We start from the raw sequence: 235019 nt of genomic DNA, 5'->3' as shown, positions 1-235019 counted from the left end.
GAACCACCTTGGGTGGGAAGGTAACAGCGTTCCGTGTGCCTTCGGCATTTAGTCATGCCGGCCACATGAACACGGAGAAGTCTTCGGACAGCGCTGGCTCTTTGGCTTTGAAACGGAGATGAGCACACACACCCCTAGAGTCAGGAATGACTAGCACATATATGTGAAGAGAACCTTTACCTTTACCTTAGATCAGAAACAGGCTCCGGGGGGGGGGGGGAATCAAGATGAGCTAACAGAATTTGGCAGGTTTGATTGGTTTTTCTTTTTGCCCATTTTATACCCCAGTTAGGAAGGAATTAGCCTATGCTTCTTCCTAATAATCTCTCTTTTCCCAGGGCTTAAGGGAGACTTCTGCTTACTTAATTTTTGTATCAGTTTCTGAATACTGAAATTCTATAGTAAAGCCTTCTCTAGGGACTCTTTCTCAAGTTTCACTAAAATGTTCTTCTCTCCTGAAACCAATAAAGCAATTTGTTTTGCAAAGCTCAATTGTTTTTATTTGGGCATGTAGCCAAAGGCTAATGTTTTCATTTCTCACTGGCGCCCCCAGCTTTCAATTTCACCCATGCTTTGGGTGAACAGTACTGCAGGTTTAGCCTTTTGTCAGCATTCACTCTGACGAATTAGGAAAGATGGCAAAGGGGTCTTCAACTTTCTAATGCTGTGAATATCTTCACAGGTCTGGAGACTTGGGGGCTTTAAAAAAGCCACCTCTCTTTAATCTTTCTTCCCTTAATCTAAGAGTCAGAAAATAGGTACAAAGCCGTATAAATAGACATGATATAAAATGTAAGATGTATTGTATTTACATTAATACACTAGTAGATTAATATGTATAAAAGAAATATATGTACATGTGAATGGATATAAGGTGTATTATATATAAATTAGAACACTAGTAGATTAATATATATTAAAGAAGTATATGTATATATGTATGTCTATAAAGGGGGAAATGGTGTAACACAGGGGTGTCCAAACTTGGGAACTTTAAGACTTGTGGACTTCAACTCCCAGAATTCCCCAGCCAGCCTGGAAATGTAAGAGTTGGGTAGACAAATTCAAAGAGATGACCAGAAGCAAAGTTTCATGGCAGCAGAACAGCTCCTTCCTTCTTGATCTCAGAGTCCTATATTGAAACCTGGATCTAGCGCTCTTTTAAAAGTACATTAACCCCAAGTTTAAAAATCTGATTGGCACACTGAGGATTTGCCACAATGAAGGGGACAGAGAGCAAACTCATGCATCCCACCCGTCATCTGAGCATAGAAATATCTAACCCAGCAGCTGACAGAGCACAGGAATATTGTGCTATGAAGCAATGGGGAGAGAGCTGCCTCTCTGCTACTTTCTCACAAATGGTTGCTGCTATTAGTTAACTGCTCTTCAGATTGATCAAGGTCTCTGTGTCAGGATCAACTCCAGACGTGGCATATGAAGGGAATAGCCTGATGAGAAACAAACAGCAACTTCTGTCATCCAGGGCAAAATAACCAGGGATTAATGGTGAGGGGGCATGTTCTCCGCCTAAATCAATATTTCCTCAATGTTGGCTGGGGAATTCTGGGCATTGAAGTTCAGGAATCTTGCCAAAGTTGAGACCCACTGGCCTGTTCAAACTGTTCAATAACGTTACAATGATCCCCATTCCTAAGATCAGCAGCAGAAGGACCAATGAAGCATATTAGATTGTTTCTATAGAAAAGCTGTCATGGCTTATTGCCTGCTTAAAAGGAGAATCAATATTTGAAAACTGGAGAAGCTAAGGCTTACTTACAGCTGCCTTCAGTATGAATTCGAGATGAGACCATATCACGACTGGTGATAAGTTGGGCAGCCTTAAAAAAGAAAAGAGGGATATGTTTGTGCTATTGGGCTCTTGTTAGGTGCTAGTGAGAGAAGCCTGAAAAGCTACCAGAAAGTAAAAAAAGGCCTGAAGAGCTCTAACAATAAAATATGAATGGAGGATTGCTGGTAACAGCAAAATCAAACAAAGGATCTGACTTGAAAACTAGAATATTAGAATTATCTATTGGCACATTCATATGATAACCCAGACAATGGGAAACTTGATATTTATTTTATGCTGTTTGTACTGCCAAGGCATCCCAAGGATTTTGGTCCAGGTTTTGAGAGAGGGCTGGGAAAGTCAAGTTCAAGTATCCCATTTATAGCACATTTCGTCATAGTTCTGTCACCATCTCTCATCCATGAAAGGAGAGTTCCCATGTATTATTCTAGCTTGAACTCTCAGTGTACTGGTTGGATATAAACACAATCACAACAGTATTCAATGCAGAAGGTTAATTATCAGGATTCATTGGAAAGACAATAGTTGTAAACCAATTCTAATGTTGATATGCTCCTTGGGCTACTAGTACATTGTCAAGAGTTAATTTGAATCAAACATGAGATTAAGGACCTGAGTCAGTTCTGAAACATAACATTAACATAATGCCCTTGCTTTATCTATTAAGACTGTATTACTATTCTTTTCCTTCCTAGTACCTCTTTCCTAGTACCTATCTCTTTCCACTAATGACTATAACCATGTTGCTTGTATCTTTAAATTTTATACTGTTTTATTTGTTTTCTAGTATAATTTGATTGCTTATTAGTAACTATCATTATTACTAGGTGTTGTATCTTATGATTCCTGATGAATGTATTCTATTTTATTTTTCTTTATGTACACTGAGAGTATATGCACCAAAGACAAATTCCTTGTATGTCCAATCACACTTGGCCAATAAAGAATTCTATTTTATTCTATTCTTATACCATTTTTAAGTAACTACAAATTACAGAGAATAAAGGGGTAGTGACATCCAGAGCAAATAACAAGGATATCAAAATCATAGCATACAATGACATACAGATGCTACAATTAAGTACTTATGTCACATGGACTGGCAGTACATCCCTTTCAAAGTTTATGTTTACCTAGCATACAACAATGTCATTTGAATTTGGATTATAGCACTAGTAGCTATTCAGTCTTAAGATCTTACCTTGGATGTTAGAACAAAATGACAGCTCTACTTGAATAGATGGAGCTATGCCCTCTGATAAATGCTTTGTTTTGTACAAGCCACCCATCTTAATTAGCTTTGTATCTATTGAAAGAAGTAAAGCTAAAGTGTATTTTAAGACAAAGGGCAGTGTACTTAGGTAGTCTTTAAAAACCACAATAAGCTCTGCCAGGAAGCTTGTTGCAACTTGATTTTTTCTTGCACATTTGTATGTATTTTAGATTCTCAGAACAGTAATGGACGGATCAAGAGTAACGGCACCACCTTGTGAAGTAACATTGTGTTTGCAAGAGATGTTTTCTGGATGCAGATGGGCCGGTGTGCTATAATCCAGTCCCTATTGTTTAGGAAGGCCAGAAACCAGTTTAAAAGAAAAAGGCTTTTCAAGCACGTGTATTATTATGTTTTATGAAGTGAGACATAAAATCTAAATTAAAGTGCCCGAAGACATTAACTGGTATTTGTTGTTTCCTTGAAAAAATGGTAAATTAGCCAACACAGATTAAGGAAAACATGAACAAGCTCTTAGGAATGGGATTTCTTCCAACAGATATCTCTCTAGCATAATATTAAAAACTCCTGTTGGGAGATTCCTTGGCAAGGATACTTGAAATGAATCAAGCACTCCATACAAATGGAATTTTGGGGGGAACAAACAAATAGGATTGCCAAAAAACAGCTTCTATCTTTATGCACCTGTTGTAATGCACTCTTGAACACTTCTTGATATCTCAGTTTATCCTTTTGCCTGTTTTTTTCCTGACTTTCTATTACTATTAACAAACATTTTAAACTCTTCATATTCATTCAACGTATTGCACCAGGTCTCAGTAAATGTTACAGGCAAAAAGCTTCTCTACTTTCTCTGCCTCAAATTATATTGCACTATCATCTCCTTGACCATTAGCAGCATACACATATATTTTGCTGATGAGCTTTTAAGACAAGGATTAATTTCATGCAAGATATTATGAAATAACATTTTAGGTACAGATTCAGTTCTCTTATATAAATGTGTTAAAGAGAATTTTAAAAAATCAGAAAAAAGTCATCTAGGATGAAAGATTGATTTACAGACTATCGTTTCTGAAGGGAAGCGGTGGCTCAGTGGCTAAGATGCTGAGCTTGTCGACCAGAAAGGTCAGCAGTTCGAATCCCTAGCACTGTGTAACTGAGTGAGCTCCCATTACTTGTCCCAACTTCTGCCAACCTAGCAGTTTGAAAGCACGTAAAAATGCAAGTAGAAAAATAGGGACCACCTTTGGTGGGAAGGTAACAGCGTTCTATGCCCCTTTGGCATTTAGTCATGCCAGCCACATGACCACGGAGACATCTTCGGACATCTCTTCGACTTCGAATCAGAGATGAGCGCTGCCCCCTAGAGTCAGGAACGTCTAGCACATATGTGCGAGGGGAACCTTTACCTTACGTTTTTATCATTTCTCAAATTGAAGATAGTTATGAAGAGCTGTTAATGAAGCCATACTATGTTTCATGAAGTTAATTAGTGCATAGTACATTTGACTGGAGACAATATTTTCCAGAATTTATTTTCTAGAAATTCTAAAAATCAAGAAATCTAGAAATGTAAGGTGTTCTCTAGAATTTTCTCCAGGAAAAATGGTACAGGAACAACACGCAGGAATAATTAGATGCAAATTGAAAAGAAAAGCTTCCTCTCAAACTCAGGTATTGTTAATGCTGTTGTAGAGACAACCAAGCTTAACATCTGATCAAATTATTTTGTGGTTTCTGTAATATGAACAAATAATAATATGAAAAGGCCTCTTCTAAAAACTATTAATACAATAGACGTATGCATAAACAGAAACAGTCTGAAGATTTCCCATTAAGAGAGAAATTATGGTAATTAAATATAGGTCGTCTTTGACTTATGACCATAGCTGATCTCAGAATTATGGTTGTATGTAGTGGTGGTTGTTAAGCAAGGAAGCCATGTGATCATCTCGTTTAATGACCACAAGCCTGGCTGCCCCTGTTGCAGTCATTAAGCAGCCATGTGGATAATTGATGTCTTGAGATCGAGGAGGCCCTGGGAGGCCTGGTGCAGGCCTAAACTGCAGCACCTCCATAGCTCACCAGGAGAAGCAGCTGATCCATAGTGAATCCGAGAATTGCAGCTGCTTCCCAAATATGGCATCCACTTCCAGGATGGCACTACATGTGGCTTCTGTATAGGAAGATGTTGGAGTACGAATAGTCATAGACTGGAATAAATCAGCCAGTGAATAGGCATACCAACTGGTGCAGCCAATGAGGGCTGTTTTGGAAACAGAAACTTAAACGGAGTGTGGGCATGGCTTAGCTGAGAATAAAAACTGACACTAGTCTGTAAGCTCTGAGCTTTGGGTCTGCTGCTCTGAGAAGTAGACTAGTCTAAACTTGCTTGTCTGCTCTCAACTCTGAAATAAAACTAACTGTTCTCTCCTGCTTGCGTTCTGCTTGTAACTTCTGCCACGTTGAAAGAATCTACTATTGGTATTGTATATTTATTCATCTGTTATTATGTATATAAAGAAGTGAATGAATCCAGCTGAATCAATTATCCGTGTGTGCTTTCTGGATTTGATTTTTCTGCAACAAACTCTGATAGAAGATTGGCTGCTTTCCCTTGGGAAAGGTGATCTTTGGAAGGGAAAGTGAAGTGAGGCATGATGAAGTAGATGAAGCCCAGTAGAGTAGGAAGCAAGCCAAGGCTTGGGGTTGCATGGCTGGGGGGGGGGGGGGAGTTGGCCCAAGGGACCCACAGGATGGGGTGAGAGCACAGAATGGCAGGTGAGAGCAACATCCCTCCGGTTGGATGTAAGGACAGGTGGATTACCAAGCACTCAGGTTTTTTCACATGGCCACAGGGGTCATGCAGAGGCTGTAACTTTGGGTACAAGTCATAAGTCTCTTCATTCAGGACTGACGTACTTTCAAATGCTCGTTAAATCAATGTTCACAAGTTGAAGACTGTTCATGGGCAGAACATGAATATAGACTTTGTTCACTGTAGATGGGTGATCAGTTTAAATCTTCATTTCAGATTATTCAAATGTTTAATTTTCAGGAAATATTAATATTTTTCCTGATCTCTTTCTTTGTTTTGCACTGTAGTCTATGCTATTTTGTTTCAGAAAGTACTACAGTACTTTCAGGTCCAGATCAAAACTGGGCTTCAAAAATCTAACCACTAGATGGCATTAAAGAGCTTTCTTTATTTTCATTTAACAATCTCTTGCATACAACCTGATTTAATCAACACCGCAAATGGCATAACACATTATGAAGGACAGCAGCCAGTACCTAATAACTTCTGCATCACAGTCCTTCTCTGCTGCAAATAAGAATTATGCACAAATAAACATAGAACTTATATGCTTGCTTTCCGGGAATTAAACGTAAGAGCTGTGGTGGCACAGTGGTTATAATGCAGTATTGAAGGCTAACTCTGCTCATATTGCCAGGAGTTCAATTCCTTCAATCCTGACTGGTTCATGGTTGACTCAGCCTTCCATTGTTCCAAGGACAGTAAAACGAGGACCCAGATTGTTGGGGGCAATATGCTGACTCTGTAAACGATTTAGGCAGCATATATAGAGTTGCAAAGTACTATGAAATGGTATATAAGTCTAAATGCTGTTGCTATTGCTCTTTCAATCAGCACTTATAGGGAAGGGATTGATTGCTTGAATACAGCATTGGGATTTATTCTCTGGAGGACACAGTATAAACAAGAGTCCAAAGGACACATAATCATGCAAATGTGGACTGATTGCCCCATGTAGCTCTATAGAATAAGTAATCTGAAAAATTTACTATTGGGTGGGGGTTCCTTTGACATACATTCAGAGATTGAGAGTTTTCCCGTCACAGCTGAGATAATTTAAGGAGAAACTCTACGTGATCTGACACTATTTCAAGTCTACATAGCAACCCAAATGTCATGAGACTATATTGGGGGAAAAATCAGTATGTGCAGTTGTACCTTTGCCATATTAAATTTAAAGTTGGCAGAGTTGAATTATGTGCAGATTGAAAATCATCATACTATCCAAGCTGAGTGTGTTGGTAAAGATGGTGGCATTAGCTTGCGGTTTTGTTTATTGAGCAATAAATTAAACAGCTATGAGTTGTGCAGCTTGCCGGAAATGTCCAAATGAACCCCGAATCCATATCACTTAACCTATGGGGATGGCAGCATTGTTGTGGAAAAGAAGTCACATAGCCTTTGCAGAACCACTTGTGGCCACAACTTTTTTTTAACAGTAGTAGACACAGGATCAGAATGCCCTGGGGTATTTGTGAATACAACAGTGTCATATCATACAACTGCAAATGAATTGGCTGAATGTTTTAGGATGCTATCCACTATCTGGAGAAAATGTCACATTGATTCAAAACTTCCACATGCTCAATTTATAAAAAGCACACACAAAATATATTGAACACCAACCATGTTATTTGTAGGTATAAATTTGAAGCAATAAGGAGCAAAGTCCAGGACATACAGCTAAAAAACATTGAGCAATCTTCTCGGGCTAAAAAGTGACACATTTACTAACTGAAGAGTCTAGAGTACAGAAAGAAGTTGCAACCAATTTGATTGTAGTCACAATAGTAATTCCTAATTTATGGTAGCATTTTCACCCAAAGAAAACACTCAACCCGTGGTTGCTTCACAAGTGTAGACAGACACATGAAACATTCCTGTTCCTGATTTAAAATGTTATGCCATTTATATATTTAAATCAGCCCACAAAAAGCCTAGATTTGGATATAGTTTTGTGTTTTGTGTGCTAATTGTTTTATCCAAGCCAATCATCTTGTACTTTGATTATCTGTGGTGGTCAGTAATCCTTGACTTGCAACTACAATCAGGACTAGAAAGTTTGTTGTTAAGTAATGTGGTTAAGTAAGTGAAGCATCATATGACCACACCCGATTTTATGATCTTTTTTGTCATGGTCATTATGCTAACCACCATGGTCATGACGTGATTCTTCCTGTGATTGTGACTTGTGACCTCCCCTGCTGGCTCCCCCATTGGCTTTCCTTGTTGAAAGCCAGCTGGGAATGTTGCAAATGGTGATCTTATGACTGCAAGGTATTGCAACTGTCATAACTGGTAGCCAAGTGCCTGGATCACAATCAGTGCAAGGACCAATTGTAAATCCCTTTTTCAATGCTGTTGTAACTTTGAGCAGTTGTTAAATGAATGGTCACAAATTCAACATATGTAATTCACTGGAGTTAGCTAGTAAAGCAATCAACAGAAAACATTTTTCCTGATTTAATTGTTAAGTAGAAAAAAAGCAATCTGTTATATATTCCTAATCATATACAAAACTAGACTGGAGGATAAAACATATGAAGAACGGTTGCAGGAACTGGGTATGTCTAGTTTAGTGAAAAGAAGGACTAGGGATGACATGATAGCAGTGTTCCAATATCTCAGGGGCTGCCACAAAGAAGAGGGAGTCAAACTATTTTCCAAGGCACCTGAGGGTAGAACAGGAAGCAATGAGTGGAAACTAATCAAGGAGAGAAGCAATCTAGAACCAAGGAGAAATTTTCTGAAAGAACAATTGATCAGTGGAGCAACTTGCCTCCAGAAGTTGTGAATGCTCCAACACTGGAAATTTTAAAGAAGAGATTGGACAACCATGTATCTGAAATGGTATAGGGCAGTGATGGCGAACTTATGGCCCTCTCTGTAGGCACATGCGCCGTCACCCAGCTCAGCCCTCAGGTTGTCGGATTTCCGGTGCTCTAGCATGTGCACGGCTGTTGGTTTGGGCACTCTGTGCCTAAAAGGTTCGGCATAAGGTTTCCTGCTTGAGCAGGGGATTGGACTGAAAGACCTCCAGGGTCTCTTCCAATTCTTCCTTGTAATTCTGTTAAAACGCAAATGTTTTACAAAAGACTACACTGGATTGCAATATAATAATGTCACCAGGTGGCAGCAAATCATGGAAATCCAATTCCAAAAAGTCAGTTTTCACTAGATGACAGCAATGCAAACTACTTCAAGTTAGAGGTTTAAAGGTGAAAAAGACTATCCCAACTCAAACACAACTTACTTCTCCCCCTCTCTTTCTCCCCTCACATACACAAAGCTTGGTTAAGAAAGGCTCATTATTGGCTGCATTCCTGGAAAGTACAATATTTTTGTTTTAGGTCTCCACCCATCAACTTTAGTTATGTACATAAATAGATTTCTTTTTAATATTTCCTGTTGTTCACTTTTTAAAAAATGTAGCAAGGAGCAGAATAATAGTGAAAAGTATGTTCAACTTGTAGGAATGCAAGTTAATGTTCAACAGAGTTCAGTTATTATCTGCTTTCTGCACCATTATGAAAATTATTGTCCCCGTGCTTTCTTCAATTAATTAATTGAAAATTATTTTCACTTTCCTAACATTCAAATCTACTCCAAATTGCTGTGAAATTCTGATTCTATTCCATCTATGTTGCTTCTGATTTATTAGAATCTAGTAGCAAACAAGTAGTAGAAGGCTCAGGGGGACTTGATGACAATAGATTTTGAGACTTTGTCAACATTTTCCTTTAAAAATGTGTCCTTGTAAATCAAAGAGCCTAATCTTTGGTGTTCTCATACAACACAAAGTCTGTCAGAGGTTAGAACCACAAAAAATGCTTAATGCCAAAGTGGTTTTATGTTCTAAAATCCTGGCCCAACTCAGTGGAAACACAGGAGAACTGAAATTTTTATAGGTGGAAACATTGCGGCTGTCCTGGGCTCATTTCCACATATTCATATGTTCACCAAAATACATCAGACTAAATGATTTTGTCTCAAAATCCACATCTAACATTTGAACATACTCATTTAGAATTGTATTAGTGGTTCCAATATACATGCAATTAGGCTATAAGGGTAGATGAATAAATAATCCACGGTAAAAGAAGCTAATTAGACTACATTTATTTTTTTGATATGGTTTGCATTGTTAGAAGAATGTTCTAGGTTCAAATCCAGGCTGGGTCAAATAAAGAATACACAGGACAAGTTGCATGGAGCAGAGGCAGAGTTTACTTAACAGCATAATTGCAGTATAGCTATCAAAAGGTAGGCTACACAATCAGAACACTGAGAGTAGTAATAGTGGGCTTTGATTGTGTGGATGTGTTAATTGAGGTGATTTTGCCCTGAGGATGGTTGCGGTCCAATGAGAAAAGTAATCTCTTGGCCTGCGATATGTATTGATCTTTTCTAGGTGTGGAATTTTATGAGGAATCTGACATTAGAGATCCTGCATCAGGGAACAGTGTTGTGATTAGATTTCCATATCTTTGAAGGGATTTTGCTTTGTGATTGATTTGCCAGTATCTTCTGGCTTCTTGGAGATGCATTTTGTCAATTTCAGCCTACATAGCAGTGGTGAAATTCATTTTTTTTTACTACCGGTTCTGTGGGCATGGCTTGGTGGGCATGGTTTAGTGGGTGTGGCAGGAGAAGGATGCTGCAAAATCCCCATTCCCACCCCACTAATTTGCTTGGCGAACCAGCAAATACCAGCTCTGGCTGGCTCCAGAGTGGGGAGGGAATGGGGATTTTGCAGTATCCTTCAACTGCCATGCCCACCAATCCACCCCCACAGAACAGATAGTAAAAAAAAATGAATTTCACCACTGTTTAGTATATACAGTGAATAGTTTTAGGATTCATGGATGACAAGATACCAACGAACACAACTAAGGTGGCTCCAATTGAGTTGGAGAAAAGATCATAATTATTTCAGTAGCTATCAGCTAAGATAATAAAGAAACTTATAAATGTCAACAAAAACCTATCAGTTGCAGATGGAAAGTAATAGGGTTCTTGTTTTCAGGTTTTGCATGTGAAACCAAATTGGCTCTAAGGCCCATTAATACATACATACATACATACATACATACATACATACATACATACATACATACATGGTTTGTGTGTGTTTATGTGTGTGTACACATACACTTATATATACAGAGAGAGGGGGGACAGTGGAGGGAGAGGGGAGCACTAGGAATTATTTATTAAATCTATGTCCTAGAAAAGCATTCTGGTGCAAAGTGCAGAGGTGCAGGTGTTCAATTGAAGGTGCTGGTTTTGACTTTAAAAACCCATGTGTCGTGGGTCTGGGTTATTTAAGGAACCCTTCTCTCTCTAGTTATATCAACCTACCCCATCAGACCCATCAGGCAGAATAAATTACGTTACAGTTCCCATCTGCTAAAGTGCTTCATCTGTTGAGATCCAAAAAGCAAGTCTTTTCTCCTGTGGTCCCCACCCAGTGAAACATCTTTCCCCTGAGATAAAGTTGGCCCCAAACTATTGGTATTTATAAACCTCCTCAAAATGTGGTGTGTGTGTGTGTTTCTGTGTGTGTGTGTGTGTGTGTGTGTACTTTTCTTTACCAGACTTGGTGAATCAGAGAAATTGAGAGCTGGCAAAATGATTATATTGTATGAAGGATACTGGTTCATTCCCCTGCAGCTTTATTTTTATTTTTCATTCTATATTTATTTACAATAGTTGCATTTCAATTGTTTCCATTGACTGCTCACTAACTATGCTGTCCAGAGTCACATTTATGAGATGAACAGCTATATAAATCTGACAAATAAATTATTAAATAAACATAACTGTTATCTGTTGACTTTACCACAAGTACTTGTATTCACAGAACACAGTAAATTTTAATTCATGGTTTATTTTTAAAAAAGTGTATCACATTATGATTCAAGGCAATGTGAAAATCAGACCAATACCTTTAGAGTCACATGACAGATGGGCATTTTACATTTGTAGTATAGTTTCAATTCCAAAGTAGTTCTACAAAAGTTTGTACTACAGGTTACACTGTTTCATTAACCAATGTTTTCTTCAATGTAAATGCATAGCCACCACCACTTGTTAATTTTAGATTGCTTTGCTGTAGGAGATTTTATAGATCACTGTTTAAAAGCAAATTAGAAAATTGGAGCCAGATCAAGTTTGTTGCATTTAAGAAAGGAGCTGACGTCGCGACGGTACAACGTGCGACCTCAGAGCTCCGAGATCACAGTCGACACTTTTGCCGCTGGACGGTCCATCTGGACCTAAACCATCCCGAAGAGATGGTGACAGGGAAGAGTACATCTTGCTGATCTCAGGGACATCGCAAAGTCCCTGATTGATCTGGAGAATCTCTTCTAGCTGGCAACAAAAAGCATACCCTCAAGCTGCTGAAGTCAGGACAGCTCCGCAACGGGAGGAAAAGTGGAAAGAGAAAATGTGTCCATCTAGTGAGGAAATCTTATTTTTATAAAAGACGCCCCAAAAAGGTTGAAGTTAAATTAAACTGGCAAAGAAAAGGAAATAAGCAGCAAAACTAAGCATTATTGGACAGTGTGTAATCTTTTTTATTTTATTTTCAATTGATGGAAGTTTTGTGAATATTTTTTACTTTTTAAAGTGAAAGTTTCGGATTCTCTTCTTCTATTTCTTTTTTTTACCTATGGATTAAATCTGTTCCTTTATTTCTACAATACTTGTTGGGATGGATTTTTTCTTTTTCTTTTGTTTCATTTAATAACTTTGTTTCTTCTAAGCCTGAAACATAAAGAAGATTTAAAAGGTATATAAAGAGGGTAGTAATCTTAGAGGGAAAAGAAGTTACACTGCCACTTGGAGGTTGGAGGTTGAGACCTGGAAACATTGCTTTTTCTTTTTCTCCTTTGATCATTTTGACCTTGCTTCAAAGGCTTCAGCTTGTTTATAGAGAAGAGCATGGGTTATTTACGCAGGTGCTCTCTGGATGCTTGTTACTAGCTGGAAAGAAGTGAAAACAAAGATTTGTTTTTAAACTAGAGTGGCAGTGTTTATTAATTGGAAGGATGGCACGACCTCAAAAAGAAACCATAACATTACAACAGATTATTTCTGGAATTCAAAAATTATTAGAAACAACAGAGAGAATTGAGAAGAGATTGGAAAATATTGAAAATATAAACTTTAATATGGTAAAACCTGATGGAAAAATGGAAGATATTCAGCAAATGGAAGGTATTCAGCAAATAGAAAAAGTGGAGGCTGGAGTCCTAAAAACTCTGGGGGGAAATGAACAAAGAGGCAAGATAACCGTGGATATTGACAGTGGACTGAGTGTGGTTGGAGATGGAAAGAGTGGAACAAGGAAAGGGAAGATAGATGGAAAGGTGCTTTACTACAGATTTCAAGGTATAAAAGAAGAAGAAAAAAGAGAAGAATGGATGGACTTAAGGAGAGAATTTTTGACAAAAACACTACTGATAATCAAAGATAAACTGATTAAAGAAGCTGATGGAGGGTTTTGAGATTTTACAAGATATGTAACAAGCAACAAGTTGTGAAGAGAAGTCCAAACAAATTTCATTAAGGAAATAACCAGAAGACTAATTCCACAAATGGCAAAAGAAATAGGACTACACTATTACTGGAAAGACACAGGTTAAGATATGAAAATTAATAATAAAACACTAGTTAAATTTAGTTAAAATTAGAGCATTATGTTAAAAATGTAGTGATAATGATTAAGTTAAGTAAATAATTGATAATGATAACAATGTATACATATGTATTGGTTTGATAAGAGGAAATTTGGTATACATTTTAAATGGTGAAAAAAGGGGAAAAGTAAATTAAACTTAGTCAAACTAATGTTAAATAAATGACTGTTAATGATAATAATGTAATAATTTGTATTGACAGGATAAAAGGGAAATTTGATATGAATTGTAAACAATGATTAAGAAAAGAAGTCTAAAATGTTTGTTATTAAACATAATTATTTTTTATTTTGAATGTGTTATAAAGGTATAATGTGGTTGGATGATATTGAAAATAGATAAGGGAATGCCACTATGTGGTTTTCTTCTAAATTTTGGAATGTTTGTTATAAAGGGACGTTAAAACAACTAAAGTCATATGAAGGATAAGGTATGATGATAGCAATATATATAAATATATGTGGTATAAAATATATAACGATATGAATTATAGGTGATGACTGTGGAAGGGATGCACGAAAGTTCTTTGTAACCAATTGACACACTTTCTACAATTTGTAATGGAATATGATTTTGAATATGATATGATTTATGCTACCCCTTGCCGCAGGGAGGCGGAACCGACTAGATGGTTCCGCCCCAGGCACCTGATGGACCCCGAAAGGTTCCTGATGGAGCTTGGGACTTTTCTTGAATCCCTTGCTCACAACTCGACCGAAGCCCTAGTAGAAGCCTGGGATAGGGCGGCCGCTGGGGCCTTGGATCGCATTGTGCCTTTGCAGCCTCTGACCCGGTGTCGATTCCGGGTGGCTCCCTGGTTTACCGAGGAGCTCCAGGAGATGAAATGCTGGAAAAGACACTTAGAGAGTGGCTGGAGGGCCAGCCGGTCCGAATCTGATCGAACACTAGTAAGAATTTATATTAAATCCTACTTAGTGGCGATGGAAGTGGCAAAACGGCAACATTTTTCCGCTATTATCGCGTCCACAGATAACCGCCCAGCCGCCCTGTTCAGGGTGACCTGTTCCTTACTTAACCAAGGAACTGGGGAAGACCCCTTGCAGGGTAGGGCTGAAGAATTTGTTCAGTATCTGCAGGATAAAATCGCTCAGATCCGGACAGGCTTGGACTCTGACTGGGTAGATTTGGGCGAGCCAACGGGGATGAATCTTGAGGAGACAATCTGGGATGAGTTTGACCCTGTGACCCCCGAGGGCATGGACAGGATTATGGGGAGACTCAGTGCTGCCACTTGTGTGCTGGATCCGTGTCCCTCGTGGTTAGTTTCGACTTCCCGGGAGGTGACACGAGGCTGGCTCCAGGCGATTACCAATGCTTCATTGAGAGAGGGGTTCTTTCCCACCGCCTTGAAGGAGGCGGTGGTGAGGCCCCTCCTTAAGAAGCCTTCCCTGGATCCAGCTTCTTTAGCCAATTACCGTCCAGTCTCCAACCTTCGCTTTGTAGCGAAGGCTGTCGAAAGTGTGGTAGCACGTCAGCTTCCCCAGTACCTGGATGAAGCTGTCTACATGGATCCGTTTCAGTCGGGTTTCAGTCCCGGGTACAGCACGGAGACGGCATTGGTCGCGTTGGTCGATGATCTCTGGCGGGCCCGGGACAGGGGCTGCTCCTCTGTCCTGGTCCTATTAGACCTCTTGGCGGCTTTCGATACCATCGACCATGGTATCCTACTGTGACGACTCGGGGGGTTGGGAGTGGGGGGCACCGTTTTATGGTGGTTCTCCTCCTACCTATCGGATCGGTCGCAGTTTGTGTTGACTGGAGGGCAGAGATCGACCCCCAGGCGTGTCACTTGTGGGGTGCCCCAGGGGTCAGTTCTCTCACCCCTACTGTTCAACATATATATGAAACCGCTGGGCGAGATCATCCATGGTTTGGGGGTACGGTATCATCAATATGCTGATGATACCCAACTTTTCATCTCTACCCCAAACCACCCAAACGACGCCCTCGGCGTGATGTCCCAATGCCTGGAGGCTGTGCGGATCTGGATGGGGAGGAACAGGCTCAAGCTCAATCCCTCCAAGACTGAGTGGCTGTGGTGTCTGTCATCCCGATTTGTGCATCTTGTTCCATCTTTGATGATAGGGGGAGAAATTTTAGCCCCCTCAGAGAAGGCTCGCAATCTGGGAGTCCTCCTGGATATGCGGCTTAGTTTAGAAGAACATCTGATGGCCGTGACCAGGGGGGCCTTTTACCAGGTTCGCCTGGTACGTCAGTTGCGCCCCTTCCTGGATCGGGATGCTCTGTGCACAGTCACTCATGCCCTCGTCCTTTCTCGCCTGGACTACTGCAACACTCTCTACATGGGGCTGCCCTTGAAGAGCACCCGGAGGCTTCAGCTGGTCCAGAATCCGGCCGCGCGGGTTATCATGGGGGTACCTAGGTGCTCCCATGTTACACCCCTTTTAGGCAGCCTGCACTGGTTACCGGTTGTCTTCCGGGTGCGATTCAAGGTATTAATTATGACCTTTAAAGCGCTCCATGGCTTAGGCCCACGGTACCTGCGAGACCACCTACTGCCACCAATAGCCTCCCACCGTCCAGTACGATCCCACAGAGTTGGCCTCCTCAGGGTGCCGTCGGCCAGACAGTGTCGGCTGATGACCCCCAGGGGGAGAGCCTTCTCTGTGGGAGCGCCTTCCCTCTGGAATGAGCTGCCCCTGGAGCTTTGCATAATCCCTGACCTCCGGTCCTTCCGACGCGCCCTAAAAAGTTGGCTTTTCCAGCAAGCCGGCCTGGCCTGTTAATTTTATTTAATTTTTAAAATGTGAGTGTTATATAAATTGGGTTTGTTTTTTGGACTGTTTCTAATTTCCTTTTAACTTTTGTACTATGTGTTTTTTAATGCTGTACGCCGCCCAGAGTCCTTGGGAGAAGGGTGGCATATAAATCCAATAAATCCAATCCAATGATTTTGTTTGTGTTTATTAAAAAATAAAAAAAATATTAAAAAAAGTTTGTTGCATTTAGTTTCTTCTGAAATCATGAGAATTAAATTAAAGCATGGCTGGCTCATTTAATTGATCTTAATAATAGTAACAACTTATCCAAAAAATGTAGAAGAAAAAGGAATGGATTGTGCAATAAACTTTAATAGCTAGATTTGGCCCATCAGATCAACATGATGCAGGCTGCTACAACAGCCATCACAATACCAGCTAGCAATACAAGGAGCAAGATAAGACACTGTCTAGACCGTTTTCCTTCTCTCTCCTTCTTTTTCAACAAGGTATCATATCCTGGAGTGTAAATATCTTCCATCCAGTACTGTAAATCATTTGGATTTTCCTACAAAAAAGTTAATTTGAGTTTTCTTATGTATGGACCATAACTGGATATAACTGAACATACTTAGCAATAAATCACATCCCTCTTTCTTATACATATGTCAACTGGATTTAGCCATAGGCATAAGATTAGACTGTCTCCCTACCTCAGATGGGGGTAGGTGGGTGAATAACCTTTTGGTATTTGTATCCTACCCTCTTTGGATAATCTATGTTTAACTTTTTGCATCCATGGTTCACGTTGCAATGCTTTCAGTGGTGAACCCTCTTTTTTACATACACATCTCTTTTAATTTCTGTCTTCAGTAAATAGATTAATGCAGCTTTTAAACGTCTTTTTGTTTAAAAAAGAGAATGAAAAAAATCATACTGAATTTTGATGGCATTACCTTGAGGGCCTGGCCTTCCATAGGGAGAAAGGGATCAACAGATATGCATTTCATGATACAACTGACGTGGATGAAGAATTTGTATTTTTTCCACATAACTTAGTTATGTAATCATGCCTTCTACTGGATGCATATGGGGGGAGGGGGCTACAAAAATGAAAGAAGAGCTGAGAAAATGCCGGGAATTAATCAAACATGGATTGCTAATCCTGAGTTAGATGAACAAGTATATTTATCAGATGTACTGATGATATTGTTTAGTTGGCTAATGAATCATCTGCAAACAAAGAACCAGCTCAGAGAACACAAAGGACAATTCAATCCTGTACTGTATATTTTCTTCTATTGGAATATTTTATACATTTAAAAGAGGTACAGGACTGATATTCTATTAATTTCTTATTGATCTGCAAAATGCTGAAACAATGAAACACCTAATCTTAGCTTAGGTGCTCCCACATGTCTTACAACAATTAAAATAAAAGAATTAAACACCTTGCAAAGGTTTCTTTGTTTGCTTTTGCTTCATCTAGAGAAGCTCCTTCTACAAAAGGAATTCTTCCCCTTCCTTTCTCCCCACTTTTTAATGGTACAAGAAATTAAGATCTAAGGAAATTTAAAATCTTGAAAAAAAAACTAAATTATCTGTCTGATAAAAAGTCTCTTTCCAAGGCTCAAAACATTTGAAGGACATTTTGAGCTTGGAAAAGAAAGAGTCTTTTTTTTCCAGACAGATAATTTAGATTTTTTTCAAGATTTTAAATGTTCTTAGATCTTAATTTCTTGTACCATTAAAAGAAATCATACAAACTTGTTTGGTTTACTATTAATATTGTACCTAGACAAATCATACAACTTCCTGCTGGATGACATCAGTATAGAACAAATCTACATGCCTTTGATTTCATATCAAGAAATCTGGTGATTTGAAAGGATTTCCATCATGATTTTAAAAATTGCATCAATTTTGGTAGCATTTGGAAAAACTGGGAGAAATATCACACTATTGTTTCAATCTATTTTTTCCTCCACATTCTTATATACAAGCATTGCATTTTTAAAACAGCTCATTTTCACTAGCATATAATGTGTGAGACAATAGAAGAGAAAATTATCACACAATAGTCAAAAAATATATTCAAAGACACAAAGCAGTATGTGTGGTTTCATTTCCATTTCTTTACATTTAATTAACATCAGAATTAAATAAATTGATATTATTTCTTGTTCTTTCTTCTGTTCAATCTGCCCCACGTTCACCCAGCTGCCTTTGTGCCTAAGGTGGAACTAGAACTTACCCTCTCCCAGTTTCTAGCCTGATGCCTTAACCATTACACAAAACTGGCTCTAAATGTTAAGTAAGTGGAAAAGAAATCACAAACACTGCTTTCTGCTATTAAACATATAATTTAAGTACTGCTGTAACTAAATACTAACTAAACTCTCAAGGAGTTAGTAGTAGTACTGTACTTTCAGGTTGCTTGTGATGAAAACCAGTGTCTTGTCAACAGACCCTTGCTTCCTGACATCTTACAAAGCCATGTTGAGAAATGCTATCTATTTCCTTTGACAGATCCTTTGATGTGAAAGATAGGCCATCTTGTCTAACCTTTTGACCCTCCCAGAAGGACAAATGGATAGTATATTCTATTCCCAAGCCTATCGTTTTGCTTTGCTCTTCTCTTTTATTCATTAATTATTGTATATTTTTATTTTCAATTCTCAGTTGCATAAAATCCCATATTATTGTTACTGTAGATTGTACCTTTAGATAGTAAGGCAGGCTAAAGTTGGAATGCCTATCATAATCTTGCACTGTCCATGATGGGTTATGTCTCCTTTTCTCCCAACAATCATCGGCAAGGATCCCATCATAGAGAGGGTTGCTTTTGATGGTTGATTTCAAAGTGACAGGCGTAACATGCTTTCCAAGAGCTTTGTCAATCATTGCTGGGTGAAGCGGGGCCAGCTGCCAAACAGGCTGTTCCTGGATGTTTTTCTTTTCTCTCTAGAAAACACACACAATAAAAGAGGGCTATTATTTGGCTCCCTAAAGATCAACCTTATGCTCAGAATGTAGTCTGAGAGAAATTACTTCTGAGAAATGATCAGTCGGTGGCACTGAAAAGATACTGTTGAGAAAAACAATACCACTGTTTTCTCCTGGTAATTGGATCAAACCATTGGACAAATATGAATGGCTCTTTAATAAGAGGAAAGATTTGTGTATGATAAAACAATCACTCAGGGTATTCAGATTAAAATTGGTATGAAGACATGGTGCAGAACAAATACTTCAAAGCACCAATTAGTAGCAATATCTAAGTAGATATTTTAAGAGATACTCCACAAAGCATATTAGCAGGGACAGATTTCCCATCATTTTGCAATGCTTGGGCAGTCATCCTCCTAGTGAATTCAGTATGGCTGCCCAAATGGTTTGATGAACTTTTTAGATTCACCAATATTTATCTATGTCATGCATAGTTTGATACATAATATGCTATCAAGTATTTCCATATCTCCATGATGGTGATGTATCTCTGAACTCACAATTTTTTTTGTAAAAAAAAAAAAACTGTAAACATCATTCCACAATGGATCTGTTCAATGTCCCCAGGTATTTTAGTAGCTCTTTTTTGTAATTCTTTCTGTATACCCTCTAATCCCAAATTGAACGCAGCTTAGGAAGATCTACTTTCCATCCCCTCACTGAAAGTTGTACTATAAGAGGGAGACTCAAGTGACAATCTTCTTGGAATTGGCAGCCAAATAATGGAATGCCAATGCATTTCTCCCAGGAGATCAGTTTGGTTTTATTTCAGTGCCAAATGAAGCAGATTGTACAAAACCTTTGTTTTAAAGAATTTTATTGATTTTTAAAATTTATGGGAAAAGGGTAGGTGAATATACAAATTTTTTTTGGCAATTGCATCGTGCTAGAGGTAGAAATCTCTCCAATTCTCACAACTTTTTCAGAAAAGAAAAAACAATAGATAAAAGATAAGCAGAAACTGCATCTTATTATACATTGTATCAACCATGTGTTCAACCATCTCTTTTGCCACTTTCTAATATGTCAATAATTGCAATGATATTCCAGATATATTTATTTTTGTGACCCGCGTCTTTCCAATATTGTTCCCTCCCCCATCCCCAGGCGGAGCTGCAGCCCTTCCTTCCTTCATGTCTTGTGTATTGTCGCCTTTTTCACTACCTCTTATATTTTCGTCTTCTAGGAGGGCACTATGTTTTTTAATGAAGGCCTCTGTCTCCACAACTGTGTTAATTCTAATTCTGTTTTCCTCCCAGATCAACATTCCTTCTGGCAATAACCATCTAAACCAAATTCCTTTATTATATAATTTATTTGATAAGGCGGAATACTTCCTCCTCTTATCTCTTTTTTTTCGGAATTTGCTTAAGAATGGCAATTTCTTTATCTTTATATTTTAGTGGTCCCCCTCTTTGAGCCCCTAGAATCTCTTCCCTCGTGGTCTTCCTAAGAAATTTAACATGTACTTCCCTTGGAACATTATGTGTTCTGGCATATGCTGAATTAATCCTGTAAACCAGATCCATATCCCACCACAACTGTTCTTTATCTCTTTTAATATATTCTGCTAAAATTGTACTCATGATATCCTTAAGATCTTCATCTTCTGTCTCCGGTAGGTTCTGGAATCTGAGAAAGAAGGACATTCTTTCAAGTTCTATCTTTGCCATAAAATTTTCCAATTCTATATTCCCCTTCTGGACTGCCTTAACCTCCTCCCCCAGCCCAACCACACCCTCCTCCAGCACACCAATTCTCTGTTTATTTTCTGTTATTTGTTGCTGTACACTTTTGAGGTCTTCTCTAAAATCTGCCACCTCCTTTTTCAACTCATTTTGTCCCTGCATAAGAGCCTGGAACATTTGAGTAACAGATAAATCTTTTGAAATCTCTCCAGTCCTTTCTTGTTGTGAAAATGATGAAATTTTTGTCTGTTGAGTCGTTGGGCTGGATGTAGAAAAAGTAGGTGCCGAGGCTGCTTTGCCTGAAGGTGGTTTTCTGGGCCACATTGTCTGAGTTCAGAGATGAGTATAAATCTTTTACAAAAGAAATGGCGTCTGTGAAGCGTGCAGCCAAGCGAGTCCGAGAAGACAGGTAAATCCAAAAGTGAAAGTTAATCCTCAGTCACAGTTCCAAGCCAAGAAGTCACACACACACACAAAAATCAAATAATCCAAATCCAGAAAGACCGCATAACAGGAGAAGCTCCAGGAGTCCTTCAGGGGGGGTAATATAAAGCCAGACTTTCTTCAAAGGTAGTTTCAAAAAGCAGACTTCATTTATAAGTGGGAAGAAGAAGACGGAAGCAGGCCATCTTAGCTCCCCCTTTCACAGGGAACCAGGAGCAGAACATCAAAAATTTCCATAAAGTTTTCAAAACAACTCAGCAATCACCTCTTGCAATTGTGATATAAATCTTTTCACATAGTTCAAGTGACTAATTCAACTTTTTACTCTCTCTCTCCATTCCGAGATTGAGAGATAGTCCAAATGCCGCTTTGCCTGAGAGGGGTAGAAACCCCCCCCTCCAATCTTCCAACTTCAAACAGATTGAATCCACAATTTACAAAAAGCTGCTGCTCATCAATTAAAAGCGATTAAGAAGATTGGAGTGAACTTCTCTCCTCCAGCAATTCAGCCGCTGCATGTAATTAGTTATTTCCTTCTGGAATCCATTCAGCGAAGGTGCTGCTATGCATCTCCTATGCTCCCCGGCTCCTGAGGCAAAATTGGAAAAAAAACCCCATGCTGCCGCCTATCCGGGGGGTTCCAGCAAGCCGCCCTACGGTACGTGGTCCCTCCAGGACCACCTGTGCTCCTAAGAGGAGCCCACCGGAGAAGCGAACAGCGGACCAACATCCATCACCTTCGGAAGCAATCTCCCAGATTGTACAAAACCTTTTATATCTCAATGATAGTGACTCAAGCTGCATTGATAGTTGTCAAGTAAGTGCAACTAGTCTCTAAAGTTTTCTTGGTAGCATTTTTGGAAGTGATTTGCTGCTTCTTAAGGCTAAGAGAAAGTGGCTGGCCCAAAGTCACCCATTTGGCTTTATGCTTAAGGAACGACTAGAACTAAGTCTCACAGAATCTAGTTTGAAGGTCTAACCACTTTACCAAATGGGAAATCTCAATATTTATTTGAATATTTATCTATTTATTAATAAAATGTTATAGCTGCACATCTCACAAAAAGCAATTCTGGGCTATTTGTGTGTGTGTGTGTGTGTGTGTGTGTGTGTGTGTGTGTACACGTATGTGCACCTGTGCATGTCTGTGTATAATTTAAAATAATATGTGTTTATAGGCAAATTTAACAGTATTCAGATAAATGATCATCATTTTTTTCTTTTTAGACTTATATCCTGACTTCTATCTAAAACTCTGGATTCATAACACGCCCAGCCTCATTAATAATACTGATCTGCCTTGTCATTCATTTATTCATTCAATGGATTGGATTTGCCTTTTTTCAGGAACTCAAAGACAGTATACAAAGTGTTGTCTCCTTTTATTTTTTGCAACATTAACAAACCCAAGGGGCTGATGGGACTGACAAATAGTTTGACTGGCTGAGACTGGACTGGAACTTGCGATTTCCTGATCCTAGTTTCATCTCTTTGTTGAGGCGCGGTTGCCCATATTTGGTATGGTATTTCTAATACAGTTGCACTGTGCATGTGTATAAAGCTAATGCAATAACACCATTTTGCCCAGTAAAACTAGGATGTTATCCTTTCCTGGAGAACTTTGCCATTATTTTATCTCAAACATCTGCAGAGCATTTGTTCTGAGAAATCTTTAATTATTTTTACATGTAAATGTGGATTGGAGTAATTTCAACTAAGGTTCAGGGCCCAAGGTTATAAACAATAACTCTTTTGTTGGCATACTTACATTTAAAATGTGGGAAATTGATTTGGCCAAAACATTCAAAGGTCTTTTGAAACTCTATAATTAAGAATAAGCTTGTTCCAAACTAATCACCATATCTTAGTATAATATTAACAACATTTTTGTATTATTAGAGCTTCAACTTCCAAGTGCTATGTAAGAATAGTTGGATAAGATGAAACACTTCTATGCATATGGTTTTGCATAGCACTTGAAGAAAACTCAGCTAACTTTAGTATTATTTGTGGATTATTTTATTTTACTCTCTGATAATTGGTAGAGTAAGAAAAAAATGCATTGGGTAAAAACATTTTGGTTTGCAATAGAAGTTACTTAACAGATTGAGAAATACTTTACTTCCACCTCTATAGAGAATAGACTAAACTTCTAGATGAAGAACAAATAAGCACACATGGATATATTAATCTGAATGGAGTGTTTGTGACATCCTGATAACCTCACATATGCAATTTATACGAGGCACTGAGTTCTAAGAAAAAACTCTTTTTTTTTCAAAAACAAATTCGTAGACAGAAATTCTTGCTTACCCTGAAGATTTAATGAGCCACAGGACCTGGGACATTATTCATATCCTTCTCTATACAAAACATACTGGTAGTAATGAATCCTTAACCTCATTTGTCCTTAAACCAGCATATGGTTCATCCTTGATCATTCATCCTACATGTGGCGTACATCATGTTTAATACCAGAACTTGCAACATTATTATTTTTATTTTTAATAGTAAAAATATCTTAAAATAATTTAGGCTAAAATTCCAACTTTATTTATTTTGAGGTAAATCCTGCTGAAATCAATGAATCCCATTACTTACAATCCATTCTGGGACACCTTTCTATCTTAAGTTATATTTGGTAGAGGGCAGGGGAATGACCTTGATGGAAAAGAGGAAGAGCCAGTACCAAAACAATGATCAGGCCAAGAAAACAACTTAAAAAAAATATTTTTAGACAAGTCGTTTCCTAGTTCACGTGAAGATAAAGTGAGGGTGGTCAAGTACATACAGATTTACAAGATTCACTAACTATAACTGTTTCAATAAAAGTAGTAACCTAAATAGCATTGATTTTTTAATCTGGTCTATTTTCTTGGACTGATATTTATATAGTATAAATCAGTGATGCTGAACCTTTTCGGCACCAAGTGCTGAAAAGTGAGCTAGCATGTGAAGTGCTCATGTGCGCGCATGCTCATCTGGGTCGCAACCAGGAAGAGGAGCTGCCCAGGAGGAATGCATGCACCGAAAAATGAACTTCCAGTTTTCAAAGTGTGCATGCACACCAGCCAGCTAGTCTTTCCAGCACTGCCGCAGGTAAGAAGTCCAGCTGGTAATTGTGCACACATGCGCTCCACAAACTCGAAAGAGGAATGGGAGACACCGCACATGCCAGCCGACATTGCCCCATGTGCCACTTCAGGTACATGTGCCATAGGTTCACCATCATGGGTATAGGTGCTTAGTAGTGTTTTTTTCATTTCATTTTTTAATTCTTAGGGTAATACCTTTAATAGGCCAACTTAAGTTCATGATCAACATGCAAACCTTCAAGAGCTGATCATCAGATATTACAAAAGGTAGATGGGAGGCATTATGAGAGGAAAAATAGACAAAAAAGAAATAATCCAGTCTGCATTTTGAGATAAAATATAGCAACAAATTTCAATTACAGTATTAGGCATTACGGGATACTGAAAAGATGTCAGACGGTAGCTGGATTGCTGGAGTAAAAACAAGCAAACAAATAACTCTGGAGTCCTTTGTATTCGAGATTCCATTAAAGAAATAACATCCAGCTATTTGTCCATCTCTTTGGCTTAAGAGAAAAAGAATAGAACCTGTGCCCGTGCTGTTGGATAAGAAGATCCATGAAAATATGGCAAGACAAGACAAAATGCCAACATACTTAAGTGGAAAATTTCACTTCGTATGTGTACTTGAGGATTTTTTATTGTAAGAACATGCTTAAGTTGTTTTTGATGGCCCTTAGCACAGAGCTAGAAATCTTGTACATCTGCTTTATGTACAGGATTCAGCAGTGAGCCAAGTACTGAAATAACAAAAGATCACAATAGTGGCTGCAAACCTGAGCATTATGGGTTCAGGACACACAAAGCAGGATTCTTGCCCTTGGTTCAGGATTCACACAATTCAAGTAAGACAGCTAAACAATACCATCACCCCAAAACTCTCTGCTTTTGCCCGACTTTCTTCCCTATCATTTTACCGCTACTAATTTAAAATACTTCTTCACCCAAAATAACCCTGTGAGGTTGAAAATGGAAGGGGAACAAGAGAGAGTTGATTGTTATTTTGTAGCAACTGAGGAAAAGAACATCTCACTTTTAGTTGTTTCCCTTAGATTAAATGTAAAACGTTGTGTGACACTATTGCCGTGCATATATTCTCTTACTGAACTCTTGTCAAAAACCCGAAAGCAAAAGAAGCGTGGACAATAACTGCCAAAAGTTTGGAAACTCTGCTTCCATGTCTAGAGGGTCTCATTACATCAAATTAGGACCAAGTCTGGAACTTAAGCTACTTACCTGTGAATAGACTCGATTGTGCCACTTTTGTTCTTCAGGAAAAGGTTCTTGTGGAAAATTTGCCAACCAGGTTTGTAAAAAGGCTGATGTTTTTGCTAAGGACTTCACTTCTAGCTGAAGGAATTTATCAGGGTTGTTATTCGGCAATGCCGAGAAATCCATCTTTCTCCCTTACCTTTTATTGTAACCGACTTACTCTTCGCAGCAGCTAGTTTTGCTTTCAATAATTAATTAAGTGAACAAAGATAGGGCTTTTCTGGTGCTTGAAATTGTAACTGGCCTTCTTGAATGCCAAGCAAGCTCATTTCCTAATGCCTGCACAAATTGCAGGGAAAGCTATGCAGAGGCCCATCAAATGTGGTTATTAGTATCTGTGTGCATGATTTGAATCTACGGCAACAGTACCCTTATGTAGCATTTTAGGGTTTAAAAATGTAAGACAACTTAACTCAGCCAATTGAAGTAGGAAAGATGAATTTTCTGTACCAAGCAGGAGAGAACGCTTTGATTTGCAGCATGATTTTGATGTAATCCAGATTGCAAACTGACATGGCATATGACCTTTCCTAAAATGGAAACTAAATAGCTCTCAAAAGAGAGTTCCTCATTAGAACTAATATGGCTTTGGGAGAGGAGGAGGAATCATAGACAAATGCACTGCACCATCTAATTAAATGCAACAACCCTTTGCCAGACTCTACTGGAAAAACAGAGTTTTAACATTTATATTGTAGGAAGTTATCACCCAGCCCTCTTCCAGAAAAATGAAATATCCTAGGAAATATTGAAAAGGCAGAATATTTCTCTGGATGTGAAAAGAAACATGTTTCAAAAAGACAAGGTAACTCTCCCTGCAGCTTCCTGCCCACCTTTTGTCCATGAGCCATTAAAGCCCGAGCTAATCCACTTTACATAATAAAAGAGTTCTCCCCTTCAGCTCCAGGAGGATGGGAATGAAGGCATGGTAATATAAGTCTTTACTCAACTGACCACGTGGCATCTGAACTCAACCAAACCTGGATTCAAAACTCAGGCTAGAGGATTGCCCTTGCATGGGCCCATGTGAGTCTGAAACCAATCAGAATACATTTCTTACACAGGAACAGGAAACAGATAGGTGGGGCCGAACAGATTATAAAAAGCCCTGCAAGCCCTTCTTCGACCCTCCTTCTTCCCTTGTCTTCTTCATCACCCAACACCTGGAAGCATGTGATCACCTTTTTCCCCAGGACCTCCAGCCATGCGGTCCTGTCCTCCATTAAACCATTTTTGTAAGCAGCTTCCATGCCTCCAGTGTATTTTTCCCCACTTGGGGGCGAACCCAGAAGGACATTTCTTCCAACAATATGATTAAGTTACATAACAGGCATTTGGCGACCTTTTTCATGTTGCTTTCAACATATGCTTGAAGATGGCCAGTCACCTTTCCTTTTTCATGATTTTTCTAAGCATCACACTGTTCTGATCATTGGGTTGCAACATAAGGCAGCTGCAGTGGGAACTGGAAATGGCTTAATTTTTTGATATTTATATTCCTTGTTTTAGGCTTTTCTTTTAATTTTTGTGTGGCTAATTGCTTTTTCACAATCAGGAGCAGAATTAAAATTTCACACACTATAAGATAACCTAATGCTGTCTGTTTCTTTCCACAGAGAGGGACACATACAGTAAACTGCATTCAGTATTCAGGAAAGTTATAGACTTATTCATGCATGGTTTTTTTAAAACCTGCTGTTGTGTTATAGGTCCCCAGGCAATGTTGCACTTACCATCCTGATACTATTTTTCTACAACCATACATAACAGTGCATGAAACATGAAGACAATTACTTTGGACAAGGGGGCTGAAACAATACTGAAACTGCATAGTAGCCTGAAGTAGTACAATATTGAAATGATAGGACCAACCTCTTATTCCAAAATGAACCACTGAACAGACCATGGAGGAATCTAACAGTTGTCGTATGTTATCTATGAATATGAAAGGAATATGAAGGAAAGGCAAGGAGATATTTTAAAGAATACTGGGCTGTGTAACTCAACTCCTTTCATGACTTGGATAGGTTTGTGTTTGTTTTATTCAACTTGCGCTGTTACGAAATGGGGTAGGGAAAGAATCTAAAGATATCAAAGTCCTACTATCAGATTTGCCCCATTTTTATGGTAGTGTTGTGATTGGAAGATTCTTATTTTACTGTCAGCTAGTGACATGATTAAAAGGGAGAAAAGCATACAGTGGGACCTCGGTTCGGCTGGGATGAACAATTCGGGTGCCGACCGAAAAATCTGCTAAATGTTTCAGTCACGTCACGAACACATCCTCGGGTGCTGAATAAACACAGCTGCGGTGATTTCCCCTGCCATGCCATTTTGTGTGTGTGCATGCATGTGCAGTTTGCCTTGCTTCTGGTCATGACCAAATCAGGTGCCGACCAAAGTCCTGGAACGGATTACAGTCAGCACCCAAGGTCCCACTGTAGCTAGAAGAATCAACCATTGCTCTGTTTATCAGTTTCTGCACATTCATAACCAGGACAGCATTACTGGGTGTGACTCATGAGAGATGCATGTATAGGAAGGGTATTTATCAGCAACGGAGGCATAAATTTCATGCTGCTTAGTTTTCAGTTCATTTAAAGATCAGTGGATAGCACTTTAATGAAATAATAAAGAAAGATCTTACATACACATGGCTGGAAAGTAAAATTATCTATAGTTCTTCAATTATTATTTCCAGTCAATTCTGGAATTAATTTTGTGTCTGAACCAGTAGTACAACTCAAAATAAGGCAGTTTCTGTTGTTCAGTGCCTGCTTTCCCCCCCTCCGTGTCCTGATTTTATTATGAACAGAAAACAGATGTTAAGGAATAAGAAAAGGTATATAAATGGAATTTATAAAAAAAATATATTTATACATCTCTAGTTATATTTATTGAAAATATAAAATCAAGTGATTCATGTACAAAATTTCATAAGGAAAGTGTTTTCTTCACATTTCACAAAACGGTAAACGTGTATTTTTAATAACTTTTTAATGAAACAATTCATCACCGAAATATCTTCTAAGTTTTTTTAAGCCTGAAAATGTAACCCAATTCATCTTAAGCATTAGGTTTCTTCCATTGGTAAATGAAATTTTCAAGAGATTACATGTGAACACAGCAGGTTAGCCACCGGCCTTTTGCTTAGTATACTTAAAAGCAAATGTCATGTTAAACTAGCACAGACTTCTTTCAAAAGATGTTCCAAGGTTTAGAAAGGTGTTTCTCTACATTAGATAAAGGAGTGCAACAGGGATTCAGTGTAAATCTTTACAGTGTTTAACTGCTTCAATACTTGTGTTCAAGTATATGTTCACATGATTAAAATGCCTACTTTGCCATGTTTGTCTAATTTTGATATAAAAATTTATAAATTACAGTAGATAATTTCCTATAGAATATTTCTAAGGGCACACAGAGCTCTTATCAACGTAAGGTGTTCTAACAATCTCCAGAGTACATTCAAACAGAAAATATATAAAATGATACAGAGAGTTGATGAAAATTACCCACACTTGAATTGAATTGACTCTTGAGATTATTTTGGTAGAACAAAGATTAAAAATGTAGCCTAGGAAATTGACTATACTCGTGGATTGGCTGAGTCAAGTGTTACATTTGCTACATAAATACATTTCCAAGAACAGTTCATGTTATATATGGCCCTTTATAAATGGAGTTCCAAAACCTATTGCAAAATTTCTGGAGTCAATCTGACTCTGAGCACCAAAATATAAACAAAATAAAAATAAAGATGACTTCATTTCCATATACAGTACAGAAAAACTATTCATCTAAATAGAAAATAAATTCAGGGTAGTATGATAGTTTATTATCCAATGCAATAAGCAACTTAGTAGGCTTAAGTGCCTTTGACTTCAAGTGAGCAAGACTAGCAAACTTATCTATTTGTAGTACTGCACTACTTATTTCTCTTGAATAGCAAGTATGCCAAAATAGTTGCTTACCTTATTGAATATAAACATTTAAAATAGTATTTTTAGAAAATTCTCATAAATGTATCCAAAATAATTCATATAAAATTTAATTATGGAAACTCTGATCATAAAACCCAAACAAAAGCTATTTAACCTTTTTTTTTAAAGTCTTCGCGGGCAAAAATAAATTACTTTGATTAAATTATATGTAATTTGATATACTTGGTCTGAAGAAGTGTGTGTGAATTTATAAATAATGTGATTGTGAAAAGCTGAGAGCCCACGAGCCTGCCTGCTATGGGTCAACTTCTCTGCTGCATCTTCTGTGCATAAAAGTCCCTGCATGTTTCACAGCAACGTTGATACCATCTCATGTCCTGACACAGATTCTTCTCTCGTATCACTCTGCAATATACAGTCCATTGATCTCCAAGACACTTGAATGTTAAGGCAGCTGTGAAATAAAACAAAATCACAGACATCACTATGGCTGCATATTACATAGGCATATTCAACCTTTCTGGTTGGTTTGCACATTTGAAATTTTAAGAGAAGATTATGGGCATTTTCAGAAAATATCTGTTATGGTAAGCAAGTCTAATTACAAAAATCACATTTAGATCAATAAAATCAATTAAATAAAACAGATAAGGATGTGTCCATAACATCCTGCTCTCTGATGTTTTAGCTCCCTTAGTTATTAGCCTTAGTTTTTCTGGGAAGGTGGGCACAGTTCTAAACACAACATTGGACTGTAGCTATTTTTTTTTTATTTTCCAAGATTACTGTATCTGGAACTGTGGTTGGAAATTATTGCTTTGTTTCATAGCATGCAACTTCCCAAGAGATCTGTCAAATGCAAAGAACATAGCTCCTACAAGCTGGACAAAAATATGCCACATATTTAAAGTTTTTAAATCTACTAGATAACATGTTATGAAACAACAAACAAAGAATGAAATACAACTAAAATATAAAAGCGGTTTTCAAAATGTAGAAACAAAGGCTAAATTTCTAAGCAAATTATTAGGGTTCAATATCACTTTTTGAGATTGAGAGCCAATCGTCGCGATGACACAACGTGCGGTCTAGATAGTCCGAGACCGCCGTTGATTCTTTTACTGCTGTAACAGTCCATATGGACCTAAGCCGTCCCAGAGATACGGTGAAAGGGAGACAAATCCTTGCTGGTCACAGGGACATCGCAAAGTCCCTGTTTGACCCAAGGGAAGTTCTCCAAAGCGGTGGTAAATAGACAGCCCCCAGGCTGACAAAGTCGGAGATGGCTCCGGAGGAAAGGCAGTGAAAGTGAGTCTATTTGGTGAGATTTTTTTTTCTTTGAGAATGATCGCCCAAAGAAACTTTTTTTTTCTAGAATAAATTAGTCCTTTAAGCTAAGAATAAAGCGGCAAAATTTATCTCTATTGGACTGCCTTAGAAAGTTTTTTTCCCTTTTTTCTATGTAACAACTTTTTGTGGATTGAAGTGATTGTAACGCTTCCAGTTTCTCCTCTTAAGTGAATGAATTGATTTTTTCTTCTATTCCCTGTTACCTTATTTTTTGGCTGAACTAAAACCTCTTTTTTATTTTAACAATCCTTCCTCCTACTGTTTATTAAATTTTATTAAAGATACTTAGAGACTTTTGCTTTTTTTTTTTTAGCCTGAAACGAATAAGAGAAAGTTGAATCTGCCATTCGGAAGCCAGAACTTGGTTTTTCTTTTTCTCTTGAAACAATGTATCCTTTGTTCTACTTTCCTTGATTTTACTGAAGTTGGAGGTTTTGCAGCTTGTTTGTGGACTGATAACATCTCAAGGACACGGACTGTTCCTTTGCAGGTGTCCGTGAGAAATATTTTGGGCAAGGGAAGGAAAAGAAAAGATAGAACCCTCCATCTCTGAAAAAATTAGAAGAAATTTGTGCTTAAGTGAATTCAAAATAAAAGTATTTTTATACATCAAAGAGATATTGAAGGCGAGAGTGGCAGTGGAGTTTAGATCTTTTTTCTTTTTTCAGAAATATGTATCTATATACAGATGAGGAAGCCTTACGTCTCCAAGATGTTTTGGATGGACTTCAACATTTATTGGAAGGATCCAAGAGATTTGATAAGAAGTTGGATAAATTATTGTTATGCGTAGCAAAAGATGAAGTGGTTGGAGCTCCAAAAACTAAAGAAGAGAATGAAGATATAGAAGATATAGAAGATCAAGGCAAGACAACAGATGGCTACTAATGAAGCACCCATGAGTGAAAGTGGAAAGATATTGAAAAGTGAATTTGATTATCTGGAGCTCTACCCCTCTTGTCAAGATATGGATTTGATGATGGAATTAAGAAGAGAAACAGCTTTAGAAAGACGTCTGATAATCAAAGACATGTTAATTTTAATATCAGCTGAAGGGCAATGAGACTAAATGAGAGATCTTCTGAGCAAAAAAGTGTGGAGAGAAGTTTTTAAGAACTCTATAAAGAAGCTAATAAGAGAATTGACGCAACAACTGGCTAAAGAGATAAGATCGTTTTATTACTGGAAAGACAGGTTGACAATGAATGCTGATAATTAAAAACTTAGTTAATCTTTGGTGATTAATAAGTAGGATTTTGTAGATGCTTATAGAATGTTTTTGTTTTTAAAATGTTTATTCGCTAACAGATAATCCATTATGATAATAATAGTGAAATAATAACTTTAATTTGTGAAAACAATTTGGATATAAACCGTAAATTGGGACCTGGGAAAAATATTTATTAATTTTACTAATATTTTTTTGTTTAGATTTTGTTACAAAGATGTAATCTCTTCTGGGTACTTATAAATTCTACTAATAATTTTTTGTTTAGATTTATTATAAAGATGTTAGATAATTACAATAACAATAACGAAACGTTACTGGCTAAAGAGATAAAATTGTTTTGTTACTGAAAAGACACAGGTTGACAAGGAGTGTTGATAATTAAAAACTTAGTTAATCCTTGGTGATTAATAAGTAGGATTTTGTAGATGCTTATAGTATGTCTTTGTTTTTAAAATGTTTATTCGTTAACAAATAATCCATTATGATAATAATAATGAAATATTAACTTTAATTAGTAAAAACAATTTGGATATAAACTATAACTTGGAACCTGGGAAAAAGATTTATCAATTTTACTAATACTTTTTTGTTTAGATTTTGTTAAAAAGATGTAATCACTCCTGGGTACTTATAACTTCTATTAATAAATTTATGTCTAGATTTATTATAAAGATGTTAGATAACTACAATAACAATAACGAAATGTTAATGGATAATGTTTAATGATTTTATATGTGTTGGCATTGGTGAAAGCAATTGGGTATAAGTCTGAGGTTTACAGAAATAGCTAATGAATGCCAGTATGTGGTTGTGTCTTTAAATATAAATGATTCTAGATAAAAGCACATTTAAACAATTATAGTTAAATGAGAATGATGGTACATTGATGGTAAAATACATACAGAGCTTTGATTTAAAAGGTGCAATCCAATATGAATGAAGTATAAAGAATGATTGTGGTAGTAACACACGAAATTTATTCGTAACCAATCGACATGCTTTCTGGAAGATGTAATGAAGAATGATTTTTGTGTGTGTGTGTGTGTTTTGTTTAATTAAAACAATAAAAAATTTTCAAAAACAAAAATTGCCAATAAAATATACAATTGGACAAAAAATATATATCACTTAACCCCATCTAGACTAGCTTCTAGATATTTCGTGCAAAAAACAGATGTCCATTCTTGAGAATTCTCTATTAGAATTTGTATATTATCTACCACCCAAGGAACTTTTATAATAGTGGTTTCACCATAAGCTTGCTAAAGAAGAATTGAATAGTGATATATATATATATATATCTTTTCCTTAGGTACATAGTACACAGAAATTATATTTCCATGTAACTATTGAGTACGTAATACAAAATTAAGCAAGAATTTATGTTAATCAGTAAAAGGTTATACTCTCTTTGTCTTTTGCATGAGACATATGTATACAGTAGGATCGATAGTTCTTATTTTCAACTAAAAACCTTGTGATGATCTCATTGTCACCTGATATAAATAAATATTTCTTAACTTTGGGATAGTCTCCTGTTATATTCCTTAGTATTCTTGAATATTTTTTATTGCTGTCTTATGCTGTTATGTTGTTTTCTCATACTACCTTGAAATAAGCCATAGGCACTCATATTCACTGTATGTGGGTTTTGCTTCTGAATCCAAAAGTACCTATCACCTAACCCTACGAGACCGTGGAGAAAGCAATATAGGAGCCTCTTAAATCTAGACTGTTATAAGGATGATTCAGCATATGGTACATTTATAATTCTGAAATAGTTCACATACGGTACTTTTATGACAGAGACACTATATTGAAGATCAATAAAGTCAGATGGGTTATCTGGAATATAGACTTAATGTTGCTTTCACAATTGAGGTAAAAAGAATCTAGAATTTTGATCTTAGGAGCAGGAGAAACATAACTTGAAAATGGCAGGCAAGACCAGAATATACATCTTCATATGGCATTTCTAGTCACTTACCCAATCTGGGTGATGTAATTGTGTTCACATTAATTTTTTCATTGCAGGGCTGCAGGTGGCAAGGTCTGTAAGCTGCAGGCTTTTCAGAGGAGAAACATTCACTGCCATGCCTTCCTGTGATCTTGTGCATGCACTGGATGACTCGTGATTGCATTCCTTTTCCACAGGTAATAGAACACTTCAAAAAATATAAGATACACATACATAAGCAAAAATGCTTCCCCCCCCCCAAAAAAACCCCAAATCTACCTCAAATTGGGTATTAAGAAATGGCAATTAAATTCTTAAGAACAGTTTTAAAATAATCAGAAAAATAACTTGATTTCTATTACATTTGGCACATTACGTTTGGTTGCTATTGCATCATGGATGGAAAAAGTAAGTATAAAGTGGAATGTTGAACACTTAAAATGAAGTTGTGGTTTAACAATTCAAAAAAGGAATGATCCTATTTTATTACTTTAGAAGTCATAGATGTATTTCCCCAAACACAATTTTATGCAAAGGTATACGTACATAAAAAATGGTGTATCAATTCACTTTTCTCTTTGGTGGCAAAAATACAAATTCTGGAGGAGCATCCACACAATTGCAGTTGTCATTTATTCACTCAGTTGCAAGTCACTTGAATGTCAAAATAATTTTTTCAGTGCCAAAACCTTCGTATTCTAAAGCCTCACTATCAAGGAAGAAGGACTGATCAGCATGTGGGATCCCCTAAATATTGGGAGTGGGATCCCTTACAGAGGAACTATTTTAGGTTGGGAAAGCAAGATTTAATAGAATAAAACCTTCCTAAATTCAGTATGAATTTAGAGATTATGGCATTAACTACACAGCAGTGGTGGGTTGCAGGAGGTGCGCCCCAGTACGGGCATACTGGAACCTGCCCAGAGCACCGGGTATTGTTCCAGTACGGTGCTCCGGAGGGCCCACCTGCCCGCGCTCTTTACCTGTCCTTTAAAGCCTTCAGCGCTTCTGCGCACATGCATGGCACATACAGAGGCTGTGCAACACTCTGAGCAGCTGGAGCATCACAAGGCGTCGCTGGAAGGTAAGAGGGATGTCTGCATGCGCTGTGCGCGCTCATGTGGAGGACGCCAGGCCCCGTTGCAACCGATACGGTTGCAACAGGATCCAGAACCCACCATTGCTACACAGTACAATCATATGCACTATACCATATGATCCAGATATAAAAACCATCAATTACACAAACAGATTAAATTCAATTCTTTTATTAAGAACTGTAGAACTGCTGTCAGCCACTCTAGTCCATATAATGTAGTGGCAATCTGCAGGTTTATTGCACGTACAGAATCCTCTGTGTGGCTTTTCATCAATTTCCTATTCACCGATAAATATCAAACTTTTTAAGTTGGTGTCAATTCAAGACGAGTTGCCAAGAATTTGGTATAACGAAGGACATTTTATATTTGTGCCTAAATATATCTTTCTTTAAAGTACATTTAAAGTAGCTATCATGGTGTGATTTCATTAAATTATTTCAAATTCAATTTGCCATCAGAATACTGTCACATGTAAAAACTACGTACCTCATAATGTGAATGACCGTTGGCTTACCTGAATGGTCTTTCTCTAGGCGCTGCGGGAGTGTCCAAGCACGGGTTAACTTCAGCTTGCTGCCCAAGGACTGAGTTCGAATTTCTTGTAGCTCCACCCCTTGATCTCCTCAGAGGCTCAGTTTTTAAAAAACGAAGGAATAGTCCAAAGGACCTGTCAATGGCGATAGTCCGGATGTTCAATGGAAGGTACCCCGCGGCCCTTACACAGGGTGGGGTTGGACACTCCTGCAGCGCCTAGAGAAAGACCATTCAGGTAAGCCAACGGTCATTCTCCTAGGCGCTGCTTGGAGTGTCCAAGCACGGGACATGCCAAAGCTATGTTGTCCCAGGGAGGGAAGAATTGTCCACAGCCGCGGGGCTCGCGACAACTCTCTGCAGAACTCTCCTCCCAAAGGCTGCCTCAGCCGAGGCGAAAACGTCCAGTCTGTAATTCGTGATGAAGGGCGACGGGCGGCCCGACAGATGTCTTCGATGGATGCTTGGGTGGCCCATGCAGCCGAGGTTGCGGCACTCCTCGTCGAATGGGCAGTGACATGAGGAGGAGCTGGTTTGCCTTGATGTTCGTAGGCCAGCTGGATACACGCCCTTATCCAGCGCCCTATGGTGGAAGAGGTAACCTTCCTGCCCATAGTAGCAGGTTGAAAAGACACAAAGAGTGCCTCCATCTTGCGAAAGGGAGCTGTCCTTTTCATGTAGATTCGCAGAGCGCGACGGACATCCAGCTTATGCCACCCGCGTTCCCTGGGATGACTGGGACGCGGACAAAAGTTTGGGAGGACAACCTCCTGTGAACGGTGGAAAACGCTGTTGACTTTAGGCACAAATGCTGGGTCCAGCCGAAGGACCACTCTGTCGGAATGGATGACACAGAGGTCGTCTCTGACTGAGAGGGCGGCCAGTTCAGAGATCCTACGTGCCGAGGTGATGGCAATAAGGAAGGCGGTCTTTAGAGTCAGGTGGCGCAGTCCAACTGTCCGGAGAGGTTCAAAGGGAGGTCCGGACAGAGAGCGCAACACCACAGACAAATCCCATGTTGGATACCTGTGGATGGTGGGAGGTGATAGATTGGTGGCGCCTTTGAGGAAACTACGCACCTGCGGGTGTTTGCTGAGAGGCAGGTGCGAGCCTGTGGATAAGATGGTGGCCAAGGCGGCCGTCTGGCATTTGAGGGTATTGGGCGCCAGGCCCTTGTCAAGCCCCTCCTGCAAAAAGTCCAGGACCTGAGGGACGGTGGCAGATGTAGCGATGACCTGATGTTGGAGGCACCAGCGAGAGAAGGACGACCAGGTGGCTTTGTAGACCCTGACCATCGAAGGGCGCCTGGATGCCTGGATGGTACGGATCACCTTTTCTGAATATGCGCTGAGCCTCAGGATGTCCCCTTCAAGTGCCATACGGCAAGTTGCAGCCACTGGGGCTCTGGATGTTGTACTGCCCCCTGGCTGAGGGATATCTGATCCTGAGGAATGCGCCAATGGTGTGACACAGAGAGGCTGATCAGGTCGGCAAACCAGGATCACCTCGGCCAGTGAGGAGCTACCAGCAGCACTTCTGCCCCCTCTGACAGAATTTTCCTGATGACATGAGGAATCAGAGGGAGAGGCGGGAAGGTGTACAACAGGCCCGGAGGCCAGTGAGACCGAAGAGCATCTGTGCCTTCCGCCCCGGGGCACTGGAACCTCGTGAAGTACCTGGGGAGCTGGGCATTGGTTGGAGACGCGAAGAGGTCGACTACTGGGAGGCCGAACCTCTGTGACAGCTGACGAAACAGTGCCGGGTGAAGGCGCCACTCTGCGTTCTGGATGGTGGTTCTGCTGAGCCAGTCTGCCATCACGTTGTCCTCTCCTGAGATATGGTCTGCTCGCAGGGATGTCAGGTGTCTCTCCGCCCACCTTCCCAGGGCCTCCGCCTCCGTCATCAGGGCAAAGGATCTTGTGCCGCCCTGATGATTGATGTACGCCTTCGTGGCGATGTTGTCGGTCAGGATCAGCACGTCTCTGTTCTTGACCAGCCGGCGGCCCGGAGCTCTAGCCAATTTATGTTGTGGGCGAGCTTCGCTGGTGACCACCTGCCCTGAATTACCTGCTGTTGAAGGTGGGCGCACCACCCGAAGAGACTGGCATCTGTAGTGATGACCAGGCGCTCCGGCTCCTTGAAGTAGCACCCCTTCAGGAGAGCGTCCGACTGCCACCATCGGAGGGAGCGAAGCACCTTGGGGGGTAGGCGCACCACCCGCCTGGAGTTGCTGGCCTTGCGTCTCTGGAGCGGTAGCAAGAACCATTGGAGGTCCCGTGTGTGGAGACGTGCCCACGGGACCACCGAGATGCAGGACACCAGTCTCCCCAGAAGTTGGGATAGGGAGACGACCGACGCCGACCCTGTGGAGCGGATCTTCCTCATGAGAGACCTGATGTTGTCCACTCTCTCCTGTATGAGGAAGACCTTGCAGGACTCGGAGTTGATGACTGTGCCGAGGTGCTGGATGCTGCAGGTCGGAGTCAGATGGCTTTTGGCGAGGTTGACGGAGAAGCCGTGTTGTCGTAGAACACGGATGGTTGTGTCCAGATCTCTCTGGGCCTGCCCCCCTGCACGACAAATGGATGAGAATGTCGTCCAGGTAGCATTCCAGTCTCACCGGGATGGATCGGAGATGTGCTGCGATGGCGGCCAGTAGTTTGGTGAAGGTGCGCGGGGCTGACGAGAGTCCGAAGGGGAGGGCTCTGTACTGGAAGTGCTGGTTGGCAAACTGGAATCTCAGGAACCTGCGATGTGCCGGGTGGATTGGGATGTGCAGGTACGCCTCCTTCAGATCTATGGAGGTCATGAGATCGTTCTGCCTGACGCAGCCCAGGATGGTCTGAAGGGACTGCATCATGAAGCGTTTGTACTCCAGATGCATATTGAGTCTCTTGAGATCCAGTATTGCCCTCACTCCCCCCGATGACTTGGGGACTAGGAACAGGATGGAATAAAAGCCTGTGCCTTCCTGACCTTCGGGCACCTTCTCTATGGCTGCTATCTCTAACAGGTGGTCTATCTCCGCCCTCATGACTTGGAGTTTGAAGGGGGATTTGGGAATGGGGCAGCGGACAAAGGTCCGCGGAGGGAAGGATAGGAAGTCTAGGGTCAACCCGTAACGGACCGTGTTCAGGATCCAGTTGGAGAGTTGGAGACGGCCGCCTATGGGAGGATCCCTGTAACCGTCATTTCTGTTTCCGAAAGGACCGATTGGAGTACCCCCCACGGAATGGTCTACGGTAGCCCTGCTGTTTATTCTTATCCCTGTAGGATGATTTATCCTGGGGACGATCTTGGGACTGGGCGTAAGGACGGCTGGTACCCCCTGAAGAGGTAGAGGGCTCTGAGCCACGAAAGGAATGTCTGCAAAATGGCTGGCCCTTGCGGTCCGGTTTCTTAGTCATGGCGGGCAAGATCTTGCGCTTGTCCTTGGACTCGATTAAAAATGAATCCAAGGCCTCTCCAAATAGCTTGCCTCCCTTAAAGGGCGTGGAAGCGAGCTTCCACTTCGCCTTTATGTCCGCCTGCCAGTGGCGGAGCCACAGCAGACGGCGTGAGGTTACGTTAGAGGCTAAGGCTCTGGAGGAGAATTTGGTAGCCGCAAGCGAGGCGTCGGCCGAATATTCCACGGCCGCTATTATCTTATTAACATCCTGCCTCGTCCTGGTGTCCCCCGCTGGGAGGCTGGCCAGCAATTTGCGGAGCCAGAATAGGGCCGCCCTGCCGAAATAAGAGGAGGAGGATGAGGCCCTCATGGCCCACGCAGTGGCCAGGTGGTTCTTGTGGGCAGCTGACTCCGCCCTTTTATCCTCCGCTTTAAGGCCTTCCAGTAGGTCAGCCGGGAGAGCCGAGGTAGAGGTGAGGGATACAATCGGGTCATCCGCCTGAGGGAGTTTTAATAGCTCTTCGAGGGGGCCTCCATGGTAAAGAGCTTTTTATCAGTTCCACTGGGATTGGCCATGGAACCTGGTTGAGCCCATTGTCGCTGGATGATGTCCAGGAATAGTTGGGGGGGCAGGAAGCAAATCAATGGGAGGGGGAACTTCTTTAAAGAGCCCCGCGCCCGGATCCTGAGGCCCTATGGTGTCCTTGCCACCTTGGTCAGAGGTGGGTTTATCTGCCGGGGGAAGCCCCATTTGGGGGCCCGCAGCACGGGCCTTGGTCAGAATGGCTCTAAACATGGAGGGGTTGAAGAGACCAGAGGTGGAAGGGGCCTCTGGGGTGGGGTTTTCGTCTTCTGAAAGGACCGGGGCCTCCTGCTCAACCTCCTCACAGTCAGATACCTCACTGATGCCAGTGGGTGTGGGAGAGACCTCTCTAGCCAGAGGGGCCTGGGTTCTCACAGATCTGCCCTTGCTGGGAATAGCAGACATAAGGGGCAACTTGGAGACCAACTGCTGCATGCCATCAGAAATACCCTGGGCGATGGCACGCTCCACCACCCCCTGCATGGCCTTGGACAAGTGTGGTTCCTGCATCTGGAGGAGGGTTGGGTCAGCCTGGGAGGGGGCCAGGGAACCCTCCCCATCCAGGGAATCTGCCTCATCCAGGGAATCCTCAACCAGGGAATGGCTGGGGGAACCAAGGGAGGCCCTAGAGGGATTGGGAGAAAACCCAAAATCTTCCTCAGCTGGCAAGGGAATGGATTCAGCTTGTTGGAGAGAGGGGCCAGGAATTATTGCCCCTTCCTCCCTGTGTGAGGGTGCAGAAGGCTGCTGCTGTTGAGCTGACTGGGCCCTTTGGAACTGCTTCTCAAGAGCCTTTTGGCGCCTTTCAGCAATTTTCTCTGCGGCCTTGGAGGTCTTCTGAACCTTGGGGCGCTTCCCCTTGGCTGGGCACCCCACCCCATCACCTTTGGCAGCAGGGTTGGGCCTGCTGCGTTTGCTGGTGGTAGGACCAGCCTGAGGATCCACTTGCTTCTCCATCAGATCTTGGGTGAAGGTCAGATGAGATGCCTTGCTGGTTTGCTGTGCTCGAGGCCTGTAGAAGCTGAGGCAAGTGGGGCTGGTCTATGGCGCCGGCTAGAAGGCCAGGTGCCTGCAGATCTGCGCTGAGAGGCAAGAGTGAATGGTCTGGAAAGACTCAAAAGAACCCTTGCAGCCGCTTAGGAGGTTTAGAGAGGAAGGGGAGCCTGTCAGGAGACCCAGAACAAGGCCCGGAGTTAAGGAATCCTCTCAGTGGCGATCTGCTGTGAGAGCAGGCTGCGCGGCAAAGGCAAAAGCCCGGGAGAAAATCGTGCCAATTTTGCAATTTAAAATGGCGGCCGCGCACGTTTTTCACGCCTGGAGCGACCCCGGGGGGAGAAATTGGAAGCCTAATGCCTCCCTGGGGCCCCTAACTGCCTACCTGACCCCACTCTGGTCGTTGGGAGATTCCAAACGACCCCCCCGAGGAGTGGCTGCGATCGTGGAAAACGAAGGCAAGCCACGCTGCAGGCAGCCTGCCTCGCGCGTCTCAGTCCTCAATTTAAAGCGACAGGAGGAAGAAAATAACAAACGCTAAGGAATTGTCTAACTATACTCAAAAAAACAAAAAGGAGCTACACTATGCTATCTAGAGGGTCCAGTTTGCTGCACAAGGACTGGAGGACCCCAAAAAGCGTCCTGTAGGGCGACTGAGTTTTTTAAAACTGAGCCTCTGAGGAGAGCAAGGGGCGGAGCTACAAGAAATTCGAACTCAGTCCTTGGGCAGCAAGCTGAAGTTAACCCGTGCTTGGATACTCCAAGCAGCGCCTAGGAGAACTGCTTTTAACTGCTCTTGATTAGCAAATAAAAATTATATAGACAAGGTTACCTTATCTGGGCTGGAAAATGGTTCCAGATAGGGTTACCCTATCTGGAAAAAGACCTAGTAAAGACATAAAAGTTTTTACTCTGCACCTCTGCATGCAGCATTAAATGCTTTAAAAACCTACCTAAGCAACAATCCAAGTAGAGCATTCTTGACAAAGATTACAAAAATGAATCTTCCATAAAGAAAGTGATGATAGAAAGCAATATAACCTATTTTAGTTTTCATCTACTACTAATCATTGCAGAGATAATATGAAATGTTTCAATGTGGAGCTTAACAATGTTACTTGAGTCTTTGCTCAATTTTCCAAAGACTATATTTTGAAATAAGTATAGAATGCTTAGATTAAAAGCTGAGGACAGTATGTAATGTCATAGCTTCTTCTAGCAGGTCTCAGGAAAAATTAAGGAAAAAACTCCCTGCCAAAGATGGCCTTGTAAACTCTCTTCTTCAGGTACAATAGTTTGCAATCACTGCTGAGCTTTTTTTTTTAAAAAAAGCTTCAACTGAGAGTGAAAATCTGTATCATTATTAACAATAGAGATTTGAAGAATTTGTTCTAAGAACCAATGATTGCTTTTGTTAAAAACTACAATTCACCTATTCCAAAACCCAGAGAACATAGGGAAAAAATAAATAAAATCTTATTGGAGAACACCAGAAATTTCCTGAACTCAACTAGATCAGGACCTTAAAAGTTATATTATTATTGAAATGTGTTAGACATAAACAAGAAAAGAACCTGCTTTATGCAGCAGAAGAGATTTTAAAAGCACATTTACCTTAGTTTGTTCAGGCTCCTAAAACTTACTAAGTAGGCTATTCAACTGTTATTATTCACTTGGGGAAGGATTTTATTTTTCTACATTACATGAATGCATAATACATATGAATTGTTAACAAACACTGTTTCCTTCTTCCAACAGGAAACGAACAATCCTCACTCTCACCTAGTCTATGACACATGCTGTTTCTGAATCATCATTTTCCCCAATTCTCTACAAGGTGCTTTTGATAAGTATTTAAATTTTCAAGTCTACAACTTGGAAATGTAACTAAAATGTTTTCATTTTTCAAAGTAAAAATGCTATTCTACATATAATTTAAGACTTATTTTGCAAAAGGAGAATAAATGCATCTGAGGCAATAATGAAAATCTATTTTTTATATGGAAGAAGCTGCTTTTATATTTGTTTCCCAACTGACATGTTCAGTATTTATTAATAAAATTTTCTGTAAGACTGAAAACAAGTCTACACTAATTACATACAATGATTTCCACTTAGATCATTATGCCAGAATATAATTATTACCATCAGTCTTTTGTCTTTTTGAAAAAAAAATTACCGAATACTTTGTAAAATGAAATACAAGCAATATTGGCTAGCCTTTAGAGAGCCTGGGATACAAACCAGGACTTGTAACCTATTATACAACCAGATGTACTTACATAGCTATAAACTATTACTAAATATAAAGGCTGTTCCAAAATGACCTTTGGATATTTGGAGCCTATTTGAAGGCTTTGAACCTAGAAACCATGTTTTAATATTCAGGGGTAGCAAGAGTAGCACTGAAATTCATTTTTTTAATCTTTTGCAATCGTGTCCAGAACAACTACATTTTTAAAAGATCTTAACAATAAAATCACTGTAGTTGTTCTCTTGTTGTGTTTTGCAAAGTACTGTGAAATACACTTGAGGTTGAGTTACAAGCTTGTGCCCGTATAAGTAATCCTAATTTAGTGATTTCCTCATTTAGCGATCATTTAACAGTGATGTAAAAGTTACTTTCACATCAATCCTTGCATTTACCACCTTCACAGTTTTGTAAAGCAGTGAAATAAGATCCTAAGCACAGACGAGGTTTCATTTAGCTGCAGATTTACTTACCAACCAAGTTGCTAGTCCCAATTGTGGTAGCTGAACAAGGACTATCTGTATCTTAAAGAATTACGATAACAATTAGATCTAGGGAAGAGCTATGCAATTGTCATTCTACTCAACTAAAGTCATAGGAACTGGTAAATTTCCTGTCAGCAGTGACAGAGAACAGGGAGTAGTGTTTGTAGTCTGATGCCATTAGAATTGCTTTATAGCAAGAGTATCAAACTCGATTTCATTGAGGGCTGCATGAGGGTTCTGTTTGACATCGGGGGGCCGGGGTGGGTGTGGCCAGGGTGTGCATGGCCAACTTGATGTCACTCGTGCCAGGGCACCCGTGGTGGCCTGAGTGCTCTGCCAGTGAAAACAGACTCCCGAGCTCCATTTTCGGCTGGGATGGTCTCCTGCAACCCTCTGCCAACAAAAACGGAGCTCAGGAGGGCGGCAAGCTTTCCTTTTACTTGCAGAAGCAGTGAGTGCTGGTCCTTCGCTGTTTCCAGGCCAATCTAAGCACCTCACAGGCCGGATCCGGCCTGCAGGCCTTGAGTTTGACACCCCTGCTTTATAAGTTCTCCATGACTCCACCACATATTTTAAGTATGTAAGACTCATATTGTTCTATCTCCTAAGAGTTGTTGTCCCCTGTCTGAACACACAAAGATTAATTTATTTCTTTAGTAATTTTTCTCTAAAGTTTGGCAACATAAAAAAATATTTCCTGTAATGTTTTGCCACACTGAATTTTTAAGCACACAAAATAATGTATTAATGGATAAGGAACCTATTTGGGTAGGTGATGATCATTTTATATCTTTTCTCTTAATTGTGATCCTGACCCAGTCAACTGAAATCACAGACACACCAGGAAATTTCGTGTCTTTACTAACAAGGTTTTCAAACAGAACTCTAATGGTAAAAGTAACGAACAAACAAACTGGCAACTAAGGAATTGAAAAACACAATGGAGATAACGTTGACATCAACCGCAATCAATAAAAAAATAAATCTATGCTAGGGCTATGCAAATCGTTTGGAAGATGTCCTTCACGTGTTGGGTTCCTGAAACAGCTGCACAAGGTTGGAAAAAAACACAGTTCATGTAACTATTTGAAAAAAAAAGCTAATTTAAGAGTTCTTCCATGTTTTCAAATATCTCTTCTGAAGGACGTACATAACTCTAGTATATAGAATATATCAGTTTTATACTTATGTTTTTTTCTCATTTTTCATTGTTCAGGGTTTCTCGTTCACTAAAAATACATTGCACAATATTTGGCAAAGTCTAGTCCTGACAATTTCATAAAATATATTGTACCTTCGACCAGTCTCCCATTCTCCAGACGTAACACTTGGAATAATCTTCACAATCTTCTGATTCTCTGGGTCTTGTGGACAAAACACATTTCTTCCGAGGGTTGGTGCACCTTACAGTCCGATGCCGTATGCCTTTCCCACATTTTACAGAGCACTGTAGTAAGATAGAAACATGATCCAGTGCTTACACCAGCATCTCCAACTTGTTGGAACTGCAGCTCCCATAACTTTCATATATATCACCCAAAACCAGCATTACACTGCTGATACACAGCCCTGATTTCTGTCTTGTTTTTAGCATTAAATTTCTGTAAGTGACCTAGACAATGGCTGGTTTCCGGCACTTAAAGCAAATAGATAAATATGTGAACGAGTGAGTATGTCATGGTTCTTAGCTGACCACTGTGTCCTTTGAAGTCTCTTGCAAAGATTGGGAGTTGTGAATATTCCCAACCCTCATTACAGTTATTCTAATCCTACATGAGCAGAATAGGTTGTGATGCAGAAGAGATTTAGGATAGCCATTCCCTAGTATTATCTTAGTGCCCGGGATGGTGAACCTATGGCACACGTGCCACAGGTGGACACGGAGCCATTTGTCAGGGCACGCGAGGCGTTGCCCTGCCAGCTGGCCAACGTGCATGTGTGCACTGGCAAGCTGAGTTCAGCCTTTTTAAAAGCCATTTTTCACCCTCCCCAGGCTCCAGAAGCTTTATAGGAACCTGGGAAGGGCAAAAACACCATCCCCTGCCCCCCCCCCGGAGGCCCTCTGGAGGCTTCAGGAGCTCCCCTGAAGCCTCCGGAGCGCAAAAAAAAAAAACAGCCCTACGGGCAAACCAGAAGTTTGGGAATGATAACTTCCAGTTTGCTCGGAGGGTCATTTTTTTGTCTTCCAGAGCCTTCAGGGAAGCCTCCTGGGGGCTCCTGAATGCTTCGGAGGGCTAAAATCAGCTCTACAAGCAACCCAGAAGTGATTTCCGGTTTGCTCGTAGAGTCTTTTTTGCCCTCCGGAGGCTTCAGGGAAGATGCTGAAGCCTCTGGAGCCTGGGGAGGGCGAAAAAAGCATGCCAAAAATGGGGGGTTGCGCCTGTCATGAATGCATGCATGCTGGGGAGGTTGTGCATTGCATTATGAGTGCAGCACACCCACGCATGACCTCCCTGCACTCCTCCCGCTTATGGCACGCGAGCCAAAAAAGGTTCACCATCACATTAGTGTATACCTGCTAGGGTTAGAGTAGTGTAGTTTTTAAACTTGAAAGATTAAACAAATAAGCAAGTAAAGAGCTGGAATTTGGCTGGATTGTTCTGTCATTCTTAGTTTGGGCCTGACATCGATTTGGAATAACATTTAACAAACCTTCTGGGATAAATAATCCGTAAATGTAGGTATGGAATGATCAATTGGCTGATGAAACCCAGCCTAGGCCTACTGGGGGAATGACTGATGTCTTTCAATGTCTGGATCTGATGCAACCCAAATAAGACAAAGTATCGATTAATTCAAAAGCCTTCTGTTTCCAGGATTGTACCATTCTTGATTCCTGATGGCATTGTGCCATCAAAATTGCAGGATCAAAATCTGGAGGAGCTTCCTGGACTCAGAGCTTTTGTTCAGAGGAGAGGTAGAATACATTATCAGGTGGGCTTTTGCCAGCTTTGGCTGGTATGCTAATTGTGACCTTACCTGAAATAAAATGTACTGAGTAGGGAATGCCCTTTTGAAGAATGGACAGCTGACACTGACAATGAATCTTTTTCATCACCACACATGGAGCTTTTTATATTTGACCTAACATTTAACGCATTTTGTTATACGTTCACTTGGTACATAATATGGTTTCATTCCAACAGAAATAAATGATTTATAAGTTCATGGCAGCTGTCTTATAATAAATTGGATGAATGACAGCTTAGAAGTACCATAAATAAATAAACAATCCATGCTTATACTGCACCTCTGACCAGACGCCAGCTTCCCACACTGTCATGCAGTCCTGGCCTTCACAGCGCTGTGTTGAAGTGGGCTTAGGCCCAAGACAGTCTCTCTCTCGGGCTCTGATCAGGGTTCCATTTCTCAGTTGCTGAGTACAGGCTACCTGCCTATTCTGCGTTCCTTTCCCACATGTCCTTGAACATGAAGTCCACTCAGTCATCATCCACCTAAAGAAAAGGGGAGAAAATAACGAATTGGCATTTTGCTAGATTTTTCAAGCCAAAATAATCTTCAAAATATTTTCTCGTTCTGCTTGAATTTAAAATCAAGCAGATTGTTTTAATTGAACTTGGTTATTCAATTTTTGTAAACACATGTTGAGCACCACTACATAACAGTCCTTTAACCAGTGAAATGTCTTCGTTTGATTGTTGGTGCTGAATGTTTTATACAACACTATTTCTGTCAAATGTAAGCCAAAATATAGTGATTTTTTTACGTTGTAGAAATGATTTATTTTCATTATTATAAAATTGCACTTTTAAGTCTAAAAAATCCCACACCAACCTATCTTAAGGGAAACATTAATGAAATATGTAAGTTTCAGTAGTTTAAACAATGATATATGTCATGAAAGGATGCATGTCTACATTTAAGTAATACTTTAAAATTGCAAATAATATCAGGAGAAAGTTTAAAATTTAGCTTTTTTTCTCCTTCTGAAATCTTTCCTTTGAAGCTAATATTTTCATTATTAGAAAATAATCTATTAGTGCCTATGGGGATATCTATGGATGGAAATGCCAACTTCAAAAGTGAGAATTTTTCAGGAAGATGGCTAGAAGTAGGGTTAAAATCTTCTACTTGAATATGATCCAGCTATCTTTGTTAAAAAAAAGTGAAATTAAAAAAAATGAAATAGAAATTTAAATTTAATATCTTATCCAGGTAGGTTCTATTTTTAAATTAAAATCTTATGTATACATGCAATAGGAAAGGGAAGCTAAGTAATGTTTGTTGCTTTTGCACAGTCTTTCTTAAAACTAGCAGTGTTTATATCAATGGAAAGAAGCAAATATGTTCTACAATGGAAGAAATGAAATTCTGGTATCAAATAAAAGTTATGGGAGAAAGAGGATAAAAAACCAAGACTATATTTAATCTTTTCCTTGCCTGTTCATGCACCTACTTTTATATGCTATTTGATTTGACATGTAGAATACAGGTTTCTATTTCTGTTATCTTAACTTAGAACCATTCCTAGCATTCTGTTTAATTATTTATTTGCTAACTTTTCCAAAATCTACAAAGCTATCCATTTTAAACATGCAAGCATTATTTCTAGTTTTGACCCTAATTTAGTATTATGTTAACTATCACTGTTGCCTTTTGTTCTCCTGATGCAAATCATTTTAATTATATTTCTTACAATCTACATTATTTTTTCTTTTGAAAAAACTACAGTGGAGAAGTTGAAAGCTGAAAGTAATTGCTTTAAAAATCTTAATGTATCTATTTTGTTAATTATTGCTATTATAAATATATACTTTAAGTGATTAACTGCATCCTTTTAGAAATCAGATCATTTTTGAAGTTCTAATAATAATAATAATAATAATAGATAATATTGATCAAAGGGAATAATACTTTTTGTTCCATAAAATTACAGAAAGAAGAGATTAATAGTCACAATCTGATCATTAAGGTTGGAAATTTACATGTCACAAGTAGCCCCTCCCCATTTTCACTTCCTAAGTATCACTTCCTTGCTTAATTCTTTAGATCAAGGCATCTATCATCCATTCAATGTCAAAGAGAATATCCCAAAACTATGAGCTACTTCCCAAGGGACAGCCTCTCATTCCATCTCAGTATCCATTGTATGAATCTTCATTTTGGGTCTCAACCTCACCTAGTATGGCATGGCTGCTCATTGCACTTTCGAATTTGTGGTTCAGGTTTTGTTAAATGTTTGCATTTCTTGTTATCCACAAAGCTAATATGCTTATTCATAATTTTTGTGCAGGATACTGTTGTCTTTCTTTCACCTGGTAAAAGGAAAACAAAGTTTGCAGATAGTTTTTATGTCAAAAGTTTTATCATTGAATAAAATCATTCAAAATTATTTAAATATTAATAAATAAGATAGCCATTTATACTAGAAAAAAACTAATGCTTTTTACTATCTTATTTTCACTTGGGGATAAATATCAAATTCCATCCTGAAATTGATGAAATAAATTACTGAGGATTTCATATTTTTAATATGTAACTTTTAAGATATTAAAACAAACAAACCTAGAAATGAAAAAAATCTAGTTTTCTAAACAGTTAGGAACAACAGCAAGTTTTATGTTAGTCAAAATTATAAAGCTAAATGAACACTTTAGCTAAATATTTGTCTGTGGAACAATGTAAAATAGTTTATTGAACAAATTGTTAAGGTTCATATTGTAGATATTGGAAACATTTAGAAAAATTCTAGAATAACACATTCAATGCGACAATGGAAATTTTAAAATGTTTTGACAGATCTCAAAATAGTAGTTTGCCAAAATGATTGATAGTAGTTACACTGTACTGAAAAAAGCAAAATAATTATGGCAAGACAACTTTACAGCATTGTGATCACACCAAAACAGAATCACTGTGATCAGCTGATATTACCTGGTAAGGAAGTGGGTGTTTTTTACTCATCAAACAGAGACATTTCATGTTCTACGTGAATAAACATTTATGAACATACTGTTAAAGGGCCAATTGGAAACCTTTTTCATCTTGCTGGAGATTTACCAGGACAAAACAAAACTGTTTCTATGTTAAAGATATTTGACTTTATGTTTTACCCCTCAAATATATAAATATTTGAACAATTCTGCTTTTTCACTGCAATTGGGCTGATTGCAAGTACCCATAATGACAAAATTAATATAGTAATATAGTAAAAGCAGCATCAAACGTTTAAGTATTACAGCAATACATATGTAGCTATACCAAAAATGTATAATCATTACCTCCTCCACATACAGCATTACAGTCTTCCCAACCTGAGTGTGTCCACATAAATAGAGGTTCTGATACTTTTGTGCTCTGATTCTCAATAACTGGATCTAAAGGAATAGTATATTCATAATGTAGCCCATAATTCTGATCTTGAAAAAGCAGGACCTGTAACATATACGTAATTAATATATGTATGTCTAGATATGGCAAAAAAGCAGCAGATATGATAAAAAAGGAACATCAGTTTACAGAAAATCATAAAGAAATTCCATAAAATAAATGCCCAGCATTCAAAGTTAAAATTATCTCATATAGAACAGCTAAGCAAATACATTTTCAGTTACCTTATTTTTCAGAGTAAAAGACGTACCCCACCCCCCAAAAAGAGCAAGGAAATAAATGTTGGTGCATCTTATCACTGAATACGGAAGGAAGGAAGGAAGGAAGGAAGGAAGGAAGGAAGGAAGGAAGGAAGGAAGGAAGGAAGGAAGGAAGGATCTGTCAGCATACCCTAAGAATTCTGCCAACACAATTGAAACATTGTGTTGGCTAGAAATTCTGGTACACATACTGTAATCCTTGACTTACAACCATTCATTTAATGAACGTTTGAAGTTAGAATGATACTGAAAAAAGTGACTTATCATTTTTCAAACAACTGTTGCAGCATCCCTGTGGTAACATGATCAAAATTTAAATGCTTAGCAACTAACTTGTATTTATGATAATTGCAATGACCTCAGGTCATGTGATCACCTTTTGCGATCTTCTCACAAGCAAAGTCAATGGGGAATCCAGATTCACTTAACAATTATTTTACTAATTTAATAACTGTAGTGATTCATTTAACTATGGTAGGTATAGTCATAAAATGGGCCAAAACTCACTTAACCACTGTATTGCTTAGCAGTGGAACTTTTGGGCTCAATTGTGGTTATAAATCAAGGATAACCTGCAATTGTAGGTCTATAATTAGTCTACTCATCAAAGCCAAACTTTATTTTTGTCTCCATCATCTTATTCATGATTATTCAATGTATTTCATGTATATACACATACGTACAAATACAAAACTCTCTCAGTGTGTTGATTTGCATTTACTTACAGAAGCTTATTTGCATAGATTGGTTCTTTCCACTGAACTGAATTAAGAATTTGAAGTTCTACACTTTCACATATCCATGCTCTGAGCACAACTAGGACTTTCCCATACAATCTGAATCGGGATGTCAAATTTGCATCGTCATGATGTTGTCACATGATGTATTGGGACTTTTTCCCCCTATGCTAAACCGGGCAGGATGGGGTCAGCATATGATGCATCCACCCCATGGACCCCTAGTCTGAATAGTAATCAGAATTAGTACTTCTAGGGTTTGAACACATTTGAGATTATGAAGAAATTAAAGATCCATTATTTTAATAATTTTAAGTATAGTTTAATTTATTATTAGCATATTGTTCAGATTATGTATACATCTCCTTTTCTCCTAGATTTTTTAGCACACATTGTTGTAGTCAAGGAAATACTTTTCATAGAGAAGATGCATATCATGATGTCAAATCCTATCTGGCATCATGATATGCCTCTTCAAGAATGTAGGTCTTTTGAAGAATGTAAGTCTTCTGATACTAATATGAATTATTAATGGGATCCTATTATGTTGCAAATTCTCATTAGGAAATAGCTAGCCACTTTCTTGATGTGAACCAATAATGTGTTAGACTAAATGAGTCTGTTGTCTGATCTGGCATAACTAGTTTTGTGTTCTTATGTTATTCTAAGTTGGTTACCATACTGCTTACAAAACAATACATATATTTAGACACAAACATTTCACCTCATAGCTTAGAATACATTTAAATAAATTGTCTATGCTACTATACCAATAAATGTAAAGGTGATGTAGTTGGACCTTTGGCAGAAATTTTTTCCCACAGACCTCTCCTAACATAATGGACAGTGGTACCAGCAATGTTGAATGTTCCAGAATGTTCTATCTTCCAATCACTATTAATAGATTGTTTGCTGGCATCTCGGAGTGCTGAGGATACATTAGAAAACAGTGCAAAAGAAAGTGGTTCACGTTTTTCTAATTTATTTTGCTAAAAGAGCCAATGGATCAAAAATGTAAAACAATTTACGTTTTATAAGCATAATAATAAAATTCCAGTAAGAAAGCAGCTGTACAGACATTATGCATGCTTCAGAAGAGTCTCAACTGTCAATACACATTTCAATATATGAAAAGCCTATAAAATTAGTTCATCAGTATAATATGGGTTCTACAAATTATTAATTAAAATTATTTACTTTAAAACACAGTGACAGAATATATATGTAACATTATGTAACATTATTATGGTACTTTAAATATGATATATCATTGTTCTTATGACTTAAAAACACTATTGATGGAAATAATAGAACTGGTATAAGTAAATTGCTTCAAAACTTTCTAGAAGTAGAAATCCCATAATCTTACTATTGACCATGCTGATTTAGACTTTTGGGATATGAAATTCAAAATATTTGCTTTCTATTTGTTAACTTGAACTTCCTTCCTTTCCTCCTCTCTCCCTCGCACAAACAAACATATTGATGAATGGCTTGTGGGATCCAAGTGCTTATATAAAACTAAGAATTTATTTTGACTGTAACCTATTGATTACAATTTCTGCAAATACATAATTTAAGGCAAACTCTTGACTTAAACTTCCTATAGAGTTTTTCGGGACTGAGTGCTGAAACGGGAGTGTGCACGTGGGGGGGCCGCAGCAGAAACTGGAAGAGCAGCTCCCCAGCCTGCGCATGTGTGCACCGAGAAGCTGAGCTTCTAGTTTCTGGTGCACATATACGCGCAAGCCACCTGGTCTTCCAGTTTCTGGCATGCATGTGTGTGTGAAGACTAGCTGGCCTGTATGCATACGCAGACCGGGAACCAGAAGCTCAGTTTCCCGGCACATTCATGCACACCAGGGAGCTGCTCTTCTGGTTTCCGGTGCTCCCGCACACGCAAAGAGCAGGTGGTTGGAACCCGGAAGAGCAACAGGCAATGGCTGCATGCCCGGAGAGATGGCTCTGCGTGCCACTTGCAGCACACGTGCCATAGGTTTGCCATCATGGTGCTATACCATCATTCTATTTCTAGTCATTATCTTAACCTGACTTCTGCTTGTTTAAGCCTATCCACAATATGTACTCAATACACAGTACACAATGTTGCCTTCCTAATTTATAGCTGTTATCTCAAATAGCACCGTATGCAGCAACTATCAAAAACAAATGAAAAGTAAAATAAGACCTGCTGCACCAGAGAAGACAAAGGAATTACCTTTTCCAAACTATGTGATAGAAGCCAAAGCATAGGAAAAGAGAACCTGTACTCACCATCTGCTTTCTGATGCTTAGATGTATTGCAACTGCCATTCCAAGACAGGAATTCCAGTTGCAACATATGTCATGCTGAGAAAAACACCCATGTTTTTAAAAAGTATATAAGAACTAGTAACCTTATGTGGAGGTCATGAGCCAGGACAGCCAGATGGTATGCCAGTTACAACTTCCTTTAAAGCAACATACCCTTGCATAGTTAATGATGCCCTTCACTGAGTCATATTTGACTGCTGCAATATATTCTATTTAGGCTGTCCTTAAAGCCCAATTAAGGAACGCGGTGGCTCATTGGCTAAGACACTGAACTTGTTGATCAGAAAGGTCCGCCATTCGGCAGTTCAAATCCCTAGCGCCACGTAATGGAATGAGCTCCCATTATTTGTCCCAGCTTCTGCCAACCTAGCAGTTTGAAAGCATATGAAAATGCAAGTAGAAAAATAGGAACCACCTTTGGTGGGAAGGTAACAATATTCCGTGCACCTTCGGCGTTTAGTCATGCCGGACACATGACCACGGAGATGTCTTTGGACAGCACTGGCTCTTCGGCTTTGAAACAGAGATGAGCACTACCCCTAGAGTCAGGAACGACTAGCACATATGTGCAAGGGGAACCTTTACCTTTACTAAAGCCTAATTGGAAACTGAAGTCGATTCCAAAGGTTGTGGTCCAATTGCTGAAGGATGACAGCTTGTTTTATACTGTGGGCAACACTTACACTGTGGGCAACCAATAACTTTCTATGGAAAATTAAACATGCTGGTTAAGACTTATAAAGCCCTTTATGGCATGAGTCCTTTCTAACTGTGTGCATGTAGGCTGAACAGGTATGCTGAAATCCTCACCAGTGAGGGGGAAGAGGATAGAGTTTGAAAGCAGTTACTACCCCTAAGTTATGTAACATCTTGTCTCTCCCAAATTAAGATGCCCCCACCCCGTTACTATATGTGATGTAATAATGTTCTATACAACATATAGCTATCTGCACTTAGATTCTTTTAGAAATTTTAATGGTAATTTCTACATAATGTCTTAATCATTGTGGCATTTCATATTGAATGATTTATGTGTGGAATCCTGGATTGGAGTGTTGTAACATTTTGCAAATAAATAATAAAGATGTTAAACTCCTTTATCCTGTTCTGGTTAAAAACTCATCCACCAGGCCTATGCATCTCATTTACACAACTCATTCAAAAGCTGAACTTAATAATATTTGCATTCGTGATTATTTGGATTTTTACATTGGTCTTTTTAATAGAGTTCCATAACGAAGAATTCAAGTCAGGAGTGTGAATGTCTTATCTACAAAATGCTTCCTAGATAAGTCTTAGTGAAACATTTACATGGGACAAATCTGCAAAAGTCCATTTAATACGTTACTGTCAGACATTCAGTTGTGTCAACCCTCTGCCGCTCTATGTATCAACACTCTTCATGCCCCTCTGATTTGCACCGCCTCCTTCAGATCCGCCACAGTCATTCCAATATCATCCGCTCCCAGCCAACGGATACTAGGGCAACCTCTTCTCCATTTTCTGCTGATCCCTCCCAGCATGATTGACTTTTCAAATCACCTCTCATGACATGGCCCAAGTTGATAGCCTTTATGACAGCCAATTAATAGAATAGTTAATACTCAGAACAGTTCAACTAGCTGATATTGCATGGATGTAAAATTTATCACTGTTATGAATCTAAAAAGGAAATCCATGTAGGTATCTTTTGGTTGGAAGGAGCCAAAGAGTGGTACATCTTCCCACAGTTGACAAAATAAAATTAGAAAATGCAACCAGTCTTCCAAGCATAGCAATCAATTATATTTGGGGGGGGGGGGAAGGAAAATAATAATTAATTAAGAGAAATTACCAGCCTTGTGTGGCAAGTGATTTAAAATATAAAACTACAGGGGAGATAACTGTAGGGAAATGTGTTTGGAAAACTCCAGACATATTAATGAGAGTATATATATTAAAATTATATATTATATGAGAAGAAATAATTTGGATACTGTTGATACCTCTGTGATTTGTCATGAAGTTTTGGCAATACTGTGTGAATACTGCAGATTCCACCCACAAGCAAGAATTGAGCTTATATGTTTTAATTACTCTTTTTTATATGGCATATTCTTCATATACGGCATATCCATTTCTCCTCTTATATTTCTAAGTGGGGAAACACTTCCATTCCTGTCATTGCCATTCTCGTATTTCCCCTTAGAAAACAAGCCGATACTATCTTCATATAAACAGATACAGATGTGGATTGATATAATCTTTCAGGTCTTCCCTTATGATCTGTACAGATGCAACATGCATGTAAACAATTTTGTTTCAGGAAAATGTGCAGTATATTTTTGAAGCTTTCCTGAGCCCTTATAAAAACATAATTAACTATGCTCTGGAGAAAGGTACGTTTTAAAAAAATGCATTCCATTTGTAAAGTTAGGAAAAGAACTCTAGATTTGAACAGGAATCATGTTGTTCTCTTCTGAAATGTTTTGTATATCATCAAAAAATAATTAAACATTGTGTGAAAACCACCCCTGATCTTGTCTGTGAAAACACTTACCCAATACAGCAGAAATACTTTATACATTGTATATATACTGTTGAAACTTTTAGTTTACTCAATATGCATTCACACACACACACACACACACACACACAAACAAACAATTTTTAAAGCACTACACTGTAAGATTAAAATCAAGCTGCATTTATATGTATAATATTACAATTGTGTAGAAAAGCACTTTTGGTAGCATGGGAACTTTTTTTGTGTGCTGTACATCCAGGGCTGGGTTTTCCTATAGGCTAACTAGGCTTCAGCCTAGGGCCTCAAGATCAAGAGGGGCCTTTTATTTTTATTTATTATCCGTGCCACATTTTTTATAAAGGTTAGTACCAGTTACAACATGTTTCATTTAATATATTGATATATATCACAGTAATGATGTATTTTATTATCTCTCATGTAATTTACAAACTTAAAAATGGGAGGTGAAAGGGCCCCATAAGTGGAATAGCCTAGGGCCTCTTTTCATCTAAATCCGGCCCTGTGTACATCCCAACGCTGATGGTATTCTAGGCCAAATGTTTCAAGGGAGGTTCTCCGTAAAAACTGTAACACAAGCATGTCTCACTATAATCAACCCTGACATGTCAAGTATCAGACACATTTTATTCATTTTTATTTAAGACATTTATAGTGATATTTGCAATATTGATTGATGGTTTGTAAACACTGGAAAAAATAACATGTTCAAAAACTAATTTTGTTGCATTAAAATTTAAACAGGGACTCCAAATAATACCCAAATTAGTATTCAGTTCTCACTCTATAGTTTATTCCCAAATCACATAGCATTGGAAGGTGGTGGGGGAGAGGAAGAGAAATGCATTCTACGGATACAGCTGTCTTATTAGGCTTTTGGATACATTAATTCATTCTTTGACACATTTATTTATTCTTGCAACATTGTGACTAATACAGGAGTGTGCAATTATAGCAACTTTTATGACCTGTTTGCTTCAATATCCAGAATTCCTAAGCCAGCAGGATGTAAAGTGCCCCCCCCCCCATGTGTTGTAACTGTTTTATATCAATTTTCAATTTTCACTCTACTGCTTTGGCAAACTTGGATTCTTTTAAATATTTCTACAAGGCAAAAGCAGTATCAGTTGAATCTGACAAACATTAGAAATCATAACTCTGGATATTTTCCAAAATGAACTTTTGGTTGCTGTCAATTTCATCTTTTTGTGTGTGTGAGTGCTTAGAAAAAAGCTAGAAATTTAGACTCTGCCAGTTTTTCTCTTTCAGTATTCACTTGATTCTATAGTAAATTATAAGAGACAGCAAGTCCCACAGAGACTTCTTTGTTTCTGTGTTTTACAAAAACTATTTACAGACTTTTAATCATGAAAGGATTTGTGAATTTTGCAACTTTTGAATCAATCATTCTAAAACAGCCAAACTAAGTGCTAACACTTGGCAAAACCCTAAATCAGCTAGTTCTTAAACATTTACTGAATTTATTGACCAATGTACTGATTTTACTTTTAGGAGCTGCAGATAAAATAGGTTATAGTTAGCTACAGCTACAAGAAAAGGATTCAAAACAGTTTATATTCTATTAACTCATTCTACAGCATTGGTGTGGCAATAAACAAAATTTGATACAAACAGAAAAGCTATATGATACATACAAAAATTGTATGAAACATTAGGCTATATTAATAAATTGCTAGCATTCCAGTTGGTTGTTTTTAATCTGATCAATAACAACCTTTATTACTTTTTTCTGAAATTGTGAATTAGAATGCTCCCATTGTGCTACTTAAAAAAGGAAGAAGCTACTTGCTTTAGTCTCATCCAGGTTAAACAGATCCTCCATCCTAATAGTCACACTGTTTGATTTGATTTGATGGCAACTTACCCAAGTAGCTGTGAGCTGGTTTCTCTTCCACCACTTTGATTCTTCTTGCTCCTGCAGGTATCACTAAGGCTTCCACGTAACCTAAGTAGATATACCGACATTTATATTGTAATCTATTTATTTAAATTAGAATAATTTGATATCAAATGTATATTGGTTTCATCTATTCAAAAATCTTTAAATCTATATCTGCTAAAATTTCTGGAATCAAGGCTTTTGATTTTGTGCATCAACTTCTTGTATCTCTCCCACCCCCATTAACAAATATTACTGTATCTCACTTGAACAATTCTGAATTGATTACAAACTTGTCCCCTTTTTAGATTTGTGGACGATAAAAGGGATGAAAAGTTTTTATCTTTTCTGAAAAATATTAATGAACCTATATTCTTTATTTAATGAATCTATTTATGTTTCAAAAAGTTTGTCATGAGCCTACATCCTCCCTATTTTTATCTCTGAGCTACATAAAAAAGTGCTAAATTGCTAAGACAGCTGATCTGTCAACTACTTGGAAAGGGTTCAATGGACCAGCTATCAACCAAAGTACTTTAGATTCCAACCATCCTACTTAAGACCAAAAAGATGGCCAGGGACGGCCCCATCATAAACTTCTAGTCTTTGTTCGATATGCAAGAGTCTGTTTGAAGCATTAAACAAATCAGGATATAAGAGATTAATCATTTAAATTGAATCCAATATAATGTTTGGGATACAAAAAGTAATTCCATATTTCATATACAGCTTAGAAAGCGTGCAAGCAAAAATAATGGTAAAAGTAAGAAATGTAAAAATATAAGTGCAGTAAATTATCAGTATATATCCACTTCAGTATCAGCAGATGATGGTGATGCTCTGTTGTTGCTGCTTCTTTATTTTTGACTATAACAATCTGTTTGTGCAGATTAACAGAATTAACAGAGTAACAAAGTTGGAAGGGACTTTGGAGGTTTTCTAGTCCAACCCCCTGCTTAGGCAGGAGATCCTATACAAGTTCAGAGAAATGGTTGTCCAATCTCTTCTTCTATTCCCTTTCAGACTGCATGAAGTATATTAGGAACGATATGGCAAAACCTGCTAGGTATTTGGTAATTAGTGATCTTTTTTGAAAAAAAAAAGCATTTAGAAAGTTAAATTAAATTAAGTAATTTCAGGTTTAAAACAACTAATTAAAATAGTATTGCCAACAAAATTTCAACCATGGATATCTGAAGAGGCAGTTAAAATCAGCAAAATCTTAATACAAATGTTCAGTGATGCAGGTATCAAATGGCAGGGCTTTGTTCATAGCACTATAGCTATCATCTTGCTGATCTGGAACATTGAACCCCTCTCTTGACCTTTTGGACATTGCTTCTAATAATAAATATTTGTACTGCATGTGTGTGTGTGTGTGTGGGGGGGGGAAATTAAAAGAACACATACAAATTGGAAAGGTATTGGGTTACTGTTAGGGGATTGTACTAAAAGGCTTCAAAAGTCTCTTCCAACTCTGTTATTCTGCATTGTGTATTAAAAGCTGCTGAATGATCCAGAGTGAAGCATGGCTTAACAAAACATTAACACAAAAGATGGTTTGACCTGTTCAGCTGCCTACCATCGTTAGTTTAAGAATTCTAGTTAGTTGGTAATAGTATATGTGAATTCTGTAACTGTGAATGGCTAATATCAAAGAGACTCACTACTAGCATTTTCATGGATTTCATTCACAAATTTTATAATTTTTACTTGGGCTGATTCCATAGGATCAGGTAAACTATTCAGATCAACATTCCTGGATTAATTTAAAAAATCAGAAGTAAATTTGACATGTTTACATTACTCCACTTTGGCAGGGGGGTAAGGAAATGGGACTTTTAGATTTCCTTCCCAAGTCTAACAACATTACTTGGCAAATTCTAAATAGCTATATCCAAAATAAATATACAGGAATGTGTACTATCCGCAAATACAGTGATCTACAGTTAACTGATCATAACAAAGCTAGACATTCATTCAAACACTTCTTTAGGGAAAAACCACAGCAGCAATACTGATTCAATAAAAACAAATACTACTTAATCATTAAGACCACAGATAAGCACTGTGGTTGCAAATTGTAGAAAGCTTCCATACATAATTCATGAAGAAATGAACAAGATTTATATCAGTATACCTAGACATGGAATATAAACTAAGTTTATAGTCCTTTAAATTTAATTTATTGACTGATAGGAAAATGGCTATGTTTATCAAACTATTCCTAAAAATCCAGAAGCAAGTGATGATTTCATAAGTAGTTCACCTATACTAAAAAAAAACCAAACCTCTGTATTTTAAGTGTTTTTGTAGAAATATATAAGCTTGCTAGAAAAGATGCACTGTACGTAGCTTGATATTTCTGAAAAGTTAAAATGATCTCTATAAAAATTACATGATGGACAAATAAAGAACAGGGTTGATTTGATGTATTCATTGATTATTAATATATTTTCTGTTTCCAATTAAAGTGAAACCTCAATTACATTTAGTGGACTTCAGGTGCAGTGGATCACATTTCTTTCCCAACATCCACCCAAACTAACAGACAAAATCACTTGATGCAATGTACTCCAGATGGCACAATTATTATTTTTGAACAATTTCTGCTGCTATTTATTTTATTTCTGTAATTACTTAATTATGTAACTGATGTAAACATTGTGATGATATTTTTGTTATTTATTTGCCATGTGAACATACCTTCCCTCAAGAATTATATAGAATAATAGAAGTTTAATATACAACTGATATATTTTTAACATTTGAATTAGCCTTTTTGTTTTACAATGTAGCAAGATTTTAAAGTAATATGATGAGTAATATGATAATTGTTTCCTAGCATCATTTCTAGGCCTTTTCTTTCCCTTATTCCTGTACTGGTCAACTGTGAAATTGGATTGATGCAGCTGTATGTGTTTATTTTTATTTTGTTCATTTAATATTAGAAAACCAATTCATATTTTTTTTCTATAAATGAAATAATTTTCTTTGGGCAAACAATCTTTCTGTCCTTTATTTAAAATTCTAGTGTTGATAAAATTCTAATCCAGAGCAATATTTACTATTCAGGTACACAAAATAATCTGGGATAAATGCATGGAGTTGGATTTATAACATACTTATTCTTATGTGTTCCTAATCTCCTTAACAACAAGGTTGAAACTGGGTAAAATTAAGCTAAAATACCTTTTCATTTTGTAATCAATAAATGTTAAAAGAAGTTTACCTGCTCCTCGAGTATGATTAAAATCTCCTTTAACAATTCTACATGATTTTCCATTTCCATTGCAGACACCACAGTGATCTTCCCATGCTAAAGAACCCAATATGCCATCACAACCAAATTTCTGAAGTAAAAAAAAGGAAGAATAGCACATTGTCCACTCCAAGCGAAAGGATAGTTCCACATCAAATTAGACTATAATTAGTATAAGAAATATATTATTTGCTAACAGTACAATGTGATGACCTATTCTGAACTATTTTGGGGGGTAACTGGACAATAAACAGAATTAAAAATATATTCTTCCCCATCAGAAATACTATCTCTTTTTCCTTAAAAGATTGGGTTTTACAAAGCCCTCCTTCAAAATTCCCACTTCATATATACAAAATTATAGCATTCTTATCCATTTCTTCTACAGTGTTCTAAATTTAAATTCCAGGGTAATTTAAGTTTAAAGATGATATCCATAATCTAAAAGAATTAAGGAAAAAAAACTCCTCAAAATAATTAAACAGTAATAGTTAATTTTGGAAGACTTATTTATTTATTTATTTATTTATTTATTTATTTATTTATTTATTTATTTATTTATTTATTTAATTAGATTTCTAGACCGCCCCCTCTCCCCGAAGGGACTTACCTGACATTTTCCATTTGCACATATATCTACATCCTGAGGGCCACAGGAAGTTCCATCCATCACTTTCTCTGTTACCAATATTGGCTGCTCTTTTCCATTTGGAGAACAAAATAATGCACATGGTTTTTCTACGTGAATAAATATATATATATTTAGAATGTGACTTGAAAATAGTTTTGAACAATGCAAATAATCCAGTACTGGTTATAAATACATATATTTTAAGAGACTTAAGGAGTGCACTATTGGAAAACTTGTAAGATTTTCACGGTGAAAAACAATCTAAAGTGTTGATTTATTAATTGACAGCACATAGTCAATCAATCAGATTTTAAACAATGGAAGAGAATTCAATTTAGATATGGCTTCAGAGTCAGTAAACCTACAAGTAACTTTTTTTGTTTATTTGTTTATTCATTTTATTTTTTGCCTTTATTATTTTTATAATTAATTCAAGTTGGTGAATATAGCTAATACTACTTTCTCATCCTATTTTTTCCACAACAATCCTGTGCCATGGATTAGGTTAAGAGACAGTTCCAGAATGTGAACAGTGATTGTCAGTCTCCTGGTTTCTAGACTGGTGCCTTAATCACTAGATGAACTGCCTCTCAGTTTGCTATATTATTGTCAGGAATGACACTGAGAGACAGTAAGCTTATTGCTACTCACCTATTTACAAGAATTTTACCAGACTAACTGAACTCACTACAGAACAACTGGATAAGCACTCCAGGATCGGGGTATGTGAGTTTAATCTCCTTTGTTTCCAAACTTTCAGGGATTCTAGGCTAACCACTCTTTTAACTCCTCCTTCCCTTCAGTTGCAGCTTCCACCACTACTATATTATTATATGTATTGCATTATAAATAAACAATATATTATAATAATACAATAAACAGTATTGAACATTAGAAAACCTTCCTTTACAGCAAAACCTCTAATGAAGGACATACATTACTCACCAAAATATTCCTTGTTTTTCTGACATGCAACCAAAAGAGTTAAAATGCATAGAAAGAAAATACTTTGCATAGTGAGCAAAAGTAAAGGAAACATTCTTGTGAGAACAAATCAGCAATTCCCTCTTCACAGTGATAAACAATTTATAGTTTATTTTATATATATACATGGAACATTTTGAAACTAACGCCTTAGATAAATCTGAACACAAACCCAAACTCTGGCTTAGATATGTTGATGACACTTTTGTGATTTGGCCACAGGGGAAACAAAAACTGGACAACTTCCTCACACATCTCAACAGCCTACACCCCAAAATACAATTCACCATGGAAATAGAAGCAAACAACCAACTTCCCTTTCTGCACATCCTAATCTACAAAAAACCCAATGGCTCCCTAGGACACACCATCTACCGGAAAAAAACAGACACCAACCGCTACTTAAATGCACAATCCCATCACCATCCTGCACAGATCAACTCTGTAGCCAAGACCCCCATCTCCAGAACCAAACGTCTAGCTGACAAAGACCACCTGAAAACCGAATTACACACTCTCATAAATGTATTAATCTCCAACGGATTCCAAAGAAAAATAATTACCAACCTAATCCAAAGGGAGACTCCCCCCAAGAACCGAGACACAGAACAGGACAATGGCATCGCCCTCCTCCCTTACATCAAAGGCACCACAGATAAAATCAGCAAAGTTATCCACAAGCACAATATCAAGACAGCCTTCAGCATTGACCAAAAAATAGCCAACATCTTAAGAAACCCCAAAGACAAGATCCAGCTAGAAAACCAAAGAGTCTACGAAATACCATGCAAAATCTTCCCTGCCACATATATTGGACAAACTAATAGGAGAATAAATGCACACATCGCAGAACACAAGAACGCAGTCAGAAAAAAAGAAAAAAACTTCCTAATTTTCCAGCACCTTAAAGCAACAGGACATGAAATTGATTTTGAAGGAACCAAATTAATCTCCAAAGCAGAACACTTCAACAAGAGAATAATTATGGAAGCCATCGAAATAGGGAAACACCCCAACAACATGCATAAACGTGACGATACCTTCCGCCTACCAAACATCTGGAAACCAGCCCTAGTCAACAAATGAACCCCACCCACCACCCAGGTCGTTACAACACAAAAGAACAATGGACACACAGCTAGTACGTCAGCCACACAGGATGATACGAAATAGGCAACCAATCTACAAACATCAACTCCATCTACCTACCAGGGTGAAACTACACAGCCAATCAACCCACTTACAGCAACAAAGCCAGCACTCCACACACACACACCAAGATTTATAGAAAGATGACAGTCCAACCACCTCTTACTCGCACAAGCACGAAGCCGAAAACACCAGCCTGAAGATGGCGAGTGGGACCTCGCTGAAACATTGCCAAGACAATCTCAATCTTACATAGGAAAAGACCCGAATACAACAAGATGGGCCATGGACTGATCCTGGTATGTGACCCATTGGAAATCAGCCCATGCAAACAGCGGATGAGTGTATGAAGCTTCATTTGCACATGCGAGGGGTTAGGTTGAGCATGCACAACCATCCCCTCCACCCCCACCACTGCTGCCAGTCCACAGAGCTAGAAAGCTTGGGACTGCTGCTGTAATACATCTCTAAAGGACTATAAGAGGACATACATTTTTTTAAAGAATACTGATATTTTGACAAAGTAAGAACAGGAACTGTATTTTTCTTTTGTTTTGAAAAGATCATATATATCTTTATCATTTTTCTGCCTGCTTCTCCTGCCATTTTTTAATCTGCAATTATGATGCAAATTATATTTTGGAGTAAAGATCAGTGGGTTGCTAAATATCTAGTTTACCAACAGCATGTGTCTTACAAGTGGCTATATTTGAAAAAAATGTATCTCAAATTTAATTATCTTGAACACAGTTCAATCTTGAGCAGTTATTTTTTTCTGATAAATTATTACCTTTTATAAATGTATTTGAATAATTATGTGTATTATATTCAATCAACAAGTAAAAGTATGTGCAAGGGTAGCTATTATTTTTAATTTCATACATATAAATTTTATTTGCTGTAAGAGCTAAATAAGAAAACACTCTTTTTGAATGAAGTTCAAGAACTTTCAAATAATAGTAATACCCAATTCTTCTGACAATCCATTTTTAAAAATCAATGTTTTACAAATCATAGATATGCAGTGATGGCATTATTCTGCATGCAATGAAGCGCAAATATAGTGCATAAATAACAATAACAAAAAAGGGGCCTAAAAAACTGAGGCCCAAATCCACTTATACTTGCTTGTCTCTTCACAGAGGTAGCAAAGCAGACCCAGAAAAATTATTGGTATTAACTTAATATATTATTTGAAAATGGAGACAACATGATAAATACCTTCACATTTACCAGTAATTATGGCCAAAGAAAATATATTTATTTGTACCCAGTTTCTTACTAAACCGCAAAAAATGACTTCATTATCTTTATAATAAATGGGATCATTCTGATTGTATTTGAAAGAAACAAGGTAATATCAGAATTAAATGCTGATAAATTATTTTACTTTTTGAGACATTTCAGGATTAAAGTTGCATCTTTTTAGTGATCAACTTTTAGGAGTGTGAACCTACAATTCTTACTTTATGAATTGTTTATATTTTGTATTTTAAATTGAACAATGTTATGTATTTTAAATGCTAAACATGTATTCTAACACAAGCTTTCATCACTATATTAATGTGACAGTGCACAAAAGCCAATATCCTCATAACATGACTAGTCGTAAGGTTAACATATTTCTTTGATTTTGTTGCAAATGTGTAGTATGGATAAAATTAAATTTTAAAGAAATGTTTCATGATTAATTAAAATATATAATTTTAGCATTTATTTTTCATCTGCCAAAAATATACTGCAGGATGTATTTTTATTTAAAGGCAAGAAAATATTCTTTTTTTTAAAAAAAAGCACACAAAAGTATTTCTTAAGTAATCTACTATAAGGTTTATAACTGTATTACTTTCTCATTGCTTTCATTGCATTAGTCAACTTCACTGATATGGGGCCTACTATTATATTATAATTATTAGGTATAATATGCACAGATTTGTGTGTGTGCATATGTGTGTGAATGCAGATGTATATTGACAGTAAGTGTGCAGCTATTAAATATAAGATAGGGGTGTGCTCTTACCTTTATCTATAACAGCCTGCCATTGGTGTACATGTTTCTGATACGCTAGCCTGATGCTGAAGACCTGACATTGCCAATCCCTGAACGCAGGCAGTCCGGGATTACAAGAGGGATTCTTACATATTTTATATTGTATTCTTGATCCCTGGCATTCTGCTTCTTCGTGACCTGGACTAGGAAAGATAAAAATTAAAATTATAAAATAAAATTAGTTGCGTGGACATGGCTTGCATGATTTACATTGTTATTTAGTTCCATCACATTTGTATCTGTGAGCTTAAGGAGGGAAATGTGGTTTTATATCACCTCATTTTATCTCTCGGACAGCTTCACTTCAAAATTACACACTGGGATGCATAATCCCAGTCCAATATATAATATACCTACTTACAAACAATTAAAATAACAGTGATTACCTATGTATATCCTGCCTATAAATGGTAAAGAGAATCTAATAGTTTTTTAACAGCAACTGTTATAAAAAATATTCACCATGAATATTATGATACCAAACTAGATTTAGGCTAAACCATGACAATGATTTGACTCTCCCTTCTTCAGCCTTTTCTAATCTTGGTTTTTTGACAGATTGGGCATCAATGATCAGATGTTCTAAAAGGTGCACCCCAATATATTTGAATAAAAAGCAGGAAAGGCTGGACTGGATTATCCTTGTTTTATGTGAATTCTTCCCCATACTCCCAAGGTGCCTAAAGTTGAGTAATGATCTATATAAAGCTATTTATTCTACCATTTATTTTAAAATCAGAAATACATGCCGAACACTACTTACTTAGTTTTCCTTTCTTAAGCTAAATTGTATATAAAGAAATATATTTGAGAGTGCCTATCTCAGCACTTGAAATATTCATGTTTATTGGCAATCTACAATTTTATATAATACCATGAACCTAGTTGTGTAATATTCTTTTTACATTGTGAAGTAGTAGACAGAGCATCTGTCCATAACTAATTTGGAATTTAGTAAATAATATGACAAGCAGAACACAAATAAGCTGTGGCTTACCTAGCACATCTACGTTGTCGACTGCTAATTCCAGTGTTACAAGTTCTGCTACAAGAGCTCCAGGTACTCCATTCTGCTTCCATGTGTCCAGCAAAAGATGTTTTACTGATACATTCTCCAACTTTACACCACTATTACAAACATCAGCTTTTAGTTTAAAATGTATGAAGTACATGCAAAGTTATTTACTACATAAACTCAAAAGGAACCTAACTTACAATATCTGACACAATGGCAAAGCAGAGAGGAATAAAAGTATAATTATGCCTCCATTACTGCATTCATGGTAAATTTAAGAGAACTCATTTTTTTAAAAGGCAAATTATTTGCTGGAGAGAAAAATAATTATTCCCTTCAGATAAATTTACTATTGCTCTATCTATTCAAACAAATTTTATTGAATGGTGCAAAATCAAGGAGATAACTATTTCTAATTAGATTCAATATTTACATTACCGCTTCTCTACTTAGGGGATAAGTTAGAATGAAAGACACATGTTTACTACTTAGTTAGTTCTGCCCTCTTAAAGCACACTGATTACTAAGTGGATGATATTGCCTACACTGGTCCACGTGTTGTCTTTTTACCTGTTGTATCAATGATAGGGCACAAAATGCCTGAAACTGTAGAGTTAGATTTGGAAATGAAGCTCCCAAATCATGTCTTTATTTAAACCTAGAATATTTTGGAAGGGGTTACATACAGGAATCAATACTCATTACATTATTTTCATATATAATCTAGCCTGCCTATAAAAATTTGAATCTGTAATCCACATAATACATTGCCTAGGGCAACACAGCTGCAATCAAAAATATATATACAAAGATCACAGCCCATCATGAATCGACTCTATCACATACAAAAAAAAAAAAAAAAAAAAAAGCTGGTTCAACTTTGCATAATGGCTCAAATAACAAGAAATGATGTCCACATAAAAGGAAGGCCAATTTATTTTGGCTTATGAAGAGAAAAATCCTAAAAGCTTTCTGACTGCTTTGATATCTTATGATAATCATTTGAAGCTTCTGCTATAAAATTGAGAATTTTGGCAACAACCATATTAACAATGGAACTTATGAAACAGAATTACATTGACTATATAGTTACTTTTAGCCATTTCAATTACTGAATTCTCTTAGTCTCCCTTTTATGGATAGATGAATATCATATATTCTAGCAAAGAAAAGCATTCAGATAAAATAGAAATTTTACTGTCAATTGTTTCAAATTTGAGTTACATGCCTTCCTGCCTGCCCTTTTATTTTCAGTGAAACTGTTTCTAGTTTTCCTATCCTATATCTTCATCCCCACTATTTTATGACTGCACATGGTCAAAAAACATTTCTAGGTTCATCAAAAAGAAGATTCTTTGTTAAAATGTTTATTTTTATGTTATTTTACTTCATTAAATAAGCCAGGTCACTAATTTCCCTGGGATAAACTAGTTTTGATACACGCACTTAAGAATCACTAATTATTATAAATGTTTACAATATTTATATTAAATCCATACAAGTAAAATCCATTAGACAGAATTCTAATGGCCTGGGTAAAGTTTTGGTCTAGAATGCTATGAATTAGTTACAATGATCTAGAATTAAGATTTTTCTGGTTGTTGCTTGATTGTATGAGACTTCCATTGATTTAAATAGTTAAAGATTTTATTTAATGAAATAACTTATTTATTTTACCCAATTGTATTTTCCTTCTGAAAATAAGGATCTCAACTCTTATTACTGATAAGTCACAAGTTTCACTGGAATTGAAAATGACTTGCCAGTTTGACTTTAAATCAATACGGTACTATTATTTTAAATTATTTGAAATTGTCCTTCATAATAAGTAAGCAATAAGTTAATCAGAGGTAAAAAAAAAACCACTAAAGTTTCTTGTAGTTACAATTTTGAAATTTTAGTACGCATTTTCTACAAAGACTAAGTGCCTTCAATTAAACAATAGCAACTGCTGCGAAAATATCCTTTGTATGTTAATGGAGGTATAATGTTTAAACCAATTAATTAGCACTTTAGAATAATCACATTTTGAATAAAAATGGTGCAATGAAATTTACATTTAAGATCACATATAAACAAATTCACTCATTAAAAATTAATGGTGTTATAATGTACCTTTCCAGTGTCGCAATCTGTTCCATCCATTGGTGGATCCAACTTAGTTTTACATTCTTTCTCACCTTCAACTTTACACCATAACCCAGCGCAAATAACATGCTGGAAAGAAATAAAAACCAATGTAAAAACTTGTATATAAATGTTCTTTATAACTTTCACAAGAAATATGCTATTTTAAGAAGCTGCAAATAAATTATGCTTTTGCTATAGAATATAATCTCTATCATGACTTCAAAACAGAAATACTGCAGATCCGACTGCAAAATAAAAAAAGTTGTTTGTTTAGCTTACATAAATATAAAATTGGGATTGCCTTTTCTGATAACTATTTTTCTTTCCGACTTCAATTTGCTCTGTGTAGGCAATTAATTATCCAATTTAAAGCTTTGGCTTTATGTAGTTTTATGGACTGTAATGTATCTTTTGAAAACCATTTCTGTCTATATTCCCTGGAAAAGAATATTTTAAGGATATTTTAAATACATAACTGTAAAAATAAACATACATAAACAAACATAAACATGAAAGATTAAATCATTACATTACAGAAACACTAAATTTAAAGAATAATAAAAGACTATAATGACAGTGATCCCATTTTAGTATTCAGATAGTTTATAAGTAAAGTTGTCTTTTACATCCCTTTATGTCTAATTTGACTCCTGGCAACTACATAGACAAATCCTTGCAATTATTCACTGCAGCAGTTTTGGAAGTGGTTGGTTACTGCCTTCATCCTAGGATTGAGAGAGAATAACTAAAGTCACCCAGGTCTCTTTCAAGCCTAAAGCAGGATTACAACTCTGCTTTCCCAACTCCTAGTCCTGCACCTTAACCACAAGGCCAAACTGGTTGCTAAAATACATAAAATGAATTCAAATATGCATATTCCAATTTCATAGAAATTAATGTGAATTGATAAGTTATTTCATATTTCTAATTTGTAACAGAATAGAATAGAATAGAATAGAATAGAATAGAAAAGAATAGAATAGAATTCTTTATTGGCCAAGTGTGATTGGACACACAAGGAATTTGTCTTTGGTGCATATTGTTTCAGTGTACATAAAAGGGAAAAAAGAAAAAAAACATATTCATCAAGAATTATAAGTTACAACACTTAGTGATAGTCATAGATAACTAATAAGCAATCAACTTTTATTATAAACTGATATATAAAATAGCATATAATGTAGTAAATTTAAAAATCAATGAAGCCAACTATTTCCTGATAATCATGACATGTATGTGTATCTTTTAATATTTATATTTTAATACATAATAATAGCAATAATATCGGGGAGAGGGTCAAACTCGCCTGTCTGAAAAGAAATGACATCACCAACTGAGCCTCCACCTTTCTTATATGTATCACAAGATTGCATGAAGATCCCAAAGGGTTGAACTTTGATGACCGTGGTTGGAGCTGTAGACACCTTATAGTAGTGTATTAACCCTCCAAATCATGATTACATTCTGACAGTAACATTTCAAATTCCATGGTTGGAATGAAGATGATTTGAGGGATAGATTTTATTTTTGTATCCATGGACAAATTTGCAGGAAAGTCAGTCCTGACAAAGAAACAAGTAAAATTTCTCTACTGGCCAAAGAAAGAAAGGAAGAACACCAACAGCCTTGGAGAATTAAAAGAAGTAAGAGGCAGTGGAAGGTTGGAAAGAAGAAAAACAAAATGATACTTCTATTCACTGATAAGAGATTATAAAAGTGTAATCAGTGTATAAAACTGATTATTTATATTGGAAACATCTAGCTTATAGCCCACCATTTAACCTTTTGACCTGGTGAAATTAAGATAAAAATTAAAATAAAAGCTATTAATATACTTTCTTCCATTTTATTGCAAGCCCTATCTAAAAGCAACGAAATGTCCCCAATAACAAGCATTCTAATTTAGTAAGGCAACCTTGTTTTCCAAGGATAATAACATTTGAATGTGCAGGAGAAATGAAAAATCTATTCTATCTTAGCAATAGCGATAGCACTTATATTCCGCTTCATAGTGCTTTTACAGCCCACTCTAAGTGGTTTATAGAGTCAACATATTGCCCCCAACAACCTGGGTTGTCATTTTACCCATTTCGGTTGGATGGAAGGCTGAGTCAACCTTGAGCCGGTGAGATCTGAACTGCCGAACTGCAGCTAGCAGTCAGCTGAAGTAGCCTCCAGTACTGCACTCTAACCACTGCGCCACCTCAGCTCCAAGCTATCAAAGTTACCAAGCTATCTTGTGAATGAAAGTTTGGAAACATGTAACACCTGAAGTTTTATACTGTTTTAGACTATAATAAAGGCCTGTTTTGATTTGATATCTGTCATTTAAATATTGAAAAGTCAAACCCAGAATAGAAACAATATGAAGAAGCTTTGAATAGTTAATAAAGGAAACATTCAGAATTGTTCTACATTTCTTTATTCCTTTGCTGTTATTATTTCTTCAATCTTATTATTCTGTACACAAAGTACAGAAAGGAAAACAGCAAGCTTTAAATCTGGGTATATTGTTAAGTCATAAATGACAGTAATCTATTATTCCTACCTGCATTTCTTGGCAGAAAGACGCAGTTGGTCCAAAAAGAATCTGACACTGTTCATCTGCAGTGTATGTTATCCCGGGGAGTTTTGAAGGAATAATCACAGAATTGAGGCTCTGGGGATTTGTATGCAGCAAGCAGTTACTGGCCTTTGATCTGGCAAGGCATAAGAGATTGGTGAAAATAAGATATATGCTTTATGTAGAATTAAGATGAAAGCTTTAAAACCCAATCTTGCCTTAATTTAACAAAGAAAGATTTTATATTAGTGAAAAAGAGGATACCATGACATATGTCCATGAACGTGAGGCAGCTTTCAGTAGAAAAGCCACTTTAAACAGTGGTACTTGGAGGAGGTCCATGATCTCCATTCATCCCGTCCCTCAAGAATTGGCTGAAAATTCATCATCATTGATCATTATTCAAGATCATTACATGGGAAAGTGATGATGAAAGAACACAAGTCCAAATATGTCTGGGGAACAAAGTCATGTAACGCGACTTTGAATATCTTTGAATACCACTAAACCTCAATCTAAGGTCAATACAAAAAAGCAGCCCATCTTGCTCCATAATTTCCCATTTTAGATTAAACAACTATTAAACACAAAGAAGAACTGGATAAGTAAAGATAAAATATATAGGATTCATCTGGGCACAAACATGAATCCGGTTTCTAATTTTATTGTGTAGAATCCCTATACTACTTAATCCCATTGTGGAAATGTTATGGATAATTCTAACTAGGGAATTCAAAATCCTTTCACAAAATACACATGTCATATTGTATGAAATGGACTTCTAACACTTTCTTTAATACTGCAAGAATAAAGGGGTATTGCAATATTTTAAAAAATTAAAAATACAAGTGATCTTTACTTAGGTAAGAATGACAGGCAGCTGAGTCTGCCAAAGAGATTTTATCTGGCCCAACTGGGAAGGAGGTTGCAGAGATGACAATTTACTCAGGAGAGGAGAAGACTGAAATTATTGCCTAACAAATGGCATAGTCCTCACCTAACAACCAAGTATAACTGGCATACTGGAACTGCTATTGCTAAGTGACATGATCACATGGTATTTCACCTAACAACTACTTTGCTTAATAACGGAAGTTCCAGTCCCAATTAAGATCATTAAGTAAGGACTAACTGGAACTAGTTATCTTTTGGTACTGCCAATTCAAGGTTTAGGTGCTTTCTGATTGTCCGTTTGTTGTATTTGTTTAGTCAAGCATTCAGTAAATACCTCAGTCAGTCTGTTTCTCTGCATCTTCCAAAGCTGAAAAAAATGACTTCCATTTAGGTTTCCTAACCAATCATTTTGATTTTCTAATTACAAGGAAACACCCTGTGCTCTAACCTGGATTCAGTCTATTGTACAAAGATAAGGGGTTGGGAAGGCAACTTCCTTCCTAAATCTGCTTTTCTCCTGACATATGCCTCTCTAAAAGGAAGGAAAGAAGGAAGAACTAAAGTGGTCATTATTACAAGTAGGTATGCAGGAAGAATCACTGTATAATCCTTCCAGGCATGGTCTTTCATGACTTTCTCTTCTCCTCTCTTTTGTCACCTTGCTAAGGAATTCTGACATTCTTTTTTGTCTCAAAAGGTATGTATCAAAAATATGAGAAATTCAAAAAATTAGTGAGAGGAGGCAAATTAGTGACTAGACTTCTATCACAATCTGGGACATTCATTTTACTTAGATGAATAGTGACTAGTGACAGTTGAATGTGTGTGTGTGTGTGTGTGTGTGTGTGTGTTGCATTTGTGCTGATAAATAAATAAAGGGAGATTAGTATAGATCTATTTCAAACTATTTAGCTCTCATCAACTAGCCATATCCTTACTGGGATTTGAACCTGGGCTGTTTTTACATATGAGGCAATTGTATTAGCCACTAAGCCACAAGCTCTCCTCCCTTATCAACACAAATGCAACACAAAAATGGTTTCCTGCCTGGAAGGCTCCTAGGGTGGAACTGAAAGGCAAAAGGGAAGCAGTATGCTCCCTCCCATATTTGGGCATACCAGATGCTTTGACATAACACTTACTTATATGTATATGTATACTAGCTGGTAACCTGGTGTTGCCTGGGTATTTATAGGCATTTGTCTGACAGGGACCCACTGAGAGGGGCCTTTCTTCCCTCTACTCCCATGCCCATCATCCCTGCCCTCTCCCTTCTCCCTCCCATGTGCTCCTCTTTCCTGCCCTGTCTACGATCCTGGCACTTTCCCCCCAAATCCGTTAGGCGCTTCCCCATTGTTCCACTGGCAGGTGAACAGCATGGCTAGCTTTCCAGACATCACAAACAATTGCTGTTCTAGGACACCACACTCACTTTCCTTAACGGCCCTGTCTCTCCCTTCTCCCTCCCATGACATCACAAACAATTGCCGCTCTAGGATGCTGCACTTGCTCTCCTTAACGGGCCAGGCATTCCAGAGTTATGCTGGAACACACACACACACACACACACTTACACACACCAGTGGTGTCTTACCCCCCCCCCCAAAATAAGTAATCTGTAATTTCAACCAAACCTGATACACAGATGACTTACTCTCTGGGGAAAAAGACTGTGGAGTTAAGACACCCTGGTGTGTGTGATCCTGGTGTGTGCCAGGATCGTAGACAGGCGGGAAAGAGGAGTGCGGGAAAGAGGAATGCATAGGAGGGGGAAGGGACAGGGCCGGCATGATATGCATGGGAGTAGGGGGAAGAAAGGCTCCTCTTAATGGCTCCCTGTCAAACAAACACTTTGGGACAAAGTGCCAGAATCATAGACAGGGCGGGACAGAAGAGCACATGGAAGGGGGAAGGGAGAGGGCAGGGATGATGGGCATGGGAGTAGGGGGAAGAACTACTAAGTTTGGTTGAAATTGCTCGAGGCGTTCAAGAGTTACAGCAGTACAGTAGAAGCCATTTAAAGGCACAACAGGCCACATCTTAACAGAACACACACCCCGAGGGGTGTTAGGGGTGTCTTACGCCCACAGTATTTTTCTCCAGAGAGAAAGTCATCTGTGTACCAAGTTTGGTTGAAATTGCTCAAGGAGTTCCAGAGTTATGTTGGAAGATACATACATACATACGTACATACATACATACATACGTACATACCAGGGATGGGTTCCTGCCAGTTCTAACCTCTTCTATAGAAGAGGTTCCACAAATCTACAGTGTCATTTAGAACCAGTTCCAGCTCCCTCCCCGGCCTGTCTGCATATCATCAAGATGAAGAGCGAGAGGAGGAATTCTGGGAGTTGAAGTCCACAAGTCTTAAAGCTGTCAAGTTTGAACACCCCTGGGTTTTTTTTCTAAAGGGTTAGTGGTGCAAGGGTCTTGTAACTTGACAGCTTTAAGACTTGCATGCTTCAAATGCCAGAGTTTCCGAGCCAACATTTTGGTTGCTAAGCAAGAGCGTTGTTAAGTGAGTTTCACTATATTTTACAAGTTGGCCATGCCCACCCAGTCACATGGCTGGCAAACCACTCCCACCCAGTCACATGACCAGCAAGCCACTCCCACAAAGCAGGCCACACCTACAGAAGAGGTTCTAAAAAATTTCGAAACCCACCACTGATACAAACATACATACAGCCTTTTACATACACACAAACACACACACAGAATAAAATAAAAAAATAGAGGAGATATAGATGTATATTTATATATATTTAACTTTCACTATATACGTGATATTGGATTTTAATTTTTAAGTTATTACTAACATTTATTATTTATTTATTTTACTCCCCAAAATGCTGAAATCTAAAGAAATGCCTTGTTAAAAGCAGCTTCTGCCTAAGGTATGCATTGGGTAATAATATTTCTAAAGAATAGCAAGCAATTTTCAGAAGTAGTTTCTTCTCAATCTGATATAGAAACTGTAGTAAGGTATTGAAAGCTTGGCTTATAACTTATAATCACCAGGAAAAAAAGACTGAACAAAATAAAAGTCTGATTGTTAACTATATCCACTTCTTGAATAAATTACCTGAGAAATCTTTCTAGATCGTCTCTGCTACAGCGGGACCATGAAACGTCCCCAAGGTTTTGCCCTTTGATCCATTCTCCAGACATGATGTGGAGACCATCTGCACAAGATGGGTGGTCATTGTCATGATTTATTCCCATGCTGAAACAAGTTTGGAAAACATTTTAAGGGAAGAACAGTATAAAAGCAGCTTCTCAAATGTTCAACCAAAAATGTCTACTCACATTTCCAACATAGATATAGAATTAAGGATTTACACAACAGAATGTAAATTTCCAAGATAAAAATGAAACCTTAACATACTTGCAATCTTTAAAGAACAAATTTGACAAAGAGAATTTAATTACTTTAATTATTTCAAGTTTAAATTGATAATAGACATATAGATAGACATATACACATAAGGATGTACACGTCTAACACTTCTTCTTAATTTCAGGAGGAAATCAAACTTAATACAGTACATTCCTTGGATTTAAAGCGGAGCCTTAGCCATTCTTATTTATAATCCTTGATTTGTGGCTTCGTACATTGAATGAATCCAGTCAACTTGGCTTATTCAACAAATCACAATAAACAAGACTATGATTACTTGAATGTATTCATTGGTTTAGATTTATGTTTGTCTAGTTAGATATGTCTACGCTTTGCTAAGCAATCTAATACATATATTGTTTATGGTCTGAATTATTTCAGAAAAGTATCTGAGTACATCATAATTCAAATAACCAGTCTTAGGTTTGCAGTTAATAATTGTTGTTTGCCATTGCAACAAGTTTTGTTTCTACCAGAAAAAAGTGGGTTATAGGAAGTCCTCAACTTATGATCATAATTGAGCCCAACATTTCTGTTGCTAAGCCAGTTGTTAAGTGAGCTTTGCCCCATTTTTGCCCCAACAACCATACTTGTTAAGTGAATCACTGAAGTTATTAAGTTAATAGTATGCTTGTTAAGTCAATCTGGCTTCCCCATTGACTTTACAACTGTCATAAATATGAGTCAGTTGCCAAGCATCTGAATTTTGATCACGAGACCAAGAGGATGCTGCAACAGTAAGTGCGAAAAATGGTCATGTTACTTTTTTCAGTGCCATTGTAACTTTGATCACCAAGCAAACTATTATAAGTCAAGAACTACCTGTACTGTATTGCAATTTCATTTGCAATCATGAAAATAATAATAATAACATAACCTAAGAAAACAGAGAGATAAAAATCTTCTATCATCAATCTGGAACAGAAATATAACCCTCAGTACAGTGGGTAAAAAGTAGGAATAGGTAAGACAGATGCACATTCAAATCCCCATTCAATCGCGAAATTCAGTAGATGAAATTCAGCAATTGTAAGTCCAACATATTTCAAGGGCTGTCATATATAAATAAAATTATGGTATATTATAAATGTATTTATTTTACAAGGTTTATGCTACTCTAATTATTGGCCAACTATGATCAGTTAATTATCCTACTATAATCAAACAAATTTAAACCAAATAATAACAAATAAATAAATGCAATAAATAACAAATTAATAATAAAATGTTCTTAGCTGCCCAATCTGGCAAATAAATACTATACAATGCTTATGTTCCTGTCTCCATTCCTGGATCATTATCTTATAGTAAAGATGTAGGTTGTCTTGTGGTGAAGGAATTTGTGCATTTAAGTTATGGTATTGTACAGCAGAAAATGTATATTTTTAGAAGGTCATCCATGATGGGCAGCTCATAGATGCAGGATCAGACTAAATAAGCTCCATTGAAAGGAAATGACAGCTACTCAAATATTCTATCCAAATAAACCAAACACACATTCACAAGCAGATATTCACAATATGACATGGAAGATGAGTTCTGAATATTGGAAGATAAAATGAGCAGGGGGGAATTATGATAGCATTGAAGCTTATGATGTAGCTGTATTAAGGTTCAGAGGATGTCTACCTGTCAGTGGGTCCAGTGATAAAAAGAAAGTTCAGATATTATAGTACCGGTGTGAACATAAACATGAACCAAGACAAACTTGACAAATATTGTCAAATAGAAGAATTAAGGCTAAATATTGACATCCTGGAAAGCAGGAAATTGACATGAAATGAAATGAGTCACTTCACATCAGAGAAGAATCAGATCTTCTACTGGAGACTAGAAAAAAATCACCAAAGAAATAGAGCAGCCACTAAGAAAGATGCAACCACAAAAATGACAGAATGATTTCAATTTGAGTCCAAGGCCAGACAATTAACATAAGCCAAATTTAGAACTGCTTCAAATACTACTGAGGTATTTGAAGCAGTTCTACAGCGACTTGAAGTACCTTGCTGGCACAATATTCATTTTGAAAAGATACGTTGCACTAATTCTATTACACAAAGCCTTATTGCTGAATGTGAGTCAGATCACAAGCTCCTTCTTCTAAATTAAAATATGCCTAATAATCAAATAATCAGTCCAGGAAAATATTACTTCAGTCCATAACTTACAGCAACAATTAGGACTGAAATGAAAACCAAGGAATAACTCAATATGATTAGTGAGATTTATTAGGAAAGAAGAGGTGACAATAAAAACAAATCTACCACCATTGGTTTTAAATGTGAATCTTTTATATCAGTGTTTAACAAATGCATAGCTGGCTGGGGAATTCTGGGAGTTGAAGTCCACAGGACTTAAAGTCGCCAAGTTTGAGAAACACTGTTTTATATAGTCAATTCAAAGAAGCTTCTAGCTGTTTCTCCTATTGCACTTTTAGGACAGGGCTTTACACTTCTGGGAATGTCTCATTATGAATGGCAGAGAAGCTCTCTTCAGTCAACTCTTTGTACTGAGGGGACAGCTCATATACTGAAAAGAGTTTCCTCACGTAGACTCCTTTCGGATACAAATTTGAATTTATATCTGACCACCTTTAAATACTTTTCAGTCCGCTAGGATGAAACAAGCCAAGACATGACAACTAATGACCAGAAATAAATTATATTCAAAGTGCTGGGAGAGACTTGGAGAATGACATCTTTCCCTAGAAACACAGGAGATCTTGTGATCATTCACAGAATAGATTGTGGGCTGAGCTGGGCTTTTCACTCCTCTCTCTTCTTACTAAGATGTAGACTAGAGACTCTCCTATCTTTGAGAAACACTCTCACTTACTTCCTTAATTAGCAGCTGCTTGTTTCAGAGATACTCCCATTACAGCACATTCTCTTTCTCTGGCTTTTGGAGATCTGTAGGGGAAAAACCACAAAAATCCAAAATGGACTCCAATGCTTTATCCATTAATCAACAAGCAACCAAGTGGTACAAGAAGCCAGGCAAAAATTCTTAAGAAATTCTTTTGCACAGGAATTATTCTTGTATTTCTAAATACAAAAGTATTGGCCCAAGTGTTGCAAGCTGTAATCAGAAGCTTGAAGGTCACAGAAGGAGAAAAGGCAATGAGAGGAATGGAAATCAAATTCAGCAGCTTCTTGGTATATGGGTTCTCTAAAGCTTTTGAGTGTCTTTCAATAAAATGTGTATATCTTGCAATCCAGAGCTGTGACCATGGTGAAATGGACATCTTATCGATTTAACAAATAGGTAAAATAAATAACTTTTCTAGGGCCTGTTATTTCTATCTGCTTCACTCTTAAATGGTCAAGAATTCCTAGGTATACTATCTTTTACCTTGACCTTAGAGAATAACTAGTCAGTCTTATTAAGACCACCTGGAATTTCTATTACCACTAACTGATCCATCCTGATAATGCTCTCCTGTTCAGCTTGGTACTTATTGAGAAAAATGTCCAATGCTTTCTTCTTAGGTTTATCAGGCCAGTTCATTTCCTCTAAACCACCCTATATGTCTGATATGCATTTATTTTTTACTCTAGGTTCCAAATTTGAACAATTGCATTTTAACTAAATAATAAGGACATACATTATGTAAAAAGGGCCTATAAGCTTTTAAGTCTTAAATAAAATCTGAATACAACTCATTTTTGTTCTGCAAGTCAAAACAATAATACAGATTGCTCAAAAGCTCTCCTAAGCTATATGGGTCAACTACCCTGTACATAATCCTGGGCATTCTTTACACAATAGGCATTTTCTTCCTTATGAATGTGAGAATCCATTTTTGTGCTCAGCAATACTTTTTACTTCTATGGAGTCTAAGTATTATTAGATTAATTTAATATGTAAGTACGCAAAGAACTTTGGATTGCAATATTGTTTGCTCCACCATTAGCAATAGAGGGGCCCAAATATCTACAATATTTGGTCTTGATACAACTGAATTGGAGACAGTTCCTCCCCATCCAAACCTGCACAGCCTCCAGGCCCTGGCACTGAGCTTTAATAGCATCACTACGCTGACTTGGATCAAGAAATACAATTGGGTATCATCAATATACTGATGACACCAAACCTCAATGTGGCAAATGATCTCACCTAGCTGTTTCATGTAGATGTTGAAAAGGAAAGTAGAACCCTGTCTAGGGAGTGCTCACTCCCTCACAACCAATGATGACTAGAATCCGTCATTAGCCAGGAGTAAGAAACAGAAACACCATAAAATGTTGCTCACAATTGGTTCAGAAGGATATTGTGGTCGACAGTATCAACAGTCACAGAGATCAAGAAGCACAAGGATGGACAAACTACTGTCCTGGCTCTGCCACAAATCAATAACAAACACATCCAAAGCTATCTTAGTACTAAATCTCAGACTAAAATCCAACTTCTACACAGAGAAGGTTGGGGACTGCTTGGTAACTGTCGTTGGATCACAGGATGGCATCTTGAGAAAGGAGTGCATCACCACCTTTTTCAATAATATTTATTGAAAAATGTGTATGTAGGATAGAATACAACCATTAGAACAGAATATAGGGCAATAAATGGCTGAAAACTTGCAAAGGCATGCACCTAGGTATATTCTATTTAATTTGTATGCAGAATGCATTAAAAGAAATGCTGTGCTACAACAAATAAAAAATAGAATTAAATGTAATTAATTAATATTTAATTGGTGGGAAAAACCATTAAAAATTTAACTGGTTGGGTAAAATATCAACAGTCTCAGATATGCTGATAATACCATAGATAACACTAGTAACTAGGAGGATTAAAAGAATTCTGTTAACACAATAGAAAAGTTGGACTGAATCTCAATATTTTTTTAAAAAAATGTTTATGTCCATAGCCAGCACCAACTAATACAAATTGAAGATAAAATATTTAAGTAATAACATATATTATCTTCCTAGGCTCAAAAAGTCAATTACCATAATTATTCAATAAAAAGATTTTTCTTAACTGACTATAACAAAACTACACAAAATAAGACATCACAGAGGGAATGGTTTCTTTCAACTACCATACGGCTATGAAAATTGGACCATCAGACAGAGTGCACAAAAGAAAACAGACACCTTTGAATAGTGATGTTGGAGAAGATTAATGAGACTATTTAGCAGTGCAGAAGAGCCAATATTTCAATACTAGATGAGGTAATATGAAATGCAAAGATAAACAAAATCAGACTGCTTGCTGGAAAAGCTAATCATAAAAGTAAAACTTAGATATTTTGGCCAGAAAATATGAAGACAACCGTTACTGGAGAAAATCTTGACTCAAAGAAAAATTAAAGAGAAAAAAAGAAGCTAAGAGAAAAAAAGAAGTCTAATTGATGAGGCATGTATATGCTCATAAAAAAAAATCAAAGAAGCAATTACTGGAAGTCAGAGAAATAATATCCATTGGGTCATGATTATTCAGTCCATTGAATAATCAGAAATGGAACATGAATTGAAGAACGACAATAATTCCTTGTACCAAAGTTCCTTGTGCTTCATCTATGGATATAGACAACTTCATTTTAACAGCTTTATTTTATTTGCGAAAATGGGAGACAGATAGTAAGTTGTTTTTTTTCTATGTACCATAAGCCCTTAAGAGAACAAGCTGAAAATTTCTGCAGTTGATATATTCAAATAACCAGCTAACTTTCAGGATTTAAATTTCATATTTATAATTCCCTTTTGAAAAATCAAATGTTATAAAATGTGTTTTAGTCTAAATAAATTATCTATTGTAAGTGTTTCTTATAAATCCCACCTGAAAATTATCTTTGCTCCATTTTTTATATGATTACATAAACAATGGCAGGCTTTAAAAATCCCTCTGATAATATACTCAAGTTATGAATCATTACTTTACAAAGTCTGTTTTTAATTTAAGTTTTGGGCTTTTCTTTTCAAACAAATCTCATTAAATTGTAAAATAGAATTATCAGAAGTAAATTTTATTCTGAGTAACAAAAATAAGATACTACTATCAATACCCTTGAGAGACTCCATATTTATACAGAGAAGCTAACAAAACAATACTGTAATAAATACCAGAGTATAAAAGAATAGAACTAGACAAGATATAGATTCTCATTCCTGTTCCTTTGTTTATCCCACCGCATAAATATTAAGGCCATATGATGAGAAAAGATGCTCAATTCCCATCTTTGAGTTTTCACCTGTGTATTTTTCAAACGACATTTTAATTTCCACTGTTTCAATCAAGTTCTGAAACAGGAAGTAAGCACTGCTAATCGGGAAATAAATTGGAGGAAACTTGACCCACGTATGATGGCTGTTCATTCAGAAACCTGCTGATTGGGTGGGGGGTTGTATTAATTTTGGCTTTCAGCAGGATACTTCCTCCCTATGGACAGCAGGACCACAGTGGGAGGATTCTCCTGAACTCAGGATTCTGTTGTAAAAGTAAGTGGAGGTTATGGCCTTGGGGAAAAATTCTTTAATCATAGCAGTCTTCTGGTGTGACCTTCCTCTGTTTTTTTCATGTGAAATTTCATGTCCAGAAAATATTCCATCTGGTTTCCAGAAATCCAAAAATTAACTCTTTTTTTAAAAAGTATCATTCCCCTTGCTTTCTAACTAAGTCTCTGTCAGGTGCAAAGAATGAGGGTTGCATATTAAGTTCCAATTAAGATTTACTGCTCAAGCCTATATATTAGTCAATTAACTGTCAGCAGTGAATTGGTGCTAAAGAAGAGTCCAAGGAATTCAAAGGAGGCTGGACTTGGAGCATTTGTGGACATGTAAAAATTCTAGGCTGAATCCTCCCTTGACTCTATTCCCAGACTCTGGTTCTTCTTCTCCTAGAGTCTTCATTTCTATCATTTAATTATTTGCAATATTACCAACCAGCTATCAGGCGAAATATTTTTTTTTTTGCATTTATATATGGAATATATAAAATAAGCATTCTATTTAAAAACCCAGCAGCATATGAAAAGCAAAAATATCAAATCCTCTCGATCAAATTGGGGCTTATTTTTTTCCTTAAAGCCACTGTATGCAACTGTAAATTTAGATATTGCATATTCACTTACTTACTTGTGACCCATTTCATGAGCAATAGTAAATGCAAGATTCAGACCGTTGTCCTCTGCAATTATACATTTTCGTTTTTCACTACACATGCCACTCAAATATGCTATTCCTAAAAGATACAAGAATCATAATTATTTAGCATATTTGATATTATCTAAGTATATTCATTTCCTGCTATTAATAAGGTTTGTGTATGCTTACCAAAAATACCTTACCCCAATAATATTATACTGATAAGTCTCTTTAATTTCTGTCAAAAATATAGTAATTAAAATATAGATACTGCTTTCTTAGGATGCATCTCTAAAAACATATATAATAATGGACATTTCAAGTGTGGTGTTTAATTAAGAGATTAATTATGCAAAGTTACAAGGAGTAACCCAAATCTGATGGAATCAGTACACTGTTGGAATATCTTCTTTGCTGCTACATATATTTTTTTTCTTCTACATATGTACAATAAATTTAGATAGCATTTAAATGATATATTGCATGTTTTGGTTTATGATTATGTACTTTCTAAAAGCTTTTGCTTCCCCTGTCCCATTTTTTTAAAATCAGTGGACATTTTCTAGTAATATCATAGGCATAGGGTAAACAAACGCAGATCCTCTGAAGAAATCAAGAACAAAGAAAAAAATACAAAAGGGTAGAATAAATAGTCTACTAGTCTATTTAGTGTAATAGCAGTCTAACAAACACTGTCTTAACACATCTTTCACATATTCCATGCCAGATTTCTCCATGTACAAAATAACATGGTTACATGCTGCAATGTAAATTCAAACTGTAATATGACATTCTGGATGAAACAATAAGGATTTCATCTCAATGTTAATTTGAAAGTAATACACCATGTTAGTAGAAAGTGGATTTTTCCCATCCATAGCAGAAGTTCATCCAGAACACATTATTCTTTTAAAAAGGAATAGATTAGCTTAAGAAACTATCAAACAGGACTTGAAATGCATGTTATTAATCAACATTTTAGTTATAGAATACAGATATATGGCTTCATAAGTTTCCAAAATGTTGTTTGGGAAAACCTTTTCAAACTGGCCATAATTTTTATATTATGATTAGCAGGAATTCACTGATAAAACCATACTTTCTATTACAAATACATTCTCTGACTTAGTTTTGGCATTAACATAAACTGTAAAATTAAGGCAACCGGTTAATTGAGTTTCTTATACATTAATTTAGTTACAAGAGAGTAGCAATGCAACAGAATGTAGAAATATCATAAAAGGTAACTAGAAATTAATCTAAGAGCTAAATTAATTAGAAATTAATCTAAAAACTGTCAGAACAGCCTGAGGCATTCGTGCCACACTGCATTAATCTCAACCTTGGAGAAGTAACATAAACATATACATATGGACTGGAAATGGGAAAAGAATTAAAATGATACAGTGGTGATAAATAACATAGGAAGTAAATATAGAGAGGAAACTATAGGAGATCATGAGACACATACATATCCCCTTTGCCTTTACAAAGGAAGAAATGAGCATCATCAATCAATTAGCCTAATTTCTTGAAGAAAGCAATGAACTGTTTGTGCTATCAACAGAACACTGCAGGTAGTCCTCATTTACCAACCATTCATTCAGTGTCTATTTGAAGTTACAAAGGCACTGAATGAATGGTAGTTACAGCTGGTCCTCAAAGTTACGGTCATTGCAGCATCCTGTGATCACAATGGTCAAAATTTGGGTGCTTGGCAGTCTTCCCAGATTTACAACTACAGTATGTGCTTAAACTATTCCCACCAGCCTATCTGCCCCCCACCTCTGCCCTTTGCCCCCCCCTCCAATGCCCCTGGATACCCCTGCATCACAGGTGATCTTTGTTGTCTTCTTCCTCCCTCTGACAAGGCACATGTGGCTAAGGCAGCGGTTCTCAAATAGTGGGGCGCGCCCCCCTGGGGGGGCGCGAGGCTCTGTAAAGGGGGGCGCGAAGGCTCCCTTTCCATCTGGGTGCAACGGCGGCGAAGGCATGGGCGAGGCATAATATATCCCGCCTGGAAGTGGCAGCACTTCGGACTGGATTTTCATTGGAGCCGCGGGCTGGAGCTGTGCAAGAAGCCTGCTCGGGCGGGGGTGGGAGGGAGGGAAGCATGGGACCGCCCGTCTTCGCCACCGCGTAGCTCGCCTCCCCGCCAGCAGCTCCACTGCCAGCATTCCATCTGGAAGCGGAAGCGCAACAGCCGCTGTTGGGGAAGGGACAAAGGGGCGGCGGTCGCCCGATCTTGCCACCGCCACCCCTTCGCCCCTGGTAACGGCGACTGTTGTGCTGCTGCTTCCAGCTGGGATGCTGGAGGACCTGCTGGCAGGGAGGGAGGGAAGAAGGGCAGAAGGGAGGTGGAAGGAAGGAAAGAAAAGCAGACACGCCGGAGGGAAAGAGGAAAGAAGGCAAGCAGGCAGGAAGGAGGCAGAAGGAAGGAGGGAAGAATGGAACTGGAAGGGAGGCAGGGAAGGAGGGAGGGAGAAAGGAAGGATAGGAGGATAGGGAAAGAGGAAAGAAGGCAGGCAGGCAGAAGGGAGGGAGGTGCAAGGAAGGAAGAAAGCATAGATAAGCAGGAGGGAAAGAAGGCAGGCAGGCAGGAGGAAAGAGGAAGGAGGGAACTGGAAGGGAGGCAGGGAAGGAGGGAGGGAGAAAGGAAGGATAGGAGGATAGGGAAAGAGGAAAGAAGGCAGGCAGGCAGAAGGGAGGGAGGTGCAAGGAAGGAAGGAAGCATAGATAAGCAGGAGGGAAAGAAGGCAGGCAGGCAGGAGGAAAGAGGAAGGAGGGAACTGGAAGGGAGGCAGGGAAGGAGGGAGGGAGAAAGGAAGGATAGGAGGATAGGGAAAGAGGAAAGAAGGCAGGCAGGCAGAAGGGAGGGAGGTGCAAGGAAGGAAGGAAGCATAGATAAGCAGGAGGGAAAGAAGGCAGGCAGGCAGGAGGAAAGAGGAAGGAGGGAACTGGAAGGGAGGCAGGGAAGGAGGGAGGGAGAAAGGAAGGATAGGAGGATAGGGAAAGAGGAAAGAAGGCAGGCAGGCAGAAGGGAGGGAGGTGCAAGGAAGGAAGAAAGCATAGATAAGCAGGAGGGAAAGAAGGCAGGCAGGCAGGGGGAAAGAGGAAGGAGGGAACTGGAAGGGAGGCAGGAAGGAAGGGAAGGAGGAAGGGAGGGTGGAAGGAAGGATAGACAAGTAAGAGGGAAAGAGGAAAGAAAGCATGTGACTACGGTGGGAGACGAGGAAAGACCGGTGTGCTATGTTATGCAGAGGTGTACTTATAACAATTTTATAGACAAATGATACTATTTACAGTCGTGCGGGGGGGGGCGCGAAATGTTTTCTTCTTCCTAGGGGGGGCATGACAGAAAATAATTGAGAAGCACTGGGCTAAGGCAACTGCTTATCTACGGAGAAGGACTTAAAGCAGAGACCATCAGAAAAGGCAGGGCAGGTGAAGCATGAAGTCCTTGACTAATGACTGTGCTGTCCTCACCTAAGGCTTGCAACTGGGACTATAGTTTTTGCTAGGTGGTGCAGTCACATGATAATTTATATAATGACCGCTTTGCTTAGCAGTGAAATTCCAGGCCTAATTAGAGTTATGTGAGGACTAACTGTAATAAAACTGTTATTAAAGGTTTGGATTGACTATTTCTTATCTCTTTGGGCAACAGTGGATAAATAGAAAACATATCACATATAACTTCAGGTAAGCATCTCATTGGCCAAACAGATAGGAATATTAGCTCTCCATGTGGTCCAAATGTTTTAGTGTGTCTATCAGCACTCATTGAAGTCTCTCCTAGAAATATTCTATTGTTTGTCTCAACCAGGATTAAATGGTACATTGACAAAAAGAATGTACATTTGGTTTACATTTGTACTTCAAATTTTGCTACTTAACAGTGGTCTTGCCTTTTAATGCTGACATTCCATTGAATGTACGTAGATATATACAGAAATTTACTGAGCATGGTTTTCAGTGAGAAATCATATAAATTGTATAAGAAAAGCCACAAGCTATAAACAATAAATAAATTATTTTAGGTTTTCCTTTCTTGCTAAAGGATTTATTTCAAATATATAAAAAGCTGGCTTTTTATCTACTGAAACTCAAGGCAACTTGCCCATTGATTATCATGTTATACATGAAATCTGCTACAAAAGAAGAAAGAGGAAGAGGGAGGGTGGGAGGATAAATGAAAAAGAGAAGGAACTATTAAAGCAATCTTTAAAGTACACATGTCTCTACTTCAATTACAATCTGGCAGGTTTAGCCTAGCAAGTAGGTCAGTTCTAAGAGCAATCCCACTTTCACCTAGAATAAATGGAGTATTTTTCATTCAGAAGGAAATGTAAAACTGTTTGGAACAGGCAAATATACATTTCTCCGGACAAACATTTTCTATTGTTACATGACCCACATCTAGAAACTCCTCTTCCATTCTCCCCCTCTCACTTTGTGTGTGTGTGTGTGTGTGTGTGTGTGTGTGTGTGCTTGTGCAACATCCAGTATACATTGGCTTCAAATCCTTGGTTCAAAGTAGTATGAATCACTGGATATTAACAGCCTTCAGATGGTGATGCATTCCAGGGCAGGCATGCCTCAGTAGCTTTATAACAAATTTAAATCATTAGCAGAGAGGGGGCAAAACTAAATCCTACCTTACAAAATAATTATCGTGTCAAAGATCAATAATCCCTACTACTTCTTCATGTAAATTAAAGTGACGTGTACAAAACCTAAAAGTAGAATTATAAAGAAGGTAAAATGTTTTCAATAATCTCCAATGAATTATGGATTAAAAAGACAGGCTGTAACTTGCTAAGGTATCTGGCTTGTAATATCTACAAATATCGAAAACTGCCGGATTTTTTCAGAAAGCTTCTTCCCTCAAATGAAATATTCTTCATACTGACAGGATACTGAGTATCCTATCTGTTATATCTTTAGCCTCAGAGCAGCTACTAAGAAGGTTATTTCTCACATTGTGTGTTACCATGCCGAAAATGGTGATGATACCCCAAAAATGTTTCTAAAAGAAACCCGAACATATTCTAAAAAGAACGCCATCTTTCAAACAGTCTTGTCTCGGATTTGTTAGGACTTTATACACAGTAAATGCAACTGGATCCAGTTCACCAGCTGGTAATCTTCATAAACTGATCAGATTTGGCAACCCTTGAATTACCTTTGAAAAGTTTCCAGAAGTTGCAGTAGATACAGATATTATAGGTAGGCTGCTAATTGGCACAGGATTCAGGAATTGTGTGATTTGTACTTAATTAAAGCATTAGTAAGTAATTGTTTCCTGACTACAATTTAAAGCATTTATAATAAACTTTAAAGCTCCAACCTGGCTTAAGGCTTGACTTCTTAAAAAATTACATTTCCCATTGTGAAACAGACTAGGAAGTGAGGCTTTTTTGATGTGGCTGCTGTCAAAGAGTTGTCATTTTCACTAGCAGTAAAATACAATTTGAGAGTTGCTTTTAGATTTCTACTTTCACAGATTTTAGAAAACTATAAATGCACATCTATTTCACCAAACTTTTAGCAATTAATTAGCATTTGTATTAATTTCAGTACTTTTTCAGTACTTCTTAGATTCAATCTTTTGTTTTCCAAAGTTTATTAGCTGCCTTGAATATTTGATAGGCTAGAAAAGTAAGTCACAAGTGAAATAAGTAAAAAATAAATAGAACAACCAGAATTTGGACTGTGTGAAAATGTTATAAGTTTTGAATGTTCTCTGTTGAAGCTGTGAGGTGATACAGATTTTGTTTTCAAAGGGTACGTCAGAGCATATAGGACTTTATTACCTGTTTATGTCAAGCTAAAGCAGCCACATCTTTCTCTGGCAACAGCATGAAACATAATTGCTTTAAGGTGTTACACAAACTATAGAATAGATGTTACACTTGCTTTCCCATGCATTCTAACACTTATTTGGAGACTGTATCAGAATTTCTGCACAATCCTACTTGCTATATACTGGTTGAAGTTACCAGTCTAGTTTTGGTATTTTGGACCAGCTAAAGTTTTTCGAAGGCAATACATGAAGAGCCAATAGGATGCGCAACACACTCCGGGAAGGATGAAAAACAGTTTTAAATGGTGCCTCCAAATCTAAATCCAACCAACAACTTCAAAAAAAGAAAATAATAATAATAATGTATTAGTATCGAAAGCCACCAGCAAAACTGAAAGGATCATATTGCTTCTTTCTGATGAAGCTAGCCTATATAGGCAAGCAAAGCATTCTGTCTCAAAATCAAGCCTGGATGGTAAAAAATAAACTAATATGAATAAGATGTGTGAACAGGATAATTTTTTAAAAAATAGTAAACTGTATTGCACACAAAAAAGCAAAAATCTGTTGCTCCAAAGGTCAGTTCCATTACTGTACTGAAATATTTTAAGGAAATAACAGAACATTTCTTTACACCAGAAAGCAACTGAGAATTTGCCAAGATAACAGGAAAATTCCCAAAACCTTCCCAAAAACAGTTCATCTAATTCATGGCAGACTATCTTAATTAGACTTCTAGCCCTGCAGAGGATTAATCCCAATAAATCTTAATCACAACAAATAGTCCTTTGCCAATAACAAAAAAGCTTGAACAAAAATAACCCAAAGCACATATTCCAGTAGAGACAAATTCCCTGAAGATGGGCTTCAGCGTGAGTCTGAAAAAACTCAGAAGAGTAAACCTCTGGTCCCGGTGAATGATCTAGATTGGATCTTGCCAAAGAGCTTCTCCATACCTAAATGGCTATTTCACTTCATAGAGTTTATTGAAAAAATAAACCCAGATATCCATTCTTTTTACAGAATTGTGAAATACCCGTCAGGACAGTCTGTGTGGTGAAATCTCACACGCAGGAAGTTGGAAGATAGCAGCATAAACCCCAATATTATTATGACCAATTCATGAAAATAAGATTATTGTGTAGCAGAATGGGTGGCGTATGAAGACACTCCCAATTTTGTCCTGATCCCTCAAGGTTTTAGTCTAAGCCAGGAGTGTCAAACTGAAGGCCCATGGACGAGATCTGGCCCAAGGGGTGCTTAGATCTGGGCTGCAGGGCCACCCTGGAGACAGCAAAGGCCCGTGGTGCCTCTGCCAGCAAAAGTGGAGCTCTGAGAGGCCACGTAAGGCCCACCTGGGCTCCGTGTTTTGCTGCAGCAGCCTCCGGAAGCCCTCAGCCAGTGAAAACAGAGGTCCTGGGAGCCCACACACTCCCTTTTCACCGGCAGAGAGCTGCAGGAGGCCGTCGCTGTTGAAAATGGAGCCTGGCCACGCCACCTGGCCTTGCACCTCCCCAGCATCCTGAGATCAAACACAACCCTGATGCAGCCCTCAATGAAATCAAGTTTGACACCCCTGGTCTAAGCTAAGTACATACTGAAGATACCTCAGCAAACTGATGGGGAACACATGAACAGAGGATGTTGCATTGAACTTACCCCTAACCTTTTGAGAAAAAAAGTTGAACTTGTGTCCTTTTTCCCTTTCCACTGATAGATAAGAGGTCTGCTAACTACTCCAGGTTGCAGCAGATATGGCTTTTCCCTCTGGTGTCTGGCAACTATTTGCCTTTTTAACAAGGGAAGACTCAGGGGTCTCCTCCTCCTGGGCAGACAAAGTAGGAGAGAGAAAGGGGTAGCTTAGCAAAGTGACCAATTCTCTTGATCAGCAGCCAGAGTCACTTTCTTTGCTTCCTCTTTTTTTTTTAGCCAGCAACCCCAGTAAAGTGAGATATAAACTACTTTTCCTCCTTCTTTCCCTGCTCTGCCTATCCATGGCAAGAGAAGCAAGGGGATAATGGGTCACTTCTGCTCCCTACAATTTGTCTCCTCTAGTGGCAGTAGAAGGGAGAGGAACTGAAGGAAGTGGGAGAAAGAAGCACATGACCTCTGGTTTTGGTTTTCCAGGAAACCAGGATCGAAAACTGTCAACAGAAGAGCCATTTTCTATTCTTTCTGTTTCTGTCTGCTTCCCTCTTTCTTGGCAAGAAAAATAGGGAGAAACATTGAGGGACCCTGTCCCTTCTCTATCCCAGTTTCTCTTGCTGTAATAGAAGTAGCAGGTCATATCTCTCTTAATGGTATTTGCTTGTCTGAGGCCATAATAAAAGATTGATTGATTGATTCTTAATGTCAGGATTGCACAGAGGGGTTTATTTCATGGGCTTGAAGAACTTAAAGCAGAATACCCCATGGTTCTTGGCATTTACTGGCACCGAAGGAGGCATTCCCCACCCTCCTTCTCTTCCCTCTCTACTTCTTATGAGCAGAGAGCCTCCAGTTTTTCTTACTGACAAGACAAATTAAGAACTGGAAATGTAACCAGCAGGGCTTTTTACTGGAATACTTTTGGATACGGCATTTTAGCATCTAGTATTAGCTAGTAACATTTCAGTGCTGCTGAGCAAAAGAGCTCTCAAAAAGAAAAGAATGGAGCACCTACGGTGACCAGAATTGTAATAAATTATGTACATATTTTTTTTAAATCCTGAGTTTCTTACACAAAGCAATAGGTAAAGGCAAAGGTTCCCCTCGCACATATGTGCTAGTAATTGCTGACTCTAGGGGGTGGTGCCCATCTCCATTACAAAGCCGAAGAGCCAATGCTGTCCAAAGACGTCTCCGTGGTCATGTGGCGGGCATTACTAAACACTAAAGGCACACGAAACGCTGTTACCTTCCCACCAAAGGTGGTTCCTATTTTTCTACTTGCATTTTTATATGCTTTCAAATTGCTCGGTTGACAGAAGCTGGGATAAGTAAGAGGAGCTCACTCCATTACGTGATGCTAGGGATTTGAACCGCTGAGCTGTAAACCTTTTGATCAACAAGCTCAGGTCTTAACCACTGAGCCACCGCGTCCCTTACACAAAGCAATAGATTTGGGCAAAAAAGCTAGAATTATAAATAGTCTTTGACTCATAACGAATTGTCTAGAAACTGTTCAAAGTTACAATGGCACTGGAAAAAAGTGACTTATGACCAATCCTCATGCTTACGACCATTGCAGTATCCCCACAATCACATGATTAAAATTTGGGCACTTGGCAACCAACATGTATTTACATCGGTTGCAGTGTCCCAGGATCACATGATCTCCATTTGCGACTTTCCCAGAAGCCATCTAACAAGCAAAGTCAGTGGGGGAAGTTGGATTAGCTTAACAACTGTGCAATTCAGTTAACAGCAATGAATGCAGTTAACAACCATAACAAAAAAGGTTGTAAAACTACATGCAATTCACTTATCAAGTGCCTTGCTTTGCATGAAAATTCTAGTCTCAACTGTGTCAAAATACTACCAGTATTTTGATTGTGGCTTTCTGATTTTTGACAAATAACAGTGATGAAAAACATTATTTTCAGACAGATATCGCCACACAATTATCTCATTTAATTTTATTTTACCATTCATTTTCTACATCCCATTAAAACTATATACTCATCTAGAATTCCTTTTGGTAGATGAGTTTCCCTTGGAAAGCTGCACTATCTTTGGAAAAAGACAGCGCCATTTTACAAAGACAGCAGAGCTTTTCAAGTGCTGTCTTCAAAAAGAAGGAAAAAAGCAGGAAAGTAGGAAACATTTGCTGGAGAAGCTGAGTCCCCAAAAAGAGAGAAATCTGGAACAGGAAACTGGGAGAGAAAGCAGTTGGGGTCTATAACAATTCGCCATCGCCAACTCACCACTGCCCACTTGGCATGACCAACTTGCCACGGGACAACAGTTACCCTAATATCAAAGATATGGTGGAATAGAATAATTAAAGAAAGGATGCCAGAAGAGGGACTGAATAAAATGTGAATGACAAAAATTAAAATATTTTATTTACTTTGAATAATTAAATTGAATTTTTAAATAATCCTTCAGTGAGTTATCCAGCAGCGAGTTGGCCATGAAAAGTTGTTCCGCAGCAAGTTGGCCATCGCAAGTTGGCTGTGGTGAGTTGGCTGCAATGAGCTGGCTGTGGCAAGTTGTCCCATTCCAAGTAGCTGGGTGAATGAATGCTTGCTGATGCTTACTAGGGCAGGCTGAAGAGTTGATGGTACTTGCTAAACCAAGCTAGGGATCACATAGGGCTTAGGAGACAAGGCAGCTGGGCAAATGAGTGGCTGCTAGCACAATTGAGGCTCTCTGGGTTGTGGCAAGCAGCCACAAAGACTGATAATCTTCTATGCCTGTAATAGTTGAGATAATGTAAAAATGCCCTTGCCCTTTTAAAGAAGTTTTACTACTTTAGAATCTAGATGCAATGAAATGCGTTGTATTCATTTTATTTCTTAATAAACAGTGTTGTAGTTGAGCACGAAACCTCTATAAAACATTAGCAACTGAATTCAATTTTTTTTTTGCAAAGTGGTTTCAAGTGTTTTCTTTCGCTATTAATTCCATGTATTAGGAAACAAAAACTAGATTCAAGAGAACAATTCCTGTTTAACTATCACAGCATTAGGTAAGAGAAAGATTTTTTCTGTGTGTGAGAGAGAGGGGGAGGGAGGGAGAGGGAGAAAAGGAGGGAGGGAGAGGGAGAAAAGGAGGGAGGGAGGGAGGGAGAGAGAGAATGTTCGTTCTTTCCTTTTTCCTGTGGCTTCTTATTAAGCACAGCTGGAATGGTTCCAAGATAAAATCCACAGAGTGAGTACAATTGATCTCTTGTAATAGTTAAGCCTTTAACAGTCAATCTTAGGGATTGCTTAAAAACTTACCTAAAAACTGAAACTTGATACACTTTGCTTTTGAAGCATCATTGCTTGAAGGAACATTATAATTTTATAACAATTAAGTTTAAAGAACCTATGGTTTCTACATGCTAGAACATGAAAATAAACAGAGCTAAGTCAGATCCCATACAAAGTTATTCAAAAGTAAATTCCAATAAATTCAACTAAAATCAAATAAGTACACATAAATTGCTAATTCCAGGTTGAATCATATTTTCAAAAATAAGTAGAATTGATAGTTGTATTCAATTAAATTTTTAAAAGCACAAATATGCAGAACAATAATATAGACAAGTTTGTTAATTCATAACTGTTTTTCCTTTTATATATATCCTTTGTCATGTGACAAATATATGTCAGGCACGAACAAGCAAGACCCACGTGTAGAGTTCAAAGTAGCTACTTTATAGTTCTATACCTATTTCATAGAAATCCCTCCAGACTGGCAGCTTTCACTTGGGAAAGACTAGAAAAGACTCAAAAGGCTTTTTTTTTGGGGGGGGGGGTAATATAATCTAAAGGTATTTTAACATTTTGCTCTAAAACATTTTTGTCTGATCTAGGACAGACTTTGCTCTTAATATTTACTGATGTGATAAGGTGAACTGGTTGCTAAATGAATAGATGCAGGGGTAGGCTACTCCGGGTTCACACGGGTTCAGGAGAACCTCTGGCTAAAAATCTGCCCAGTTCAGAGAACCCACAAATCCCACCCATGGCTGGCCACGCCTACCCTGACCCACCCCTCCCCTCCCAGGGTTCCCCACATGGCCCGTTTGGGATGCCAGATAGGTACACAGCCCGCATGGAGGCTTGGGGAGGACAAAAAACAGGCATCCTGCAAGGTCAGAAACGGGCCCATTTCCAGCCTCTGGAGCCCGGGACAGACCGTTTTCGCCCTCCCGGAGGCTCAACCAAGCCTCCGTAGCTTGGGGAGGGCAAAAATGACCACCTCCACTGTGGTGCAGGAGGCTGACCAGGCCACGCCTATCATGGCCATGCCCATCCAGCAACCAGGCAGAGAAGTCGTTGCTAAAATTTTTGACGCCCACTCCTGAATAAATGTATTAATCCATAAAGAATGGAAGCATAAGTAGCCCTCAGGTTACGATGGAAATAGGGATCAGGATTGCTGTCACTAAGTGATGTGATAATAAAGCACATCAAGGGGCAGCATTGCTTAGCGATGCCAATCCCAGCAGTCCTGTAATCCCATGTCTGGTGCAAGAACCAGATCCACATGTTTAAACTAAAGTAGAAAACTAACTACTTTATTATATTTTGCCTATTATACAGGAATCTCCCCAGACTCCTTGTCATCTCTTGGGAACAAATAGATAAGGTTCAATGGAGCTTAGAAGTGGTCAGTCCTGGATCTCTTGCATCTGCACAATGATTCAAGGCTAATCCCCTGGTTGAGACTTCCTCCCTCTCTTGCTGAACCAAGATGCATGAGTCATTAAGCAGAAAAAAGGGAAGAGTCTCAGGTAAGGAGTGCAGGGGTGTCACAGGGAGTGGAAAATGCTGGGGAAAGTATTTTCAGCAGTGGAATCCTTGTTCTCTGAGGTTGTTTGTTTGCTTTCAGTTGCTCCATTATCTAGTTGGTAACATAATCAGTGTGAATAAGGTAAGATTTGCTCCTTGTTTATATACAGTAGATTGCCCTGCCAATTTTGGTGGGGATGTAGTTTTCTCTTTGATAGAAGGGAATTGTTTTCTGCATATTTGCCTAGTGTTAATTTCTGCTTATCAGGGTGTTGGTTGCTGGAGAGGATGTTTCCTTCTTGGTTTTTTTATTGTCTCTTCTGAATGTTATGTAAATATGGTTTATCTTTATATTTCTATTGATTTTAAACATATTTTTCAACAACCAAACTGGCTTCCAACACTTAAGAGTAGAAGAAACCAAAATTAAGAGCTATTATATAAAATTTAATCTAAATTATTTGTAATATTTTTCTGAAATATGTTGTCCTCATATGCAAAGCATAAAGCAACAAAATAACAGTAAAGAGAAGAGGAAGGCAGACAGAAATATAAACCACTGAGGCGCAGTGGTTAAAATGCAGTACTACTACTTTTTCTAACTGCTGCCTGCCTGCAATTTGGCAGTTCAAATCTCACCAGGATCAAGGTTGACTCAGCCTTCCATCCTTCTAAGGTTGGTAAAATGAGGAGCCAGGTTGTTGGGGGCAATATGCTGACTCTATAAACTGCTTAGAAAGAATTGTAAAGCACTGTGAAGCGATATATAAATCTAAGTGCTAGTGCTATAAAGGGCTTGAAAAAAGTCTGTGGATCGAGAGAAAGAAAAGAAAATTTGAAAACAGGGAAATCTTCTATGGTCTATGGCTGCCACATCTTGACTACAAGTTGCAGGTGACAACTAAGTGGCAGCCAAGTGGGAATCCATATTTTTTCAATCCAGTTATACTAGCTCTATTGAAGCTGAAATGAGGACTTTCATAAAGGATTTTCGTAAATCTTACATTATTGTAGAAAGAACTGACAGCTTCAGTGGCTAGATCACACAAAAGAAATAATCCTTTTTTTAATCCCCAAATTGTTACTTAATGATATAAATGCTTTCTGTAATCAGAAGAACTATCCAACAATTGATTTATCTCATTTACTATTAAGATAACAATCTGAATTTTGCACTTTTGAGAGTTCAACAATAGATGGAATGAAACAGCCAAATTTACAAGCTAGATTCAAAACATACAGGTACCTGAGATCATATTGCTAACATCTAACAGATAATAAAAAGGTAAGTCCCCAAGTTGTTTCTTTTTTCTTTATTAGTATCTTAAAGCATCCATTACAACATATTGCAGATAGCCTTTGAAAAGTAAAATCAGGCTCACACATAAATCTTAAATGTTTTGGACACTTAATGCTAAGGCAAGAATCAATGGAAAAGATCCTGATGCATGAAAAGACAAGATGATTAAATACTATCACTGATGTCCACAAACATGAGCTTATAACAACACAAAGATGCAGTTATCGATAGACAGAAATGAAGTCCACTGGGGCAATTTAAAAAACCAGCCATATTTAAGAAATTAGTTCCAAAAAGTGAGATCTTTTGTATGAATCAGAAGAATAGTCTTAAGAAGAAATGAAGGGCCACAAGTAGATATGAAATGTTATTGATCTATTTTCGAAATCTATATGTCAACCATCTCACCACTAACATTATGGACCAATTAAAGGAAAAGAAATAAAAACAAATAGACAAGATGAAGAAAATGCTAAGTAAAAAGAATGAAGAAAAAACCTGATATTTATCGGTCATGAAAATTACTGGTCAGAACACTCTGATGAAAAGAAACTGATACTTGATAGAGTAAAGAAGGATATTAAAGTACAAAGTTATACAACCTCTAGAACAGGCCTGTCAAACTGGCGGGCTGTGGGCTGGATACGTGATGTGCAGGCCATGCCCACTCCGACTCAGCAAAGGCAAAAAAACATCGCAATACATCACGATCCAGCCCGTAACGTGATCAAGTTTGACGCCCATGCTTTAGAAGCTTTGGACTATGATTTTCATAATCCACGGCTATTGAGAAGGCTGACTTGAGCTTTGGGAAATTGAATTCAAGATATTAGTGCAAAAAGAAAAAGACAACAGACTTTAGAAATAATTCATACAGAAACTGGCATTTTACACAATCGGAAGTAATCTTATGTAATAAATACCTACCATATTTAAAACACAAACAATCACTCTTTAGGATTGTGCTTTCATGCAGAAAACTGATAAGCAGCACTAATAAATCCTAACATATTTGAATGGTACATTTATAAGGCTTCAACTTTCATAATTTTCACCCAAATGCATTTGAAAAAAGTTAAGTCATATTTGACATAGCAAATGTGATATACATTATTCTCATATGTTTCTGAGTTGTTTTTTCTGTTATTAATAAACACAAGTGTTTCTCTGATACACATACTTCAAAGCATGGGGCAAAATTAAGTTTGACTTGCAGTTCTCTTTCAGAAAAAAAACTATTTCATTTTTTTTCCTTATACCAAATGTTTTTCATTAGAGAAAAAAGAAGGGAGAATAAAATTGTTTTACATGTATGTTACTTGAAGAGTATAAATACTATACATTATATACTGAAATTTTGCTGTCCTGTGGGTTGCTTATGATTTGAACCTCAAATACAGTATTTATAGAGGACGTGGTACATATATTTTACTTTTTGTTGATTTCTACTTCAGAAATTCTCAGATTTTCTCAATTCAGTGTCCTTATTGTCTCAGTAATTTTTTCATGGTGCCCTTAGTTCATGTGATGTTCAATAGATGTCAAAAATTGCTGTATTTCTCTCAAAAAACTTTAATATCCGGTTGCACACTTATTGAGTTTCCTGTAGGACCCTAGTGCTCCATAGTAATCAATTTGTGAACCATGGCTCTAATTTATAACTCATTATGATTTTGTTTGTTGTTTGATACTCAATTACGCACACATACAATGCTATTTGGCCTTATAAGGTAGGGATGTCAAATCGATTTCATTGAGGGCTGCATCAGGTTTGTGTTTGACCTCAGGGTGCCAAGGGTGGACATGGCCTTGCAAGCTCTGTGGAACACGTTGGACACATAGGCACAGGGCAGTAGCCACCTGTGGCAAAGGCACCACGAGCTGGTCCTTCGCTGTTTCCAAGGCAGCTCCATGGGCCAGATCTAAGCACCTCATGGACTAGATCTGGCCTTGAATTTGACACCCCTGCTATAAGGGATGCCTAAGATAATTCACAATCACTAGGTGCTCATTATTGAGAAAGATACAGCTCTTGTCAGCAGTCTTATCGCATAAAAAGTTCCCCCAAAATGATCAAAGAAATTATGTTCCTATTACAGTTAAAAATTAAAGACAATTAAAGCAAATTACAATATAACAAACAAGTCCACAAATAATATTAAAATGGAAAAAGGAATAAAATGATCATTACCCCTAAAATTGAACTAATTACATTCTAGCACTTACATTAGTTGCATCAGTTTGATCTTCTTTATATTTATTTGTTGTTTACTCTTTGCTAAACCAAATCAAATTCAACTTTACTTTACATTAAGATTTTTCATAAGAAATAACCTTAAATGGCAAACCACAATTCTGATGTAGATCGTATCAGAATTTTGACCAGAATTCTTGGACGTATAGAAACCAACAGCATACAGTGTTGAGGAATTGCCAGAGAATTAGGCTGGGGGGAGGAGGGAACAAGTGAGGAACTAGTTGGAGTTGTTGCATAGCCACAAACAGCATAAGCATGACCTCCCCAAAGTTCTTTGGCAAACCCTTATGGAAATGCAACAAGGCAGGCTGCAGGACTGGAATTGCCAGAGGTAGGGGCCAGAGGATGTTGAGCATTCTGAGCCTGTTGCTGAAACAACTGAAGTACTGTTGCCTTCCAATTCCTTATCTCTGTCTTCTGTTGATGTAAGCACGGTTCCACTATCTTTTAGAGCAGTGATGGCGAACCTATGGCATGCGTGCCACAGGTAGCATGCAGAGCCCTTTCTGTGGGAATGGCAGTTGTCGTCCCAGCCTAACTCCACCACACATGCGTGGGCCTCCCTCCAGCCAGCTGGTCTTCGGGTCTCTGCCACGCATGCGTGGTGGAAGGGCCTATGAGGGGGAGGTGCACATGCATTTGGGGGCCTCGCACAGTGCTCTCACGTCCCGTTTTGGCTTCCAGGTTGATGCAGGAAGCCTTCCAGGCTCAAAGTAGGGCATGGGGGGTATGCACGTCCCCCTGCGCCCCATTTTGGCTTCTAGGTTGGTGCAGGCAGCCTTCCAGGCCCCAAACTTGGCACCCCTTGTGCCATAAAAATGGGATACGGGGGTGCTCTGTTTTGGGCCTGGAAAGCCTCCTGCACCAACTTGGAAGCAAAAAATGGGAGGGGAGGTGGGGCGCATGCTCGGGGGGAGTGCAAGGGGTCACGCACACATGCGCAGGGCATCTCATGCACATCCATGGGGAGCACATGGAGGGGGTCGCGTACCCGCACATTATGGGTACGGGGGCGCTGCTAGCCATCACTGTCCTAGGGCAATCCAGCAGTTGCCTGTGGGTTCTGGTATATTTTCTTTTACAGAGGGGTGTGAGAAATGAGCCTAGTAAAATTAATGTCAGGCACAATCAATGACATCTACTTGTGAATAGCTTTAGGCAGTAACTTTATCTTTCATCAGCTATGTTACAAGAATCTCATCAGATTGCTTGCCTTCCCCTGGGAATGACTAGATATGGCTTCATGGATTTCAAAGGAAGTCATGTTTACGCTGTTTACAGCTACGCAAGGACCCCTAGCTAGGCCTTCGCTTGACTCCCTCTTCCAGCCTAGCTGGCAATTCTCCAATATACAGGAACTATATCATAAAAAAAAAGAAAGCACTCTAACATAACTTGAAGAAGTTTATTTCAATTTATTTAATTACATCTTTAACAAGTTAAATTCATATGCTGCCATGTTCTTTTTAAAACACTTGCTGTAGAACACTTACAGTATTATGCATATTCATCAAGTAAGAAAAGCTGTCATAAATATTAATGAATGTAATACAGACCATGATTATTAATATTTTAAGAGTTTATTAGTGGAATGCAAACATTCCCTTTAAAAATGACTGCTCAAAAGATCAAAAAGAAAAGGAAAAAGTTCTCCACAATGTCTGAAATTTGCTCAACATTTATTGAATAAGCCTCCATATATGATCACATTGATAGACTAGATTATTTACTTGGGCAACCTAGTGAGGTAAAAGAGCAATAGATTTCAGTGATTGTCAGAAATCAATTTCAAAACTCTCCTCAAAAAACTATTCGCTGGGAAAAGCAAAAACAATTTTACTTCCAGACCAGTAAGGTTCATAGTGACAGTTATACCCATTTTCAAATATAGGGAATATATTTTTAAATCTTCTGAACCTGTAAATTCATAATATATATGCTTTTTATCATGATCTTTCCCATAAGATGACTTTTTTTATTTCAATGACTATATCTGGTGCTTACTGACCACTACCAAAAACCCTGCTGGAAAATCAAAGACTTCATATATCTTTTCCATTCCACAAGAACTGAAGTAGTTTGTATCCAAAGTAATGTTCTCCATTTCTTTACCTCACTATATGTCCAAGTCTTAAAATGATACTTTTGAAGAGCTATTTTTTAACTTTACTTACCCACTGTATCACAAGGCTCATCTTTATGCACACAGAAATCCTTCCTAAAATTGGGATGAAAAAAAAGGCAAACTCTTAACATTCTTCATGAATAGTGTTAAAGGATTGTAATCCTACAATACATATATATGCACTCTATGTGCAAATATAAGCATTTGTTTTTATATTAAAAGGTTGTTTTGTAATAATAAAAGGAAATAATGATTCAGTGGATAGGCTTCCTTTGAATTTTATATAGGTATACTACTCTTAATCTTAGACTACAGTACACATTGTCTGGGAAAACCTGTCTTTTAGGCTTTGTGACCAAATAATACACTTCTAATTACTGTAGGTTCAAACTTCATTGAGCACTTCATTTCAAACTTTCTCCATTCTTGTGGATGCACAGATTTCGGTTTTGCTATGTGTTATTGTCATTTCCTTGTGAAACTCTGTTGAAGCCCTCTATAGCAGCGATGGCGAACCTTTTTTGGCTCGCGTGCCACAAGTGGGGGGAGCGCAGGGGGGTCGTGTGCGGGTGTGCCGCACCCATAATGCAATGTGTGAACCCCCAGTGTGCATCACTTCCGGTTTGCTTGGAGGGTCATTTTAAGCGCTTCGAAGGCATCAGGGAAGCCTCCGGACAGTCCCTGAAGCCTTCGAAATGCTTAAAACCACCCTCCGAGCAACCCGGAAGTCACTTCCAGTTTGCTCGGAGGGTTGTTTTAAGCGTTCCGAAGGCTTCATGGAAGCCTCCGGATGGTCCCTGAAGCCTCCGTAGACCCTCTGGGAGGGCGGGGAAGGCTCTTTTCGCCCTCCTCAGGCTCCTATAAAGCCTCTGGAGCCTGGGGAGGGCGAAAAATGGCTTTTAAAAAGGTGAATTCAGCTGGCCAGCCCGCGCATGCGCGCTGGCCAGATGACAGAGCAGCGCCTCGCGTGTCCTGACAAATGGCTCCACGTGCCACCTGTGGCACGCGTGCCATAGGTTCGCCATCACTGCTCTATAGTATTGCTTCATTTTTTGCTTTTTCTCATTGTGAAAACAGAGCAGCGATAAAATAATGAGGAAAGATAAAATGTAAAGATTTCCCCTGTCCAGTCATATCCAACTCTAGGGGGAGGTGCTCATGTCTGTTTCCAACCCCAGGGAACCAGCATTGTTCAAAGATGCTTCTGTGATTATGTGGCCAGCATTACTGTATTCCAAGGTGCTCTCAAGTGACATACATTGTTTTAAATTTGTAACTTCTGAGACAGTCCTTTCCTGATCCTTTCTGATTCTGTGAGTCTAACTTCAAAAAAGGCCGAAAAGATTTCAATTCTCCTTGGACATTATTGTACTCCCCGTGAAAATTAAATAACTAACATGTAGAATAATCTCATATATGAAATTTGGAAGCATTGATACAACACTGTTCATATATGTCATACTATCAAAGAAGCTGGTCTCTTTTGCAAAAAGTTTATCAAGGTTAAAGGTAAAGGTTCCCCTCGCACATATGTGCTAGTCATTCCCGATTCTAGGGGGCGGTGCTCATCTCCATTTCAAAGCTGAAGAGCCAGCGTTGTCCAAAGACGTCACCATGGTCATGTGGCTGGCATGACTAAGCACACAGACCACTGTTACCTTCCCACCAAAGGTGGTTCTTATTTTTCTACTTGTATTTTTGCATGCCTTCGAACTACTAGGTTGGCAGAAGCTAGGACAAGTAATGGGAGCTCACTCTGTTACACAGTGCTAGGGATTCAAACTTTTGAACTGCTGACCTTTCTGATCGACAAGCTTAGTGTCTTAGCCACTGAGCCACCACGTCCCTTGTTTTATCAAGGTTACCAAAGATTTAACAGACCTTTATTCAAGGGGAATATAGTAAAGCTTTAAAGAGATTTATGATTGTTTTCTAAAGCTTAACTAATGATAGAAAAGTATTTCAGGCAAGAACGGGCAACTACACTGAGTCATTACCATAAATTATACCTTGTGTATAATTTAAACCTATCAAATACAGCACTTCAAGAGGTCCTTCAGGCAATGCAAAAACTGAATATTCAGCTCCTAAAGATAAAACCTATAATTATATATGAATCTCTTCAAAGAACTAAGTAAAAAGGCAGTCAGATACATAAAAATACATAAAGGGGGAATGGGGGTATCTATAACATGTGACAACAAAGTACAGCATAAGAAAATTGCAAAAGAAAACTTTTCAATGAATTTCAGTTGAACTGAACTCAGCTACTTATTAAGGTTAAATTCTATTTTAATACCAATACTTTTGTATATTTATTTACTCATTTATTTGTTATATTTATAGCCTGTTCCAATTAACAAGGCTTCTGGGCAAGCCATAAATCATTAAGTAACTTAAATTTAAGATAAAATGTAAAATAATAATTACACTTTAAAGTAATACTTTTAAATCAATCTCTGTTATTGTTAGTCTTAAACATTCTAGTATCATCTGTCTTACTAACTTAAAATCAGGTCAGGTATAATGCTTTACTGACAATTTAAAAAGCCTGCATGTGTAAATACATTTCAGCTTAACTAGTAAAAGCTTCAGGTTTTTGAGACTGTTAAATTATTTATCAATGACGAAGACTGAATTTATGATTATCCAGGCATCATACATATTTTTATTATTATTTGTCAGCCAGATGTTCAGACTGAATTTGGCATTTCTGTCTATCGTATCCTTCCCAATAACTTGAGATAGGCAGATGTTGTTTGAGGGTGTTAAAAATATTATTTTAGGATGAAAATTGCCTTTTCCAATTGACTGATAGTGATTTTGTCAATGCTATTGGTGTTCAAGTGGTACTCCAGATGTTTTCGGATTGCACCTAAGGCACCTATTACTATTGCTATCTTTGCTATCTTTTGCCACAATCAGTCTACATCTATTTGCAGATCTTTATATTGCGTGATTTTTCTCATTTTTTTCCCCTTCTATTCTGCTGTTTCAGGTACTACCCTATCCACTATACCAGTGATGGCGAACCTATGGCACGCGTGCCACAGGTGGCCCGCGGAGCCATTTGTCAGGGCATGCGAGGCGCTGACCTGTCAGCTGGCCAGCGCACATGCGCGCGCTGGCCAGCTGACTTCACCCTTTTTTAAAGCCATTTTTCACCCTCCCCAGGCTCCTATAGAGCCTGGGGGAGGGCGAAAACAGCCTCCCCCGCCTCCCCGGACGCCCTCCGGAGGCATCAGGGAAGCCTCCGGACAGTCCCTGAAGCTTTCGGAGCGCTCAAAATGATCCTCTGAGCAAACCGGAAGTGACTTCCGGTTTGCTCAGAGGGTCGTTTTTAGCGCTCCGAAGGCTTCAGGGACCGTCCAGAGTCTTCCCTGAAGCCTTTGGAACGCTTAAAACGATCCTCCGAGCAAACCGGAAGTCACTTCCGGTTTGTTCGGAGGTTCGTTTTGAGCGCTCCGAAGGCTTCAGGGACTGTCCGGAGGCTTCCCTGATGCCTCCGGAGGCCGTCCGAATGGGCGGGGAAGGCTGTTTTCGCCCTCCCCAGGCTCCTATAAAGCCTCTGGAGCTTGGGGAGGGTGGAAAAAGCATGTAAAAATGGGGGGAGCGCCTGTAGTGCACACATGCGCACTGGGGGTCGCGCATTGCATTATGGGTGCGGCACACCCGCACACGCCCCCCTGCACTCCCCCCACTTATGGCACGCGAGCCAAAAAAGGTTCGCCATCGCTGCACTATACAATTTTTTTTTTGTATGTCTTGTTAGATCTTGGTTATTATGTGGCAAGTGCCTATGACCAAGAGATGATTCTGATAATGGAATGTGTGCAAGAATAGCTACTTGTGGATTCAACTCTGATCTGACCTCAAGAATTAGAAGTATCCAATTAAACCAACCATTACTTATACATACAAGATATGGATTTCCTTGAGATGAAGGGAAATCATTACAACAATGGTCTTGGTACAGGCAGGGGAGAGGCTGAAAATAAAAGCTCTTTACTGCAAGACATGGCCAAGTAGTGATCAGTTCACAGACTAATGTTTTAAGAAACAGTTTTAAACACCTTACTTCTTTATCTGTAAAATAACCTGTCTTTCTGCTGGCTCAAAGAAAAACTATTGCAAAGAAGCAAAGTATGATATTGGAGTATATGTTAGTTGTAAACTAAAATAATTCAACTGCTGAAATTCTTGTAATCCTTTTCATCTCAATACATCATGTTAGGGAAGACTGAGAATTTTTCATGGCAGAATTATTTTTGGTTGAGTAAGCTGCCAAGACTCTAGCATTTTATGGAACTATCTCTCCCTTGAGGGGGATTCAGTCCCCAGGTTAACATTCTCTAAGCAAGGTTATATTTTTCAGAAAGCCTTTGGACTGTAGTGGTCCTAGGTGTTCATCCCTCTATAATTAATTTTGGAGTTTATTATTATGTATTTCTATTTTGTGTCTTGCTGTATGATAACCAGATAGGAGCAGATTGTAAGCATTGTACATACATACATAAATAATGCAAATAATGAAATAATACAGATAGAAAATAGGCAAATAAAAAAGTACTGTGAAGTACACTAAGTGCACAAAACTAAGATATTGAGAATTCTCATCTGGAATCAGTTAATTGAAGAAAAAAGTTGCCCCCTCAGGCAAAATAAACGAAAACAATGACTAACAAACAAATCAGATGTAATGAAATTTCCCCTCCAAAAGGATTTTCACCAAATCCATGTAGTGAAAATATAGGCGGGAAGAGGGGGAAATTATCCCTCCCTAATCTATTGACAGAAGCATTTTTGTCTGTAGCAAGATTTCACTGCAAGAGTGCCTAAAATCTTAGCATGAGCTTTAGAATCACTAATATAGAAGTGGAAAAATTGCAATGTACCTGGTGATTAATACAGCTGCATCCACTGGTGACACATTTTCATTCCAGCTAGTTGACATTTCTAAATGTATGTCATTTTTTTTACCAAATTCTTCATGTTGCCATTTGCAAAAGCTCTCCAGCATTTTTTCACCATGATGTCCAATATACATCTCTGCCTGAAAATTATAATAAATAGTTTAAGATAATATCCCTTAAATGAAAATATTTTTGCAACAAAACATCTAAAAAGGTTTGGAACAAAGTTCAAGAAACAATATTATTGTATTGCATTCACAACACTATTTTCTTCTCCAATCTTTTACTATATAATGTCCTTTAGATGTTTGGGAGTTCTGAGAATTCTCAGAATTCTGATAGAAAATTCCAAGAGTCAGAAGACCCAAGAATATTGATATAAAGTTAGGTAAATATAAACACTACGTGTTTAAATTTTCTATTGTTGAAATATTTTGATTTACTGAGCATATCTTGATCAACAAAAGCAAACTATTTAGAAGACTGTTTAACCTTAATTTATTAATTCATTAATTTAACCTAAATATATTAATTCTATTTATTTTGTAAACCCAAGACATTGTTGGGTTATTGTTGAGTGGCATTATGCCCACTCCTATTTACACCACAAAGACAATCCCATGAAGTTGTCTGGTCTAAAATAGAATGATTGGCCCCAAAGTTGCTCATCTAGCATCTTGCTTAAGGAAGGAACAGAACTTATTGTCTCCTGGTTTTTAGTCAAGCAACCACTATATCAAATTGCCTTTTATCCCAAAGGTGCTTTTTTGAGACGCAACTGGACTTTCTGGTTTTTCTTTGAAGATGTTTCGTTTCTCATCCAAGAAGCTTTTTCAGTTCTGACTAGATGGTGGGGAATGGAAGGGTTTGTAGATTCCCCACCATCCAGTCAGAGCTTAAGAAGTTTCTTGGATGAGAAACGAAACATCTTCAAAGAAAAACCAGAAAGTCCAGTTGCCTCTCGAAAAAGCACCTTTGGGACAACCATGATCTGGATGACTGAAGAATCCCCATAGACAACTTGCTTTTATATTATTATATTATATATAATAGATTTAAGTGTACTTATTCGAAGTTCAAAATAATTTGTGTTTGTTTCAGCAGACAGGCAACTAATAATATCACATATTTATGTATTACTGAGATGCCTATCCAAACAAAAGTGTTACGTCATAATAGAATGCTCAAATACATTTAAAATGGAATAGTCCTTCCATTTAGTATTATAAAAATTAAAAACCAGTTGAACATATTTAAGCATTAGATTGCATGACTGGGGCATTTTGAATGGTTGAAAGGGTCGAAAGTTCACCATCAATCCTCTTTTTCTGCATTTACTTATTTTAACATATTTTGTCCTTATGCAAACCACCTTTTCTACCCACACCCACCCCTATCATGTCTGCATAGTCCAGCAGTGGAATTAGTTTTAGACTTAACCCTATCTTGTACAAAGCTTCCCTAGAGATAAAATAAAAAGGAAGACTCCCAAGAATAAAGGGGGGGGGGGGGCAGAAAGCCCACATCCCTGAAAGAAAAAATTATATATATATATATATATATATATATATATATATATATATATATATATATATATATATATATATACACACACATACAAAAATACATTGACAACAGGAATGGAGTTCACCTTTCTTAAATGACACTTTGGAACTTGCAAGTAAACCATAACAGATTAACCCGGCAGGATCCCAAGAAAGAAGGGACTGTTTCTAGAACATCAGCTAAATTGAATGCTTTTTGTACAGCTGTTGATATATTATTCCATCAATGAGAACAAAAAAAAGCTAAATCAAAATGAGAATTGACTGGTTTAAATCACTGTATATGAAAGATGGGTCAAACAGTGATGTAAAGGTTACTGTTCAACACCGATACTATATCAGATATTGGGAAATGCAGCCATGCTATGAAATTTTCCCCCTTTTGACCCTCTCTCAAATTGCTTAAAGGCAATGTTTTTATTCTTTAAGAAAGGTCAGTTTATTCTTTAGGAAAGGTCAGATTTTCCCTTTGGTTTCACTTTTACTTTAGGCCATTGACAGTTGCAAGTTCTTGTATCAATGTTTGCCTTTTTTAATGTACATGGAAGAGATAAATACAGTACTTTCTTACTGGAGTCTCATGAAGCAGAACAAGCTTAGTCACCCGAAGGTTCATTTGGACTCCAAGGCTCTTGTGCTGGAAAAGATTAAATACCTGAAAACAAAAGAAATACAGTAATGTAAAAATTAATAATATGACAAATCACCGATTGTTTGAGGCAGCTTCTTAAAACTCTGAGTTGTTTTCAATGTTTTCCCAAATAATTACAACATGACAATCTATTCAGGACACAGAGGATTCTACACAAAACACGTATAGTTTATGTTTGTAATATTTTCTTCATATACCCTGTCTCTTGGCAGTGAGACATTAGCATCATCAGCATCTCAGTTCAGTTTCATTATATTCTTATAAAACAATATATAGAATTTTATATTTGCAATAGTAGAATAAGATACTGGATTCAATTTTTTCTTAATACATATGGCAATAATAATAAGTCTGAATAGTAGGAGGAAAAAACTGGCTATTTTTTATGATCTATACATTCCAAACTAACAGTGGGCTTTATGAGATGACTTTGTGCTGGATCTTGTCTTAGTGCCAATGTAAAAGTATTAGCTATGATTTCACCTCTTTTCTACTACTAGCTCATTATTAGGCTATATTCTTCATTTTAAGTAAGTTATATTTAAACTTTAAAGTATTATTTTGCTGAAAAGACCTACATTTTCTTACCATGTTTAAAATAGTTAAAATAAATCTCCTAGCAGCATCTGCTCCATGATAGGAAACCATTGCTGGATCTGCAACCACTACAGTCTCCACGTTATATTCTTGAGGTAATTTATAGGAATATCTCTTTCCTCGTCCATTTTCTGTGCCTTTTTGACCTCTGACTCTTCTTTTCTCTGCCATAGAAACAATAGAATTAGTAGCTTGAATAGTGGAATAAAACCCAAAGAGGCCCAAGTTTAAAATTACATTTAAGCATGGAACATTATGTTATTTTAAATCAGGGGTGTCAAACTCAATTTCACTGAGGGAAATCACATCAGGGTTGTGTTTGACCTTGGGGGCTGGGGTGGGCATGACTGGGATGGGTGTTGCTAGATCCATATCACTTATGTCGGGGGCGCCTTTCGAGGCCTGAGCGCTCTGTCAGAGAAAACAGGCTCCCGAGCTCCGTTTTCGGCTGCAATGGGCTCCTGCAACCTCTGCCAGCAAAAACAGAGCTCGGGAGGGACGCATGCATCCGGACCAGGGCTGGCTTTGCTGTTTCCAGGGCTGCCCTGCAGGCCAGATCTAAGAACCCCGCAAGCCCCCAAGCTTTGAATTTGACACCCTTGTTTTAAATTATATTGGCTCAGAACCAAGCTTTCTCAAATGAAGTATTTTTAAAATGGAGTAACTTTGAATTCCATACAAAAAGTGTAATATAGAGCCAATTACTAATGTATTATTTAGTAACAACTCTTTTAGATTTTTGATCAGAAGTTTTCTCAACTGCTGGTAATGGTACGAATGACAACAGAAATGTAAGTGGTAGATTGGAGTGATATAATAGAATGCGAACATTTTATTTTTTTATTTTGTTTATCTTAGATAGCCTACTTACAGGACATATCTGAGTTAAGTAATCAACATAGCTTTACATAGTGGTACAGATCTGTAAACAAATTGCAAAATATAAGACTAGTAAAGCTAGCTTTCAAAGAACTACAATTAGATACCGCAAGTCCTATTCAGGTTGTGAGCATTTATTTTAACTGATAAACACAACTTAACAACCGCAAGGAAAGTAATCTTGACCAGAAAAAAGTTGTAAAATCAGAAAAGAGAGTGGTCCCATTCCAACAGGGAGTTAGCAAATTATTTCTTTTATTAAAATCCTGGCACAACATTGCTTGGCTGTCTTACTATCTTCAGTTAACTTTAATTCCAAGTAAAATAAGTTTTATCCTTTGTTTATAAATGGAGGCAGATGATATACGGTAGTGGGAAATCTCAGTAACTTTACTTGAATATGTTTAACAAAACAGATACAAACCACCATTACTGAAATAGATGAAGATTTGTTTAACTTTCTACCAGTAGACCAGAATTCTCAGCCTGGTATTCATCAAATATTCTCAGAATTAATGGTAAATATGCTCATTTGCAATCTTGAAAGTTGAAGTCCATCACTTATGGAAGGCACCAAGCTGGAGAAGACTGGTTTTAGGAGAAGGTAATAGAAAACTCCTGTAAAAGGAGTCAGGCAAACAGAACAGTGAGAGATAAAAATGTATATAAAGTACATATTAAATTAAAATATATTAATAGAAATTACATTACCAGAAAAAACACTGCAGTATTGACTATGAGAGGTGGATTTTTCAGAAGGTCTTTCACGTATGGATCTCTTACGTCTGCATACCCGATGCGCTTGGCCTATCACAGCCAAACTATGATTGAACGGCTCAATAAATATAAAGTCGTCATTCATCTGCAAAAAACCAATCTGCAGGAAAAACAAAAACAACAGATTAACAAGATTTTGTCATGTATTTGTTATATATAGAAAAATAAAATATTTAAAATTATGTTTTAAGAATTGTAGCTATACCAAATGACACTATGTTGTGATTGTTCAGTTTTACGAGCTGATCCAGCAAAATCGGGTGCCATAGCTTTTAGGGAAAATATGAAAATATTAACACCTTCATTTCAAAACACTAAAGTTTCACTTCTTTCTCAAGAAATGTGTTATGAGTTCAATGTGTTTAATGTTTTAAAAAAGAAATCAATTAAGAAAGCAGCCCAACATTTTTCTAAAGAGTAACACACCTCAAATGTCTGGATTAGAGTGTGATTAGATTAGATGCCCATAGCTATATGTATATACACACACACAGATACACAGAGGGAGGGAGGATGAGAGAGAAAGAGAACCTGCCTCAAATGATATTTTCCATTTAGAAATAATCTTTATATGAGGGAACTCAGTGCAAGCAAATTTCTGTAAACCTTAATTACATTTAATTTGTTTATATGGGATTCTAAACTTGAAAATTTATCTACTGATGGTAAAAAGAAAGTACTAACACCATAGTTTGTAACCTGAAACACACTGAGCTCCTGATATCAAAATAATTGCATGGTTATAGAGTTAGGTAACGTTTCTGCTAATATAGCACCTATCCACACCCAAATAATGGGGGAGGAGGTATCTTATTGGGTGTTTAAGCTAACTCAATATATGTATATTTTGCATATTTAAGGCAAAACATGCAGTTGTAGAATACATTTTACATAAAAATCTGAATATATATATATATATATATATATATATATATATATATATATATATATATATATATATATATATATATATATATATATATACATACATACATACATACATACATACTGTTCTCTCTCTCTCTCTCTCTCTCTCTCTCTCTCTCTCTTCCAGTAATAATTCTTATAATGTTACAAATTTTACTGCTGGATCATATGTCCATTGTAGTATCTTACTATCAACACCAATCAGAGAAATGGCCCCAGTAATGTCACTAACAGGACATGCAGGGAATTGTTCCCTTGTCATTTTCCTACACTTTGATGATCAGAGGTATAAACTCCTGCTTTATTATTTTAAACAAAATCTTTTTAAAAGTATGTAAACTACTGTAGTGGCCATTACCAACTCTTGTAGTGGCAAATACTATGTGTTATTTAAATATCTGAAGATGGTTGTGCTTTGAATTTTCTACTAACCATTTATTTGACAATTTTCAATAAATGTAAGAGAGAGAGAAAGCTCTGTATCCATTTTCTCCACAATATACAGTTTGTCTTCTTTTTTTATATAAATTAAAAGAAACTTGACATGTTTTACTCTTTCTACTTTTAGAAGATACTCCTGACTATTAATGCTTTTAGTTCTTTTAACTGCACATTTTCTACTAATCCAACTGGTATTGCATTTGGTATAGCTGAATTTGCACAAGCAAGATTCAGGTTCAAATTCCTGCTCAAAACTCACTGGGTGGCCTCTGACAAATCACTTGATCTCAGTCTCAGTGTCTGATGGAATCACTGGAAAGTAAAGAATGCTTTAACATTATAAATAACAAAGATAAAACACATGTTATAGAGAAAAAGATGTCTTCTTGTTTTTACTTCTTGTTTTTACTTAAAGGAGAAAAATTGCTTTTATTGTCTTAAGGAAACATTATATATGGCAAACTACCAATGAAGAAAAAGATGAACTGTAAAATTTAACTGTGTTAACATAGTCATGGTTGATGCTATATTTCCCCAGATGTTCTTTTAAAAGCCCAGTAAAATCACACTTAAGATCAATATTTATCTTTCTACCTACCTATCTCCATTCATAATGTTATGGCAGCAGCAAAACAGGCATTCATGTTTCTCTAAATCATTCCAAACAAAGCACCCAAAAGATATAGAGTGAACACAAACCATACACTCTAATCAAATAGTCGAGATTCAGCCAACTTTCCTCAGATTATATAATAAAAGCAATAATGCTGCTCTGTAACATTTGAGAAGATTAAAGAATCTACATATAAATGGCAATCGGTACCTCTGTATTTCATTAACTATTCTTCCGAAAGTACTGGCTGTATTGCATTTGCAAATGTTCTGTCCATCTGATCATGTCTTTTCTCTTATTCTTGAATAAAGATAATGCACTGTATCTTATCCATATTAACTCCCTCCTTAAAAGACTGGGAAATTTTCCACTGACTACACACAATAAATTCAATCCATCCCAAAGTTCATATTAAATGAGGCCACCATAAATACAAGAACATATGTAGTCTATTCAGCCAATTCTCCTAGAACCAGGACAGTCTGTTCATTTCTGTCTAAACTTTCTTCTAACATTCATATCTTTTTTTAAGCTGCAAAGTGGGTTACAAACTGTAAGAAATGAGGATTTTAATATGTAAATATACTCCAATTAATTTTACGAGTCAGGATGTGTAAATGAATGAAATCAAGCAAAAATAGTATTCAGATACATCTGCTATTCTATATTATGGATCTCTCAAATTATATCTTTTATATATTATACCATAAAACTCCGTTTAGAAGAAAGGGATGTCCATTTAATTCAAATGTATTTCATTGACCTAATTTATGTCATTCATGTAATTACATAACTGATGTTTTTATGTCATCTGTTAAATTACATCATCTATATGAAATTATTTCATCACTATTGCTCTATAATTATACAAATGATGAAAACTGATAAAAATGATCAAAAAATTATTCAATCATTTAAATGTCCTAAATTGTCACAAATGACATAAATCAAATTAATTCTCCAAAATACTTCAGGAACAATTGACTTTATTCTTCAATATAAAATTTTGTTCATTGAGGTTAGGGTTAAGGCAATCCACTGAATCAAACTTTTACTGTATGTGAAATAATTTATAATATAATTTTCTTCTCAGTAAATTGAACCTTCTTTCAGCTTTGTTCACATTCACTTACTCTAGTTTGTATTTTAGTGTTATTCTTTGCTCTTCATCAGTTAATTGTGCCTATAATACTGGGAGTAAACAGACTGATCACAGACACATACAGTAGGGAGATGGTAAATATGCATTTTTAATGGAGAAAATTATTTGAAAATAATTATTTATTTTGCTGTCATGTTAAAGTTCATAATATTCTGATTAATCTTAATCCCTTTTCTATTTCGTCACACACTGAAGATGAAGCAAGTATTTTAGCAATCTCTATTTTATAATATTGTCTCAAAATTCTTCATACATACTTTTCCTAACTAACCTGACATTGTCAATTCAGCTTCAGATATTTGAATATTTGCTTCCTTTGTTACTTAATGATTGCAAAGTTTTTCATCTTTCAAAAGTTGCATACAATCCATAACTGAAATATATGATTGAATCGGTTGAGCTCTTTAAAATTCTTGTGTTACCTTTGCATATTTGGGAGAGAAATTTCCAAAATTATGGTCTGACAGGAAACAGCTATTGTTTTCCACTTGTCTATCAAAGAAAATGAATATTCATACAATTTATAAAATCACCCTGTAACTATGGCTTGGCAGTGCATCAACTGGTAGTTTAGTTTAGGCCATAGTTTAAACTAACCACAGTAATCACAAAAGGAGACAACACTAGACATAATTTTTAAACTGAGGAAGAAAAAAAAACATTCAGAACAATTATGAACAAATGAAGAGTATTATTTCCATATGGTCTACTTTAATGCAGTAGATAAGTGGTATATTTTTTTTAAGAGAGAAAAATGTCAAAATATCAATTTTTAAAATGTTAATTGAATTGCATTATTGTACTATTGTACTATTGTCTTTATTGTTATTAATGTTTTTAGATTTTTCTTTTATTTTCCCATTGTTGGAAACTAAAAAATAAGAAGCACTTTGATTTCTGGGTAATTTATTGCTGGAAGGGTAATGTAATAGAATCTTGAAAGCTTGTCAAAGCAATTCTTCCATTCAAATTATATCTACCGTAATTAAGGCAGAACTGTTTTGAATTTCATTCTCATGCTTTCCTCCTTCTTTGGGCTAAGGTGTCTTTTTTCAAAATATCCCTGTTTCCTATTCCTATTCCCTTTTGTTAGATATTCTCTCACAAATTGCTAGGATCCTCATTGAAGCCAAGATACCTGTTGATAGGGCTATTTACAAATTAAGCCATTCCATTGGCTAAGGTGCTTATCACTAAAACAACCCCTTGAGTGGAGATATTAACAAACAACACAGTCTCTTGCTGCATATATTTACAATTAGAACAGTTTCCTGCAAAAAAGAAAAAAAGCTTTTAAGGCAAGGCAGCTTCTTATCAGCCCTGTTTACAATCCAATGTTTAACCTATCCCACTAAAGTGGAGACCAACTACTGACCTTTTCTCTTATGGGGGATTCTCATGACATTTCCTTCTGAACTAACTGGCTTGTCACAACTCATCCAATTTTGCTTCTGTTCTATAGTAACTGGCCATAAGTCACTGACTACCTGCACTATATATTATGTAGCATTCCAATATTAAAGACTATACTGAAATAACTGTATATGATGCAAACCAAAACTAATAATAACTATGAATTGATATTATATAGTAGCTCAACCTTTAGTCAACTCTGGGCAGCTTCCAATTAAAAATTAAAATAATATATAAAATCATATTAACACTATAAAACTAAACAGATTAAAACATTAAAATATTTTTTAAAAAGTGCTAAATCAAGTTTCTAATGTTCAATAATCCAATCTTACCCAGCACTTGTGGGAGGTGGCAGGTCTTCAAATCTTTATGGAAGCATAAGAGGGTAGAGCACTCCCAAACATTAGGGGGCAGAGTGTTTCATAAGGCAGAGGTTAGCAATGAAAAAGGCAAACTTCCTAGCTCCCTTCAGAGGGCCAAATTTAGGGAAAGGCACTAGGAATGTGCCCACCTTATATGACCCATGAGACCATCAATTGGAAAGGTGATCCCATAGATAACCTGGCTTTGTGCCACATATGACTTTAAAGATGAAGTGAGGAAAGCTAAGGCTCACAATGAAGAAAGGCTTGCCACAAAAGTAAAAATTAACAACAACAAAAAAGCTTCTTCCAACATGTTAAAAACAAGAAAAAAGTTAAGGAAACAATTGGTCCATTGCTAGGAGAAAGTGGCAAGAAGGTGACAAGCAACAGGGAGAAAGCAGAACTCATGTTTTGCATCTGTCTTTACACAAAGGGATAAAACAGTCCAACCTATCAAAAGCAGCACCACAAAAATCAGATTAGGAACACAAATTGAAATAGGGAAGAAAATGGTAAGTGAGCACCTGTCTACCCTAGATGAGTTCAAATCACCAGGACCGGATGGATTACACCCCAGGGTTCTGAAGGAACTAGCAGACGAGATCTCAGAACCACTGAATTATACCACTGAAGATGTTGGATAGCTATTTGTCTGAAACGGTATAGGGTTTCCTGCCTAGGCAGGGGGTTGGACTAGAAGACCTCCAAGGTCCCTTCCAACTCTACTATTGTATTGTATTGTATTGTATTGTATTGTATTGTATTAAAGGTGATGACCAGCACTTCAAATTACATCTGGAAAGAAATTGGAAACCAGTGCAGTCCATGCAACAAATGGGGCCTAATTATTGTGTGGACTGCTGCATTATGGACTGGTTGAAATCACCTGTTGGTCTTCAAGGGCAGCCCGAGGTAGAATGTGCTATCAGGAGGATTAAACTTTTTCTTCCCCCTTGGTTTGTTTACAAGCTGGGAGTAAAACACACCAGACAATCAATAAATGTCAAATATACAGTATAATATTTATTCATCTAAAGTTGTTAAATTGCTTTGGATGGGCAGTCATACAGAACAGTTCCTGGCCTCTCTTTTTATAATGTTTTGTAGTTTGGAGATTTAGCCTATTATCATCAATGGAATGGAGTATGTTAGTTTATTACAAATATTTCCTTATATTGGGGGGGGGGGGTATATGCCTTCCTATTTATGTTGCAAAAATGATTTTTTTAATCTAGAGATAAAATAGAGATGTTTTTGTATGCATAAATTATATTTTCCTTTACATGATTTTGCTATATGATATCTCTTTTGTTTCTAATGAAGTAACCAGTTTTAGAATAGAATAGAATAACAGAGTTGGAAGGGACCTTGGAGGTATTCTAGTCCAACCCCCTGCCTAGGCAGAAAACCCTACACCACTTCAGACAAATGGTTATCTAAGATCATCTTAAAAACTTCCAGTGTTGAAGTATTCACAACTTCTGAAGGTAAGTTGTTCCATGCTTAATTGTTCTAACTGTCAAGAAATTTCTCCTCAGTTCTAAGTTGCTTCTCTCCTTGATTAATTTCCAGCCATGCTTCTTGTTCTATCTTCAGGCGCTTTGGGGAATAGTTTGACTTCCTCTTTCTTCTTTGTAGCAACCCCTGAAATATTGGAACATTGCTATCATATCTTCCCTAATCCTTCTTTTCATTAAAATAGACATATCCAGTTTCTGCAACCATTCTTCATATGTTTTAGCCTCCAGTCCCCCAATCATCTTTGTTGCTCTTCTCTGCATTCTTTCTAGAGTCTCCACCTCTTTTTTACATTGTGGTGACAAAAACTGAATGTAGTATTCCAAGTGTGGCCTTACCAAGGCATTGTAAAGTGGTATTAAAACTTCACGTGATCTTGATTCTATCACTCTGTTTATGCAGCCTAGAACTGTGTTGGCTTTTTTGGCAGCTGCTGCACACTGCTGGCTCATATTTAAATGGTTGTCCACTAGGACGCCAAGATCCCTCTCAGTTACTACTATTGAGCAAGGTACCACATATACTGTACCTGTACATTTTGTTTTTCTTGCCTAAATATAGAACCTTACTTTTTTCACCATTGAATTTCATTTTGTTAGATAGTGCCCAATATTCAAGTTTGTCAAGATCCTTCTGTATCTTTAGCCTATCTTCTGGAGTGTTGGCTATTCCTGGCAGCTTGGTGTCATCTGCAAATCTGATGAGTTCCCCATTTATCTTCTCATCCAAATCATTGATGAAGATGTTGAAGAGTACTGGGCCAAAAACAGAGCCTTGGGGTACTCCACTGGATATTTCCCTCCATGTAGATGCAGTTCCATTGAGGACTATATGTTGAGTGTGGTTGGTCAGCCAGTTATGAATCCATCTGATGGTGATGCTGTCTAACCCACTTTTCTACTTTATCTAATAGTAGGTTATGATCTACTTTATCAAATGCCTTGCAGCAGTCCAAGTAAATTATATCAACAGCATTCCTCTAATTTTGTCACTTTGTCAAAGAATGCAATAAGATTAGTCTGGCATGATTTGTTTTTGACAAACCCATGTTGGCTTTTGGCTATTACTTTGTTTATTTCTAGGTGTTCGCTTATTCGTTGCTTTTATACAATGGCATTACTAAATTTAAATTTATTGTAAACATATGAAAAAAATATTCCAACAGCAAGAACAAAAAGACCTATATGCATTAACAATGTACAAAAGCTAGGACAAACTGCTTGCAAATACATACATATTACTAAACTTAATACAAAAATGTATGTAATAACAGAAACCAATAACTTGAAACAGACCTTTTTAAAAATTCACAAACTGACATAGAAATGAAAATAGAATTAAGAAACAGATAAATAAGAAAAAGAATTTTAGATTATATAATTTATATATTCATTCATAGCCCTAGCTCTACCCTGACTCTTTAGCCCTCTTGAGGCTTTTATTTCTAAAAAGATACAGATATCTGATCCTTTGTCTTCTCGTTAAAATTGGGGATAAGCAAGGGAAAAGATCAGTTTCACAAAGATTAAACAAATACTTGGTTTAAAAAAATCTGCAAATAACAACAACAAAAAGGCCAAATAATAATTCATTTAGGCTTCATTTTAATATCCAAATTTGTATCTCTCACAACAATCAAATTCAAGCACTACTTCAACCTTATAATGTACGATGAGGCGTATGCACACAGATAGATGGCATGAGTTGGCTTTGCTTATACAATGATGTGTCATTGGTATATGATGCCAGAGTAATCATTAGTTATTATTAATGTAACAAACATAGTTTGATACAGAGAATTTTAAAGATTCATATTCAACTGAAGCATGAACATTCCCTCTTAGAATTAATGGATAAACAGTTAGAAAAAAGCCATGGAATATTATTTCAGTATATGATCACAGTAGCAAAATTACTGTATACATAGAAATTGAAAGATTTAACACTCTCCACTATGGAGCAATGGCTGGGGACAAGTTTTGCTGAAATGACTAAATTAACTCCTGTGATTAGAGAAAAGATATTAATGACACTTATTGCCAACTGGAAGATTTTTATGAACTTTTTGAGTAAAAATGAAAAAAAGTGTACTAGTGACATGATTTTGATAATTATACAGGACAATTATAAAAAATAGAGTAATAGATTTTAACTTTAGGAAGAGAAATTAAAATATATCTGTATTATACTGCTGTAAAGAATATCAAGTTAATATTTTATATTTTCTTTTCTATTTTTCTTTAACTTTTTTTCCTTTTCTTGCACCTTTTGTTTTTTTTCTGATTTCTTTCTTTTATTTTTCTTACTTTCCATTAATTTGTGGTAATTTATCCTCTCGCTTAAAAGTTTTAATAAAATTAGATATGAAAAAAGGAATGAACTGGTTTAGCCTCTCATCCCAGTGCTTCCCATGAGGTAGTCTCCAAAACTGTCTTCTCACAACCATTTTGGGATTGACAGAAACAAGTATAATGTTACCAGCCCCTTTACTCCAAGAAAAACCTGTCTACTACCAATTTAACCCTTTCAGAATCTATGCCCTCCCATAGTGGAATTTCTCACACTCACTACAGGGGCAAAAGAAAAAAAAAGATAACACAGAGTTACTCCCAAAGTGACAGGAACAAAGGATTACAATTTTCTCTAATTATTCCTGTCTTCTGTAGCCACTACCCACCATAGAATTTTTTGAAATGTCTTATTTAAAAAAAACCATGACTTCTTATCTGTTAAATGATCCAGTCCATAGACTTCTACTCTATATAACTGGGGTCAAATTCACTTTTCTGCGCTAATGAAAATCAGTACATTTCCTCTAAAACACTACATATTAATAAAATGTAGTAACATTAATTACTGTATAGCCAAGTACTTCTCATACCAACTTGCAACTTTAAAATGACATTCTTGCCTTCAAAATCCATAAGAGAATGCTTTTTTTTTTGTCTTTCATGCCAATTGGGCAAAGAAAGAAGAGATGAAGTAGCTGGATATGGCTAAGGAAGTTATCTTTAGTATACACAATATTTTTCTGGCATATGCCTCTGTATTTTGATAAAATAATGTATTTTCAAACTCAACATGTCGATATAATTGTTCTACTGGGGATCAGCTCCATTCACATGAATGGGATGCATTCTAGCAGAACTAAAAGTAATTCAGCCAAAACCTAATTAGAAGTAGAAAATTTTGCCTCAATGGAAAGAAGATAAAACATGTACCATTTGTCAGGTCTGAATATACAACCATCCAAACTTTTGACTAGAGGGAATAAATCCTATATGATGACTGAGTAGGAAAAAAAAGTTCAGAAAACAGCTCAAAAAGCCAACACCAAAATAAAGAAGACAGCTGCCTGACAGCTGTTTTTGTCAAAGGAATAGTTTCACTTGTTTGTAAAATTTCCTGAGGCAAAAAATTAAATAACTGGCAGTTCTGTAGTGATACACCAATGTCTAAAAAGTCAGTTAAATTATAAACTTGTCACAAAAAATGCCAATTTTATGTGGTGGCAATAACAAATGACAAGTCGCAGGAGGAATAATTAACACATGAATGTTCAACGTTAGAAACAAGCCCACTTGTTCCTCTGTTGCTACTTACAAAGAGCCATTTGCTGATTATCTGTAGTCCAACTCTTGGTTTCACTCAAGCAATCTTAGCCTGACTTGACCTAATTTTAGGTTGAAGATCTGGTAAGAATCCAAAGAAGCACAGCTGAGGTAATTAAACATACTGTTGGAAGACCATCACATTTTAAAAATGAAGTAACTTATGAAGTTGCTCAGGGCACATTTCTAATGTTCTAAATATTAGATGTATACAAATTATGATTTAAGGATTGGGTGAACATCCCAAAAAGTGACCAAAGATTTATTTATTTCAAACAATATTTAAAGAGACAAGGCATCAGTCAATTAAAACCAAAGAATAGCTATTATGAAAAAGAGCTTCAATCAACAATTTTGTTAAGTAAAAAAGGCTGCTTTTCTACAGTTATTTTATAATTGAAAATGCTTAGTTGCTAAGCAATATATAAAAGATGGCCTCCTGATGGAAAGCATCAGAACCCAATGCTAAATAAAAAGTGTCATATTATAGACACTTTCACTTGAAAAGTCACAACAAACTTTGAATTTGCTATGTGGAAATGCAAAATATGAAATAATCAGATGTAAAGATGCAAGACTTCAGCCTGTGCATTTGAGTTTTTGAGTGGCCTCTCGCAAGCTACATATTCAAAAATAATAATAAATATAAGCAGGGACATAAATTAAGATTATTTTAATCTTAATGAAGATTAAAACAAAATTTGATTTAAATTTAAAGTTCATTTGTTAAAAAAACTACATATATATTTATGTATTTATTAAATTTTTGTTTATTAAATTTATTTGCCACCCATCTAGCCACCAGGTGACCGAGCAGTTTACAAGCTTAAAAGCAATACATCTATAAAATGTGTATGTGTGTATCTATATGTATGTATGTACACACACAAGTATATAGTAATAATTAAATTATAAATGATTGCAAAAAAAGGGGGAAAGGAAATAATAAGATGTGCAGGTTACACATCCTGCAGATTAGTCAATCAACACCACTAGATATTAGTCCATCAACACCACCAGCATGACAATTTCCCACAAGGCCCTTCAAAAAGTTCAAGGGGGTTGGAGCAGATCTCACCCTGAGAAGAGATGTTCCAAAGGGCAAGAGTCATGGCAGATAAGGCTTTTCTTGACTCCATCAGCCGAAATTCCTTGACTGACAAGATCTGCAGCATGCCTCTTCTACCAGTGAGGGTGGAGTGGGCCTATCCCATTGGGATGAGGTAGATATATATTGTATAACGTATGTAAGGAGTAATTTACCAAACCTTCATATCAAAGATTGCAATTTGGTGGCGGTGAAGGGTTCTAAGAGCATAATCCCAACATACAACTCCAAGAGCTCTGAAAATGTGCTTCTGTTCATTAAATACGTAGGTCTCTTACTTATCAAAACATTTTCAAGCCATTTAGATTAAATCATTAATCAATTCTGTATTTAATTTATTATTTATTATTATTTATTTATTATTAGCGTTTATATACCGCCCCCTCTCCCGAAAGGGACTCGGGGCGGTGTACAGTCCGTATTAAAATACAGCAGATTAAAACGTAGAAATAACTATATAAATACATGTATTAAGAGGAGGATAAAATATGCCAAACTGTACTGCTAATAAATAAATCAATACAAAAGTTTAAAATATCAGGTTAAATTTAAAACACTATCCCTCTAAAAACCAGTAAGAATGTGTATGCCAGGAGGTAGACGTTAAAATTATGCCAAACCAGCCAGTCGGAACAGGTGTGTCTTCAGTTTCTGTCGGAAGGAGCGGAGGTCAGTAATGGTTCTAATATCGGGGGGGAGGTCATTCCAGAGGGTTGGGCCCATCACAGAGAAGGCCCTACTCCTCGGTGTCGCCCGTTGGCATTGCCTCGTGGACGGCACCAGGAGAAGGCCCTCCCTGTGAGAGCGGATTGGCCGCAGGGATGTATGTGGGAAGATGCGATCCCACAGGTAACTAGGCCCTATGCCATGGAGCACTTTAAAGATGGTGATCAGAACCTTGAAACGCACCCGAAAGACCACAGGCAGCCAGTGCAGCTCGCGCAGGAGAGGTGTTACATGGGAGTACCTAGTACTCCCCATGACTACCCGCGCGGCTGCGTTCTGGACTAGCTGCAGTCTTCGGGCGCGTCCCAAGGGAAGCCCCATGTAGAGAGCGTTACAGTAGTCCAGGCGAGACATCACCAGTGCATGAGTGACTGTGCGTAGGGCATCACGGTCCAGAAGGGGGCGCAATTGGCGCACCAGGCGAACCTGGTGGAACGCCCCCCTTGCCACGGCTGCCACATGATCATCCATTGACAGCCGGGCGTCTAGGAGGACGCCCAAATTGCGTGCCCGTTCCACAGGGGGCAATTGTTCGCCCCCTATGGCCAGCGATGGAATCAGCTGGCTGAACCGAGGCGCCGGTAGCCACAGCCACTCAGTCTTGGAGGGGTTGAGTTTGAGTCTGTTGTCCCCCATCCAGACCCCGATGTTTATAAAATAAACAGCTATCAACTTACATATTATTTTGTTTTAAAAATAATAGTTGTGGGAAAAGCATAGATTTTTATATAATTTGGGCAATAATTTATTTAAAAAAGAAAAAAACCATTATCAGAATAATTTACACAAAATTATGTAGGTATAATTTGGATATGACGATATAAAAATAAAATGTTAACCTATTTTAATAGCCTTTCAAAATATTGGAGAAATGCTGCTACCATCTGAGCACATATATAACAAATTAAAATAAAAAAACATGAACTTAGTATAAATTCTAAACATTACATTACATTTTTCCCAAGAACTAAAAACTAAGTTAAGTATCCCTGCCCCACAACTATAGAAGCCTCTCTTTTCCTAATAGTCAACAACCACAAGCTTCTAGACCTCATTTTTATAATCTCCTGAACTCTCTCCTTTGCCATATTGCCAAAGTTTGATGGCATAATTGACAGGCACAATAAAAGTATAGTATACTTTTATATTATATTGTGCCCGAAGAGGCACAATAAAAGTATAGTATAAGTTCTAGAATAAATGGGAGATATTAAATTAACAAATAAGTGTGAATAAAATCCCCTACACCCATACAATTTTTTTAAAAAAATTCCAACTTCAACCAAATATATTATGTGTTCATATCCATTATATATTTCCCTCAAATGTAAATAATATTTAACATTTTACCTTAGGAATACAGGTAGTCCTCGAATTACAACCACAACTAAGACCATTTCTGCTGCTAAGCGAGACCGTTGTTAAGTGAGTTTTGACCCATTTTATGTCCTTTCTTGCCACAGTAGTTAAGTGAATCATTGCAGTTGTTAAGTTAGTAACATGGTTGTTAAGTGAATCTGGCTTCCTTATTGACTTTGCTTATCAGACAGTGGCAAAAGAGGATCACATGGCCCTGGGACACTGCAAGCCTCATACATGTGAGTCATTTGCCAAGTGTATAAATTTTGCTCATGTGACCAGAAGGATGCCGCAATGGTTATAAGTGTTAAAACTGCCACAAGTCACTTTTTTAGTGCAGTTGTAATTTCAAACAGTCACCAAGTGAACTTTTTATTCTTTTTCTACACTGTATAAATTAACATTGCTCATCTTGAAAATACCTAGTTTGTCTCTAATATTTACTCTTGATTATTCTATTGTATTTTTTTCTGGTTCAAATGTGCAACCTCACTTCTGAGTTGCTTCTTATTTCATTTATCTTACCTCTTGCTTTGGCTAAGTCTTTCCTCTTTCTCCTTTAGTTATCACTGACTCCTCCCATATACATGCACACACACACACACACACACACACACACACACACACAGAGACAACTGTACATACATATTCTTGTTCCAAAAAATTTTCCCATACTTTGCCTCTCTTAAGGTGTATGCCAATTGCTCACAAATAAATAGAAATAGAAATAGAAATTTAATTTGTTGGCCGCACCCTCTCCGCAAGGAACAGTACTTTTTTGTGCTTTACAAAAGGTATTCAATATGTTTTCATGGCTTATAATTCAATGTAACACTTTATTCTCATGTATTTCATACATCTTTTCCTATTTTTTAAATAAATGGATTTTGGCTTCTGCTCTTGCTTTCTCTCTGAACATAGATGCCCCCTAGTCTATGCTTTTTGATCTACAGTAGACACTTTTACAGCCAATTCTCATCATGTGCCTAAATGTTAAATGAAAACTCGCTAATTTTTATCAAATCGTTTCCAGCCAATTTTGATTTCTTTCCTTCTTGTGTCCTTTCATTATATTCCTCTTTTTTATTGCAATCATGTAAATTTGTTTAATTTGCATTGCCTACTTCTTGAGTCATTGTACTTAAAAACTAGTTCTATGTAATTATCTGTTACTGATATATAAACTGAAACTAATGATGACAAATGGAAATATGAGTTTATGTGTTTTATATATTTAATGATGATGCTAGAAGTTATGTTAAATCAATTCAACTCTCAGTAAGCAATAAAGTTTACATCTGTGTCACTTTAGATCTTCAAAGTTATTCCCTGAATGTACAGGCAACATAAATCTGTTTCTGTTTTCATTTGATATTTCTATTGAAGTCCATATACCTACCCTTTTTGAGGTAAATCTAGTAGTGCCTGTCTAAACATATCTATCTGAATTTAAGCAAGTGATAAATTAAAGTAAACAAAGAAAAAGCCTTTTGAACTCTGTGCCCTTTCAGTAAAAAGGATACCTCATTCAATTTCTATGCCTTCATGAACAAAGTTTTGCCTTGGAATTTTTACAACTGCAGACGTTTTCATAAAAGTTATGTGCCAATATTTACTATTCTAAGAAAAAACAGTCCCTCTAAAGAATTACTAATGTTGGACAGAGAAACAATTTCATCTTTGTATAATCCCTGGATAATACTTTTAATGGATTATCCCTGGATAATCTTTTAATAATCCCTGGATATTACATATTTATTTAATCCTCTTTTATAGTCAAATGGTGTTTGTTCAGTTCTTTTGATCAATGTAGTATATTTTATGTTCTTTATTTTAATAGAAAATGTATTCTTAAACTAGTTGAGATTAGAATATCAAGGTACATATGTTCTGACCATCTATAGACACAATCAATAATAACATGTGCTATACCTCAACATATTATAAGAGAACTTGAAATGTATCCATCTCATTTGCAGGAGGAAAAAAAACTGGATAAAAGCAAAATCAAGACATTAAATTAGATCAGGGAATATTTTGTAAAATTCTATAAATATAGCAACTTCCCATGTGGATCTCTATTGTCATAAGCAACACCAACAAATATGATAGTATATAAAAATCATCCAATCTATTACTTCTTTAACACATGTGGGAAAACTGCAATTTGTGGGACAATTGCAGCCCCTCCAGCAACTCAAGATCATCTTGATGTAATTTAGCAACAAAATGATAATTTCTCGATGGTGTAATTTTCAACTTAGTGAAATGATTCTATGAAGCCAGCAAAACCCTCCCTACATTTAAAATCTCTCAAGTCAAGTAAAATTGACCATGAAGAATTTGTTATCCATTCTAGAAGGGCTCAGGCCATCCAATTTGAATGGGAGGAAGTATAAACCTTTGTACATAACTAGAACAAAGCATAAGGTATTTTGGTCTTGTATAGCATTGTATCCATATTCTAGAAAAGCTTTTTTAAAAAGGCCCCATGTAAAAATGCTCTCAAATTATTAACTGCATTCCACAGGTTTGAATGATATTAGTATATCTTTCTCCCCAAACTAAATAGTATGAATCTAAACAACAAAACTAAACCACAGGTCTACATTTTATCTAATTCTCTGTATAAACTTTATCAAATCTGGCAATTCCACAAGACTTAGTAAGAATAAATTGAAACAACTCAGTTCCCACAAAACATTGGCAAGCTATATTCAATGTTTTTCGGGAGAAACCTAACTCTGAAATACAAGCCAATGATGTCTTCATAGCTGTAGCTTTATTCTACAGATTACATCCAACAAACCACAAGGAGCAGGAAATGTTCATTTTAAATACCATTGGCTCACTTCAGGCTCAAAGCCACTGTCAGCAACATCCTTATTCTATATAGATTTACATTAATAACTCTAAATAGAAACAGAAACTGCTTTCTTTTAAATCAATCCATAATTTTGCATCTCTCCTGTTCCTAGGATTTTAGTCTTTCTATCTACTTACCTTTACACTTCATACAGTCAAGGGACCTGTACTATTGTTATTGGATCTAATTCTAATTTTCCTTAAATCTGCTTAAAATGTTTATTAAAAATCATATTAAAAATGTTTGCCAGCACCAAAGATCTATCTACGAAACCAGGATTTCTGAGCACATGAAAGTGGTCACAAAATCCCACAGTATCTTGCCTTACATATAAGCACAGTTTGGTCTTAAGTACAAGAGCTTTAGATTGATAAGCTTCCTACTCTGGTTGATCCTTAGAAGGCTGGAAGCTTTAATCAGAGTTTCTCATTATATCCAGACCAGAAATTTTAGTGTTAAGAAATCAAAACCATCCATCTTAATTTAAAGGTTTCAATAAATCACAGTTAACTCTTACCTTCTCAGACATCCCCCCTTGTACTAATAACATAAGAGCAAACTTGATGTGAAAAACAGGCCCTGATGGAAGGTTAAACATTCCCAGCCTACATTCTTAACCTCAAATGTAGTGTCCCTAGCCTTAAAAGAAGTAAGAATAAAAGCTGGAAGAATGTGGTACACATTATTTATCACATCTAATTCAGTTTTATATCTGAAGGAGAAGAACATTAATAAATAATTGGCTTAGTTTATGACATGTATTGAAAAGGTAATCTGGAATAAACGAAAAGTAACAGAGAAATAGAACACTTGGATCATTGTGATTCCTGCATTTAAGCAGTTATACAAACAAAGAAGAGTGTCAGTACTCCTATATAATGGATACAATTTAAAAAATAAAGAGAAACTTAATGTGTATATTGGTCAAGCAGTGTATTTCCCTGCCTTCAAGGGGGTGGGGGAATCAGAATTACCCATATTAACTGGTTCTCATGCAAATAACTTTTTAGGATGGGTTTTCTAAGGTCATATTCATACAAATCAGTTTCCCCAACACTCCACAAGTATTAAATTATGGCTCCTGTAGTCCCCATAGCTTTACTGCAGTTTAACAAGGATGAAAGACACCAAGTTGGAGAAAACTGATATGCACATTTATATCCATGTAGCTAATATCTGCTAACATCTGATCTAACTCTTTTAGATGTGCAATACAATGGGCATGTGATTTTCTAAAATCCAACTAGAACAAGCCATTTTCTGTAAATTCCTTGCAACATAGTTCTAAGCAACTGTAACCATGCCAACATGTTGAAAAAAGCTAATCTATGCTATATTGTGGAAGTCACTGGAAGATCTATGAGGCTGAGTTTGAACATCAGATACCAGATACAAACTAAAGGAACTAGTCATCCCACTTTATGCCCTGATTGAGTGCTTCAAAATACACCTAGAAATGTAATGAGCTGGAATAGATGTTCTCATCCTATGAGCGATACAGTTTGTGATAATTATAGACCTGGAAAGAAGCAGATTGAGGAAGGTTGTTCCAGAAAGTTTGATCGAAAACTTCAAATATCCTTAAGCATAGGTTCAGGCTAAAGGTCCACTTTAATTTTTTTACAGTGATGGAACTAATGGAAAATAAATAAGATCTTCATATTGTATAATTAAATAATCATTAAAGGATATCAATAAAGTGACAACAAAATTGAGCATAAAAAGTATATGAACATAAACAGCTACAGATGTGTAATAGGAATAACTACTATCTATGTTTACTTAATGAGAGGCACTTTGTGTAGTACTTAAGAGTACGAGGCTAGAAACTGGGTTCTAGCTCCACCTTAGGCACAAAACCACCTGGGGGACTCTGAGCCAGGCATTTTTTTTCTAGTAAACTAGCCCTAATAAGCTATCAATGGCAAACAACTTCTGAAAACATTGGCAAGAAAATTGCACGAACTTGTCCAGGTAGTCACAAGGAGACAGCATTAACTCAAAGGCACAAAACAATCAAATGTTTATTTAATATCGCTTGTCAAATGGATTTAACATTAAAATGGATGAGGCTCAAATCAAGAACTTCTGTATGCTTATAATAGTGCAGGTGAAATTAACAATTACAAAACCATGTCTTAAATTTAAAATTAGGATGAAGTGCTTTCCTTATTTTGGTGGTTATAGAACTTTGAACACTGAAAAAGAAAATGGCAAAGAAAAATTAAATAATAATTGGAGTAACATGGAAGTATTATGAAAAAGAACAGAGATGGAACATTAACAGTGGGATGTAAATTTTACTGCAAAGAGCAGTTGAAATACAGGTGAAGAGGAAAAAAAATACTCACCAAACCACCACAAGTGCTAAAGGAAGCAAAGGATCCAGGATAATGCAGCACAGACCCGCTATAGTAACAGGCTCTCTCTGTTTGTGTGTGGATCAAATCTGGGGTACTCTTTTCATTCAATAGTCGTTCCTCCACTGCAAAACCTGGTGCTAAGAAGCGACTGTCCCTCTTAAGCAGCAGATAGAGCTCCTGAGCGAAAGCTGGTATTCTCAGCAACATCTCATCCTCATCTTCTGAAGGAGATACATATGGATGAGATGGTTGCTGAGAAGTACCATTAGATCCCTGAGGAAGTGGAGACCAGTGATAGAAATCCTGAGATTCATATTCATCCTCTGAAGTTTCCCGAACTGGCAGTTGCTGGTGCTGGCGGTCAGATGAGGAAGAAACTGAGCGGATCTCACGAGAACTGCCCACTCCCTGAGTGGATGCAGAGGTAGCATTAATATTGCTGCTGCTATTCCCACAGTTACCATCAAGACTGCAGCTGCCTCCTGCACCACTCCCTCCAGTGGATTCTTGTTGGCTTCTACTCCACAGGGCTGGGTAAACAATCTCCCACTCTTCAAAATCTCCCAGAGGTTGTAGACCTGCAAAAATTCACATAGACTGAAATTTACACACTCTGAATTCTCCCAACTGTAAAAGTTGCCATAAACGGACGCCAGATTTAGGACCCATCAGCATAATTTTAATACATCAAAATGACATAACAGCATTGATCCACATACTGCTATTGCCAGTAGAAAATCAGTTTTCCTATGTACTCATTGTAAGAAAAAATAATATGTTTGGGGAGCTTCTTTATATTAGTTGGCTGAAAATGCTATTTTTACATATATGTTGCATTTATATTTTAGTTTTTGTTAGCTGCCCAGAGTAGAATTGGTGAGATGAGTGACTATGTATGTATGTATGTTGTATGTATGTATGTATGTATGTATGTATGTATGTATGTATACACATAACTAAAGGTGTGCACATATATCTACAAAATACCTGCTGAAGACTAATGTGCTTTTCCCTTCTCTCTCTCTCTCTCTCTCTCTCTCTCTCTCTCTCTCTCTCTCTCTCTGTGTGTATGTATGTATGTGTATGTGTATATATATACACACACACATACACACACACATACATTCAATATTGTGTTAAAGATTTATTTATTTATTTATTTATTTCTACAATGTGTCCCTGTTTCAATATAAAAGGATATTTTTAGAAATTTGTAAATAAAGCTTGAAGAGTAGCCACAGCTTCTAATTGAATTAAAAGATAGGCATCTCATTTTACCCATTTGAACAATTGTAGTCAAATAATGTGGTAAGGAACAGTAGTAGCCTTTCCCAATGTGATATCCCCTAAACTACGTTGCTGGCTGAGATTTACAGACCACCATCCATTCTAGACTGGGAAAGGCTGTTAGAAGTCCCAACTAACTAGTCAGTCAAAATCTCTCCAGTATCATTAGAAGTAGCCTCTCTTTCAATCTAAGCATCTCCAGCATAAGGATAGTTGTTATAGGTTTAAGTGGCTGAACACCCAGGAGTTTTTCCTACAATATCAAGTAGGAACAAATTTGCACAAATTTGTAATTAAAAGGCAGAGACTACAAAAATATTTGCCAAGCATCTATGTGAGCTTTAGGGCTAATAAAAAGTTAAGATGCCACCTGATGGCAGAGAAAGGAGTAAGAGGGAAGGGGAAATTGATTTACTCAAACTTTTATTTGTTTCACCAAAACAAGCATCTTACATAGATTAGGATTACAGGTAAAAAAAATGTGTAAAAAACCTATAATCTTTGGTTGTATATCCCATTCCTAAATTAAAGTATTTCACTGATTAGCCAATAAGAATTCAATAAGAATACGAATGACAGTAGAAATTCTGAAGCATCATATGTGTAAATACAGTTATAAATTTATAATTCAAAACATTAATTTGTTGTACAAATATATTTAGTGAATTGAAACTTCTATAAATTGTGGATTTTTGCACAAAAAGAAAATTGTTCTATGTGAAAATCTTTGATGTTTAATATTTGAAGTGCTTAAGAAATAAAAAAAAATCTGAAATAACCTGATGAAAATGTTAGCACACTGCATGCAGATATAAAAGTAGAAAAAATATTCTCTTGCTGATATTGGAACAATCCTAAAGAAATAATACAGTTTATTAACATTTGACCTTAGTTATTCTATATTTTAAATCAGATAATATTGCCTCAAACGAATATAAGATCTGTTTCTTCAGCAAAGGCAAATAAGACTTACTTTTGCTTCTAACTAAGGCAAATAAGATTGGCAAACAGAAAGAAATTAATCCATCAATATACCAAAGTACAGATCCTATATATTTTGAATGTTACAGGCTTTTGGGGTGTATTTAATCTTTAATGGGCAATTTTTGCCACTTTGAGTTATTTATCAAATAAATAAATAATTTCGGGTGTATGAGAACTAAAACTTCATAAACATTCTCATGCAGATGTGAACCAAGTAGCTCATCCTAATGGAATAAGAAGATACTCTGGCTGATTACACTATGGAGAAACATATCCTTGTAAAGCATGTCCTGCCAAGATGCTGCTGAATGTTGTTTGATCCTAGAGAATACTTTGGCAGTCACTTGAAGAAAAAAAGTTAAATCTAAGTTTACTGTTCAATATCAGAGCAGCATTCTCAAGCTGCAGGCAAATTATTTCTGAGCGTGTGCAGGGTGTCTTATAAATTATATCCTTCCCTAGCAGTGTGTAAGTATTTGATAGATGGATAGATTGATACCGTTCAATAACAGTGCACCGAAATGTATATTTAAGATCTTCTACTCCTACGAACTACCAATAATGATACATCTCTGCGAGACGTCTTTGTGTCACTGTGGTTCCTTATTACCTTGGGCAAAGGCTCTTGGCCATCACCCGGGGCCAGAAATCTCCGAAGAAAAGAAAGTGGTTCCGATTATTGAGCAAACACGAAGTACTGGGACTCACCTGAAGTGATCCGATCTGACAGGAAGCACAGCTGATAAAAGATGCAGCAAAGGTGGCTCAGCCGCCTTTCCCTTTTCGCCTCCATCCACGCCGCGGAGGTGGGCAGGGGGAGCGACCAAAGTACCCCCTTTTCTCTTCCGGCGCTTTTCTTTGAGGAACTTTGCAAAAACCGAGGAAAAAGCTGCTCGCGCAAGACGCCGAGCCTGCAAAGCCTCCCTCCTTCCTTCAGTTTGTGGGAGGAGGGCAGAGAAAATAGCGGGCTCGGCAAGCCTCTTAGCAGCAGCAGCAGCAGCAACAGCAAGAGCAGCTCCGCAGTGGCACCAACCCCGAGCCTCTCCGCTCCGGTTCCCGAGCAGAGTGAAAGCTGAAGCCCTGACAAGGGAAGCCACCTCAGGGGGCCGAGTCAGGCGGCAGCCATGCCAGCAGAGGTCAACAGAAGAGGGCAGACTGGCTGAAGGAAGCCCAAAGAACCGCGCGAGATGGAGAAGGCGCAACTTGCTTTGGTGGAGAAGCCGGGCGCGGAGCGGACAGGCAGAGAGAAGGAGGGAGGGAGCGAGGGAGGGAGGGACGGCCACGCGCAGCAGCGGCGGCAACAGCAGCAACAGCAACAGCGGAGAGGTGGTGGCACCCCGCGCGCACACACACACACACACACACATATAGACCCAATCCCGGCAGTGGACGGTGGGCTAAAGGCGAGGAGCTCTCCCTGGGTGGGAAGTGGGCGGAGGAGGACTCAAAAGAGAACGAGCGGGCTCCCCAAACTCCTGCCGCTCGCTCTTGATTGGCTGCTCTGGCGTTTCTAATTTACATACCTCTTATTTCTTCCCCTCCTCCCCTCCCCCCCTTTCTCCTTCCCTGGGAAGGTCCGAGGGTTTGAGGTGCAGGTAAGTATTGGAGTGAGAATGGTGGACGAAGTCTTGGCCCTGGCGTGGTCGGGCGCAAGAAATCCAAGGACCTAAGCAACGTCCCGTGAGACTGAACGAGAATGGAAGATGAATTGTGAATCCGAAGCAGAACTTCCACTTATAGCCACAGCTTTGTTCCAAACAGTATCAACCTTGTGAACTCTCAAGCTTTCCGCTATGTATTCAAGATGGACAAAGATTAATATTAATATGTATATGTTAGAGTGTAGCTATATACATATGTATGTATATAGCATATCTATATATAACGTTATGTATGTGTATGCTTTCAGAGCAGGCAACAGAATTTCATTTTTAATGTGTGCCAGAGTCCCACAGAAAAAAAATGACTATAAAGATTATCTTATTAGCAAAAATACTTGCTAATTTGTGCTTTCCCAAAGGCGCTGTGAGGTATGCTTTTAACTGCCATGCTTGCACAAATCCAATTTTCTCGAAAGGAACTCTGGAATCTTTTGTCCCTCTCAGATGTATACGGGTAGACTTAACAACCACAATTGAGCCCAACCTTTCTGTTAAGTGAGACATTGGTTAAGTGAGTTTGGCCCCATTTTATAACCTTTCTTGCCGCATTTGTTAAGTGAATCACTATAATTGATACGTTAGTAATGTGGCTAAGTGAATCTGGCTCCCACATTAACTTTGCTTGTCAGAGGGTCGCAAAAGGTGATCATATAACCTTGGGACACAGCATTGGTCATAAATATGAACTAGTTGCCAAGCATCTGAATTTCAATCACATGATCATGAGGCTGCTGCAAAGGTTGTAACTGAGGAAAACGATAATGTCACATTTTCCAGTGCCGCTGTAACTTGAAATGGCCACTAAGACTAACTGTACTTATAAATGCAACATAATCTTTCCTGCAGATATACCTTATAGATTAAAAATTCACCATAAATGCTGATGTCCACAGTCTTCTATAAGCAATAACTTCTAAAATGTGTACTTCCTTACATATGCAATATGCAAAGAACAGCATTGTTGTTAGGTTCATATTATATATTGTTTCCAGGAGAATGACAATTTTCCATGATTATATAAGTAAATGTATATGGAATAAATGTAAATACGAAAGAAAATTTAAACTTGCAGAACTGGGCAGTCATTCTGCCTTACTGTTTTGATACATGGTCTGACACATATTTATGTTTATTCCATCTTGAATAACTTTATAAATAACTGAAGGCAGCAAACATACTTAATCTTCCTTCCTCCTCTTAATTTCCTCACAACAAACACCCTATGAGTTGGATGAGCTGAGAGACAATGACTGGTTCAGGTCACCCAGGTGGCTTTCCTGCCAAAGGAAGGACTAGAACTTCCAGTCTCCTGGTTTCTAGCTTGGTGCCTTAATTGCTACACCAAAGTGGCTCTATACTAAACTTCTAATAATACCATGAACTCAATATGTATTAGAAAATCTTATATATTTGCCATTTGTCTATAGCATACTTTAAAATAATAAATGCATTCTAATACATACTAGGATTTTGTTCTGACGTGGGCCCTCTTTTTTATTTTGATATGTCTCTATCTTTTCAGATATATTATTCACTAGGCCAGTTTCTCCAGTACTATACCAGCTCTATTTAGATTCAGTAAAACAAAAAAACCCACAGGCCACTCAGTATATACCTTTAGAAATGCAACAAAACTGTAACAAACTGAAGATGTTTTATTCAGGAAAACATCAGGATTCAGAAGCAAGCTTTCACCATGTCCTGACTGGTTTAATACAGCATTTGATATTTCGTTATTAGAGTCAATTTCTATCTCATTTTTCCCCTCCAGGAGCTAAAGACAAGATACACTGTGCTCTTTCTTCCCATATTTTTCCTTAAATAAACCTGCCCAATAGGATGAGAGAGAGTGAATAGACCACATGAATTCCCTTGGGTTTGGATAGACCATAGCCTGATGTCCTTAGTCCAACAATTCAGATTTTCTAATTTTTGAACATGAAGCAGGGCAAGAGAGATTGTAAGTAAAAAGTGAGTGGGCATAACATTTTTTACAAATCTAATCATGCTTGCACGGACAAAACATGATTGGTGTCAAGCTTCACTCTAGGCCTTGATGTCTGCTTTGCCCATGCAAACTTGCGAAGCTTGATAACTCATAGGTATGTAGATTAACCTTTAATTAATAAAATTGGGTGGTATATTGATTTCTTGCCCAACCTTGACCTTAGTGAAACCTCAATAAAGTTGTATACATCAGGAAAGAAGGAAGGAGATAGCTTCTTTTTTGTTAATATATAAAAAACTGACTCTCAAGCAAATATAACTGATTAAATTTAAAAGAGAAAAAAAGCATTTTCTCATTAATAGTTACCAAAATAAGTATAAAGAAATTGATATTTAAACAAACAATCTTGTTTCTAATTTAAAAAGTATAACCACAGTGTGGAACTATATTGCTTAAAAGTTAGCTTCTGATCTCTATTTTCAATGAACTTAAAATATTCAAAAAAGATTTATATCAAATACAGCATTTTTTAACAATAATCAATCATTAATGAAAAATTACCTTAACACATTTTCTCTGGTGGTATTCAAACTTTGATCTTTCAAAATAAGCAAACTATACTTTTGCAAATAAAGTGTGAGATTAAAACAAGAATGTTGCTTTCTTAAGAGCCGTAACACAATAGTAATTTGTATGATTATCGCACCAGATAATTCAATGTATGCTTATGTTCATAACTTTAGAAAAAGATGAGCAATTTTTTAAAAGTTTTACAGCAACAGGAATCTTGAAGATAATAAATGTTAAAAGGTCTGATCTAAATTTGCATCCCAAAAAAGTCAGAGCCACTAAAATCAATTAAATACACTTCTGAAGAATCTGGCCAGAATAGAATTGCACTGTAAGCCTGTATTAAAAAGAGTGAGACTTCTGTCAATATTTAAGCATGGATATAAAACATGATCCCAATCTTGATTTTTACCATAGCTTTCAAACACTTTTGTTAAAAAGCTTCATATATAAACAAAACTTACATTGAGAGATAATCTATCTGAAGTTCACAACAAAAGCAGGAGTGTTTTTAACCCACTTTGTGTGAACTGAGCAGGGGGACTAAGCTCCACATTTCCAGCTGAAAGCTTTCTAAAGATGATAATGACATCATGTGTAACTTTGCTACATGTTTAATCAACTAAGCTGCTTGCTTTCTGTACCTTAATGTGCTTTTGAAAAAGCAGCTAAGGTAGAATGTGTTGTTGATAACACCAAGCTCTGAATTTGGGCTGGTCCATACATGCCCTACAGGAAATTATTCTTTTGGTGATTTTAAACTATTGCAGGCTGTTTCCAGAGCTACTAAAGGTATTGAAAGGCATGTGCAAACATATTTCAGACAGCGCTCCCTCAAGTCATTTTGGCAGCCACCTTTCAAATCATAGTGTTGTCCACAAATACATCTTCCATCAGAAACTGTGTCCAAATATAATTGCAATAGTGTCCCTCTGGCCTTTGACTATAGTTGTGGGGGAGGGTAACTGTTCATACCATATTCAATCCAGATTACTTCCATAGAATGCTAGGGTGAAATAGGTTGGCAGATAGAAAGCGTGTTAGCTGCAAATTTAAGCATTTACAAATCAATGACATTTGTGATAACTGCAAGCCAAGCAAACCTTTGATCACAAGATTAGAAAAAATTTAAGGAGCTACTAAACGTGATACACACAGAGCCAGTTTGTGTAGTGGTTAAGGCTTTGGGTTATGATGCTTCTTTCAATCACATATTTTAAAAACATCTTACCTTTGTTTGTTTTTGCGAAAAAGTACTGGATTATATAAATATAATTATACAACCATAACTACATTTTTCAGATGATAATATTTTCTTCTAGCATTGAATAATAAATGTGTGGCCCCTTTCATTCAATGGGTTGAAGACCTGATTGCACTTGCCATCAACAAGCATAATGCCTATACTGTAGATGTACATTTTATATGGGTAATAAAATGAAATATGTATACAAAATGCATTCATATTATTATTAGAAACATACATACTTGAATAATTGTGTTAGATAACTATAGAATTTTTGTGTGGGTAAATTGTATATAGAATTGCTAAAATGATATATTTATCTTTTTCTTTCCTTTAAAAGCACTTTCTATATGAGTCTTTTCACAATGCATATATTTTTCTTTTGGGGTTTGGCTTTTTGTTTTCCATTTTTGATTGTTATCCTGAAAGAAAAAAAAATGAATATATTTAAAAAGTACTGGAGAGTGTGAGTTCTAGACCTGCCCTGAGCATGAAGCCAGGTGGGTGATCTTGACCCAGTCACTCTTTCTTAGCTGGAAGAAGATGGCAATGACGAATCATTTTTGAAAAACCTTGCCAAGAAAACTGCAAGGACTCATCCAGGCGGTTGCCAGGAGTCAACACTGACTTGGAAGCAGGGTCCCCCTCTCCAAGGTCACAAACAATGTGAAAGACTAATCAGGTGTAGGAATTATTTTATTTATATAGCAATAGCTGTGCTGCCTTTCCAATGGATATGCACCAGCTGAGGCAGCTTACAGCATTTCAGGCTATTTAAATTTAAAAGACAATGTATATCCCATAGATAAAGCCAAAAGCAAGATGAGGTATAGGTGAGACTAGTACATTTCATCTTAGAAATGTACTAGTCTCACCTATACCTCATGTCTAAATTCATGAGAATAGATCACATACTGCCAATGGTTTCCCATACCTCTCAAAACTATCGTTTCTTTAAACCATGTTTTGTAGAACAAGCTACTTTGGTCTGCCTCACACACATACTTTGCAATCCATGGTGACTAAATTCACATAGCAGATACCATATTATAATCTGGCATGACATGTGAATCCAGGCATGATGAACAATAACAATTTCCTAGGGACCAATCCAGGGTTCTGAATAGTGGCAATATAGTGTCAGAGTTTGGAAGATTGTTTTTAAAAACCACAGATAATTTTATAATTTTCTCTTCTTGGTCAGTAATTATTCTATCTAATGGTCTATAAAAGGCTAGACTTCACATTTTAAGTTACTATTTAAGGTACATTTACATCACACATCAAGATTTATGAAAAAATAACAGAAGAAATTTTGTCTGCTTGAATTTTGCTTGCTACTTTAGGAAAGCATATCATATGTCTTCTCAAATTAGAAACAGAAGCACTTCTAGTTTCTAGAAAACCTTGAAAACAAATACGCCATGTAAAATTCAAGTGAGCTTTTTAAGGAAGTTCATCTTGCATAAATAGAGCAAATCCATTACCCTTTTGAAAGTAAAGAAAAATCACTTCATTCAGAAAAATAATCTCCATTTGAATTGTTAATATTCATTATCAATTAACTCATTAAAGGCTCTAATGCCGCACTTCTTCTGTACTAACAAAGAGCTTATCCAAAATGTATCTTCCAATTGTGCTTCAAAGTGTTTTATTTAGTGAAGTTTGCTAAATAATAACTAAATTAAGAAATAGTAAAGTTGCTGTCAAAACTGTTATAAGTTTAATGTTTCATATACAAATCTTAGATAGTCGTGCATACGTAAATATGCAGTGTTAAAAAGCATTGAGACCTTATTTACAAGCCTCCAAGGCTTATGCAGTAGAGTTTAAATAACACTGTGGGATATTCTCTCTGTAAATAACACATAATGAAAGTCATGCTGTGAAGTTAATCTAGGACATTGCGGGTGGCAAATGCCCATTTTTTAAAAAGCCATATTTCTAAAAGTGCATCATTTCTACAATAGATCTGTAGAACTTAGATGCAGTGTATCCTTTTTGTTTTATAAACCTTCAGGTTCCAATTGTATATCTAAATATCTGTGAGTGATGGATTTTTGACTGTTCATACCACGAGCCAAGCTATTCATATTAAAAACCTTAAAGCTCTTCCTTAGCTAAACTTGGCTAGACTTTTGGACTGTTCCTCTTGCAGGTCTTTAATATATTTCTGCATATTTTAGCTAATTACAGCAAATGTCTTATTTGCAAAATACTTATTTAAGGTCTGGATGGGAGTATAAACATCGACATCTACCTTCCATCATTGCTTTCAGTAATTGAGGCTTTCAATGTACTGCTTTTTAAAAAGATAAATATAGACTAGATTACCAGGCTTAATTTTATCTATGGTACCCTTCTTATAGTAGAAGAGTACTAATGAGTTGGGGCAGATTTTAGCCAGTTGCAACCACAGGCCACTTTTATCAAAAGCATAGTCGCATTGTTATAGACAAATAAAACAGGATATCTAACTTAAGAGTCTGCCTAGCAAGTCTGCACCCCATCAACTAATAGACCAATACTGTACAGTGCACTGATCACATAGTCAGTAATCAAATGTTTGAAGAAATATAAAGCTAAATATGAAGTTTTATATCAAGGATGTCAAATTCAAAGCCTGTGGTCCAGATCTGGCCCATGGGGTGCTTGGATCTAGCCCACAGGGTAACCCTGGAAACAGCAAAGGACCAGCCCGTGGTGCCTCTGTCAGCAAAAACGGAACTCTGGAGGGCCACATGGTGGCCCTTGCGAACTCCATTTTTACTGGCAGAGGGTTGCAGGAAGCTTTTGTAGCCGAAAACACAGCTTGGAACCCCATTTTCTCTGGCAAAGCACTTGGGCCCCCTCCCGTGAGTGACATTGATCTGACTATGCCCACCCCGGCTACACCTCCTCCACCCCCCACCCCCCCACAAGGTCAAACACAACCCTGATGTAGCCCTCAATGAAATTGTGTTTGACACCCCTGTTTTATATAGATGCTGAAGAAGCAAGGCTGGTGTGCAAAGATAGGAAGAGATGAAGAATAGGGATACACAGTTTTCAGAAAAAGTGTTTCAAGTCTGAGATAAGTGCATTCATTGTACCTTTTGGTGATTTTTTAAGGAAGTGACTTCTTTCAAGTGCTGCCAACATATTGTAAACATGTCCATTCTAGATTCAAAACACTTTTCCTCACATCCATAAATCAGCCACAACAATATAAAAGATAGCAAGAAAACATTGAATGTTACAAAGAGGACAGCTTGCTGCAACATTTAATGAGACAAAGTGATTGCCTGTTAGCAGACTTCTCTGCAAGATTCTCTAGCATTAATCTGAAATAATTTAATTTCTGACAAAATTTTAAAATAAATGTTTTTAAATAGATTCTAAGGAAGAGGCAAGTCTATCTTAATTTGCTCCAAGAGACATTATTACTTTATTTAAAGCAAATGGAAATAGCCATTTTATCTCTGGCTGTACATTAGAAGGTTCTTGCTTCTATCTTTAAATTCATGCCTTCTAGCTATACTGGGAAAACACAGGAGATGGACAATGTTTCATTTAATTACAGGCTCCTAAGATAGAGAAGGTATTCTATAATTACTGAGATCCAAAACTAGGAAATGTAAGTTGAAAGCCTGCTGACTGGCATTTAGTGCTCTAGATAAATTAGTTAATGTTAGCAAAGAGCTTTTGAAGATTATATTTTACATAAGTACTATAAGTACTATAAGTACTATTATTGTCATATAAAATTCAAAAGTTTGTCCTGAAGGAAAATCTACGCGATTAGTTATCTCAAAGTACTTCTGTAAAAAGCTGTAGTTTGTTTCAGGTTAGAACTGGCTACTTTATATTATCTCCCCCCCCCCCCGTAAAGTGTAACATATTTCATATCATTTGATACAATTTATTTAAATTAATAAATAAAACATGAACACTGAACAAGTAGAACAGGACTTCACTAACTATACTGAACAAACACAGGTTGCCCAGAATAATAAAAATATTTGCATTAACGGCTTAATTTTAAAAAAATGAAATAGGGTGTAAAACAGGAGTGTCAAACTGGCGGCCTATCGGCCGAATGCATCTTCCACAGGCCATGATCCCCCTAGTTCCACGAAGGAAAAAAACATTGCAATATGTCACATGATGGCAATGTGACACAGCGAGTTTGACACCCGTGATGTAAAAAGTTTTTCTTCAAGCTTTGCTCATGAACATTATAGCTAGTGTTTACATTGCCATTTTTTACAACTTTATTTTGTTTTTTAATCTGCTTAAGTTTTACTATTTTCCTTATGTTGCCTTTTCTGGTGAGCTCTAGAAAATACTAAAATAAATGAAATAAATAAAGAGTTGGTGTTTATCTGCTCACCCCCTTTCTCCAATTGCTGTTTTTAGAAATTGAACTTGAGCATTCCGTTGTATTGCCCTGTTGACTGTTTTGACACTGATTGTTATGGAATGTGGCCTTTGGACTGTTGTGATCTGGTTTGATCCAATCCTTACATGAAATCCAGTACAATTGCCAAGTTGGGCACTTGATCCTTCTTTGATTTGTTCCTTTGTTTTTAGACGAAAGAGAGGAAAAGGAGAGGAAAAACAGAAGACAAAATCTCCCTTCATTTTTGTTTTTAAATAAAAAGATAGTTATAGAAATGAACTAAGTCTCATACCAGTGGTCCAATCTGAATAACCAATTTGCCTAGGTCAGTGATGGTGAAAGTGTGCGCCCCACCCAAACTGCAAGGTATGGGTGCATGCACGCATGTGCCCTGCACATGTGTGGCAGAGACCCAAAGACCAGCTGGCTGGTGGGAGGTGCGCGCACATGCATGGCAGAGACCCGGAACAGAGCTAGGGCGACGGCACACATGCCCACAGAGAGGGCTCTGCGTGCCACCTCTGGCACATGTGCCATAGGATCGCCACCACTGGCCTAGGTCAATGTCAATTTTGTATACCTTAAAGCAGTTCCAGATTGTACTATTTAATTCAGTGCTAATTTTCAGCAATACAGTTTTCTGTCCACAGTGGAGGTTTTTTTGTCTGTAAAGATATAGAACAATTGAGGTAAACTTTCATATTTTGCACTTTGAATATTATCTGATCCCCTCACCACAAAGCAAAAGAAATGGTTGAAAAAAATGGGCCTGCCTTGCTACATCACTAAACTTTTTGTACCTCAATGCTAAAAGTACATTAGCAATAACACCAATGATTATTATGCTACTCAAATTTTTTCTTGGGTTGTATTATGGCCGTAAAATGCATTGCCTTCTTCCCTAATATTACAGTCTAGGCTAAGGCTAGGCAGTTTTTTTTCTGATGATTTTCCATCCAAATACTAACACCAACCCTGCTTAACTCCCTAGGTTAGAGTAGTTTGGCCAGATGCTGAAGCTCTCTTAATCCATTATTGTTCTTACTAAATTAAATGTTTTGAGTCCTGAAATAGGAGAAGACGGATTCACTGGCCAGTCTTTGTGTATGTTATGACTTTTTACTGACCATCATCTACAATCATTGGCTGTAGTATTAGCAGGAAACCTCTGCTGTGCTATCCTCTGCTAACCTCTGCTGTGCAATCACCAGACACTTCCCACTGATTTCTGTATGTGTCTGTGTTTGTGTTTTACTTAATGTGGACCGCTCGTTTGTATACATAAAACTAACTTCAGAATAAGCTCAGCTCTGGTCTAATCAATTCAATTAAGATTATCCTTCTTGGACAAGGCACATCTGCCAGTGTATAGTTTTTGTGATCAGTTGACAGAATTGATAACAATAATCATATTAGGTTGATATAATTTCCCTATTCCAATCCAGTGAGCATCACATTGAAATAAGATGGCACTGAATGTTGAAATTCAGGAAACGTATGTATTTGCCATGGTTTTAGGCAACTTTTTTCTTAATTTGTTTGCTTCAAAAGGCTCAAGAGTTTACATATTTTCCTATGTTTTATTTTAAGCATCTTAGTTGAAATAGTAATGTGTTATATTCAAATCATTTGTGACTGACTGTGAAATTCATTGAGGGCAATTAGGCTGAAAAATGCATATATAAATATAATTAAGAGTGCCCTTCAAATTACAAATCAAAGAAATCTTATGTAGACAATGTATATATTAAACTCTTACACTTCTAAAAGATGTTTCCGTATCGACAAGAGATTTGCTGTTGATGATGATGTTAAAAACTAAACTGCACAATCGATGAGAAAAATAATAATTTGACTAAAAGATCTCAGAATTGGAGACTGAAAGAGGGTAGTAGGAATATTCTCTTGATTCCCTGTCCTCTCACCTGAAAAAAGGGAATGATTTCTTGTTGGCTTCTTCATTGGGTGAGTCGTTCACACATCCTCATAGATGTCTTTCTTCCCGTTCTTGAAATTGGAAGAAAGTACTGTCAACTTTTCTGCCCCCACAGTGATCCTGCAAGGGATATTGTAGTCTGGTGTGAGGAAGCAGGAGACAACCTCCCCCCCCTCTTTTATATGTCTGTGTTAAAGGACCAGGCATACTCCATACCACCACTTATCTTTGATATTGGTAATTTTTCTCCTCCTCACACTGTCTCTCACCTCCTCCCTTGTACAAATAATTATCGGATTAAAGAAAAGTAGTGATTTGGTGGGGGGGGGCAACACTAGTAACTAATTGAAAAAAATTAAAGCATTTGAATTCTCTGAAACTCTTGTTTGGGCAAAAACATGAATTTATTAAAAATCTAAATAATAAAGCCACTGCACGACTTGTGATCCAATCAGACCACAGGTTTTAGGAGTTATAATGGCATTGCTGAATTCTCTTGTGCCTATTTGCCTACTATCTGTAGGAAGAAGAAAATTCCTGGAAGAGTCACTGACAAACCAGAAAAGGAGAAGGGGAAAGGAAGTATGAAGAAACATATGAAGAACGGTTGCAGGAACTGGGTATGTTTAGCTTAAGAGAAAGAAGGACTAGGGGAGACATGATAGCAGTGTTCCAATATCTCAGGGGTTGCCACAAAGAAGAGGGAGTCAAACTATTCTCCAAGGCACCTGAGGGTAGAACAAGAAGCAATGGGTGGAAACTAATCAAGGAGAGAAGCAACTTAGAACTGAGTATCTGACCGAACACAGGTAAGCAACTTAGAACCGAATCTGACCGAACACAGGTAAGAGCCTACTTACGGACCTACCTTGTGGCATTAAGGGTGGCCAAGCGTCGATACTGCACCACTCTTATTGCGTCCGCAAAGAACCTCCCTGCCGCCCTGTTTCGGGTGACCCACTCCCTCCTTTTACAGAGGCAGTGGGAAGCCCTTCTGCAGGGTAGAGCAGAGGAATTTGGGGAATACCTGCAGGACAAAACCGCTCAGATCCAGAGTGAATGGATCTCCCTCAGTGATCCAGGCGGAGGTGAGTCTTGAGGGGCCATTCTGGGAGGAGTTTGACTCTGTTGCCGCCGAGGATATGGACAGGTTACGTGGGCGACTGCGGGCCACCACATGTTTACTGGACCTGTGTCCCTCCTGGCTTATACTGGCAGCCTGGGAGGTCACACAAGGCTGGCTCCAGGGACTAGTGAACTCTTCCCTGAGCGAGGGGTCCTTGCCGGCCGTCTTGAAAGAGGCGGTGGTGAGGCCCCTGCTTAAGAAGCCTTCTCTGGACCCAGTAGAGTTAGCCAATTATCGTCCTGTCTCCAACCTTCCCTTCCTAGCGAAGGTTGTAGAGAGTGTGGTGGCGCAACAGTTCCCTCGTCACCTGGAGGAAATTGATTATCTAGACCTGCGCCAGTCCGGTTTCCGGCCCGGTCACAGCACGGAGACGGCTTTGGTCGCGTTGGTGGATGATCTCTGGAGGGCGAAGGATGGGGGTTGTTCCTCCATCCTAGTCCTGTTAGATCTCTCAGCGGCTTTCGATACCATCGACCATGGTATCCTATTGCGTTGGCTGGAGGGGTTGGGGGTGAGAGGCACCGTATTGCAGTGATTCTCCTCCTACCTCTCCGGTCGGACGCAATGTGTGTTGGCAGGGGAGCAGAGGTCGACCTTGAGGCCACTCACGTGTGGGGTGCTGCAGGGGTCGGTCCTCTCACCTCTCCTGTTCAACACATATATGAAGCCGCTGGGCGAGATCATTCGAGGGTTCGGGGTTGAGTATCATCTGTATGCCGATGATACTCAGTTATACATCTCTACCCCGAACCACCCCAACGAAGCCGTCGAGGTGATGTTCCGGTGCCTGGAGGCCGTACGGGTCTGGATGGGTGACAACAGACTCAAGCTCAACCCTTCCAAGACGGAGTGGCTGTGGCTACCGGTGCCCCGCTTCAGCCAGTGGGTTCCATCTCTGGCCATTGGGGGTGAACAACTGCCCCCCGTGGATAGGGTGCGCAATTTGGGCATCCTCCTAGATACCCAGCTGTTGCTGGATGACCAGGTGACGGCCGTGGCTAGGGGGGCGTTCCACCAGGTTTGCCTGGTGCACCAATTGCGCCCCCTGCTGGAGCGGGACACCCTTCGCACAGTCACCCATGCCCTGGTGACGTCTCGCCTGTACTACTGCAATGCTCTCTACATGGGGCTCCCCTTGAGATGCACCTGAAGGCTGCAGCTGGTCCAGAATGCAGCCGCACGGGCAATTATGGGGAGTACTAGGTACTCCCATATAACACCGCTCCTGCGCAAGCTGCACTGGCTACCTGTGGCTTTTCGGGTGCGTTTCAAGGTGTTGATTATCACCTTTAAAGCGCTCCATGGCTCAGGACCTAGTTACCTGTGGGATCGCATCCTACCCCACACATCCCTGCGACCAATTCGCTCTCACAGAGAGGGACTCCTCCGGGTACCATCCGCTAAGCAATGCCGGTGGGCGGTGCCCAGGAGTAGGGCCTTCTCTGTGACGGGCCCAACCCTCTGGAACGACCTCCCCCCCGATATTAAAATCATTGCTGATCTCCGCTCCTTCCGTAAGAAACTCAAGACCCACCTGTTCCAATTAGCTGGCCTGGCCCAATCACAGTCATAATCATAATCATAACTTATTCCCCGACCCTCCTGGCCGGTATTTTAAATTTTAAATTTTGGGGTATTTAAATTGGTTTTAATTATTAGCTTATTTCATGATCATTGTACAGACTTTTTGTTTAATTTGTTTTTTCTGTGATTTTGTACTTTTGTTGTCTATAGTGTATTTTATTCCTGTCTGTACACCGCCCCGAGTCCCCTCGGGGAAAGGGAGCGGTTTATAAATCGAATAAATGAATGAAATGAAATGTATAAATTTCCTGACAGTTAGAATAATTAACCAGTCGAACAGCTTGCATCCAGAAGTTGTGAATGCCCCAACACTGGAAGTCTTTAAGAAGATGTTGGATAGCCATTTGTCTGAAACGGTATAGGGTTTCCTGCCTAGGCAGGGGGTTGGACTAGAAGACCTCCAAGGTCCCTTCCAACTCTATTGTATTGTATTAAGTTTTGCAGAATAGCAGTGTTGGAAGGTACCTTGCCAATTGCACAGTAGCAGATAGCACGCCAGAGATATCAATGTCATTGCCCAGAGGATCATTGGTTGCCTTCTCCCCTCTTTGGAAGAGCTTTATAGCTCCCACTGCCTTAAGAAAGTTCAAAACATTCTTAAAGATGCATCTCATTCTGCACACCCTTTTTTTGAACTATAACCATCTGGCAGAACGTACAGAATAATAAAAACACAGACAAATAGGCTGAAAAACAGCTTCTATCCCAGGGCAGTAACCATATTGAACTCTACCCTGTTTCCCTGAAAATAACACCTCCCTGGGTAATAAGCCAAATCGGGCTTTTGAGCATATGCACTAAAATAAGCCCTCACCTGAAAATAAGACCTCCACGAAAATATTGCAGCACAACAGCAGCCATGAGGTGACCACGCCTGCCGCCTTCTGCCTCTCAAAAATAATAAGACCACCCCGAAAATAAGGCCAAGTGCTTATTTCGGGGGGGGGGGGTCAAAAGAAAATAAGACCCTGTCTTATTTTCAGGGAGACACAGTATGGTATCGTGCAATATCAGGTTTTCAATTTCAATTATATAGAATGTAAAGGATGCATGTTTGTGTTTTTATTTTTGTAGTTATAATGTACACTGAAGGTGACATTGAATTTCGTTGTACAGTGTGCAATGACAGAGTAAATTAACTAATTAACTAACCTTGAAGGACTTCTAATTATCCACCTGCTCAAGTCTGCCACCCAACCTAAGGAGCTGGACCATCGTTTGGCACTGCATCATCAATCATTTTAATAATATTAAAAATATTAAAATGATTTTTCTTAATATAAAATACAAAAAGATGCATGAGGTTTTCTTGAGAAACAGAAGGTGGCTTATCATCATTGCTTTTAACATTGTCATTAAAGTGATTCCTAACCTTTAGCATTTTACTATATCAAGCTGACACCTATATTTGCTACAGATGTCAGCTTGCTTTAGCAGCATAGGTGAGGTGCCTTTATGCTTTGGGTGATCCTGCTGGGAATATAAACTCTTGGCATCCACTTCTGACATTCTTCACTCATCCTCTTTGCTGCTTTAAAGAGAAAGTTAACAAACAGTGTAAATAGAAATTATCAGAATGCCCTAGAAATGTAGTTATAAGAGGGTTATTGAGTTGGTGACAAATATCCTTATAAAAATGACAATAAAGAAGAACAAGGGCCATGGTTTCTATTGTACCCATGCCTTAGGAACAATATCATACTTCAAAAGGAATTGTCTTTTATTTCCTTCCAAAATAGCTGAGGGGAGGGCATTCAAATGAGATAATTAAATTAAAGCCATCCTAAATTTAGAAGTCAAAATTTGGTATAAATATGAAGCTGTTTTGGGAGCTCAAGTTTAATTGCTTATAAATATATTCTGTGGGAGGGCAACAGTTTCGGTTTGACCTTCTGTGCCTAAAATCCTTTTTATTAAGGCTAATTTAGCTTGATGTGGCCCTAATTATACAATAACATCACTGGGAAATACATAACTTCCTTTGGGTTGCTTTTTCCCAGGAAGATTTGAAATTAACCAGCAGTATTACAGGATTATGGAACACTTTCAGGCAATAAATAAAAATATTTATCCAAAGACTGAATTCAAGTTTACTGTCTCCTGTTCCCACCAAAATACAGCATTTTCAGATACAGCAGGCAACCTGGAAGGTGCTTTTTAAGAATTTAGCTTGGACTCTCTAGGGTAGATATGTTGTTATATGATTCCTAGTTCTATCTTGTTTAGCAGTAGTGCTCAGGCTTTAAGCTACAAACAGCTGAATCGCAGCAGATGTGCTCCTTGGGCAAAATAAAACAAAGTATAGCTGACCCTGATCTGTGTGCATTTCAGGATACATGATCTAAGTGAGCAGTTCAGCTTCAGGAAAAGTTCACTTATCTGTATTCACTTTAGACTTAATATATAGCAGGGAAAGAACATCAAGTACTTTCAGACTTACATTTGAAAGCATTTAATTCATGTTAAGTTGTAACACTGCTCTTCTTCCTCAAGGCGGTCTGACTTAATAAAGTTATTCATGCTTCCAGAAGGTAAGTCTGTTTGCAACTGCTGGAGTGGGTAAGGCAGGGTTTTAATTTTGAGAAGCTCTGATCCAAATCCCGAGTCAGCTATAGGGCTTGTTTAAGCTGTAACTCTATCCCTTCTTACCTCGGAGCACAATTCTTCATAAACTAACTGATCTTAATTTATGAAAGAATGGATTCTCTCTTGCCTTCACTTCATTGCTTAGAAAAAAAGGCAGATGTAAATGTGAACAGCAGTTAGTAGAATGAAGCAAAATACAGAAATCAATAAACCCATTTAATTTTTCATTTAAGCTTTTGAAACCTTAACATTCATTAAGGGACTTCTGAAGAGAATTGCAATTTACACTGAGTTGGTTTTTTCACAAGATTATGTCAGTAATTAAAGGTAAATTCCAATATTTCCCATAATCCTGAAAGCAGCTTTTTATGTCTATTGCCTCAAAAGAGAAAATATAGCTACCACTTACTTAAAGGTAAAAGTTCCCCTCGCACACTTGAACTGCTAGGTTGGCAGAAGCTGGGACAAGTAACAGAGCTCACTCTGTTACACGGCACTAGGGATTCGAACCGCTGAACTGCCAACCTTTCTGATTGACAAGCTCAGCATCTTAGCCACTGAGCTACCGTCTCCCTTAGCACTTACTTACAGTACAGAGACGGGCTGCCAATTTTTAAACTACTGGTTCGGGCGCGCTCCCGCAACACTTCTGGGCATGCGCAGAAGCTTCCAGGCAGATGAGCAGAGCCTCCCACTGCCGCTACTACCAGTTCAGCCAATCCGGGCCAAACCACTAGCAACCCACCTCTGTTACAGTATACTAAAAATGTTATTTTTCTCTCTCTTATATTATTTGTTATTTATTCATTCATAAAGCCAACCTGCTTGCTCAAAAATATTTCCCTGGTGTTTTGTTTTCTATCTTGATTGTGGTTAAACCGGATATTTCTCCCATTTAGGTAAATTGGTGAAAGAATATCCACACACTGCACACCCAGCAGAAGTGTATGCAATGTTTTTGGTAGTTTCCCAAAATGAGTTACAGTCAGATGTTTACTTTTTCATATTTAAAAGTTTGAGCAAAGAATTCCAGCTGCGAGATACCCAGAACAATCCAGCTGCACTGCTTTAAAGGGGAGATGGATGTTTGTAAGAGCTGCCCGCTCTTCCTTTCAATCAATTACCATAACAAATTACTGGATATATGCCAGGAAAGATACAAAAGCTCAATGTGCAGCATTGTTTTGGATTTTGTGAACTGTTACATTTGAAGCCTGTCCTAGATAAAACCCAGATGGGGGGAAAAGAAAAGAACAGCTGGCATTGCTTTTTCTTGCAGAAATGATAGCAATTCAATTTTCTCCAATAAAATGTATTAGTGCTTGGTTCTTAGAAGGGTATTTGAGGACTGGAGAAACCTGGAAATCAACTTCATTGTAACCATGAAATCCAAGGCTTTTCTTATACTACAGGTATAGCATAGGCACAGAGATTGATCTATGTTATGTGATCCAGAGAAAGAAAAAAATCATATCAAGAAGTAAATATAGGAAACATGTTTTCTCTGATCTTTCTAAGCTCTGAGCTAGCCAATATGAATATCAATCATTGCCAACTGAACTGCTGGTTTTAGGCTGTGAACATGTCTCCTAAGAACTAAAAGTGGCCCACTAGTGAGCAGTTCGGTCTCACCGGAAAAATACTTAATCTCTCCCCTGGTATAGCCAACAAAATAATGAGAGCCTGTGGCTTAGATACATCTACCAATATATAGTAGTAGCCTGATGAGAGTTAAATAGCTTGAAATAGATCTATATTAGTTTCCCTTTATTTCTCTGTCAGTAAAACATAAATTCAACCCAAAAATAGTTTGTCACAAAAGCAACTCCCTGTGAGGGCTCCTGGATTGGGGCTGAAAGGTAAAAGCGGAAGCAATATGTGCTGTCCCATAATTGGGTACACCAGGTTGCCCTGCTAGACCAGTCTCACCGGAAAAACACTCAGTGAGAAGTTCATACCATCAAAATACCAATGGCAACAATTATGATCATGTTGAAGTCAGAAATATACCCACAATAACAAATCAATTACATATATTGATTATATACTGTATAATTGATTTATTTTTTATTATGGGTATAACAAACAGGAAGGCAGCAGATTTGAATTGTAACAGTAACATAGAATAGAGCTAACTAGCTGCTTTTAAAAATAATTATATTGAAATCTATGGAGATTCTCAGTCACCCAGCTCATGGTTGTCCCAAAGGTGCTTTTTTTCAAGAGGCAACTGAAACCAGAAAGTCCAGTTGCCTCTTGAAAAAAACCTTTGGGACAATTTTATTGAAGATTACAATTAAAAAGATAAAAACTAATACAAACTAAAAAAAATAAACAGTAAAAAAATAGAAAAGCATAAAAGAAAAATAGAAAGAAAAAATAAATAAAAGAAGTAAATAAAGGAAGATAGATAGATAGATAGATAGATAGATAGATAGATAGATAGATGATAGATAGATAGATAGAAAAATGACTTATTCACAATATACAATGTTAATAATATATTGTCTTCTCTTGAAAGACATATGATCTCTTCAATCCATAACTCATTTCTTACCTTTAAGCAAATCTTGAAAGCTTTGTCATTTAGTCCTAGTCATCAAAATTCCATTAACGATTATCAAAGATAAAATATCTGTTTTAACATTGATCAAATAAGCCAACTTTATATTTCTCCCTTTAACTTTTAATAATCTTGATTTTCAATCCTTTCAGATATCTTTGAATTTATCATTTTTTCTTTGTCTCTTCTTATAAAACCCTTCAAAATGTTAATAGGTTAGTTTTGTAAATCCAATGTAGAAAAATCATCCTAGTCATTCTTTTGGCATATTATTTGAAGGAAAACTTTCCAAAAATATACTTTAATTTTTTAATCAATCTCACACCTATTTTTGTTGCTTTCAAAATATGCCCATGATCACATAGAAGCACTTCATAATCTTCATGCCATTTTTAACTGTCCTGTCTTAGATTCTCGCCCCCTCTTGACAGGTGATGTGATTTGATCATGTGATCCTGAACTTGGCTTGACTCCGAATTTGAATCAATATGCTAAGTGAATTACAAGCTAAATGTTCATGATGACAAAACATCAATCTAGTTGAAAATGAAAAGCAAAATTAGGCCTATTCTCAGGTGATAATATTGATCAGTCTTCAAATACTTGGTTTACAATAAGGTCTCCCATTGTTATATTAAGAGTAGTTCTTGTTTAACCTGCATAAGAGGTGAGGTGGCACAGTGGTTAGAGTGCGGCACTACAGGCTACTTCAGCTGACTGCTAGCTGCAATTTGGCAGTTCAAATCTCACTGGCTCAAGGTTCACTCAGCCTTCCATCCTTCCGAGGTCCATAAAATGAGGACTCAGATTGTTGGGGGCAATATGCTGACTCTGTAAACTGCTTTAAGAGGGCTGTAAAAGCACGATGAGGCGATATATAAGTGTAAGTGCTATTGCTATAATTGTTTTAAATATGCAATGGAATAAATGCCAAGACAAGATAGCTCAAAAATTATGTTTTAATTTGTTCCCATCCTTGAAAGAATTTAGAATTCAGGTGGCTAGCATTAACATTCTTGTAGAATCTTTCAAGTATGTTAGACAACAATTTCAGTTAGCCTTGGCAAAATTTGATAGGAATTGTAGTCAATCACATCTAAATGCTTGAATTTTTAAGATCCTAGCAAATGGGAGAGTTAGATGAGATCACAAAGAATCAAAACAAAGGCAAATAGCAATAGCAGTTAGATCTATATACCACTTCATAGTGCTATACAGCATTTTGTCCTGGCTTCACTACTGGACCCCAATCCAGATGCAAGTTCAGAGGAGGTGGGTGAGTTCGAGTCTGCAGAGGAAAGTGTGGAGTAGAGTGTTGGTCAGGATCGGGGCTCAGAGATTCCTAGACTGATGGAGCAGCCTCAGTTGCTCAGTTGCCTGGATCAATTGGACGAGCAACAGGCTGAGGCTGAGGGAGGTAAACCACAGCTGTACCAAATTAGCCAGGAGGCTTCAGGAGAGGACTGGGAGTGGCTGCTACCCATTAGCATTGGAGGAAGTGGAGTCCATGCTTCCTCCTGATCCAAGGACAAGTAGAGCAGAGAGAAGACAGGCACCTGCTGGTCAGGTACACTACTGATGAGGAGGCAATCTTGCCTCTCATAAAGGGCTGCACTGACTTTGCCTACTTAATCCTGCTCTGAGGACTTAAATATTGCTGGAGCAACGTGCCCAGTTCTGTGTCTTGTGTGCTCCTGCTGTATATCCTACCCATTCAAATTGTGAGCTGCCTTCCTGGACTTTATGTGTGCCTGTTGGACTCAGTTATTCAGTGATTCTTGCTGTGCTTAGCTCAGAATCTGATAGTCCTGTGCAACAGGACTATTTTCCGAGGACCTGTTTGGTGGGTTTAAATGAACACCTGTAGAACTCTTGCTGTACAGTATGTTGTGAGCATCATAAGCAGTTTATAGAGTAAACATATTGCCCCAACAATCTGGGTCCCCATTTTACCCACCTTACCAGCCCCTAATAGGGGTGGACTGCTAGGAGTTCGCAGGGGTTTGGGAGAACCTCTAGCTAAGAATCAGTGCAGTTTGGAGAACCCACTAATCCCACTCCTTGTTGGCCCTTCCCACCCCACCCCTCCCAGGAGTCCCCACATGGCCCATTTTGGATACAGGTAAATGGAGGGCGCATGCAGAGGCTTGGGGAGGGTGAAAAATGGACCTACCAGAAGTTCAGAAGAGGGCCTCCAGAGCCTGGGGAGGGCAAACACCCCCCCCACTTATGGTACAAGAGGTCAACTAGGCCACACCCACCATGGCCACGCCCAACCAGCAACCGGGCATAGAACCCCTTGCTAAAAATTTTGAAGCCCACCCCTGCCTTGGAATGATGGAATTTCAACAACTGTAGAATCAGCATAACAAAATTGGCAAATGTGAAGAAGGGGGGCTGAATACTTTCTGAATGCACTGTATGTTCACCAATCAATGAGCCCCTGAAAAACTCTGGATAATCTTCAGGTAAATCTCCAGAAATATTGATTTGAAGTAACAGTGACTGTAGACATAGCCATCTCATCCCATGCTAATATCTTTGTTTTCAACAGGCATTTTAATCAAATGACACTATCAGAAGACTTTATTGTGGTCTTTATTGTAGGGGGAAAAATGCCTTTCAGATTAAAAACTGCTGAAGGCACGTGTAAACTCTGAAGGGTGTTCAATTTTAAGTAACCAGTATACAGTACATGAAACCAACAGACTAGCAGTAAACTGACTTTCTTTGTTCATGAGCAAAACAGAAAGTCAGTCAATCAGTCAGTCTGTCTGTCTGTCTGATATATCTATTTTATTCTTAGACATGTTCAAAACGTCATCATTCTATTTGCACTAACACAATATAACTAAAATCCTCCATTTTTCATGCAAATTTGTTACTGTAACAAGACACGCAAATATGCCGCAGTGGAATAATCAAACACAATCTGGCTTTGTTTATATGAGGTATATTAAGCTGCGTTTTCCAGGAAAGAATGGCATTCCCTGTGGATGTACATCATGATCACAGACTTCTGATTAATGACCATGGAGAATATGAGTGGAGACTTGCTACGGGGGGGGGGGGGGTCATACAGAGTACACACGTTTAAGTTGACTCTGCACCACAATGGCTTACAAAGATCGCAGTCTTCATTGTGTCCTGTTCCTTCTTTGTCTCTCTGTCTCTGTCTGTCTGTCTGGAATGGGTACACTTGATTTCTTCCCACTACCATTTTATTTTGTTTCAACATTCTGAAATTGAATAATCTTTTCCCTAGATACTATATAATCAAGGTGCAAAAAGAGGTAATAAATATTTCTAGAGGAGAAAACTCTTCTGTTCTATTGGACATCTTCCTATTGAGCTAGAATTAGAGTACCCAAATTTGTTGTGTTCCTGAAGTCCTAGGAAAAGGAGAAAAAGAGAGAATGCCAAGTTCTTGACATGGTGGCAGCTTAATGAAATGACTAAAGTCAGTAGGACATAAGGCTGTGAAGCAAATGGTCTCTTTGGAAATACCTTTTTAAGATACTTAAGATGTGTGTATAACTCTCGAGAACAATAGTACAGTGTCTTTTAAAATATGTCATAATGTTATATAAAAACAACTATAAATTATGGTTAGCCAGGTTACGATCTCCCATTTATTACTAATTTCTAGCCGAGAGCTCAGCTATAAAAGGTGGTTTGCTAAAAGGCTACAGGATAATAACCTGGAAAACACTAAGTGTAAGCATAATTGAGAGATTTTGTAAGAATCATATGAGCAATGGAATATGCAAGCTGAAGACACGGGAGGTCTAAATTCTTCATGCATTAAAACTGCAATTGAAAACAAGGTCCATAAATTAAACATATGCCAGCCATATCCATTGTGGAATTAAACGTTTCTTTCGAGTCAAGCTTAACTTCTGGTGAGTTCATGGACACACCCGTGCAATTTTCTTGGCATTAATGCAGAAGTAGCCTTCTTTTCATATGTTTTCATGACTTCCTAATTTTGCCTATATTTATGGCCTTACTTGAAGGGCTCCCACCTGGGTGTGACCCTGCCTAACTTTTTGAGAACAACGAAGTCTGGCATAATGAAATATTAAAGCATTCTTGAAAAAAACCTAAATTGTTGCATTTAAATTGTTTAATAAATAATATATGACCCATGATCCTGAGGAGGGAATGAACCTAGCAACCAAATGTATATTGGTTATTTTATTTTAATTAAATGATAATGAAGCTGAAAACAAAAATAAAAATGGCAGTTGATTTTTGTATGACACAATTGTGTCAATGATTTTCCTAGGGATTCTGAAGCTTTCAAAAAATACTGTTGCTCTATAAAATGATTAATGAATAAAACTAATAATCTCATTTGCATTATAGTTGCAAGAAATAAATGTGCCACATTCTTTTAGTAATTACATTTTCATTTATGCATCACATAAAACTCTAATAAAATCCCACACATTTTTGGCATGACTTATTTCCAGTTGTTGTTTTAGTTTTCTCAGCTTAACACTCTCAGCACACAATGTTTTCTGGAAAAAAATAGTGAAGCTTTTTTTTTTTTTCAAGTTACAAAAACACTTCTGAAACCAGAATTTTCATAGTATTTCTTTGATTTAGAGTTATTTTTGTCAGGACGATAGCAGATTAGATCATCTAACTTTTGCCTCCTATCCACAAAACACTTTTGTTCTGAAAAGCTAGAAATTTAAAATAATGAATAGAAATGGGGAATTACATGAATGCATATGTTTTTGCAAAGCTCTGATAAATATATTTGTATAGGTCAGTGGAAATACAAATACAAATATTTCAAAGAGAAGCTGAACCCACTGGATGACTTATCCCCAACCTGATACTTTAGGTCTTCCAATGGTGCATTCATTGTTGCTGTAATTATGCTCATCCATCTTGCTTCCTTCCAACTTTCTAAACATTATAGATTTCTTTTAAAAAATCTTCATATAGTGATTTCATATAATGTCAGCTCTTCATATAATGTGTCCAAAGTATGAGAATTTGAGCCTGGTCATTTATGCCTTGAGTAAGAGCTTTGAGTTCTTTTTTTTTTTTTTTGAGTGATAAAATAGTTTGTTTTCTTGGCTATCTATGGTATTCTGAAGAGTCTTCTCCAAAAAACAAAGTTCAAAAGCATGCATACTCTTTCTGTCTTGATTCTTCAATGTCTTAACTTTGACTTTCATAGAGTATCCCAAGGAAACCCATTCCTTGAACTGTTCCTTATAGATATAGGCACATCCTGGCATCTGAATATTTTTTCAAAGCCTTCATTGCTAGTCAATCCTAAAAGGTAAGAACTATCACCACCCATTTCACTCACTTCATTATCATTTCTAAGGCTAGTTTATGTACCTGTTGTCATCTTCTTTATATTTAAACTTAGTCCAATATTTTAATGTGTTCTTCAACATTATTGGTACTCGCAAATTATTTGTGTTTTTATCAGCCTAATGCAGGTTATTGATATTTCTTCTCTAATTTTAAAAGCACATTTATCTTCAAAACCCATTTCCCATTTCAGCATACACACTGAATAAATGAGTATGCAATCTTGTCTCACTCGATGTCTGTGGAGAGTCCATAGAGATTCTTACTCTTTTTCCAACCTGAAGCCAGCCTATTTTGCTATGCTCTATCCAGACTATGACTTCCTAGTCCATGTATAGGATAAGGCTCTCTTAATTAGATGGTGCACATAAGCAATAGTTTCTCTTGTTCTTCAGCTTTTGGTAAACAACTTCATCTGGCATCCTCACCCCCCTTTCAGATAGGACTATAATCAGTGTTGGGTGGTCCTAAGAATGATTTTGCTAACAAGTGAAATTAAGAATATTGTACGATAGTTTGTGTAATCTGCATAATAATACCAAAAAAAGAGACTCTTTTTTGGTATCATTATGCAGATTGACCTCTTCCAAACTGCTGACCACTATGTTCTCCAGATTTTCTGGCATATATTGGTTGAACTTTTACATATTCTTGTTCTGTTGTTTGACATATTTCTGTCGACATTCCTCAATTTCCATAGTTTTTTTTTACAGTTTGGTAATGATTGCAGTGCTGATCTAATTTCATCTTCTAGCATTAGAAGTTTCGGCAAGTATGAAGTATCTTTCAAGACATCTTAGATTTTGGCTTCTCTACCATTTAGAATTTTAGTATACTCCTTTCATTCTTTTTGGAATCGGTTACTACTTTTTCATTAGAATACTCGTTCAAGGTTGGAGCCTTTTCTTCTGAGCCTACAGATCTTTTGGAAAACTTTCCTTGTTTTTCCAGGCTTGTTTCTGCCTTTAGTGTCTTTACAGATGTAATTGATTCTTGTCTCTTCTGAAGGCCCTCTAAAATTCTTTGTTAATTTCCTTTATGAGATTTCTTGACATTAGCTTCTTTCTTTGACAATTTCCATGTCTGTTCTGACTTCTAGTTTGCTTTCCTCTGTTTCTTGGTCTTTGACAGCTTTTTTTCCAGATTCATCCTTAACAAATTTCTCAGATTTCATTTCACAGTTCCTCTGGTTCCCTATCAATGAAGTTCAGGACTTCAAAGCAATTCCTGATGTTTTCTTTGTCCATGAATGGAATATGCCTACAATCACATATGGATACAAAATGGGCGTATTCTACTGTTTTGGCTTGGCTTGGCACTTACACACATAGGCAGTTGGTGATCTATTTCACAGACAGTCCTTTGCCATTTCTTTGCTGTTATAACTGAGATGTTCTACTTCCTTGTACAAATAATATGATCAATTTGATTTCTTTCACCAGGTGATGTCTATGCATATTGATCCTATTTTACCTCTTTGAAAACTGTGCAAACAATCAAGAAACTTCAGAGTGGCAAACATTGTAAGTCATTCTCCTGCTTAATTTCTTAATTTAATGTTTCTCAGCCATACAGCTATCCTAGGCCAACTACATTTGGCATTCCAGTCTCAAAGGAGCATATCATGCTTACATGTTCTGTCAATTTCACATTGAACTTGATCATTAAACTACAACCTCTTTTTCTGCATCCATTAGTGGTTAGAGCAGAAAACCGGATAATTCACAGCTTAATGGTCTTATGGAAAGTCCAAATTAAAGAAAAAACAATAATGAAGAAAGCCAATATATTAACTGGGATCATGAGTCAATCCTTTGAATTTCAGATCAGATTCTTTGGCCCAATCTGACCTCTGCTGAACTACAAACATGGTTGGCAGGAACTGACTGGAACAACTAATGACTGTAGTATTACAGGTCCAATACAAACACAGGTAAAAATACCCTGCAATAAAAGAGCTAGTTTATGATAGGCCCTGAGTGGCAAGATTTATAGTCAGGATTATTTTGTGTGAAGCTGTATTAAAATGTTAGGAAGTATTCAGGAGAGACTTGTTAAGAACATAACCTAACAGGAAGCTTTAAGTAAATCAAGATTGTATCCAGAGGTGGGCTGCACTTATGTTCACAAGCAGTTCACTGGTTGTGAGCGCACATGTTAGCTTCGCTCGCACACGCCCCTTTGGGAGCAAAGCGGAGCTTGCAAGAAGCAGGTAGAACTAAGAACTCAGAACCAAGTACTCAGGCAGCTCCGGTGAGTAAAGCAGGGGGGCCGTGAAACTCAGCTGGGCAGCGAGGGTGGAAGGAATGAGTCAGAAAGTTAGTTATAAATGGATAGCTTAACACAAGGGTGGGTTCACCTGAACCCGTGCAACCACGCGGAAGCCCACCACTGATTGTATCTCAGAAGAAACTTTGCTAGTAAATGAAATACAACAGTATCATAATTACAGAGGACTTGAAAAAGCTCTAAGAAATCCAACAAAATAGGCAGTACTGGAATTGGTTGTCAAATAATTGAGATGCTTATGATAAAAATACCCATTTTTGTAAAACAAATAAAAGAGGAAAAATTAGTATCTATCTTCTTACAGTGATGACAAGTTGCTGCAATTTGTTACAGATGAGAAGAAATTGCTCTAGGAAAAGTAGCCAGCTATGTAAAGCTATATAACTATTGCAGAAATAAGATTGTTTCCTTCACAAAATAAGAAATAGTGCTGCTTCTCAGAAAAAGCAGAACAATTCTCCAGCTAATACCTCTATCAGCATCCTTGAGCAATGTTCTAGCTCCGAAGCCCTGAGGGGACTGAGCATTAAGGCCAAGAGTTCCATCCCTCTTTTTACTTTCTTTCTTTCTTTCTTTCTTCTTTCTTTCTTTCTTTCTTTCTTTCTTTCTTTCTTTCTTTCTTTCTTTCTTTCCTTCCTTCCTTTAACCAAGTCACCATTTTAGTTTTTTGCACTGTTGGCAAAATAGGACCAATCAAATTAAATTTAAAAATCTCTAAATTCTGCTCAGAATGCTGTTCTGAGCATCAATAATACTGCCCACTTCTGCTATGAGATAAGCCCCTTAGGTTCGCTGGTATAGAAGCAGAGCCATCAAAGGACATTTTGCATGGTCTTCCCTAAAATCTGGAGATAGCCCTGATTACTTCCCAAACCATTCCTTAGAGAGGTACCAAGTCAACTTTGAAGGAAAACCAAGATTACAGCGCTAGATTACATTGGGGCAGCCTCTCAAAGAGCAGGGGGTAAATTTATTTTCCAAAGTACTAGAGGGCAGGACAAGAAGCAATGGATGGAAACTAATCAAGGAGAGAAGCAACCTGGATTTAGGGAGAAAGTTCCTAAGCGAGGACAATTAACCAGTGGAACAGCTTGCCTTCGGATGTTGTGGCTGCTTCTTCACTCGAGGTTTTTAAAAAGAGACTGGACAGTCACTTGTCTTAAATGATATAGGATCTCCTGCTTGAGCGTGGGATGGACTAGAAGATCTCCAACGTCCTTTCCATCTCTATTCTGATTCTAAAGTCTTTTAAGAAATTGGTGAGACACATTTTGCAGTGGAAGTGCTAGTTCCAATTATGTCTGTAAGTTGAGGACTACCTGTAATACAGAATCTTCAGGCTTTTTGATTTCTGGACTTCGTATGTCTTGATGCCTTATAGATATTTTCAGTCTGCATTGTGCAGTACACTTTGGTCTTCAATGCAGCCTTCCTCAACCAATTGGGAACTAAGAGAATAAGACCAACGTGTTTTGATGTAATGCCTTAGCAACTTAAAAAACATAGCATTGCCTATGATGGATCATCAATTTTTTAGGTAAGAAGAAAAGACATGGATTTAGTACCCTTAGCCTTAAGAAGATGGTGTAATTTCACTCCTCAAAGGACATTATAAAAAACTAGAGATAGATACCTGAAAATCCTAGCAACTATAAACTTGAATGTTCCTAAACAGTTTCAAAGTTCAATTGTCTTAATATTTATTCTTCAGACTTCCCTATAAATCAGAAATGAGGAATAAATTGTAACCATAACTTCACAACCAGAGTGTAAAGCCCACTGAAGAAAAGAGGAACTGCTTGTTAAATAATCCTGCCTGGAAATACAGTTTTACAGCTGTACATTTCTTTTCCTAAATATTATGGACTCTGTAAATTCAGTAATTTATGGAGAGCATGAGACTATAGAGACGCAAATATGTTCTAATATTTTATTCATGTGCTTTGAAATCATTTTGCTCTAGTATAGCATTTCAAATAGGACAAGTATTAATTATTTGTTGTAAAATGACATACATAAATCACCAAGTCAAGCTTTTATTAAACAATAAACAATAATTTATTTTACTAAAATAAAAAGACTGCAAATGCAATAGCTGTTCCATATTTTAAAATGATATTTTTGGTTGGAGGAATTAGTTTTATCAAGGAGAAAACAGATTTAGAATCCTCTTTTGAGTTGCATCACATTGGGGAAAGTAAAATAGAGGATTTGTTGAGGGAGGACAGGATCTGTTCTAAGGGGGATCTGCAAGGGATCCCAAAAGTCAGCTTGTGGTCTGGGGTTCCAAAAACCCCGCTCAATTTTATATGCTTCCCAACTACCGCATTGAACAACGTCGTTGTTCTTCATTTAACCAGTGCTTCCAAAACATTATGATTTGATGGCCATCATTTTACTGGGTTTGTCTGTTACTGTTTCTTTGAGTTTCTTATAAGTTTATGCTTATGTCATCAATGATAACCCTAACCCATTTTATTTTCTGTTGGTCTCCTTGTCAATTATTTTTTGTTTTGTTTTTCCAAGCATCAGATCATCTCCCAGACTCCCTCTATATTGTTTGTGTAAAATATTCATGCTTTTGTTTTATTGATAATAAACCCGAACCCACACTCTAGCCCCCTAAAAACTACAGATTATGCATCTATAATGAAGAGCATTTTGGCAGAACATTTTTACTGTAGTTTCAGATTGGAATGCAGGCAAGTTATTCGTCTTGGCTAAAATTGTTTCTTAATTGTCAAACTTTATGCACAATTTAAAATGGCAAGGAAGCGCAGGAGATAAGAATGATCTAATAAGTTCCTCAAGCTGAAATTCATGAGTTTGCTTTCCAAGCCAACACCCTTTGGATACAAATACTAATGCATATACTTCAAATGAACAGTAACCATCTTAAACTTGTGGGTTGCAGAATCTCTCTCAGGGTCTTTTTATAGCCAAGATTACTTGAAATACTCAAACATATGAGATGAAATTGCTGTTTTCAAATCTCAGAAGACATTCAAAGTTAAAGGTTTTTTTTTAGTATTATTTTAATGCCAAGAAGCTAATGAGCTCTTCAAATAGATCATCTCTTTTTTTTATTCCTACCTGGCAACTAGTAATACAGATGAAAAAGATATGTGTGTTTCCATTGGCTCTTGTATTTATATTATTGGCTTGTTTAAATAGTAGCTTCAGTTCATATTAGGTTGGGCAAACTGACAAAAAGATTAGGGCACATGGTAGAGGACTTTGAATACAAAACATGCATTTGTGGCATAAAGTAATATGTGCCAGAAACATAAGAAACAGAAGTGAAGCCATGTCTGTCTTGTATCATGCATATCTCAACCATGGGCTGTTCTATCAGACAGTTAGAATTAGTTTAGAGAATGGTTGTCACAAAGCCAATATAAATTCTTAATTATCTGTACACACTATTAATCCAGAAAATAGGCATTATCATGATTTGGATAGAGCTATGCAGTATATTCAGAAGAATATGTCTGAAATGTACAAGTTCACATTAGATGCAGTTGCAATTTAAAAAAAAACAAACCAATAAGTATATCAGAGTGAAAACATCTAAACCAGGATTCTTACTTGATATAGTAGCTTTTCACATTCAGAGAAGTTTTAAACAAGGTAGCTATTTGGACTTTGCTTATTTCTTATTCTATCAGAGAGAGAGGGGGGGGGATAAAAAGTCCATAGAATTTTATTTGCATAGATTTCCTCTTGGAGATTATAGCAAGTGCAAATAGTCAGATTTTGGAAATACATGGATTGATTGATTGATTCTATTTGAACACCCAGCAAGATTCTATAATTGCAGTCTCTATTTAATAACACTTCAGTTGCAACAATGAAGTAAGTTTAGTTGATGAATGTTATTATTTTATGGTATCTGTTTCATAATGAGGATGAGGATGCTGCAGATAGATAGATGTATTTAGAATCAGTTATGAAAGAAGCCGATGTATTAGTTTCCTGCAGCAAGCAACCTACTCACAACATTTTTGTTATTTAATACAAGCAAATCTAGTACACCCAGTTATAAACAAAGGACTCAGTATCCTTACTGGCAGAGAACTTGTTCTATGTTCTCACATCTTCACAATGCTTCTTAATTTTAAGCACAGCTATGGCTTCCTGTAATTTTATTCTCAGATTATGCCAAGGAAAGAAAATACATTGCTACTATGTAGGTACTTACCATATTCAATGCCTACTCAAGGCTGGATAATTCACACAAAATCTAGATTAAGTACTGTTTCATTAACCAATATTTTCTTTCTAAGAAGCTTGCACATTTCAATGTCCAGATGTTGATATTTCCTATTTACAGTCTCTGTTCTTAGTCCTTGCAAATGCTTTCCCCTAATTTTATTCAGATGAAATTGCTCTTACGAATACCTCATTTTCTCTTTCAGCAGAATCGGTTACTGTTTGGATTCTTTTAATCCATTCATTTAATTATTCAATGTGAATAATTAGTAAAGATATCGTTACATTTATATCACTGAGATCTAGGGTATGTATGTTGTGTGGGTTTGGAATTTTCTCCAGCTTTTCTTCGGTTTCTACTGTTTTGTTCTTTACTTTCCAGTGGATATTTAGAAAAGCAGTTTTAAACTGGGAAAAGTTTCTCTGACTTTCTCCTTCTCCTCTTCCTCCTGCTGCTCCTTTAAATTATTTTATAACTCTATGCACCCGGAAAAATACGGCATACTTCACTTAATCCTCCAAGGAAAGATTGAAGGCAAATGAGGTCCAAGCAGAAGAAGAACATTATGGCTTCAAAATCTAAAGGACAAAACTCAACAGCACTATTTTCCTAATAAAAATAGGATTGCCAACATGATTGCCAACGTCTGATGATGGATATGGCATAATAATAAGAAGAAAAAGAATGCATCAATGTACATTTCTTCAGAATTACTAATTACCATTGGGGAGGGGTGGACAGATTTACTGTAGTTGTTTTAATTGCTAGAGTTTTGCGGAAATTGCATTTATTTGGTATTTTGTGGAAAAAGTGGCAGTAGTTGTCAAAAACCTCTAAAGAACAATAAATTGGATTGGCTGCATTGTGGTTCTCTTCTTTCCCCATTGCCAGTCTGCTGGAGAGGCTAACAATGCTTTAGTTGGTAATGAGATAATCCATCCCAACCAGTGGTGGGATTGAAATTTTTTTACTACCAGTTCTGTAGCATGGCTTGGTGGGCATGGTGTGGTGCAGCTTGGTGGGCATGGCTTGGTGGATGTGGCAGAGGAAGGATACTGTAAAATCTCCATTCCCTCCCCACTCCAGGGGAAGGTTACAGCAAAATTCCCATTTCCTCCCAATCAGCTGGGACTTGGGAGACAGAGAATAAAATGGGGGGGGGGGCAGTCAAAAGTAGTATTTACCAGTTCTCCGAACTACTCAAAATTTCTGCTACTGGTTGTCCAGAACTGGTCTGAACCTGCTGAATACCATCTCTGATTCCAACCCATTTATGTTTTTTGTATCATTCTGTTTTCTCCATAATATCCTGTATTTTTTCCGGAGTATAAGATGCACCAGAGTATAAGACGCACCAAGGTTTTGAAGAGGCAAATTTTTTAAAAAGTTTTTGCACTCTGCAAACCTCCCCAAAATGACTTTTTTTTTAAAAAAGGGCATGAATAGCCCTTAGGAGGCTTGTAGGATGCCCCTGGGGGGTGGGGTGGGGGCAAAATTGTGCAAAACAAGGGCTGTTTTTTGCTCATTTCTGCCCTCCCCAGCCTCTAGAAGCTCTCTGAAAGCCTCCTACAAGCTATGCACAGTTATTTTGGTGAAGGGGGCAGGGTTTCAAGAGGTGCAAAATGCTGTATTCAGTGTATAAGATGCACCCAGATTTTCAGCCTCCTTTTTGAGGGAAAACGGTGTGTCTTATACTCCAAAAAATGTGGTATATTTTTAATCGCATCATCTGCATATTGCTATATGCTCAAATATATTGGTTCCCTTTTCTCACAATAATAGATATTTCAGAAGGTATTTTAACTGATGCTACCATTTTTAAAATATGCTTTCTTCTAAACATAAATGTGTATTTTTTTAATTTTGGAGTATTTTGGTGTACTTTTTCAGCCAAAGCTACCTTGCCAAATTCAGAGCCACTTGAATTGGAAGATAATTGTATTCTAGCTCAATCTGTGATTGTCCCAGAACTATGGGTCAGAAAATGTTATATCTAAATGCAGACCATAATAGATCCTTGATAACCTGCTGGGATAGATTGCAGCAATAATAAGGTAACGCTTTTCTATCAGATTGTCAAATAAATATAAGCTCTGTAAAGCTAATGCATTTTAATTGAGCATTCCTGCTTGAATTTCATTTGCTAATGGAAGCAGACGATTGGCAGGGACACCAGTAGTGGAACTTAGAACATGTCAGGAAAAGATTTACAGTAGTTAAAGATGAAATAACTCCCTCTTTTCCTATTGGAAAGATCATGAGCCAAATGTAGCTATTTTGCATCCATAACCGTGAAAGGACCAAACATGAAATCTACCAAATGGAAAACATTTGCTATCATCATAAGATGCTATATTTTAAATTAGCTAGGCTTTTTCTAATCTATGGATTGGAGGCAATTAAGTAAGCCAGACAAACATGTGCTCATTGTATTCTGATCTAAGGTGGTGTGGGCACATGTTTTTACTTTGCTTGACTGTGAATAGAGAAAATTAAATTAAAATTAAATTAGATTTGACAGTAGCTTCACTTTGTTGGAAACAGGACCTCTAGCAAGGCTTGTGTGGTCCCTAAAGAAGAGGTTTTAAGCATTTTCCAGAATTATTTAATCCCTGTTTAAATGTTGCATACCCTTAAAATTACTTCCGCTTCCTGGAATTCTCCAAGTTAACAGGCCATTTGGAATATCATCTTTTACTTGTGGATTGTTGTTATTTACCAATTTATGGGGGGGAAATGTAGCATTGCAAAAGCAGACACTGTTGTCAAATCAATTGCACATAGAAAAGAAGACATGAGCCACTGATTAAAATGGTCAATAAAATAATTTTCAAGGGTTAAGATACTTTTAGGCTAACTGTGATATAGCTGTGTTGTGAATCAATTGGTTAAATCAGGGGTGTCCAAACTTGGGAACTTTAAGACTTGTGGACTTCAACTCCCAGAATTCCCCAGCCAGCTGGCTGGGGAATTCTGGGAGTTGAAGTCCACAAGTCTTAAAGTTCCCAAGTTTGGACACCCCTGGGTTAAATAGTAACATTATTAACCAAGCGGGGCATTTACCAAACAAAAACACAGGTAATCCTCAACTTACAATCACAATTGAGCCCAAATGTTTTGTTGATAAGCGAGACATTTGTAAAGTGAGTTTTCCCCCATTTTATGACCTTTCTTGCCACAGTTGTTAAATGAATCACCACAGTTGTTAAATTAATAGCACAGTTGTTAAGTGAATCTGGCTTCCCCATTGACTTTGCTCGTAAGAAGGGTTCAAAAGGTGATCACATGACTCTGGGACACTGCAACCGTCATAACTATGAGTCAGTTGCCAAGCATCTGAATTTCAATCACATAACCATGGGGATACTGCAACAGTTGTAAGTGTGAAAAATGGTCATAAGTCACTTTTTCCAGTGTGATTGTAACTTTGAACAATCACTAAATGAACAGCTGTAAGTCAAGCACTACCTTTAAAAAGCTGGATTACTGGACTAATGGACACCTATTTTTGACTTATGAAAAGGAAGCTCCACATCTCCAAAGGGATTGATTTTTGGCCATTTTCCAGCTTCCTTCTGCCCATGTCTTCAAAATTTAGAACATTCTCTTGTTGTCAACTAAGCACATTTTTTGCATATACACCTCTGACATATTGAACTTTCAGAAACCTACTACAGCAATTACCATGAAATTAAACCTGAAGATAAATCTTTCATGAAATCAGAAAGCAAAGTAAATATAGTTTCTTCGTTGGATTTTAACAGCAGAGGTTAGCTGTATTAATGTCTACAAATCTGTCTGGATATTTTGGCAGTCAAATTTGTTTGTTTACTTAATTTTTAGAATCTGAGCCGAGTGCCTTCGGCTTCGTGCTTGTGCAAGCAAGGTGTGATCGGAGCTTCCGTCTTTCTATAAATATTGGTGGGGTGTATGTGGAGTGCTGGCTTTGTTGCTGTAAGCGGATTGGTTGGCTGTGTTGTAACATCTTGATTATATATATTTGTTTTCTGAGGTTTTCGCGGGTGTTTGTATGTACATCTTTGGTTGTTCGGGTTTTCTCCCGCGTAGAATTGGAAGTATCTTCACGACGTTTCGATGAAGTCTCATTCATCATCTTCAGGCTGCTGCTTCCGGCTTGGTGCTTCCGGCTTGATGCTTCCAGGAGCAATGTGAGATCTCAGCCGGTTCCTCTTTTTAACTGCCAGTGGGGGTTTGTGCTGATTGGGTGGGAGCTTGGCTGCATTCTGATTGGGTGGAGGTGTATTCTGATTGGTAGGGGGCTTGGCTGTGCTCAGATACATAGACGACACCTTCATAATCTGGCCACACGGGAAAGATAAACTGGACAACTTCCTCACACACCTCAACAGCCTACACCCCAAAATACAGTTCACCATGGAAACAGAAGCCAATAACCAACTCCCCTTCCTGGATGTCTTAGTCTATAAGAAATCCGATGGATCCCTAGGACACACCATCTACCAGAAGAAAACACACACAAACCGCTATTTGCACGCACTCTCACACCACCACCCAGCACAGATCAACTCTGTAGCCAAGACACTCATCTCCAGAACAAAACGCTTAGCTGACGAACACCTCAAAACTGAACTACACACTCTCACCAACGTACTAACATCCAACGGATTCCAAAGAAACAATATCACTAACCTAATCCAAAAAGAAAACCCCACTAAAATCCAAGACAGTGAACAAGAAAACGGCAAGGCCCTCCTCCCATACATAAAAGGCACCACAGACAGAATCAGCAAGATCCTCCACAAACACAACATCAAGACAGCATTCTACACAAACCGAAAAATATCCACCATCCTAAGAAACCCCAAAGACAAAATAGAGTTAGAAAATCAAGGAGTATATGAAATCCCTTGCACCACCTGCCCCACCACATACATCGGACAAACCAACAGAAGAATAAAGGCACGCATTGAAGAACACAAAAACTCAGTCAGAAAGGAGGAACCAACTTCTTCCCTGGTCGAACACCTCAAAGCCACAGGACATGATATAGACTTTAAAAAGACCAGAACTATTGCCAAAATTGAACACTATAACAACAGAATAATCAGAGAAGCTATTGAGATAGAAAAACGACCACACAGCATGAATAAATGAGATGATACCTCCCGCCTACCAGCCATTTGGAAACCCGCCCTCACTAACAAACGAGTCCCTAACACTAAGAATGATACCAGACCCACACTCACGAAAACCACACAGGATGTCACTATCACACATCCACGCAAAAAGCAAGCCCAAACCCACACCGATAATGACCACAAACCAGAAGCCCGACCACAAACCAGAAGCCAGACCACAGCTGCATTATTAGCCACTTTAAACCCCTCCAATCCATACATGAAGCAAACTGATGCCCACCACGGAGATGTGGCACGACCACAAACGCGAAGCCAAACAACAGTAACGCAGCTCACCAGCTCAAATCCCTCTGCTACTCAGACTAACACAAGCACAACCAGGCCCCCACCCAAACAGAACACGCCCCCATCCAATCAGAGCACAGCCAAACTCCCATCCAATCAGAGCACAGCCAAGCCCCCTACCAATCAGAATACACCTCCACCCAATCAGAATGCAGCCAAGCTCCCACCCAATCAGCACAAACCCCCACTGGCAGTTAAAAAGAGGAACCGGCTGAGATCTCACATTGCTCCTGGAAGCATCAAGCCGGAAGCACCAAGCCGGAAGCAGCAGCCTGAAGATGATGAATGAGACTTCATCGAAACGTCGTGAAGATACTTCCAATTCTACGCGGGAGAAAACCCGAACAACCAAAGATGTATGTATGTATGTATGTATGTATGTATGTATGTATGTATGTATGTATGTATGTATATATATATATATATATATATATATATATATATATATATATATATATATATATATATATATATATATTTATATATATATATATATATATATGCTGGTTTTGTTGTATCATGATTGGTAGATTGGTGCTGATTGGTGCAGGCTGTGTGTGCATTGTTATTTTGTATTTTAACGGCTTGGGTGGTGGGTGGTGTTCGTTTGTTGGCTAGGGCTGCTTTCCAGATGTTTGGTAGGCAGGAGGTATCATCACGTTTGTTCATGCTGTGGGAGTGTTTCTCTATTTCGATGGCTTCCATGATTATTGTTCCTCTATCCTGGTCCTATTAGATCTCTCGGCGGCGTTCGATACCATCGACCATGGTATCCAGTTGCACCGGCTAGAGGGGCTGGGAGTCAGGGGCACCGTCTTACGGTGGTTTGGCTCCTACCTCTCTGACCGGACGCAACGTGTGTTGGCAGGGGAGCAGAGTTCGACCCGGAGGTCACTCACATGTGGAGTGCCACAGGGATCGGTGCTCTCGCCTCTCCTGTTCAACACATACATGAAACCGCTGAGCGAGATCATCCGTGGTTTTGGGGTGGGATATCATCTGTATGCTGATGATACTCAGCTATACATTTCCACCCCGAACCACCCCAATGAGGCCGTCGAAATGATGTCCCGGTGTTTGGAGGCCGTACGGGTCTGGATGGATGGCAACCGACTAAAACTCAACCCTTCCAAGACGGAGTGGCTGTGGCTTCCGGCCCCCCGGTTCAACCAGGTGCTTCCATCTCTGGCCATTGGGGGCGTGCAACTAGCCCCCATGGAACAGGTGCGCAATTTGGGCGTCCTCCTAGATGCCCGGCTGTCCATGGATGACCATGTAACAGCCGTGGCAAGGGGGGGCGTTCCATCAGGTCCGCCTGATGCGCCAATTGCGCCCCTTATTGGACCGGGATGCCCTACGCACAGTCACCCATGCGCTAGTGACGTCTCGCCTGGACTACTGCAATGCTCTCTACATGGGGCTTCCCTTGAGATGCACTCGGAGACTACAGTTGGTCCAGAACGCGGCCGCGCGGGTGATTATGGGGAGGACTAGATACTCCCCTGTAACACCTCTCCTGCGCGAGCTGCACTGGCTTCCTGTGGTCTACCGAGTGCGTTTCAAGGTTTTGATTATGATCTTTAAAGCGCTTCATGGCATAGGACCTAGTTACATGCAGGATCGCATCCTGCCCCACACATCCCTACGACCAATTCGCTCACACAGAGAGGGACTTCTCCGGGTGCCGTCCGCCAAACAGTGTCGGGGGGCGACACCCAGGAGCAGAGCCTTCTCTGTGATGGGCCCAGCCCTGTGGAATGACCTCCCCCGTGACATCAGGATTATTTCCGATCTCCGCTCCTTCCGTGTACAGTTGAAGACCCACCTCTTTCAATTATCTGGCCTGGCTCAACTGTAATTTTTTCATATTCCTCCTGACTGTCTTTTTTAAATTTTAAATTTTTATTGTATATTGGGTTTTTATTAAACGGGGTATGTTAATGGTTTTAATTGTCTAAATGTTGTAATCTATTACCTCCTCCGTGCATGTATGCTTTGTATATAGGTATGTTTATATATGTCCTAGTGTACGCCGCCCCGAGTCCTGCCTGGAAAGGGAGCGGCTAATAAATTCAAATTTTTTATTATTATTATTATTATTATTATTATTATTATTATTATTATTATTATTATTATTATTATTATTATTATTATTATTATTATTATTATTATTCTCTTGTGGAGGTGTTCTGTTTTGGAGATTAACCTGGCTCCTTCAAAGTTGATTTCATGTCCTGTAGCTTTAAAGTGCTGGAAAAGGGAGGAAGTTTTTTCTTTTTTTCTTAGTGCGTTCTTGTGTTCTGTGATGCGTGCATTTATTCTTCTGTTTGTTTGTCCTATGTATATTGCTGGGCAGATTTTGCATGGTATTTTGTAGACTCCTTGGTTTTCTAACTGGATTTTGTCTTTGGGGTTTCTTAAGATGTTGGCTATTTTTTGGTCAGTGGTGAAGGCTGTCCTGATATTGTGCTTGTGGAGAATTTTGCTGATTTTATCTGTGGTGCCTTTGATATAAGGGAGGAGGGCGATGCCATTGTCCTGTTCTGTGTCTTGGTTTTTTGGGGGAGTCTCCTTTTGGATTAGGTTGGTGATTGTTTTTCTTTGGAATCCATTGGAGATTAATACATTTGTGAGTTTGTGTAATTCAGTTTTCAGGTGGTCTTTGTCGGCTAGGCATTTGGTTCTGGAGATGAGGGTCTTGGCTACTGAGTTGATCTGTGCAGGGTGGTGATGGGATTGTGCATTTAAGTAGCGGTTGGTGTGTGTTTTTTTCTGGTAGATGGTGTGTCCTAGGGAGCCATTAGGTTTTTTGTAGATTAGGACATCCAGAAAGGGAAGTTGGTTGTTTGCTTCTATTTCCATGGTGAATTGTATTTTGGGGTGTAGGCTGTTGAGATGTGTGAGGAAGTTGTCCAGTTTTTCTTTTCCATGTGGAAAATCTGCCCAGCAATATACATAGGACAAACAAACAGAAGAATAAATGCACGCATCACAGAACACAAGAACGCAGTAAGAAAAAAAGAAAAAACTTCCTCCCTTTTCCAGCACCTTAAAGCTACAGGACATGAAATCAACTTTGAAGGAGCCAGGTTAATCTCCAAAACAGAACACCTCCACAAGAGAATAATCATGGAAGCCATCGAAATAGAGAAACACCCCCACAGCATGAACAAACGTGATGATACCTCCCGCCTACCAAACATCTGGAAACCAGCCCTAGCCAACAAACGAACACCACCCACCACCCAAGCCGTTAAAATACAAAATAACAATGCACACACAGCCTGCACCAATCAGCACCAATCTACCAATCATGATACAACCACACAACCAATCATTCCACTTACTGAAACAAAGCCAGCACCCCATCCCCTCCCACCAAGACTTACAGAAAGACGGCAGCTCTGATCACATTTTAAGCCCACAGCTTGAAGATGGCAGGTGCGATCCTGCCGAAACGTTGCAAAGACAATCTCAACCTTACACGGGAAAAGACCCGAATACAACAAAACCAGCATACCTACACCCGTGAAAATCTACGAAAACAAATATATATATATATATATATATATATATATATATATGTAGGTAGGTAGGTAGGTAGGTAGGTAGGTAGGTAGGTAGGTAGGTAGGTAGATAGATAGATATAGATATAGATGATATAGATATAGATATAGATGATATAGATATAGATATAGATATAGATATAGATATAGATATAGATATAGATATTGATATAGATATAGATATAGATATAGATATAGATATAGATAGATATAGATATAGATATAGATATAGATATAGATATAGATATAGATAGATATAGATATAGATAAAGACGGCAGCTCCGATCATATATATATAAATCTAAATATATAAAAGCCAAAGGTCACTTACACATCATCATGAAATCTCAAGAACCGTAAAGCCTACAAACTTGAATTTTGGTACTCTTGGCTTCTAGGTGCTCGCTAAGAAAGGATTTTTCGAAATGACCATCAGATCATTAGTATTTCTTACACAGTAACTAACACACTCTGTTGCTAAGGAATTCGACTCCCCCTTCCCACCTGAAAAGAACTGTGTTCCAACTGCCATTTGCCTTATATTAACACACTCTGATGCTAAGGAGTTAGACGTTCTACTCCCTCTTCTCACCTGAAAAGAATTCTGTTCCAACTGCTAGTTGCCTCACATTCCGTTACCTCAGTTCAAACTGGCAGACATTCCACTCCTTCACTCAGGAGTGGTATGGGGCTTTTTACAGTACTAAACGTCAGTACCCCACCAAAATGGCTACGCCTTCCACTTATAGAACTGCTTCCAGATTCAAGGCGGTGGGAGTAATATTCCCTCATGTGTTTCAATCATCGACCACCACTGAGCCAATGGACTGAACCATAATGAACCAGATTTCTCCTGCATTACCTGATCACATAGTTTTGTCACGAAGCATGGGTATCCAGCTAATTCATAATATATACCAGTACTGTGCCTTTTTTATTTCTTTTTTTTTGTAAAAAGTTTTTTTATTTTTTTCCTTTCAAATTCATTTTTAGATATACATTCTTATAATTGCTATTTAACATTTGTCAATTCATCATAGTCTCTATATTCATTTTTACACACACATATATATATAATAGAGTTTGGGTCACTTTCTTGCCACCCTGTGTCTCCATCTTGTTTTGCAACACCTTTCTCTTAACCCTTCTTAACTTCCCTTCTCTACCTTCTTCCTTCCTCGTCTCCTTTCTTTCTTCTTCCCCTTTCTTTCCCCTCTCCTCCTCCCTTCTCCTTTTTCTTACCCTCTCTCCTACTCTTTTTTATTTATTTTTTTATTCCTATTGTAAAGCAAAAATGTCCTTTCCCCCCTTCTTTGGATTTCCTCTCAGTGGAGAAAAGTATATACTGTTCTATGATTGGGATATATTTCCGCTGTCTAAGGTAGGCAATGAAACAGTGATTTGGTCTGGGAACCTGGTCAATTACAAGACATTCTAAAACATGCTGGTGTTCTGTATTCAGTGGAGCTGAGTTTTCAGAAGGGCTATAATCCTGAAATGCTTTGGTTCTTGGTAAATGTGTTATAAGGTCTTGGATGGATAAAGTATGGCATAGGTATCCCATACCTCCTGTCATCTTTTGATATCATCGATCACCTGGATTACCTAGCAAGATTGGAGCTTAGAGTACATTGTTATAGAGTGGTCCCAGTCCGTTCTGTCAAGCAATATTATTTTAACTTTCCCAAAACCATAAAGGACTTGGCTTTTCCCCCAAATGCTGGGAAAAGGTGAGATTGGCATGGAATGAACTCACTATGGACTGCATGGGAAAATTTAGCTGTGGTACCAAGTCTTATTTTTGTTATGAATATGTTTCTGTGTACACATATAACAGATAATCCTTAACATACAACCACAACTGGAACTTGTATTCATTAGCAATGCATTCATTAAGTTGGTCACACCCAATTTTATGACCTGTTTTGCCCCAGTCATTAAATGAATCAGACAGTTGTAAACTGAATCCAGTTCCCCCCCCCCATTGATTTTTTTCTTGTCAGAAGCTCTCTGGGAAGATCAAAAATGACCCTGCGATGCTACAACCATCATAAATACATGCTGGCTGCCAAGCACCCAAATTTTGACCAGATGATCGTGGGGACAGTGCAACAGTCGGAAGGGTGAGGACTGGTTGTAAGTCCCTTTTTTCAGTGCCATTGTATCTTGTATCTTTGAATGGCCTTTAAATTAATGGTTGTAAATTGTGGATTACCCATACATAGGCAAAGACATAATTTTGGGTTGTGAGCTCCCCAGAGTTTGGTTGGGCAGTCCTATAAATGTTATAAATAAATGAAACAAATAGCAAAGGTTGATGTTGGGAGGGACTAAAGTAGAACACCAAGGCTATTTGTATCCTCCAATGTTGTGCTTAAGTTTGGTTATCATTTACTAACACTGCTGAAGAAGTTCTGGAGTTTTACCGTGAGATGTCATCAGCTTATTGATGATACCCAGTTCATCTTCCTAGCTACCATTGTTGCTCTTATTTCTGTTGTATAAGGAAGCAGCTGATACTAAGTTCAGCAATGTGCCTAAGTTCAGTAACAGGGCAGACGTGAGAAAAGGAACTGAAATTCAATCCCGAAAAAAAGAATGTGTTTGTACAATTATATTTTGTGTACCAACCGTGCCTTTTCTGAGACAGGTTGGCAATAGTTATTGCCTTCTTTGCCTCCCATCTTGACTATTGCAACATGTTCTTATGTCCCAAATTCAGCCAAACTCAACTCAAACATTTGAATCAAACTGAAATCTAATGTTAAACTCTGAATCTATAGACTGAAAGGGAAGGTCAATAATTCAAATAAGGTAGGGAAATGTACAAATCATGTTTATGCCTATGCTTAATTTGTGTATTGCCCACCTATGTTTTAAATAAGCGTAAATATCAACGCTAGCAAACCTCTGTTGCAAAGGAAATCCTGCATTCTACACACAGAGTTTTCTACAATAACAGCCTCATAATACAAAAAAGGAAGTTATACTATTGATATACCACTGATACGTTGATAGATTCATAAAAATTAATTTTTATGACCAGTAAAAAGCACCCTGTTGAATCCTTGAGAGTGTGGAGCAAACTGTATGGGAGGAGGCAGTTTGACCAGTAGCTTGAATCTAAGTTATGAAACATCTGTACACCAAAGTGAGTTTGGAACTTGGCCTGCAAAAGAAAGAGACAAAGATGCTGCTCCCTGCCCATACTGCTGCATTCCTCAAGAGCCCTGACAGGAAGAGGGTATTTCAGTTCTCCAATATTGAGGGTAGCAATGCATAACCTCTCTCTCTTCCAGTTAGGAGCTCACTGTGTCATAGCTGTTATGTGGTTGTACAGCATCAATGATTGATTATGGAGGCCTCCTAGACTGAATCTGTTCCTTTGCAGAAGTGCAGGCTCATCCAGGACAGATTTATCACCAAAATCCTAAATTCCAGTTCCTGAAATCAGCAACAATTCTGCCTTGTCCAAGTTCAGCATCAATTAGTTCTCCCATATCCCACGTCTCCAGGCCTTTACAGCCTGGAGACGTGCAAAGACTTTAGTAACATCCAGTTCTGGATGTACTTTGGGGAAAACTACAGCTGGGTATCATTAGTATACAAATGGCAAATGGCTTCAAATTCACATGCTCTTCCCAGCAACTTCATATAGATGTGAAGAATGGAAGATAATATGGACTTTTGTGGATAACAGTGTCTCTCAATATCACATCTTACAGTACCCAAAGAGTAAAATCAGAATGTCCACAAAGTACCTTCACTTGTCATTCCATTCAAGCAATCAAAAAAGACACCAGAATCAAAAGCTACTAAGGGAATCAGAACATAAACAAGATATCTATCCAGCCACCAGAATGACCAAGACTATCTGTGTGCCAAAACTGGCACTGAATTTAGGATTGAAAAGGTTCTAAATAATCTATTTCAGGGTGTCAAACTGGCAGCCCATGGATTGGATGTGTCATGCGCAGGCTAAGCCCAACCAGCTTTGCAAAGGGAAAAACATCACTTTTTGTCAAGAGACAGCAACGTTATGCCACTAGTTTGACACCCATGATCTATTTCCTTTAAAAGAACATGCCAATATCTAGCAAAATGTGCAAAGACAATTTCTTCTGGTATCTCTGAAATAACTTCTTTAAAGAAGCACCCTGGGAAGATCTACTGTACTCAATCATATTTTAAAGAACGGGCCTTAGGAAAGAATAAATTGGAAGCAAGTAATCAAGGAACATGAAACTGTGTTAGGTATACTGTTGCCTGATTTGAGCGATCTGGGTTAGCATGACCTTGCTATGTTTTAAAGGAGATTGAACAATGTGGAAGAGTGCAGCCAATTGCTAAAACTGTCATCCAGAATCGATTTGAAGTTTGTTCTCTAGAAACTTTCATTCTCTTAAAAGAAAAAGAAATAAAGAAACATGCATACTCCTGCATTCATCTGTCACTTGCTAAGTTTTTTGAAATATTCCAGACTTGTCTCTGTTTTCTGTTTTGGCTCCTCTCCATTATTTTCTACTAGAACTTTTTTTAAAAGTATAATGCTTCACACCTTGCTGAAAAACCTAAATGCTTCATAAGTTGAATTACTTCCTATGGCATCTTGCATGCTATAAATTAGCTTTTTGCAATGTGGCTCTTTAAATTAAATATGAGGATTTCTATTCAAATGTTAATATCCTTTCCAGATAAACTTTATTTTTTTTAAAGGATAATGAATAGGCCACAAACTGTATTTAAAAAATAACGAATTACTGCTTGTTATTATTTACTATTTAAGAGACTGGCAATAGATGGTTTTTAATAATTAAAGAAGACAGTGCAAAAATATTTGGCATGATTGACATTCTGAAAATTGCCTGACTTATAGAACTCAGTGTATTTCTTGTATAGAATATCATATTAATAATTTACCTCTGATTGGCTCCATAGGAAGCTTTGCTAGTTTTGGAATTTTGCACCGGCAATATCTAAAAACCTCAAATTCACGCTGAACTAGTAGAGCTAGAAGTCACAAGATTTAATGCTACTTCTTGTGGATTTATAAAAAGATCAAGGGTTTTCATACCATACCGAAATAACTGTACAGTGCAGGAATATTCATGTTATTCCTAACTATTAAAAGTCTTTCTGAGTCATTTTTACTGTCAATCAGCTTTCCTTTCAACATGTTTCCTTCCTTCATCCATAGCAATACCTGTGGGAATGTACAATTCTAATTTCTCAGGATAATATTCCACATACAGCTGAAAAAGTGGACAGTACACAAGAAATGTGATAACAAATAATTTACATTCCATGGTTTTGTTGGAAATAATAAACACAACTATCTTTTAGAAACTGCTGCTATATCCCTCTTTCCACAATTACTATGCAGCTGTAGATGGATGATCTCAAAGGTCTTGTAAAACATTCTTGAGCTCAACCCAAAACTGACTAGATTCCATATGCCTGAAGTTTGCCTACATAGGTTGTCAAATGGTTGTACAATTTGTTACAGAATTTTTTACAGCAACAGCAGTAACATATAATTTCTTTTACCAATATGTACCATGTTTCCCTGAAAATGAGACAGGGACTGCCTTATTATTTTATGCCCAAAATAAGAGCTTGGGCTTCTTTTTGGGAAGGTCTTATTATTTTTGAGGTGTAGGAGGCGGCAAGCATGGTTACCTCATGGCTGCTGCTGCGTTGAATTATTTTTGGGAAGGACTTATTTGGGGGGGAAGGGCTTATTTTAGCACATGCGCTCAAAAGCCCTATCCAAAGAGGTTCTTATTTTCCGGGAAACAGGGTACATATTGAACTGAGAGATAAATCAGGGTATATGTATAAAATACTATGTTGTGCCATTTAGTTACAAACACATATGTTTTGTTCCACTACTTGTTTGCATATAAAAAGGCAGGGTTTAATTAAATTGGTTTACTGGGTGGTCCTCCTTAATGCTTAAGAATCTATAATTAGAGACTTGACTATTTTTGTTTGCATAACATTCACTAATTTTAAAACTAGGCTAAAAATTTAAAATGATTAAAAAGTTAAATCATTTTCTTAAAAACGTTCCCTGGATTATGAAGTATAAAAAAGGGCAGGTTACAAAAACATAATATTCTCTCTCTCTCTCTCTCTCTCTCTCTCTCTGTGTGTGTGTGTGTGTGTGTGTGTGTGTGTGTGTGTGATTATGTGCATGTTCCTGTTTGATTCGGATGATTCTGCCATCATCATCTGCTCAATTAATTTATTTGTTTTGTTTGTTTATGAAATTTGTTGGCTGCCCATCTTACATCAAGGTGGCTCTGGACAGCTTACAATCATAAAAGATAAAAATTGTATAAACTAAAAATAACAATTAATACACAAGTAAGTTAAGGATGGGGAGGACAGGAGCAAGATGTGGAGGAGGTGCAATCTGTTGTTAATCACTCAGCCATTTCCACCGTGATGCTCCCACATTGGAGACCCAAAATAAATGGCAGAGCCAGGCTGTTACAAAAGGTCAGGAAGGTTGGAGCCGACCTTACTCCAGAGAGCAGTGCAATGATAGAGAAGGTCCTTCTCCTGGACCCCGCAAACCAGAATACTCAGGTCATTAGCGCTAAAAAATGCACTACAAATGGTTAATCTTCTTCTCAAAGTTAAGAAGTCCCTTAGCCTACAGTAAATTCAAAAAGAGGGTGGCAGAGGAAAATACAGCTTAGTAAATACAGCATACAATATCCATGGTGCCTGGGTAGAGATTTAATATTCTTTACTGCTAATAATAATAATGTTCTTTATTATTCTTTATTACTAAGATTCTTTAATAATACGGTATGTGGCTTTCTATCAAAACTATCAAGCAGAATAAAACAGGACTGCTGTTAGAAAGACAACACGACTTACAGAACGCTGCCAATTGCTTCTTCCTGAAGCCTGACCTGGCCAGTATCTCAGTCCTGCCCTTTTCTTCCTTCTTCAGAATAATTGCTACAGATCAGTTGCTGACTAAAACAGTTTTAACCCAAAATTGGCCTCAATATAACCATATCTCAAACTTTCACAAGGTACAAAGTAAAACCTTGTTCAGTTCAAGACTAAAACTTGCTCACTTCACAAGCATACACGTCCGTGTAGTTTTCTTGGCAGCGTTATTTAAATAATGTTGGATTGATTCCCCCCCCCCCTTCTAGTATATAGGCCTAGTTCACCCTATACGTTTCCTATCTAAGAATTAACCACATCTGACCCTGCTTAATTTTCAACCCAGCTTTGACACATGGATTGTCTGTAAGAGTCTTGAAGGCACTCAAAATATTTTGCCTTCACTTCTTAAAAGCCACTCAACACATCCCTGTTTGTCTGCCATTTTTGGGCTCAATTTGAAGAGAGATGGGAGGTAGTATAGTTAAGACTAAAGGTATTTCATATGGTGGGTGTAAGTTAAATAGAGAATCTGAACCACACACACTCTTGAAATAATGGTTTTGCATATGTGAGGAAGTCATAAAAGTCAAGTTAGCAGGTGCATTATTACTGAAGATAAGTTCAAAGCAGTGTACTAGATTAAATTCATGGAACATTTTTTAAAGCCAGCAGGGCCATTTAGAAGTGGATTTCAAGAGTAATAGGAAAGAAAGCTCGAGAGTGTTCTAAAAGATCATGCTGATATGACCATATTTATATGGGAAAAAACATTTGGGCACAACTTTCTGTAATATATCAAATTAAGATAAAGTAAAAATGAAAAACTACAAATTGCTATGCACAGTCTGATCGCAAATCCAAATGAAGGTGTTGTTTTTTACTTTTAAAGCTCTTCGTGGCATAGGACCAAGTTATTAGGGACTGTCTCTGCCTGGTTATATCTGCCTGTCCCATCGAATTCAGCAGAAAAGGTCCCATCTGCGAAGGAGTTACATTTGGCAGGACTCAGAAGAAAAGCTTTTTCTGCCATAGCATCTGCCCTGTGGAATCTCAGCCCCCCCCCCCCAAATGAGGCAAGACTGGCCCCATTCTTGACATCCTTCTAGAAATCCCTCAACATATGATTTATCTCAATTAGTGAGGTGGCAGCATTGCCTATAACGTTAAATTCTTTCTACTAATCTGTTAATGGTAAATGCTAGTGAGTGTTTTCAATTGTAGAATGTTTTCTAATATTGTTTATTCTATAGTTTGCGGGTTTTTTTTTACTGTACACAGTCCAAAATCATGTTAGCAAATATGAGGAGTAAATAAGAACAATTGATGCATTTGTGAGAATATTGTCAGAAGAATCAATACAGAGTCAAGTTTGGATTATTTTTATACATTAGAAAAATATGAATAAAATGGTTTACTTGTTTTTTTTGAAAATGGATAACCCAATTTGGGATTTTACCACCACATCTCAATGACTCAGCTTTGATGTTAGATCAGGAGATACAGGTTATCCGGACTCCATTAGACAGAGTGAGGTAACTGCCTCAGGTAGCAGACTTTAGCATTTTCCCTGCTATACTTTCCAATTACTTCCCCAGCTATTTCAATTAAATCTGTACAGAGATATGCACCTCAGCATCCAGCTTGCTGTGGCTGCTATCTCAATTTGAGTGGCAGATGTTGCCAGCTGGTCTGTTACAAGAGAGATAAAAGATTCAACATCTAGCCTATAGCATGGTGAGAAGGCCCCATTTTGCAGTAAAATGGCTGGGGTTGGCCCTGGAAAGGAAGATTATCTGCACTAAGGGACAAGTGTTCAATAATTTAGAATCAATCTATAATATTGAAGAGCATATTGTTATATACCATAAGTATGCTTTGCATTCCAATGAAAATATATAGTTTGATTATGACAGCATCTTAGTGGGCAATGCTTTCATTGTTATATTCTAGGAACAACTGATAAACAATAAATCAACATTGTTAATCTTTGAAAAGCTTGCTTATATAACTATAGTGCCATTCCTGAGCCAGATTCAACCAAAGGCTGTCTCGTCTCTATTTTGGAAGTCAGAGCTAAGTACATTGGCTTGGCCTAGAGACTGATTCCATCACCGGGAACACATCTAGAGCGTCACTCAACCAACTCTGAACTGAGTACATTTGGAAGTTCAAGCATGCCAATAACAATACCTCATATGCCAAATATTCCATTTTATTTTCAAGCTAAGACTTTATCTTCTAAAGTAAATAGCAAACATGTTTTTTTTCCGAACTGATAAAGGCATTTGTAATTTATCCTGTTGGTGGCAAGTGAGATGATAACTTTCCACTGCATTTTGTATTTCCCTTGCTGCTTTCTTCCAAGTAGGTAAAATAAATTCTCCCCCAGGTTATTTCATCAGGCCAAGGAAATCACAGTTACGGAGCCATTGTCATGCTGCTGTGTGTGGTCCCATCATCTGGGGTTGCAACAAGTAGTCATGATGTTCTTTGATTCCATCTTCTCTCTCTGTCTGTCTGTCTCTCTCTTTAATCTCAAGATAGGTATGTGCCAACAGCAGAAAAACAAAACAATTTCTCTTGCTCCTTTAATTGTCATGTAACGAACACAAGAGCATTGTGGGAAATTAAAATGGTAGAAAGGCAATAGAGCTTGGCAACTACACCGGCTTCTTCATTGCTTTTGATATACTTTCATCTCACAATAAAGGAAAAGAAGAGTGTCCAGCACTATCTCTGTTCTTGCTCTCCTGGTTGTGAAAGGAGCTTCTGCACTGCTGTCATCCAGTGAGCTCACACTCTGGGTCTGCCAAGGGCTTCATCAAAACTGGAGCTTGCTCCCATGTACATTTATGGCACAAATCTTTACAGTGCAGAATATCTGAATAGTCATAGGCTCTTTAGTATATAATCTGCTGCTCATTTGCAAATATGTTTTCTTTCCTTTTGTACTTCACCATAGACTCAAAAGACACTACTTTGCATGGAAAAGTTTTAACTCCCAATGCTGGCTAGGGAATTCTGGGAGTTGAAGTTCACACCTCTTATAGTTGCTAAGTTTGAGAAACACAGCTCTACAATCCATTTTTAACAGAGCATAAGTATTGTAGTAGAACCAAATGCATTAAAGCTATTTAGAGACAGATGCTTAAGTCCCAAGGGCCAAGTATGGTTTAGTAAAACAGTTACATACTAAGATAAAAAGCCTTTATGTCTGAACCTACTATCCAGGAGAATGGGAAGGGGGAAGTACTGTATCTTCCCATAGGAAAGAGAGTGAAGTGGAGAGCCAAAAAATATCCATCCTTCAATAAAGAGACAGCAGACAGAGAAAAGAGAAGTAAAATTGCTTGATATTTCTAAATTCAGCTGCTATTCATGTTCTTGAGAAGAAAATGAAGATAAAAAATGTTCTCCAGACTAAGCTTATCCCTGGTTATTATACACCCATGCAGTTTCCTTGCCAACATGATGAAAATAGTTTGCCATTGCTTATTTCTTGGATGTTTTTCGATTTCTCAGACTAACCTACAGCCCTGGAATTTTTAGGTCAAATTCCGCCTGATTGCTATCCAGCTTCTAAATGCAGATATGGTCAGCCAGATGCTACCAAATGAGATATTCAATAGAATGAAAGGTACACAAAGCTGATAATTCTGGAACAACACACTATGGACATGGCAACAGGATTTGGCATCTCAAATAATTACAACTAACCTAGAATTTAATAATTGGTTCAATGACTTTTTAAATATTCAAATGGTAAGAGCCAAAATAAGATAGCTAGTCTGGTGTAGCAGTTAAGAGACCAGGCTAAAAACAAGGAGACCATGAGGTCTGGTCCCGCTGGGTAGCCTTAGGCCAGTCATTCTCTCTCAGCCCTAGGAATGAGGCAAGGGCAAACCACTTTTGGAATTTTGCCAAAAAAAGCTGCAGGGACTTGTCCGGGCAGTTGCTAGAAGTCAAAACTTACTCAAAATCACAAAAATAAATAAGGAGACAAAACATACTCTATTGCAGTGATGGTGAACCTATGGCATGCGTGCCATAGGTGGCATGTGGAGCCATTTGTCAGGACACGCAAGGCGCTGCCCTGTCAGCTGGCCAGTGTGCATGTGCGCGCTGGCCAGCTGAGTTCACCCTTTTTTAAAGCCATTTTTCGCCCTCCCCAGGCTCCAGACGCTTTATAGGAGCCTGGGGAGGGTGAAGAGAGCCTCCACCGCCCCCCACCCCCAAGGCCCTCCGGAGGCTTCATGAGCTTCCGTGAAGCCTCCAGAGCACAAAAAACCAGCCCTGCGCGCAAACCGGAAGTTCAGGAACATTTTGACAGCACCGGAGGCTTCAGGGAAGCCTCCTGACGGTCCCTGAAGCTTCGGAGCACTCAAAACGACCCTCCAAGCACCCTCCAAGCAAACCGGAAGTAACTTCCGGTTTGCTCGGAGGGTCATTTTGAGCACTCCAAAGGCGTCAGGGAAGCCTCCTGACGGTCCCTGAAGCCTTCGGAGTGCTCAAAATGACCCTCCGAGCAAACCATGTCACTTCCGGTTTGCTCGGAGAGTCATTTTGACTGCTCCAGAGGCTTCAGGGAAGTCTCCTGAAGCCTCCGGAGAGCGTCTGGGAGGCAGGGGAGGCTGTTTTCGCCCTCCCCCAGGCTCCTATAAAGCCTCTGGAGCCTGGGGAGGGCAAAAAAAGCATGTAAAAATGGGGGGAGCGCCTGTAGTGCATGCATGTGCACTGGGGGGGTCGCACATTGCATTATGGGTGCGGCACACCCGCACACGACCCCCCCTGCGCTCCCCCCACTTATGGCACGCGAGCCAAAAAAGGTTCGCCATCGCTGCTCTATTGAATAAAATACATGCAAATCTTCATGGAGAAATCCTGATATTTACTTTAATTGTCACTGTTCTTGCTGATGCTTCTTCATGCCTTTTTCTGCTGACTTCCACCTAGAATCACAGTCAGCCTATTTGTTATACATGTTATGTGATAAGTCTGACAACACATTTAAGCTCATGCAAGCTTCTTCTTTTTTGGCTCATGATCAGAGAGGCATTCTTCTGCCCCAGATAAAAATTTCCATTTTACAGATACTATGAAGAAAAATTAGAACAAGAGCCAAGAGCGCAGGCCATTAAAAAAATCTTATAAAATAAAACTGTAGATGCCATGATGCTTAAGTAAAACAGTCGTTTCCTGCCTCCGATATGCTCTTCAAGCTGCACTTTATTTGTTTAAAAGTCTTTTTGAAGGTAGCCCTGGAGAATTGACTTTTTCTGGCACTTTTCCTTGATTTAATAAATTGCATGATAGAAATTAAGTGAATGAGGCTTTCCTGTCACTACCTGTCTATACCAGGATAAACTTCATATTCAAAATCTGTAATAATTGTCAAAAGGTAATGCTAAAGAAGCCAAATATGGAAAGAAAAGGAGAGGCACAATCCTGCTGCAATTCTTCCTTTGCTTTTGCTCTTATCATCAGATTATAATTAAAATTAATAATAAATATTTGAAGTTTTCTATCACAGCGTGCCATTTCATCTGCAGTCAAAAAATGCAAAAGAAGCTGTGAATATAAACGCAGTGTATGTGGGATTAATTGTCAACTAAACATTGTAAAAGATAGAATATGCAAAAACAAAAAAAATCAGGAAAAATTCATTACTTGGAGCCATCTCTGTTCTGTTTCAGGACAAATTGCAGAGTTCCATCCAAACACACAAACACAATGTAATTTGTAAGAAAAAGAGCCAATTGCTGCTATGACCAATCTGTTAAAGCAATGTTTATACAAGGCAAAAAATAATTTTGTATCAAATGTAGTTTTGTTCCAGAGGTTCAGTCAACACTTTCCTAATTACAAATACAATTGGAACTTTCTAACTGGAACCAGTCTTAATAGTCTTTAATACTGCATAGCATGAACTGCCTGAATATAGCAACTTTAAACATACATCTTATATATGGATATAGAAATCTTAAAGTTTCTCCTTTGGAATTGAGCCCAATGGAAAGAAAATTAGCTGTAAACTTATACAAATCTGTGGGGCAAATTAATAACGATCAGTTGATTTGATAGAACCAATCCAATTACACTTAAATCAACTGAAGAATTAAGTCATGACTAATCTACCCCACTGATTTAAGTGAAACCCAAGTACATCTAATTTAGTGTAGATCCAAATGACAGTAGAAGTGTAAAAGTGTAAAAAGTGTGGATATCTTGCTTTTAAACTTTCCAGATCCATGTTAGATTTTTCACTAGATACTATACTGCTTTAATTAAAGGCTAATTCTCTCTCTGAAGTGCACTTCCCTTTGCTAAAGCATAAATGTTGATTTTACATATTTTAATAAAGCTGAAACAAACAAATTGCATCATTATTTATCATAATATAGAAATTCAGCCAATATACTCCTTCTAGAATGTAATTTTGTCCCAACTCTAAAGAACCTGGTACTTCTACAAATAACTTGGGCTTTTAAAGGATTAAACAAGGTTTGAGGAATCTCTAGTCCTCAGGTGTCAAACCTGCAGCGTCACATTGCCGTCAGTGACATTTCACAGTGTTTTTTCCCTTTTTGGAGCTGGAGTGGGAGTGGCCAGCATGTGACGCATCCGCCCCATGGGCTGACAGTTTGACACTCCTGCTCTAGGCCAAGGAAGTTCCCAAACTTAGCAACTTTAAGATGTGTGGACTTCAACTTTCAGAATTCTCCAGCTGGGAAATTCTGGGAGTTGACGTCCACATGTCTTAAAGTTAAATAAGATAAGACTAAATCCTGTTTTCTCTATTTGCCCTGATAAACTTTCTTCAGATTTGTTTAAAAAGAAACATATTTAGGGAACAAAGAAATCAGATCAGAAAATTGCTTTGTTGAAGTGGATAATGAACTGAAATAATTCTTTGAGGAGCCACCAAATCCATTTTGGAATTTCAGAATTACTTGATATTGTGTATGTATGTATATGTATGTATGTGTGTGTGTGTGCGTGCGTGCATATATGTATGTATGTATATGTATATGTATATGTATATGTATATGTATATGTATATGTATATCTATATCTATATCTATATCTATATCTATATCTATGGGTATGAGTATGGGTATGGGTATGGATATGGATATGGATATATGTTGCTAATGCAGTACATATGCCCACATTTTATAGAAATCAAAACCAATTAAAATTAACAGTTTGCATTGAATTTATGCAATATATTAAGAAAGTGTACATGGACATTATTAATGCAGGAGAACAGAAACAGAAAAGAATTACATGTACCTGCTCCATTTTAAATGTTTGATAATTTTTCCGTGGCCCGCTTGTTTTGATTTAATAATGTTAATTTAATTGTATTTAAACATGCCTTCAAAATAAAATACAGCTACACCAAAAAATGAATATAAAGTGATTTATTTTATTTAACTCACTAGAATGCCAAATCAATGAGAACCCTGAGCTTGTTTCTTTGCAACGAGATGGTTCCAGTGTTATATAATGTCAGTATCACTTAACAACGCTCCTGCGTAGCAACCAAAATGTTTGCTCAGGAACTCTGGCATTGAAGTGTGCAAGTCTTAAAGCTGTCAAGTTGCAAGACCCTTTGCACCCCTAACCCTTTAGGGAAAAAAAAGCCCAGGGTCTTCAAACCTGACAGCTTGAAGACTTGTGGACTTCAACTCCCAGAATTCTGAGAGTGATTGATGCCCTTGGTGGACTTCAATTCTCAGAATTCTGGGAGTTGAAGTCCACCAGTCTTAAGAGCCAATTTTGCAGATCCCTGGGCAAAATTGGCTCTTAAGACTGGTGGACTTCAACTCCCAGAATTCTGAGAATTGAAGTCCACCAGTCTTAAAACAGCCCCAAGAAGCGAGGCGGCAGAAAAAGAAACAGAGACCAAGGAGCTTCCTCCCCGCCCTCTCCCAGCAAAAATCTAACCGGGGAGCCGGGCGGGCAGTAGCAAATTAGCCGATCACGCCGCGTGGGCAGTAGCAAATTAACCGATCACGCCGCGTGATCGGCTAATTTACTACTGCCCGCCCGGCTCCCCGGTTAGATTTTTGCTGGGAGGGGGCGGGGGGGAAAGCTCCTTGGCCTCTGTCTCTTTTTCTCCCTCCTCGCTTCTCAGCCCCGCCCGACTTCAGGATCCTCCCTAATCATTGTGGGTCGAAAAGAAAAAAGGGAAAGGGGCGCTTGTTTTGAAGTGCCCCTTTCCCTTTTTTATTTTTGACCTACACTGATTAAGGAGAATCCTGAAGTCACACAAGTCAGGCGGCAATGAACTGCGTTTAGCTGGAGCTGGCTGGAGACCGTGTGTGCGTGTCCACACCAAATACACGACGCTGGCGCTGCACGGCAGTTAGAAATTTGTGCGCGGCATACTCTAGGCACGTGCACGGCCGCGCGGCCCGGTACCGATTGATCCACAGCCCGGTCCACGGCCCGGGGGTTGGGGAACAAGGCTATATGGCATGCCTAGATTGAGTGAAGCCTAGATTAAGGCTTCACTCAATTTTACTAGTACTGATGCTGCCGAAGTAGAGCATTTGCTTATTTTATTAAATTTGTTTGGCTTAGTACATTGGTTAATTGTGAAACAAAGCACAATTATACAATTGAACACCCATCATACTAAGAGCATAATTTCATTGGAATGATTATTTTAGCTATTTATTGTTTATTTAAAATGCTTATCGGCTAAGAGCCAACCCCCCTCCCCAAATACATTTAGAGATAAACTCAACATTCAATATAGCATTCTATGAAAATTCACAAAATTTTGGGGATGGTGAAGACAACAAATGTACCACTTCAAACGTCTTCTTTTGTTTGGGATTTGGAGGAGGTATTGTCTATTCAAAAGCAACAATTGTGATTATACAAGTGGTGTTTATCAGCCTTCCCCCTTCAGAGCAACGTCTAGGATGCTGTAATCATACAGGAATCGAAGAGAACAGACAGAGCTCATCTCTTTTGGATGTGGACACAGTGATGAGCATATGTGCTTGGAGTCTGTATACAGAACGAGCATTCTTACTAGCATGTCATTTATCTCAGCTTCAAATATTTTTTTAAATCTGAAAATTATAGAATAGTATCATATATACATGAAATATTTGACTCCTCAGAAGCTCATCTGACACTTACTTACATCTCATTTCTAAAAGTAAAGAAAATCTTGGGAGAACTAGGCTACCCCTGCTGATTGGAGGGGTGGGGTACAGGACAAAAAATTGGGGAAGAGATTGTGAGTTTGATTCAACACCATCGTTTTTACATTTCAGTTATTTACTCTGGACAAGGTTTGGGATGGAAATTTCAGTACGAAATATGGTTTCCAATTTATTTCAAATATTGAATGATTGGTTGCATACTACTTTGCCAAATGCTGCCAAATACATAATCTTAAAATATTGATGAGAGAACTATAATAATAAATCCCCAAGTATTGCTTTTATCTGGTTTTTCAGTCCAGACAAAAGGCATTTTGCTAATGCCTGGCTCTGAAAGTGGCATAAACACACTTATTGAGAAGTAAATCTTCCTGATTTCAAATAGGTTTATTTCTCAGCAAGATTCATTGCAAAGGTTTTAGCTCAAAGGAAAGGATTTCAGAAGAATGATGGATAAGGTTCCCAAGTATTAATTTCAGAAAGTGAGCTTTTCAGGAACGGGAAGCCAACAGTCAACTCATTACAAGATTTGGCAAGGCTGTGACCACTTGTCTCCATTAGCTGGTTTTTGCTTTGCTCTTTTGCAATACCAAATTTCATTCGCAGCCACCAAATCTCTATGAAGCACACTCAGTTCTGATGAATAGATTTCTGGTTAAAATAGAGGCAGACTTCATAAAATGTGCTAAACTATCGTGTATTTTGATAGTTTGATTTTAACTTTGCGGAACCTGTGAATTTGGCCATTCTAGTTTGTGAACCATGGTTGAGCATGACAAATATATCCAGCCAATTTAATTTAGTCCCCAAAATGCAGCTAAACACATATTGCTGAATACGTTATGTGAACCCTACCAATGTATTCTTGGCTGCGTTTCACTAGTTGCAAAATGCAAGGAGAGACTGCTTTAAAGGATTGCGGTGGTGACAAAGGCAAGTAGTTAGGATAGGATGTTAGGAATCCAGATTGCAGGATGAAGTCGCTCCAGATTAAGGCAAAGCCTGTAACTCACTTTCAGTATCAATCTTATCTTTCTGTTATTTTCCTACTATCTTACAAGCAAATAAAAGTTTGCATTGCCAAAGAGTGAAGAAAGAGTCAGCTAATGGAGAAAGACAAGTGACAGGAGCTTGCCAAACTATGTAATGAGTTCACTCTTGGCTTCCCAACTCCTGAAATGCTCATTTTCTGAAATCAGCCCTTGGGGACCTTCTCCATCATTCCTCTGAAATCCTTTCCTTAGGACTTAAGCCTTTGCCAGGAATCTTCCTCAGACACTAGTCTACTTGAAATCAGAAATTTACTTTGAGTAAGTCTGTTTATGCTAATTTTACAAAAAATACATAAGAGCCAGGGTTGTGTAACATGTCCTTTGTCAACTTTTATTTGGTATGAAAAACATTGTTGACAAAAGCAGTATTTGGGAATTTAAATGATCTTTCCACATTGTTCCTAAGCAGTGGTGGGATTCAATTTTTTTTACTACCGGTTCTGTGGGCATGGCTTGGTGGGCATGGCGTGGCTTGGTGGGTGTGTCAGGGGAAGGATATTGTACAAACTCTATTTCCACCCCACTCCAGGCAAAGGATACTGTAAAATCTCCATTCCTACTGCACTCCAGGGGAAGGTTACTGCAAAATCCCCATTTCCTCCCACTCAGCTGGGACTAGGAAGGCAGAGAATAGAGAATAGGGGTGGGGCCAGTCAGAGGTGGTATTTACCAGTTCTCAGAACTACTCAAAATTTCCACTGCTGGTTCTCCAGAACCAGTCAGAACCTGCTGAATACCACCTCTGTTCCTAAGGTAAATAATGAAACTTGGACAAATAATTTGAAAAGTGGGATTTTGAAACATGAAAAAGCTAAAAAAATATTCTTGTTACCTTCCCATTTATACACACAAACACACACACACACACACACACACACACACACTTCATTTTCCTGAGCAAAAGAGAGTTTGATTATTTGCCATCAAGTTGTTGACTATTATCAACCATACAGAGAGATTTTATCCATTGCGATCTGTCCCTAACCTGGTCTTTCAGGTCTTCCATTTGTGCATTCATAAAGGATGCAGCTGCTTTAATGGTTCAACCAGAAGTTATTCATTTATATTTCAGTATACTACAAAGTGTCCCTTCCAAACCTCCAGACATTTTTAATCATGATAAAAGGGGGCAAGTCTGTTGTTTCTGAGCCAAAACTAAGATCCAGAATTGTAGATAACAATTGGGATATATCAGTTATGTATCATATTGGATTCAGTGGGATTACACATCATGGCTTTTATAAAGCCTAACTGAAAATACAGCATGCATTTTTAAATAAATTAATTCAAATTTTTTAACTTGTTTCTATTTTAAAAGTACCTAAATATGAATAGAAAATTAGTCCAAAAAAGCAAAAACAAAAGCAAACAGAAATAGAAACAAAAAAGAATAAAGATTTTAAAAAGTTATCATTAGCAATAGCACTTAGACTTATACTGTATACCACTTTACAGTGCTTTAGAGCCCTCTCTAAGTGGTTTTACAGAGTCAGCATATTGTCCCCAGCAATTTGGGTCCTCATTTTACCCTCCTCAGAAGGATGGAAGGATGAGTCAACCTTATTCTTATGGAAGCTATCGAAATAGAGAAACACCCCCACAACATGAATAAACGTGATGATACCTCCACCTACCAGATATCTGGAAACCAGCCCTAATCAACAAACAAGCCTCACCCACCACCCAGACCATTACAACACGAAACAACAATGGACACACAGCCAGCACCAATCAGCACCAATCTACCAATCATGATACAACCACACGACCAATCATTCCACTTACTGAAACAAAGCCAGCACTCCACGCCCACCCATCAAGATTTATAGAAAGACAGCAGCTCCGACTATGATTTAAGACCAAAACCCAGCCTGAAGATGGCGAGTGAGACCTCGCCGAAACTTTGCCAAGACAATCTCAATCGCAAACTTATACATGGAACATTTTGAAACTAATGCCTTAGATAAATCTGAACACAAACCCAAATTCTGGCTTAGATATGTTGATGACACTTTTGTGATTTGGCCACACAGGAAAGAAAAACTGGAAAACTTGCTCACACATCTCAACAGCCTACACTCCAAAATACAATTCACCATGGAAATAGAAGCAAACAACCAACTTCCCTTTCTGGACATCCTAATCTACAAAAAACCCAATGGCTCCCTAGGACACACCATCTACCGAAAAAAACCACACACCAAACGCTACCTAAACGCACAATACCATCACCACCCTGCACAGATCAACTCTGTAGCCAAGACCCTCATCTCCAGAACCAAACACCTAGTCAACAAAGACCCCCTGAAAACTGAATTACACACTCTCACAAACGTATTAATCTCCAACGGATTCCAAAGAAAAACAATTACCAACCTAATCCAAAGGGAGATTCCCCCAAAAAACCAAGACACAGAACAGGACAATGGCATTGCCCTCCTCCCTTACATCAAAGGCACCACAAATAAAATCAGCAAAATTCTCCACAAACGCAATATCAAGACAGCCTTCAACACTGACCAAAAAATAGCCAACATCTTAAGAAACCCCAAAGACAAAATCCAGCTTGAAAACCAAGAAATCTACGAAATATCATGCAAAATCTGCCTTGCAACATACATAGGACAAGTGAACGTGAGAATAAATGCACGCATCGCAGAACACAAGAACGTAGTAAGAAAAAAAGAGAATAATCATGGAAGCTATCAAAATAGAGAAACACCCCCACAACATCAATAAACGTGACAACACCTCCCACCTCCCAAACATCTGGAAACCAGCCCTAGTCAACAAACAAGCCCCACCCACCACCTAGGGCCGTTATAACATATATGCTGGTTTTGTTGTATTCGGGTCTTTTCCCGTGTAAGATTGAGATTTCTTTGCAACGTTTCAGCAGGATCTTACCTGCCATCTTCAAGCTTGGGCTTAAAATGGGAACGGGGCTGAAACGTTGCCGAAATGTTGCAAAGACAATCTCAATCTTACACGGGAAAAGACCAGATTACACAAAACCAGCATAGCTACACCCGTGAAAATCTACGAAAACACACACACACACACACACACACACACACACACACACACACACACACACACACATATATATATATATATATATATATATATATATATATATATATATATATATATAATATGTGTGTGTGTATGTGTATGTATATGTATTGTATTGTACTGTAATAATATAATATAATATAATATAATATAATATAGTATAGTATAGTATAGTATAGTATAGTATAGTATAGTATAATATAATATAATATAATATAATATAATATAATATAATATAATATAATATAATATAATATAATATAATATAATGTAGTATAATATATCATATCATATCATTATATTATATTATATTGTATTGTATTGTATTGTATTGTATTATATTATATTTATTATATTGTTTGCTGATGTTTGCTGATAAAGAAATGAAAGGAGACTAGTATAGATCTATTTCAAGCTATTTAGCTAACCATACCCTTGCTGGGATTCGAACTTGGGCTGCTTACATATTAAGTAGTTGTATTAACTTTTAAGCCACAAATAATTTCTCCCCTGGCTCAGCTGATAAAGGGAGAAGAACCTGTAGCTTAGAATTAATACAATTGCCTAATATATTGAATGTATGTTTTTGTTTTGTTTCATTTTGTTTGTTTTGCTGTTTGTATTTTATTTTCTATAATAAAACAAGAAATTTGTAAGAAATAATAAGTAGGACTCATCAATTTTAAAAATACGTGTTTTTAGTTGTTGTTTTTAAAACTAAGTTTCAGACCAGGTGCATCTGCGGGGGGAGAGGAGGGGATTAAAAATGTTAATATGGTAGCTACAACCACGGGTTGAACTCTCATCTCTTTGTTATAAGTGTTACCTGCAAGTCACATGTAAAAAGGGGAGGTAGGGCTTCAAAAATATAGTCTTGGCCACTATCCTGCCTTTAACGATCTCTCTCAGAGGCACCTGTTTTAGAGAAATGAAATAGATATTAACTGGATATTCAAGCATTTTCCCAAGAGCAGAGTTGTTTGCAAAGAGCAGACTGGAACCCACCCTAAATGAGCTAGGTTAGCAGCCATAATTTTGCTGTATTTTTTTTTAAATAGCAAATAAATTGAGATGATACCATTAGTCAGTCTTTTGCTTTGAACCATTGTTTGACTCATTCTAGTCCTGCAGATTATCCAACAGTATCTCATCTAATCCTTTCGAAGATTAGCTCAATTTTCTGCATAATTAATTACATACTGTTTTAAGAAATATAACTCTCCATTAGTACACTTTGTACAGAAAATAAAAGCTTTGTTATCTTGGATTTTCTTTGGAAGGATTGTTCCTTCCACACACTGTGGTGTTTGTGCATTACTTCTTTATTGAGATTTGGTGGTGTTCTTGATCTTACACAGGCCTCAAAATAGACAGTTATAGCTTTATAACATTCTTGTTCTTTTATTTGTTCACTTCATTTAGAAAAGCAGCCATTGCATCAGAAGTGTTTGTATGTCCACCCACTTCACTTCTTACTCTATATATTTTGCCAGTCAAACTTTTTTCCCCCATATCTACTTTGTCTTTTTATTAAACAACAGTTGCTTGTCCTTAGTTGGTCTTAAATATTTCTCTAACAAAGCTGTCTCTGTTTTTCCAACATGCCCATTTGTAGCCCACGCTCTTCCTGCACAGCTTTTCACTGATACCTTAGACCCCAATATTACTCCAAGTGACCTCATGCAACATCTGTAGTTGGGCTGGATTAAAAGACATGGGAAACCTTGATTGAACCATGTTCTGTGAGTCAAAAAATTTCCACTATCCAGCATTTTCTCTCTCTCTCTCTCCCTCTCTCTCTCTTTCTCTCTCTGTCTGTCTATTTCTCTCTCTTTTTCTCCCTCTCTCTGTCTCTCTCTCTCTCTCTCTCTCCCTCACTCCCTCCCTCCCTCTCTCTCTTTCTCTCTCTGTATCTTTCTGTGCCTGCACAAACAAAGACACAGCAAACTTCTGGAAGACCAAAAAGAAGCAGATGTTCAGGGAGTCTCTCTAATTCCACAGAAGGTCTGGCTGTTGTACAACCAGATATTTCACTCAGTAAGGCTCTTCAGGCACTTGGGAAAACACAGAGAAATGATTTAATGTAGGTTTTTTAAAATAGCTATTCAAGTAACAAACAAGTACATAAACTTAACTTGATCAGAATCTTTTTTTACAAAATAGTTTCCTATGTGTAAATGAGTAAATGAGTTGTTTCATAAATATTTCTTCAACAGATTTTTTAAAATTATGTGTTATTTCAGAGCGCCTGAATCCTTAAAACACTTTAGTTCAATATTATACCACAAAATCAGCTAAGTGGCTGCGCCCGAGATGATCTTGATGGATTGCAACCCAAGTCCAACCCGAATTGGACTGGGGTAGTTCTTTGCAAGACCTTCAGGAAAAACTACAGCTGTGGAACTAAACTGGAAAGCTGGGGAAAAAATCCCAGAAGAAAGAAATAGTGTTATCAAATATACATGAATGCATTTGGAATTAAGCAATACCCAGAAACTAAAGGCTTAGGCCAAGGCAAAGCAAAGCAACATAACTTGTTCACCTTTGGTTCATCTGTGACTCTGGGGATTTTTACAGATTTGGAAGAAAACAGCCAATAGAGATAGCTCCTTTGGAGATTGGGGCAGGGTGGAATCTAATCCACCTTCCTTCTCTCTTCTCTGCAGATAATTTTTTCACACTTCTCTTGAAAGAGAAATGTGTTAGTAATTTAGACCTGCTGTGGACTCCTCTGATATTTTTATGGATGTACATTTTTATTGGAACGGAATATACTCATAATCACACAATAAGTACAAATTGACTAAACACTAAGAAACAAGATGCTGCCAGCCTTCAGAAGTAAAACACAAGGACTCACCTCAGAAATACATTAATCTCTTCCTATCTGGAGCTTAGCTGTAATATTAGTCTTGCAACCTCCTTCTTGCCTTGCCTGCTTCCACTGTTTTAACCAGAAGGAAATTTCTGATCCATCTTTCTACAACTTTCAAATCTATTATTTAAAACTAATAAGAATAAGAACAAAGATGGTGACAATAGTACAGAAATACAAAAAGTTGAAGTAAAGAGTTTGGCTCAATGCGCTAAGGTTTGCCAAGAAGATATACTAAATGAGCTAATAAAGGAAAGTGTATTGTAAAGCAATAAAACCAAATTGCATTTAAAAACAAGAAGCTGATGATGTGAAACAAACCTGAGAAAAGAACTTATTTAACAGCCAGTTCTCAACCCTAAGGGAAAGTTCATACTGAAGAAAACATAGAAATGATTTTAAAAGGGGCACATTAAAGAAAGGGCTTATTTCAGTGACTTAAGAACACTTAGCACAGTCAACAGTAATGAAAGCTAAATTCGAGAAAACTCCACCTAGCAGTAAATTTCAACAATATAAATAACAGTTGCAGACTGTTGAACAGCTGGTGTGTGGATGTAAGAGGATTGCACAGGCTGAGCATTTAGAAGACACAATAAAGTGGCCAACCTGATCCACAGGGATTTTAATAAGAATTATAACTTACCAGCAACAAAGAATTGGTGGAATCAGACTATTGAAAAAGTGGTCAAGAACAAAGACATTGCAATCCTCCGGGACCTCCAAATTCAAAATATTAAACATGTAGTCCATAATAAGTCAGGAACGACTGTACTGAAGCTACAAAGAAATAAAAATGGATCATTGGCATGAGGTGATGAATATATATATGAATATAGAAAGAGGACTGTGCATTTTTCCGCTAGAAAAAATAGGAAAATATAAAAATCTTTGAATAGAGATTGGGTGAATGTGGAGAAAGAAAGCATAATGGTGTCAGCTGTGGCTGGTGTGTTTGACATTATATCAAAAGGTCTACAAAAACTCTTTAACACAATAGGAATGGTCAGAATCTCAGCTCATTAATTACAAAGAGTTGCATTACTTGGAAGAGCAGATATATTATGACAATGTTATTAATGATCTTAGTTCCTTAGAAGGGATCTGACAGACAAAAGTATCAAATCCAGTTATAAATGATAGAGTACATGTAACTAGCAATAATAATATTGCAGAACTCAACTCTAAACTTCTAAAATACAGTGTATACCAATGCTAACGTAATGTAAAAAAATTGGACATTTTAATTGTTTGACAGCAGCAGCCATTCCCTCTTGCTCTTTAGCTTTCTTGCCCCTGCACTTTGATCTGTGTATTGATTTACATTAGCCCCACCGTGTCTGTTGAAGGATGGGGGTGGGGGGTGCGGGGAGAGGAGCCATGAATAGAACTGACTAATAAAAAAAATATGGATGTACTACTGTATATTGAATTCCTCTCAAGTGAACAAAAGAGGGATTAGTCCCTCCAATGCATTACTTTTTCTAACTCACCATTACCACTTCCTGAGCCTGCAGTCACACAATCTGTAGTGGGAAGCTTAAGGACACTACTGGAATCAAAGTGTTCGTAAGTGTCTGAATCCTACAGGAAAAGTCCTTAAACTCATCTTGCAAATGCTGCTGCTTGCCAATTTTCTAGACAATGAAGAGATAACAGACGTGCAATAGAAAGAGGACTGTGCATTGAGCAGTTATGTAAAGCACAACAACATATTCGGCTCAGTGGCAAAAATATGAGAAGAGTGATGGCAAGAAATTACTGCCACGTGGTAAGCAACTTGTTCTTTGAAATCCTAGGCTAAATGAATGGTACTTTTCTTAACATTTAGATTTTTTTTAATGGAGAGAGAGAAAGCTGGGAGTGTTCAGGAGAAAAAAGCCACATAGCCAAATGCATCAGGCAGATGTGGCCAGACATCCCACCTGAAATGCCAGCTGGATGTGTACTAGCATTCTTGGAGCGTCTGAGACCCAAACGACTGCTTTGAACTTGCTGTAATATTTGTCATTTCCTGATCGTATGGCGTTCCTTAGAGGGCATTCACTATCCATTCCACAACACCATCTTGTAAGGATCCTCTTCCTTAGCTTTCTTTTTTCTTGTAAATGTGGATATTTCATTCAATAAAACCAAAACAATAAATTATGTTCTTTAAATGTCTGGCTGTATTCACACAGTTCATAACCAAAACCAGACAGAAAATCATTGTAAAGAGGATAGGCAAATGGTTAACACATTTTAAGATACATTTTTGGCAAAGCTAGAAATTTGTGAAATAGTTTGCGTTTCTTTTCTTTTCTTTGGAGTCTTTACTCAGCTTAGGTTGGAAAAAATGTATGCAAGAAGTACAGGGCCACTAGCCCCATCGTTATAATTATTCAAAAATTGAATTGACAGCAGGCAGTATCATTTGTGCCAGTAACAAGACAATTCTGATTGCTGTCACCGAATACAGGTAGTCCTTGACTGACAACCACAATTGAGCTCAACATTTTTGTTATCAAACGAGACAGTTGTTAAGTTCATTTTGCCCCATTTTGCAACCTTTCTTGCCTCAGTTGTTAAGTGAATCACTGCCGTTGTTAAATTAGCAGCTGTACTTGTTAAGTAAATCTAGCCTCCTCATTTTACTTTGCTTGTCAGAAGGTCGCAAAAGCTGATCACATGACCCCGGGACACTGCAACTGTCATAAATATGTCAGTTGCCAAATGTCTGAATTTTGATCCTATGACCATGGGAATGCTGCAATAGTTATAAGGGTACCAATAAAAGAGAATACATGTAGCTCAGGGTTAAAATGTCCTTGGTGCTCTCTGAGCTTGCTTGTTTTCTTGCAAATGTTTCATTATCCTAACTAGGTAACATCAGGGGTGGGATTCAAAAATTTCAGCAACAGGTTCTCTGCCCAGTTGCTGGGTGGGCGTGGCCATGGTGGGAAGGCGTTTTTGCCTCCCCAGGCTCCGGAGGCTTTCCTAGAGCCTCTGGACAGGCGGAAACTGGAAGGTAACACAGTTCCGTGCACCTTTGATGTTTAATCATGCCAACCACATGACCACGGAGATGTCTTCGGACAGCTCTGGCTCTTCGGCTTTGAAACAGATATGAGCACTGCCCCCTAGAGTCAGAAACAACTAGCACATATGTGCGAGGGGATCCTTTACCTTTACCTTATATAGTACAGCAGAACGAGCCTTTGTTTGACTGATAGATTTTTTTTGAGTTAGATGTTGCTCAGCTCCAATCGACTGTGGATGCCTCATAGCATAACAACTAAATAACCAAATCAAGTATAAAATTTCAAGATTAATAATGTGGCAGTAAACAGAGGGCAGGCTTATTTAACATCGCACAACATATCACATACTCGACAAAGGGCTCCAACCACTGTAGCCCAAGCCTGAAAGAATAGCTGTATCTTTGAGGTCTTTCAGATTGCCATCAGAGTAGATGCTGCCTGGATCTCAGGGGGAACTTTGTAGAAGATAGGCACCTTGATAGAGAAAGTACACTTTAGGGGTCCCGATAAATGGCATAGTTCAATTGAAGGAGTCAAGATTGGTCAATCTTATCAGAATGAGCTGGCAAGGCCAATACCACATAAGATAAACCCATGATGGCAAACCTATGGCATACATGCTCTAAGTGACATGCAGAGCCATGTCACCTGGCATGCGCGACATTGCCCGTTCCTCTTCCAGGTTCTAGTGTGCATGCGCATATGATGATCAGCTCCACATTGTGTGTGCAGCATTGCCAGAAACGGGAAGAGCTGGTCTTCCATTTTCCGGCATGAGCATGCACAGTGGCCAGATGATTCGGTGTGCATGCATGTGCAGCAGTAACTTGCTGGCCAGCGTGCATACATGTGCCAGAAACCAGAAGTTCATTTTTTTGCCACGCACATGCCCCCTGGGCAGCTTCTCTTCGCAGCCCAAACGAGCTTGCGCATACGTTTCGGCACTCAGTGCCGACGAGATTCGCCATCACTGTGATAGGCAATCCTTCAAATATTTCGGTCCTGTGCCATTTAGGGTCTACAGATCATAAAGAGCATATTGAATTGTATCTGGATGCAAATCCCCAATGCATACCAGGGCATGCTCATCACTGCCAGTGCTTTCTGGACCAGCTGAAGCTTCCAGGGGGTCTTCAATAAGGAGTAATATTGCCATGAGGTGATTAGGGCGTGGGTGACCTTCTAAAAGGCACAACTAGTGCATCAGATGAAGCATGCTCCTTTGAGGACAATTTGTGATTGCATTATAATTTACATTTCCTAAATCAATACATAATCCTGGATATAAAGATTTGAGATTTTTGTGCAATTGAATCAGGGCAACTGTTTGCATATTGAATAAACTATGCCTATGCATAGAAATCTGTTGACAAATTTTGTGTACCATTTTTTTAAAAAATGGATTAAGAAATAAACCAACATTAATTTAAAACAGGAGGCATGAGAGAACCAAGAAAATAACAAATTCGACTATCCCAACTCTTGCTGTCATTCAAAATCTGCAATTCAAAATCTGCATGTAACTGAATGACACCTTGCAGCAGCCTTCATAGTGGGAGGCTGAAGTTGCTTAGAAATGAAGATAGGTTTTTAGAGGAATGTAGGTAACTTTTCCTTGAGCATGCTGGGTCAGTATATGCAGAAAACCTTCTCTCTACAAATTCACTTTGCTTAATGGTGATTCATGAAAGAAAGCTGATTGAAAGATTCTTGTGTGGAAATTGCAGCCAAAAGCTGTTCCACTAATTTGTCCAAGGCCATGTACTGGTCTTATTTCAGACATTACATAAGCACTTGGACAGCATAAGGTGACACTTAAACTTTCTGGTGACCAGTCAAAGAGATAGTTCACAAACTAATGTGAGAAAATGTCATAGCCAGAAAAATGGGCTTGAACATTTTGCACAAAACTGAAATGAAATGAAATGAGCCAAAACAGAATGTAACTTTGTAATGTGTCAAAGTTCCATCCTCTCCTTAACATCTCTTAAAATATAATGTTACTTCATAATTAGCATTTCCAATATTGGCAGATTAGCATTCCCACTGAACAATAGCTAAAATCATTAATATGGTATCCAAGGCTTTCAGAAGTGTAGATGGCTGCAAAGCAGAGTTGTGCAATTATTTTGAATCCAGTGGGTCTTCTAGAATGTACAGCATGTTTATTTTTTAAAATAATTTCCTACATAGAGGAATAATATGTAAACAACCATTTTAACAATTTCCTACATAGTGGAATTATCTATAAACAACAATTACAGCAAAATGTCTTTTTTTTAACAGATGGAAACCCTGGCCAGAACATTGATTCTTATAAGTGTCTATGACTAAGCTGTCTTGCCTAGCCATTTGCATCTGATTGTTATTAAATTTATAGAAACCATCTCACTATCATTACTAACTATTTGTGTCTTTCAAATTGCAATTCTGTGGGAAGAAGTCATGGTTCTGTGGGAAGACGGTTGCTGAATGTTTGAGCAAGTGCAAGGCTACAGGATGTGATTGGTGGACTGATTGTGGAGGTACGCTGGGACGATGGCTAGAAAGGATTTCCCCAGAGGTGGTGATGGGTGGGACAGTTTGGAAAGGGAGGGAAATGGATGAAGATCAGGATTGTTTATGGACAGAGGGATGGGGTAGTAGACAACATTCCTAGGAGACAAGCACTGGGCACCCGAAACTCCTCAACAATTCTGGCTACCTGTCCTTATTCCAGGAACCAAGTTGGATTCATGGAGATCCTAGCCTCCTGTTACTGTTAAATAACATTATGCCTTTAATAAATATATCCACATCCATGATATGAATGCAGATGAATGGGCAGACCAGACTTACATTATCAAAAACTGGAAAACCAGATCTAAAATGTTCCCCTGTGTGTTTCAAAGTTACCTTAGTCACAGTTCCACAATAGGGGAAACTGGAAGGCTCTGGAGGTAACTAATGATACTATTTTATACACAACCAACTGTAAGAACTTGTTCTTGAAGTTGAATACCAGGGACAAGTGGCAATTGCTGTACCATCCTCTTCCCATGGCGGCATTTCCTCTTCAAGTTACTGGATTTAATTGATGGGGTAAAGTGGTTACACCTATGGTGCTTGATGTCTTCAACCTCCATTCCCTGGGAAACAATCCTCATGTGATCTAATCACCTGAGTTATGACTTAGTTATCTATGCCTGATACTTACCCAGAGAAGCTCCTTGGCTTATAAAGGTGTTCCAAAGGATTAAATTAAAGGATTCCAAATGATGCTGGTGAAAGACAGGTCCTGGATCCCGTCGGACATAAGTAAGAGCTATACTTCAACCTGCATTATGGAATAAGAGCAGTGAAATGAAAATATTTCTCAGCTATTATTGTACATGCAGATCACTGTCATGCCTTTTTAAAAATCACCCATTATTTTTATAAGGTCACTGTGACAAGCTTGCAAAATATCTGGAAGAGAAAATCGCCCAGATCTATTCAGAGCTGGATGCCAGCTGGGCAGACCCTTTTTGTAACTTAGCTTTGAAATAAGGGAAGCTCTTGTTTACATGGCTGAAACTCCCATTGATGGGGTTATTTGGCATGAATATGAGGCTGCTACTCTCCTCAAAATGTACAGAATTTTCTTCATTTTTAGTCCTGCCACTTGTGATCTGGATCCTTATCCTGCTTGGTGAAAGCCTCCAAAAAGGTAGGAAGAGGATCAGTCGGGATAGTGATTAAACATATATTTGAAATAATGGGTGATAAAACCAGATCTGATGGAGGCAGTAGAACGCCTTCTACTCAAAAAAATATCCTGAATTTGAAAAATGGGGTTACTCTGAAGTCCTTGTGACAAATCATAAAATTTCCATTTTATTTTCATACAATTTATACAGTCTCCTCAGTATTCCCATGAAATGAATCAACCACATTGGTTTGAACATACACAGAAAGCTTGATTTGTGAAATCAAAGAAAGAATCCATTAATTTCCAGGGCATTTGATCGAGGCTCACTAGTTGCCAAGCTCCAGCTGTTATTAAGTTTGTGAATACAAAAATCTCAGTAGTAAATTAACAGCTGAACATGATTTGCAAATGTTATCTCTATTCTCAAGCCAAATCTCAAGTGAACATTTAATAAAATCTACAATGTGAAAAGGAAAAAGTTTAATGATAAATCTATTACTATAAATGACTGGTGACATATTTCATACTGATAGGGCTTTGTGGAAGAAAAAGTATTTAAATACCACTTATTTCAGACACATGTTCTTGTTCATATTATTGTTTAGAAAACTAAACAGTATTTATGTGATAGTTTAGAGTTGCTTTCATAACAGAATTCTGACCATTATTTATTATCATAGTATGGTGTACAAGTGAAGATATATGCTAAATCCTCAACAAGCACTCATCAAACTATTTGAAATACTTTTTTGAACATGGGAATTGTTGCAAAACACTCCAAAATAGTGAAGGATTAGCCCAGAGATGCCAACTCAAATTGGCTGCCATTGTGGCAGAATTGAACGGAAATTAAGGAGATTGTACTAAAACAGTAAAGAGCTCAGAAACATCTTTTTGTTCTTTTTGTTGTTGCTGTTCTCTGCAAGAATGTGTACTACTTTAATATGCCCAAATATGGGAGGGAACACAATGTCTATTAGATGATTTAAAGTGATTTTGAATGTATAAGTAATAAAAATTTATTAGGGTATATACAGTAAAACATTAAAAATAGTGATCATGTGGAGAACATGACATTTTAAATCCAAAGCAAGTGCATGTTTTCAGTATGCTAAAAGAACTCCTGCTGATTAGAAATGTGTGTGAAACTATTATATCCATACTTGAAACCAAGGGGAAACATTATAATACCATTTTTGGGGGGGAGGAGTAATTAAAGAACCTATCTGCTACTGCTGAGGAAGCAACAAAGGAACAAACATTATTAACTCATTAACCAAAACATTGCATATTTCAGGGATTAAAAATAATTCCAAAACCTAATTTATATACTTGTACACTGTCTACATTTGAAATGTACCTCACATTATACATACCAAGGAACAGGAGCAAGGTCTTAGCAGCATTTTTTGGCCAATTGCTAATCATATTTCAAAAGATAAGAAGTTACTGTAAATGAGGAACAATGAAAAGTAAGCAAAGGCATCATCAGTTGAATGGAATATACAGTCTATAAGTAGGTGAGCTAAATATCTTTTGAGACATTCGCCTTTTCTTCGGCTGATGGACCTACATTTAATCCACCAATTTTCAACTCGATTAAACACTCTTTCCCACTGCATCAACTATTTTTCTTAGACAGGTCCTAAGTTGACTCCCCCAGCAAGAAAAGTTCATATGGAGCTTCCTTCGGAACAGCTGTTTTTACTCCATTGTTCCTATGACCCTGTTTTGATGCATCATTCTTTCCTGCCAGTCAAGATTCAAGTTTAGATAAAACTTAAGAATTTTTCTAAGACAAAGAGTAAATAAATGTCCTCTTGTCAAATCAACAAAAGCCTAGTTAGCTTCATCGTTTACAAAAGAGGGAAAAGAGAGACAAAATGCATTCTTCATTATTTAGTTCCTTTGGTAAACATAATTTCAAATTATTGTTACAGAATGATGTCACTATGGCTGTTCCAGATCTTGCAGCCTCCCATTTTGAATTCAATGTAGCCTGAAAATGAAGAGCTATAAGTTTGGCAAGCTGTCCCAGCACATTATTTGTCCCACACAGTTAGGAAAATCATAAAATGGATTCCAGGCATATGTAACTAATTTCCATTTCACTGTTAGTTGTGTTTATAGCTATCCCCCCACCCCACCCCAAAAATGAAATTTAAAAGATTTTCTGTTTGGGTAGGTGGGGAGTCAATTTTTTTTTTGCTAACACTAGAATTTAGCATTTACCCTTCAGACTTCAGAATCAAATTCATATTTATATTTTAAAATTTATTATCTTATATAGGAGGGAATTAATTGTTTATTAAAGTAGTATATAGTTGAAAGAAAGACTTATGGAAATTGATTTCACTTGTTTTGAATAAATTGTGAATTGTTTAATATAGTTATGTCTTAAAGCACAAAAACTAGTTTCATATTTAAATTTGAATTTAATTTTTTTAACTTATATTACTATCTTTTTTACTGATGAATTCTCAGAAAAGAAACAAGGACAATTTAAACCACATTCCAGAATGTAAACTTCTTGTCTTGCAATACAAACATTTTGCTTTGTCCACAAGTCATGTCAGCATTTGTTTGCATTCTTCTTAGATATTTATCTGGCCACAGCTGACCTGTTATTTCTTTGTATTCAAAATTCAAGCTACTGTTTCAGACATCATACAAGGTCAGCTTCTTATGCCTTCAGGGTGTCCTTTCCCATCCATGGCAGCAGCCAAGCCAATTTCTCTTCATGAGCTGTATTTACAGTTTCTGGAGGCATTTAAAATGTGGTATTTATGTGCCAGCCTAACAGATTTTTGTTGAGTGAACTGTTGTGGGGGAAATGTCCACTTAAGTAAGGAACCAATGCATTTGGGGATAGATGAAACGAAGCAAATTTTATTGGAATGCTCAACTGTAGCGATCGCTGGATCCCTCAGGGATCCCAAAGTCCCCAAGCCTACAAGTTATATCCCTTCTGAAATGATACCTAGGAATTGCAAAAGAGTGCAAGTTATAGTTCTTTAGAGAAGGAATGTCAAATCTGATAACAGCATGGGCTCACCTTACTATGGGGCGACCCAGCATTACCACTACATTTTGGTTCTTCCAAGGAGACTTCAAGGCTGCCCTTTCTATTGATTCTAGTGCCTTCTAACATACATAATTTCCTTTATTGTCCCTATACATCATGGGTGTCAAACTCGTAGCATCACATTGCCATCATGTGACATATTGTGATGTGTTTTCCCCCTCCGCGGAGCTGCAATGGGCGTGGCCTGCATGTGATGCATTCGGGCTGCGGGCTGCCAGTGTGACACCCCTACTGAATATACATGGACTTCTTTCACACCAAGGAAAAGACAACAACCCAGTTTATATTATCTATCTCCTTCCACTCCAGGGTCAATAGGCAGTTTGGGCTGGGTACACTTTGAAAATGATTTGTAAATGATTTGGAAAATGTGGGAATGTGACCCCAGGATTTTTTTAAAGCATCATCATCACGATCACAATGATTATCATAATTATCACAATCCTCATCATAATCTTTTTAAGCTTCTATTTAAAATCAAAACACAGCTGTTTTAATGAATTGAGATTAAAGAGATGCTGCATTTTACTGTAATTGTAAATGTCAGTTCATTTCTCCATCTATGTACCCATAATGTTACCACCTGAATCTCTCTTTCTCTAATAAGAGTTTTCAACTTTGAAAATCTTTTTTAAAAAAAAAACCAATATAGACTTATAAATGGGCACCCTAAAATACATATACTGAATGTTTTCAAAGGGATCCAGACCAGGTGACATGACAGGGGAGAGGGGGGAAATAAATCACATTTTCCTGGTTGGTATTGGCAGTAGAGGTGACCACTAGATATCTTAGAATCAATTTTTGCTATGTGAAGTTAAAAATTCAGGTAGCAGATTGGTAAAGAAATTATATGTAGATATAATTATAATTATGCCCTGCCAAATAACCCTGTATATATTATATCTGTTCTATACAAATTATATATATATATATATATATATATATATATATATATATATATATATATATATATATATATATATATATATATATATATATATATATTTGAAATCAACATTAGAACCCTCCTCTTTAATTCTTTTTCTTACAGAACATTATTGGCATAGCTGCTGCTCACTTTAGTAATAAGCCATTATAATTGCAAAAATTGTTTGGACATTTTTTTCATATCAGCTAGGGAAACTTTTTTTTTTCAGCACAGCTCATGGAGATACAGTATTTTGTCATTTTTCAACTTCAGTCTCTGTGTCTTCGTTTATGTTTTCAGAACTCAGGACAGATTGCATTTAAGTGATTTCTCCACACTAATTCCAGAAGAGTGACTATTGGATTCTTTCACTTTTAGCTACGTTATCTAAACACTCTTTTCCCCCTTTCATTGCACACAGAGTGCCTCTGAAGACAAACAGCTGGAAACCACGCAGTGTGTATATATTATACTTCATACATTATTACTACCAGCTCCGTTAGCACACTGCATACTTTAACTAAATCCTCCTTCAACTGACACTTGTCAGAGTCTGGAATTCAGAGTGATCAGTTTTGTACTACCAATATCTGGGAACCGAATGTCGAAACGTGCACTTGGAAGCACAATATGGATTACAATAGTTGAAGGCAATAATACATGTGCTTAATTCTATGAAGACGAAAACAAATTGAGAGTGTGACAAGACTATGACTATAATCCCAGCATTTGAAAAATCATCAACATTAAGAGTAACCGCTTTAGCTTTTCATTAGCAATGGAATAAATATGAAATGTAATTAAGTGCAAAAGATTCGTATAATGTATATAAACTGCTGCAAGTATCATAGAAATACCTTTATAAAGTAGGAAATTATGGATTATAGAAAAATAGTTTAACCCAATATCAAAAATTAAGATGACAATTTTTTAAAGCTACAACTCAAATGGATAATTTATTTAATGATTATTGTATAGCCTTATAAGGTAACAATATCTGAGCATTCTACCTTCAGTTTAGATATGTTCATCTGTAGTAGTTTGAGAAATTATTTCTCTTTTGTCACAAAATCTACATTCACATGTGTAAAAGACAGAAAACAAGCCAAATTCCACCAAATATATCTAGGCACAATCTAAACCTGGGGCACTATTTAAAAAACAAAGTGAAAGGGTGATAGATGATTTTAGTAGAATTTTTTATAATTTATTTTGTCCACAATGAAGCCTACCCCACCTATAGCTGCCACTGACATTGTGAATTGCTACCATTTTACTAATTTCACAATGGACGCTTTTTTTGTTGCACGTTCACTTGCTTTGATTTATTTTCCTATTGGGAATTATATTTTAGTTTCTTGTTTTTATAAATTCTTAACCTTTTTATCCATTTCTTTCCCAAATTCCACTACTGTTAAAAGCTTGTAAACTCAGTGAACCAGTTCAGAATATATATTTGCTGTTTTCCTTGCCTGATTTTTGCTCTTTTTTCTATAGAAAAAAAGCTGCTTCTTTCTATTCCTGGTTAGAAAATAATATAGACAATTTTATAACTCCATGTCTCATTGCTGCAATGTGATCTAAATGTATCTGATTCTGAAAATATTAATGGACTATCTGGAAAGTTCAACTGCATCAGAATACTAAATTCATGAACCAGCTTAACCAGATGCTATTTATTCTTAAGGAGTTTTATCATTACCTGAAAGCAAAGCTGTTAACATAAAACCTAATCATCCATGTTTAGAAAACTGAATCATTTCCTAATATCTTCTACCTATTCCGTTAAGGAACATGTCCTTGTTTTCACAGAACAAGACTTCAAATCTTTTTGTGATGGCATTCGGACTCCTTGATGGCTCCAGTATAGCTTACCATTATTTTTCTGACAGTTCGTAGGATGCTTAAGTATGTCCTAGTTAATTGAATTTTGAAGGATAAAAAAATGGGAATGATGTTGAATTATATTCTGATGCTGATTTTATATACCATTTTATACATTCTTTTGGTTAGTTTGATAGATACCTAAAATTGAGCTAAATAATAAGTAGAAGAAAACAAAAACTGCAAATGTCATGACTGATACATTTCAAGTATTACAAATGCCACATAATGCAGAACATATGATTTTTTTAACATTTTGAAAAATATAATACCAGACAGGATAATCTGAATTTTGAACAGGTTTTTTTTTAATCCTCTGGTTTCCTTGTGTGGAAAGGAAAGGAAAGGACTAGCAGCACTTCTTGGATTTCCCATGTTATTATGTAATGTTACACAACAGATCCAGAAAAAAAAGTGCTATTAAAGAAAAAAATCCTACTAAAGCGTTCTGTATTGTTATGAAAGTACAAAATGCTTTCTATATGGAAAAAAAACCCTGTAGCAATTCTATGTTGTTATTATTGTTCAGTTTTACAGACAGAATTTCGCCAGGGTTACCTTTATATACAGCAGGATCTTTGTGACTCTGAGGTACTCAACAGCTGATGGATTTCAGGAGCATAATGACAAAATTGCTTGGAATAATATCTATCCTATTAAATAAAACTTTAAGAGTTTTGGGAAGTTACTGTATCAATGCAATAATATAAAACTAAACTAGAATACGGTTGCCCATGATACTGAGGTTGCAGATAAGTGTGGCAAATGTTTAGGCTCAACATTATAGTTGCATTTACCAACTGGCCTTTGTTGGTGGACAGTTTTTTTTTAAGAATCAATGATATGTAATCTGTACAATCAATACAAAAGTAAGTAACTTATGAAAAATGACAGATTTTTCAGTTATGTCGACAGTTCATCACTAGAATGTCTATCACCATGATTGGGTCTTACCTGGTAGAAAAGCATTCTTAATTCAAGATTTTTCAGCTTCTCTCCTTGAGGTCAAGAAGTGCTGACATAATATCTCCAAAGTGTCCTGGAAATAAAAACGGTGATGACAAGAGAGTGGAAACAACTGGTAAGATAAAAGAAAGATAAAAGAATGAGAGGCTGCTTTGTCAAAGTCACTTCCAAGACTTGGACATCTAATTAAACCAAATCATTTTCATCCAAAACCTTTGAAATTTTCTGTTTCTGAAAAGAAAATATACAGGGTTTTTTTTGTTTTGTTTTCTGTTTTATAATCCTTTAAATTGAAAACATATGCAAGAAGTTTATGCAATATCATGTGGAAGCCATTATGTGTGTCTTTAGTTTTCAGTTTGCGAAGCAAGTTCTGCACTCCTTTCATAAAATGTAAGGAAGAGGTTTTAAAGAACAGAACTTTCTCATAAAATAAAATAAGCTTTATACTTCACAATATATTGTGGTGAAAAGTAGGGGCTATGGGGAAGTAAGGGCTAGTACAGTAAATCTTCAAACCTGAAGCTTCAGTCCTATTAATGGTCTGCATATTCCAAAAGGTCCTTCTAGATCAGCACAGCTGGCTGGGGAATTCTGGGAGTTGAAGTCAACAGGATTTAAAGTCGCCAAAGTTGAGAAACACTGTTCTAGATCATGGATCAAATGTCCTCAGTTTTGTTTGACCTACTTTATTTTTTATTAGAACTTTTGGATACATTAACCAGAGTCTGGAAGAAAAGGGATACACTGATGATCTATGTAAGCATTGAACAGACACAGAAAAGAGTGACATGCATCCTTACTCTGCTAAATTCCATGTTTAGCCAAAACTTTCTTAAATGTGAGTACAACTATCAATGCAATCTGCAACCCTGCTTGATCAAGGTTCTGGATCTATCTTTGGATTCAAGCAATTTTCCTACAGATTTTATTAGACCATTGGTTCCAGTAGCCTTCGACATAGGAGGAGTCTGTGGCTTACCATCTCCCAACACTTGTTGGTTCTTAAACAAATGAATTTTTGCCTATCAGCTGCAAATTACCCCTTTATTTTAAAACAACTAATTTCCAGAACACTCTTCTTAATTAGGCTCTATTGCTCCTGAATTCCAAAGAAAATATGCCAATGTTATAGTTAAAAGAGAGACAAAAGCAATAGTAGTGTATAGCAAGTCAGATAAATGACTTGACTCGAATCCTAACACTAACCTTAACCCTAGCTATTAAATTCTCCAAAAGGTTAAACAAATGCAGGCAGCAAGTAAATCATTATTGCATTTAGAAATAAAAGCCAATACAAACAGTTGTCAGTTACTACAAAAGATGGTGAAGAACATTTATCCAGCTTCAAATCCTTCAGACTCTTTTTTAATGTGGTGGCTCTTTGAACATTGTTTTCCAAGATTCCCTGGAACCACTCATAGAAAGAATGTATATTTATATTCTCTGCATAAAATTTAAAAAAATCCCTCTGAATTTCTTTGAAGAACAGGTGAGATCAGATGATTAGAGTACAGCAAATGTAAAAGTGAATCAAAGGAATTATGACTGATCAGTGAAATAGCGGTAGCTATGTGGTGAACAAGATCACCGCAGATGTGGGGACTGCAGTCAATAAATTAAAAGATGCTTGCTCTTGGAGAGGAAAGCTATGGCAGCATACTAAAAAGCAGAGACATCGCCCTGCAAACAAAAGTGTGTATAGTCAAGGCTATGGTTTTCCCAATTGCAATGCAAGGCTGTGAAAGTTGGACCATAAGAAAGGCTGAGCGCCAAAGAATTGAGGCCTTCGAACTATGGTGCTGGAGAAGACTCCTGCAAATCCTTTGGACTGCAAGGCGATCAAACCGGTCAGTCCTAGAGGAGATCAACCCTGACTGCTCTTTAGAAGGCCAAATCCTGAAGATGAAACTCAAATACTTTGGCCACCTAATGAGAAGGAAGGAACAGAGAAAACCTCAATGCTGGGAAAGATTGAGGGCAAAAGAAGATGGGGATGACAGAGAATGAGGTGGCTGGATGGAGTCAACGAAGCAGTAGGTGTGAGCTTAAATGGACTCCTGTATATGGTAGAGGACAGGAAGGCCTGGAGGAACATTGTCTATGGGGTCTAGATGGGTTGGACATGACTTTGTAACTAATAACAAAATGTGGTGAACTAAAACTACTTTGAAAACCTGACTGTTCATTTAAAAACTCTCATTAAATTTCATTGAATTATCAGATGAGCATAAGGTTTGTTCCTGGGATCACTGGAATCACATCAGCATTTTTATTAATGGTTAGGATAAAGGGATGGGGGGGGGGATACAAAATTAGACAATCTTGATAGATTAGAAAAAAGTGATGAAATCTGCTGAAAATAACAGAATGAAATTGATTAAGACAAGTGCAATGTTATTTGTTTAGGAGAAAGAAATCAAATGTGAGGTTGGCTTGGCAATAAGGTTCAAAAGGATCTTGGAATTGCAATTGATTTAAGGTGGATACAAATCAATACTGTGACATGGCAACCGAACAGGCAAACATGATACATCAATAAACACATTTTCTAACCACAGAAAGTAATAATTCCATTATGCATTAAATAGGATCAAACCCATACATGGATACTAAATTCAGTTCTAGGCAGTATTCAGATAAATTAAGACTTGTAAAAAAGGACAACATGGATGATCAAGGAAAGTAAACCTTGGGAAAAGGGAGTGAGAGAATTGGGTACATTCAGCCTTAAAAAAGACAACTAAGAGAAGACATATAGTATAATTCTTCAAGTAACTGAGGTTGTGTCCCACCGAGTCTCATATACAGAACCTAAGGCACAGAATAACAATTTTAATTTATATGGAGACCAATTGCAGATTGCATATATTTTTTTTAAAAAAAGTTGTAAATGTAAGAATAATTTGACACTGAAACCGACTGCAAACAGAATTAGTGAATCAATTTTATGATTTTATTTTCTAAGAACAAATAAAACATTAACACAATGTTTTCTTCTGCTATGGAAAATATGTGACCGGGTGAAAGATTTTAGTTTCCAATAATGCTTGTATTTCATATCAGCCGTAGACTGGTTTGCAATCTCTAATATTTGCGTACAGGCAGGGCTTAAAATGTACAGAATCCAGATGTTCAAATATATAAGAATGTCCTACTGATAAAAGAATGACCCATATAATTTCATGTTTTAGGTTGGAGAGAATAGAGAACAATACACAATGTACTGTATATGCAACTAAAGAACATGATGTTATAGATTACGTCACTATTACCATAAGATCTTAACACTTGCAGCCAGTCTCTAGGCACTCATCAGTTTGAATTCAAGCATGGCACTATAGGTAACTAGAAGCTATATGGCTTGCCCTTCTTACATATCAAAAGGCCAAATAACATTTAATCATCCAAACAGATGATGATGAATTCCATCTAGGAAATGATGAAAAAACAGACATAGAATTATATAGATGTTTAAGAGACTTTTGTCAGATACAAATTAAGGCAAACACTCAGCCATTTTTGCTGAAAAAGAATAAGAGCAAAAATTGTTTTCAGAAATTGAAATAACAAAAAAGGGAACCAAAACAATTTATAGTTTACACACAGAACTTTAATTTAAATCAAAGAGGATTTTCATGCTAATGCCAAAGTAAAGAAGAGAAGGGGAAGAATGAACATAAAGAAACAATAGATAGGCTTATGAAACAGGGAAAAAATCCATTTATATCAAAATGTGCTTTTGTTTAACACTGCAGTAGTAAATTGTAATGTAATAATATCTAATTTAATAATATGGTGTGGGTCTACGTATGATATACTTCTGTGTTATGGATAATTTCTTCCCTTGTTTTCCTACATTTGGAACTTTTGTCCTTTTACACATATCGAAAGAAGCAATCTGATTGTCATCAAAACAGATAATTTTATTATAGTTATAAATTCAATGAAACTATAGTGATACCTGCTGGCCCAAAGTGAACATCATCTATAGGATTGAAGAACAATAGGGAAAACAACAAACCTAGCAGACAACTTTGTTTTCCAAAAAGTAGAGAAGGGAACAAGGGGATCAGCCATATTGGACTTAATTCTCACTAACAGAGAGGAAATGATAGAAGGTGTTGAAGCCATAGGAACCCTGGGGGCAAGTGACCATGCAATATTGGAATTCAACATTATGCAAACACAAGTAGTAGAACAAAGTCAAACTAGAGTCATGGACTTTAAGAAAGCTAATTTCAATAAACTTAGAGAGAGCTTGGGAAAAATTCCATGGATGAGAATCCTCAAGGGGAAAACAACTCAAGAAGCTTGGGAAATTTTGAAAAATGAGATTACAAAACCCCAGTCTAGCACAATACCAATGAAGAAGAAAAATAACAGCTCCCAAAAGAAACCAGCATGGCTGCATAAAGAACTATCTGACAAACTGAAAGACAAAAAAGGTAAGTATAAAAAGTGGAAGGAGGGGGACATAACTAAGGCAGAATATCAGCAAATAGCCCAAGCCTGTAAAGATGAAGTGAGGAAAGCTAAGGCTCACAATGAAGAAACGCTTGCCACAAAAGTAAAAATTAACAAAAAAAGCTTCTTTCAACATGTTAAAAACAAGAAAAAAGTTAAGGAAACAATTGGTCCATTGCTAGGAGAAAGTGGCAAGAAGGTGACAAGCAACAGGGAGAAAGCAGAACTATTTAACTCATGTTTTGCATCTGTCTTTACACAAAGGGATAAAACAGTCCAACCTATCAAAAGCAGCACCACAAAAATCAGATTAGGAACACAAATTGAAATAGGGAAGAAAATGGTAAGTGAGCACCTGTCTACCCTAGACGAGTTCAAATCACCAGGACCAGATGGATTACACCCCAGGGTTCTGAAGGAACTAGCAGACGAGATCTCAGAACCACTGAATTATATCTTTCAGAGATCCTGAAACACCGGGGAACTACCAGAGGACTGGAAAAGAGCTGATGTGGTTCCCATTTTCAAAAAAGGGGAAAAAATTAGATCCAGGAAACTACAGACCTATCAGCCTGACCTCAATACCAGGAAAGATTCTGGAAAAAATAATCAAGCAACGAATTTGTGAACACCTAGAAGCAAATAAAGTAATAGCCAAAAGCCAACATGGATTTGTCAAAAACAGATCATGTCAGACTAATCTTATTGCATTCTTTGATAATGTGACAAAATTAGTGGACCAGAGGAATGATGTTGATATAGTTTACTTGGACTTCAGTAAGGCTTTTGATAAGGTAGACCATAACCTACTACTAGATAAAGTAGAAGAATGTGGCTTAGACAGCATCACCACCAGATGGATTCGTAACTGGCTGACCAACCACACTCAACGTGTCGTTCTCAATGGAACTGCATCTACATGGAGGGAAGTATGCAGTGGAGTACTGCAAGGCTCTGTTTTAGGCCCAGTACTCTTCAACTTCTTTATCAATGATTTGGATGAGGGAATAAATGGGGAACTCATCAAATTTGCAGATGACACCAAGCTAGCAGGAATAGCCAACACTCCAGAAGATAGGCTTAAGATACAGAAGGATCTTGACAAACTTGAACATTGGGCACTATCTAACAAAATGAAATTCAATGGTGAAAAGAGTAAGGTTCTACATTTAGGCAACAAAAATGGAATGCACAGGTACAGTATAGGTGATACCTTGCTCAGTAGTAGTAATTGTGAAAGGGATCTTGGAGTTCTAGTGGACAACCATTTAAATATGAGCCAGCAGTGTGCAGCAGCTGCCAAAAAAGCCAACACAGTCCTAGGCTGCATCAACAGAGGGATAGAATCAAGATCACGTGAAGTGTTAATACCACTTTATAATGCCTTGGTAAGGCCACACTTGGAATACTGCATTCAGTTCTGGTCGCCACGATGTAGAAAAGATATGGAGACTCTAGAAAGAGTGCAGAGAAGAGCAACAAAGATGATTAGGGGACTGGAGACTAAAACATATGAAGAACGGTTGCAGGAACTGGGTATGTTTAGCTTAAGAGAAAGAAGGACTAGGGGAGACATGATAGCAGTGTTCCAATATCTCAGGGATTGCCACAAAGAAGAGGGAGTCAAACTATTCTCCAAGGCACCCGAGGGTAGAACAAAAAGCAATGGGTGGAAACTAATCAAGGAGAGAAGCAACTTAGAACTGAGGAGAAACTTCCTGACAGTTAGAACAATTAATCAGTGGAACATCTTGCCTCCAGAAGTTGTGAATGCCCCAACACTGGAAGTCTTTAAGAAGATGTTGGATAGCTATTTGTCTGAAACAGTATAGGGTTTCCTGCCTAGGCAGGGGGTTGGACTAGAAGACCTCCAAGGTCCCTTCCAACTCTACTATTGTATTGTATAACAAGCGACTCTGTTCACATAATTACATTCACTTGGGAATTGGCAGATTCTCATCAATTGGAACTACTGTATGATATTGAAATTGAATCAGCACTCAGTGTTTTTATATGTATGTCTGTTAATTGAATGAATAAATAATGCTTACTTTTGATTTCTGTCCATATGAGAAGATTGTTCCAAAAATGATATGTTGTTGCATATGTCCAGTCTCTATGAGTACTAATACATAACCAGAATAAATTCATATCAGATGTCAACAAGCACTGTTTCCAAATATATTTTAAGTCTTGATAAATAAATAATGACCACACAAATTAACTGTTTATATTAATAGATTCTTTGAATGCAACTTTTATTTTCAACAGAATCAAATTAGTGGTTTAGATTTACATTGTGAGTTGTATATCGTTTGTGATAGTTTACTTGCATAAGAGCAGTAATAAGCTGATGACCCAGAAAAAACTAACAAAATCCAACCCACAAAGCCATTACTAGCCAAATTTTCTATTGTTTGACATATAAGAAAACCAACTAACCTTGAAAGTGATTTCAAATGACAAACATTTAGAAATGGATATATAAAATCATTCTTTAAAAAATGCAGAGAGGTACATTACATAGGCACATGTCACGGAAAATATATTTGAGTTGTAAATCTCTAACCTCTAACCTCCAATTAACATATTCCTATCAGGCAAATGTTAACTCCTTCCTCCCTCCCTCCCCTCCCCTTTCCCTTTCTTTCTTTCTTTCTTTCTTTCTTTCTTTTTTCTTTCATTTCTTCCTTCCTTCCTTCCTTCCTTCCTTCTTTCTTTCCCTTATGTTCCAATTAAATCAAAGAAACAAAATGTTTGAAAGTTATATAGTGGCAAGAAGTAAAAGATTCAACTATTCTTGGTAGAGCCATGGTGGTACAGTGGTTAGGATGCAGTATTGCAGGCTAATTCTGCAACTGCCAGCACTTTGGCAGTTCGATCCCCACCGGCTCATGGTTGACGCATCCTTCCATCCTTCCAAGGTTGTTAAAATTAGGACTCAGATTGTTAGGGGCAATATGCTGATTCTGTAAACCACTTTGGGAGGGCTGCAAAATATAAGTCTCAGTGCTATTGCTAATGAATGTAGTCAATGAAATTAATTTTTGGAGTTGTTCAGATTTATTATCTTTTTTGCTATCTGAATTTGTTTCTTTAAAAAATGTTTATGTATAACCCTGACCAAGAAGGTGCATGTGACTTAAGCCACTATAGATATTTGTGGGATCTTACTATTTATATCCTTACAAGAAAGAATTGTCAGCAATCTTTCTGTCTCCTCTGCCCTTTAATTAGTTTCTGATCTATAAAAATATCTCTTCCATCATTCTCCAAAACTGCAATTATATCTGCCATTTTTAGTGGGTTTTTTTTTTTTACAGAGGATGATATTAGGAACAAATCATCATTTTTTATTAGAATTGATTTATTTTTAAACACTTATACAACCAGTAGGAGCTTTTATTTGTTCTCCCTCGCTACAAAATTTAAAGATTTATTTGGTTTAGTTAAACAGAGGGGAAAATCCATTGCTTCTTTAGGGCTTAATAATTGAATTCTGCCTTAAAAGAAAAATATATAAATAGATTTCATTAAAGCTTTATTCCTGCTGAAATTGCAAATAATAGTGTGTGTGTGTGTTTATGAGGGAGAAGGAGAGAAGAAAGTGAGAAAGAAAAAACCAGAATTTTTAAAATTGTTAATTTTTTTTTAAAAAAATTAAAACTCTATGATCATCAGCAACCAACACAAAATACAATATCAAAATGACACGTGCATTGTGACATCATCATGCAAATCCTGCCTCCTACTTTTATCCCAGCATCTGTCACAATACATACATTTTAGCAATAGATGAAACTGATACACCTATCGTAGCACTTATCCCTCCTTAGTCCTCCCACCACAGACTTCAATGATTGAAATGGAAGGGGAACAATAGTACGGTAGCTGGAGAGACTAGTATTATGGAAAAACATTTGAATGTTCGGGCCAGGAAATGAAAGAACTGCAATGAGCTTCAGAGCCTCTGAGAAACAAATAGAAGAATACCAGCATAGAACATCATCCACAACATAGGCAATGCAGTCCTTTATAAATTTTAATACCACTTTATAATGGCTTGGTAAGGCCACACTTGGAATACTGCATTCAGTTCTGGTCGCCACGATGTAAAAAAGATGTGGAGACTCTAGAAAGAGTGCAGAGAAGAGCAACAAAGATGATTAGGGGACTGGAGACTAAAACATATGAAGAACGGTTGCAGGAACTGGGTATATCTAGTTTAATAGAAAGAAGGACTAGGGGAGACATGATAGCATTGTTCCAATATCTCAGGGGTTGCCACAAAGAAGAGGGAGTCAAACTATTCTCCAAGGCACCTGAGGGTAGAACAAGAAGCAATGGATGGAAACTAATCAAGGAGAGAAGCAACTTAGAACTGAGGAGAAACTTCCTGACAGTTAGAACAATTAATCAGTGGAACAGCTTGCCTCCAGAAGTTGTGAATGCCCCAACACTGGAAGTCTTTAAGAAGATGTTGGATAGCCATCTGTCTGAAATGGTATAGGGTTTCCTGCCTAGGCAGGGGGTTGGACTAGAAGACCTCCAAGGTCCCTTCCAACTCTACTATTGTATTGTATTGTAAATTTATTCTGAGGTAAAATTCACCAATTGAGGTATATATATGGACAAGTTTGTATGGGACTGAATTTGTATGTTTATACTGAGATAAAGCCCTCCATGTATCAAGGGATTTGTTTCCAACTCTAAGATTAGAGCATCAGACAAAAATCACCCTTAAAAATGTACCTGGAAAAACAAATCCTCAATAAAGATGGAAGATCAAATAGAGGGTTTGTTTCTCTTAAAAAGACTCTGCTCAATATCTGATTTATTTTCAGAAGTAACTAACTTAAAGAATGGCTTGCTCATCGCAAGTTCCTGTTCTAAGGATTGCCATTTGCTTGAAATGATTCTGCTTGCTCCCTGACATTATCTCCTACCCGTTCAACGTAGATATGTCTTTTGCATCTCCCTAATTACATTCCATATTTTTTTTGCATTTCATATTCCTCTGAAATTAAAAAAAAACTAGAGCTATCAACAAGAACCAGAACCACTCTGTGGACGGTATGATTTTACCAAACATATCCATTCATGTTCTTTCTTTTAAATTTTTTTTAAAAAATCCATGATATTTAAATGCACAGAATTGCAATACAAGATAGCATGTTTTTATGAGACTCTATACATCTAGAAGGTTTCGTTAAGCTCAGATGATACAGAGAAAAAGAGAGAGAGAGAAATGATTTGGCTAATAATGTATAATTTCTATTAATGCATTCCTCATTGCTTGAAAATAATGTTAAGCTTTCTATCTACATAATTTTCTTAATTAAGAAATTGATTCTTCTGATCCTCCACCCTTTGAATTAATGTGGATTTTTAAAAATATATTAGGCATTTCAAAAACACAAGAGGAAAATTAAATGAGCAATGTTATAAATTATTTTTCTGAACTTTCAGGAATGCTTCTGCTGGTGCATTTTGATTTTACAAGGACAGCTTTCCCCATATCAAGATATTCTTAGCCATGTACACTGGAAGACAGGTGCTCCTGATGAAATCTACTATACTATCCCTTGTTTCCCCCAAATCTTAAACAAGTCATGGCCCCGGCTTTCTAAAAAATTGAATGGTAAATTTGAATGGTAACAGCAGAAAGAAAAAAATTGGTCCTTTTCTTTTCCCAGTTATTTGAGCATGATTTATTTCTTGCTCACCATTTTCACAAATTCAAAAAAAACAGGAGGAACAGCAAGGATGAGCAATCTGGCCCTTCCCCCTTCATCACTGCCCTTGTAACTAGCAATATGCTAATTATCCTTAGAATAATTAAATATCCTGTGATTGTCAGTTGGCTATTGGTCCATTCCAGGGTTTTCTAGATTTAATGTGTGTGTCATCTCTGACACACATTATTCTCCAACAGAGATTTTAAAAAGTACATTCCACCCTGACCATTTATAGCTCTATATATCCTTTTTTTCCCCTCACATGCATTTCTATCCACCACCCACACCTTTTAAAATAAGAATAGACACAAACTTGAAGCAATATTATTTTTAGCAATCAGGGTATAAGTTGCCAATATTTCAAATGTGTCAAAATGCAGTAGTGGGTTGCCAAATTTTTTACTACCAGTTCGGGCATGCTCCCACACGAGTGTGATACCTCTGCGCAGGCGCAGAAGCGTCCAGGCAAGTAGTTGGAGCCTCCCACTGCTGCTACTACCAGTTCGCCTGATCCGGGCCGAACCAGGAGCAGCCCACCTCTGGTCACATGCCTATAACCATGATAGTGTTTTCAAATACAGAGAAATTATTATTTAAAAATGAAATAAGATACGGAACATAAACTTTCTTCCCTTCCCTTCATACAATCAATTGCAAAACTGGATGCTTCAACCTGCACATGTGCAAAGAGTTTGTGAACTTCCCTTGAATTTCTACGAGGGTACATATTTGTTAGCTACAATATATATATATATATATATATAAGGTAGACAAGATAACTGTGTACAACATTTAAAGCTGTAAGTATTCCTGTGGCTTTTTGCTAGCAGATATAATCATGAATAAACCACAACAATAACTGTAATGCATAATTGTTTCTATTTCAGCCAAAGAGTGCATTTTCTTGATTATTTTTTTAGAGTTTGAGCTCTGAAAAGTAACCAAGCAATAGTCGATTAAAGACTTTAATGTGGTTGACATGGTTCCCGCTAGTCTGCCATCCAAACTACTTTGACTCAAAATTACTTATTAAAATTGTACAAATGTTATGAACTATATAAAAGCTTTCATAATTAAAAATAAGTGAAACATCCTGGATTATTTTTATTTGTTTAACACTACTACCGCCTACTGGGCAATTTGCTGAATACATAAAACAATCACCACTGTTAGTTTCCAGTGTCTAAAAACTTTTTCTTGGACATACCCTCTTGTTAAACTGTGCAATTTACCCTTGAGTTACAATGGAGTACCAATAAGGCAAAAGATTATTCAATTAACTGAAAAACAAACAGAAATATTTCCCTAAAATTTTGTGGTTATATAAGCTGTTTTTACTGCTTTCCAACAATCTGGCTATTTTATTTATTTATTTGTGTGTATTAGATTTTCATTCTGCTTTGTATTACTTTCTAAATAACTCAAACTTCCTATTTTTGCCACAACAACCCTGTGAGGTTGGGCTGAGAGTTAGTTACCAATTGAACCAAATTTACCCAGTTGGATTTCATATCTAAGGCAGAATCAGAACTCAGAGTCTCTGACTATGTAGGCTAGCATCTTAACCACTAGACCACATTAATGTATATTAACAGCTAAAATGCTACTGGATTTTTGGGTGTATGCTTTACTCAAGAAAAGAAGGACCTTTTAAAATATAATATTTATTTATATCCTACCTTGATTTGTATAAATAACATAATATAACAACTTCTAGATAGAGTATACTAGTCATTTGGGTACCCGTGCTTCGCTATAGAACTGGAACAGCAGTAGGTAGCATTCTTTGCCATCACGCTCCATTCTCCTGTAGCTGTAAAAGGTAGCAGCAGACATGGTCTTCTTGAGAGGAACCTTGGTGTTTGGTTCGCATGGATGTATATTGATGTAATAGCCATCTTCTCCATGGCAGAACATCAGAGGGTACTGGAGAGCATCATAGGCACTATACATCTCACTGATTTATAACAACCTGTTGTCTCTGCTATGGAGAACGATATATCTCTTCTCAAAATCCTGGCTGACAATGAGAACAGCCACTTCTGTAGTCTTGGGGGCATTGAAATGACCTTAGTGCTCTCCAGAAGGCTTCCTATCAGTGTTAATCACCACTTGGAAGTCCTTGTGGCCCTTAGGAACAGAATCAACAGCAGCCTTAGGTTCCAGAATATACTTGTGTTCATGCAGCACCTTCTGCAGTTGGCTAATCAGTTGTGGATTAACGCCTGGGTAGATTCCACAATGATGTCCAGCTCGTTGTCATCATCACCAACAAAGTGTATCTAGAGAAATGAAGGCTGCTTCTGAGGCCCCGCCATGATATTCCCTATCCTGTGGTAGACCTGCCCCTGCACTTTGAACGTTGGCATACATTTCCTTCCTTCACCTCTCTGGCTCCAAAAGATGTCATTTGGACAGCAGAAAAAAAGTGCTTTGCCATTGGATGCTGGTGGGTGAGAAGGCTATGTAAGGGTTCAGAGGAGGGCTGAAGAGGAGGGAGGTGGATTTTATCACCACTGCAGCACATCCCGGGATTCTCATCCTGCCACTTTAGAGCATGGCACCAGGCACAGGGTAACCGGGGTCTGAGATCAACAACTTTGTCCCTGGAGTAATCAATGTGAGGTTCATATTTAAAACCAGACAGATACTTATTAGTCTAAGGCAGGGGTAAGCAAACTGCGGCTCTGGAGCAGCATGTGGCTCTTTCATCCTTCTGCTGCGGCTCCCTGTCGCCAGTCAGTGCCACAATTTTGGGAGGAGTTTCCGGTTGGGGCGTGGAAGCACAGTGCGCCAGGAGAGCACTCTCATATAAGGGGCGGGTTTTCTGGTCAGTTCCAAAATTGATGTCTTTTGGTTAGGGAAGGTAGAGGAAAAAGGATACCGTGCTAGGAGGAGACTATGGTGGGGGAACCGGATTTCCGGTTGGCTCCAGAATTGAACGGGGTCTTCCAGTTGGGACCTTTGTGGCTCTTTGAGTGTTTATGGTTGCCAACCCCTGGTCCGAGGCATTGATCTTAGAGTGTAGATACTTGTACAGCCAATTGTTATCATGTGCCTGAATGTAAATGAAAACTCGTTAATTTTTATGAAATCGTTTCCAGCCAATTTTGATTTCTTTTCTTTCTCATTTCATTATGTTCCTCTTTTTTATTGCAATATTGTAAGTTTGTTTAATTTGCATCGCCTACTTCTTGAGTCATTGTACTTAAAAACTGGTTCTATGTAATTATCTTTACTGATATATAAAATGAAATATAATAGCAGTTGATACAGTATTACTATTACTACACTACAAATGGAAACAGAATCCAGCAAAGATCAATTGCTTTTCTTCTTTTCTGCTTTTCTACAAAGTCTTCCCAACAGCTGCTTGCATATGGAAGCTGGAATATCTCCAGATCCATTTCAGTAAAAAGTTCGCTGAAACACATTCCCTGGTTGTGGAAATGATCTAAGTGAAAAATATATTCACAGTCTCCTATGATTTAAGAAGTCTCATGAATGCAAATGAAATATTCCCAATTTGCAAAATAACATCAATAACAAAAGCTCTGTTACAGAACTTTTGATATGCTCTATACTGATCTATTCTATACCGATAGCCATTGCTTGCCTGTGGAGGAAACCAATTTAATTTTTTTTTATTACAATGCTGGGAGAATATTATGATAAACAAGATTCTTCAGAAAATTCTACAGCTTTATGTAACTTTCTCTCTCTCACACACATACAGCACCAAAATGTGCTCACAATATCTCAAAGGATCTCATCAAGGAAAACATTTCTCTAGAAATTATAATTTGTACATGAGACTCACTTCCTAACACTTATCTTGAAGAAAAGGAATTTTCAGATAAAAGCCAACCTGTTTTTCCTAAGCACGTTTGAAGTGATGGGATCAATGCAGATTATCCCATAGATTGGAGCAGGCCAGATTTATCAGTTCTAAATTCATGCCTTCCTCTTCATCCTTCGGCCACAAGCGCCCTTGTTGATGATTGTGGGGGTTCTTTCACCTGCATTTTGTTTTTCTAGAATGCAAAGGATAGAGATCAAAGCCTAACAGTGAAACATCCACCTTGTTCCATCTGCTTGGAAATACACTGTCTTCTTTTTAGCCTCAGTGAGTTTACCTGCAAAAGCTACAGATTCCAGCAGGCCCAATGTATTTCTGTATCAAAATAATAATAATAATAATAATAATAATAATAATAATAATAATAATAATAATAATAATAATAATAATAATAATAAATTTAATTTGTTAGCCGCTCCCTCTCCACAAGGGACTCGGGGCGGCGTACAATAAAAGCAAATACATATATACATATAAACATATAAACAAACACATACACACATACACATACACGTACACGGAGGAGGTAACAGTCATTTAAATACATCACAATAATAGTAATAAAATTAGCCATTAAAATACCCCATATTAAAAATTACAAATTTAAAAAAGGACTGTCAGGAGGAATAGGATGAAACTACGGTTGAGCCAGGCCAGATAATTGGAAAAGGTGGGTCTTGAGCTTTACACGGAAGGAGCGGAGATCGGAAGTAATCCTGATGTCAAGGGGGAGGTCATTCCACAGGGCTGGGCCCATCACAGAGAAGGCCCTGCCCCTGGGTGTTGCCCCCCCCCGACACTGTTTAGCGGATGGCACCCGGAGAAGTCCCTCTCTGTGCGAGCGGATTGGTCGTAGGGATGTATGGGGCAGGATGCGATCCCACAGGTAACTAGGTCCTGTGCCATGGAGCGCTTTGAAGATAGTGATCAAAACCTTGAAACGCACCCGATAGACCACAGGAAGCCAGTGCAGCTCGCGCAGGAGAGGTGTTACATGGGAGTACCTAGTACTCCCCATAATCACCCGCGCGGCTGCATTCTGGACCAACTGCAGTCTCCGAGTGCATCTCAAGGGAAGCCCCATGTAGAGAGCATTGCAGTAGTCCAGGCGAGGTCCAATAAGGGGCGCAATTGGCCCACCAGGCGGACCTGGTGGAACGCCCCCCTTGCCACGGCTGTTACATGGTCATCCATGGACAGCCGGGCATCGAGGAGGACGCCCAAATTGCGCGCCCACTCCATGGGGGCCAGTTGCTCGCCCCCGATGGCCAGAGATGGAAGCAACTGGTTGAACCGGGGGGCCGGAAGCCACAGCCACTCCGTCTTGGAGGGGTTGAGTTTGAGTCGGTTGTCACCCATCCAGACCCGTACGGCTTCCAAGCACCGGGACATCATTTCGACAGCCTCGTTGGGGTGGTTCGGGGTGGAGATGTACAGCTGAGTATGATCAGCGTACAGATGATATCCCACCCCAAAGCCACGGATGATCTCGCCCAGCGGTTTCATGTATGTGTTGAACAGGAGTGGCGAGAGGACCGACCCCTGTGGCACCCCACAAGTGAGGGGGCTCAGGGTCGATCTCTGCTCCCCTGCCAACACACGTTGCGTCCGGCCGGAGAGATAGGAGCCGAACCACCATAAAACGGTGCCCCTAACCCCCAACCCCTCCAGCCGGTGCAACAGGATACCATGGTCGATGGTATCGAAAGCCGCCGAGAGATCTAATAGGACAAGGTAGAGGAACAACCCCTATCTCTGGCCCTCCAGAGATCATCAACCAACGCGACCAAGGCCGTCTCCGTGCTGTGCCCGGGTCGGAAGCCGGACTGGCGCGGGTCTAGATAATCATTCTCCTCCAGGTGACATGGAAACTGTTGGGCCACCACACTCTCTACAACCTTCGCTAAAAAGGGAAGGTTGGAGACTGGACGATAATTAGCTAGCTCCATTGGGTCCAGGGAAGGCTTCTTGAGTAAGGGTCTCACAACCGCCTCTTTCAAGGCGGCCGGCAGAGACCCCTCGCCCAACGAAGCATTCACTAGGCCCAGGAGCCAGTCGCGTGTAACCTCCCAGGATGCCAGTACAAGCCAGGAGGGACACGGGTCCAATAAACATGTGGTAGGTCGCAGACGTCCACGTAATCTGTCCAAATCCTCGATGGCAACCGAGTCAAACTCCTCCCAGAATGGTCTCTCAAGACTCGTCTCGGGCGTCTCCACTAGACCACTGAAAGGGACCCATTCCCTCCGGATTTGAGCGACTTTATCCTGCAGATATTTCCCAAATTCCTCTGCCCTGCCCTGTAAAGGGGCTTCCCGCGGCCTCTGAGACAGAAGGGAGCGGGTCACCCGGAACAGGGCAGCAGGGCGGTTATCTGCGGACGCAATAAGAGCGGCACAATGTTGACGTTTGGCCGCTCTTAATGCCACAAGGTACGTCCTTAAGTAGGTTCGTACCTGTGCTCGGTCAAATTCGGAGCAGGAGGATCTCCAACGACTCTCTAGGCGTCTCTTGTGGCGTTTCATCACCCTTAGCTCCTCGGTAAACCAAGGAGCCAGGGTGGTTCGTTGCCGCAGGAGAGGCCGCAAAGGCGCCACCTGGTCTAGGGCCCCAGCAGTCGCACTATTCCATGCGGCTACCAGGTCCTCTACCCGGGGGCGGGTCAGGTCTACAGGAGGTGGCCCAAGCTCCGCCTGGAACTTATCTGGTTCCATTAGGCGCTTGGGGCGGAACCATCTAATACTTTCCGGCTCCGCCTCCCCGCAGCGGGGGGTAGCACCAGGGAAGTCAAGTCAGAAAAGTGAGTGATCTGACCATGACAGTGGAGTGATAGTTAAATCCCCTATTCCCAGATCACTCGTCCACTGGCCAGAGACAAAAACAAGGTCCAGCGTGTGGCCGCCTTCGTGTGTAGGGCCCTGAATTAATTGAGTCAGGTCCATTGCTGTCATGGAAGCCATGAACTCCCGAACCCCCTCGGACGCTTCTCCCATCGACGGCAGGTTGAAATCCCCCATCACTAAAAGTTTGGGGGTCTCAACCGCCACCGATGCGATCAGCTCGAGGAGTTCAGGCAGGGCCGCTGATGTATAGCGAGGAGCCAGGTATACTATCAGCAGGCCCAACTGTCTCCCTGGGCCCCATCTCATGACAAGGGACTCACACCCGGATGTCTGCGGCACAGTGAACTCTCTCGGCTCTAGGTCTTCCCGGATAATCACTGCTACCCCACCGCCCCTTCCCTGGGCCCGAGGCTGGTGAAATGCTCGATAACCTGGTGGGCATATTTCCACGAGGGGTAAACCTCCCTCGTGGCCCAACCAGGTCTCAGTTATTCCTGCGAGGTCCGGCTCCCCCTCCAGAATCAGATCGTTGATGAGGGGGGCCTTGTTGACAACGGACCTCGCATTGCATAACAACAGCCTCAGGCCCTGGGTCTGTAGATCCTGACCACCTAGTATGTGGGGGTTGGTACAAATGACCGGGTATGACCAATAACCATGGTCTCCCAACCGACTACGCGTTCTTAATCTGTCCTCGCACCTGCCCCTCCCTACGACCGTTGGTATCAAAGAGCCCTGTATTGGAATGCTATCTTCCCTCTCCTCCCCCACTCCGCACCCTCCTCTCTCGACCACACCTATTCGCCTGGCTCTACCATCACTCCTGACCTGATCCATCCCCCCCCAACCCTGGAGCCCCTTAAAATTATTAAAAAACGGTTAATTAAAAAGCCCCTTAATTTGCGCTTCCTCCACCTCTCTGGGTTAATAAACCCGTCCTCAAGGTGGGCCCTTGAAAGGGCTGGAGGCCATATCTGCGAGAGGGGGGACTCTCGCAGCAGCAGTAGGTCTGACCTCGAATATGACATATTTGTGTAATTACAAACAGGGCCAAACTCGTCAAGTGGGTGCTGTTGGTGTTAATGTAAGTTAGCAAATCACAGTTCCCCACTAAAGGGGATAGACAGATGATAATAGTACACATCCTAGGTGGAAACGCTCGAAAACCCCAGTTATCGGCACCAGCCGGCGTGCTATCCTCCTTCCGCCCAGCTGTCAGGCCGTCCTAGCGGGCCAGCCTGGATCCAGGGCAAAAGCCGGCGTGGTCACCAACAAAAATCCCGACCCTCGAGCTGGAAACGAGGGTCGGCAGCATCCCTGCCCATCAGAGAGCCCCCGCAATCAAGCGGAGCTCAGAGGCAGACCTCCATTCCCTCCGGAAGCTCCTCCTCCTCCAGGACTCACAGGACTTTTAAAAACCACTTAGGTTTATTTTGCCTTGCTTTGGACAGATGGATTGCCAGAAACTGCAGCTTGCTTACCCGAATAAAAACACAATAACTTGGGCGTGGAATTGCATTGGCTCCCACAAACACTGCCCATCCTAGAACAGATGCAAATGTTTACTAGCTAGTGCAAATTTCAAAATTCATCAGTTATTTTTTTCCCCTCTCCCTCTGTATTCCTTTATTTATTGCACCAGGGAATAAACTTGGAAAGGTGATTTTATCCCAGGCCCCTCTCCTGCAGTCCAAACAAAGCAGTGGCCAGAAACCTGAGAGGATGGAACAATAGCCTAAAATGACCAATAGGAGCTGGTCAGACCCAGCCAAGACGCTGAGCTTGTCAATTAGAATGGTCGGCAGTTCGAATCCCTAGCGCCACATAATGGGGTGAGCTCCCGTTATTTGTCCCAGCTTCGGCCAACCTAGCAGTTCGAAAGCATGTAGAAATGCAAGTAGAAAAATAGGAACCACGTTTGGTGGGAAGGTAACAGTGCTCCATGTGCCTTCGGCGTTTAGTCATGCCAGCCACATGACCACAGAGAACGTCTTCAAACAGCACTGGCTCTTCAGCTTTGAAACAGAGATGAGCACTGCCCCCTAGAGTCAGAAATGACTAGCACATATGTGCTAGGGGAACCTTTACCTTTACCTTAAGTCATGAAATGATCATTGGACATCTCTGTTGAAGAAACCAGGAGTTTCATATAGTACCTTAATCCAGGGAATGGCATAGTTACTATGCCATAGTACATAACTGTAACCATGTGAAAGGACCTTTTCCTTCTCAATGATAAACTATTCATGTTGCATGGTGAATCAATTCTGAAACTGAAAAGCTACTTGCAGTTTTGTAAAGGAGTTCACATCAGAAAAAAAAGTGGGAAAACATTGTGGATATCACCTGTGCATACCCAACAGCAAATAAGATTGTTAAAATCCCAGTGATTGAATTGAGACAGGCAGTAGAATTTTTGATTGCACATCCATTTATCGTGTTCCAATATATTGGAATACATTTGTAAGTTATGTACAGCTGCTCATTTATTCTTTACTCTGCTTGATAATATTTGTGATTCTTTGAAATATTTATCTTTTGTCTAAGCATCATGTTGTGCTCATTTTAATTTTTGACAGCTTTGTTTTCTTTAAAATAAAGAATGTTTTAAATTATATGCTACCTCTGGGTCAGTGACTGAATTTTTCAAGATAAAAGGAAATTTACTGATGAGACGTTCTTTATAAGCAAAATCAAAGAACAAACTTTATATTACATGCATCTTTTTAGAGCCAACATTTGTGGTAGACTGTGGGGCGCTAAGATATGTTTCAGAAGTTTCCAACTATGAACTGTTTTTGTTTAAAAATCTGCATTATAATTGTTTTCAATATTGCAAAATACATTTCATATAAAGCCACATGCATTTTTCATATAAATGTTAGAACACTTTGAATCATTTATAAGACAAATGAATTAGCTGTAACAAGAATAGGGTTACTCAAATTTATTTCTAGCTATAAAACAGTACATCAAAAACAGTACACTCTATTAAATCAAGCTTTTTTTTAAACAGTATTCAGCATCTGTATTTCAAAATGCAGCATAAAACTGATGCAGGTTTTACTAAATCTTTAATTTACCAGAATTAATGCAGAAACCAGATGGAGTTCATTAAATCTATACATTCAGGGATTAAAAATAAATCCCTGAATACATACAAGAAAGAAGTTATTTCAATGTTTGGAAATGAGAAGCTTGAGCATCTTGTTTTGAATATTTAAAAGTAAAATAAAATATCCTACTTCAGTCTCATCAATCTCTCTTATATTCTTGTTAACAAGTTGATAGAACTGCTTGGGATTTGGAAGTGAACATTATAGAATTTTCTAGTTAAAAACTTTCAATAAATGATTTTGCAACAGCATTTAATAAAGTCCTGAATAATTAAGAACCACCCTAGCTATATCACAAATAATTATGCATTAATATTATTGCCTTCTCTAATGATTAAGCATCTTCTCTGTATCCTGTTTCATTTAAAATATTCTTCCATTCATAGAATGTTAAATGTTAAAACATAATTAACACGTTTATCTATGTCACTGCATTAATTTATACAAATAGTAATACAATTCCCACAGTACATTTATTCATTCAGTCAAAAAGGTTTCACAAAAACACGGGGGTTGCGTTTGAGGAGTTAAATTATAATCAGTGGGTACAATACTGACAAACATGTACCTCTATTTTAAACTTTATTCTGAACAGGAAATGACCCTACGGTGCTCCAAGACTCAAAGAGCTACAACTATAGAATATACCAGCACCTGGAAAGCATAATATAACAAATTCTGCTAAGGCAGGCAAAATACATCAATTGATAGGCGTGTAGGAGAGATTATACATCTCCATGCGAGAGTGTGTATTTATGTATTCATTTTCCTTTGTCAAATTCTTTTAAGAGTATTTATACTTTAGAAAGAAGTCCTGACTCTGGAGCACTTGCTTTAATGAGGTTCTGGATTTCTTTGAATTTGGGATGATCTTTGTCAGCTATCAGCTGCAACAACACGGCTTCACTAGTGGTAACAATAATCCCAGTGCGAGCAAGGCGCTGGAAAAAACAAAACAAAAAAAGCCAATTATTTGCTGAGAAATATTTGAACAATAAACCCACGGATTTTACAATTTCCTAATAACAGAGCATTATAATTTATCTTAAAACAGAAAAACAGCTTTGAAAATAGTTCCACCACTGAAATCACATTTTAGATTAATAATACAAAGATAATAAATAGCAATTATATATAAACTAATAAATAAATAGCTTCCAGGCATGGTTTTTATCATCCAATTGTCATTTTTTCCTGTTCCTTCACATATTTTTATGGGTGTCTGGATAGTAATATATTCCAGTTATACCATTTCTACATTTTCCCATTTCTTTGTCCATTTTGCTTTTCAGAATGGATATATTTAAACAGTTAAATGTAGAACAGATGCATTGATTTGCACCTTAAAGCACCATAAATTACTCACATAGTTGCTAAAAGACAGTTCTTTATTGGTGAAATAAATGAAGCTTGGGATACCTCTTATGTTATATTCACCTTTGTGTCTTTATTCTGAGAAATCCGTCCCATAAAGAAAACATGATTTGATGATTTTCATATAATAAAAAGACAGGAAGAGCTTGGAGTTTCTTTCGAAGATCTTAGCAAAATATTAATTCTAGCAATTGTATTGTGTTTTATCTTTGATATTTTATAATTGTTCTAAACTGCCTTGGGTTTTTGGATAACAAGAAATGTTGGATATACATTCAATATTTTTATTTAAAAAATCAGAATAACAGAAGTGCTTTTGATAATAGCCAATATATATATATAGAAAAGACATCATTCTTTCCTTTCAGAAGATACTGTAAATTACATTGCCAGTAAAAATCCTTAAGTAATAAGCAAACATTGTATATTACCTAAAACCTTGACTAATCTGCCCCACTGAATTTAATGGGGACAAGGGTTGTTTGGATACTGCCCAGTCATTTGGTAGAGAAATAGGCAGCATGTCAATTTAATAAATAAATAAAATATAGATGCAATTATTGACTTTGCACAAGCTAGACAGTTCCTGCCAAAGTTCAAAAATCAAAACCAAAAAAAAAATTACTTATACATTAGCTTAAGAAATTCTTCTTCCACAAAACATAAATCTATGCATATATCCCAAAATAACGGTATACCTTTAGATTTGTTAACTACCATCATTGTTTTCTCTAATTAAACAATAAATAAAAGAAAAATAGTTTAAGAGGCTTAAAATAATTTCTTCTATTATTTTATTGGTATAAGAGGACCCCACAAGTGTCAGAGTTCTGTGTCTCAAATGCTAGGATTCCTCTGCTCATGTATTACTGTACTGTATATAAAAATCAGAAATCGAGTAGTGCATCCTATCATTTAAGGAATAACGAAAAAAGCATGTTACCTAATCCAATCATCCTGTTCTAGCAAATTTCTATATGCTGTTTCCTTTTGCAATACTTTAAGGATTAATTTCCTTAGGGATTTTGTTCCATTGTCAGCCTGATATTACTATAATGTTTTTTCACCTGTCCCTAAATCAAGATGCATTTAAAATTGATTTTGCTTATGTTTTGTGAAATTGATTTCTCTCTCAAAGCAGAAAGGGTAGCTGAAATCTTTGTCATAAACCTTTATTTTAGTAAGCCATTTAGTAAACTATATCTTTCTATGCTACCTCAGGTTTTCTTTGAATGTATTCTTTTTTCCACCTTATATTTTTAATTTTTAGTTACTGCTGACAAAGAAATCAGTAAAATAGAGGCTATATGGATGCTAAAAATGGTAGGGAAGTAATATACAGTCATATACATGTATACTCTTTTAAGAAATAGAAAAATATATTTCCTTTTCTGTGCCACAGAAATATTTGAAACTACGGGAATGTAATATTTATAATTGTTACACTCTAACCATTACTGAAGCCAAACTCACATAATTATCTAATAAAATTACCTCCAGAGCAAACATTCTGTCCATCATACTTCTTGAAGAGGTTGCATCAGCCACAATATGAACTTCCAAACCTCTGCCAATTAATTCCAGTGCTGTCTGCTGAATGCATACATGAGTCTTGAAGAAGAATAAAAGTAAATCATATCAGCAATTATAATATTTACAAATGATATTTTACCTTTATTTCAATAGCAATGCTGCTCTAGGAAAACTACAAATACATGGTAAATGAAATACATACTTCTACTCCAAATAAAACAACACTGCGGATTCCAGGTATTTCTGCTACAGCAGCCTCAACTTCAGGCAAGACCATAGAAAACTTGGTTTTGGGTAAAACAAGTTTAGCTCCAGTTAAGTCAATTTCTTGAACAGTGCTTCCAAGACCTTTAGGATACTGTTCAGTTACAATGATTGGGATTCCTAAAATCCGTGCACCTTGAAGCTGCAAAGATTTAAAAAAACCAGAAAAATGAAAGTTTATTTAAATAATAAAACATTAACAATAGTGCAATTAAAATAGTACCTGACCTTCAACGAACCAAATATACATACCAATCGTTGGCTTACGCTGATAATATCTCCAAAATACTTGATAGCCGGTCTGAATCTTTCTTGCATATCACAACAGAAAAACACAGTGCTGGATGGTGTGAGATTGCCCAATGTTGTTATCTGAGATAAAGAAAGAAGGGGATAATAATGATTATGGTTGCCATCCCATTTTACTTAAAAAGTGTCTCATTGTTCTCAATTATCTTACATTCAAGCAGATATACTCAGGATCCCACTGTTTAATCAGATATATTTTAAATGGGGGGAAACCCAAATCCATACCATTTTTGTTCCGTAGAATATTTAACCCGATCTTAGAATCAATATTCCCAGGTTAATATTTTCTAATTCATAAAACCTCTCTTTTAAAACCAAGCTGCTTTAGTAAGGAAGGCTATTGCTTGTGAAAGAGAAATCTAAACGTCTTTCAAGTGTGCAAAGATAGTATATATAGTTTTAGTATCTTTATCATTATCTTTGAAATGTATGAATGCTTTATCAGATGAATCCAACACTTTGGGGTTTAAACCAATATTTTATTTATTGATCTGGATTTTTTTAAAAAAATTACTTCAAACAAGTAACTATGGGGAGCTAAATATGATGATACATGAAAATTAAATAATAAAAAAGATGCTTTCATATATTATATGTGTTGCTAAGGTGCTTTGAAAGCAAAGCTTACTTTTCTAAGCTTAGCAATTCATTATTTTTCCTCATTCAAATATAATAATAATAATAATAATAAATTTGGATTTATTAGCCGCTCCCTTTCCAGACAGGACTCGGGGCGGCGTACAATGGAGCATATAGAACATAAAACATGTGTACAAATACATAAACATACATATATACAAAGACACACATGCACGGAGGAGGTAACAAATTACATAGACAGTTAAAAGTCACCATTAAAATACCCCAATTGTAAGAAACCCAATATAAAATTAAAATTTAAATTTAAAATTTAAAAAGACAGTCAGGAGGAGTAAGAAAAATTACGGTTGAGCCAGGCCAGATAATTGAAAGAGGTGGGTCTTCAGCTGTACACGGAAGGAGCGGAGATCGGAAGTAATCCTGATGTCACGGGGGAGGTCATTCCACAGGGCTGGGCCCATCACAGAGAAGGCTCTGCTCCTGGGTGTCGCCCCCCGACACTGTTTGGCGGACGGCACCCGGAGAAGTCCCTCTCTGTGTGAGCGGATTGGTCGTAGGGATGTGTGGGGCAGGATGCGATCCTGCATGTAACTAGGTCCTGTGCCATGAAGCGCTTTAAAGATCATAATCAAAACCTTGAAACGCACTCGATAGACCACAGGAAGCCAGTGCAGTTTGCGCAGGAGAGGTGTTACAGGGGAGTATCTAGTCCTCCCCATAATCACCCGCGCGGCCGCGTTCTGGACCAACTGTAGTCTCCGAGTGCATCTCAGGGGAAGCCCCATGTAGAGAGCATTGCAGTAGTCCAGGCGAGACGTCACTAGCGCATGGGTGACTGTGCGTAGGGCATCCCGGTCCAATAAGGGGCGCAATTGGCGCATCAGGCGAACCTGATGGAATGCCCCCCTTGCCACGGCTGTTACATGGTCATCCATGGACAGCCGGGCATCTAGGAGGACGCCCAAATTGCGCACCTGTTCCATGGGGGCTAGTTGCACGTCCCCGATGGCCAGAGATGGAAGAAACTGGTTGAACCGGGAGGCCGGAAGCCACAGCCACTCCGTCTTGGAAGGGTTGAGTTTTAGTCGGTTGCCATCCATCCAGACCCGTACGGCCTCCAAACACCGGGACATCATTTCGACGGCCTCATTTGGGTGGTTCGGGGTGGAAATGTATAGCTGAGTATCATCAGCATACAGATGATATCCCACCCCAAAACCACGGATGATCTCGCCCAGCGGTTTCATGTATGTGTTGAACAGGAGAGGCGAGAGCACCGATCCCTGTGGCACTCCACATGTGAGTGGCCTCCGGGTCGATCTCTGCTCCCCTGCCAACACACGTTGCGTCCGGTCAGAGAGGTAGGAGCCAAACCACCATAAAACGGTGCCCCTGACTCCCAGCCCCTCTAGCCGGTGCAACAGGATACCATGGTCGATGGTATCGAACGCCGCCGAGAGATCTAATAGGACCAGGATAGAGGAACAACCCCTATCTCTGGCCCTCCAGAGATCATCAACCAATGTGACCAAGGCCGTCTCCGTGCTGTGCCCGGGTCGGAAGCCGGACTGGCGCGGGTCTAGATAATCATTTTCCTCCAGGTGACGTGGGAACTGTTGTGCCACCACACTCTCTACAACCTTCGCTAAAAAAGGAAGGTTGGAGACTGGACGATAATTGACTAGGTCCATTGGGTCCAGGGAAGGCTTCTTGAGCAGGGGCCTCACCACCGCCTCTTTCAAGGCGGCCGGTAGAAACCCCTCACCCAACGAAGCGTTCACCAGGCCCAGGAGCCAGTCGCGCGTAACCTCCCAGGATGCCAGTACAAGCCAGGAGGGACACGGGTCCAATAAACATGTGGTAGGTCGCAGACGTCCACGCAACCTGTCCAAATCCTCGATGGCAACCGAGTCAAACTCCTCCCAAAGTGGTCCCTCAAGACTCGCCACGGGCGTCTCTACTGGACCACTGAAAGGGGCCCATCCCATCCGGATTTGAGCGACTTTGTCCTGTAGATATTTCCCAAACTCCTCTGCTCTGCCCTGTAAAGGGGCTTCCCGCGGTCTCTCAAACAAGAGGGAGCGAGTCACCCGAAACAGGGCGGCAGGGCGGTTATCTGCGGATGCAATAAGAGCGGCGCAATGTTGACGTTTGGCCGCTCTTAATGCCACAAGGTACGTCCTCAAATAGGCTCGTGCCTGTGCTCGGTCAAATTCGGAATGGGAGGATCTCCAACGACTCTCTAGGCGTCTCTTGTGGCGTTTCATCACCCTTAGCTCCTCGGTGAACCAAGGAGCCAGGGTGGTTCGTCGCCGCAGGAGAGGCCGCAAAGGCGCCACCCGGTCTAGGGCCCCGGTAGTCGCACTATTCCATGCGTCTACCAGGTCCTCCACTCGGGGGCGGGTCAGGTCCACAGGAGGTGGCCCAAGCTCCGTCTGGAACCTATCTGGTTCCATCAGGCGCTTGGGGCGGAACCATCGAATACCTTCCGGTTCCGCCTCCTCGCAGTGGGGGGTAGCACCAGGGAAGTCAAGCCGGAGAAGTGAGTGATCCGACCATGACAGGGGAATAACGGCTGGATCCCCTATTCCCAGATCACTCGTCCACTGGCCAGAGACAAAAACAAGGTCCAGCGTGTGGCCTCCCTCGTGAGTAGGGCCCTGAATTAATTGAGTCAGGTCCATTGCTGTCATGGAAGCCATGAACTCCCGAACCCCCTCGGACGCTTCTCCCATCGACGGCAGATTAAAATCCCCCATCACTAAAAGTTTGGGGGTCTCAACCGCCACTGATGAGATCAGCTCGAGGAGTTCAGGCAGGGCCGCTGATGTATAGCGAGGAGCCAGGTATAC

At 38.0% G+C, this 235019-nt stretch overlaps 3 protein-coding genes across 3 annotated transcripts in view; all 3 read right to left on the bottom strand.

Annotated features, from left to right (window-relative positions):
• Nucleotides 1–16706: 16706 nt before the first annotated feature.
• MINAR2 (membrane integral NOTCH2 associated receptor 2) lies at nucleotides 16707–25949 on the bottom strand (the record flags this gene model as incomplete). The annotated part of the gene is made up of 3 exons (XM_081943829.1): nucleotides 16707–16883; nucleotides 19037–19279; nucleotides 25788–25949. 3 exons carry the CDS (start codon nucleotides 25947–25949, stop codon nucleotides 16707–16709), a joined length of 582 nt encoding a protein of 193 aa, XP_081799955.1.
• Nucleotides 25950–28680: 2731 nt separating this feature from the next.
• On the bottom strand, nucleotides 28681–132687 carry ADAMTS19 (ADAM metallopeptidase with thrombospondin type 1 motif 19). The gene is made up of 23 exons (XM_081941155.1): nucleotides 131644–132687; nucleotides 128653–129242; nucleotides 110124–110289; nucleotides 108525–108697; nucleotides 107856–107939; nucleotides 105702–105859; nucleotides 100856–100899; nucleotides 82885–82990; nucleotides 75491–75631; nucleotides 71491–71641; nucleotides 68928–69029; nucleotides 66795–66925; nucleotides 65768–65940; nucleotides 61594–61721; nucleotides 60954–61074; nucleotides 57707–57787; nucleotides 51755–51912; nucleotides 49879–50032; nucleotides 48777–48912; nucleotides 46887–47091; nucleotides 44931–45083; nucleotides 34336–34513; nucleotides 28681–30221 (listed from the first exon to the last, which is right to left on the bottom strand). The coding sequence occupies exons 1-23, from the start codon at nucleotides 131726–131728 to the stop codon at nucleotides 30070–30072; spliced, it is 3570 nt and encodes a 1189-aa protein (XP_081797281.1). The 5' UTR covers nucleotides 131729–132687; the 3' UTR covers nucleotides 28681–30069.
• Nucleotides 132688–227903: 95216 nt separating this feature from the next.
• Nucleotides 227904–235019, bottom strand: part of ISOC1 (isochorismatase domain containing 1) — a 14117-nt gene continuing 7001 nt past the window's right edge. Inside the window, exons 2-5 of the mRNA XM_081943686.1 lie at nucleotides 231511–231630; nucleotides 231197–231400; nucleotides 230956–231072; nucleotides 227904–229028 (exon numbers count right to left, since the gene is read on the bottom strand). Of these exons, the coding sequence (XP_081799812.1) occupies nucleotides 228882–229028; nucleotides 230956–231072; nucleotides 231197–231400; nucleotides 231511–231630 (588 nt within the window). The 3' untranslated portion in view covers nucleotides 227904–228881. The remainder of the gene's footprint in view (nucleotides 229029–230955; nucleotides 231073–231196; nucleotides 231401–231510; nucleotides 231631–235019) is intronic.

This window comes from Natrix helvetica, assembly GCF_964273705.1.
Source record: "Natrix helvetica genome assembly, chromosome: 2".
Classification (NCBI taxonomy): Eukaryota; Metazoa; Chordata; class Lepidosauria; order Squamata; family Natricidae; genus Natrix; species Natrix helvetica.
This window is presented reverse-complemented; position numbering and strand designations above follow the sequence as displayed.

Bases quoted from the DNA above. Each gene is read 5' to 3' on its own strand.
- ADAMTS19 (XM_081941155.1), bottom strand. From the start codon at position 131,728: ATGGAGGCGAAAAGGGAAAGGCGGCTGAGCCACCTTTGCTGCATCTTT. The intron at 48,913-49,878 runs GTAATGATTATA...TCCTTTTACCAG, and splicing joins TAATGCTGTATGTGGAGGAG to GTGAAAGAAAGACAACAGTA. The intron at 34,514-44,930 runs GTACAATATATT...TATTTTTTGAAG, and splicing joins GAATGGGAGACTGGTCGAAG to TGTTCTATTACCTGTGGAAA.